At 44.9% G+C, this 280,681-nt stretch overlaps 5 protein-coding genes, 1 long non-coding RNA gene and 1 other non-coding gene across 15 annotated transcripts; 3 read left to right on the top strand and 4 right to left on the bottom strand.

Moving 5' to 3' along the window:
- Positions 1–51,560: 51,560 nt before the first annotated feature.
- Positions 51,561–132,736, bottom strand: LOC109281672 (uncharacterized). Its single transcript, XR_002088409.2, has 3 exons — positions 130,421–132,736; positions 127,874–127,954; positions 51,561–52,750 (listed from the first exon to the last, which is right to left on the bottom strand). It is a non-coding gene; the product is annotated as an uncharacterized LOC109281672 (long non-coding RNA).
- Positions 119,585–127,773, top strand: ANKRD9 (ankyrin repeat domain 9). The gene is made up of 2 exons (XM_059723247.1): positions 119,585–119,928; positions 120,403–127,773. Exon 2 carries the CDS (start codon positions 120,482–120,484, stop codon positions 121,370–121,372), a length of 891 nt encoding a protein of 296 aa, XP_059579230.1. The 5' UTR covers positions 119,585–119,928; positions 120,403–120,481; the 3' UTR covers positions 121,373–127,773.
- A 13,569-nt stretch (positions 132,737–146,305) lies between the features above and the next one.
- Positions 146,306–218,543, bottom strand: TECPR2 (tectonin beta-propeller repeat containing 2). Of its 2 annotated transcripts, XM_059723244.1 has the most exons (21): positions 218,459–218,543; positions 204,849–205,133; positions 204,575–204,703; positions 204,034–204,165; positions 202,960–203,117; positions 200,563–200,875; positions 198,840–198,972; positions 194,365–194,829; positions 192,425–193,425; positions 189,608–189,791; positions 186,929–187,102; positions 183,554–183,734; positions 182,263–182,404; positions 180,577–180,817; positions 176,949–177,038; positions 174,683–174,916; positions 167,671–167,819; positions 163,521–163,613; positions 149,985–150,126; positions 148,853–149,002; positions 146,306–148,577 (listed from the first exon to the last, which is right to left on the bottom strand). In XM_059723244.1, the coding sequence occupies exons 2-21, from the start codon at positions 205,065–205,067 to the stop codon at positions 148,420–148,422; spliced, it is 4,488 nt and encodes a 1,495-aa protein (XP_059579227.1). In that variant the 5' UTR covers positions 205,068–205,133; positions 218,459–218,543; the 3' UTR covers positions 146,306–148,419. The 2 variants fall into 2 exon arrangements, with proteins under 2 accessions (XP_059579227.1, XP_059579228.1); XM_059723245.1 differs by lacking the exon at positions 163,521–163,613.
- Positions 218,544–218,564: 21 nt separating this feature from the next.
- On the top strand, positions 218,565–228,468 carry CINP (cyclin dependent kinase 2 interacting protein). The gene is made up of 5 exons (XM_006270398.4): positions 218,565–218,633; positions 220,631–220,799; positions 221,833–221,959; positions 224,709–224,838; positions 228,143–228,468. The coding sequence occupies exons 1-5, from the start codon at positions 218,627–218,629 to the stop codon at positions 228,343–228,345; spliced, it is 636 nt and encodes a 211-aa protein (XP_006270460.1). The 5' UTR covers positions 218,565–218,626; the 3' UTR covers positions 228,346–228,468.
- A 1,875-nt stretch (positions 228,469–230,343) lies between these two features.
- On the bottom strand, positions 230,344–243,719 carry ZNF839 (zinc finger protein 839). Of its 2 annotated transcripts, none has more exons than XM_014596480.3 (8): positions 243,465–243,719; positions 240,730–241,656; positions 237,471–237,719; positions 236,575–236,667; positions 236,088–236,240; positions 234,364–234,501; positions 232,587–232,725; positions 230,344–231,760 (listed from the first exon to the last, which is right to left on the bottom strand). In XM_014596480.3, the coding sequence occupies exons 1-8, from the start codon at positions 243,702–243,704 to the stop codon at positions 230,757–230,759; spliced, it is 2,943 nt and encodes a 980-aa protein (XP_014451966.2). In that variant the 5' UTR covers positions 243,705–243,719; the 3' UTR covers positions 230,344–230,756. The 2 variants fall into 2 exon arrangements, with proteins under 2 accessions (XP_014451966.2, XP_059579229.1); XM_059723246.1 differs by having other exon boundaries at positions 240,832–241,656.
- Positions 243,720–244,895: 1,176 nt separating this feature from the next.
- On the bottom strand, positions 244,896–244,969 carry TRNAI-AAU (transfer RNA isoleucine (anticodon AAU)). Its single transcript has one exon. It is a non-coding gene; the product is annotated as a tRNA-Ile (tRNA).
- A 3,327-nt stretch (positions 244,970–248,296) lies between these two features.
- MOK (MOK protein kinase) lies at positions 248,297–276,849 on the top strand. Of its 7 annotated transcripts, XM_059723239.1 has the most exons (13): positions 248,352–248,515; positions 254,770–255,144; positions 255,587–255,701; positions 260,060–260,149; positions 262,119–262,189; positions 269,290–269,368; positions 269,509–269,557; positions 269,690–269,868; positions 272,463–272,564; positions 273,703–273,876; positions 274,085–274,196; positions 275,227–275,430; positions 275,561–276,849. In XM_059723239.1, exons 3-13 carry the CDS (start codon positions 255,682–255,684, stop codon positions 275,639–275,641), a joined length of 1,161 nt encoding a protein of 386 aa, XP_059579222.1. In that variant the 5' UTR covers positions 248,352–248,515; positions 254,770–255,144; positions 255,587–255,681; the 3' UTR covers positions 275,642–276,849. The 7 variants fall into 7 exon arrangements, with proteins under 7 accessions (XP_059579226.1, XP_059579224.1, XP_059579222.1 ...); XM_059723243.1 differs by lacking the exons at positions 248,352–248,515; positions 254,770–255,144 and adding an exon at positions 248,297–248,343; XM_006270400.4 differs by lacking the exon at positions 254,770–255,144.
- The last annotated feature ends 3,832 nt before the right edge of the window (positions 276,850–280,681 follow it).

Genomic DNA, 280,681 nt, shown 5'->3' with positions numbered 1-280,681 from the left:
AGAAGCTGCAAGGTTTTACTTGATATTTGAACAGCACAGGAGCATGAGGTAAAACAATACATGATCCTGTAAAAGTGTGCAGGGTGTGTTTTCAATTTAATTCAAGTTACCTCCTGTAGCAAGTTTTTTTTGTTTTTTGTTTTTCGTATTGGTCAGTGCAATGAAAGCTGCAGTTTCACTAGCAGCAATTATCTCATCTCAGGCAAACTGTCCCTAGCCACTCCTTACCTCCCTATGGCAATTCAAATCCAGGGTACTACAGGTAATGAGAAGAAAGAAAGTGAGTGATGAAGAGCTAGGCTTGAATGTTGGGTTTATAATTCTGCTTTATTATAACTCTCCCTTACATTAAGTGATTTTCCATGTAGATAGCAGTTTATCTCATAAAGGAGGGTTTTGTTTAATTTTCAGGGCACTACTTTCTACCTTAAAACTGGATGAAGAAAGAATATCAGCTTCCTTTTTTCAATGTTCATCACATATACTCAGTATAATATTTTATATATACAGATGGTACATATATTTATCTCAAATCTAAATATACATATATACACTTTTGTACATCACAAGCTTATACATCGTGTATGTATGCTTGTGTATATATACAAGTGATGGGGGTTTTTTGCAAATGTGTGTGGATGGATTTTTGCAAAAATCTATCCAACAGTCTATAAAAGTGTAACTTTTGGACAAATTTGCAAAACTAATTTTACAACTGCAATTTCTGGCTCCACATTTTTTGTAAAGACTGTGCTAAATCATTTGGATGATTAGTGATGCTCTGAAGTCCCAGCATTGGCAGCTGCAAATATTTTTCAGTGCAAAATGTATTAGTTCTATAGTATCATATACATTTTCATGATAGACAGAAACGCAAACATGGCAGAATGTGACTTACCCTTTTCTGTACTCCACCATTCCTAATTCAGAAATGCATAGGAGGAGGCAGGGGGATTACAGGCTCTGATTTTCCTTTGAAAAGCAGTCTCGGTTAAATTCAAAAGGAGTTTAAATTTACACTGAAATGCCAATCCTGCATAGCTGGATGCATTTGCTTACCTTTAATAAGCATCTGGGCGTTTTCATTAAACTCTCAGCAACTTATGTCCTTTGCATAAATCTTTTCAGGATCAGAGCTTAATTTTGTTTCTTTTTCCTATGTTTATAGCTGTTGTGTGTCATAATGTGTCACAGTATAATGAGGCCTCACAAATAAAATGCCATTTTTTAAATGTAAGAATAGAATAGTGCGTCTTTTTATTATAATTTGACTTTTCTAGGGCTTGTTGAAACAGCACTAAGTGCACTAAATCTGTTATTTCCAAGCTTCAGGCCCAGTTGATCCACACATTCATACCAAGTAGCAGTTAGTAGGAATTTGCCAGCGGACTTGAACTGGAGCAGGATCAAACCCCAGGTGGTTCCACCCCTCCAGATACAAGCCACAGATGCCACCTACAGAGGAGCCATCTGCTGGGGTGACGGGGAACTCACTGCCACTCCTCTTTCCTCCGGCTAGTGCCTCTCCCAAGACTTTTGCTGTTAAGAGTTTAAAAAGACAGTTCACACCTATCAGAGCTGTTGTTTCAACATCACTGCAGTGGTTACATGCAGATCATTTGTTCCTCCCACTTTTCTTTGTAAACCACAATGGTTGCAGACAAAACACCCCTAATGCAGGCAAGGCCATTAGTTTCCAACTCCTGGAAAACTTCAAATGTTTGTTCCACAACCTAGTAAAGAAAATAGAAAAAATTATTGCTTTGAATTTTGTCAGAATCTAACAATAGTTGCACAATTTGTGATTTTTTTTTCATAGGAAAAGCCTTTTACAAATCCACCCCCAGTGATAAAGAAAACTGCCCAGAGCAGACCCACGGGAATGGTATACCTTGCACAGGTTTTGATTTTTTCAGACAAGGGTCTGAAAAAGGTTTCAGACGAGGTTCAGAGGCAGTTTTTGCTGCCTCTGAATACTGCCAAGTGCCAAATATTGCTTTAAAATCTGTTTTAAAGCAACAGATTCCATTCCCCCAGCATACACCGATCACCCAAAAGATGCCTGAATCCAAAGAGAAGTTTATCATCAAGCTTTAACCGTGCAAGCTGACCTTCACGGGCAGGCACCTAAGCTTGCCAGAGCCCCCCCTGAGGCCTCATCTATACTACATAGTTTTCCTGCTGAACTCCGGTTGTGCTGGCAACATTTTGAGTGAGTTCATATTCAAAGCCCTTTTACAGCCGCAGAACCTCCCCTCCCCTGCCCCTTTCTGCAAGGGGGGGAGCTACTCCACCGCTGCTGAATGAAGAAAGGCTTCTGCCTCTGTCGCGAGCCCCCAGCCTACACATGTGTAGACACTCCTACCCCATCAACCAGCTGTGACAATCTATGCAGCAGGGCAAACTTCAGGCTCTGGCAGCACAGTGGCTGAGCGGAGCCATGTAAATAGAGAGAGCCATAGCCTGACTCAGCAAAGATTCTGCGCTGGCACCGAGTTCTCTCCACATGGATCAGGTTGTAAATCTGGCACTTTCCACCCCAATCCTGGATTGACTGCATGGTGGCACACCCCTGCTCCCATGCAGAGCCCCACTGAAGTCTACAGGGTTAGTTCACGGGTGTGTCCGTGTGCCCTTTATGGCAGATTGTAAGCCCTGTGGAGCAGAAAGGGCTTTCCCCTGGAACAAAGAGGCCCTGTTCTTGGGAGGGGCTCCCGGGCAAGACTGTAATATGTATTAAAAACATGGTTAATCTTCTGATTAGTAACAAGAACACTAAAGCAAAACTCTTCTGTTCGTGTAATGATGAGTCCGCACTAACTGGTGAGACCACCATTGAAACCATTTCTTCAAAACTTGGTTGATTACTTTTGCCAAACAGTAGAGTTAATCATCTTTCCAGTAAAGAAATGGAAATCTTTTATTGGCATTGATCATGTCAGGCCCATCAGCAAAATATATACTGCATTAATCAGCCTAGTCAGGAATGTAAACTTGGCCTTCTGCGAGTCTGACGTACTGTTGATTGGAGTTCATTCCCAGGAAAAGTGTAAGCTATGCCAAATCGACTGATCTCTGTCTTCCTCCATGGGTCAACAGTTGGAATATGCCATCAAGATGACGCATCCATGAGCTTGGAAATGGCTGTGTGAAAAGGTTTACTTAAAGAAAAGCATTCCTGTTTTCCTCATGCTTGAGAAATAGCCCTTACCACATGTGAACTGGTATGTATTGTATGTGACTATGTTCACTGAAAACAGGCAATGGCCATCCTGCTGAGAGAGACAATTTGGATTCACTTGTTACAGAAGAGACAATTAACCAGTCTTGGTACTGATTTTTTAATACTAAAAGACTAACAGAATAATGTTACTCTTCGAACAAGATGAGGTTCTTTCCTTGGTATTAAGCTACTGTTAAAGCAGACAGAAAATTGCTTTATAATCTCTCATGCTAGAACTCCATGGTGCCAGCTTTACAAAACATTTAGACTGGCATTTTCAAAGGAATTTAAAGGAATTAGGTGCATGATTTTCATTGATTTCAATGAGATTTGGGTGTCTTAAGGGTCACACCACTAAAGGTAATTAGGTACTTGAAAATGCAGAGAGGTGCCTGGTGGGATTTTCTTCCAACCATCAAGCACCTCTGCATCTTTAGCTAAGTATGTGCTCTTAAAAGTCTGTTCCTAAGTCTCCTAAATTCCTCTGAAAATCTCTCCCTGAATTTTCAAGCCAAAGAGCTGCCTTCGGCAGAAGAGACCATAATACCAATTCTATCTATCTATCTATCTATCTATCTATCTATCTATCTATCTATCTACATACCTCCCTCCCTCCCTCTAATTTTCAAAGTGAATTGATGCTCCATAGGAGAAAGTACTGTACTGTACTGACCACAAAACTGTCATGACCCAAAGGTCTGATTTTTGTGTGTGCTTCGGCACTAAGAATTATCCCCGTGGGTTTACAGCTTCGTTGCACGGAGGAGTTTTGCTGCAGAGAACCCGCGTGCAAAGGAGAGAGTTCCTGCCACTTTGCAGCTGTCTTTGCAGGGTGCATTTTCTTTGCAACACAGAAATGCACGGTGCAAAGAGTTCCCACTCTTCGTATGCAAATTCGTGCCCCGCAATTGGCTAGTGCTAAATTATTCACACATGGTGGCTAGCGATTGGCCTGCTAGCCGTATAAGACGCTTGAGCAGTTTCCGCCCAAGCCGAAGAGGACTCCACATCCATCTCGTGGGGACTCTGGGTGCGCGGCAGGGTCATCGAAGCCCTGTGTGTTATTCAGAGGAGTTTGGCGGCCTGATCCACCGCCCACCTCTTCCCGTCTTCGAGCGGAAACTTTCTACAAGACGTATTGACGAGTTTTCTATTTTGAGGCGCGCTTGTCCTGGACATCCGGAGTTCTGTCTGCGTGGAGCCTAGCAAATTCCACGTGATTGTTCATGTTCTGTCTGCGTGGAGCCTAGCAAACTCCACGTGATTGTTCGTATTTTCTGTTTGTAACCGCAACTCAAGCAAGTTTTCCAGCCTGCACCACGACCATCTCGGTGTAAGTAAACAATCTTAAAATCAACCGTTAAGTCTCTGTGCCTAATTCTAGCTCGGCGCCCGCCCTCTCCAACCCGGCCTGCCCGGGCTGCCGGCCACAGCCCGCATGCAGAGCGACGAAAAGGGCCCGGGTTCCGGCCCGGCCCGCACAAAAACTAGCAGAGGAGTGTGTGTGTGTGTGTGTGTGTGTGTGTGTGTGTGTGTGTGTGTTGGGGGGGTTGTTAGAGGAAGTCAGGGCTGCAGAGAGCAGTGGGGATTGGAGGTATGTGATTCAGTGAGATGGGAGCAGTCACTCTCAATTAAGGCAAGAGAGCAGGAATTCATAGTGAAATCAGCCTAGTGATCAGACTTCCTCCGAGATGTGGCAGCGTGAACTGAGGAACCGGGGGGAGGGTCAATGGAACAGACATTATTAAGATGACTGTGAAAGACAAAAAGGTCCAGAACAGTGGAGAGAAGGCAGCGAGCTACCAACTGGGTCCGTGGAGGAGGGAGCCCAGAGCAGCAGAGAAGTTCGTTACCAATTGATGGATTGGACGTCCGGAACGAGGAGCTGAAGGGGCTGTGTTGATGGACAGGACTCCACAACAGCAGGTTCTGCTCTTTTCTACAGCAAACTGAAACAACTCAGTGATGGATGCTATTGTCCTGTTCACCAAAACCTCATTTTTTTAAAGACAGAGCCTGGGTGTTACGATTTGGACAAATATGAACGGACTGGCACCCAGTTCTGTAACCTGGTAGAGATGTTCGGATGGGGCATGAGCTGCCCCATTTATCTCAATTTAAATACCAACACTGTTAACAATTTTCACTGCTCCTGTAGTGAAAGAGAAAGAGGCTCTCAGATCTGCCCTATTTCCTCTGGCTGACTGATGTTTGGATCTGATCCCGAAAATGCAGATCATTTGGGAGCTGGCACCTTTGTTGCTCCTTGCTAAGGAAAAGGCAAGCCCAGGGCACCCCTCAGTACCCACAGTACTCTCAAGCCCCCCAGAAGGGATTTCAAGAAGTCCCGAGGAGTCAAGGAACAACAAAATCGTTCTTCAAAACTCTACACTGTGAGATGCATCCCTTCTGCCTAAGCACATGGGCAGAGCTTATATTGTGGGTAGGGCTTATTTTGCAGGTGGAGCTTAGAAGTGAAGAAGAGGAGGTAGTGAACTAAGGGGCAGGGCTTTAGAGAATGGTCTGGAGTGGTGGTATGGAAGGAGACAGAGCAACGGCCAGAGTTAGGGGTGACACAAGTGCTGGGGATCTGATATTATTGTCACAGGTGCTGATACACTTGCTGGATAACAAAGCAGAGAAGCCAACTACGGCATGTGCATGGAAAGACGTATTTCCCCCCAGGGAACAACATTCACACCAGTGTCAGATTGAGATACATTAACAACTCAGTCTGGGGGATACTGTAATTGCCTTTTTTGTTTTATTTTGTTATGCCCCTAAATGGAGAGTTTCAGGCTCCATCTTTCACATGTCTTAAAATTAAAAACTCCCTTGTTTTCAGATACATCAGGCAGCATAAAACCAGGGTAAGAACAGATTTGCCATTACAGGCCTAAGCAAAACAGGAAGGAGTTTATAGCTTTTGCATTACAGCACCTACTATAACAGCAACAGATGGATGTTCTTCAACATCTTTTTTACAAGCTTTTTAACCCTAATTCTTATTTTCATCCTACCATCAATGGATTATGACATACTCAGATTCCAGGTGAAAACCTGGCCCATGAAGTCTATGGGAGTTTTGCCACAGACTTCAAGGAAATGATCCAATGGTTTTATTTTCCTCAAAGGGAAACTAGAGCAAGAAAGGATTGTAAAGAGACAAAACAGAGTCACATAGCAGAGGGACAATGAAGCTGGATTCGGCAACAGACTAGACAATGATATCACTTACAAGACTATCTAGAGTCACGTGAGTAAACTTTAATTTTAAACATACGAAGCAAAGCTGGGAGGGAAGGGACAGAATTCTTCCCACTTCAAGCCTGAAGCCAAGATTTCATTTCTGAGAGCTGGGAGGAAATTTTCTCCAAGAAGCAAGATTGTAGAACTGTCTGCCCCAGGGTTTCTTTCATCTCCTCCAAAGCGTTTTGTATTGACCATTGCTGGAGACAAGGACACTGAATTAAGCAAAGCACTGGGCTGATGCAGGAACAAGGCCCTTGCGTTTCATGCCTTCCATGGTTAGGCTGCCCCAGTCCTCTGAGGCACAACCATGTTGCGGAGGGGTGCAAGGTCAGTGCAGCAGGAAGTGAGTGCCATCTCTGTGATCTGTCAGCCTCCAGTCCACAGCATCCGTCTCACTTGGGAAGTTCATAGTGGAAAGAGCTCCAGATTTAAGAAACATGGTGAGGGAAGGAGCTTTGCCCTTAGATTTTCAGGAGTCTACTGCTCAGAGCGGTGCCGTACTTCTCTCTGGGCCTCCTTTGCAGCTGCTGCTGACAGCCAGTCACAGAGCAGCCCAAGCAGGAGCCTCGTTTACTAGAAAGATGTGTCCAGCAAAGCAGCAGCTTGGATGGTAGCTCCTAAATCCATAGTGAAGAGTGATTGTAGTTGGGAAGATGGTGGCCTCATATAAGAACAGGCCCCTCTGTCTCAACCAAGCCAACCTCCTCCCATGAGAAGGGATGGCTATAGTACAATTCAGCCAGGGGAACAATATGGAGTTTCTCTCTTCCCACAGGCTTTTCTGAACTACAATTAGACAAGGAGCTAGACAAGGAACTGGACAAGAAGGTTTTATAAGGCTGGATGGAGTCTATTTGAAAAATAGGCACAAACCCATTGAGTTCTGACTCGGACTGATGTGAACCAAAAGCAGATTCACTGAAGCCACTGAAGTTTCACATCACTGGAAAACCCACAGAAAAATGAATCACTCACATCCTGGCTGGTGATTCAAAAGCACGCTCTCAAGACTGGCAGACCCAAATGTTACTGTTTCCCCCTCCTTTTTGTAAATGTTTCCAAGGTCCCAATTCCAGAAGAGGAGTGGAAGGAAAGAGGATGTCCAGACAAAATGCCCTAGTGCTATTTTCTTAAGAAAACCTCTGCCACATGCAAACTTGGGGGCAGAGGATCAATAACACCTTAATTTAGTGTCAAGTATATGAGGGATTACAGCAACTAAGAGAAGAAACTATTTTAGACAATGCCATGATATAATCTTCTGAAAGCAAGGAAACACCTAGGCAGTCTCTCTTTAACCCCTTGATCCTTTTACATTTAAGATTGACATCACTAGATACAATTGCATTTCCTGTCCTCTCCTCGAGTGCAGAAATAGAAAGAAGAAAAGTTGTTTGTACCTATTAGATTCTCTTGGGGAAACATGTCATACCCCTCACCATCACCTGCCTTGGGAAAAATCTGATTTGCCTAGGCAATCTGTTCTAACAGGTGCTCAACCTATCTTGCCCTGCAGATCAGATGAGTAGCATAAAGCTGGTCTGCAGATCAGATCCCATGTGCAAAGGCTGGTTTGTTGGCTGGATCCAGTGCGAGGTTAGGCTGTGGGTGCAATCTGACACATGGGATCCAGCCACAGTGCCACCCCACATGCTGGATCTGGCCAGTGGAGCCACATTATCCAGCACAAGGGCATCCCCACAGGCCCAGAAATCTGCCAGCAGGGGAGTAGCAGCATTAATTGCTGCAGCTCTGGGATCAATGACTACTGCCACTGCTCCCCGACTGCCAAATTTCTGGACCTGCGGAGAGCCCCGTAGGCCAGATGATCCAGCTCCAGGGGCCAGATCTGGCCTGCAGTCTGTAGGTTGAGCACCACTGCTTCATAATATGCTCACTACCATCCTAGTTAGAGCAATGTACATCCACACTACCTCCTTTTAATAGCACTGAAACTAATCTAACTCCACTAAAACAACAGAATTACTCTGCATTAATACCGGTTTACCTAGGAACACACATCAACCCCTTCACCCTGCCCCAGCCTGCAGCACTTCTATGCACTGTGGTATTGATGCTGATTGTGGAAAATTACTGTTTTCCTGCTAGGCAGTCATGACTTGGAAGAAGTTGTTAGTCTGTTGTGTAAATGTAAACTGTACTTGCTTTTTAAGAAGTGGATTTTTCATATGACAGGAACTAATGGCCCTTTCAGAGCAGTTAAGGTCTATCTTGTCAATTTGGTTTCTCTTCATGCATGCTAAGTGAATGTTTATAGCCAAGCCAGAAATCCTCCGAAAATATGCTTTAAATTGGAAATGCAGATGTGACTTATTATAAATCATGATATTATATCACAGACAGGACCAGTACCTCAGAATTTACTTTTTGGTGCATGTAATATGACTGCCAGTCACTCTTTCATCTCTCCTGATTGGCAGGAAGAAGAAACAGATAGAGGGGAATTTTCCCCTCATTACAATACTGCTGCTCACACTTTTTCCAGCTACTCTCTGCATGCATTAGAATACGGGGCCAGCTGAACACCTACAATCCCGTTAACTGGAATAGGAACTGCAGGCACTCAGCACTTTTTGCCTAAACCAAAGATATTATAAAAGCTTGCAGGAAAAACAAAAAACTGTATAGCAAGATCTTTATTGTGAAAAAGGACAGCATGTACTCTGACTGATTGATTTCTTTAGGGCTTCCACATCACAAATTGCAGAGTACATATCCTAGTCTCAATGCATTTTCCCAATTCTTACAAACAAGAAAATAAAATTAAGTTGTCTTAGTCATCTTCTCATTCACCAAAAAAAAAAGAAAATTGATATTTTTGCATTGAGTACTGATTACAATCTGAAATATGAATCATTTGGTACCAGCTGTATCATCTGCATGGTGATAGTCAATACACACCAATACACATATTTCAGTGGCACTGTGAACCTTCTCTGTAAAACTAAAAGTAGCAAAGAAAATAGAAGACACAAATGTTATTACTTATTCATTCCAGTGTATTAACTGTGCCTCTATCCAGCTCCAGGCTCCTTACAAAATAATTCTATAATGAACAGTATCAGGGTACTGAGGAGGGGAAAGGTGTACATCCTTAGCTAGTGCAAGTCGGTAAAGTTCCATTTAACGTAATGGATCCCTCCTGATTTACACCTACTAAGGATCTGCTCTGACACAATCAGAAAGGTTTATCACTATGGCTCATAAAAGAAAAAGATCGAGCTCCCACGATGTCTTTGCAACATATTTCTCACTGGGGCCCACATACTATTGGAATCAGAAACATCTCTACCTACTTTCCTACACAGTCTCCATTACTGTACTATCCACATGTCTAATCATTTAGTAGCCATCACAGAATCTCTCATTTGAAAAGGCAGAGAGCCAAATCTGGCACAAATAGATCAGATCTGTACAAAGGAAAATCTTGACAGCATCTGTGAATAAAGAGTTTAAGAGAAAGGAACAAAATAATACCACATATGTTAACAGATTGAAATGGTAGCTATGGTGACCACCGATAGACAAAGAACAAACCATTTCGAAGGAATTCTGCTGATCTTCTCTACGCACAAATTGCAAATATAAAACAAAACTTTTAATATCTGTAATGAAATCATCATAATGGATACATTCTGTGCCGTTTTCTTTGTCTTAAACTTTCAGTCATGGCTGCTAACCATTCTCTGCTGAATTAAAAAGCTAGTCAGTTAACTCTTTTTCCCCCAGTAAAAATATGGATTTTTTTGTTTTATTATCTCTCTTTGTTTGCACTTTCTAAAATAGACAGGAACAATTAATTTAAAATGACAGGTATCTCAAAAATAATCTATGGTAACATCCTCAGTGTGAAACAGGGACTGCATTTTGTAGACTAAGGGCTTTTCTATACACTAAAGTCATCTCTCTTAACTACACTAATATGCAATATAGCTCTGCAAAGCCAGACCTTTTACATACTTGTATTGCACCTTTAAATAGGTAAGAATCCTGCCTGGGAGCCAATGCTTCAGCCATTTTGTTCCAAGAGTTATAAAGAGAACTCACATACTGTGCTCTCCCACAGAGATTTTACTTCAGCTCTAATATAGGGCTTTTTTAGGCTGTGGAAAAGGCTCTTTGCATGTGGAAAATATGACGTCTCTTACCATATGATGGTGAGGGTCTTTCTAGGGGCAGATACATTCCCCAGCCCCAGCCCCTATAAGCCACTCCAGCACAGTGCAGGAGCTAATTCCATTGCATAGAGTCTAGGGGGAATTACCCCACTGCAAACATGCCATAAGACTTCTACCAGCAACCCTGTGTTGCCCATTTGAAAATGCACACCACAAGAGGCATGCAGGGGGCAGATGGGAAGCCTTCATGGCGATACTGGAATGCTCGAGGGGGCACCCTGAGGCTGCTCTAATTTATGCTGATATTATTTCAGAGCAGTCTAGGCCAGAGACTGGCAATTATTTTGGGCAGAGGGCCACTTACCAAGTTTTGGCAAGCTGTCGAGGGCCACTTTTCCCTCTCCAGTGCAGGGCAGCAGAAACAGTCCCACAGTCCCAGGCCAGAGGCCTCTGCTAGGCAGGGGCTTTTGGTTGCGGGGGCAGGGCGGGGCTGGGGGGGCCTTGCTGCTGGGTCCTACTGCCCCTAGCTCCTGTCATCTTTGACAGGCAGCCAGGAGCAAATAAATATTAAATTTTCTAAATTTTTGAAGGGCTCCATGGGCTGGATAGAACAGCTTGGTGGGCTGGATCTGGCCCCCGGGCTGTATTTTGCTCACCCCTGGTCTAGGCTGTTGAGGATGCCCAGATAGCTTCCAACCATCTTTGTCTTCCCCATTTTGGGGATGGGATGTCTGAATGGGACCTCCAGGAGATACAGAGCAAAATCTTGGCCCTCGCATGCAAGGAAGCATGTTCTCATCCTCCTGACAGACTCAGTTGTTTAATATTTAACAGTATATATGCAGTAGCATTTTGCAGCAAAGTATGAACTGTTAAATTTATAACCATATAGATTTGCAACATGGCTATGTTATTGTTGCTGTGGGAGCAATAACTTAGAATTTCCTGTCTTGAGTGTATTGACATTCTCAGCTGTTATGTAGCTTGTTTGTTGTGCTTAATTTCATTGTTTTTTTAAAAAGAACACTAAATGAACAATCATGGTTTAAATGATTACATTATGCTACCAGTGTGTGTATGACAGAGAAAGGATGGCCCTAAGTGCTTATGCCTTTGGATGAGGCTTCAGGAGACTGAATTCAACTCTCAGCTACTGCCCAAGACTTCCTGGGTGACATGGAGCAAGTTACTGAATCTTGGTTACTCAGTTTCTCATCAGTAAAATGAGATATGTCCTTTCTTCCCCTTGCACTTTCAGTCTTGCCTGTTCAGACTGCATGCTAAAGCTGTCTTTCATTTCATAGTTTGTACAGCACGTAGCCCAGTGGGGGTCTCCAGGGCCTGCTGTAATAGAAATAAGAAATAACGCCTCTGTGTGTGGGTGGGGAATCAACATGATGTGTTTCAGGGGCTCCACACCTTGTTTATTAAAATTCTCTAGCAAGGAAATAAAAGGGACCGAGCCAAATTCAAGCCTGCTGTAACTCCAGAGAAGTCCATGGAATATCACCAAGTCTAGATCAGAACCAGGGGCTTTTACTGATGTCTTTTAAAAAGGGGGAAAGTTGCTGAATGAGCTCTTAAGTCCTGCCTGGTAAGGCTACTTTAACGATGATTAGGAATACAAAATATTCAATCAATCAATCAATCAAAGTTTGGCCACTTATACCCGAGATGTTATATGCAAATGCAAAGGAAAGGGTTTCTTCACTTCTGCCTTCACTAGATAGCTCCTCACAGCAAGCAGATACGCTCAGCAGAGACGGAATTGTGATATGACATATAATAGGTGAGAACAGACATGACTGGATGCTAATTGGCCTTTTATAGCTGATGGAGTGCACTGCACAGAGGAGGAGTACATAACGCATCAGCGGGTGGGTGGCTGAGCAAACAAGCACTTAGATGAGATCCGAGTGACACTATGTTATAAGTGGCGAACCATGAGTCAGGCTGGCACTGTCATCATCACTCCCTAGTAAAGAATGCCACCTGCCCTTTAATATGCATTTGAAGTTAACGTCTTTCCTAATCAATTTACTAATTCAGAAAGCAGAGCTAGGTTGGAAGCAGCCCGCAGGTGGAAATGTTGGTGGGAACAGCTGATTCTAGTCTAGACTGCAGACTATTTTCAAGTCTTAAGTCCCTAATATCACGTAATAATTTCTAGAACACCGGGGTGGCAGTCATTCCTGAGATGGCTCTTTATGGCCACTGACATGGGAACATTTTATTTATAATATGTGAATTGGCAAGATGTTCTGTGCAAAAGGAGAGAGGAACAAACTGCCATTTGCTACTAACCTGTTATTCAGACTTTTTACTGCACCCTTCCAGCTTGTGCAAGTTGCCTGTGTGCTCATTAATGAGTGATAGCAATTGCTGTCTGTCTTGGGATAAGCATGTTTAAAACATGTCTGGAAGTTGTACCAGAACAATGAAAGAGGTATAGTCCCAGAGGAAAGTCAGGAGAGAAATTTTATTATACAATTAAGGGTCTGGTTTAAAAGCACAAAAGCAAAGTTGCCTTTAATGCTCAAACTCTTTGCAAAACTCTTCATATGAAGGGGAGCTGGGTTAGGCCCACAGTTTCACTTGCATCTCCGCTAATGGCTTTATTAAGTAGCTCTCCCCTTTCTACCTACTGGTGTGCTGGGTGATGTGGTATTAAGAGCCAGCTGAGGTGTGCCAGTCTATTGGACTCCATTGAGTCTCCCCTCTTGAGCTGTCGGAAGCAAAGCATGAAATACTAGAAAACTCGCATAACTCAGGGCTGTTGATTTATTTTTAAACATGATCAGTATATATGTTGTAAATCAGCATAGATAAAATACAGCAAACTAGCTCGTAATCAACACACAACATTGATGTAAATGTGTGGATTAGAGAGTTACAGCAATTACATTAAATCACTCATTGGAACAATTTCATTACAGATGCTCAAAGAGGATAATCAAATGTACCCTAAACAAACACAAGCTTCATTGGACCAGCCCAAGAACTGGTATCCCAATATAGTAATACTTGATCATCTAATTAATGAAATTTTTATCTTCCCCTAACAACCCAGGGCTTAGAGTTTTTAGGCAGTTAAACATTTGTTTCATGTTTAAAAGAGAAAGAGAGAGACAGGCAGACAGGCTTTGCTTATTTTCCCCTCAGCATTGCCTTGAAATGCATTTGTTTACTTCAGGCCTTGCAGGGTGGATTAACAGAGGGTATTATAGTTCGTGTTCAAATTATACATTCAGATTTTGTCCTACCCTTAGTAATCTATTAATAAACTCCCTGCTGGAATACTCTTTAAATACCACTCCTTCCGCAAATAATTACAAAAGACTAGTGGAAAGCGAGAGAAGGTCAAATCAGTGAATCCAGAATTTTTTTTTCATATACCTGTAGATTACATCTCTTTCATGCAGTATAACATGCTTTTTACAAACAGCCTGGAATAATTATTAATTGCCTCCAATTTATGTGAAAACCAGAAGGATTAATTCAGGAACTGGACAACTGACGACTCATCCAGAAAGTTTCCCGAGATGTGCAACATTATACCTCTTTGTGTCTATCACATCAAGGGGAGAATTTCTATACTATTAATTTATAATTTAATGAATATAAATGATGAGTCTGCCTTGAGCAGGTGATTGGACTAGATGACCTCCAGAGGTCCCTTCCAGCCCTATGTCTCTATGCTTTGGTACAAATAATTTCCATTGTACAGATATAGGCAAAATGTCTCAGCAACTGAGCTTGAGGGGCCCTTCAATCATCATCGTGCTTCAGGTGCTCGTAGGGTCTTGGTGTTTGGATCCATCTGAAATGGATTTACAATGTTGTAAGCCAATTCTCATTTTATATCTTTGATACTATAGTCCATGCATCAAACTCCTTATAACTCAGGGATCTTAACTCTTCTGGTAATAAAACAGCAGAAGATGCAACATTGAAAATCACTTCTGGCTTCTTCTGTTTTTCTGGCATTGAGCAAAAGTGTGGCCCTTGAAGGCAATGGAGGTTATTTACACAGAGGGCTTTTTACCTTTTCAGGTAGCTGCACCAGATTAAAGGCATCAGCTGGTCCTACTAATGACTGTGTGTCAGGTTATGCCTCTGGGGATGGAGAAGCATAGCACCATAGGGAGAAGAGAAAAGAAAGACAACTCATTATTTGAACAAAAGTAACATCGTCAAAAGCATTCATATGACTCAGGAGTCTAAGTCCCACTTTCAAAAAGAGACTCTTGGCTTGTCTTCCCAGGAATGTTTTGCTGGTCATACTAGTACCAATGCACCAGGATAAATATACTAATATAATCCCTGTGTGGATACTCTTGGTCTAGTAGAGTAGTTACTTTTTCCATTTAGCTCAAACGGGTACCCAAGCCACAGTAACCATTGTATTTACTTGCATACTTTTCCCCAAAAATCAGCCCTTCAAAACTGGGATACCTGTCTTAACTGGGGGGAGGGGTGGAGCCCTTTTTTTTTTTTTTAGCCAGGGCAGAAGCATGAAGATGCTGTCTTGCAAAATGTTTGCCAGCTTGTATGTGCTTGCAGACAGAGGAGGAATGGAGCCCAGTATTAACTTGTTCACAGCGGCTCTCAGCTTCCCGGCAGAGAGAGAAGCTGGCAGCCATTTTGCAACACAGCCTCTCCATGAAAAGCCAACTCTAGGCCATGAGTCTGGAAACATCTTTTTTTCCCTCTGCATTTGGCCTTCCAAAAAAGCAAGATGAGCCTCCTACTGGGGAAAATGTGAGAAAATTAGATATTTAAAAAAAAAAACATAATCCCTCACGGAATAAGTATATTCACATAGAATCATAGAAAAATAGGACTGGAAGGTCCTCAAGGGCGCGTCCAGACGAGCGCGCATGTGCCTGTTGCCCCACCTCAAACCCCTTTGGGGCAGGGCAGCAGGCACGTGCAGGAACGAAAAAATGTTCCTCGCGCTGCAACCTTGCAGCGCGGGGAGAAAGTTAGACCCCTGGATATCCAGGGCTCTAAAAAAAACACTCCACAATAGAGCGGAGCAAGGCACAGTTCACGACCGTGCCCAGAGCCAGTCCTCCAAAAGAGATGCTCTGGTTTTGGCCAGAGCGTCTCTTTGGTGTTCCTGCTGTCCCCGGCGCTGTCCAAGGTAAGTTGGTGGGGGGTTTCATGGGTGTCGGGGGGGTGAGGGGTGGCAGGGGGATGCAGGGGGGTGAGGACCTGGCCCAAATCCCTGCGGCTTTGCACCGGAGCAGGTTGCACGGCTCCGGGAGGCGAGCACAGGAGCTGCACCTCCCGTAGCCCTGTGACCTGCTCCGGTGCAAGGCTGGACTAGCGAGCCACATGGGGCTGGGCCAGGTGCTCACCCCCCTGCAGGCAGAGAGGGCAGAGGCCGGAGCCGGCCCTGGGGCCCAGCCCATGCTGACAGGAGCCGGCGCAGCATGCAGTTTCCATGTGCCGCACTGGGTCCTGCCGCGGCCGGGCCCTTCCTATAGCTGCAGGACCTGGCATGGCGCACGGGGACTGCTGGCCCTGGGGCTGCTCGTGCTGCCCAGCTGCCCCCTGTGCCTGTGGGGGGGTGGGAGGGCGAGGACCTGGCCCAGCCCCATGAGGCTCACTAGTCTGGCCTTGCACCAGAGCCGTGCATCCCGCTCCGGTGCAAAGCCGGACTAGCGAGCTGCAGGGATTTGGGCCCAGCCTGGCTGGGCTGCAGAGGGGCCCTAGGACCCAGCTGGGCCTGGCACGTGGTCCCCGCATGCTGCACTGGGTCCTGCTGCCACAAAACTAGCCCAGCTGGGCGGCAAGAGGAGCCCCAGGACTGGCAGAACCAAGCTGGGCTCAGCGCATGGTCCCCCTGCTGCTGCTGTTAAGGTTAGTTATGGGCCCTGGGCAGGGGGGCTGGGGCCCTCCAGCATGGAGCTGGGACCCTGGGGGGTGCCCCCCAGGGCACCTGGGACCCTGGGCAGGGGGGCTGGGGCCCTTTGGGGGATAGGGGCTGTGGCTCTCGGAGGGGGGGGGGCGCTGGGACCCTGGGTTTTTAGGGTGGCATTCCATGTGCAGGGGGGCCTGCACCCTGTGGGAGCCAGGGGACCCACCCCTCCTGAGCAGCCCCCACACAAGGTCCCCCACACCCACAGTGTCCCCAGCAATTGCCCCACTCCTACCCACACACCAACCCATATTCCTCCACATCCACCCACCCGCCTTCCCCCACACCTCACCCCCTTTCTACAAACACCACATCCTCCCATCACACACCCATCATGTATGAAGAAAACCAAAAGCACACATCAATACATATAGGTATTTAGAATTTATTTTTTCATGATGGTAGAGACACTGGTCGGCTGGGGTATTTTAAAAAATGGATTTGGGATGCTGCTGCAGCAGTCCAGCTGGTACAAAGGGCAGAGTCCCCAGGTACCAATTGGCTGGGTCCCAGAAGCTCCAGAGAGTGAGTAGCCCTGAGCTGCTTGCCAGGGCAGCTTTTTGTACAGATGGGGCCAGGACAGGGCAGCTTTTTATACTGCTGGGGACAGCACAGGTGCTGGCCCTGGGCTCTAGCTCCCCCTCCCTGCAGATCTGGGAGGAGCCAGGCAGGGTTATTTTGCCCCAAGTGTCACAATTTGCACCACACCAAAGTGCATGTCTGAGCACGTGCGCCGAGGCAAAAAGCCCCGGCTCAAATTTGCACTGCTTCTATTTAAGCTGCTGCAAGTGCACATTCTTGCATGTGTGGATGCGCCCCAAGAGGTCACCTACTCCAAGCTTCTGCTCACAACAAGATTAGCGTTGTTGAAAGCACCCCAGAAAAATGTTTGTCTAATCTGTGCTTAAATTTCCAGTGATGGAGATTCCTCAACCTGTCTAGGTACTATGTCCTACTGCTTAGAAAGAAAAACTTTCTAATTGTGAGGGTGGCTATCTAACCTAGATCTTCCTTGTCACAATTTAAGTCCATTATGTCCTGCCTTCTCTCCTGTGAGCACAGAGAACAACTGATCATTGACCTGTTTATAACAATTTTTTAAATATATTTGAAGACTTGTTAAATCACCACTTAGTCCACTTTCTCTTCTCCAGACTATATAACCTCATTTTTGTCAACCCGCGTGAGATGTTTGTAAGACCTCTAGCTACATTTGTTGCTCTCCTCTGGACTCTTTCCAATCTGTCCATGCCCTTCTTGAAGTGTGGTGCCCAAAATTATGCCCAGAAACACTACCACATCCGATCCAGCAGGGCCCTAAACTCACAATCCCCAGCTGTAGAGGCGGATGCCATATCTATTAGACCACTGTTCAAATTCTATTAGAAAGCAGTTAAAATAGTCAAACTAGTAACACTTTCTGGTGGATCCAAGGTCTGTGAGTATGAACAAACTAAATACCAAGATAAAAAGAGGCAGAAATTTAATATGCATCAACTCCTTCACAGTAACTGCTCATGTACATGTTGTTCCTCCTGGCAGATGAAAGCTGAACCACAAAGTTTAGCCTTCATTTTACCTCACAGTAATTGTCTGTCTGCTCATACCCCAGATGTTTTGGGCCCAAATCCACAAAGCTATTTTGTGTTTAGGTGACCAACCTGACGGTGAGTGGTTGGACCCAGAAAAGTGCTGCATGAACAGGCCGGGGATGGAAGGGTTACAGGACCTTGTTCCTCCTCCTCCTGTCTCTCCCTCTGTCGACAGAAAACACCAAGGAGGCGGTGTAACAGATAAATGCTTTACTCACACTTTCATATAGGTGGTTTCCTTTACAGTAGTTTCACCATTAAACTCGCTGGTGACTCGAGAGCTCTAAACACATTCAAATGATATACTCGGTTGTGATGGGGGCATCCGGGCGGAAGGGATTTCGTGGACGCAGGACCTCCAGTGAGGGTGATCAGGTGTCTCCGATATGGCATGGGTCCCTGTTTTTTGGCGCACGCGCTTTTCCTTTTAAACGGGCTGCATCCGCCCGCCCCCTGCCAATCAGCGTGGGCCGGGACCGCCGATCTCACGGCTATCAGGCCGCGCCCACTACTTCCCCCATGCCATGGGCACAACTTGCTCTCATGCTTGGCGTTTGGTCACCTTTTTTTTTTTCTTTTCTTTATCACATAGGTACTAAACTTCTCATATATTATGGATGTGACTTTCATCACTTTTGAAACCCCTCCCTACCCCCTCTTCCCAATGACTGTAGCCGCTTCCCTGTTCTTGGCAGCTGTCGAATCATATAGAAATGTGGGGCTGGAAGGAACCCCAAGAGGCCATTGTCATATTGAATGAAATAGTTTGAATGTTTGTAAAGGTTGCCTATTAGCCAGTTTCAGGAAGAAGAGAAATCTTATCTCCTTATCTAGTTCTTTGTTTTGGGGACTACGTGCAAAAGGTCCTGACTTTGCTTAAAGTCTTAATTTAAATTTCATCTTTTAGAAATCTTTTACAAAGAGAGCAAATATCCTGAATTCCAAGAGATCAAACCCTAAGGCCTTTTGACCAGGTTGGTAAGAAAAGGGCATTTGCAGTGATATGGAAGTTTCCCAAAGGTAATTTAAAATGCTCAACAAAGGTAAAAGAATCTGTTGAGTAAGATCCGAGCCCAAATTTGGGAGCAATGATATATTGAGTAGGAGGAGCCCACTGACGGCAGCTCGCTCAATAAAAACAGTAACTTGCTGTCCCAATTTGGAGGTGACTATACTTGTAGAACAACGAAGGAAAAATCGCAAGTATAGCCCAGTTCAGACTGATCACCTGAAACCACCCTCTCCGTGAACACGAATCTCTTAGTTCACGCTGAAGCCGCGGAGCACCTGAAAAGGACTGAAGGAAGGGGACTTAGTCCTATCACTGCTGAGGCCAGCCTATTGAATTGTATTGCTGAGCCCATTTCATTGAACCGTACTACTGAGGCCAACCCATTGAATCGTACTACTGAGGAATGAAACCATATTTTGGTATTTGGCTTCTTGGAATTCTAGGATTGTAAGTATATTATGAAAAATAATAGTATTGATTCAAATTTAACTTTTAGTTGTAATTGTAGTTGTTTTATAACACTAATTCTTATAGTATTGTTTGGGAAGGAAGTGCATTCGGAGCATTGTTTCTGATATATGTAATTATTGTGTTTTTAATGTTTGTGGTGTTTCTTAAAGCTAAGCAGTGTTATATACATAGCAAAGAGTTTTAAAATAAAATTGTGTTGTGTAAATTAAGTGTGTAATCATTGTGAAATCGTGCAATCAGTTAACTACTCCCCCAGCCAGTGCATCAAAACGAATCAGTAAATTGTGTGGGATTTTCTCTATTCCATAACCCACTAGAGACAGCCATTTAATCCAACCCCCCTGGTCGAGGCATGAACATCTCTGTCTCAACTATCTCATACAAGTGCTTGCCTAACATATTCCTGAAAGTACACAGACAAACCTGTCACACAACTACAAGGCACATAGCTTAAAGCCACCAAGAACACCCTAACCTGCCACAGGTAGAACAGGGGTAAAGCAGGGCCCTGTCAAGGACCCATCATTGCACAGGTTGTTAAATACACTTAAGAGATCCAAGGAAGAGGACCCTGACTTCTGTTTCAAAGGCAAGTAAAAAACACACAAACAAACAAACACTCCACAGAGTCCTGTATTATTGTAACAAAAGTGGGATCCAGACATGACCCATCTGTCTGCTTTTTGTCTGACTTCCTGTATCTCAGCAAACCACATTGATATAAAGCATTCAAAATCCTGAAGCCTGGAACCACCAAAGATTCACAGCGTGTTAGAGTATGTGCAAGCAGTGGTAACTTACTGGACCCGGCACTGATTTGATTAAGGTCCAGATCAGCCCCTTTAAAGGAGACAAGCAACAGAAGAGTCTAATCCTTAGGCAGGAAAAGGGAGATGACCTGGTGTTTAGGCACTAGCAGGAGACCCTGCAGTCTATTCAGTTCTCAGGAATACCACAGGCCTCCATTGTGACCACAGGCAAGTCAATTAATCAGAGTGTTACTTAGCTCCCCATCACTGGAAGGGGGACTAAAACCTCTACACTCACCGAGGTCCTACATTCAGAGATATAAACAGCCTGTCCTGTGCCTTGGGTAGAGGTGGCACATGATGCAGAAAGCAGGGGCCAGAGATTTGCTGCTGTGGGGACGGGATGTCACTTCCTTTGTTTTGCTGCTGACATGCATCAAGCAGCCAAAACAAATACTAATTTTCCAGCAGCAAAAAATAAATAAAATAAATAAAATGGTGGTGACATATTACTGCAGCAGCCACCCATCGTTAGCAACTTTTATGAGGGGTTAGATACCGAAGGTAATAATAGCCACAGATGTACCTAAATAACAATTTACTGAAAATCTCTACTAAAAGTTGTTAATTCTGTGAGAACTACTTCAGCCTGCAAAACCCGTGTGTTCCAGGGGAGAACCTGGGGCCTTTGTACATGCCACGAAATTGGCCTTTAAAGCAGCTTAAATGCCCTTTTGCACCGCTTTAATGGCATGGCTGTTTACACTGTCGGCGGCGTATCACGTGTTAAATGACTTTGGGACGCAGCAAAATAAAACATGTTTGAGGCATTTTAGTTTGCTACTTTACAGCTGAGGAGGGAAGCACCGGGCCCTGTGCAGCTCAGGGGCTGTGCAAGCAGCCTGTGCAGACAGGCTCCACTGAAGGAAAAAATAAATAAGTAAAGCGGCAAGCCTGATTTTTTTTTCTCCCTACAGCCTCCGTGCCTGCCTGAGCTGTGCAGGGACCCGGTGCATCCCTCCACAGTTGTGGGGGAGAGGGCGGGGGGGCAGTGCTTCCCTCCGTGGCTGTGGTGCCCCCTGGACTGCCCAGGCCAGGTGCATGTGGGTGGGTGCCACGTGGGGGGTGCTGCCACAGAGGGAAGCACTGACTCTCCCCCCGCCCCCCGCTCAGGGACTGCTTGGCCTGCCACCTCCCCCTGCACCGCTGGAGAGGTAGGTAAGGATTGAGCCCGACCCTTGTGTACAAGCCATGGGGGTTTACTTGGCCCTAAACTGAAGCGGTATTTTTAAAAACCCACTGGCTTCAGTTTAGGGAGAATTAAACTGAAGTAAACCCCCATGGCGTGTATAAGCAGCCCATGAGCCCAGTGCCCCTAAAAACTCTCTGATAGCACAAGAGCCGAGCTGCCAAATCCTCCCCCTCTGCTGAACCCCCTGGTCCGGAGGGAACTCATAGGGGTCACCATCTCAGAGTGGCTCCACACAAAACACTAATGCAGGCTGTCACCATAACTTTGTAATGGCTTCTCAGCAGAGTCGGTGTTTGTCCCTTCAGCCCCCGACCAAAAGAACCGTAATCAATGTAGTGGATTTTCCCTAATCCCCACCCCCCAAAAAAAGCAACTTAAGTGCAAAAAATAGGAGAAGTTCCCTTTTTGTCCATAAAAACAAGTTCTAACTAGCAGGCTTATACTGGGACTAGGACAGTCAAAGCATGACAGTCTTGCAGGAAAGCATGCCTCCCAGCAGGACACCTGATAAAGAATAGTAGACCGAAGTAGAGTGATGGCCAGTGACCATGTATCCTCTCTGCTTAGATTAATGTTTGCAGGTACAAGAGCGAGGAAGCTATTGTGTGAATGCCACTGCAGCCATCCTGGCTGACAACCCAAGGACTGAACCAAGCATGTCCAAATAAGAGACGCTGCGCTTGAGCCAGAGAGCTACATGGCCCTAGCTGGGCTCCGAACAGGGTTGGCTGGAATGAGGCATGATGTACGGCCAAAAATTCTGAGAGGCTGAATTTGTTTTGTGCCCTCAGAATAATAAACTCCCCAAGTAGCCAGCCTAGTCATCTGCCCTCAGCCACCAGCCTTGGGCCCAACTACCAAGTAAGCTGGAAACCCTGGGAGCCGCAGATGCTGGGCAGCTCAGGGTCTCTGGCAGACTGCTTGATGACCTCCCAAAGAGCTGGGACTTGAAGCTTCAGGGCAGTTCCCCAACTGGGCTGCCTCATAACCAGGGGTCACAGGAGCCAAGGAGCCTGGACTTTGAGGCAGATGACTACTGGGCTACTCCAGGGGTGACAACCTGCCTCAAAGGTACCAGCTGTTATAGGGCTTGGATTTCTCTCAACCAACTAGCACAGGTCAAATACAGCTTGCCCTGCCCATGAGGAGTTTAAAATGCATTCAGCTGAAGAAGCTGCTTCACCTGAAGGAAGCACAGACCACTAACAAAAGCGCAGGCAAGATGGGTGTTGCATCCTGGGCCACCATGCGCTATGCAAAGGACGTGCCACCCAGCTGGGCAATGCCCGCACACTGCACAGCGTTCTATGCCTTCTGGCAGAGCAAGAGCAGCCGTGGCCCAAACCACATGCATTCTCCTTTAAGATTGACACTGTGTGCAAGCTAGTTTCCGAGCCATCCTTCATGTCCTCATTTCAGTTTTATCTCGGCATTCTCAGCCGAATCACTCTTGCATCATCAAAATCACTGTGGGCAGCCATCCACATACTAGGCCTGGCAAACGGTGAGGCCTCCAGTCAACTGGGGAGGGACAGCGGATCTTTGCCAGGGCCCAGAATCAGAGTCCTGACAGGCCTTGCACCACGATGGTTCCTGCCATAAGATTTTAGCTGCTAAAGAGCAAGATCTGGGTTCGCTTCATGCAGATACTGCATTTCACAGAATAGATCCTTTAGCTTTGGTATCCTGATGGAGAAGATGACATTTATATTCAAATCCTTATTTAGGCACTAATGTTATTTACAGGGATTTTATACTGGAAATGCCATTGTTGACTCTCCTATCACCCAAGTCACACAATCACAGCTTAAGCTGCTGTTTCTTTACCAGCCTGTTTACACTGTCCCCGATACTCTCCCAGAAACTGTTGTTATTCTGCCACATTTACTCTGCTGATAAAATCCTCTCTGCTCAATGCTTCTCTTCCACTTCCTTCTCAGGACTTTTACCTCAAAGTGAAAATGATACTTACATACATAAAACAGTTATCATCCATTCAAGTGTTACTTACAGTACATCAAAAAGACCTCAGTGCTAATAAATGCATAAAATGTATGCCACAAAATGTATATTATCACACCCTTTGCCAGCACAATGTTGTGTCAGGCATTTCCAGAGCCAGCCCATCCTTTCAGGGGTTTCATACCCTTATGGATGATGCTACTATATTGCTTTTATTACTTCACTACATTATACAATTGGATTGTGTTCAAAAAAGGGTTGTGAAGAGTAGAGTTACTGCCACTACTATGGTCAGTCAGTGCAGATAGGGCAAAGCATCGACCCTGACCAATCAGTCGAGCTCAGTATCACATCAGCTAATTCTGCTCCTTACAGTCCTGTCTGAAAGCAGTTTGTAATGTAGACAAGCCCATACAGAACAGCTTGCACTTAGAGATCTCAAAAGGTTTTACAAGTGATAATTAAAATTTGCACTATGCTATGAAGTAGGCAGGTGTTTCTGTGCCTGCTTCACTTATACAGTGGCTGTAAAAGTAAGAGAGAAGCATGTTACTTAATCTGTTACCAAGCCAAGAACAAACCTGTTTCCTAGTCCCTTCCTTATTCTAACTAGAGCAGGCTCCTTACCAGTGCCCTGAAAACAATCAGCAAACTGCTTCTGAATTTTGGGGGGAGGGAGGGGGGGGCATTTTATATTATCTTAGTCTAATATTTTATTGTTTGTATAAGTTATTTTGTAAGCTGCCCTACATTTAATGGGGGGGAGTGGCAGTAGGAGCATGGGCAGGATCCGCAGGGCAGCATATACGTATCATAAATAAATACATTTATTTAAACCCTAAAATGGTCACAAAGAAGGTTTTTGCAATCTCTTTCTATTCTCAAATGTATTCAGTCACCCTTCTGCTGACATTCTGCCTTCACCTATAGCAGCTTTCAAACATTAACCAGCAAAGAATTCCCTTCCAAACTCACCTCCTGCACAGATTTTAAATGTTCCTTTAGTGCCGGCGGTGAAATACACACCATGATTCCTCTCATATGTGAAGTATCTCACTCAAAAGGAAACACACCTGGGCTCTGCTCAGCAACTGGATTGCACACAGACAGACCAACCCTTTTGCTCACAAAAAATATGATCACAGTATTGGGACCCTAGCGAACGTAGTTTCACGGAGAGGAATCAACATATGTTTGTTTCTCCTGCAAAGCAACAGGTTACAGATGAGATGTAATTGTCTTTATAATCGATTTGTAGAAGAAAAGGACGGATTCCTTTTTTATTTTTGGTTAAATGACAACCCCAAAAAGCAGCACAAACCAGTCACATGGCCTCAAATTCTCATTTTACAAAGAAAAAGCACCCCAAAACAAACACAACACAACAAAACAAAACAAAAAAACCCACTCTTGTTAAAGGAAATACTGCAAGACACTAAAACTACTGGCTTGATTTTTAACATCTTGCTTGATTTTTAACCTGAATTCTCATGAACGGTGTCCACACCTCTTTTGTCCTGGCCTCCAAGTGTGTGCTCCAGCTAGAAAGATGACTGGGGGGGAGAAAGGAGTTTTAAAACCAAAGAATATTCCTAGAAAGAGCATTTTGAATTAGGAAACAGACAAACAAACAAAAAAAAATCACACCAGTACCTGACTTCAGCAGCTATGTTCATCCAATTAGAAGGCAGAAGCATACCATATGCCCAGTCAAGATGGCTTAGCTGTTGAACGCTCACAGCTAACTGCTTATGGCACATCATTCACAAAGTTTATTTGCTGATATTTGAAGAATAGTTATGAACAAATACATTCAAGAAGATTATGCTTTGCTTGCAGGCAATTTGTGGGAGAAAAAGAAGCTAGGTTTTTTTTCCTCCAGTAAATTATTCATTAGGAATTATTTATCCTGTTCCAGACCTTAATTGATAAATTGTCTCTTGATGTGTTTGATACACAAGAATGTTTGTACTAACTAAAGTTAATACCACACCACTGTTGGGAAGAGGATTATTTTGCCAATGATCACTTCTTTAAAATATTAAATTGCACTCAAAATGAGCCAAAATGCCAATTTTTCATCTGTTTTTAGTTCTACAACTGGCTTCTGCATTGCCAGACATTAATTTTGCTATAAGTATGCAATGGAATTACAAGAGAATGGCATCTTTAGTGCTTTGGCAAAATATTTATTTTTGCACAACTGCTTTGTTTTCTTCAGTCTACATGTTGATCTAGTATGTGAGTCATCTTTCCCAACACAAAGCTCAAATAGACAACAGCCACATATGAAGACTCTCTAAGATAGGTGGGGTATAATGAATTTGAGCTAGGGCTGCTCAAGTGTATTCCAATCAAAATGATTTTCCGACACAGAACCTGGGTTTCAACAGAATAAATTCCCTCTCTAAAGTATCTTTTTCTTCTGTGGAAAATGTAAATATTTCAACAAAAAATTAAATACCACCCCCCCCTCCTTTTTTTTGGCTGAAAAGCATGCTACTTCAGTCGCAAGCAAAATATTTTTTCTCAAAAGACACTGGCTTTTAACATATCTGAAAAGTTTAGATTTGTTCATGTAAAAAAAAAAAAAAATCTGATTTCTAACCAACTCTAATTTCAAACCTCGACTTAAGGATAGGCAGCTTTTTAGCCGCTCTGTGGACATCATTCCAGAGCAGTGGGCACTGATCTTCTTCATGTACCTGGGACATTTTGTCTAAGTGTAGAAGCAGGAATCTCAGACCCCTTTTCCAGCCAAACCACAACGTAGTGGGCTATTTGGGGCTGGCACAGAGCCCTGTTTTTTAGAGATCCCATCCCCTGGCAGGCATCCTACTGACTCCAGTCTGCACCACCACCATACGTGCATTGTACACAGCTAAGTTAGCAGACTTCAAACAAGCCCCTTACACGTGAAAGTGAATTGCACCCACGATGAATAGAAGCCATTATTTAATGTTTAACTTCATCTGAAGGAGTCCTACTTGTCCCATTACTACCAGAGATACTACAGCCAATTTAGTGTAAAATAATCACCTGCTGTATAATAAAGCAACAAACTACAGTCAAATAATCTCTTAATAAATGAAAATTTGCAATAAACTATTTCAGCACCACAGACACTTGGCAAGAATTAATACCCTAAAGGTACCAGCCCAAACGAACCACTATACAATATATCATCTGTGTCAGTTCTGGTTCTTATCAGTGATGATTCATCCGGGAATCTTTGGCAATGGTTTTCCCATCTAAGCCAGCATTATTACAATTACATCATTTATGCCACAATAATTAAGCAAGCCTGGCACTTCTATTATAAACCATTTTATAGACCTATAAATTACTTGTAAATATATGCTGTAGACTAAAATTTGGGCACGCACATTCTGCCAAGTGTAATGAAAACTCATTCAACTTCCTCTCTTTTTAAAGGGGAAGGTCAAAAAAGTTGTTAGTATTTTTTGGGCAAAAGGGAAACCAAACATTCAACTTAAGGTTATTTTTATTTCACAGTCAGGAAACAAAGCACACAGGAACAAAACAAAATCTTCATGAGGGAGAGAGCATGCAACAAGGGTGTGCTTCCTCCACCCAGACTGCAGCAGCTCTGAGAACAAAATGGCTGTTGTGTTGGCAGACAAGCTGTTTGTGTGCTAAACCATTTAAAGATGCTGTGTGCAGACAAATGGATGCACCACAGTGCAGTGAGGAACTGCTGGGACTCAAATGCCACTTTCATTTAATCTGCCTACAGCAATGGCCACCATCCCTTCTGTAACTCCAGGGTGGGGGGGTGCTCTGCACACCCCTGTATATCAGAAAGAGGGAAAAAATAGCTGAAGTTACATATTTGGTAGTCAATCAGGACTTAATCCTGAGAAGCTTTCTGAGGCTCAAGCATGCTGGAAACGATGCAGAATTCTGCTCTGCTATTTGTGCAGCAGAGACCCTATTAAGGGGCTCTCTAAGTGCCCATGAACCATTGCGGAAGGAGACAACATGGGTGTTTTGGGGGCATGGTCAGAGGAGGTCCGTGCAGCCCAGATACAAAAGGATTAAGCTCCCGGTACACTGCGTTATACAGCAATGGGCTTGTTGCATTAGGATAAATGTGATCAGAAATGCATATAAAATTCACTGCACAGAAGTGAAAGGCAGTTTCCCGTCATTCATTACTTGGCTATTCTAACCTCTTCCTTCCATGCTCCATAGGAGTAGTCAGCTGTGACCTAGCTGCACATCAGGGACTTTATGCCAGGGCTGGAGGATTTAGTCTTTCAGACTCATGATTTCTTTGTACATTTTCTACAGTGCTTAGCTTTACGCAAACCATACGGTCTTCTCCCCACGGGACTTCCTTTGGAGGCTAAACTTGCAGTCCTTGCTCTTGAAGGATCAGTGGAACTACCCAAGTGAATTAGGGCAGCAGATTTGGGTCTATTATTTCTATGTGTTATGTTTGTTTCTACTTGGCTTGCATAGTACAGCAAGATGAGAATAAATTAGGAGTAAGAGCAGCTGAAAGCCAACATGTAGAAGCAGAAAGCAGACTCCCCTCCAGCTATCAAAGACTCGGACAGGCTCCTTTGGGTGATCCTTTACAGAAGAAGCTTTAGAGCAGCCAAGTCCTGAGTGATAGGAATCAGACTCTTGTCTGTGTGCAGCGGCTCCCATGCATTTCTCATCACTTTCATCCTAATGCAGTACACTTGATGCCTACAATACAGTGTAATAATGGCTCCGTTGGAGACAATGCATTAAACAAAACTCAGTGCTGACTCGTACCTCACTCAACCCTGTTGAAATCTATGGGACTGCACACAGGGCAAGTCCATGCTGAAGTCAGATCATTGTGTCAAACATCCATTCGATAAGCCTTTTAAAATACAAGCCAATGATCTTAGCTGAAGACAAACCACCCTTGAAATGCTCGCTGGCTTTTCCAACCTCAGCTTCAGAAGAGGGACAGATCATTCCAGTGCACAGTCCCACACATGACCTCTGCCCTCTCTAAAGCCACTCAAGAATAACTGGTTAAGCCAGGCTTCTGCAAAAGCACCATTGATCCCCCTGGCTAGGGATAGAAGTTACACATAAAGTGGTTCAAGGGATCAGAAACTGGTTTAAACCTGTAACAGAACATAAGTTCACTGCACAATAACCAGTTTCAAAATGGCCAAAACTGGTTTAAGGTAAACCTGTGTAACCTGGGTATACACAAGGGTGTGCCCTACTCTCAGGTAGACAGGAGGGGGCGCTGTGAGAGGGATGCCAAAATTTCGAGCAGATCCCTCTTTCCTCTCTAGAGTTAGTCCAAGCCTAAAGTTCTCAACTATATACAATCTATTGAGTTACAATATACATAAACATAAACCTAAATATCATATACATATATTTACAGCAGCTTCAGCACAGCACATAGAGCTCCAGCTGCTTTCCACCTGCTGCACCCGCCCACAGGGGCTGCTCCTTGCATCGGGCAGGTGGAGCAGGTTGAAGGCAGCAGATAGCTGGAGCTGGAGCTCCACGCCCTGGGCAAAAGCTATCAGGCTGAAGCTCCCCCCACCCACCCAGAGCAGCGTTGCGTGGTAGGAGCAGCAGCAGCAGTGGCATCTGGAGGCGAGGGGGGCAGAGCAGCCCACCCAGCTCCAGCACAGCTTTTGATGCAGCTGGAGGGTGCTGTGCAGGGCAGGGGGCTCAGTGGCAGCTGCTTTGGTGGACAGCTGCAGGGCTTGGGGCATGCTGGCACCTCCGAGCCACCTGGGCAGCCTGCTACCCAGCCAGCCCTTGCATGTGCTGCCGGGCCGAGCTGCAGCCACTGGGCAGGGCCCTGCCCAGCTGGCTGTAGCTCCATGACAGCCCCACCCAGCCTGGGCACAGGGAGCCAGGAGCAATCTGGTCATATAGCCCGGGGGGCCCCAGCCTGAGCTGCAGCCTCCTGGGACAGCCAAGGTCCCCACGGCTCAGTCTGGGCCTGCCCCTCCATGTCCGATCTCAGCTGCACTGCCCAGCTCAGCTCAGCCCGATAGCAGGCTGCTCTGGCCAGGCCCTCTGCTGCCCGAGCAGGAGTAGGCGGGAAAGCTGGGCAGACCCTGGCTGGGGTCCCAGGCCCACCTGGAGACAGGGGAATTTAATCTCCCCTTACCCCCCTTTGCCTGAGACATCGCCCCAGTCAGTGTCTGGCCTTGGGGACAAGCCTGGCAAGGGCTGCTTCCCCCCTCCCCATCCAGACACACCCCAGATGGGGTCCCTAAAGGCCAGGATGGGGGTTTAAACCCCTCTGCAATCATGCTTAGCCCCTGCTGGGGGCCTGGCTATGCCCCTGTCAGCTTCCCTCCAGCCTTGTGCTGCTGCCGAAGGCAAGGGAGGGCTGTCTAGCACCTTCTGGCCTGAGTCACTGCAGGCATGTGCCTGCATTTGTTGAATGTCTATTCACTTGAAAATCAGTTCAATCTTCGCAGGTTAGTCTAACCTGCAAAGATTGAATCAATTCAGGCTCCAGCTTTTTGAATGTCTGCCCCTAGCCCCTGGCTCTGCTCAAGTGCACTGCTCCACAATGCCTGCTGCAGAAAGACCCACGGTGCAGCCTCTCTGCAGCTCTAAGGAGTTGACGGTTAGGAAGTTAGGACAGAGCCTCCCCCCAACTTCTCTCTAGTGGTCTAGTTTTTCTGGTGGGTGAATGTGTGCAGTGCTCAGGAGGGTTTGGCATAGTGTTCTTTTTCCCCTTTTTTGCATCTGTGTGACAAGGTCTTTAGCAGAATTCGCACATTTGTTGGTGTCGTACATTTGTTGGTGTCACAAGGAAAAACAAATTCTGTATAGACACCCAAGTTTTATCCTGGGCTTTGCCACTGCCTGGCTGAATGCCTGAGGCCCCACACCTCAACTCTCAGGGCCTGGAAATTGGATAAAACAACATGACCCACCTTTATGGATCACAATGAAATCCCTGGGGGGAAAAGTGTCACATGCTGTCAGGTGCCCCAGTGGGAAGATTCTCAACAGTAATCCATCCTGGTGCTTATCAGGAATTTCAAATCACTGACACCTCCTGAGCAGAGAAGCACAGAATGCAATATTTTATTTTTATAGCTGTAGCAGCACACAAACTGCAGCAAAGCATACATGCAGCAGACCTTGGCCCCCAAGGCCAAGACTGATCACTTAGATATATGAATTAAAAATGGCAAATACAAAGATGGCAGCAGTACCAAAGCATCTCCCTAACAAACACCCCCCTTTTTCCCTCTCACTGAACAAACAACCTCCACTGGTGGTCTTCCCACTCACTCCTCCCTTGCTACAGTACTGGGGCTGGGTGTTATCCCCTCATCCTCACACAGGCCACATGCCGTGTGAACCTCCAGTTGGATAGCCCTGCTCTAAATGCACCATTCCACCTATTCCCCATTAGCAGACAAGTGTAGGTTAAAATAGTACCCACAACAATTCCCCTCCATAGGCCAAAGCCGACACAGAACTGCTATCAGGTCAGGGAACTAGCACAGGCTTTTGAGCCTCGTTTCATGGCAAGTACAGTTTACAGTGGCAGCACTGCCAACACCCAGCATTCAAAAATCATGATGTTTGACTCCAAAGGGAAGAAGTCATCTTAGAAATAAATGTGGACATCTTTGTATTGGCTTAGAAATAAATGTAGGGGGGTCTTCATATTGGCCTTCTGATTTTAATGCCTTGGAGCCATATTTTCCACCTTTCTCCCCTAAGGGCTGGAAAGCTGCATCATTGCCTTTTTAAAATGAAAGCTGATGTCTCAGGAATTCCATGAGTCCAAGAGCTGGGCTTTAAGAAAAACACCACGTATCACAAGAGTTGGCTTGCACTCAGGCAGTCTTTTTAGGATCAGGCCCCACATATATTATTAGCACAGTTTAAAAAAGATGAATTGGGTTTGCTTTTTAAAAATTATTTTAACCCAAATGTCTGACATGGTAGTTGGTGTAGACTGGACAGAGCATGAGAGCTTCTCTACCAACTATATACCAATAGAGTCATAGAATATTACTCCCCCTTGCCTCCCTCCCTTAACAAACACAGTTATACCAGTACAAGTGTATTTTTACTGGCAGAGCTTATTCCATCACATGTTCTGCCAACATAGCCTCTGGCACCAGCAAAAGCAGCTAGATGTACCCTCAGCTGGCTGATACCACCAGGCGGGCAGCAGTATGCCACGCAGTGCTTTACCAGTAAAACTGCAAGGTGTAGACACAGCCCCTGTGAGAGAATTGGGGAGGGGGAGCTGTATGGCTATAAGGTATCTTTATGATGGCGAACATCTACTGGGGGGAGAGGGGGATCTAACTCATGGCACTTTATGAAAAGGATCACTCAGATGGAGCCAGGGGACAGGTACAGACACAGGTGAATAAACTTCAGCTCCAAGGCCTGAAGTGCTGACTTCACCTCCCCTCCAGGTTTGTCAGTACCTAAAAATAAATTTGCTCTTTTGGGGGCCTTTAAACTACCAGCATAGGGCTCGCGATAGCAAAAAAAAGCCTGTTTCTATATAACATCCTATGATCCCTCTCTGAAAAAAGAGGCCCTCATGCTGTCCCCGAAACAGAGCAAGCTGGGGGCACTCAGCACCCAGAAGAATTGAGCTCATTAAGAGCCTGTTTGTAACACACCATCTAGAAAAGTTTATCTAAGTTCTTAGTGGCAGATTAGGGAAACACTTGTCCAGAATGGTTTAAATGAGGATGATCCTGACTTGAGCAGGGGTTGGCCTAGATGGTCCCTTCCAGTCCTATTTTATTCTGATGTTATAAAAGCTAGTTAATACCAGAAGCATTCACATTCACCCCCAAGAGAGGTGCCTTGAGAAACCAGTTTGCATTTACCAATTTCCAACGAGCATCTACCATATTCTATGACCAGTGTTAGGCAGGAGATAGCACCTTCTGGCTTTAAGATCTATGTATGACTCGTACTGAAGTACCCAAGGCTTCTCTCTTACACCTAAACTTCACCCTTTGGGTGGGAAAGCATCCGTAAGTCTCACTTGTAATCACATGCACCTTACAGGGGAACCCCTCTGGTGCTTGTCTAGTTAGAAGGAGAGGAAAGATTAATACAGAATATCAAGAGAGCCACTAGAAGTGACTTGCTCAATGCATTGTACTGTTCTGCACTTGATGGATCCCCTTTCCTGCCTGCAGTACACTAGATACAATGTAAGTCAAAACACATGGCTGCAAACACATGGTACCAATACTTTTCACAACTCAGTCATTTTTTTCCAGTGCCATGGAGGCTGCTAGTTCCCTAGTTGAGAAGGGGGCTGCTCCCAGGAGGGAAGCCAGCAGGAAAAAATGACATGTTTCCTGCAAGCCAGCAGGCACCTGGGGGAGAAGACCATTTACATTCTCTCCAGGAAGGAATGCTATACTGAATACTGAAGCCATAAACAGCAGCAGCTTTAATTCATACCATTCAAGTGCAGCACAAGCATGAGTGAGAGGGTGTCAGAGGCAGTTACTTTATTATGTTAGTCATGGAAGCGTCTTTAGAAACCCTGAATCACATGATGGACAACATGCTGTTTCAAAGAGAGCAAGTAGTTTCTTAAAAGCACGCACGCACAATATCCATTTCTCTAATGGTGCTACTGTACAGGTAGGAAAAAGTTCCCTGTTACACGTCATTTTTAAGATTTTTCCCCTCTTCTGTTAAAACTATATTAGACCTAAACAAGCAAGGGGCTGCTCACTGAAGTGCAATCTACGGCCCATTGACAGGAAGATGAAGGGAAACAAAGAATCCTGCCAACTTCAACAGCTCTTCCTTGAAACCAGATCTGCTTCAGGTCAGGATTACACCATAATGCGTGTGCACACATGTACCCCGCAAGGAGAAAGAACCGACTCACCCAACATCCTACATTAACCCTTTTACTCCTGCCTTTCATCATGGGGCACCCTGCCCCCTGCTGCCCAATTTGCTAAGTGAGATTCAAAGTCCACAAGCAGAAGAACTTCAGGGCAATAGACCCCCCTGCACACTAAACTCAGATGAGTTGTAGTAAGGGATTGGCAGAGAAATCCTACACACGGAATACATATGAGATAGGTTCTCTGCAGTGGGAGCCCTAATAAATATCTTTACCTTGGATCGGTATTAAAGCCACAAGGATGGAAAAAATGGAGAAAGTAAAGTGACTAGGCAAGCGCACACCTCATCCCTCCCTATAAAATGGATAGGAAATATATTTCACAATATTACAAGATTAAAATGGGTGGAGCAGGATGTGATATTCAGACTGCATTGCTTAAGATGGAATTTTGGCCCCGATACTATGCTAAAGGGTCTAGAGATTCAGTGCTGCCAACTCCTGTGACTTTATCACTCATCTTACGAAGTTTGATCATTCATCTTACAAAGCAGTTTCCTGAAACCCCCACCTGCCCAATATCAGTGTGAAAACTCAGCCTTCAGCTTAAAAATAGCACTCTTCTAGTGTTCATTGTTGCAGGAAATAAAAAAGGCTTGAAAATGTCACCTGAGTATAATCGAAAGGTTCAGAAACCACAAGGCAAAGAAAAAGAAAGAAAATGGCAATGATAGCTTTAAAACAAATCCCATGATTTTAAAGCCAGTGTCCTGATCTGGAGGGAGGGGGGCAGGAAAGAGCAAGGATAGAGCTGACTCACGATTTCTTGATCACTTGGGTTTTGCAGTATGGGAGATTTAAACATGACATCCTATCTGAAATTGGAGATGGATCTGGGGAGGGCTATTCCTCTGGCTGCAACTGTGTACATAAACAAGAAATAGCCACAGGTCCTTCTGGTGTGCAGAGCAACAGGTTAAAACCAGTCACTTAGTGTTCAAAGTCTGTGCAAGCTGCAGCCCTACAGCTAACAGGAGGAAGCTATACAGAAACTTAAAACTACCTCACCCCAGAAACAGACAGAGCATGACTCAGTCCAACACCTCTCTATTCAATGGCAGGTGACGGGAAACCAAGATTCCTCCCTTTAGACCATGAACTAATAAAGGGCAATATACAGGGGGGTTATTGATCCAACCAGCTAATATTTTTGCAGTGATATGAGTTGCATGTCCAGTGGAAGCTGATGAGGCAGTAAAGTAATGCAACTTGCATCAGTTTGGCATTTAACCATGTCAGACTTCCACCACCATTGATTCTCTATTAAGTTCAGTTTGGAAGCAAGCTCTCACTGAAGATGCCCTTGTGTGCGGACTGAATTTTGCCCTCAAGTTCTGGGAAAGGTGTAAATATACATTGCAGAGAGGGCAGGCAGTGTACAGGAGAGAGGAGTTTTACTTTACTTTACCATGTCCAGCTCAGCACTTTTCTGGATCCTCCTCTGGCTCCCTCTTCCCATGTAAGTCAGACTGGCTGTACACACCCTCTGCATACTGCAGGCACCATTGACTTCCATGGCGTCATTCACAATTTAAACCACCACTGAATTTGGTTTAGCGATGAATATGGAACTGGCACATCTCACTCCAAATTTGGCCCCAAGGGTCTACTCAACAGGAGTCAAGGAGTAAAGATATAGACCTTCAGTGATGATTTTGGCTTAACAGACTGTCTTGTTCTGGTCTGAGGGATCCTCACATCAAATTCTACCTCTACTCATTAGTAAAGCAGAAAGAAAATATAGCAACAAAACCACTTGAAATTCATGAAAGGCACCTTCCTAGGAATATTTCTGCTAAGTTACACAAAGCACAGACTCAGTCCGGGAGAAGGAGGATCTGTTTTCAAGTGATTTTGCTTTTTGCAACAGAGATCCCCATTTTCAAATGGTCACTACCTTTGTCAAAATTTCACATGTAAAATGATGTCATAAAAGGAAAGTTTCCATGAAGCAGAGCGCTGTTTGGCCTGTCTGGTAATCACATCTTGGTGAAGACTGCCTTACACAGCCAGTACCTCATACTTTTCTTAAATCACATGTTTGCTGGCTCCATTTGCAGTTTGTCATTGCCCATACTATCACTGTACAAAGTAAGGAGCCTCTGTTACCTGGCAGATCAAGACCTTTATATACAATATATGTGCTTACCCATGATAACAGAAAACTGGTAGACTCACTTCAAGGCTTTATACTTCTCCACCCACCCTGCCAGCTAGAGGAATGTGCTAAGAGACCACAGCCCAAAACAAGAAAAAACAGGGGGCAGCTGAGAACCAAAAGAATCATATTCTAGTATTAACCAGCTTTAACCCGATGTGGAACCGGGAGCACAGCTGCTGCAAAAGGTCTGCCATTACATGGTAGAGAATCCCTCTTCTGTGAGATTTGTAAGGCATCTGTTTAATTGGCCTGCATGTCAATTTGCATAGAAGGGCTGGGCATATTGAGGACTGCCAGCTAGCACCATGCAAGTGCAAGGGCTCCAGAGGGGATGTCGCACAGTTTATTGCTCAAGTAATGTAACTCTGCAAAGCCTGCAAGTTGTGCAGTCTCCAAAAGCACTAGTGCGTATTGGCAGCCTATGCAGCCAGAGTTGTAATAGCAATAGCAACCAGGCAAAGCCAAGCTAAAAATATCAGGGCCCCTCTAAGGTATGTGGGGCCCAGCATGATGTCTGTGATGTCAAGCTGAGGGGGATTTTTTATACCCCGTAGAGCTGAGTGGTGCGAGGGAAGGGGTAAAGGCTGCCTCCGCCCTTGTAAATATAAAGGTTTGCTTTCATGGTGTGGGGCACCAGACTAAAGGTAGGATCCTTGCTATTAGTGATAGAAACCTTGCCTGCAAGGAGAACCTGTTAGTGCTCATCCTGACTGATACAAAGTGCCAGTCTGAGTCAGTGCAATAACAGAGTCCTGTGTAAACTGGGCCAAAGTACTTGTACACATGCACACGATGTATGGGTGAAACACCAGGGTTACAGCAACTGAATTACCTCAGCCTTGCTGCAGTACAACAGTAAGATTTGCTTCTTTTTCTTAACTTTAATTTGTAAGGGAAGAAAAAATGACTGCTAGTACTCTTCCATAGTTGTCAGGGACTCTGGCTCTGTCGCTGTGCTCCTCACTTCCTTCTTTGCAGGACAGCAATTCTCTCTTTCTTGACTTTCACTTACCATATTTCAGCATCAGAAGCATCTATACATTTTTTTCAAACATTGCAGCATTGGCTCTTATTTTCCATAGGAGCACAATGTCCTCTTTCAAGTCATTTGCTCTCTTCACATCCTCAACCTTCTGCCTCTCCCCTTCACTTGGTGTCACCCTCTTTTAGGCCCAAACTTTCCAAATATTTCCTCTCTCACTTGCCCCTTTTTACCCTCACTGAATGTATTCATTTAAAAAAGTTCCTCACATCAACTTGTTCTCCTTCATCCATCGTATCCTTCTCTTTCTCCCATTTAACACTTTTCGGACCTTCCATTTCCTCCCAATCCTTTCCTTACTTTCCCTCCACACAGTCTTTCCTCCTCCCAGGCTTTCAGTATAGATGCTTCTCTCCCCACCAGTTCTTTCCTATCCTAGTCGTTTTGCTCTCTCATTTATTACTTCCCAAAAGGTCTTATTTTCCATGTCTTCCTTCCCGTCTGCCCTTCTTCACATCACCCCAGAGCTAACACCCCTAGGCCAAAGGGTGGGCAGAAGCCATCACCATCACAGTTGTATACCCCTCCTTACTTAGGAAGCTAAAACTTTCTCCAGTCTCACACAGCATAGAAGTAGAGGGCAGCTGTATCAAGGGAAAATGTTAGAAAAGCAGCCAGGTGATTCACATGAGGCCACCCTCCAAACGTCCAATCTCTCCCAGGCATGACTCACCAGCTACCTTCTCCTCCCCTTTGTTCAGGGCACAGTTCTCACTTTGTCAACTTAAATGAGTTTCTTGGATGGACTCTTGGTCCCAGTTAGCACATTTTGCATAGGCCTAGGAACAGCTAGGCTGATAATCACTGTGCCAAAGGCATCCACACTAGGGAGAACCTGAAGATACCTCAACCCTGACACCCTGGCAGATACTACATTGGGGGAGGAAAGAAGAACATCCCCAGCTTCCTTGGCTCCCCCTCTTGTCCATGTTACAGCAGGTATCCAGCTTGCTATCATACATACTGCAGGCAGCAGGAGCTGTCTAGGAGCAGGGTCCTAGTTATACATCCTGGCATGAGTTTGCTAAGATTCAGTGTTCATGAGAGGCACTAGCAGCCCTAGGGTGCTTGTACCCGTGATGCCATTACTATGTACATGTGACAAAAATGTCACTTTGTGCAGCTTAATGTCATCACACTGTACATGTGCAAGAGTTTTGGGGTTTTAAATGAGTTTGCATCGTTGCAAACTAAACTACATCCTTTTTATTTTTTTTCAGTGGACATTGCCTGCCTTTCCTGCAGCCAGGGGATGAGCTGCCAGCAGGCTGAGTGGCTCCTGAGCTGTAGGAGGCCCCAGTCCTTCTGTCTGTGGTGGCAGTGCCTCCCAAGACTGACCAGGTGGGCTACTAGCAAGCTGGGTGCTGCCCCAGCTCGGGGTAAGGGTAGAGTTTGATTGGGCTAGGAGCTGCCTCCGAGGACTTCTAGGAACTGAAGTCCTTCAAGGTAAGTTATTCACTTGCGCATTCCACTACGGATCCACATATATTTCATGCACTTTGGTTCAGACCTTTTGGCTAACAGTACTGAAACTACTGCTGCTCCTCATGCTTTGCACTAATGGCATATGAAACAGTGCACACCTTGGGACATGGGCACACAAGCAAGCTACCATGAGATACTGCAAGTCCTCACCTTGCTTACTTTAGCTCCTTCATGATTCCTACCTGTGTGCATGCTTCTGCCCCTAGCTTGGGGTAAGGTAAGTCACACTACTGCAAGATAAGAACGTGCATATGAGAAGCGACAATGGAGTAGCTGGAATGTTGTAAATTCATACCCAGAGCTTTTCTTTCACTAGCTCACTCATATGCCAATGCCCTTAGTTTCCTCTCAGTCCTGGAAACCAAGAGATTCATAGATGCTAGGGTCGGAAGAGACCTCAACAGATCATCAAGTCCAACCCCCTGCCCAGGCAGGAAAGAGCGCTGGGGTCAGATGACAGGACTCTTAAGGCAGAAGGGACAGAGGGTGGGTGCATATAGACAACACATCTCAACAAATTCATATTACTGTGAGGTAAGCAAGTCCTTTTGCTCCTTCTAGGCTAAGTACAGACAGTCAAAAGCCCAAGATTGAGTTGATTCAATCTTTGCAGGTTTGTCTAAGCTGTGTAGATTGGATCAATAAGCAAGTGAACACACATCACTTTTGCATGAATGACTGGTGCCTCCCGAGACTAGTGGGGCACCATTTGTAGTCGGCGGTGAGCAGGGATGGCCCACACACGCCGGCGTCGGCAGCGAGCAGGGACTGCCCACAGATGCCGACGGGCACGTCAGCAGCAGGGGGGGGGCACACGTGGTGAGCAGTGACTGCCTGCAGGGGCTGGAGGCAGCCAATCTCAGGGGGTATGGACCATGCTTCCCCAGTACCTCCCCTACACATCACCTTTGCACTTCTGCTTCTGGAAATGCAGGCACATGCCTACAGTGGCTCAGGCCAGCAGCCAGGGGGTGCCAGAGCACACTTCCTTGCTGGGCCGGAACAGACAGCTTTGACCAAGGCTAGCCAGCCACGCTGAGAGGCGGGGGGGTGGGGGGGGTGGGGGGTTGGTGGAGGAGGTGCAAAGCACCTGGGAAACTGGGGGACTGAGAGTTAACTTGAGTCTGGAGGGGATCTGAGACAGAAGTTAAATAAACCAGCTTAACCTAAATCAGTTAGGTCTGATACTAGATCCACCCAGCTTTATCTTAAACTGGTTTCAGCTATTTTGAAAGCAGTTTATGTGCACTGAACTTCTGTTGTATCACAGATTTCAACTGGTTTACAGTCACTTATACTAGTTTGTGTATAACTTCTGTCTCTAGTCCTAGAGCAGGGGTGTCCAACCTTTTTGAATGTGGGGCCAGATCACAAACTTTTTATCACCCAGTGGGCTGGTGAGCCATATTCAAAGACCTCGCAGGAAGTGACATCACATCAGGAAGTGATGTCATGTGACCTTTGACACCAATGAAGTTGCAGGAAGTGACAATGAAATGGGTCTGGAAATGTGCACACATGTGTTGCAGCAGACAGAGCCAAAGCAGCTATTGGGATGTGCTGGGAAGCGCGCACACACAGCCCCGGCCCGGCCCCGAGGCGCTCCCAGCTCCGCACGGGAACTTATCCCGTGCCTCCGTCCACCCCAGCCCGGCCCCGAGGCACCCCCAGCTCTGCACAGGAGCTTACCCCGTGCCTCCATGCACCCCCAGCTCTGCATAAGAACTTACCCCGTGCGTCCGTCTGCCCTGGCTCAGCCCCGAGGTGCCCCCAGCTCCACATGGGAACTTACCCTGTGCCTCCATCCGCCCTGGCCTGGCCCTGAGGCATCCCCAGCTCCGCGCGGGAACTTACTTCATGCCTCCATCCACCACGCATGTGGGCAAAGCGCAGGCCATGCCGCAGCTCCCCCGGCCACGTGCTGGGGGCAAGGGATGGAGCCCGTCCCCAGCTCATCCAATCAGGCACGGCTGGGGCAGCCCCGCTCTGCACAGCCCTCGGGGCAGTTGCAGCAGGACCCAGCTCACTGATGAGCCGGGCCCCACAGGGGTAAGCAGCTCCCCTCCCCTCACTGCCAGCTGGGGCCTGCAGGCCGGCCCTGCCTGCCTCGCCACTGCCCTACCGCCACAGCTCTGCGCTCCACCGCCATGGCTCCACGCTCTACCGCCACTGCTGCGGCAGCTCCGCGCTCCACTGCTGTGGCTCCATGCTCCATGGCAGTGCTGGCACCGGTGCCACTGCGGGCCAGATAAAATGGCTTGGTGGGCTGCATGGCAGCCCGCGGGCCGTATGTTGGACAAGCGTGTCCTAGAGACTGTCCAGATGCACATTCCGTTGTGGGTGATGAAGCAGCGACCTGCCCATTCAGAGGTGGGATCTCCAGGTCTCAGGAGAATGACAATTGAGGCTCTCCTCTGCTGCATACGGCACCCGACTCAGAAGCTTCAGATACAGTGTGAATAGACACTTTACCAATGCTTGAGTAAGGGCTTGTTTTTCAGAGATGTTGTGGATGTCACTTGAACTTCAGTGGAGTGTCCTGTGATAAACATAAGAGGATCCACCATGGCTATTTCATAGACTATCTTCACACAGAAAACCATTTAAAAAGTCTTGGGTAGAGCTCACTGTGCCTTTCATCCTCTCTGCTAAGAGCTAGAAGATCACTTGAATGGTTCTGTCTTTTCTGAGTAGCTCAGGCCTGCCTCTTATGCAGAATGATAGGATTTGACACACAAAGTGCTAGGAGGTGGATTTACTAGTTTTGATGAAATTCCATATCCATTGTCAGCAGGAACGTGGGGTATCTTCTTAAGGACAGAAAGTTGTGTATGGGGGACCCTTCAGGATTTTGCATCTCTTCAGGGTTTGGTTTCCTCTGCCCTTCCCCCTGAAATGATTGTGATCAAGGCCACCTTGATCAGGTAACACTATACCATTTGCCTTGAATCTTGGGCCCCGTGAGACTATATCAGTGGTTCCTTTTTAGGCTTAAGGCACCCCACATTTGTCTCAAGGCACTCTCTGCAGCACCGCCATTTCAAGCATTACTGATTTACTTTACATTACTTATTTCCTTGCAATGGGGGCAGGGGAATGGCCAGGTAAGGATGAGCCTGTGTCTTGCTTTTCTGCTCATCTCCTCACACTTCAGGAACCCTTTAAAACATCTCACAGCAAACACTGGATTGGATTAAGATCCCAGAGTTGAATCAACATGGCACTGGTGAGGCTATCACTAGAATAGGGATAGGCAACCCTTTCTACCTGCAGGGAAAGTGACTCACCCTGGGTCAGAGGTGGCAAATACTAGGACCTCACTTCCAGTGCCACAGCAGCACAGGAGAATAGTGCTCCTAGGTCAAGGCACCTCCCAGCCAAGTACTACCAGAGCCCCACATCTGTAGGCCAGACCCAGTCTGTGGACTGTAGGTTGCTCTAGAAAAGATTTTATATTATCTAGCTGCCTACTGGTAGAAAGGAAGCTGCAATAGCTTCTAGGTGCTTTTCTAGTAAGCTTAGAGAAGACACTGCTTTAACTACAAGAAAGCATTTAGGATGACAAGACTGATGCAGGCTTATAGATCTTGTACTGCAAAAAGAAAATGAATATCACCCACTTTACCAGGTAAATCTGCTTTGTTGATGTTTCCCTGCTCCTGGCCAACATGTCAAAGGCCAGGGCCCTACACAGCAAACCACAATGAGGACAATCTGAAATGTAGGGCTAGAGAACATGCCAAAAGTCAGAACCAGAAAAGAAGACAAACCAGCTAAGCTCCAGAAGCAGGAAGAACACATGCTACAAAGCCTGAGATCAATGGTTAATAGAAGGCCTTAAATACCTGAGAACCCACCCCAGGAGCCAATCTCAAGTCTCCTGCAGGCACAGCTGCAGAGGCTAACACCAGGTTATTATATTATTAGCCCCACCTGGTATCAGAGTCTAGCTAAAATTAGTTGAGACACACTGATACTGGGCACGAAGTAGCAGCTTAGGCATGAAGGAGATAAGGGCTTCAGAGACCAGGAAATCATATCTCAGCAGCGGGGTCTGATAATTAGCAACCCTGAAAGGCAAGCTCATGAAGGAGACTGTCTTATGGTCTAGTAAATCCAGCTTCCTTATCTTGCAGACTGATTGTGTTTGGTGAATTGATGTGTTGCTTTTGAAAGGGTGGGACTGGACTGATAAAAGAAATATTTCTCTACTCCTGGGTAGGGGTTATATTTCCTGGGGGCTTTCATGCCTGGATTCAATGAGACTATCTCCATGTTTACAGGCAAAATCACTTTCTCCATTGAGGCAGAGTGGAGAATGTCCCCAGTTGTGTGTTGGCTCCTCTGCCTCTTCCTTGGGGTCTGCAACATGGAGATCACCCTCTTTAGGTCTTGGAGCTTATGAACTCGTCTGGCTGTGGGGTGCCAAACAGAACCAGAGGGGAGGAGATCAGCCTAAGAGCCATTAACCTCATAGTATCACCAGGGGTTTGTGTTTCTGTGAACACAGTGGGGGTTTTAACTCCCTCTGGATTTATCCCAGTATCCTGGGCAGTAATGTAGCTGGTGCCTAATGCCTCAGTGCCAGTGGGAATTACTGCCTAAATTGCCTCTTCACTTGTTGAGGCTATCAAAGCAGTCACTGCAGGAGCTACATCCCAGGAGGAAGCAGAGGCCTACAGTTGTGCTGTGAGCATTGGTTTCCTAACCTGATGCTTGAGTACCAGGTCACTGACACTGAATCATCTAATGTTTACCAAGAACCTCTTGTGGCTGTTGAGTCATGGTAAAAGACTGGTAAGGGGGTAGCAAGTTCCCCCCAGGGGCCTTCCTTGGGCCCCTGACCTTTACTGCATTGAACAATGTTTTCTTAACCAGTTTTGCAGCTGAAGATCTGTAAGATGAGATGCCCATTCTAGCAACATTAACCTCTCTGTCCTAGGGGGTCCCGAGCACCCAGATCTGAGCCACCCCCTTCAATTTCCCCAAGAGATACCTGTAGGTTTGCCTCCCTCTCATGAATTTGGCAGGAAGAAGACTTGCAGACAGAGCATTTGAATGCTCCTAGGCAGTCAAGACACTTAGAACATCCATTATTTACTGGCATAACCTTGCCACATGACAGGCAATACTTGAATCCAGGCAACCTCAAGGGGCGTGTGCAGACAAGCATGCATGTGCAGTTTGCGGCACCAGAAATTCATCTGCGGTGCTGGAAACTGCACACATTGCTCATGCATGCATTTGTTGCACTGCTGATCTGCAGCAAAATGGTTGGGGGGTTTTGTTTTGTTTTGTTTTTTACATCAGGATCTCCTGGTGTAAAAGAAACAAAACCAAAAAACCTGTGCCAGAAAAGAGGGGTGGCGCACGTGGTGTCAGCATGTGCTGCCCAAAACCAGAGCCTGGCCGGCCACGGCCATGCTCTGGCTGCCAGCCAGGCTCCGTGCGCCCAGGCTGCTGCTGCTGCAGCCCCAGGAGGCACCTAGGACTCCAGGTAGGGCTGCTGGGGCCAGCCCAGGTGCTGGCTCCAGCCTCTCCTACCCTACCCGGGGCAACTAGCCATGCACCAGAGTGCGCGTACAGGGGTGTTCCCTAGGGACAAGTAGCAGTGGCATAAATATGTGCTGCTGCTATTTGTCCCCAGGGAATTGTATGTTCCCGCTCTTTGGGACGCACCTGCACGGCCCATTCAGGATTCAAGGAATGTTTTAAGGTTGTCAGGAGGCTTCAAGGAAAACTAACTCTGGTAGAGCCACACAGGTCATTAAGTATCTAGAGCTGAAGGAGGTTAAGAGTTTGCTCCAGTCCGAAGGAAACAAGCATCTCCATCCTGAGCAGGGAGATGCTTGAGAGGAAATGAAGTTGTGTTGGCATACTCCAACTTTTCAGTGTATCACATGAGGTGGAGCAGGCACATATGTACTGCACAAGCACAGCTGGCCACAAAAGTCCCCAAGCTTGAGCTCATGAAGTGCGTGCGTACCAAAAGTGGCATGTGGCTGCGGGGAATCATGCAAAATAGAAGGTTTCAATTCAGCAGTTCAAAACTTTAAAAACAAAAACACGAAGTCTTTTTAAGTTTGATCCCAGTACTCTTTCCTGCCACGGCATGGAGTCGGACTAGATGATCTCCTCAGGTCCCTTCCGACCCTACCTACTATGAAACTATGACGCTGAAAATTTATTTGACACTGAAAATGTCGTGAGCCATTTCTCTTTCAGCATTTCCCAGGGAAAAAAATACTTTTGTCAGAGGATTCCTGACAAGAGGGATGCCTCTTATGGGAGCATCAACCAAGTGGCCATTTTGTGCTCTCAGCTGAGATACAGTATGCTACAGCGGGGGTGCTGTAGACAAGTTGCATTGTGTCCACTTCCCCCCCCATCCCTTTTGGGCATGCACAGGCTTTCTTTGATCTAGTTCTGTTGTTTTCCATAACCTACAGCAAAAGTCCTTTCGAGTGAAAGAAGACTGGTAGGTGGATAGCAAAAGATATATTGCAACCTGTGTATGGAGGAAGGGAAACCAGAATTCCAACTTCCAATAGTTTGAAAAAGTCAGAAGGAAATTATGGGAAACAAAGCCAACAGGGTGCTACTGACATTAAACTAAGTACTCATGGAAACCACGAATAAAAACTGCACCTAAAATTCCCCCAACAAAGACACAGGCTTCTATTTCATTCTGAATGATGGTCCAAAAAAACAAAAAACAAAAAAACCCTACAGAAAAGTTATTTTCTATTAAATTCTACAAACTGTTTTCATAAGGAAAAGACCATCTCCCAACAGGATGTGCATAGATGGGCATTAATGTGCATTTCACCCCTATAAAGAACAGCTTTGTATTTACAGTTTAAAATTACTTCTTAGCATGAGCAACACACTAGGACAAAGAAAGGTAAGGTCTCTTCATGAGAGTACACTTCCTTGTTCCTCTGTTACGAGCAGCAGCAGTTCTAATTATAAAATGGTTGCCTTATCATATACTGACAGAGCTCTTAGAAATTTCAGGTGCAGAACAGAAAAAGGAAGCATTGAAGCTACATATGCCACAGAAATCTCTGGTCCCTAAAGGAAGAATAACCACTTGGCTTGTGCCCCCAGAAGTGGATTATTGCAGCAGCTGCTAAGCTAGGAGGTCCTGGGTGGTGAACACTGTGAAGAGGCCAAAGCACATCCCCCTCTTCCTTGGTAATGTTCACTTTCCTTTTCTTTAATGTTCAGGAGCCCATGATCTAAGGACTGGACCGTCTTCACATGGGGAAAAGCAAATACAGATGTGTGTATGATATGAAGGATTAGGCCAACTTCTAGTCTGATGTAGGGCTGTAGTTAGGCACTATATACCTGGCCAAACTTTTGGTCCTGTCCTCCAGATCTATAGGTGTAAATGTTTTCACTTCCCAAATTAGGTGCCCACAGCAAGTATGTGCACAGTCACTTATGACCATGACTCATGTGCTTTGTCCCCACCCTTCCTGCCCTAACCTTGCAGCTTTTGCCTCTACAGCAGCTGTGTGTCTTTCTCAGCCAGAACCAGCTATGCATGCAAGATGAGAACCCTGCACTCCCACACAGTCCGTGGACTGCCTTCCCGACCCCATCGTTTTCAGATCCTGAGGGGAAAGGGCCCCAGGACAGTCAACATGGTGGGACCTAGTGCTCACCAGAAGGTACTTTATATCTAATGACTAAAGTGTGTCACATACCAGGCTGGGGCAGAGCTATCCTAGTGGTCTGACCCATCCCTTCACTCCCAAGCCCTGACACAGGGGAAGAGAGGCATAGATTTAGATTTCATAGACATTCAGGCTGGAAGGGATCCCGGAAGATCATCGAGTCCAGCCCCCTGCCCCAGGGGCAGGAAGTCAGCAGGGATCATAGGATCCCAGCAAGATAAGCATCCAAATGTTTCTTGAAGGCGTTCAAAGTGGGTGCTCGAACCGCCTCCGGCGGCAGTCTATTCCAAACCTTGGGGGCTCGGACAGTAAAGAAGTTCTTTCTTATGTCCAGCCTGAATTGGTCATGGCAGAGTTTGTGACCGTTCGATCTTGTCATCCCTTGGGGTGCTCTGGTGAACAGGTGTTCCCCCAGATCCTGATGAGCACCCCGATAAACTTATAGGTGGCCACCAGATCACCCCTGAGCCTGCACTTTTCCAGGCTGAAGAGTCCCATGGCTCTCAGCCTCTCTTCATAAGGTCTGTTTTCCTGACCTAGGTGAGGTGTCTGTGTCCCAGCTACTCGTAACTGGAAGAAAAGCAACTTGGGTGTATGCAAGGAAATTCTTTGTTGAACCCAAAATGGAATCTTTGGATTGGATTTCAAGATTTTTTTTTAATTGAAGGACAAAATACAAAGAATTTCAATTAGAAAACTTGAAACATTTCCCCTGAGAATATTGAAATGGAATGTTTTGAATTTTGGAGGGGAAAAGCCAACACATGCAAAACTGAGGCAAAATTTCCAAGATGTCTTGATATTGCCAAATCTGTGAGTTTGTTCCTTTAAAAGTTTCAGGTGAAAAATCTTGCTCAGCTTCATTTCCAAGCTTCTCCTTTCTCTCTCTTTCATGGATTAAAAAAGTTACATCAAGTAAGTGCCACGATGCACCAACGTTGCTGCAAGTTTCCTAGCAGAAGACTCAGCCATTAATCAAATGGCACGTGCAGGTGAATGAGTGCCATAAAGCTCCTTTAAATTGCTCTCTGCATTTTCCTCAGCTCTCCCAAAGAGGCAATTTCTCCTGGGTGCAGTGATGAAATATGGAGAATCTGTTCTTCAGTAAATAAATACTGTGCCTCTGTTTGCAGTAGACATAAAAGGCGCAGTCTCACTCAGAGTACCCTCAGCTCTCACTGATTTCACTGGGAGTCAAAGCAGTATTTCAGCTTCTTGCAAGGTCAGGCCCAGAGTTCAAGTGACCCCAAAAAAACAAGAAAATAAAAAAGCAGTATGGTTTCATGGGGCCTGGCTTATCAGGGGCCAGGCTTATTTCAGATAATTATTCCCCTGCACACTTCAAAGTTAGTAAGATCTAAGGAGCTCTGAGGAGCTGAGAGTTTAATGTCACCAAGTCCAAGGTCAGGAAGGGATCCAAACTGAGCTGGTGGATAAACAGCAGCAAGGAAAAAAATGCCCCCAAATTTTCAGCTCTAGGTGGAAAAAACAAAAACTTTACAACCTACTGAAAAAGTATTTGTGACCAAAAATAAATAAATAAAGCCGCACAGCTTTTTTTTTTGTTTTGGTTTGGTTTTGGTTGTTTGGTGCTTCTTTCCTTCTCAGATGAAATAACCTCAGCAACCTCTTCCAATGAAGCAGACACATCCACAGAAAGTTTTATCGAAGACATTGCCTTCACATAACGTGTCCTGCCCCACTGTGCCCTATAAGCCTAGAACCTCTGCCTGGCATTGAAAACACTTTTGGGGGCACAGGACTGAGTGAGCTTCACCTTTCCTGCCAACTGTAATTAATATCTACAGTGAAGGCCGGTAGTAGAAATAAAATGCCATGGGCAGTAGCTAAGTGGTGCTGCTGTTGGATGTCACCAGGAGACAAAATTTACTCTTGGGATCTCTCTTCTGAGCCTGGTAGGTGCTGAAAATGCTGAAGAGGCATTGCTATGGGGAAAGGTAACCTCTTGATTCCCAACTGCAGCCTTACCTCTATGGCAAAAAAAGGATCACTTTTACCTGTTTAAGAAAGCCTCTCACCCTCTTGGCTGCTACAGGCCATGGTTCCAATCAGGCCTGGAGTATGGGAGGATAAATTAACAAAAGACAATGGAATGGAGGGCACCGACAGACGTGCAGCTCCCTGGTCTAACTCATGGCGCTTCACAGAAAGCACCAGGAATTAGACCAACCCTCCCAAACCAACAGACATTCACTGTTGGGTCGCAAGGGTGGGGGATCAAGCTCCAATTTGGAGCTGATCCAGCTGCATGTCTGCAGCTTCTCCTCCCTAGCCCTGCCCCCTCCCTCACAGCTCCATGCTGTTTACACAATAGGAGGGGGGAGAAGGGAGGGGAGGGAGCTCAGGCTGAGCTTTGCCCAGCCTGTGCGGGAGAGGGGTGCAGTAGATTGGAGCCCTCTACCAAGTGTGGGGCTGGCTGCATCAGACCTGCCACCTAATCAGACACAAGTTAATGAAGGTGTTCTACTTTGGAGCACCTTGATTTAAAGCTTTATATAATGAGGGTTAATTTGCTATGTGATTGGGGATTTTAAAGTGCTCTGTAGCTGTGCACTTCTGTTAAGGCATGGCTATCAAGTGTTTTCAAGGGACCAATCGCACAACAAATTTAACTTCTGTCTTTGACAGAATGTAACTTCTGTCAAATCTAACTTCTGTCTGGAGGGGCAAGAAATCTTCAGTTCTGTCACCATGCAGCACCCCCATGTAGCTTCCTCTCTTGGTTGCCACAGCAACAAGGGCAGATGAGAATCCGCATAGCTGGGACCAACTCCAACTGCTCAGAGATGAGGACAAAGAAAAAGTGCAAATGCACAGCTCGGCCTCCAGATCCTGCCCAAACTGCATCATATTCTTCATTTTAAGCAATCGGCCCCACCAAGGCATTACAAGCATCAGTATGTGCTCCCAGCTCTTGGCTGTCATGGCACAGGGCAGGCAGGAAAGGAAAGGAAGTGACTAGAGTAGAACAATTCATACATTAGTGGAACAAATATAGAATGTCTTAACTCACCTTGTGAACTGGACCACAAAAGACAGCACATGCATCAATGTTCTCGTAGTTATCTATAATGTGCAGTTTTATGATACATAATAGGTGGTTTATGTATCATGCACATATCACTGAGAAAAGAGCTCTTTTTGGTGTCAGAAATCTAACTCTGAAAATAAGACACTGGCATTTTTCCTGTCTTTTTGGATTTGCTTTACAAGACCCTTGTCTTTTAAATAAGGTGAGGCAGAAGAGCATCCAGACATCCTAATTACCAAAGAAAGGGCAAGAGGCAAGTTCCTGTGGAAATAGCAGGTAGCACTGAAAGCGATAATATACAATTTTTAATCAACAAATTGCTCTGTATTAAAAGGGACGCTGAGAGGAAGTGGGCTCCTGAGCTAGTGGTAGTGTAAATATAACATGCTAGCTTAGATGACGCCAGCAGTATGTGGGGTGGTTTTCATGCCTGTTCTGTACTGTATGATTCTTTGTGAATGAGTTAGTTATATATAACCCCTCACAGTCCTTGCAGTGGCTGGCTCTTTTGAGGCTAATCAAAGTTGTACTGTGTTGATGAGCATGAACTGCTGCCCTCTGCTGGATGGATTGAGGCCTGCTCATGTCTTGTATTACTCAGGAAAAGCTGCGGCCCAAGCCAAGCCCTATATACTAAAGTTGTTGCTGGAGAGAGGACAGCAATCTCTGGGCATTTCTTGGAGGTCTAGAGGAGACTACTTGACCCTAAAACTGCAGGAGAGTGAACCACACCAAGTGAGAAATGCTAGGAGCATCAAAACCTGGAGTGAAAACACAGCCAGGAAGGGCAGGGGGCTGGGAATTGCTTGAAAGATCTAGGTTAACCAAAAAGTTGATCGGTCTGAATCACTACCAGTCCTGGAGGCATGAGTTTACATGACCCTACAACCTGAACCCAAAAGCTTAGACAGGACTGCATGGGCACACGTAACAGAGGGTGTGTCTACACGTGTATGTTTACTGTGCAGTTATTTAGGTTAACTACAGTGACTTATGCCAACTTGGGCATAAATTTGCTAGCTGCATGATGCAGGTAGCAAATTTATGCCTGATTAGTAACTGTGCAGTGAGACATGTATAGATGCTGTACTGCGCAGTAACACTGTGTGTGTGAAATGACTTGGGACTAACTTTAGTCCAAAGTCAGTCCACACACAGCAAAACTGCGCTGTAATGTCTGTGCATGTAGACACCAGTCTAAAAACCACTTTTAGGCTGGTATCTAGTAACTTACTGCACAGTAAATGTACATGTAGACATGCCCAGAATGGTTTAATTGTGGCTTAAACCTGAAGCAGATAGACACAAAGCCTGTTAAACTGGTTCAAATCCTCCTGGCATGGTTCAAAAGCGTACCTGAAAATTCAAGTACTATATTGAACCGGTTCACTGTCAAATGCAGACACTAAGTGTTTCATGACATGGGTCCATTCAGTCCTCCAAGCATCTGACACTGAATTATGACCCTCTCCCCCCGCCCCCTTACAACTGGCCACTCTGGTATACAGTCAAAACTCTGCTGCCCCTCTTTTTCCTCGTTTGCAGACACTTTTTATCTTCATTCTCTACTTGACCACAGCTTCTCATCATGCTTCCTTCTCTAGTGCCTGGGAACTAAAAACCATGGGTCCAGGCTCTCCTCCTTCCTGCACCCCCATTCAGGCAAGCACATTGCAGACTTCGATCAGTTGCAAGCTATTGACACTTCATGAGCTCATATTTAGGAGAGAAGGGAAAGCAGTAAAGTGAAAATACCCCTAGCAACAGGTCACCCACCCCTGGCACCATCCCTAATACTACCAGATTCTACTTGACCTCTATGGCAGAGGTGTCTGCCTTCCCAGATCCCAAGTTCTGGTCCTCCTACCTATAGTTCGCTGGCTCTGACTGTGATCTGTGCTGTACATAACTAGCCATGGACTCATTCCCTCACAACAAGATCACACGAGCAAAAAGCAAGAGCTTATACCAGTGTTGCCAACTGGGCCAAAACGCCCCCTAGCTAATATTCTACACCTGCTGTGTGACCTCAGTCCAGTCACCTCCTCACTTTGGGCCTGTCAGCATTGCATCCATGCCATACCTCGAAAGGTCCCCATGGAGAATGTCCTCCCCACTCACCCCCACTTTGAACACATCAAATCTCAGGCGCATGGCAGTGTGGCTGCCTGAGAGGAGCCCTGAGCAGATGCCAGTGAGCACATACCAAGAGAGTGCCTACAAGCAGTGCTGGCTATGCTCTCAGGACTGCTCTGAAGCAGCTGCAATGCCTTATTTTCAGGAGCTGGTGCACACAGAGTGAAAGCAGAAGGGCTGGGCATGCTTCATGGTGGCACTGAGGTAATACAGACATGCCCTCTGTTCTTGGCTTCCCCTCATCCCCTTTGGCTACTCAGGTTTATAAGTTCTTCAGAGCAAAGATTGTCTCTCAAACTGTGTTTATACAGCACCCAATAGCAGTGATCTCAATCAGGACATCACAGTGCTACTGTAATACAGATAGTATTAAGACCTTAGGTGTCAAAGAAGAGCTATTGTGAGCATTCGTTTGTGAAGAGGCATTCATTTGTGAAGAGGCAGACACAGGGCTTTTTTCTTTGTAATTGTCCTGTTCACATACTAAAGTCAGTGAGATGAGAAATAATTCTTCAGATACTTTATTTCAAACATCAGCAACACAATCATACCCACTAAGCCAAACTGGGGATATGAATATTGGATAGGGATGAAATTTGACAACTTTACTTTTGAATAAAGGCTTGTGGATTCAGAAAAAGAACATATTTCTAGGCGTTTAACATGTACCAGGGTGTTGATTAAAAGACACATGGATTGGTTGCAGCAGGAATTTCTTTTTTGTTCCCATATCTGGGCAGGTGAAATTTGTGTATGAGAAGGCATGGGAGGGGTAAAATATATTATAGAATATTTATCTGCAATGAAATTTTGCCCCCTTGCAGCAACACACCAGAGGAGAGAGTTGAGGTCAGGGCTGCCTGCAGTAGCAAGTGACTGGACTCAGAGGCCCAGGGACTCCAACCTATCCTGTGCCCCTAGTTAACTGCATCTTCTGCACTTATTGTCAGGTATGAGGACAGGAGAGAAGCAGCACAGACACACTCTGCTTATAAACTGATGATCATCAACCAAAAAGTTAAGAAAAAAAATTAGACCAAGTCAAGCCACACTCCATCGGAGAACTACTCAGTACAGTTTCTTTTCATCATCTCCCAAAATCAGCTTTATAGCCAGAGAGAACATCAAAGTCAGCAATTCACATCTTCTACTACGTGGCATTTAACCAAAGGTTCCACATTAAATTGAACTGGTGTGATTTTCAGACAGAACAGGCATCCTGTATGGCACCTCATCGCCCCCGTTATGGGGGACAATGAGGTATGGCTACAATTACTGCCAGAGTCATATCTTGGTCCCAGGCCTTGTCATGGACTTTAGGGGTCCAGTCATCATCCCACTGAAGTCAACAGGCGTTTTGTCACTGACTCCAGTGGAGCCAGATTGCACCTTCATTCCTCTTATGTAAATCTTTCCACTAACAGAGCCTCATGGTGAGTGTTGTAAGGGAGAGTAGCAGCAGGGCACTGGAATGAGACTCAGTATCAGAGTGAGATGCCCACAAACAAGGGAGTCAAATACTGCAGGAAATTCTTTCGTGATGTTGGCCTTGGACTTTGGGACCATTTCTAATGCTTACTGCCATCCACATTTGAAATGGTACCCAAGAAACAGATGAAAATTCACCCTCTATAAGGCATTCCTTCAACAGTCTTCTGAGGAAGAAGCCACAGGATCCATGAAGAAAGACTCAGCCTGTGGAGAAAAATAGGAAGTAATGAACTTAGTCGGTTCCCCTCAGTGACACAACAGGAATGCAAACCTCCCACAAATGGGCCAGCAGGCCCTGACCACCAAGTTGGAGCACTTGCGCTGGTCTGTGGTGCCAGGATCTGGGAAAGGGTGTGATGGCGTGGGAAAGCATGTGGAAGGCTGGGCAGAAAGGAAATGCAAGGCACTTTCTCCCCTTTGTTCCTCTCATAATCCCAACCCTTGAGCACTGCTGCACCACGTAGCTGCATCCAACATGATTATGAGGCAATACTTACACAGCAGCAATACTATGAGGCTAGTCACCTGGAGCACAGACACTGTCCCCACAGATTCAATGATAGCCCCGTCCTACCAGGCTGACAGGCTAAAGAACAACATGCAACAAATGAAGGAGATGGGCAAGTAGTGGGGAATGGGCAGAGAGTAACAAAAACAATGAGGGGCAAAGTTTCTTAACAGGAGGCTCCCCTCTGGCCAGAGGACGTGGTGAAGGGGATGGACATGTTGGAGCCAAAGCTCTGCTGCCCTGTCAGTGGGGGAGCGGGTGTGAAGGGAGCCCCTGCCGCACAGTCTGGAAGGCTGGCAGCCTGCTCACTTTCAGTGGTGAGCACGTGGTCGAACCCCAGCAGCTGCTTCTCCTGCTGCCACACAGCAGGGGCAAGGCCAGGAGTCTGCACCACCTGCACAGCCCACATGGCAGGAAGAAATTTCATTGTGTTGCCTATTGCCCAGTTCTCCAATTTATCCAGATACCTATGAATTTTAATCCCATCCTCCGAAGTACTTGCAACCCCACCACAGGGTGTGGATCATCTGTAAATACAAATTGTCATATCCTCCATCCTTGCATCTAAATTATCGATATAAGTGTCCAACAGCACTGAGTCTGGAGCAGATGCCTGCAGAGCTCCACTTGAGACCTATTGCCAGTCTCACATTTATTCTTTCATAGTCACTCTTCACTTGTGGTTTATTAAAATATGTTGTATCCACCTAAGGGTATTTTTATGCAGCCCACATTTCTCCAGCTCACACATGCGACTGGTACATGGGTCCATGTCACACCTTTAAAGGCCAGATATATCACACCCACTGCATTCCCCTTGTCCACTAAACTCATTACCCTATTGAAGAAGTAAATCAAGTTGGTTCAGCATGTTTTGTTGTTATAAATTCCTGCTGGATCACACCTTCCTCTGCCAGATAATCCCACTCCCTGTCACTTTATTCCATGATGTGCAGATACAAAAAACAAACAGAAACCAAAACCACAACAAAAGCACACTACCAAAACAGTGCACTCCACCAGACATGTTTCTGTCCCTGGGGAGAGGGGGAGAGAACAAACACAAGTGATGTGACTAATCTCTGTTGCATTACACTGATGGAAGATGCTTGGGCCTGACAACAAGGAGCGTGGTAGAAGAATCCATCTCTTTTACTGAGAGCAAGGAGTCATGATTGTTTCCCTGGCACTTCCCAGCCATTTTGATATGCTTATTGAGCAAATCTGGGGTGTCATTTTCCTGACTGTCAGACACTAGCTCATAGTCTACCAGGAGATCTCACTAGGCAAGTTACTTGATAGAGCAGTGGTTTTCAACTTGTGGTCTGCAGACCCCTGAGGGTCCGCAGACTATGTCTAAGGGGTCTGCGAAAGATGACTACGATCAATTAAAAGTATGTGAATATACACACTTACAATTAAAAGGGGTCCACGCCTCCAGCTGAAATTTCCAAAAGGGTCTGCACCTCCATTCAAAATTTTTTAGGCATCCACAAATGAAAAAAGGTTGAAAATCACTGCCTTAGAGCAACCTTTTTGGGTTGATCATGCTTAAACATCCCAATTCACCCTCCCTCCTCCCCCTCCCCATCCAGCCAAATACACCCCATACTTTAGGCAAAGCTATAGCTTTATTCCTGCAAATGCAGTAGTGCAGCTTTGCTGCAGGAAAAAGGAAGGCCGCTGCATATACTTAACTATGTCTCTAGTCTTAACCATTTACACACACTCACTCGCTCACTCTTCACTCTCCAGAATCAGCAGTCTGCTCTCACTCCCAGGGCAGACCATATGCCCTCTAGTGGATCTGAAGTTGAAAGAAATCCAGGAATGCCATTGCACTGTGTAACAATGGGAAAGCTGACCGCTGGAACATAGACAACGCGCAGTCTCTCAGAAGAAGTGCCTGGGAGATGGTTAGAGCACATGCAGTGAGTAAATGCAAGTAATACCGCTGCCATTCTGAAAAATCAAATCCTTGCACGCGTGAGGAGCGAAGACAATAAATTCTGACAGGAAGCAACTCCCATCACACAGGCCCTGACAGCACTAAACCAAGTGAGCTGAAGCAAATCATGGCAGAGCTATGCAATGCCTCCAAAGAAGAATCCTTACATCAGCTCACTGACACCTTCGATCTGGCAAGTCAAGAGCCAGTCACAAAAGGTTATCACCCCCAAGAGATGCCACAGAGGCCAACGGGGAGTCAGCTAGGCTGTAACTAGATTTTATTTACTAACACTATTCTTGGGAGGGAGAAGATCACAGCTTCCTTCATCCCTTCACCTGCCAAGGACCTAGCATGACACACACATACTGCACAAGTGACACAGAGCATCAAAGCCCATGTAGTGAGGCGGGCTGACTTTTATAATAAGAAACCAGAGAAGCATTTATCCCACAGTGCTGCCTAGTCCATAATAATCCAGAGATACAATGAGCACAATTTACAGCAGTCGCATAACACAAGAGTGAGGCTTTTAGGAAAACACCATCTGGTTTCCCTTTGCATTTAGGACTGAAATCTGCATTGTCCACAGGCTGCTACACTTTGAATAAACAGCAACAAAAAAAAAGCCTTCAAAGGATCACTCTTCTCTAGGGTGGAAATTAGATTTCATGTGCATAAATCGATCATTTACCTCTGAAATGCAGCTGCTTCTTGGGTGAAACACAGCAGCTGTTCACCACACACACAAACAGGACAGGACAAGAAGCAACTTCTAGCTAACTGAAACTGCCACAGGATTGTAAATAGAATATACACATTGCACTTATGCTAGAACTGGATCATGACAGCAGAATTAATATCCCGACTTATGAAAAAGAGCCAAAGACTCTTATGACAAAAATGTCAGCATGCCTTTTCTGAAGAAAGGCAAAGCATGCTTGGAAGCTACTTGCTAGGCCAGTGGGTATAACGGGAATACCGTGTACAGCAGGAGCCAAACTTTTTGGCAGGCCCGCCACAAGGTAAGTCTTCCACCTTCCCTGAATGCCACTCCAGTCCCCTTCCCCTGCCTGATCTGCTGCTCTGCTTTCTGCTCCCTGCCCTATCTGACACAGTGTGTGCCACCCCTGCACTAGTACAAGATGAGTGAGGCTCACCTCTGCATCCCAGAGTAGCAAGATGCACTTTGTGTTCCTTTTCAAAGGCAGGATCTTGTGACATGAGCCTCTGGAGAGCAGTGGCTTCAGCAAAAATATATTTTTTTCCCTTGTGCTTTATTCCTCCCCTTCCTGGCCAAAATGTCATGAGACAAACCCTATTTGTATGCAGTGTAAGCAGTTACGCAGCACAGCTTGAAGAGAGGACATGACAACAGGAGCCTGCAGAAGCACTCCCAAACTGCTGGTTAGATAGGGGACACTGGGTTAAAGCCCCCTTAGAGTAAATATGAACTGGTCCCTTGAGATGTGGTGCCTTGCAACAAAGGTGAAACACCATGCGGTTTCTTACCCCTAAGCCAGGCTAGTCACATGAACAGAGCACTGACAAGCCAGAAATCTCCTCTCATTTACACTGGCATGACTTGGAGCTCTTTCCACTGGATTCACACTCCTCAGAGAACTGGCAGAAGAGAAGGGTCAGGCCCTAAAACAGCTGATTGCTACTCACGCCTGAAGAGATAGCTCACTGTAGTCTGACACCTCCCAACTGCGTGGTCATACACACGACTGTGCCCAGAAGACCAGAGGCTTCGAGTAATATGGAAGTCACAGTACCCACCTGACAAGGCATAGCACCAGCCTTGTCACAGTGAAGGAAGTGGAGGACACTGCTGCTCCCAGGAAGCAGGGGAGGACAAGGTGTTTTTCCACCTCGCTGGCCTCTATTACACTAGTCTACCCTGGACACTTCCACCCTCGTGCTACTATGGGCTCAGGGGGCATGCGTCAGCACATCTTACACTGGCAGAAGATAGAGTTATACTGGCATGAGAGAGCTTTTGCTAGCATAGCTCATGTCGCTTGGGGAACTAATACAACTTCTACCCAGCACGCCTGCCAGCAAGCACGCCATGGCAACGCAGATTTGCCGACAAACTCCTACCATTCAGGGAAGCTGGGGTAGCTCTGGCAGCAGAAAGGCTCCTTCTGCCAGCAGGGCTGGGTCCACGCCCAGGGGCCCGGTCTGCCCTATCACTGCCACCTTAGCCAAAGCACCTGCTGCCCATCTTTGCAGACTTAGCCTATGAGGTTTTGCACCTCCACAAACCTCTTCTAGTGTGGATTAGGCCTTGGCTCCCGCCCTGCACCAGCTATGGCAACAGCTGTAGTCAAATGCTGCTTTCCCAGGCACTAGATGCAAGTCAGGCCTTTTAGAGGCAAAAATCACATAACTGGGGCATGGAGGGCTTGCTTCCTAGAGGTTAAAGAGAGCTGCCCTTGGAAGTCCACTGCTGACTGACTGTTATCTTAGAAAGCAACCAGAGGCAAGTGTTTGAATCCCACTGAAATTCAATGGGAGACTGGCACCCCAGAATTGAGTCAGACACTGAAGAAAATCTAGCTTGAAACACAGCCTGAGAAACATGAGTTTGCAGAAAATGCAGAGCTGGTTCTAGGTGCCAGCCCCAAAGCTGCTGGTTGTTGAGGTGTGGGAAGTGACAGAGCAGGGCTGTTACCACCGTCTCTCTCTAAGGCATTGGGCCTGGCCCAACAGAGAAAAGCCTCCCTCCTGCCCCCCACAACCCCTCTCCACTGAAGCAAGAGTTGCGTGGAGGAGCCTCTCCCCCAAGCAAACCGACCGGTCCACGGCTGTATTTTGTTCTTCTATCCTCATCCTTTGTCTCGCCCCTGTGGAAGGTAAGCAAAACCCCTACAGCTTTCTGCAAGAAGAGAGCTAGTGTGAGCATCTGCCTGGACTTGTGAGGTTTGCTCAACTAACACTTAACTGCAGGAGTGTATTATACATAAGCTATTAGCAATACATCTTGTCCAGCTGAGCTATCCATTCTGGAATATTTTTATTCCAACAAGGAACATGTGTTGTATGGGCCATTACAGATTGCAGTTTATACTTCATCGTAAGGCCTTTGTGGTGCCCTGTTATGCAGCAGAATTGCTGCCTCGTAGCCATGAAAGGTGATCTATCTGTGTCAACACGGTGCTTTAAAATACTTCAAAAACCACCATTCATAACCACCTCTGGCATGGGCCTCTCAGGCAGACTCCAGTCCTTTCCACTCCCTCGCAGACATCTCCTCCCACACCTCCCGCCCACATCCCCCAAAACCAGACCCTGCTTTGAAGGAGGTTTTGCTCGGAGACCCTCCCTGACTGACAGCACCTCACTGCAGCAATGGAAATAGCTCTGTGCCTGTGCCAGAGGGACAAGACCACTCTCTTAGCAAGAGGGTGGAGGGTCGGCCTTTCTAGCAAGTGAATTATTTTCTATTCTCTCCAGCAAAAGCCCTCCCAGTTTGACGGGAGGTGGCATAAAGGAATAACAACTCCAATCTCCTCCTGCTACCCCCAGCCCCAGCTCCAGAGATGAACTGCAGCCCCTCTGATGTTACAAGTGGAGACAAGGGATTCTGTGCCACAAACCCCTAATTGGACTTTCCCCAAAACCTTTTCAGGTGAACTTTCCTCCTGACCTCTTGCCCAAATAAGAGCTGCATGACGCACCCCCCAGTCCCCTCGGTGCTGCCTTCATTCCATGCACGCACCCCTGGTTGCTTTCTCTTCCTCCCCTAAGTCTTGCTATTGGATTTTCAGCCAGCCCAGGGAAGTTTCACACAGACAACAGGATGGCTGAGGGTCTTGCCTCTCCCATGAGACAGACATGCCTAGAAGTCCAGTCACCCATTCCCATGGCCCACCGGGATTCACACACACCCAGCAAGACTGAAGAAAAGCTGAAGGCCCTGCCTGTAGTTCTGTCTCAGCAGGTTGTCTGTCCTGGCTGCTCCCCCTGCTGACCCAAGGGCAGGACCAAGCAGCCCGGAGGTGGTGAAGACTGGTAGAGAAGACAGCTGGAGTACAGCAAAAGGAAAGTGGCCCCAAGACCAGCCCCATGCAACCCTCCAGTTCAGCTCTGAACCCCAACTGTCTAGGTATCCCCTACTTCTACACAGCACCCACCAGCAGCAGCCACAGCACTTCCTACCCCCACCCCCAGGAAACCCTGCCCTGAAGCAGCCCCTTTACTCCCTTCTCTCTCCCGGATATCACAAGCCCCAGTTGTTATGCACCCTATGATCCCCTCAGGCACCTTTCAAGCACTCACCCTCCTACCACTCCCCAATCAGTGCACCTCCCTTCCTCCCTACCAGTGTTCAGGGCAGGCTGTGTGGACCATCAGCCCAAATGTGACTATATACAAATGATCCACTGGTTATGCAAATTAGCACCTTGTATCATTTTCATAAGGTGTCACAGACCAAAAGCTCAGCAGCCAGGATATTGCGCCGGCCACTCAGTCTCCGCACCCCACTACGGTTGTCTGCTAGTGTGAGCCCTGTCCTGCTGCACAGATGTGAAATCTGCAGCAAGAAAAAAAAAAGTGGGGGGCAGTTGCTCATGGAAAGCAGCCCTCCTTCCCAAAACCTAGGTATGGGGGCAAAAGTGGGGGTATGACGTTGTAACTGGGGACTGCTTGTTTGTCACAGAAATACCTACATGTGCTACGTCCTCTCCCCAACACCCAGCTGTGGCTCAAGGGAAGTAACCCTGAACACCCTGTACAGGGCGCCCAGTCTGCCTCAATTAATTAGCCTACCCAGAGGAAAAAAGCATTCAGACTGAGCCTAAGATGTCTTCACAGCACTGCCTTGTGCTATACAGATGACTCCCTTTTCCTTATATGCTCCTCAGTAATGGTGCAAGGCAGCACTGTGCTGAGGGATGAATGGGAAGCAACACAGCCGCATCAGTGCAGGGCCATGGGCAAGCTAATAAGCTCTGCCCATGCCCAGCACCTTGCTAATACAGTTACGCTGCTTCTAGCTCAGGAGTGAGTGAGTTTGCCTCGGCATGGCACAGCTTTACACTGCAGCCCCTTGGGAAGGGAAAGTCAGCTGTGCCCAGCACATTCAGAGTGCCCTTCGACCTGGGACAAGGACTCTGGGAAATACTAGCCCATTCGACTCCGCTGGACTGCGGCAGTGCCACTCTGGGCTTTCCACAGCTTCACGTGGTCTCTGCGAGGTGCAGTGCAGACACACAACACATTCACTACAGAGGAAAATGACTTTGCTTTATAGCGTACGTGGAGCACGAACATGACAAAGCCTTACATGACCGTGAGGTGAAGTTGCCTCTCAAAGTGAGGAGCAACAACACACTTGTGCACCAGTCTGTGCCCCCTCCATGCCAACTAGCCACCTATTGCCCAGGTGCTGTAATGGCACCTAACACAACCAGCTCATTTGGGAATGCTGGTTGCGTGGGTCCACTCCTTACTACAAAATAAGTTTAGTACATGGTAAAATCTGGGGCAAATTTTTCCATAGCAACTATGCCACCTGTGCCACCCTTCTGTGAAGCACTAGGCACAGACAGAGATGTATCTGGATATCATAAGCTCCAATGCAGGTTCCCCTTGCTTTATGTTGTACCTGCATTCCTGGAAAACAGCATATAACTCGAATCCGCATAAAGGGAACCCACTTTACAATGTAACAAATAGGGATACGTTCCAAGATCTCAACTGTACTGACCCCAGACCCGTTTTCACCACTTTTACAAGACAATTTTGGTACTCTCCAACAGCAGACAGTACACACAAGCACAGGCACTATCATAATGGGGATGGCAACTACAGAAACACGTGTCACAGACAACGAGCGAGGAGCACAGATCCACACAGGAGACTACATTTTGGCACTTGTCACTCCCACAATGCACCGCACAAAGCAGTTGACTGCGGGCTTCCACCACACCGATCACGTAAGAGTGAATTTACCTCGCATATAATGAATTTTTGGTATAAAAAGGGTCATCGCATAAAAGCGAATTCGCACATACAGAACCTGGATAAAGCAAGGGAAACCTGTATTGTGAGCCCATTGTCTCCCCACACAGGAGGAGCGTGCAGCATACGAAGGCAGAACACAATGGCCTCAGAAAGGGCGTCCAAACGAGCCCGCACGTGCCCCTTGTGGAGTCTCAAAGCAATTTGAGACATGGCAAGAGGCATGCTGGGAACAAAAAAATGTTCCCTGCGCTGCATTGCAGTGCAGGCTCAAAATTGGACACCTGGATTTCCAGGTATCAGCCCCCCACAAAAAAAAAAAAAAAGCAGGGCAAGGCACGGTCCAGCACCATGCCCTGAGGGAACTGGAGGCTGGGGTCCTCCAAAGAGATGTTCTGCTAGCTGGCTGCCTCTTGCCCCCGATTCAAGATCATTTCCATGATAAATTTAACCAGACTTCTGTCTGGTAGTGTGGTAAGTAGCTTATACTGAAGGCCTGGCTGCCAGACTGTGTTGCAGACTACTGTTAGGCCAACTTGAACAACTCCAACCTTTTCTTGACTCTCAAAGGCTGTCTTAATATCCGTTGTAAGAGCTGCCACATGGTCAAGGGTTGACTGAAGTGTTCAAAAATAAGAGGACAGAATGAAATAGATATTCCCCTCCCCAAACAGTTTATGTAGGGGATGGAAAGAACAATTTCCACCTCCCTCCACCCTAAGATTTGGGAAATGAGCCAGAGAGAGGAGACAGTGAGGGTAACTAAAACTCTAGGGGATGGATAGCTTCCACCCAGTGCATGAACAACAACACTGATCAATGCCACATGGCACTATATGGCAACGCTTACAAGGATTTTTAATTTCCATATCCCAAGCCAAATTAGCCAAAACAAATTCCAAATCCAAAAGTCAGTCTAGAACTGTAAGTGGCCCTACTACCAGCAAACATCCTCCCTACCCTGTCTGGGGCTTCAGATGTTTCCAAAACCTTTGATGAGCATCCTACTGACAGGCCCAAGCCCAGAGGCTTGGGGTTTGGGTGCCCCTGAGTTTGCCTTGCCCTTAGCCATAAGGCCCCAGGGGCAAGCTGCTTGCAAAGATTTTTAGGCACTGACAAACCCTTCAAAAACTAACACAGCTTTAGTGCAGCTGCTCCTTTCCTCTATTTCTCAGCTTCCCCCTTGCCATGCACCTCCAAGCTCCTCCCCTCAGTCCACTTCCCATCACGGTAACCCTGGCACCTCTGCTTGTGCTGCCTAGTAGAGGGACACTACGGTAGAGAGCCTGCAACAAGATCCTACATCACTAGGTCTATTCCATTTTTATAAAAGTGTCTAGATACAAAATACCAGGGCCAAAACTCTGTGACCTTTGGAATTTGAGCTTCATCTCTGCTTCTGTCCAGCTTTTCCTCTGATGCAGATACCCTTGTTATTAGCCTCTCCCACTTCTTCACAGGGAAAGGCAGAGGTGTAGCCCGGTCAGACGGGAACTACAATGAAGCAGCTCCCCCAGAAGGTCAAACTCGGTGCTTCATTTTGGGATTTACCAGACATTCTTCAGAAATGCAACCAGAACGCTCCGAGAACTAGTCCTGGAACAGGGACCCCAGCCTGCCAGGGAGCTAGGGTTAGCCATGGATCTGTCTGTCAAGAGAAACTTGCCTGTGGTTCTAGACAAAAGTCACAATGTCAGCGAAGAATGACAGCATGCCCTTAAGAGTGTTGTCGAACGCTAGTGTTAAGAAAAACAAATCACAAGCTGCGGTCCCCCAGAATCATGGGGCTGACTGAAAAAAAAAAGAAACTTTTAACATGTGGTTTTTTTTTTACGTCCATTTTTATTTCATTCAGATTTGATCCAATCGGCTCAAATTTTCAAGTTTTTCTCTGTAAACAAGACTAGGAACCACTTGTTTTAAAAATGAAAGCTGACATTCTCACACTTATCACAGGAGAGGAGGGGCTGGAGCTTTAAAGGAAGTATCTAATAGCCCATGGAAAAAACATCGTGATCCAAACAAATAGCAAGAGGTAGCAATCTGGTGATATCACGTGGCAAATTCTTTGTGACAGGGACTGAATCGTCCTGTATTTGAACCACAACAGGCATGTAGGTGCTAACTCAGTAATAACCAATAATGTCACCTCACTGCTCTGTGCTTCAGTTTTACCTACTATAAAGGGGGTAATGCCTGTCATACATGCTTTGAGATGAAAAGCCACATTTGCTGTCAGGAAGGAATTTTACCTGAGGGTCAGATCTGTACTTGGGGGTGGGAGGTTGTTTTCATCTGCAGTGGGGGCATGGTCCTCTTCCTTGCATCTCTCATGTGTATTTTAACCAACAGCAGCAGCAGCAGGACATGGATAGTGCTCTTGTCCAGGAATGGATACAGGGGGCACCCCATCTTGGGCTGTGTGGTGATGCACAGTGGGCTCTGAGATCACTGCCTCATCTGCACGGCTCTTGCGGGAACTGTCAGCCAGCAGCGGGCAAAAGCATGGGAGGGGGTGAGCAGAAGCAGTGCTCACCCCCTGGAGCCAAGCTGACAAGCTGATGAGCTCAGTGTGCATGGGCTGTACAGCCAAAGGGAGTGTGACCACATCCCCCCACACCTCACCTCCTGGATCCCTCCATGCCCTCATCCCCCTCCTTTACCTGAGGCAAGTAAGGGAGCTTGGGGGCATTGCACCTGTGCCACCCAGTCATGCAAGAGGGCTGTTCATGCAGCTTTAAGAACAGGTTAGAGTAGACACACACTTTTACAGGACAGTTTGGATAGGGATGATCCTGCCGTGTGTAGCAAGCTGGACAAGGTGAGCTCTTGAGATCCCCTCCAGCCCGTCTTTTCTCTGATTCTGTGAAATGCTTTGTTAAGCTAAATCTGTATGGGCGGACCAGGAACCTAGCAATGGTACATGTGTTGCCACTTGCAGGATCTAATTCTGGAACAAAGCAATAGCATTCCCATTAGTCATTTGCCATTCTGCACCACGGAGGTAGCAGCCTGGCCTTCTGAAATGAATGGAAAGTTTCCTATATCTCCCTAACCTCCCTTGAAGGACAGATTTGACAGCTTTTATTCATGTGTGTGAAAGACCCAAATGAGAGGTGCTATAGAATTGTAGGGTATTCCCATCCAAAAACTTAATAATAATCATAATTATAATCAGCACATTTTCCAGGCTCACAAACAGAAGAGACTATTTTAGAAGCCATTTTTGTTTTTAAATGGCTTTTATTCTGTGAAAATCTCTCAAAAATGGTTTTCATTAGTACTAATTTTATATGTGTTCTATTGGTGCCAAGTTAGAACTCCCAAAATACTGATAGAGCCTTATTCTATTTGATCATTAGCCATAAGATTAGTTCTTGGGGAAATACTGCCTCCTCAGAGATCCAGATGAGCTGAAAAACGTTTCCCCCCGCAAGGGGTTCACTGGTTTATTATTCAAATTCAATTCTCTTCTAAATGAGTTTCCTGTTGTAACTTTCTGGTACAAAGTTTGAATACATTATTGAAATAGTTTACCAGAATATACTTAATTGCCAAGGTGAAATTTATATTTAGACAGGAAGCTCCATAATCTTAACTATATTTTATTACATTGGAAATGAAGGCATTTATTTCCTTCTCTATAAGAGAAAAGATTGTTCTTCCCCCTATCAAGGACATTTAATATGCTTTAACATCATGTTTAAGAATAATGATTCATTGCATGCATGGTTTAGAGTATCATTACATATTTTAGCGTAACTTGTAGTGCGCCAAGGTCAGCGGTCCCAAAGTCCCCCATTTCACACCTTTTTTCCCTTAGCACCCATTTTGCTAGGCTGTGTGTGTGGGAGAGAAAGCAAAGTGATTGGGTGATGTCAGCCCAGTTCACAGGGGATAGACAGCCACATCCTAAAAGTTACCAGCAGAGTCATAACAACTTAACATTAAACAGGTTCTGTGCCCTGAGTAGCAGTGGCAGGACTCAGCTAACAGTGGTGACAGCTACCATTCTTGCATACCCTCTAACTCAGCACCCAGAGCTGGTGTCCCAGTTGCCCACACCTAGTTATGTGACTGGTTACCAGTGTAATTTATTATAGCTTCAGCAAAGAAAGGAAATACAGGTCTGGGCATACTGTAGGAGGAAGTTGCATCTAATTCAATATTGTGGCTAGATAAAAGGTTACAATCTCCAGAACTCTTAAAATATTTTCTTATATTAAACATCTTACTGCTAAGCCTTCAGCTGTTAAACCTTCAGCCACTGTTGGAAGAAGGAGAGCCAGCCACACATTATCCTAAAAACAGTACATCTGATGTGGCAAGCTCAGACATTAGAGAAATACAATTCTCCTGGCTCAGAGCAACTAAAAATCTGCATGGTCATCAATGTTCCTTAGAGCATTTCGCATGCATCACCTGCTCTTTAGTTGATTTTTTTTTTGACACAGCAGAAACGCTGACTAATTAATACAACCAGAGGCCCCTTTTGCTGAAGCCTCTTGTGGTCAGCTGCAGGCAAACGTGCTGATCTCAGTCCTCATACTGCAAGATGTCGTTCCAAGAGACTCCTGAGCACTGCAGCTTCCTTCAGTGAATAATTTACACAGACACCTCTCTGTGCTGGAGGAAAGCCTTTTGCCTGGCGTAGTATAAGCAGCAGCACTCGCTGCATGATGATAATGCGTTTCAAGGAGGATGTATCAGAACAAAAAGGAAGTTTGGATGGGCTAATATTTTCAGTCCCTGGGCAAAGAAACTTCCACATCAAAAACCCAAACCTCCAGGAAGGAACAGCTGCACAAGCACATCAGGAAGGATAGTGCAGTAGCTGGGATGCTAACCTAGGACTAAATTCAAGTTCTTGTTCTACCACTAATATCCAGGATTCGAATTGCAAAGGAGCTTGGGAGGGGGGAGCCGCCCCCCCCCCAAGAGAAAAGAGCCCCCCTGTAAAATTTGAAAATCATAACCAGAGGGTCTCCAATTCTATCAGGGCACCATGATGAGCAGCCCAATTTTTTTTTCAGACTCCCTCAAGACTCAAAGTGTAATCTGAACCCTGCCAATATCCTGTACAACACTGGGCAAGTCACTTACTCTTTCTGTGCTTCTGCACCCCATCTGCTTCCCAGAGGGGTGCTGTGAGGAGACCTGCATTAAACACTGCAAAATGATCCAATACTGCAGTGACAAAGACAGTGTAAGTACCATAGGTAAACAGACCACAACTGCTATCTTCCCACGTGCATGCACAGTGCCTATGTCTCCATTCCCACCAGCCACAAGTGATGCCTTCTGCGCATGCAAAGGTATTTAGCCTCTCATTGTCAGTGTAAAAAGATTTCCTTGTGGCACAGTTCAGTCATGAACAAGAGGCGTATGTCAGCCAGCTCAGAGTGGGTGAGCTTCCTATAGCCCAGACTCTCTAGAGCTCAGAGCCAGTTGTGGGCCTGGTATAAAAAATAAACACCCCCGACTCCCTTTACAAAGGTTCCCTGGTGGGTTTTTATATCTAGGCTCTAGGTCTTGCTGGTTCTCTGCTAATTAGCTTTGTTAGCAGCAATTTCCTCAAGGGAAGACTGACAAACCAATCAAAGCTTTATCTCCTATCTCTGAACTCTCGTTGCAATAACAACATTAAACCATCCAGGAGAAGCTATTGGGTACTCTTCTGCCTTGGAGCAAATTTTAGCACTCAGTTTTCCAAGGGCACAGCTTGGAATTTGCCATCCTCATGGGCACATGCTCATTATCTGCACTGTGCCACCAGACCAGGGAGCACAGGGTCTGGGTGCATGTGAATGCAATGGTAGTAGTGGTGGAACAATGCGTTCCATAATTTTTAAAAAAACATTGCATTGTTGTCTATTCTCTGAACCTTTACAGTGTGCATGGGCCAATTGTCAAGCTTGTCTCCAAATCACAAGAGCCAGAAACTCAGCTTTCAGTTTTCAAGTATAATTCTTCATTAATGGCAAGAATCTAGGAGTTGGGGCTTTAAGAAAACTCTCAACTATTAGGAGGCTCATGATGAAAAGCTCAACAATCTGCAACACAAACCATTCACCTGTCCAAGACTCAAGGATCTTGAACACTGAAACTATTCACCTGTCTGAGTTTTTGGGGATCTGCTATTCCTAAATTTTGAAAACCCTGTGCCTGATTTCAGCCATAGGGGCCCCCCAAACAGCCATCGGAGCCATGCAGGTAAATCCCAGCTCAGGCAACTCAGCTGGCAGCATTTTGCTGGGAGTGCAAGTGCCTGAAACCACTTGGTGTTTGCCAATTCATCCATTCCAGGGAGGACTCTGTCATTCTTAGTGTGTTTGATTTGTGACTCCATTCATACAGCTGAGCTCCGGACCAGTGCAGAGAGCTCTCTCCAGACTGACTGAAGAGATGAAATGCCTTTCTCACAGCAATCAGTGAGGCAAGGAGTCATTCTTGCTGAATTAAAAAATATCTATCTATCTATCTATCTATCTATCTATCTATCTATCTATCTATCTATCTATCTATCTATCTATCTATCTATCTATCTATCTTCAAGCCTTTTTCTTTGTTTCCCCATGAGAGAGAGGGAAGAAGATACGCCTAAACAGAAGGATGGGAGGGGGAGACTCCCAAAGCAGCATGGAAGGTTTCAACCCTCAGCTTGCTATGATTGATAGCCAAACATTTGGGAAACACTGGTAACTCCATGAATACAATAGTCAGAGCTCTAGTCATTTTCCACCATTGGCAGTGGATATAAACAGTGAGAAAAACCAGTTTGGGGCTATGTTCTAGAAAATGAATGATCCAGTTTCACAATTCAGTTATACACACACATACATACATACACCAGGTACACTCAGCAGTCCTGTGACTCTCTCCCCCTTTATTCATTCCAATTAATGGAGGTTGAAGGCAGTGTTTATTATTTGCTGCTGTGGTTATTAATGATAACTTATCATCTGTGCCAATGGTTCCCAAACAAGAGGTCACAACCCCAAATGAGGTCCTGGCAGGCTACAGAGAAAGGGGTGAAATTCAGTTAGAGACCTGGAACTCGCACAGGAAGAGGTTTGTTTGCAGGAAATGACTGAGAACCGCTGATCTGTTCTAGAGAAACAGATGTACTTTCAAAAAGAAATTACAAATGGAATATATGTCTCATACTTTTCACCCTAACAGCAGGGACTGCTGGGTTTCTAAAACAATGGGAATGAGTAGGTTAGGAATACAGACACCCTCACCCCCAGCTCCTACAGCCCTTCTATGCAGGCTGTCTTCAGCTATATAGGGTGCAAATCCAGCTGATCTCCCCAGCAGATGTCACTGGAATTTCCCTGAGGCATAGAGACAGCAAAACAGCCCTCCCTTGCCTTCCCTCAGTTCCTTTTGGGTTAAGGGAGAAAAGAGAGGTCCTGTAGTATGCTAACTACAAGGCAGTACTGTCCGAGCGCACGGCTCTTGGCTATTCTGAAATGCTGCCGATGAATGTAAGATAGAGCAGCCTCGCAGACGGCTCTAGTTTATATCAGAACCTAGTCAGGCCCCTAGGAAATACTGAAATGATGTAAATATGCTTCTTCCTTTCTCCATCCTAAACCGCTTTTTGTGTGCTCAGATACTATGGGACTCGGGGGCCCTGAACCTAATTGTCTCCCTGCTAGATTTCATAGATTTCATAGACATTAGGGCTGGAAGGGACCTCGGAAGATCATCGAGTCCAGCCCCTCGCCCAAAGGGCAGGACGTCAGCTGGGGTCATAGGATCCCAGCAAGATAAGCATCCAGTTTCATCTTGAAGGTGTTCAATGAAGGCGCTTGAACAACCTCTGGTGGCAGGCTGTTCCAGACCTTGGGGGCTCGGACAGTAAAGAAATTCTTCCTTATGTCCAGCCTGAAACGATCTTGTAGTAGTTTGTGACCATTCGTCCTCGTCATCCCTTGGGGCGCTCTGGTGAACAAACGTTCCCCCAGATACTGGTGGTCACCCCGATAAACTTGTAGGTGGCCATCAGATCACCCCTGAGCCTGCGCTTTTCCAGGCTAAAGAGCCCCAGGGCTCTCAGCCTGTCATCGTAGGGTCTGCTTCCCTGACCTCTGATCATGCGCGTGGCTCTTCTCTGGACTCTCTCAAGCTTCTCCACATCCTTTTTGAATTGTGGAGCCCAAAACTGGACGCAGTACTCCAGCTGCGGCCTCATTAAGGCCGAGTACAGGGGGAGAATGACGTCCCGGGATTTGCTTGAGAAGCATCTATGGATGCAAGCCAGCGTTTTGGTCGCTTTACTAGCCGCAGCATCGCATTGCAGGCTCATGTTCATCTTGTGGTCAATGATGACCCCCAAGCCTCTTTCTTCCATAGTGCTAACCAACATAGCACTGCCGAGCCTATAAGGATGCTGCAGGTTTTTCTTCCCAAGGTGGAGAACCTTGCATTTATCGGCGTTGAACACCATCAGATTCTCGTCCGCCCACTTGCTGAGCCTGTCCAGGTCAGCCTGGATCACCCACCTGTCTTCTGGTGTGTATGCTTTGCCCCAAAGTTTGGTGTCATCGGCGAACTTGGCCAGTCCGCTTCTGACTCCAGTGTCCACATCATTAATGAAGATGTTGAACAGTATGGGTCCAAGGACAGAGCCTTGGGGGACCCCACTGGTCACAGGACACCACAATGAGTGACTTCCATCAATTACTACCCTCTGGGTCCGACCCCGGAGCCAATTTTCCAGCCAGTGGATCGTGGGGGACCCAAGGCGACAACTGGCCAGTTTCTCCAAGAGACGATCATGGGACACCAGATCGAAGGCTTTTTTGAAGTCAAGATATATGACATCAATCTCATCTCCCTTGTCCAGGTGATAGGTCACCTGGTCGTAGAAGGAAGTGAGATTGGTCAAGCAAGACCTACCCGCAACAAACCCGTGCTGGCTATCCCTTAAGATGTTGGCGTCGGCCAGTCCATTAAGGATGGCCTCCTTAATAAACTTTTCTAAGATCTTCCCCGGGATAGAAGTCAGGCTGATGGGCCTATAGTTAGCCAGATCCACTTTCCTCCCTTTCTTGAAGATAGGCACCACGTTGGCCTTCTTCCAGTCTTCGGGCACTACACCAGAGCGCCAAGAGTTTTCAAAGATCCGCGCTAGAGGCTGGGCTATGATGCTTGCCAGCTCCTTGAGTACCCTGGGGTGAAGATTGTCAGGGCCGGCTGACTTGAAGGTATCCAGCTTCTCAAGATGTTCCTTCACAAAGTCAGCATTAATGGAGGGCAGGGGATCACCCTCACCCGGACTTCCTGGCCCTGTAGCAGGCACGGGCGTCCCATGGGGCTGATGAAAGACCGACGCAAAGTACCTATTTAATAGGTTGGCTTTTTCCTGGGCGTCAGTTGTCAGTTGCCCCATCTGGTTCAGCAGGGGTCCAACGTTGCCCCTGCTTTTCCTCCGGCTCCCCACATATCTGAAAAAGGACTTTTTATTGTCCTTGATGCTCAAAGCTAGCTGGAGTTCAGTTGCAGCCTTGGCTTTCCTGGTCTGCTCCCTACAAGACCGGACCAGTGCAGAATAATCCTCCTTGGAGGTGACTCCCATCCTCCATCCTTTGTAGGCCTTTCTTTTTAGCCTCAGGAGGTCTGCTAGGTCCCTGGAGAGCCAGGGGGGCTGCTGTGCCCTCTTGCTGCCTTTCCTCCGAGATGGAATAGGCAGGCAAATGTAAATGTAGCTTCCACTGCAGTCAGTAGGGGTTAGTAGTATCCTGAGGAGAGAAGGGAAATCACGCTGCCATCCCCCCAAGTGACCTGGCCCTTCAGGTCAGCAATATAAAGCCCTTGCAGCTTTGTCTCCCTTTCACCAGGGCCCGCTTTCCTCATGGAGTGCCAGGTTCTCCCAAGGGATGTCTCACACCAAAGAGAAGGAGTGTGGCTTCCTATTTTCACCCTGGAAAGGAGACATGGCTAAACATGATGCTTCCTCTCCAGTGTCCAAAAGCCAACTGCAGTGCACACAGCATCCACTCTGTGGCATCACGGGGTCATGCTTTAACCTTTACAACCCTTGTACAGCAGTTTCTAAAAACCACTATCAACAATGCTCTCCAAATCAGCCTTTCAGCATTGCTGGACTCCCCAGTGCTGCCATCTTTCTCCCTGCTCTGGGCTTCTCTGGCAGGGCTGTTCTGCTATCCATCTCTCAAGGACTGGGGCACTTCAACTTCAAGCCAAGCACTTAACTGTGCCATTTGCTCATGAACAGTCAGTATCTTCGTGAGCAGTACTTCCCCACACACAGAGAAACCTGATCAATGCACATCTCTCCCCCAGAGGGATCCAGAAACAGTGCACCGGCTCCTGTATATCCAACGCACAGATACTGAATGGCCACACCAGGTTACAGAACGTGTGATGGATACAGTGTGATGCATGCAGCTAGCAGTGGGTCACCTTTTGGGTCCATTGCAATCTGCTAGCTGATCTGCCTGTCCCCGCCAGAAGATAAACCATGAAGCAGGGGCCACACTCTCCTGCAGCTGCAAGCAAATGCCACAGAAGACGGCTGATGTTTCCTGCTGCACCCACTACTCTGTTATTCTGAAGTCAGGAGGAGTCTTTAGAGATGCAAATTAGCACCTTTGGCACTATGGTCCTCTCTCATGTCCATAGGGGCCATCCAAGCCAACTGGCCATGCATGAGACAGCGTGGCTCTGCTCCAACAGGGTGGAGTGAAGGGAACACTCCCTTCTGTGCACAGGGGGCTCCAGGATGCACTTGGGTTGGACCATGGCTCTACATCCCACCCTCCCCCTCCCCTTCCCAATGCAACTAGGACCTTTAGCATTTCAATCCAGCCCTTTGGGTTTATTCTACACTTTTCTTACCGTTTAAGTGCAATTTCCTAGCTACAACTCTCTTTAATGCATTCTACCCTCCAGTATTACCATGTGCATTAGCAGCTGTTAGAGAAGTGCTGGGCATGCACAAAACCTCATCAGTATTCTGTCAGGGCTTTTGTCCCTGGTGATTACACTATAAAGCACAGGGCAGCACTCAAGAGGACAACTGCAAAATGATAAAATTAACCAAAGCAGCAACACATGCAGCTTTTTTCAGTGCCAGGCTGGGACTGCATTGGTTCTGTGCAGGACAGGTTACGCAGTTCAAGGCAACATGCTGTATTTGAGAGAAGAAACATACACTGGATTCCCCACCCCATTCTCTCTCCTGAGGAGAGCAAGGGAGTTTTCTGACTCTGAAACGCTGACTGTACAGACAGGCAAGGACACAGTACTTGAGGCTATACTTATGCTGTGGACTAGAAGGTGCCCTTGAGGCCACACAGCAGATGGGAAGAGGACCTGAATACGCTGCACCAGAACTGGAGTCCCCAGGAGTTCCAGTGTGCGAGGGGCTGGTAGGGGTTGCTTCAGCCCCTAACCCTAAACTCCCGCCGTTCCCCACACACACACTGGGGGGCTGGGGTTTGGGGCAGGGAGCTGGGAGTGAGGGGTTCTGGGTTGGGACTGGCCATTTACAAATGGGTCCTGGTACAAAAAAGGTTGAGAACCACTCATCTAAATAACCTCAGGGAAGTACTATTTAACCCAGGCCTGTGCAGAAGTAACCATTTCCAACTCAGTGTTTACTGGGATTTAATGCAAAAGATCACCCTTAATTTACAGATTCACAAGTGGAACTTTTGGATCTCAAAGAGGACACCCTGATCACACAATAAGACTTAAATTTCACTGGGCGTCTCCACAAGATGCTAACTGCCCACTAGCTTAGTAACACTGTGCAGTAGTGTGCCAGGTAAAATCCATGCTAATATGCTACTGCACAGTAGTATTAGGCTACTGTGCACTTAGCGTCTGTAAAAACCCTTGTGCCAGTGTGATGACGCATTAGGACCAGTTACTGTGCTTTGATTTAGGACTTGGTTATCCAAGTACTAAACTTAATGCACAGTAACTACGGCACATTAACAAACATGTAGATGCACCCACTGAGAATATTTTCCATAGAACAACAGGCTTAAGGAAGGAAACCTTTACAGGAGTAAGAGGCTGCTTACTAAATTGTAACTCCAGAACCTGTTTTTTAGTCCAACCCCAGGTCCTTTTCTGCAGAGCTGCTGCCCAGCCAGCCAACCCCCAGCCTGTACTGGTGCATGGGATTTTTTCATCCTAAATGCAGAACCTTGGCACTTGTCCTTGTTGAACCTCATGAGATTTCCTAACCTGTTCTTTCATCACTGTTGGCTGCTCACCTCCTCCTCAAACTGTGCTGTCTAGTGCAGTAGTCTGGGAGCTGAACCTGCCTGGGAAGACTGAGGCAAAGAAGGCATTGAGTATTTCAGCCTGTTCTGTATCCTCTGTCATAAGGTTGCTTCCCCCATTCAGTAAGGGACCCCCACTTTCCCTGATCCTCCTCTTGCTACCAACTTCCTGACTTCATCCCTGCATGCCTGAGCAATGTTTGTATATTCTTCCCTAGTTATTTGTCCAAGTTTCCACTTCTTATAAGCTTCCTTTTTGTGATTTAGTTTACTGAAGAGTTCCCTGCTAAGCCAAGCTGGTCTTTTGCCATACTTGCTAGTTTTCCGGTGCATCAGGATGGTTTGTTCCTGCACTCTCAGTAGGGCTTTTCTGAAGTACTACCAGCTCTCCTGGACTCCTCTCCCTGTCAGACTGGCTTCCCAGGGGATCCTGCCCATGACTTCCCTAAGCAAGTTGATGTCTGCTTTTCTGAAGTCCAGGGTCCTTACTCTGCTGCTCTCCATCCTTCCTTTCCTCAGGATCCTAAACTCAATCATCTCATGGCTCGCTGCTGTCCAAGTTGCCATCCATTACTATGTTCCCCACCAGATCTTCCCTGTTTGTGAGCAGCAGGTCAAGAAAAGCACAGCCCCTAGTTGGCCGCTCCAGCACTTGCATCAGGAACTTGTCCCCAACACTCTCCAAAAACTTCCTGGATTGCCTGCACACTGCTGTATGGCTCTCCCAGCACATGTTGGGGTGACTGAAGTCCCCCCATGAGAACCAGGGCTTGTGATCAGGAAACTTCCACTAGCTTTTTGAAGAAAGCTTCACCCACAAACTTCCTCCTGGTCTGGTAGTCTATAGCAGACACCCAGTACAACATCACCCTTGTTGCTCTCCTCCCTAACCTTAATCCAGAGATTTTCAACAGGCCTATCTCCAGTTTCATACTGGAGCTCTGAGCAATCATATGGTTCTTTTACATAAAGTGCAACTCTTCCTCCTCCTCTTCTTCCCTGCCTGTCCTTCCTGAACAGTTCGTACCCATCCATGGGAGTGCTCCAGTCATACAACCTCCCACCAAGTCTCTTATTCCAATCACGTCTTAGCTCCATGACTGTGCAAGGATTTCCAATTCTTCCTGCTTGTTTCCCGGGCTCTGTACATTCATGTACAGGCACCTGAGGTAACTAGTCGATTGCTCTGATTTCTCAGGAAGTATGAGAACACCTCCCCTGTTGCCCCCTCCTGCTTGCTCTTCCTCCAGGTCACCCACTTCCCCACTTACCTCAGGGCTTTGGTCTCCATCCCCCAGCGATGGAGTTCTTCAAATACTCAAGTGATCAGCTTGGCATGTAAACTTCTGTGGAATGGCACAGCAGTAGGCAGCCTGTTGCTACGTTCAGAATTCACTCTACATTCACTTGCTAAGTCAAGTTAGATCTAAAGAGTGAAATAGTACCATGTGATTTAATTGTTGATTTGGCACATGAAAGACTTAGACTGGATCACAGTGCACGCACCCCACCCCACCCCTGCAAAACACACATTCTCATGACCTTCAGAGAAACTAATTTCTTAATGCTTGCATCATTGGGCTGCATCTTGCTTGTGCACATTTTTGGTAGCTCTGAACTGATGTCCTGTTTTACATCACTGGCAATGAGACCTGAATCTAATCCTACCAGCTTTGAATGTTTGAGGGCAGCATCTTCCTAGGTGCATCCCTACTGGCTTCAGGAGACTTGCACGCAGATGAAAACTAGCCCATTGTAAACCACTGATCACAATGCTAAGTTTCCTCCTCTGGCACTCCACTGCAAGGGAGCCCAGGTTAGCCCTTGGTGTTGGTGCGATCCTGCTGTCTTGGCCATCACAGTGCTACGTCAGACTAAAAACAATTCAAACAAGTCTGCAGCAGGCAAAACATTTGCTTTGGCCAGTTTTGGGGGAAGGGTTTGTCTCCTGCAATTGCTGTCTCAACTGACCCTTCCAAAATGTTCTCTCCCTGGAAACAGCAACAAGACAAGACTTTTGCAAGGATCCTTACACTAGATTGTGAAAGATGCTGGTCATTATTCTAGCAGTTCATGCAAGTGCCTGGACACCGGGGGCTTCTAAATTGCTGTCTGGTTTTGCTTAGCCCCAGGAGGTGTTAAAGTTATGGAAGCTCATTATTTTGATACAAAAGGGGAAAAATGGCATTTCACTGTAGTGTCTATTATTTTTAATCCTTTAGGATTTTTAAAAGTGGAGGAAGAGCAATTAGAAATGAAAAATACTGTGAAAGTCAAGTGTACTGCCAGCTTTTTGTTGGATATATTCTGTCACCTACTGGGGGATATACCCAGCCTTTGCAGGAGAGATAGATCCATGCAACCTAATAGGTCTTTTTCAATTCTAATTGCTATCACACTCCTAGGAAAAGTCGGATCTGTAGCAGCTCATTTCTGAATGTGATGCCGAAAACTGGTAGAACCCCATTGATCAGGCAGCAAGGCAACTGCTTACACTGAGTTATCACACAGATTTCACAAAAGAGAGAAACCCAGCACTAGGCTAATACCAGATATCTCTGACATGGATACTACACTCACTGCAGGGCTAGAGCAGCACTGGCTTTGGCCACAGGGGGCACATCCATATATGCAAGCACATGCGCTTGCAGCAGCTTAAAAACAAGCAGTGCAAATTTGAGCCAGGGCTTTTTGCTTCAGTGCACGTGCTCGGACATGCACTTTGTTGTGGAGCAAATTGTGCCACTTGGGGCAAAATAACCCCGCCTGGCTCCTCCTGGATCTTCAGCTGGGGGAGCTAGAGCCCAGGACCAGCACCTGTGCTGTCCCCAGCAGTATAAAAAGCTGCCATGTCCTGGCCCCAGCAGTATAAAAAGCTGCCCTGGCAAGTAGCTCAGGGCTTCTAGCTCTCGGGAGCTTCTGGGGCCCAGTCAATTGGTACCTGGGGACACTACCCCTTGTGCCAGCTGGACTGCTGAAGCAGCCCTGACAGTTCCCTGCACCCTCTACCAATGCAGCAGTCTGGCAGTGGGGGCTGCTGCCTGGCTGTGACCTGCTGTGCACCTGCCACACTTGGATGGGTTCTGCACAGCCAGTAGAGGCATCTGCTCCTCTGGGCCAGCTGCCAGTGGACTGCGGTTACAGGGTTGGCCTTTGTGCGGCACTACTGCCATTTGTGTCCCCTGCCCGGCCATCTGGGCAGCTATCACCCAGAAGATGTTCCGGGTGTGGTGGCCTGCTTTGAACTGTCAAAGCATGTCCTCCCATTTGGCCAGGAGGTCAGTCACAACCAGCCGGGTCCAAGGTGCCAGCTCTGAGCAGGCACGGTCCTGCTACTGGCCTCCCTAGCAGGAATCCTATTGGAAAACTGAAAAATCCCTGATAAAAAAAATTCCAAAGTCACTCTGTAAAATACCCCCAAATCCATGTTGCTCCACAAGTAAAATAAAAGACCACTATAAAGAGAGAGAGAAAGTGAGGCAGAGACAGCGAACAGTTGGATAATGTTTTATTGATATATCTACAGTGTTAAAGCAAGTCTCTTATGATAATAATAAAGTGAACTCTAAATACAGGATTCATGAATTCATGAATACATATTTTGCAGCCCTCCCACAGGTTATGGCCCCCACACAAGGGGTTCATCCCCCACACAAGGGCTATGACCCCCCAACAGGGGTTCAGCCCCCACACAAAGGGTTCGGCCCCCCCAAAAGGGAGTTTGTCCCCCACACAAGGGGCTTGGCCCCCCCAACAGAGGGTTCAGCTTCCACACAAGGGCTACAGCCCCCCAACAGGGGGTTCATCCCCCCACACAAGGGGTTTGGCCCCCCCAACAAGGCTACCACCCCCCCTGCTACCACCCCCCCTGCAAGGCCCACATGCCCCACCCCAGTCTAATTTTCTCCCTGCGCTGCAAGTTTGCAGCGTGGGGAACATTTTTTTGTTCCTGCACCTGCTCGTTGCCCCACCACAAAGGGGTTTAAGGTGGGGCAAGAGGCACGTGCGTGCTCAGGTGGACGCACTCAAGAAGAGCAGCCTCTTCACACCCGAAACTAATTTGTTGCCAGAAGCTACCTTATAGATGAGGGCTATGATGAGCCTGGACAAGTGCACAGACCCCAGTGTGCAAGGATGGGAAGAACCTTTCACTCTTCACAAACAGGGGCCAGAGACAAGCCTGTTGACAAGCACAGACATTGATCCAGACTGATGCCACATCTGGCTTTCCCACAGGGAGTAAGGAAGTTGCATCCCCTGGGGATGCACCAAGGACATAATTCCATTTCCCAAGTTCGGTTCTGATTTTCCTGGAGCCAAGGTACCCAAGGATTTCAAGGGACTTGTTTCTGGTCTGCAATAGTGTGAGAAAAGAACATGGCTGAGGCAGCAGACTCAGTCCTAAAGGTTTCTGGCTGTAAATGCTATGTTCAGCTTCCAAATACATCAGATCCCAGCCTCTCCCTGGAATTCAGCTGTAGCGCATTCCTCACCCAAACTCCATGGACCTTGATGCATGGAGTGAATCATTCCTATTCAGTTTGTTCTGTCCCATTGCTAAGTAAGTCTATTTCCCCCTTCCCAGATGCCACTTGCTTTACTCACTTGAAAGAGTTTGCAAAAATACAAAGCATTCTTTAGGATAAGGCTGAGAAAGTGATCAATCTGTGTGTTGATAAAGTGTGTTCACCTGTGTGCTCTCAGTGAAATGTCTCACAATCCCATCCAGTCAAAATCATGGATAGGTGCCCTTATTCAAAAGAGGAACACCAGATCTAAACTCCCCAAGGCTTTGGCAGAAGCCAAATCATTTTCTAGTTTTGATCTGACTTTCATGACTGATATGGAGGAAGCAAATTAAATGCTACTGAACTTTGGGGAAGTTTAGACCCAGAAACAAGAGCCAAACTGCAGAGCTTCGGCTTGTCTGTCTATAATATTGAGCCAATAAAGAGTGTAATGTGTTTTAGGGCTGTGTGAAACAGCACCATTCCATTTCCCCTTCAGTTTTGAAGGTTTGACGGAACAGCGTTCCGTTTCAAATTTCATTTCGAGTCAAAACAGCTGGTCCGTTCCGTTCCATGGAAACAGAAAGGATGTTTTGATGCTGTTTCAACATTTCACGGGGTATGGAACAGCACCCAGCTGGGCTGCCTCGCCGCCCCCACGTGATCTAGCACCAGGGATGGGAAAGCAGCCCAGCTGGGCTACCTCCTGGCTGGGGATGGGGATCTAGCATGGGGGTGGGAAGTCAACCCAGCTGGGCTGACTCTTTGTCCCCTGCCCGATCTTGCGCTGGGAATGGGAAGTCAGCCCAGCTGGACTGACTTCCCATCCTCAGCCTACAGTCAAAACATTTTGACTTTCCAAACATTTCAACTAGCCTCATTTTGTTTCAAGGCTATTTGGATGGCCTTTGTTTCATTCCGATGTTGCTGTTTCAACCTTGAAATTGGTCGAAACAATGTCAAAACAAAGCAGCCGGCGAAATTTCACACAGCCCTAGTATTTGTACACATGCACATACTACTATGTACAAGAGGACAACCTCTACTTTTGCCTTTGGTTAAAAATCTGATTTTAGGTCACAAGTAAAAAGAGTTAGTGCGACTCTAACCCCTAGTAGGTATCAGACATGAAATCATCATGTAAAGTTACAAAGCAATCTGCTTACATTCAGTTGCTGGACTAGACTGATAGTGTTTGGAGGCATGAATGGCCTTCTTCATTAAGGCTAGACCAAATTTACCCACAGCTTGAGCAAAATATAGCCCTGGACTAAGTGGGTGTAATTCAGATCCAAATTCATTGGAGCATTGCCATCTTATTCAAGGACTCAATCTGGTCCAGCAGATCTAGTTCTAAGCTGTGTGTTCAGTCTGGCATTTTCACAAGCAAATTCACTTGGCATTTATAAAACAGGAAAGACGAATGACCTGAGTATGTCTCTAAATCATAAAACTGGAAGTAGAATTGGTTCAAAATCAGATGTCACTTCACTAAATCCTGGCCTGATAAGCCCCATGACAAACAGGCATATTTTGGGATACATATTTACATTACTGGAAATGCAAATGTAACACAAATTATGGCTAGATGAATATAACAGCATCCCTGGGACTGCATAAGGTCTCATTTCTATAACAACATTTTACTGTGCCTATTGCTGGCAGCTTAATCATGTATATCACTGTTATCAGAGTTTTACAGAAAAGCAGGAAGTAACACTTCTTTGCTTGTGTATCACCTTTCACCTAAGCATCAGAAGGTGCTTAAGTAAACACCAGAACTCTGATAATAGAATAGATAAAGTATCATCAAACACATCTTTTCAGCTGGGAAATCCGAGGTGCCGAGCAGTTGTCTTCAATACACAGTTTAACTCAGGCTTTCACTCTGATATTACCCCTGATCCAGCTCCCAGGCACACACAAAAGTATCTTACCTACATTTGGTTGTGCTTGTCACTCAGGTCACATAGAACCCAAATGTGGCACAAGCTCAGGCTGGTAACCTGTTCGTTTGGCAGCTCAGATTCAGACCGTGCGTCACAAGGAGCCCTCAAAGCCTGCTACTCAGCTGAAGCTTGTTATTTAAAGGTTACCCTGTTATTAAGAACAAGGTGCTGCCCAATCACAGGTAGGGCTTTCTGGGGGAAGTAGGCTAATAGCATTTCAAGAATTCCTGCTTCCCACATTGACAGACTTTCTGTCACAAAGTGTTCCCTTTCTGACAAAGAGCAGCAGTGTTCATCATTGAGTTTGAGGGTAAAAAGCCTTCTCAATGTCCCTTAGATGCCGGATATCAATAAAGGCCCAAACTTCTAGGTGCAGAGCAAACTGGGAGTTGAACTGAGAGTTAAAGACACTTAACAACTTTGAGCAGGTGCTTAGAGCCAGGACTTAAACTGGGCACAACAGCATCCTTGTTCTGTCATTTGCCACCACTGAGAACAGCCCAGCTCCATCCACTTTTAAACCCTGCTTCAGATAGTTGAAAGCTGCTATTAAGTCCCCTCTGAGTCTCCTCTTCTCTAGATTAAATCAGCCCAGTTCCCTCAGCCTCTCCTCATAAGTCATGACCCCCAGCCCCTGAACAGTTTTTGAAGCCCTCTGCTGGACCCTTTCCAATTTGTCCACATCCTTTCCAAAATGGGAGACCCAAAACTGAACACAGTACTCCACGTGTGGTCTCACCAGTGCTGAATAGAGGGGAAGAATCACTTCCCTTGACCTACGGGTAACACACCTACCAATGCAGTCCACAGTACGTCATTAGCCTTCTGTGGGGGGTCAGCGCTCCTGCACTGAGCCACCCGTCTCATTGCACCTAACCCAAAAACCAAGCTTCAAGTGCCTCCCCTGGAGTGCCTCACATCTGGCTGACCCCCTTCCTAGAGCACACCCGCAAACCTGGGGTACCGTGGCCACCACCCGGACTCAGGTCTTTGTCTGAGCCCTGTGCCACCTGGGATATATAGGCCCTGTAGACCTTGGGATTTGGGGGTGATTCTATTAGCCTGAAGCATTCACCAGCAGCCTCCCATGCAGAAGGAAAGTAAAATAACCAAGCCCATCTTAGCGGGTCCCTTCCTTCTTAAGCACACACAGCGAGGTGTGCTAAAACAGATAGATTTATTGATCAAAGAGGAATAGGGTGGAGAAGGAATACCCTTAGCAAAATATAGAAAGAACTAACCTTGAGCAAATCTGAGTAGCTTGTCAGCCTTTTGATGTGCGACTAGAGTACATTAAACTAGGTTCCTAGTTAAGTTTCTGGTAAGCTTCTCACTTCCGCATCCAGAGAATGAGAGTGAGCTGCAGAGGTCCAAGCTTACGTGTGTGTGTTTTTTTCAAGTGTCTGCCCTTCTTCTTCTTCCTGGAGGGACCCTCTTAAATAGCCCTCCTGACCTCACCACCTGGCTAATCAATTTGAAAAATATCAGTTACCTAATGGAGTGACATGGGCTTAAGCCCCTGCCCCTATGCTGTGAGGTCAGAGCTCAAGACAATAGAGAGACTAGATCCACTCCCTCTTACCTGAGCCAGGTCACGTGTATGCAGTAATCCGGGGCAGCCAGGTTGACAGACATGTGAGAGGACAAGGAAAATGGAAGGAAAAAAAAACCTACGTGAGGAGGCTGGGAGGGAGTTCTTTCACACCTTCTTTGCAACAAGGACGCACTGCTGGCTAATATTCAACTTATTGTCCACTGTAACCCCCAGGTCCTTTTCTGCAGAGCTGTTGCCCAGCCAGTCAGCCCCCAGCCTGTACTGGTGCATGGGATTGTTCTGTCCTAAGTGCAGGACTTGGCACTTGTCCTTATTGAACCTCATGAGATTTCTTTTGGCCCAATCCTCCAATTTGTCCAGGTCACTCTGAATCCTAGCCCTACCCTCAACACATCTACTACTCCCCCCAGCTTGGTGTCATCTGCAAACTTGCTGAGGACACACTCTATGCCATCTTCCAGGTCACTGATGAAGAGACTGAACAAAACCAGCCCCAGGACAGACCCCTGGGGCACTCCACTTGATACTGGCTGCAAACTACATATCAAGCCATTGATTACTACTCTCTGAGCCCAGTGCTCCAGCCAGTTTTCTATCCACCTTACAGTCCATTCATCCAGCCCGTACTTTCATAGCTTGCCTGCAAGAATGCTATGGGAGACTGCATGGGCGACTGGCACCTCCTGAGCCGGGGGGGGGTACTCCCCCCCCCCCCCCCCAGCAGCCACTCAGTGACCTGGGGAGGTCCGTCCACAGCTGATCGCTCTGACCCAGAAGTGCCAGGAGCGTGCCTGGAAGTGCCAGTGGCGCTACTCCTGGTGACCCCATTTCCCAGCCAGTGCTCTCATGGGGGGCACCAGCACTCCCGCCAGCCACCCACTGCCTAAGTGGGAAACCCTGGCTGTCAGGGGGTGCACCAGCGCTCTCAAGGGGTGCACCCCCTATGCGTCACTACTGAGAAACCGTATCAAAAGCCTTGCTAAAATCAAGATACACCACATCCACTGGTTTCCCCGCATCCACAGAGCCAGTCACGTTGTCATAGAAGGGAATCAGGTTGGTCAGGCATGACTTGTCCCCAGTGAATCCATGCTGACTGTTCCTAACCACTTTTTTCTCCTCCAAGTAGAAATGGATTCCTTAAGGATCTGATCCATGATGTTTCCAGGGACCGAGGTGAGGATGACTGGTCTATAGTTCCCTGGATCCTCTTTTTCCCCTTTCTTAAATATGGGCACTATGTTTGCTCTTTTTCACAATCATCTGGGACCTCTCCTGTTTGCCATGAGTTTTCAAAGGTGATGGCCATTGGCTCTGCAATCACATCAGCCAACTCCCCCAGCACCCTCGGGTGCATCCCATCTGGTCCCATGGACTTGTACATGTCCAGATTTTTGTAATAGTCCCTCATCTGTTCTTTCACCACTGAGGACTGTTCACCTCCTCCCCAAACTGTGCTGCCCAGTGCAGTAGTCTGGAAGCTGACCTTGCCTGTGAAGACTGAGGCCAAAAAGGCATTGAGCACTCGAGCCCTCTCTGCATCCTATCACAAGGTTGTCTCCCCCATTCAGTAAGGGACCCCCACTTTCCCTGATCCTCCTCTTGTTACAGACATGCTTGCAGAAACCCTTCTTGTTACCCTTCACATCCCTTCTTAGCTGCAACTCCAATTGCGCTTTGGCCTCCCTGACTTCATCCCTGCATGCCTGAGCAATGGTCTTATATTCTTCCCTAGTTATTTGTCTAGACTGGGATATAATTCCTCTAAAACTGACAGGAGGTCCATAATGCTGACTTGTGCCAAAGACCTTTCCTCAGTGTTGCTTTCTAAAGACAATTCTTGGAAGGGTCTTTTGAAGAAAGCAGAGGACAAGCTCTGCACACAACAGAGGGGCAAGAAAGCAGCTCTTTGTAGGTGGCTGGCTGAGTTCCTGCATGATGAAGATTTTGCTAGTCACATCAGGGCACTGCAGGCCTATCATAGACATCTCTATTCCTTAAGTTAAACTCAATAAAATGAAATAAACAAGCAATAATTTTATCTAGAATTTGCAGAGAAACTTTCCTAGGCTGAATTTTGTAGAACTAGATTCAAATGCCACAAAGAAACCTCATATCTACATGAGCAGTTCCCTACCCTTTCCTGTTTGTGACCCCACTTCCAGTCAGATACTTGTGGGGGCCCTATGCACAGTTGCCACCATGTGTGCACCTTCAGGGCTTTGCCACACCTCTGCTGTTCTGCAGTAACTGGCCCTGAGCCTGCTAAGAGCACTAAACTGTGATACCCCTGTGGGCACAGGGCAGACACAGGGGTATTTACCATAGGGTAGGTGAGACAGTAAAGCCCTGACCTATTCTAACTAAGGGCACACAGGTTAATTATAGACTCGGAGGAATTAGATGCTCTGTGTAGCTCTTCCTGGGGTTGGACTGGGAGGCTGCAGCGATAGCACTGCCTGTTAAGATTGCCTGATATCTCCAATGTTTTCAGTGAGTCAATTAGTTACTGTTTCATTCACGTCCTCATGCTGATGGGAGGTATTGCATCTGCTGACTGCAGTTTAGGATTGTATTCTTTCAGTTCATGGTTATGATGTTTCTACCCATTTATTTTACATTGCTCTGGGGGGAGCAGGCTGAAATCAAGAGCTTTTAAGAAGTTATAAAAATAATGGACCGATCACATATTTTTGGCTGCAGCCTGAAAAAAACCCAATCAGATCCCCCTCTCTAAACCACCCACACCTTATGTATGTGTTTGCTGTGTATCTTAAGGTTGCAAAGTCAAACAGGCTTCAGTTCCATGACCATATCCTAATACTGCCACAGGGCCCCCTGCCTTGTTCAGAGCAGAGGATGGATTGTGCTTTTGACTGAGCAGCTATTCAATATTTTATTTTCCCTTCACTGTTCAGCATGTGGCCCCATTTACTACCCACTATTCAAACTCTGCTCTGAAGACAGATTTATTTTATTTTCTCCTGGGCTTTTCCAGGCTAGGCATTGCTAGTTCATAGACATTAATTCATTCATTCTCACAGTACCCCTGTTAGGTAAGGATGTGGTTCTATCCCAGGGGCAGGCAATTATTCTGGGTGGTGGGCTGCTTAACGAGTTTTGGTGAGCTGTCACATGGGTAGCTCTGCCCCTTGACAGTTGCCCCCCCCCTTGTCACCATCTTGGGACCAGGTGTCCCACCCCCTAACCCCTGACCTTTCCCACCAGAAGTCCTTCCCCTTTTCCTCCCCCCCCACCAGAAATACTCGGGGGAGGGGGGTTTACCATCTTGGAACCAGAAAAAACCCAAATCATATGCCAAAAGTCAAACACCTACTATAACATATTTTAATTTTATTACAAAAAGTATTTTTGTCATGATTTGTGTTTGCATAGGGTATATAGAGGTGATTGCATAATAACTCAAAAATAAATTCTTAATTTTGTATATTGTAGGGGGAGGGTGTGTGCATGTGGTGTGTGCATGTGATGTGTGGTATGTGTAGCATGTGGTATATGTTTATGTGTGGGTGTGTGTATGGTGGGGTGTGGGAGGATGTGGGTATGTGGTAAAATGTGGGAGGTGTGGGCAGGGGTGGGGGTGGGGGTGTGTGTGGGGGGACATAGGGTATGTTGGAGGTTGTGTATATGTGGGGGGTTGTGGGGGCAGGGTACGGGTGTGACCGAGGTTGGGGGTGTAGAGACCCCTGCACTCCCGCTTTGGAGCAGCAGCAGGCGGCAGTGTTCCCTCTAAGCTGTGCGGCATATGCGACCACACAGGTGTGCCTGGCAGCGTGGCATGAGTGCACCTGCACGGCCACACATGCCACACAGCTTAGAGGGAACACTGGCAGGCAGGCCATCAAGGCACAGGTGTCCAGCGGAGAGCAGCTCTGGCAGTACTGCACATTTCAGTGAGGGGTGGCTGCCTATATCACCAGTTGCCTTCCCTGCTGGGGCTGCGCTGCAGGGGAGAAGTCCCAGGCAGGAAAGACAGCCAGCTGCAGAGATTGAAGCTTCTCTCTGGTGCTGCACAGCCCTGGCAGGAAAGGCACCTGGCTCCAGTACATGGCTTCCCTCCCTGCTGTGCGAATGCAGGGGCTGTGCATGAGTGGTGTAGCGCACCAGTGATACAGGCAGCTGCACAGAGGCTGCACCCATCACTGTGATGTGCAGTGCCGGCCAGAGCTACACCCCGCCAGATGCCTGTGCCCTAAGTGCCCCACCTGCTGCTGCTGTCACTGCATGCTGGGGCTGTGTGCCATGAGGGGCATGTGGGGGCCCCCACACCCCCCATAGCCACATGCTGCTCGCCCCAGCTCCAAGCTGCTGCTGCCCCCTGCCCCCCTAGGTGCAGGGTCTGTGCTGCCACCAGCCCCAGCCCCATGCTGTGGGCTCCCTCCCAGCTGCAGCCTCGCCCCCATTGTTTCCCTATGTGCTGTCCAGAACCAGTAGGAGACCAGGGAAGCGGAGCAGGTCCTGGGAGATACAGCAGCAGCAGCCCTACACAGAAGCTGCATGCTGGCCAACCCCAGCCATGAGGCAATAGGGTACGTTTTTGGGGCTGTGTGTACACATGCCATTCCACCCTCCTGGGCAGAAGGGCTGGGTGAGGCACAATTGGTTGGGGGGCCCCATGGGCCGGATGAAAGTGCTTGGTGGGCCACATCTGACCCATGGGCCGTATTTTGCCCACCCCTGCTCTAAAGCCATATTTCATAGGCTTGTGCTATAATATGAGCTTTGCCAGGCTGAGTGCTGCACCAGCTGTCCGGCAAGTCCAAGGTGACGCAGAACTTTGCTACCACACTCCCAACCTCCCAGAGCCAGGACTGCCCAAGCATCCAAGAGCCAAATGCTGTCTGATGATTTCCATGTGATTGGTCACCTGTGCCACATGATCATGCTTCTGCTCCCTTATTTTATACAAACTTGCAAAACAGGAGAACACCACCAAGACAACAGGATGTTGTGATTTCCCCCTGCCCATGCTCAAGCACACTTGCTCCCCTGCCAAGAGAGTTTTCTCTACCAAGAGAAGCCATTCCAGATTTCAGAGGCTTGGATGTATGTTTAAATGTTACATGTAACATTTGTTATTTGATAAGTTGCATTCATTAATAAATAAAATTTTTAAGAAGCCATTCCATCAACAGGCTTCAAACAAAGAGTCATTTGTGTGCACGTTTTCCCTGAATGAAAAGACAGGAGCCCTGTGAGCAGATGGTGGCCCTCAGCCCACTCCAAACACTGCAGCAGATTCAGAGATCCAAATCAAAGATATGCTTCCTCGGCTCCAAGTAATGCATTAAAAGTTGCTGCTAAAACCCAAGACCCATCCATAGCCTCCACTCAGTTGCCCCATCAGTTACTTCATCCAGCCTAAGGTTCCTCCCATAATTGATTAAATACATAAAGTTTCTTCCTACAGGCATTCCCAATGCTGCTTTGCTACGCTTCACTTTGAACCTGGAGCTAGCTGTACCAATAACTCAGCAAGACCTGGAGTACTCAGCATTTGTTTGCAAGGTGCAATTTTCAGGCAAGTGCTGCTGTAGTTGAAGTGAATAGCTGCTACTAAGCTGAGTACCTCTATCTACAACTACTGCTTTGCAGTGGCTACCTCCCTCTCAGGGAAGGGCTTATCATGCCCACTCAGATCTGTGACACACAGACACACACCCACCTTGCCTGAACTTGCTCTTCTACAAATGCACTTGATAGGCAAAAGAGGCTCTTTCCTCCCACACCACCTTTGTTTCCCTGCAAGAGAAGCCAGGATTGTGCAATAAATATTTCCTCTTAACAATTGGGCACACAAAAATTTGTGTTTCTTCCTTTGCCATTTCAAGGGCAAGGCAGAACTTGTAAACAAGCAGCCAAGAAAGACCTGAAATCCTGTCCTAGCTGTGGTTCAATAGACGAGGCCACTGATTTCTCCCTGACAGCTAGTGACTTTCAGTGAATGAGCCAATGTACATCATAGAGAAAAATAGGATCGTTGTGATCATAGGCACTGCAGCAACCATTGTATTACTCTGAAACCCAACTCTCTTAATAAATCACAGTGCCTCCCATCCAAGCTCACCATGATTCACAGCATTAACAAAGTAAGCCTCACAACATTACTGCGAGGCAGCTTGAGTTTGATGCTATTCAGGCATAGCTGTTGAATCTTAAATTCACACCCTCCCTCAACCTGAATTCTCTTTCAAGTGTAGACATGTCTTATGTTTATAATATTCTGTGTGCAAGTGAACAAGCTAAGCAATAGAGCAGGGAATGCAACCCAGGAGTCCTGATGCAAAGTCCTTCTTTGTATCATTCTATTACACAAAGAAACCAATGGCCATCTAAGAAATCACTGAAATCCATTGGTTAGAACAGGCTTTAGGAATATTTAGGAATCAAGCCAGTGACTTCGGCTGTAAGGCCATTTCCAGTTACATCAATGATCACAAGAGGATTTCTGGGATTCCTCCAGCCCTGACAACACCTTTCTGTTTTGTACAGGTTCCAAAACCCTGCATATCCCTGTAGTAGCCTAGCAACTTCCATTAATGAGTTAAGCAACACAGTTATTATCTGTCACGTAGGCTCCTAGCCAAGATACAGGACCTCCACCTAACCCAGGAGGTGCACAGTCCCACCAGGAGAAATGCCTTGCTGGACCTGGTCCTGGCCACAGGCAATGACCTAGTGAGGTGACTGCGGGTTCTCGACCACCTGGGCAATAGCAATCATCACCTGCTGGAATTCACTATCCAGCACAGGGTATCAAAGGTCTGCAGCAAGGCAGCAGCCCTTGACTTCAGGAGGGCCGATTTCAATGAGTTAAGGAGATTAGTCGGGGAGGCACTGAGGTCCCGGAGGGTAGGGGTTCCTTAAGGAGACAATCCTCTAAGCCCAAAGGGTGACAGCCCCAACACGAATCAAAGGGGGCAAGAGTGCTCAAAAGCCCCCATGGCTCACCAAAGGCATTCAGGAATGTCTGAAAGCTAAAACGGAGGCGTACACCCAATGGAAGGGAGGGGCCAGCACCAAGGAGGATTATACTTCCATTGCTCGAGACTGTAGGGGGGCTGTTAGGAAGGCTAAGATGGAGACGGAACTAGGACTAGCCACCAGGATCAAAGATAACAAGAAGTCCTTTTTTAAATACATAGGGAGTAAAAAGAAGACACCAAGTAACGTGGGGCCCCTGCAGGACACACTTGGCAATCTGGTGGTTGCACCAGATGATAAAGCTGACCTCTTTAACAAATTCTTTGGCTCCATTTTTCTGAGCACGAACTGGGACATCCCCCCCACCAGGATACTGGACAGACTCAGAAGAGATTCTGCCAGGCCTAGGGTCAGGGAGGACCTAGTTAGGGAACTTCTGGTGTGGCTGGACATGTTCAAATCAGCAGGTCCAGATGATCTCCACCCCAGGGTGCTGAGGGAATTAGCGGAGGTCATTGTGGGACCCCTGGCACAGCTTTATGAGCACTTATGGTGCTCTGGCCAGGTGCCAGAGGACTGGAAAAGGGCCAATGTGGCCCTCATTTTCAAAAAAGGGAGGAAGGAGGACCCAGGAAACTATAGGCCCATTAGTCTTACCTTGGTCCTGGGGAAGCTCTTTGAGAAAATTATCCAGGAGCACATCCGCGAGGGACCAGCAGGGGAGATTATGCTTAGGGGCAACCAACATGGGTTCATTAGAGGCAGGTCCTGTCAGATCAACCCGGTTGCCTTCTATGACCAAGTCACAAAATCTTTAGATGCAGGTGTCCCAGTGAACATAGTCTTTCTGGACTTTAGGAAGGCCTTCGACATTGTCTCTCACCCCATTCTCATTAAAAAATTAGGCAACTGTGGCGTCAATGCCTACACAGTCAGATAGGTCACAAATTGGCTGGAGGGCCGCACCCAGAGAGTGGTGGTGGATGGGTCATTTTCGACCTGGAGGGATGTGGGCTGTGGGGTCCCCCAGGGCTCGGTCCTCGGGCCCGCACTGTTCAACATCTTTATCAGCGACTTGGACGAGGGGGTGAAAAGCACCTTGTTCAAATTTGCGGACAACACTAAGATGTGGGGAGAAGTTGGCACACTGGAGGGGAGGGACAGGCTACAACTAGATCTGGACAGGTTACAGGGGTGGGCAGATGAGAACAGGATGGGTTTCAACACTGACAAGTGCAAGGTACTGCACCTAGGGAGAAAGAACCAGCAGCATACCTACAGGCCGGGGAACTCCCTTCTCATCAGCACAGAGGCAGAAAAGGATCTTGGAGTCATTATTGATTCTGAGATAAACATGGGCTGACAGTGTGGGGACGTGGCCAGGAAGGCCAACCGCACCTTGTCATGCATCCACAGATGCATCTGAAGCAGATCCAAGGAGGTGATCCTCCCCCTCTATGTGACACTGGTCAGGCCACAGCTGGAGTACTGCATCCAGTTCTGGGCACCACATTTCAGGAGGGATGTGGACAACATGGAGAGGGTCCAGAGGAGGGCCACTCACATGGTCAGGGGGCAGCAGGGCAGGCCCTACGAGCGGAGGCTACGGGACCTAAATCTGTTCAGCTTCCACAAGAGAAGGCTGAGAGGGGATCTGGTGGCCATCTATAAACTTACCAGGGGAGACCAGTGGGGTATGGGAGAGTCCCTGTTTCCCCGAGCACTACCAGGAATAACTAGGAATAACGGCCACAAGTTGACTGAGAGTAGGTTCAGGCTAGACATCAGGAGGCACTACTCCAGTCAGGGCGGCTAGGATCTGGAACCAACTTCCAAGGGAAGTGGTGCTCACTCCTACCCTGGGGGTCTTCAAAAGGAGGCTAGATAATCACCTAGCCGGGGTCGTTTGACCCCAGCATCCTTTGCTGCCCATGGCAGGGGTTCAGACTTGATGATCTGCTCAGGCCCATTCCAACCCTACCAACTATGAAACTATGAAACTTATCTGTTCTGTCATCCTTTGCCCAAGGAGAGAACCACATGCAACAGAGTGCCTGCCTTTAGTAGGGTGTGCAGGTTTTGGGTTTTTGGGGGTTTTTTTTAAGAAATAAAGTCTACACATTCTTATGAAATTAAGTTAGAAAAGGCAAGGTCGCAGAAATGTGCCTTGTACTTTGAGTGCAAGGCAGTGAAGCACATGATGGTCCACAGGCTACACATCATACTTTATAACCTCCGATCAACTCCCCAAAAGTCCTGCCTTCCTCACAGGTCATGTTTACCCTAAGAGTTATATTGTACTAGAGAAGCAAAGCTCTCAGCTATGGTCTTCATCCTGTAGCCTGAAGCAGTGTTAAGACATGTTAGGCCCAGAGCACCATGAAGATAAGGAGCAAGACCTTGAACACAATTCAAAATTCTACAGGAAAGCGGCACAAAGAGCCAAGGGCAAAGCTGATGTGCTTCTGGTAGCCTGTGCTGTGGAAGAGATGCACTACAGCTTTCTGCCCTAGATGGAGCTTCCTACATGCTGAAAATATTGTGCCCACATATAGCACAGAGCTCCGGTCCAACAGAGAGGACAATCCGTCTACCCTGCTCTTCTGGCTCCATTCCCTTCCCCACTAGCTCTGCTGCCATTGTGCTATTTATGGCAAACATTTCTTCTTTTATTTAAGAAAAATGGGTCTTGCTTTCTCCTTCAATCATATAAATCATAAAGTCATTAATAAAATAGCAGAACAGAGCACTGCAGCACAATAGAGCTCTGCTGCAGAGAACATCCTGTGAGGGCTTCACTCTCAAAACTCTCCTTCCAGCCAGGAATTTAGCAAGAATGTGTCAGAGCTTTTGACTGGCAATCATACTAATAAGCCAACAGATACAAATGTTAAGGAGCTGGAGCAAGTGTCATTTCTTTTGGACTTGCTTTACTGTAGCACACACGAAGCACGTTGTGCATTCTTTTTCCTTGTGCTCATTAACTTTCTCCTCTGGTAACAGATCTTGAGATTGTACAATGAGAGGCAACATTCCTGATATGACCGAGCCCCTTGGCTTTGCTGGAGAAGTGATGCTCAAATCCAAATTCAAATCCAGATCTGAGTCACACACTGACCTCTGCTTTTATAATAGATTGGATCAAAGTCACTGAGGAAAAGTAACCCAGTATTTTGGAGTGCTTGAAAACCAGATTTAGTTCAGAACTTTGCGATTTACTTACTTGCAATATATTTTCAGATCACAGGAGCGGAGAATAGGATTCAGACACATTTGTAAATGTAAGAACTGGGGTTAGGGAACTGCTTTCCAGTGGAATATTCTGAATGAGGACAAGATGTTCTCTGGGAAATGACTGATAAGTGTTGTGGTTGTTTTGTATCATGGACTGCAGCCCATTTGGCAACAGGCCACAATGACAAGTTAAATTATTTCACTTGAGGCTCATTTTGAATTGGTGGGAGGTGATTTTACTTACTGTGCCTCCTGTCCAGTAACTCAAACATCTATTAGCTAGTGACATCCTGCCACATTTCTTCCTAATAGCTTCCAGCTCTTTAGTGTTTGCCATAGAAATACTGCCTGGTAAATGTTTCTTTCAGTATCTTAATATATATATGAAAGAGGGGCTGTTGGACCAGTTAGAAGTTCTAATCACTCTAAAGCGCAGTCAAAGAAAGAGAAACTGTTCTGTGGATTTTCTTAATAGAATTGTAGAAAAAGCTATTTCCTCTGATGTTCATTTCCACCTCTATTTTGTGCACGACAGACTTTGGGAGTGACTGATCTTAAGGATCATTTTATTAGCTATAGGACCACCTGAGTAAGATAATTTTACACGAGCAGCAGTGAGGATAGAAATCTTAACCCTTCTCTTGAACATTTAAGTCAATTAAAAAAAAAACCTACAAAAAACAAAAACAAAAAAGATAATATTTAGAATAGAGACACATAAATGAATGAAAAAGCCAGCAGTGAAATAGCAATTATGGGAAAACAACAGAGCTTTTTACCTCTCATTTTGTAACACCCCCAAAACAGAGTTAATCCCCATCTAATACCTCCTTAATCAATAGTGCTCTCATGAAAGCCGTGATAAATCAGGGAGCCAGAACATTTTCAGTTCACCAGCTCTCAAGCAAGTAAACCCAGGCTTTGTCCTGCTGAGGGCTGCACTGGCAGCTTTGCAGGAGCTCAGGGGCTACATCTAGAGGGGAAAATTACAACCATCCTTATCTTTAAGGTGGAGGGGGATCCAGGAAGGATACAAATCCCACACACTATATTTGATCATCCACATCAGGAGGGAATATAAGAGCATTCCCACAGTGCAGTGCACATCTCACTGGAGACAAAAGAGCTGTCTCAGGACAGACAGGACTCAATTGTTCTCCAGAGTCTCTCCTGGCATTAGGAAAGAAGTAAATAAATAAAAGCAAATCTCCGGTTGTTACAGCTGCAAAGAGAACCTTGAAAATGTGACCAAAGTGCAGCTGATGCAATAATATCTGCCTAAAGTGACAGAGAACCTGAAACAGGCTTTCTGGGGTGTGATCTGCCCTGGTCATTGCCACAGGTTCATAGATTCATAGATGTTAGGGTCGGAAGGGACCTCAATAGATCATCAAGTCCGACCCCCTGCATAAGCAGGAAAGAGTGCTGGGTCTAAATGACCCCAGCTAGATACTCGTCTAACCTCCTCTTGAAGACCCCCAGGGTAGGGGAGAGCACCACCTCCCTTGGGAGCCCGTTCCAGACCTTGGCCACTCGAACTGTGAAGAAGTTCTTCCTAATGTCCAATCTAAATCTGCTCTCTGCTAGCTTGTGGCCATTGTTTCTTGTAACCCCCGGGGGCGCCTTGGTGAATAAATACTCACCAATTCCCTTCTGTGCCCCCGTGATGAACTTATAGGCAGCCACAAGGTCGCCTCTCAACCTTCTCTTGCGGAGGCTGAAAAGGTCCAGTTTCTCTAGTCTCTCCTCGTAGGGCTTGGTCTGCAGGCCCTTGACCATACGAGTTGCCCTTCGCTGTACCCTCTCCAGGTTATCCGCATCCTTCTTGAAGTGCGGCGCCCAGAATTGCACGCAGTACTCCAACTGCGGTCTGACCAACGCCCTATAGAGGGGAAGTATCACCTCCCTGGACCTATTTGTCATGCATCTGCTGATGCACGATAAAGTGCCATTGGCTTTTCTGATGGCTTCGTCACACTGCCGGCTCATGTTCATCTTGGAGTCCACTAGGACTCCAAGATCCCTTTCCACCTCCGTGCCACCCAGCAGGTCATTCCCTAGGCTGTAGGTGTGCTGGACATTTTTCCTCCCTAGGTGCAGCACTTTGCATTTCTCCTTGTTGAACTGCATCCTGTTGTTTTCTGCCCACTTGTCCAGCCTATCCAGGTCTGCCTGCAGCTGTTCCCTGCCCTCCGGCGTGTCCACTTCTCCCCATAGCTTTGTGTCATCTGCAAAAGGTGTTTTACTCAGTGATGACTGAAAGTGCAATTAGCCATTTCACCAAATGAACACCACACACAACAAAGGGAGGGAGCGTCATCAGCTCTGCAGGCATGTACATGCTGGCTCCAAGCCTGTTTCAGTGAAACATGGTGTTGCCTGCATGTTACTGCCCCAGAAACCCAACACAGGTGCTGTTTGGTGCATGCCCAGTGCCACTATCAGCCTCAAGTGTGTTCACTGGGGCACCGAGCTAATGGCAGCTACGTAGCATTTTCTCAGTGCTTGTTGCGTGCAGGTAGGCAGGGCTCGCTTTTCAGTAGCACTGTAGCAAGCAGCATGGATGTGACTTAAACACACTCTGAGTGAGCCTGCTTTGGGAGTCATGGATGGCAGGGTTACAAAAGTGTGTACAAGCTGTAAGGTTCTCCTGGAGGGGGAAGAGGCTAAATTTTTAACTGGTTAGAGATGCTGGTGCACAGCACAGCTCGCTGAAAGCTACAGCTCTAGAGGCTGCCCCACATATCAAAGAGGTGGGAAGCAAGGAGTCAGAAAGTAAGTACAGACATTCAAAAAGCTCAAGCCTAAATTGATTCAATCTTTGCAGGTTAGTGTAATCTGCATAGTTTGAACCCATTTGCAAGTGAACAGACATTCACTTTTGATTCCAGAAATGCATCCACATGCCTGCAGTGGCTCAGGCTAGAAGCTGGGGGGTGCTCAAGGGAGCCCTCCACTGCATGGGAAGCTGTGCTGGGGGCCGACGTGACCAGGTCCCACCTGGCTAAGTATGATTGGGGAGGGGTTTAAACCCCACTCTGGCCTTCAGGGACCCCAGCCAGGGTCTGCTTGGAGGGGGAAGGGCAAAGCAGCCCCTGTCAGGCATTTCTCACCCCCGCCCTCACCACTTGAGTGGAGGGGCAGCGGGGGGGGCATGGCCAGCCCTAGCAGTAGCTTGAAGTGACTGGAGATGGAGCGGGGGTTAATTCCCCACTCTGTCCCCTGTCCCAGCAGCACAGACCTGAGCTGGGGTCTGACTGAATGGGATGGAGCAACTTGTGTCAGGGTCCCCCCTCCCACCTCACTGCTGCGCCAGCAGGAGCAGAGGCATGGCCTCCTGAGATGAAGGGATCAGGGAGAGGGGTTATTCCCCCTTCCGTCCCCTCTCCCCCTGGGGTACTGCAGCTGGGGTCAGCCAGCCCCAGCTGCCGCCTCCACTGCTCTCCCCTAGCCAGAAAGACCCCAACTAGGGTTCCCTGGGTGGGTAGGGGGGATGGAAGGGGGAATAAACCCCTTCCTTGCTCCCTTCACCTCAGGGGGCCATGCCGAGCTGGCGTCTGGCCATGCTCCTGCTGGACTGGCAAGGAAGGAGTAACCCTGATGGGGCAGGAGCCCCTGTGATGGTGTCCCAAGGAGCACAAGCCTCTTCCCAGTGTGGGGGACTGCACTGCTGCAGACTGCGTGGGGCAAGCAGCGGTGGCACTATAGGGGGCTTGGGAGGCTATGGCCACCCCAAAATTTGGCTTAGCCCCCATAGCCACCCTCTGAGCCCTGCCACTGCTGGCGCTCACCACGCACAGGCTGTGGCAGCTCTGTCTGCCCTGTTCCTGCCCACAGCACAGCCACCCTCCCCCACTCCCCGGAAGAAGCTTGCACTCCCCAGGACACTATGACAGCAGCTGCTGTCCCTTCAGGATCGCTCCCCCCTTGCCAGGTCCAGTTTTTGGCAGTGGTAGGGGTGTGGCCAGATGCCAGCCATCATGGCCCCCTGAAGTGAAGGGGCAGGGAGGGGATTTATTCCCTTCCCATCCCCTCTCCCCCCAGGGAACCCCAGCTGGGGTCTGCCTGGCCAGGGGCAAGCAGTGGAGGCGGTGGCCAGGGCTGGCGGACTCCAGCTGCAGTCCAACAGGGGGAGAGGGGACAGAAGGAGGAATAAACCCCCTCCCTGCCCCCTTTGCCTCAGGGGGCCATGCTGGCCAGCACCTGGCCATGCCCCCACACCTGCTGCTGCAGCAGTAAGGGGTGGGGAGGACCCTGGCCAGGCAGACCAGCTCAGGTCCATGCTGGGACAGAGGACGGAGTGGGGAATTAAACCCGCCTCTGTCTCCATTCGCTTCACACTGCCAGGGCTGGCCCCACCCTCTGCTGCTGGAGCAGCGAGTGGGGTGAAATGCCTGACATGGGCTGCTGAGCCCCTGCCTGGCAGACCTCGGTTGGAGTCTGTGCTGGTGGGACAGGGGAGGGAGGAGGGAATAAACCTCTTCCCTGCCCCTTCATCTTAGGGGAGCTGGCATTTGGCCATGCCCCCACCCCTGCTCCAGCTAGAGAGCAGAAGGGCAGGGCCAGCCCTGCTCTCTGAAGCAGACAGCACAGCCCAGCCCAGGGCTGCAGAGCCTGCTGGGATGCTAGGGGACTCTGATTTAACTTGAACCGGGAAGAGGTCTGGGACAGAAGTTCCATAAACTGGTTTGACTTCAATCAGTTAAGTCTGATACTACATTCAACCACATGTATCTCAAACCAGTTTGGGCCATTTTGAAACTGGTTTATGTACCCTGAACTTCTGTTATTACAGGTTTAAACCATCAGTTTCTGATCACTTAAACCAGTTTATGTGTAACTTCTGTCCCTAGCCAGAGTGACAGACACACCATGCAGTGGCCAGCTCTGGTTTCAGGCCCAAACTTCCAGCCTGGGACTCCCCTGGTGAAGGGTGACAGGAGTGGAGTATCTGCACGTTCAGGTTAACACCTGCTGGAAGGAGGGACAGCAAGAGCAAACTGGGAGGCCCTTTTGGCTCTTAAAGCCCAAAGTTGGATGGTCACCTGCTGTTTGGCTGGAGCTGTATCACTACCACAAAGAATCTTGCAGTCTGGAGGGCCTGGCTTCATGGTTGTATATGCCTAACATGGTGTAAAGCAGGAAGGTGATCTGTACAGGGTAATAGGCAAAAAGCAATCCTGGGGTTGGTTCGGGCTCCTGTTCATACCTTTGTTTAGGCATTATAACATGATCTGCAGCCTGGCAGCTCTCTCCAGTCAATTCTTCAGTCTGGTCCAAGGAAGGAATAAACGTGGTGATAAGTGGAAGCCTTTTCTAACTGGAGGGCCCAGCCTTCCAAAGGGCTTGCTACTGACTTCAGTGGAGGACTTCAGCTTGGCAAGTTTTAACACACAAAGACAAGAAAGCCTACTCAAACAAATGAAACTGCATTCACTCCATACCTACAGTACCTTTACATTTCCTGCAGGGGGTGACCTTTTGCTGCTGATGTGTCTGCTGTAAATGTTCATACAGCAAGACCTAAACTTTAATTAAACCAGTTACACAGCAAAATCTGCTTCTAAAAAATATTTTGTTTAAAACTAAAAAAGAAACAGAGGAAATCAGAGGAAATAGACACCACTGGAGTCTGTTTTGTGCCTCGGGTTCTTTATGTACCTTAAACATTCCCTTCTTTGCTACAGCCCTTGTTTTTCAAGGGCAGAAACACACAGCTGCTGCAACGTGTTGCTTAATCTTGGCTTGGACAAAGGTTTACAACTCTGCTGCAAGCAAGCAGTAAAATCATGCAAGAACTAATTCATATGTGTGCGTTCCCTATCAAATAAGTACAGCCAGGCCAAGCCACTGCTTTTCATGTCATAGATCATATGCACAGGAACTCTGGGGGGAAATAGAGATTTGTGTGCAAACTTCTGTTCTCTGAACTTTCACCTATTCTTAAATTTATGCTTTGGAAATAGATTTACATTAGCACCAGAGGAACTATATAGTTTGGTGGCCCACAAACAACTGGGGGAATAATATCACCAGCTCCTTTGTAAAATGGATGGAGAAAACCTCCATACACCTGACATTTTAACTAGAAACAAAATAATTCTTATGATGAGACAAACAGACAGTGTTTCATTCACCCCCTGGTACAAAGGAATCTCTAGTGCAGGGAAGCATTCACTGTTTGTGTTTTAATTTTAAAATCACAAGAGCAAATGTGTTGATCATACCACAGAACTACCACACTTGCCAAGGAAAATTGACTATTTGTTTGATGTGCTAAAAGCCGTTAGTAACAGGCCGTTGTTCTGTTACCAACAGAAACTTCTTATATTGTTATGAATTGAGAAAAAACAGGTTAAATTGTAAAACATGTTCACTACTGTTAAACCCTCATGGTTTTTGTCTACCCTTGTCTTTTTCAAATATCCATTGCATCATTCAGTGGTGGCAACACCTGTGATTTCATAGTCATGTCACACTAGTTTGTGTTCCCCTTCTAGCTAAGTTACTTGCATAGCTCCCATAGCCCTGAGCACTGCACAGTCTTCAATGCAGCAATCCCCACAGCACTGCTGGGGGCGGGGGTGGGGGGGGAGGAGGAAGAGCGGCACAGGCAATCTAAAGCCTAGATTCACAAAAGGACTTGGACAGGATTTAGTCACCCAAGCCCAAGCTTCAGTCCTCAAATCCCTGCCCACAGTGGACCCTGGAAGTCTGTAGGATTCAGCCTTGGTTTCTGACACTGCAGTTCCCCAAGTTCTGCTTCTGCTCATGCTCAGAAGTGACTCAGAGTGACAGGGCTGAGCAGCGCCATGCCTCTCCCACACCCCATCCTGTCAGGATTCACAGCCTAGGTGTGCTTCTGCCCTTCTTGCTATAGGAACTCAACTGCCTACTGGATCAGGTGATGCACAAAATGCATCTGGGGAGGAGGCAGGGTGCTGCAGCCTCCTCCCGTCTCCACTCAGCAGTTAGAGCATGCACTCAGGGTCTGGAAACCTGGTTCAGTTCCTAACTCTGCTTAAGGCGATTCCTCTCACATTCCCGGAGACTGCCCAAACTACCAGGCTATATAGTTTCATAGCTGTTAGAGGCTGGAAAGAACCTTACAAATCATTGGGTCCAGCCCCCATGCACTTGGGCAGGAAAGACTGCTGGGGTCAGATGACCCTAGCAAGATGGGTGTTAAGATGCTTTTTGAAAACCACCAGGATGGGTGACTGTACCACCTCTGGAGGGAGTCTGTTCCAAACCCTCGGTACTTGACTTGTAAAGAAGTTCTTCCTTATGTCTAGCCTGAAGTGATCCTCAATCAGCTTGTGCCCATTATTTCTTGTCCTTCCCTGGGGGGCCTTGGTGAACAGACGCTCCCCCAGGCCCTGATGTACTGTACTCCCTGATATACTTATAGGCTGCAACCAAGTCCCCTCCGAGTCTTCTCTTCTCCAGGCCGAATAATCCCAAGTCTTTCAGCCTCTCCTTGTATGACTTGGTCTCTAATCATGCACATGGCCTTCTGTTGGACTCTCTCGAGTTTCTCTACATATAAACCATACTGTGTGGGTGTGCCCTCACTTCTCCCCTGCTACAGCTGATCTGCTGTGCAGCAAGATTAACTGGGCCAGAGAAAGCAATGAGAATGACTGTCCAGACAAATGGCTGGGGCACAGTCTGCTCATTGGGTAAAATGTGCATGCTCCTCAGAGCCGGGCTGGAACCCAGGCAGGCAGAGGCAGGGACCTGCCTACACCCTCTGCCCACAGTACTATCCCTGAGCTCTTGGAAAAAGGAGGAGGGTGTGGGCAGCCCCTCACTTGTGTTTTAAAAGATAGGCCTGGATCTCAGCTCAGTCCTTAAGGAAGGGATACTGGCACCTACCTTCAGGAGATGGCTCCGGGTGGTGGACTTTGAGCAGGTGAAGGCAGCCTCCTCTTAAGCAGCTTGCTTTCCATTAAGCCCCAGAGACTTGTGTCCTCAGTGTTTCCCAATAAGTGACTTTGCCATCTCCCCACAGTGTGCTGGGTTTTTCATAGATCCCATTTTGAGGCCTCTCCCTCTTCCCATGCATTGAATAGAGAAGGCTCAGCTCCATGCTCAGGGCTGCCCATTTCACTCTAGGGAGGTGATGACTAACAGCTCATCATTGCAGCACTCACCATGGCAGGGGCCAAGTGCCTTTGTGGATCTGGGCCCAAGTGACTTGCCCAAGATCATACAGGCAGCCTGTGGCAGAGGAGGAGACTGAAGCTAGGTCTCCCATGTCACCAGCCCTTGGACTATCCTCACTCTCAAGCCTCAGCACAAAAAAATCATGTGACTATGTGAGAATCTCAGCCTCAATTCAGCAAAACAAAATCATTTTCTAGCCCTCCCTGCTACAGGGAAGAAAAACTTGAAAATACAAACCTGTATAGCTTCAAAAAAATTAGAAGGCAAATTAAAAAGGCTCAAAATGTAGTACTTCCTAACAATGGTGCTGTTAAGCCAAGCCCGTTCTTCTTGGTGTCCTGGGGTTAGCAATCCTGAACTTTTATTTTAAAAGCACTCCAGTTGCTTAAGAAATGCACCTGCCTGTTCCCAGAGCCAGGATGGCGTCATTGGTGACACTCCAAGTAAACCAAGCAGGAAACAACATGAGCTACATCCACTTCATCTTCCCCCCAAACATACTAAGAAAATGAAGGCTTACCAGACAGGCCAGGGAAGGGTCAGCAGGGGGAGAGAACATTACTGCCAACCCCCAGGAAATTTGGGAGAGTTGATATCAACAGAGGAGCGGAGTAGACAGAACCCTTTTCAAATGCTGTTTCAAGAGAGCTTCCCTGTTCAGAACAGCACAAAAGTAAGTGTTTAACTCCCATTGAAGTCAACAGGAATCAAGCATGTGCTGAAGAGCATTCCTGAATCGGGATCTAACAAATGAGATGATCAATCTCTGCTCTGCATCACCCTCATGACTAGGACATCACTCTAACACTGCCATAACCATGAGGGGTCACACATTACCTTCAAATTCTAAGGCAGTCATGCTCCAGTCATGTAAATGCATACAAGTGAGGCAGCTCTGGGGCGGAGGGACAGCAGTAGTCAGGAAACAAAAGGTTTATCTATTGAAGTAAGTTCTGAACACAGAAAGGACATGGTGGAAGCCTCTTTCCGCTTATTGCTCATCATGTTCACATGGGGCTCCATTCTGTTCCTGAATACTCTGGCTCTGACCACAAGAACCATGTGCTTAACTTGAAGTATGCACGGGGTGCCCTAAAGTTAAGTATGTGTTGAGTGAGGACCAGAGTGCTCAGAGCGAGGCAAAGTTGACACAAGATCTAATGAGGATTCAAAACAGTTAAGGCTGTGAGGACCAGACTGCTGCTGCTTTGTTCGGACAGGACCCACCACCATGGAAGTGCTGGCCGTGAAACCTCCACAAGCCTCCCACAATTTACAGTGCAAATGCCACAGCTCTGGTCATGGGGGCCTGAGTGCACTGCAGCCCATGGGGTCAGTCTGTAGGGAAAAAAATCCAACTCGGTTACAAACAGAGCTCTCCACTGGCACGGATTTCACTGTCTTATCTGCACACAGTTATTGCCCATTGTTGCAATCCTTCCCAGCTATTACTCATTGCTTTACTCAGTGCAAGTGATTGTTCTGCCTTTGCTCTTGGCAGATGTGTTTTAATGGGAACAGAATTCTTGACATTAGGGATTTGTTTACTTGGGGAAAGTACTACACCATGAGTTAGGGTCTGAACTGATAGTGCATTAGAAACTTCACACTACCTGTGTGTGTGGACATGGGCACATTCTCAAATACAAGAATGAAAGGGTACTGGATATTTACAGGGCACTTAGTTTACTCAACCTATGTCCCATGAGAAGTTAGAATGCAAGACAAGGGAGATTTATATAGAACATACAGGCGGTCCTCACACTTACAGTGGGTTATGTTCCTGGAAAGGCGCTGAAAGTCGAAATTATGTAAGGCAAATCTGATTTCTCATAGAAACAATGTTATAATAGGGGGTTACGTTCCTGATCAAGGGCCTGATACCCAACTTCTTATAGCAATGACCATAAACACCATATTTAAATCAGCTATTTAATTTGATTTAATCAGAAGGTGAAGGAGACTTAGAGCCACTTGATGGTTTTTTGAAAAACTGATCCAGGGATGTTTGTTTTGCTGCCCTCTTTTTCTCATTGTACATTTCCCTGTAGCACGCATCGGCATTAGAGATCAAGTTGTTGGTCTTTGAGCTGCGTTGGAGGTTGGGATCCATTTTTTCAAAAATTGCCATTGCAGCTTCCAAATGTTTGAAGGCCTCACTCATCTGCTTTGTTGTCATGGTACCTTGAGCGGGACTCTCTTGAATCTGATTTTTTGCCTTCCTTTGCTCCTCAAGATGGACAGCTCTTCATTAGTCAGTTCCTGGGAATGAGAGGCCAGCAGCTCCTCAACATCTTCTGTTTCAACTTCTAGCTGTAGCTGGCCAGCCATCTTCACAACATCAGCAGTGACTTCATCCACTTGGTCTTCAAATCCTTGGAAATCAGAAAGGAATTCTGGACAGTTTTTTCCAGACACCATTGAGGCTGGATTTCTTAACCTCCTTCCAAGATTCTCCAGTGTTCTTCACTGCATCCAGGATGTTGAAGCCCTTCCAGAATTCCTTGAGGGTTGGTCCACCTTCCTGGTCTGCAATACTGATGGCCAATTATTTAGGAAAATCTTGAGCTGCAGTCTCATCAGCACTAGCAGCCTCACCTTGCACCCTGACGTTATGCAAGGCATACCTGCCTTTAAAACACACGAACCAACCCTTACTTGCACTGAATTTTTCATCCTTGGATCCCTCGCCATGTTGTTGCTTCACAGTGTCAAAAAGACTCAAAGCCTTGGCTTGCATGGTGGCTAAACTCAAAGGCACACAGCACTGAGTTTGATCCTGAATCCACAAAATCAAGTCTTTCCATCTCAGCCACAAGTCCTGCATGTTGCCTTATAATAGTGGATTGCAATGAGGCCACACTTTAAATTTCATCACGTATTTTTTCCTTTTCTCTAATAATAGTTTGCACAGTAGTGCAAGCTAGGTCCAATCGTCTACCGATTTGTTTGTGACAAACCACTCTCACTAAGCTTGATAACGTTGGCTTTCACCTCTAATGTGATGGCTTTTCTCCATTTCATATCAGAACCCTCACCATCACTAGAGCACTGCCTTTTCCTTTTATCAGCCATTTTTAATGGCTGAATATAAGAAACATCAGGAAGTCACTAAGCAGGAACCCCTGCACTAAGAAACAGCAGGCTGAATACAGTACTGAATATACAAAAGCTTAACACTAAGCACTAAGGACTTGCACTAAGAAACTTACACATCAGGACTTGCACTGTATTGCCAAGTACAAGCTGCAAGGTTCCTGAATGGATATGGCTTGAATTTCACTTTCGGTTACTTAGGCTTGCTAAAAGACAGGACTCCCCTTAACACTGCAAAGGCATTACAGCCATAGAGTACAATGGGCAGAAGAAGTAGAAGAAACTTACACATCAGGACTCTGGAGCACACCGGAGCACTGACTGAATGACGTAAGGCGCTGGATCCTCGCGCTTACAGCATGCCGTAAGCGCAAGAATCAGCGTGGTAAGTAATAAGGTAGGTGTAAAATGAGGAGTACCGCAAGCGCAGATTGCCGCAAGTCGAGTCGCTGCAAGTCGAGGATTGCCTGTATATGGAAATTAGGAATCTGTTGAGTGAGCCTGACAATCAAAATAATACCACATTTTTTGTTGGGAGGAATCTAAGGTATTTGGATGTGTCAGATTTGCAAGTTGATGTGTTAAGGAATTAGTTAAGCTGGTTTCTAAACATATTTATGAGGCGACAGTGATACTTAAAAGTAAAGATAATGGAAGATGTTTACACCAAAAATGTGTAGAGGTAATTTTTAGTCTAAATGCTACAAAATCTCCAGTGTTATTCGGTTACCCACCTATATATATAAAACTCCTTTGAATAATTTTCATTTAACTGTATGCTTTATGAGGCTTAACATTATCCATCCACCTGATGGTGCATCGAAAAGGCATGAAGGGGAAAAAACCAAAAAACCAACAATTGACCTAAATTTCTCTTGGCTTCTTTGTCCCCAAGGATTGTTACTTATGGAGTTGTGCTTCCTCCCTAGGGAAGGAAATGGTTTTCCTTTAGTCATCTGCAAAGCACCAGCCCAGTGGGACCCTGCTGCATGGCTGGAGCTCCAGGCACTAGCACAGAGAGAATAACAAGAATTAATTTGTTACCTGGGAAGTAAATGCCCATATCCGAGTTTCAAGAAAAGTATCACACACACAATAGGCAGGCAAGGTTCTCTGAGTAGATATAATATTTTTTATTAGACCAACTGAGTAGTTGGAAAAAATTTTCTTGGCAAGGTTTTGGGCGCAGGCATCCTTCTTCAGGCATGGGGAGCCTGAAGAAGGGCGACTACGCCTGAAAGCTTGCCAAGAAATTGTTTTCCAACTACGCAGTTGGTCTAATAAAAGATATCACATCTACTCAAAGAACCTTGCCTGCCTATATCCTTAGACCAACACGGCTACAACCAAAAACCCTTCAAGCATACAATAGAGCTCATGCATAATCAGACCCTGAGAAGTGCATAGGTTATTAACTGCCCCAGCTGATCATGAGCCTGCAAGTCAACTGGGCTGAATCACCTGGACGTGGGGGAAGTGATCCGCACCAAGGTCATAAATAGGTCATACAAAACTCTGCACCAAGGTTGTATAAAACTCAGCCATCAAATGCACCCCATGGGTCAGATTTATCCCTCTCCTTGGTTCCCGGCCTCCATACATACCGCCTGCCTCCATCCCCCACAGCCTCCTGAAGTAAGCTCTATCCTTACAGACAAGTGATGGTGGAGCGATACCAAAAAAAACACAAAACACAGGCTTTGCCTGTGCTGAGTTGATACTTTTCTTCTTAGCCGTTTGTTGTTCTTGGTTTGGAGAAAGGTAGAAAGTGTTGGGTTTCAATGTAGCTACATCAACACAAATTCCCAGGGGAGACATCCCATTGCCCCGTACCATTTGGAGGGGAGGCATGCATCAGCATTATGTATGTAGTGACGATACAAGGCTTGATTGCTACTCATGGAGTGAGCTGCTTAGCCTGAAGCCATCCCAGCAGAGAAAACTGGGAAGGGCGGTTCTCTGGACAGCAGAGAAAGGAGCAGAGACAACAAGCAGGCTGGCAGAAAAGCAACAGCAAATACCCAAGCCCAGTGACTCACTGGCCCTCCTCATTACAAAACAATTCAAAAGAATGAATAGTTGAGGAACAATATGCTGGGGAAAAAACACCCTCAGTGAAAACCCACCCAGCCAAACGTGTAACCAGTTTGCTCGTCATCAGTGTCAGAGCCTGACAATAAGGAGGATTTAAAAACACAATTGTTACCATAAGGAGATTTGCTTCTCTTTTTGCCTTCACACTGAATAGGAGCAAGGCAAATTATCTGAAGCATCAGCCAGCAAAAAAACAAACTAGCCACAAATGGCTTTGAGTTGCTGACCCCTGTGTTATGCTGCCAGCACACTTCCGCTGCCATGCTGTGCTGAGGAGCTGACTTATTATCAGTGCACCCGGACTGATTTCTTTAAAACAAATAGAGCTTTCACTCGCGATCATGGCTCAGCTTTTCTGAGATCTATCAAATGAGCCTTACAAAGAGTGACTAACAGACTTCTGCAGAACAGAGGAAAATTTAGAACTCGGCGGTGGAAGCCCCTTGCAACGTCAGGCAGCAAGAAACCATAAACTCCATGAGACTGCAGAGACTATCGACTGGTGACAAATGCAGCCTCATTATAATCATCGAGATCCCAGGAGTGCCCTCCACTGAAGAGTTCAGCCTTTGGGATTTAATTTACATCCATAACATTCAGGAAGCGAAGGCTGGGACTGCAGCTACAAGACTTGCCCCTACTCATGCATCATCCCACTAAAGTATCAATGTTTCCACATTAAAAAAAATATTCCAGGCTTCAACAGTTCCTTGAAAACACGAACCCACTACTGGCCCTATTTTTGTTTTCTGGAGTTTGTAGGTAGCCCACAGCAGCAGCTCTGAGAGCTACGAACTTCCCAGCCATCTCCTTGGCTCTGCCCATTAGAAAATGCAGCTTATGCTGCCTGTGGTGCTGTCCATGCAGAAATGTGTAGCATGATCACAGCTGAAAATATGGGAACCCATGACTACGCCAGCCCTGGGCTCACAACAGACCAATACAAAGCCCCTCGTTAGGTAGCAAACCAAAACAATGCCCTGACATCATCCCTCAGGGTGGCTCTGGCCTGCAGCAGCTTCTAGCCAGTTCTAGGTCAAAGCCAGACTGCTCCTAGAGTGAGAAGCAGAAAGCTCGTGCCTCGCTCCCTACAGCCCCTTCCTAATACCTATGGCAGATATAGCAAGGCAGGACTGATTGAGCCCACAACTCACCAACTCTTTCTTGGATGGTGAGGGACTGTATATGGGAATTGCCAAACAGGAGCAGACACAAGGCCTCGATTGTCCAGCAGCCTGTCTTCAATAGCAGCCAGCAGGTGCTTCAGAGAAAAGTGAAAGTCCCCCCCCATAATCAGGTATGGGATAACCATCCCCACATTTTTCCTCTAAAGCTACTTAAAATTGGCTTAGCTCCTTAGCTGATTTGTCTTCCAAAAGGTTTGTCAGCACCGGCTACGCACTGATCTCTTTCATGTAAAGCTCCAGTCTCTGACTCTCACTAGGAGACAAGATAAAGTAAACAGAATCATGGACTTTGGCACAGAGTGCATTTTTCACCTTCATATTGAATTTAGGAAAATCCCCCTGCTTTGTTATTGTAAGGGAGGTTGCCACAGAATTTCCTGTGGCCACTAAGTGCCACAGCATCCATGGACCTTGCCAGCATTTGGGTGCAGCTGAGTGAGTACTGGGAGGGCTTACTTATTAGTCCACAATGTATAACCCCTATATGTCATCTACAGGTGCCACCCCTAACCACCTGAAGAACACAGTTACTATTGCTTTGGGAGAGGCATTCAATATTCAGTTGCCTCTCTGCTCACTCAAAAGCTTGCACTAACATCCAACCAGGAAACTCTCTGGTAACCAGAAAGATGCTAAGGCTAAGGGAACAAAACAAGTGTTCTGAAGCCCAACCCAGGTCTTTATTCCATTTATTCTAATTGGTTTAACCTTTCTAACTAAAGCCCCTGCACTCTGAATGTATAGGGATTTTTGCTGTTGTTTTGTATGCTTTGCAGAGCTCTTACAGTTTTTCTTGCATGAAGACTTAAATAGAGGGTGTGACAGATTGATAAAAATGCATATGTCAACTGGTGAGTCCCTTCTGGTTGTATAAATAGCATGTCGGAGGGTAAACACCCATGTGGATTAGATCCTCCATTGTGTAGCAGAAACCAGAACAGCAGTGAGTAGTGCACACCTGAGAGGCAAACCTAGGGCCATCCACAATGAGCAGTTCCACCTGGCAGAACAATTCAAAATCCCTACCAGCAGTACTGCTGACTTTTCATGACCTAAGGAGCATGGAAAAACCCCAGGAGAACATCAGAAACAGGGAAGGTCCCAACACAGCCAGCTTCAAGAGACCAACAAACATGAGTTAGACCCTAAAATAATAATACTAATCAGGAAATTGAGTTTAAAAAATAATTTGGGGGTTGTTTTTTGTCCCCTGGGTTTCTTTCAAAGACTGTGTGGTGCTTTTAGGGCAATCTTCTGAGATTTGAAATCCCTGCCCATCCCTCATGGGTGTATGCAGCAAATAGTGTTACCCCTATTCTTACAGATTCATTGAGAATTATATCCCAACCCCAGTCTCCTACTTCACTCTGTGCCCAGTCCCCACCTGTGCTCAGCACCCAGCAGAGCTAACATCTAGCCCATAAGTCCCTCTATCAAATCTACCCATCCCAGCATCACCTATAAATTTATTAGGGGAGGTCAACGGGGAATAGGGGAAGCGCTGTTTACTAAGGCACCCCAGGGAGTGACTTGGAATAACGGGTGTAAACTAGTTTGAGAGTGGATTTAGGTTAGATATTAGGAAGAAATTTTTCACAATAAGGGTGGCCAGAGTCTGGAAAGGGCTTCCAAGAGAGATGGTGCTATCACCTAGCTTGGAGGTCTTTAAGAGGAGGCTAGATAAGTCACCTGGTGACTCCTCTAGATAGTCACCTGGCTGGGGTCATCTGACCTCGGTCCTCTTTCCTGCCAGGGGCAGGGGATCGGACACGATGATCCATTGTGGTCCCTTCCGACTCTACAGTCTATGAATATATGAACCTTTGCTCCTCCAAGGGATCTTCTCTGCTCAATCCCAGGCCAGATGCACCTGTAGTCATGCGTCCTTCTCCCTTCCACACTGGGCAGGGGCAGTTCCAAGGGTCTTTCCCCCTACCCAGCCGGTGTTGCAGAGGGGGTAGGGCAGAGATTCAATCCCTTTGCTCACAGGAGGGTACCCAGAGTTGCTGGACTCTTTCTGCTCCGTACTCTTTACTGTGGAGCAGGCAACCAATGAGAAGGGGTTTCCTTCAGGCAGAGCTGAAATCCCCGAGGGTCCTGGGGCTCCTGCTGCGATGAGCACAGCTCCAGGTACTCCCATCCTCCTCACATGCTGTCACTTCTAGGGAAGACATGAGAGCTGGCACCCCTAACCCTTACTACAAGGGATACACAGAAGGCCCAGCTGGAGGAAAATGGAGAGGAGAGGCTTTGCCTGCTCCCAAAAGCACCAACCAAAGCAGAGGACCTGCAGGAACAGTGAAGATGCTGAGATGTGATTGTGTTCAGGTACTTGCTGTTTTTGCTGGCATCTGTACTTCTCCTGTGCTCTTTGCTTTAACAGCCACATGGGTTGCAATTATAGTTTAACCTTGGCCCAGAGGGGTTAAATTGTAAACCACAGAGACCACAGCTAAGTGGACTCCACATGACCCACTTCAGCAATTCTCTTTGTGTTCAGGGCCTGGGGCAGGTGCACAGCAGAGTTCCTCATCCCCAACAAGAGATCTGGCCCCAGAAGATCCCATTAGGGGCTCTTCAGCTTGAAGCAGTGATGGACTCTGTCCAAACCCAGCTGGGCTGGATTCATGGGGGATCCAAAGATTCAGTTAGTTAGAGAGACATAGCAAGGACTGTGAAAAAGAGGTTTGGTCCGCCAGTCCATGATTAAAAAGCTGTTGCACATGTCATGCAACGTGTACATGTCTCTTGGGGAAATGTGCACACCTAACCTCATCTTTCAGTGAGCACAGGTACAACAGGAACGTTCTGGATGCCTGTTGTTTTTTAGACCATCCTCCAGTCTATTCTACACAGACACAACTGCTCAGAGCCCTGGGGAACATAGCAGCACTCCCCATGAGCACAGAGGTCCATCCACACAGACCAGCTTGCAAGAGGGAAGTCTTGGGCATGATCCAAAGCCAGCTGATGTGAACAAGAGACTTTCCACTGACAGGCTTCAGATCAGGCCCTGCTTTGGTAGACCAGGAGGCTGCTGGTTTTGCAGGCACATTTAAATATCCATGCTTAGCACATTTGCGTTGTTGCTCAGTTTTCTTGTTCAATCTGGCAGACAGCTAGTCTCTGCCTTTTGAAAGCTGTGGAGTTTGTGATCTTCTGTTTATTTATGCAGTATTTCTAATTCAGTTTCTTGCCATTTCTATCTCTTTTTCTTTCCATTCCTGTAGCTGTTTTTCGGGCTGGCCGTACAAGTGGTAAACAAACAGACAATGCCCCCTAGACATTTAAAACACATGAAAACATAAAATAGAACAGCTGCGGCATTTGCTGCGTTCTACCAAACTTACATGCAGCCGTGTAGGAAGACTCAGTAATCACATTTCATTTCACAAGGTCTCAAAAATTTCAGAAGCAATTCGAAGTTAATGATGCACAACTAGAAAAGCTTAAACCTACTCCAGAAGTGACTTGAATCTCAAGGCAGTAGTTTATAATTGTGGATTCCATAACATGATTTTAATGCAGAGTTCTCAAAAGTAAAGTTAAAAAATGTATCCACCTTGATTTCAGAAGCAATTACCTCTGCTATTATTGTGATGTCTACCTTTTCAACTATTTCTAGAGAGGGTGAAACCAAAAGGAAAAGGGGTTCTGCAATCTAATCTCATGATTACAACTGGATTTGAAAACATAATTACCCAGACTGGAAATGTCAGTGAAGAGTTAAACAAATTGAGGCCTGGCAGATGTGTAGCTTTAGTTTTTCTATCTATATAATATGGATTCAGACAGTTTCAGAAGCCTTCTGAATATTAATGACAAAAAAGAGAGGAAAGAAAGAATAAAATAGTTAACTTTTAATTTTGCTAATAAGATGGCTTCTTGCTAGGAAAATTGATCCTTTTTTATCTGCAGTTTTAGGAACAATGAGTTCTTGAAAGAATATACAGAATAAATTAAAAACCTTCTATAACTGACGTGAAAGTCAAGTTAGGGTCAATGACTATAATGCAAACCCTTTATAATAAAACGAAACTCAGGCTAGTACTGCCCTCTTTCCTCATTCCTGTTTGTTATTTCAACAGAACCACTGGCAGCCAATCTCCAAGAAAATGAAAAACTGAGAATAAAAATAGGGAGCCTCTTCAAAAGTATGCAGAGCACTTAGCTGTTTTTTAACCTTTCTGTTTATTGATATATCTATTTTAAAATTCAAACAGAAAGAGAGATTATGCAGCAAAAGAGATCAAATCACATTCAAATTAAATTCTCTGGAAAGCAATGTAATATGCATACCCATTAAAAGTGAAAGTTACTTGGTCATGTTGCTTGTCTTTCCATAAAGTTGTGAGTGATTAGTCCCTAGTGTAAATCTAAATTGTCTGAACAATCTCATTTTGACCAACGATGTTTTTTTGCAGCCTACAAACAACCCCTCATCTACCAAAAAAGAATCATTAACTACAAGAAAACTTCCATGAACTGCCCTAAATCAGTCATATCAAAGTACCATGAGCCTATTTACATCCAGGTAATAAATGACTTTGGAAAGAGGAGATTATAATGGAAAGACTCATCGATCCTACCCGACAGCAAACTAAGGAGCAATATTTCCTTGTAATTGCAGGAAGATTTCCTCCTGCTTTATCCTAAAGTCACCATTTCCTTATTCAGGCTCTTGATGATCAAGCATATAACCTGTCCTGACAACTGTTTCCTTCTCTTCCTGTCATATGTTTGTGTTATACACCCATGTCTGTTTTATATGGAACTATAAACACACTCACTCTTGTCTCTTTGTGTATGAGTGCAGCTGTGTGAGCAGTTCTGACTGGGACTAATATGACTGTCTAGCCCTTGCTGATAACCACAGCTTTCATTCAAACCAGTTATAGCACATTATAAATAGAGAAGTTGAGATCCTGCTTGTTTTGGAACTGGTGGATACCAAGTACTAGTTGCCATTTCCCTGAATAGGGCATGGATGAGGCCTAATGGCAGCAGGTTCTTGTTCCAGCAATTAATGGGGACAAGAGGATGAGAGACAATTCAGTTACGCTGAATTGTCGGAGTGATGTCAGCAGGTCAAGGGAAGTGATTCTTCCCCTCTATTCAGCAGTGGTGAGGCCACACCTGGAGTACTGTGTTCAGTGTTGGGTCCCCCATTACAGAAAGGACGTGGACAAATTGGAGAGGGTCCATCAGAGGGCTTCAAAAACGATTCTGGAGGACATGACTTATGAGGAGCGGCTGAGGGAACTGGGTTTATTTAGTCTAGAGAAGACTGAGAGGGGATTTAATAGCAGCCTTCAACTATCTGAAGGGTGGTTCAAAAGAGGATGGAGCTGGACTATTCTCAGTGGTGGCAGATCACAGAACAAGGAGCAATGGTCCAATTTGCAGCAAGGGAAGTTTAGGTTAGATATTAGGAACAATTTTCTCACTAGGAGGGTAGTAAAACATTGGAACAGGCTACCCAGAGAGGTGGTGGACTTCATCCTTGGAGGTTTTTAAGACCCAGCTTGACAAAGCTTTGGCTGGGATGATCTAGTTGGGGCTGGTCCTGCTTTGAGCAGGGGGTTGGACTAGATGTGACCTCCTGAGGTCCCTTCCAACCCTAATTTTCTGATTCAATGATTGATTGCTCCACAACAATGACAGGCCTGCAGAATTTCCTTCTGAAATTGCTGCTACTCAACTGATACCCATTGTGTGGCCCTCTCCCACAGTGTCCACTTGAAGACTGTGGCTGTCTTCCCATTGTCAGGTTGGACTGCTTTTGCAGTGGCAGTTTGGGAGTGGACATTCTCTATATATGCAACAGTAATTTAATAAAATCTGTCTATTTGTTGTCAACACATGTATTCTTGGGAACCAAAGAGTGACAGACAAACACAGAACTGAAACTCCTGTTCAAATCAATTCCCAACTAGTAAATGATCATTATAGAGCACTGCATCACTTTTAACTTTTTCACGTTATTGCTAGTTTTAAATGCTTTGGAGCAAAAATCCCAACAGACATCCCATATCAACATGGGATAATTCCTCTTTTCCAAAGAGAAGTGCTGAACATCAGCCAATCAAAGTGCCTGAACCCGAAAGCTTGCTTAAATTTTTTCCCCCAACTATTTAAGTTGGTCTAATAAAAGATATCAGATTCACCCAAAGAACCTCATGTGCCTATGTTCTTAAACCAACACGGCTACAACCTACACCTCTGTAACATGGAAAATACCAAATGCAGCCATTTGAAATGGAAACTGTACAACATGAAAAAGAAAAAAGCCAAACTCAACAGCAGCATACCAGCCCAGCCCCTGGCTTCTTTACTTTTCATTCCATTCAGGAAGAGCACACACCAACCGCTGAAACTTCCTCAGCCTAACGAAGGGTTTTTGAACCCGTAAGCTTGCTTAAAAATTTTTTTCCAACTATTTAAGTTGGTCTAATAAAAGATATCAGATTCACCCAAAGAACCTTGCCTGCCTATGTCCTTAGGCCAACACAGCTACAACATACACCCCTGAAGGCTCCTTAGGCTTTTATCGTGCTAACAGAAATTAGGTTAAAAATGTGATGAGTAGGGTAGAATTTGACCCCTGGGTCCTGAAGTTTTACGTCCACCAAGGCCAGATTGCTATATCATTGTGATAAACTTTAACACTTGCTTAATCCTGCTAAGCAAATAGATAAAACAGATAATTATCCATGATTGCAAACCAGGTCTGGGCAAATCCAGTCACAACTTGCTGAATGTGCAGTTGTTGCAGTGGGGAGGGCTTTGCTGGGGTCTTCTGCACATTGGGATGAAGCATGTTTTTTCCAGCTTAAGGCTAGTTTATAGCCTTGTGTGACAAACTGTGATGAAGTAAGCTTGCTCTTTCCCCTTTACTTCTTGGGTTAGAGAGGACAGATGACTCGTATGTCAGACTGTTTTGCTTCTATATTTATGTCATGCCTTGGGCTTAGAGTGTTCAGACCAAATGGATTACATCTTGTCTCATGAACAACATCTAGTATGATATTCATAACAAGCTATATTAAGCTGAGAGCTATCTTTGCCCATAGGATCCAGGAGTCCTCTGTTTCCTCTCCACCCCCCCATTCCTGCCCACTTGCCTACAATGAAAACACAATTCAAAGAAACCAGTAGCTACTCTCTGGGAGATGCATACATTTTTAACCCCTTCCCCATTCTGGGCTAAATTAATCCCTGGTATAACTCTGGGGATTTCTGTGGTGTCCCATAAGGGAGGAGCATGGCTCGTTCATCTGAGTGTCAGAAATCAAGGCTTTCCATAGACTGGCCTGCAACCTCAGTCAAAATAAACTGGATGCTGTGATGTGAGCCCAGGACCACCCTTGGGGGGCAGTGGCATGGCCAAGTCTGAAGAATTGCTCCCTGCCATTGGCTGGCAGAGTGGGATCATTGTATCATTACCCACTGTGGTATTTTTTCTTGTGTATTCCAGATTCCAGGGTAGACAGGCAGACAGGCACCAGGATTCAGGGGGCAGCTGTGGCCCGTGGGTTTACTGAGGTTTCTTTCAGGCCTTCAGGTTCAGCTACCCTGCATGTGGCTACCTGGGGCTCAGCTCCCGCATTGCTCTAGGCTGCAGTTCACGTGGTTGGTGGTGCCTTGCCCTAGTGTCAGTGAGTGAGTCCTGCACAAGCCAAATTGCCAACACTGAGGTTCTGCCATCTACCATTAGCATTACTATCCCGCACTCCCTATGGAAGCAAGATCTGACATAAGCTGACGGAGACCTAATATTTTGTTACTCCACCACTGGGTATTGAATAGCACACTTGGGAGAGGGGAGAAGAGGGGGACCTGTTTAGGGTGCCAAGTTAGGAGCACCAGAATCATCCCCCATGCCTATGGAGTCCACACACCAGCAGCATCCTCATGCCAGGAACTCCAAAATAGTCCCCCCAGCTCCTGCTGCTTTCAGACCAACATCTGGGGTGGGCAGAGTATTAGGCAGTGGCAGCAGCAGCTCAGTTGAGGACTGTTTGTGAGTTCTTGGCTTGGACAAGACTGATGCCCACTGCCCCACCCCTGCTCTTGAAACCGTCACTCCCCCGCCCCGGCTCTCCTGCAGGGTTTGCCCCAGGTGCCAACTCTGCTTGTTGTGCCACTGACAGACTGAGCATTTGTGTGACATCATTTCAGCCATTCATTTGACCTTGGGGCTAACCAGGAGGGTTGGGTGTGCTTGGCTTTGTATGTTGTACCTTCCCTGAAAGTGCCTGGCAAGACAGAACAGATAAAGGCTCCTCCCCTCGCAGTTTCATTAGTGCTGGTAAGGAACTCGGAATTTAAAACAGCTCATTTTTAGTTCCAAAAAATAATATTCCCTCCTGGTCAGGTCACAGAGCCTGCAGGGAAGTTCCCTCTCCAAAGTCCAAATATTTTATAACTTTCTTTTGGTTCCCTCACTGTCCTCTGTGATGAAGAATTTTTGACCCGAGCCCTGAAGTCTCTGGGCAAAGTAGGCATCAGCCTCCAGGAAGCAGATGAAACAAGAGGTGGCTGCTTCTTTAGCTCATTGTTTCCAAGTCAGGTCTTCCCTGATGGTGTGAGTCACTGAGTTTTTCCAGTAGACAACAGAACAAGCAGGGAAATTAAAGCAGCTGTTGCTACTACAAACTGTTTGATTTGGGTGCAGTGCAAAATAATGGCTAAGCCACCATCACAAAAATAAAACCACAGAGCATATCAAGGTTTTTAAAAATTAATCTTTGACTTTTTCTAAAGAATTCTTCCAGACAATTTCAGTGAGTAGATCAAGACAGAATGAGTACACTAGGAAAGAAACGCAAGAGGGAAGAAGAGCTGGATAGGAGAAGAGGTGTGCTGGAGGAGTACCAAAAAAAGAACAAGCTCTAAAAACATAAGGGTTTGGTTTAAAGGAGCAGTTCCTAGATCTGCCATTGCAGGGAAAGACTGCAGCAAGACCTGGATAGGTTGCAGGGGTGGGCTAACAAAAACAGGATGCGTTTCAATACTGACAAGTGCAGGGTGCTGCACTTGGGCAGTAGTAACCAGCAGTACACTTATAAGATGGGAAACTCCCTTCTTGTGAGCACGGAGGCAGAAAGGGATCTTGGAGTCAGTAATGACTCCAAGATGAACATGGGCCGACAACGTGAGGTCACGGTCGGCAGGGCTAGCCGGACCTTATCGTGCATCCACAGGTGCATCTCAAGTAGGGCCAAGGAGGTGATCCTTCCCTCCTACACGACACTGGTCAGGCCACAGTTGGAGCACTGTGTCCAGTTCTGGGCACCCCACTTCAAGAGGGATGTGGACAACATTGAGAGGGTCCAGAGGAGGGCCACCCACAGGATCCGGAGACTGCAGGGCAGACCCTACAATGAGAGGCTGCGGGACCTGAACCTGTTCAGCCTTCACAAGAGAAGGCTGAGGGGGGACCTTGTGGCTGTCTATAAACTCACTAGGGGGGACCAGAAGGGTTGGGGGAGACCTTGTTTCCCCTAGCGCCCCCCGGGATAACAAGGAATAACAGCCACAAGTTGTTGGAGAGTAGGTTTAGATTAGACATCCGTAGGAACTACTTCACAGTTAGGGCGGCTAGGATCTGGAACCAACTTCCAAGGGAAGTGGTGCTGGCTCCTACCCTGGGGGTCTTTAAGAAGCGGCTCGATGCCTACCTGGCTGGGGTCATTTGAGCCCAGTTTTCCTCCTGCCCAGGCAGAAGGTCGGGCCTGAAGATCTACAAGATAGGGAAGGGCTAGGTAGAGATGAGCATCTGCATGTGGAGTTATTGCTTGTGGGTGGACTTTGTCCCTTGGCTGTATGGAAGGGGACTGCTCGCTCCTCCCTGTCCTCCTGGAACAAGTGCAAAAGGAAACAAAACTTGTGGAAGAGGTGATATCTTCTATTAGACCAACTAGATCATATATCTAGATAGCTAGTTGGTCTATCAAAAGATATAACCTCTTCCATGAGTTTTGATTCAAATTACAATAGCTTTTAGGGGTCTTAACCAAGACAGCAACCCCCCAACACTGTGCCAGGTGCTGTACATACCTATAGCAAAAAAGTTATTCCTGCCCTGAAGCACTTGCAGCCTAAATTGGCAAGTTTGACAAAGAAGGTGGTATTATTACTATTGTTATTATTATTCACATTTTACAGATGGGACATTGAAGGCCCAGAGAAACTTGCTCAAGAAAATGTAGTAGAATAAGGATGAGTGCTTAAAACTCCAACTTCCCTATCCTGTGCTTTAACCATAAAACCACCTTTCTCTCACTGCTGTATCTCTCTCAGTATGTTTGAATTTGGTTAAACTGGAGGTTTGTACAGTAATTCCAGCAGATGTAGGTTTAAATCACAATCCTACCTCCAAATGCTGCGAGCTTTCAGGATTATTGTAGTGAGGTCCAAGCTTTGAGATTTCTTGAGTCCATATCTCATCTCCATTGTGCAGTTTGGTAAATGACTAGCAGTCAGAACTTTATCACTTGTCAATGCAAGGACTAGTTTAAAGCAAATATTGTTAGGCAGTTTCAGAACAGACATATATATTCACGTCTTTCCCCTTTTCCCTCCTCACCCCCACAAAAAAACCCTGATATCAAACTTTGTGTTCAAAGTGCTCATTAATAGTGATCAATTTCTTGATTATACTTTGATCAATTAAATACACAATAACATCCACTTAGTTAGTGGTTAATCAAAGCAAAACTTTAGGACTAGAATTATTTATATTAAAAGAAGTAGCACAACTCCCCACTCTTTATTTGGATCAGTTTCAGTCACTTTAAGCAGGTATTATTAGATCATCAGCTAGAGAATATTGCCATTTAACACCGAAAGGGCCAGAAATGTGAATGGAATCAACAAAGAAAAAAAATGCCCAAAGAAAATGGTATCACGTTAATAAAAGATGACCATAACTACGAGTTATGTTATTCATATTTGGTTACTCTTTTGTTATAACCACTGTCATGTGGTATGGAACCTGTGATACCACTCTGATGATTACATACATAACAGGATCAGCTACTGAATTCAAATTATAAAAACAAAGGTAAAGGGTGGGGGGTGGAAGAGGAGAGAAAGAGTATATATACCGTGTGCATATGTGTGTGTAAAATAGGTATTGTATCACATCAAAGGCCACTGTAGGTGCCTTTGTTTGTCACTAAAGCCAAGCTTGCTATTTGCAGTAAATAAATTAATTTGGTGAATCACCTATTTTTTCCCAATTAACATTGTCAACAAACAATCCGGAAGTCTTACAAATATGTTCACTGACAAATACACTCTACAAACACATGTTGGCCTATGGATTACTTGAGTAATTACTTTGAGTAATCAGAGTTCTCAGTTCAGCTTTTATGTAATGTGATCAGCCTCCAGAATTACAAAGAAATACTTTTGTTCCCCACCTGATGGGCTGGTTTGACCTCAGAAACTACCCCTGCTTCTGCTCAGAACACATTTTGTGTTTCCCACATGGCGAGTTTTGGTTTTGTTTAAACTAGTCTCTTGTCTACAGGTCCAAAAGTACTTTCCATAAGAAAAACTTGGTTCACATGGATGTTCGTGAAAAATGAGCAGAGGTAGGAACATGTCACTGGGATGTTCTTTTTTGAGTCACTCAGCATCACGGCAACTGCTGAAAATTCAAATCCTTCTGCTTCTCACGTACAGGTTCAGATGCTACTAAATCTAACAAAGTTTTCTTCATCTGTTTGCAATATAGGACTTAAGATAAACTGTCACACAGATTAGTAGTTCTGATTTCATCCAAGAGATGGCAATAGTACACATTTCACTAATCTATTTGTTACAATATACATTATAAAATAAAGGGTACAGGTTCAGCTATATTCAGTACTTATTCTGCTCCTGAGCTATTGCTCCAAAATTCAGTTGCTGGTTAATTAGGGCAATAACTCAGGATCAGAATAAGTACTGAAAATAGCTGAAGATATATATATATATATATATATATATATACACACACATATATGTATGTGTGTACTCACACACATATACATATATATAGAGAGATATATATCATTTGGGTTTTTATGTGTGTGTGTGTGTGTATAGCCCAAATAATTAAAAAGGATTATCCACAGCTGAAACAATGCCCAGATCTGCAATGGATCTACTATGATCTCCACATTATGAACCCTATATTGCTAAAGGCTGGGCATACGCTTCCAAAAACTGCACTGCAGTTTCACATATCTGCTTCCTCCCAGCTACCTGCACTTCGGCCCACGTCCTCTCAGATATATGAACCTGAATTTTTGTAGTGAGAAGCTCAGTTTGATATCATCTGCTCGGTGTTTCTAAACTCTCTGCACCCTATTTTATTATGTATCTATCCATTCAATAGTGCTAGTATTTTACATACTTGACATACTGTCTGTTACAGAATGTGTGGCAGAAAGGCCCCTTAGAAATCAAATGCATTGGGATTTAATTGCTTTCCCTGGAAGAACCGGAGCTCAGAATTGCACACAACACCTAGGGCAGCTGTTTCTTTCAAGCTGATATTTATGTGCAGGGCACTAGAACATAATGATCTGCTCCTGCCTGCCTTTCAAGCAGCTCCATGACCCAAACACCACGGGGAAATGTGCTGTTACATCACCAACTTGGCTACGCTGTCAAGCGTCCGACACATGACTTTTTACTGGGGGAAGAGCTAGAAATGTCACATTTAAAAAAGTAGGCAATTGAAACCGTACTCCCATGGCCAGCCATGACGGGGCAGCCTCTGAAGCCTGGTGGGCAGAGAAACCCGAGCAGTCAGCACTGCACCCTCCAGCCCAATAAGGAATGGCATTAGCAGGCTCCAAAGAGTCTTCTCAAGTTCTCCAGGGGTGAAAGGGCCGTGACTGCAACAGCAGCGTGCTGGGGGGGGGGACGCAGAGCAAAACGGGAACAAGTCAGAAGTCTCCTTGAGGGCTAAGGCAGGAACTGAACCCCCAGCACAAGGGCAAGGCCTGGAACTGCCTTGTACAGGAGAGTTGGGCTCGGGATGATCCTGCCTCAGCAGTAAGCGCAGCCCCGAGCCCTGCAGCCCGGCGAAGCGGGGCTGGAAGGCACCGGCACCGGCACCAGCAGCTCGGCCCAGCCCGGACTGAAGCAGAACCATCCCCCAGGGCTTTGCCAAGCCCTTATCTGCGGCGCACAGCGCCGGATACCGCGGGGTGAAGCCAGCAGCCAAGGTTCTCGCTGCCGCCCTGGACCGGCCCCGTCCCCCCGGGCCTTGGCGCTGCTGCCACAGGCCCGCGGCTGCGGGAGGACCCGGATGAAGAAGCGCAGCTGCGAGCACGTGCGTGGGCAAAGTTAGCTCAAGGGCAGCCGCGGGACGACCCGTTCCCCCCTCCCCCGCCACCCGCCGGGTGCCGCTCAGCTCCGCCAGGCACGAGGCCCCTTTGAAGGGGGGGCCGGGGCAGAGCTCCCCGGGGCCCGTCCAGGGAGGATTTGGGCCGAGCCCAAGCAGCCTCCCACCCGCGGAGCGGCACCGCCCGAGCGCCCACCCCGCCCCGCCCGACGCCGCCAGACAAGTTCCTTGGAACTTTGCCTCAGTGACGCTACAATGGAGCAGGGCCCCGGCCCCCCCCAGCGGCCAATGGGAGCGGGGGGAGCCCCGGCCGCCGCCAATCGCCGCCCGCTGGACAGTTCCCCGGTCCTGACCGACCTTCGCTGCGGCGCGGGGAATAAAAGGGCCCGGCCGCGGCCGCCGGGGTTTGGCTGCCGCCGCGGCGCCGGCTCTGCCCCTCCCCGCCCCCTCGCGCACCGCCGGCTCCGGCCGGGACCAGGCGAGATCGCTGCTGCTGCTGCTGCCGCCGCCGCCGCTGGGACCGGGGCTGAGGCTGGGGAGAGGCGGGGGCGCCGCCGCGGAGCGGAGTGGAGCAGCCGAGCGCCGCCCGGGGACAGCGCGAGGTGAGCACCCAGCCCCGGCTGCCGCCCGGGGGACCCTGCGGGGCGGCAGCGAGGCGCGACCCCAGCCGGCGGCACCAGGCTCCCCGCCGCCGCCCCTCGCACGCAGCCCGGGGCTGCCCGCCGGCCGCCCGCGTTACCCCCCAGGAAGCAGGAGCCGCCCCTGCCAGGGGGTCCCGGGTGCCCCAGCTGAGGGGTCCAGGGGCGCGGGGCCGAGGCAGGGAGCGCAGGGGCTACTTCCCACTCCCAGCCCGCGGCCTGGCCTCGTGGCAGCCCTTCCCCCCAGGGTTAATGTCCAACGCTGACAGCAGGAGCAGCCTGCCTGGGACAGGGAGCAGGGGGGAGAGGCCACCCACCCGGCTCCGGCTTTCACTGAGGAGAGGAGGGAGAGCAATGGCCGGGCCCCGGGCTGGCTGGGCAGGCGGTGGGGGGTGACGGTCTGGACCCCTCCTTCAATCGCTTTTGTGTTTCTGGCAGAAAGCGTTTCCGCAGGTCGGGGCGAATGCGGGCTCCTGCCAAGGTGGCGAGACCACCCCGCTGAGGCGCTGGCTCCGCCATGCCCTGGAATGTCAAATGGCTGAATGGCTACAGCAGCCGCCAGGCCCAGTCCCAGTCCCAGAAGCAATGCAAGAAATCTTCCTTTGCCTTCTACCAGGCAGTGAGGGACCTGCTGCCAGTGTGGCTCCTGGAGGACATGAGGACAATGGAGGCCTTCCATTGGGAAGGTGGCAAGGTGAGCACCTACTCTCCCTCCGAGGCCCTCCTCTATGCACTGGTACATAACCACCAGCCCTATGCCCAGTACCTGCTGAACAAGTTTCCCCAGAGCGCTCTGGCCATCCCCAGCCCCAGCTTCAGCTGCTGTCAGTCACTGGCTCCTCACCTGGCCATGGCAGTTCGTTATAACCGCATCCACATCCTGCTCAGGATCCTCAAAGCCATCAGAGACTTCCCAGAAAGCGACCGAATTAGCTACCTGGACTGCAGTGGATGCAGCCGTGTGGAGGGTGGTAAAACTGCCTTGCATGTGGCCTGTGAACTGGTGAGACCTGAGTGTTTAATCCTGTTGCTGGGACACGGTGCTTCGCCTTGCTTACATGACAGCTCTGGGAACACCCCTTTGGACATCTTGCTCCAGCAGATTTCCCAGACCCCAGCAGTAAACCTGCGCACCAAGCTGCTCTCACTGGACTCCCTTTTCCTCTTCATGCCTCAGGAGCTCCAGTTTCCAATGAAACAACAATTGCTGGACAATCAGCAGCCTTGGCAAGAACTCTTGGGAGAGAACAGATATCAGTGGCTGGCAGGCTTATCCCCCCCCTCTCTGTTCATTAGTGCTATGCGCATCTTAATCGGGACCATATCACCCGAACAATTCCCAGAGGCACTGGAGGATCTGCCCTTGCCAAACTTCCTGAAGCCACTGGACTTGAAGCTGAAGAGTTAGGGGGTTGTCCAAGCAATTCCTGCTTGTGTAATGCAAACAGGCCATCATATACTGAACGTGTATCAGTATAAAGAGCTGTTAACGCAGCACAGGAGGGAGTTGGGCAAAACACTGGTTTTAATTAGAACATATTTTTAAAAGGATTATATCTGGCACTTTACATATATTTTATTTATAGTTCATTGTGGTGAGGTGTTTCCACACCATATTTTATAAGAAGTATTATACAGCATGCATATCCTAGGATTTATGGGTGAATATATTTGTAAATACACCTAAATAAACAAGTAGCAGATATGATCAAAATGGAAATACAAACATCTGAAATTTCTAAATGATCTATTTATTTGAGAGCTATAGACCGCAAGAGAACTACCCTTTCCTTGTGCCTTGCTTTTCATTTAAATGGGGTGCAGGTTGAACAAGACACTTTATTTTTGCAGCTGTCCTCTTAGGCAGTGGCAGGGATGTGATGCATATTTTCAAAGGTACAAGTGAGAACTTCTCAATCCTGTACAAAACTCAAATGGAATCATGCTGTTATTAAAATAATCCTCCTAAAAAAGGCTGACAGGGAGATGCAGGTGAGCAAAAGCAGCAATAGATTTGGAAATCTATCCGTTTCCTTCGTCTGCTGCTTTTGCTCTTCAGTGAGATCTGAGGAGGGTGGCCTAGGTGTTTTATCCTCCTTTTCAAAGTGGAGGGAATAGAAGTAGAAGAAAAGATGTTCCCTTTAGCCAAGATTCAGGGAGAGGGAGGAAGGAGCTGACCTAACAGCTTCATCCTTCCAAACCTTGTAGAAGCTCCTTTAAATAATTGCCAAGCACTTGAAGTGCTGTCATTTTAGGAGTGGCTAGGCAAAAATGGAGCAGAGCCCAGGGAAAGATAATTCTCCTTGCTCTCAACCTCCTGATAAACTAACAGGGATTTTCTTAGGTAAGCCAATGTCGGCTTTCTGACAGAACTGGAACCCACCTACCCACATGAGAGTCTCAGGCCCAAGAACATGTCTTAGAAGCTCTGGGCCTCCACCTGTGGATTCCCCAAGATCCATGGAATATCCCCATGGATTCTACACACATCTTGGCTCATTCTTTGTAGTGATCCTGTCTACTCTGCAAGGCATAGACCTTACCCTGTTTTGCCAGTGATGCAAATCATTGCCATCTAGGCCCTGGTTTTCCACCTGGCTTTGTCTTCACAGTCAGAGGACAGCAGATGAGCTGTCGATTCTTGCTCTGACACCTAAGGGTGCCTATACACGTGCTCAGATGCATTCTAATTAGAACTCTCTAGAATCACTGCAGCATCACGTGTATAAGACCCCACAGGTTTAAAAATAGCCACTGGGGTACTTTAACCAAAGCTCATTGAATGAGCTTCAGTTGAAGCATCCTGCAGCCCTTTTTAATTGTGTGGGGGCTTAATACACATGATGTTGTGGCATTTTAATTAGAGTGACTCTCTGAGAATCGCTCTAATTAAAATGCGCCCCTGCCCCATCTCCAAGCATGTGTATAGGCAGCCTATAATTCTTGCCATGGAGTTGATTTCAGCTTCCTTGCACCCTCCCAGGTCAGTGAGTGCAAGGAAAAATCCATGCTTAACACACATCTCTTTATCATTAACAAACTTTGGTAGAGAAACGGAAAAGCACAGAGCAAGGGGATGTAATTTTTTCATGCTTCAGCTGAATAGATTCTGTGGAGTTCCCACAGTGCAGAATTCCATTTAAAAAACAATACAACTCCACTGCATACATGATAAATATAGGATATTATAAAAGGCTGTTACATTTCAGAAGTCTTAGATGCAACAGAGAGAAAAATATCTATTCTTAGACTGAGGTCACCGAAAATGCCTTCCAGAAAACAAAACAAAAGGGTAATTGCTCAAGCTAATTAACATTTGCTTTTTCCTTAGTTCCCTCATTAATAACAGCATGTAGTCCCTGTAATAAAATCCAGTGAACTACCCAAAATCAATGCTATTGCCCCTACCAGCAGCATAAAAATCTACACTACTGGACTCCTCCCCTAAATATTCATCTTTCCTACTATTTTGGGAACAATGACATGCAAAGGTAATTAGACTAGAAGGTAAAGCATTTAGTTTTAACCAACATAGATCCTTTCTTCTTCTTTAATACACTGAAGAGTACCCACCTACATAACTCTGGGCCAAAGGGCAAGACCACATGGGTGGGGACAACGCCTAGTGCTTTGAAAAGTTGTTCAGAAATAAAAAAAATAAGGGAAAAAATAGCAATGTTTTTGGTGATGAGCTATAAGAAGAATGTGAGTAGTTTATGATATCAACATATTTATGACACCCTCATCTTGGAGGTTTATTGAACATTCATGTTTTAAATAACCAGGCTGTCACTTTCCAAAGCCATTACATACTGAGGTATTTTCATGAAACTTTTACTTGTTTCCCTCAGTTCACAGAGATCCATCAAAACCAGCCCTTTCCTCTGTGATTATTTTTAAAAATGTAACCTGTTGGGGGAAAAAAAAAATTATACCATCTTTCATGAAAAATACTAGCAGTGAAGGGTAAAGCATGGGACACATTAGAAGAAGACAGAAAACAGGGGAAATAAGAAACCACTCTCTCAGTAAAACACAGATTCAGTAATTCATCAACATGAACAAGGACATGCTGTCCCAGGGGATAAGCACTCACTGTCAGGAGGAGAGAACAGTGATTTAGACCATCCGCAGCTTCCATAATGATTTCAAATGAGTCAAAAGACCAAAAGATTTACCTGACCAGTTCTACATGGCTCTGTGCTGTATGAACAGGGAAAGAGGACATGGCCTAGTTTCACTGATATTAATGGGGTTTTCTCTGATGGCCTGCCCAGGAGCTGTCTGGCTCCTGACCATAAATGGAAAAGGCATTCCTCTTGAAGCTGATCAGTATCACAAAATTCCCCCAAATCCTAGCAGAACAGTTATTCAAGGGTGCCCTTTCCAGGCTGCTTGAGAAATGTGGATAGCTAGAATCCGTATAAAATTTCCATTAGCATCCATGCAAAGGCTACCATTGGATCTTTCTGTGAGAGTTGGACCTGAGCCTAAGCTGAAGCAAATGCAAATGCGTAAGATATCCTTAGATGTAGGCCAGCAGAAGGAAATTATTCAAGATTCATTAGACTGTAGGCTGAGAGAGGCAGTTCTTGTATCTGTTCCCATAATCAGGCTGGAATCAAGTAGAGAAGCAGGAAAGCACGGATAAACTTAAGAAGCCTCTGTCTTCCTTGGTAGAACTGCTACAGAAACAGCATCTAGTATGTGTGTCTGCACTTCAGGAGAGATGTAGAAATACTACAGAGTTTAATCATTGAGAAGGGATTTGATAGCTACAAGTAAGTACTTGTGCATGGAAAAGATACCTGAGAGTAGAGGGGCTTTTTCAAGTCTGACATGGCAAGATGCAGTGATTGGAGGCTGAAGTTAGACAAATTCAGCCTTGAAATAAGACGATTTCCTAGCTGTGAGTGTAACAAAACATTAGAGCAACTTACAGGGGAGAAGGTGAACTAACTATCACTTTTGTTATAAAACTCTCATCGTGCAGGTGTGTACAGACGTTAAAATGAGGGCAGTGCTGCCTCATTCTCCATGGATGACCCTCTTGCTGGCTCTTGGATAATTAATTTTGGTATAAATAAAGACTCCCATCAATACATTGTTATTGGCATGAACTCAGGTTCATTGCTGCGCCATTTCTGTTTTCATAGGAACAAAGTCAGGCCTAGTCTGCCTCTTTGGCTCAATCTGCTTGAGGTCACTGACAGCTCACAGAACATGCAGGCAGTTAACAAGACTCCAGTGCCAAATGCAGAGAGGAAAACTGTACCCTGACTACACAGACCACACACTGATTAGCTCCCATTTTGTTCTTTAAACTGAGTTTAGTACTTGTAAAAATGCTGACTCTCAGCTCTGGAAACAGAAGTCCTTCATTTATTCACAGAATAGATACAGCCTAGGCAATGGCACCACGGGTTTTCCTTGCACTGACTTGCACTCAACCTCAGCCGCATACTGGAGGGGGCCCTTTCTAGGGAGCTGAATGAATGGGAGTTTTATTTCCATGGATCCTCCACTCTCATACCTTTCTGTTGAGGCTGCTGTCAAAAATGCCAATTAGGGCCAGTTGCAGCTGCACTGTTAGGCTTAATAAAGCAAAAAGGGCAGTTGTGTCAAGTCTCTGTAGGACAAAGCTAGCGATGCTAAATTCTGAAAGGCTGTTCTCTTGCAAAGGCAGGGGAAGGCAACTGCAGAACCAAGGCCTTTAGCATCAAGGGTTTAGGTAGGTATAGTCTGGATCTAATGTACCATCTCTATAAGTTGATTTCAAAAGCATGAAGAGTATCACACCAGAGGAATCAAGCTGTAGCCCAGCAGTTTCTAGACTGTGGTACGCAGACAACCTGTCAGTGATATGCATTAACAAGTTTATTATAATTACTTTATATGACAAAAATTTGCTGGAGGTACTTAAGGCTGAACTGAAAAATTTGCTGGTGGTACTTAAGGTTGTATCATTTTAAATTGGTGGTGCTCGATCTGTCAGAGTTTGGAAACCACTGCTGTAGCCAAGGCTGCTCAAAGGTGATCTGTTGTCAGGAAAAGCTGGGGGTATGTAACACATTCTAACCAGGGCTCTCCAAGCAGCTGATGTTAAACTTGGATTAGCAAATCCAAAGTGAGCTACAAAAGTTTGTTTATGGCCTTTAGATTTTGTTTCTTTGCAACTGGGTAGCACTGTGGCGGGGTGAGGGGCGGGGGTCTGGAATTATTTTTGTGGGTTTTATTTCAACTTTTCCCCATGCCTTAAAAATGTCACTGTCAACTCCGATTTTCCCTGGTGTTGCCAGAGGAGCTTTGGAGCATGTGATCTCTTGCATTATGATTGCAGATGGGGCATTCCATTTTTTAGCAGAGGGGGTTTTATCCAAAATGTTAATTACTTGCTCAAGTGAAATATATATTAGCATAAAGTCAAGTGTTTTAAATGGTTTGCCTAAAAAGTCCTTTCCCCTCTCATCTATCTCAGATTTCCTTACTCTCTAGACTCACTGTACTATCAAAATTTGGATTCTATTCTGAACTTGTCCATAAACATCCTGTGTAGTTCTGGGCACAATGCTTAGCCAAATATTTACAAATTTGGGTACCTTGAATTTAGTGGAAGTTGTAGGTGTTCAGCACATTTGAAAATCGGTTAATTGACAAAGACATGGATTAGAAAGTCTAATATGAGTTACCAAGGCTTGAACATGTAGTTCTATAGGGGATTTGTTGCAGGCAGATAAGGGGGTCACAAATTTTTTGCAGGAAGAGAGGAGGGGCATTTGCTAAACATGCTCTTCATTATGTGAAATGAGGTAGGCAGATGGGAGTTTGGTAAGGAAGGCAAAGGGATTGGACAGGTGGGAATCTTGGCCTATGGGCGTGGGATATAGGAAGAGATGAGGTCTTTGATATAAGCATAGGCAGAAGACAGGTTGTTTTGAAGTGAAGCTTGAACTTAATTAAATTAGCAATGAAAATGAAGAAAATGCAGTGCAGAAACTCAGGGAACGGTATGACTAGAAATGGGTCTGAGCTACAATTGCAGATCCAGATTTGCTCCACATTACAGTCTGAGGTTTCTATTTGTAACAGACACGGCTATTGACACTAGCAGATTATTGTGTTGCATCACCTTTTCCTCAAATCAACATGCCAGACCTAGATAAACAAGGCTCCCAATCCATGTGCTTAGCATTTTAACAGCATTTAGACTTCTGAAATGGCATGCAAGCTACTGTTCATGGCACTCCTGGAAATACTTTGTCCCCTCTGAAGAAAGGAAACTGACACAAAGCATCATCTTAAATCTGTTTTGCACAAGCTAGATACTGATTGCTTTCTAACAGCCTGTAGCCAAGAAAGACAACTCAGCCCTCCAGGCCTAAAGCAGGACCCCAGTTCAGTTCCCCCTCAAGTCAATGCCACCATGAAATGGAAGTGATAGACAAATGTCAGGAACTGAGAGGACTCTCCACTATAACCAGAGACTGACCTGTGCTGAAAAATCACATCAGAACATCCTATGGATTTTGAGAAAGTTCAAATCTCAATCAGACCTTCATGTAATAGGCCCTTCCTCCTCGATCCAGCCTCTGCTGCATGGAAATACAGCCTATGTCAACCCCTTCCCTTCATTAAAAGCTTGGCTTGTCTCACTAACATATACAAGTTTCAGAAACCAAATGTGCACACTGTGTACTGCTTGCTGTCATGCCAAAAGGGGTTAATTTGTTTCCTGTTCTTACTTTTGGGGGTTTTTAAATTATGTCTTTTCTGATGTAAGAAGGCTACAGTAAACCATGTTAATTACAATATGCTACATTTATCTTTAAAATCTAGCATCATTTCCATGAAATAAAGTCCAAGGTAACATTTTAGAAGAAAGCCTAAAAGTAAGTATTTTAAAACTCACAGTTACAAAAAGAATGATGTCTGCTGAGGATTAGTGTCTTTGGTGCCTTTTCTTCAAGAACCATCTGTTATCAGTCTCCAGCTGTGAGAAAAAAAGGCTACAGTTGTAGGCTTAAAGATAAACCCCAGATTGGCAAGACAGGGATATAGAATCCAAGCCCGCTTATTTCAGCTCTCTGTTAATAATGAACACAGAAACTGTCAGAGCCAAATGATCTGACCAAAAGTCACACTCCTGAGTTGTTGAACCTGAACACATGTGAAAGTCAGCCCCAGGATTTTATTCTCTCAGATAGAAGCTTTGCTTCCGGAGAAGCTGTGTACCATCATCTGGGAAGAAGTTGTTTCTCTGGGTCTTGCAGAGAGAAGGGCAGACCAGTTGCTGTAGTTATACCCTGTGCCCTGGAGCACACCTGGGTTGTGTTTTCCTTAGTCTGTTTTCCTCCTCTACCAGTCAGACCTGTGAAAGCTACAGAAGCAGCTTTCTCCATACACGATGGAGCCCACTGCTGCATTTAAACAACAGTCCACAAGGTCAGAGAGCAGCACTTTCAGGCTGTAAAGAAAGTCTCACCAACAGCTTCTGGCTCACATAGCAGGAGAGAGGCTGGGGCCTGAGACCTTGTGAGAAGGTAGTTAAAGGAAAATGAATTGGGAGCATCTAAGTGCTCTACTAGCAAGTGTAAATTCCAATAAATATAACAAAATAAATGTGGTATTGAAAGTCTCAGGAAGAAAGAATAAGATCCCATTCACACAGTTTTTCCACTGGCACTGAACTATCAATGTCACAGGGGGAAGGAGGCTGCTGTATGACCTTACCTGGTACATAGTCAAAAGAACTAGCATATCAGGAAGAGCTTATGGCAAGGCAAAAATGAATACTTCTTCCCTTAGGTGAACTGCTATTGAAACCAATGGGAATTTGTTTCTTTATTTAGAACCATACAACTTGACCCAGGATGCTTAAGAAACTTCCCCCTCCAGAAACCCGTTATTGCACACGTTAAGCATTACCATTTAGCCACAGAGGGAAGGACTGAGGCCAAATGGTCTGCTCAGAACCCACCATCTTTCACACCCAAACAAGCTTTGCTCACATTCTGGCTACTCCCCAAAAGGAAATGTCATAAGCTAAAACCTGGATCCCATATCAGCCCCAAGCTCCCACTGCTTTCAGTGAGACAAGGATGCGATCCATTATGGAGGCAAGACTGGAATAGATGCTAAACACTGCCCATTACAGAAGCATGAACCGGTGCAGACCAACAATGCAGGCAGCAAAGATGGGGGTTATGTAAAGTCACTTTCCCTTTACAGTGCCAGAACGTATTCATTGCGTTTTCCATTTAAAACTTAGAATGGGGCCTCCTGCTTGTTAAGCAGGGCATCATCCCAAAGTAGGTAAAGGAGCAGGGGATCCCTGATCTCCCTGGCCTGACTGGTAGTTTTGGGGTGGTGTTTCAGGAACTGGCTGTAAAACATTTACTTCTCCCTCTATATAATGTCCATTAGAGTTGCAATCACTGGGCATGCTTGAGCTAAAGCTCCACTCCCCAAGTTAAATTAGCAACAGGGAGCAAAAGAACATTTTATCCTCTGTGAACCATATGTCTTCACCATGCTCTGCCAGAACCTGGAGCCATTAGGCCTTCACCTGGGATGGTTGAGCTGGGCAGAGACAGAGATAGGGTTGTATAATGCTTACTTTCTCAGTGATATTTCATGTAGCAATATGGACAACAGTGATATAGTAGTTTAGGTCGGATGGCTTGTGCTGTTTTGGGGTAAAAGCAACCAGAGAAGTGGATGGATGTTTTATTGTCAAAGCCCTTAATGAAATCCATTCACATACTTGAAATAATAGTTCTAACTAGTTCTTTGTTGCAGCACGCTGGCCAGCCTTCAGATAATCCAGACAATTTGGAAAATCAGGTGAGAACCACTGAAAATGCTATACTGGGTAAAAGTAGTAGAGTCAATAATAACTAAGCTATTAAGAGACCATTTGTGCATGCGGGAAGCAGAGGGATCAGAGTAGGTTCAGCAGTTCTGGCTCCATGTTTATCTACCATCGTATGTTAAAATCCTGATTTAGCTTTGATACCCCCTCATCCTTCCCTTTTACTAGTGTTGGCAGGCAGACAGCAGTGTCCTGACTCTGTAGCAGAAAATCCAAGTCCAAGACATAACCTGAGGTTACAAGCCTTGTTCAAGGTGGGGGAATGGGGAGAAATTCATTTGCTGACTCACTCATGGGTTCAATAACTTTTAAATGTAAAGCAGATTTTTTTAAAGGTAGTCAAATCACATAACATTTCTAATGAGTTAAATATTCCCAGTGAAAAGCTTCCTTACTGTGGGAACAGTAAGGCAGTGGAACGGACTGTCCAGAGAAGCTGGAGAATCATTTGTTGGAGCTTTTCAAGAGGGGGTTGAATAAGCACTGGACAGAGATGGTTTAGAGGGCTGCAGCCGATGCTCTGAGGTCCTTTCTAATGCAATGATTCTGTAATTCTGTATCATTGTTAAAAACTCTTTTGAATACCTTGGCTGTATGGCTACAGCTCCATAGACTGGGTGGGCCATGTGACCTGCAGACCTTGTTGAATCCACATCTCTGTATTTGTAAGTGCAAAACTGGTAATTGTGCAGGGCTCTGCTGAACATGTGACATCCCTCTGTGCCCCATCTGCAAAGGATATGAATTGTTAGAGTCATCAGCTTCAAAGCCTCCACCCTTTGACTTACGTTATTCAGTATCTGGTTGTTCTTAGCTCTGGAAGTCTCTATCTTGGCCAACACACCTGGGATATTGAGGCAATCATCATGGCACAGGCTAGTACCCAATTCATCCAGGTTCTTGCTCCGTACCAGCCAGACTATGAAGTAGCTGCTCTGACTCACTATGTGTGTGCAAATAATGCATCTCATCATACCTGTCTGGGATCAGCAGGAACTTTGTGCACAGCTCATCCATTGTATGGACCTTTAATAATTGGGCCTTGCAACCAGACTGCACAGTAACAAAGTCAGAGTTGTGCTTCCCAACTGAAAAGGTCTTAGCTCTTACTACGCTCAGCCATCATGACTTTGCATAGCTCTTGTTATCTTTTCACTTTCAATGCATTACTACAGGAAATGGTGTCCCTGGTCCCATTAATTTTTTCCCTTCTTGAAATGCAACTGTGAACTGAGAGTTCTCAGAACCAAGGGGGGAAATGCAGCTAGCTGGATCCAGCAGACGGGAAGATGTACCAGCTCTCCACAAACCTCTGCCCATTATTCAGCCCCAAATGGCAATGCTCTGCTTACTCCTCTACTGTGCCTTTCTAAAGAGGAAGCTCCGGGGTTGCATTGTTTTTGGATGAGTCCCCGCTGTTACTTTGGATGCTGCCTTCGCTTATCTTTTCACAGTGTTTGCAGAGTGCACGACGGACAGAAGCAGCACAGCACAGCAGCTGTAAGAAATCTTGAATTCTGAGCTGTAAGTATACTTGGAAGCCCTTTGTTCTGGAGTCAAAAGAACCCTTTCCTGCCTCCCACTTGGGATTTGATGCTTTAGAAACAGTTGCCCAGATACCAACAAAATCCTGTATAGCTTCCATGCTAACAAAAATAGCGTATTCAAATTTATGCAGCCCTACTCCTCTGGGCTGTGACCTCTCAGGACCCCATTAGCTAAGCAGGGGTGAGCCGAATCTGTGCTGAGATGCGAGACTTCTAGGGATACTGATGTTGATGATTCAAACGGCAACCTTCTTGATGCGACACCATGCTACTGAAGCTATGAACTCCATAATCAGATGGGGACTCTGAGAGACCCTGGCCATTTCTGGTCGTTAAAGATAGCACATCACTTTTCACAAGAAGAGACCTGTTGTCTAACTTAGAACATGTATGCAACACTCCTTGCTACTGACTGCTCGGTTTAATAGGAAAAGCCAACTTTTGCTACTAAGTTAATGGGCTTTGGCTCAGCTGGGAGGAGTCCATTCCTCAGCTGAGTCCTGAATGCAAGTTCTACTGATAACCCACATTACAATATCAGTGGGTTAGCTCCCATGTGCTGGCCAAGTTCCAGTCTGTGGAATGGTATTGTAGTTACTTACCTGCCTATGGCTGCAACTGGATAACACAGCTCTTCAGTGGTTTCTTGTGTTGTGAGGCCCTTGTAATGACTCCAATATCCCTTGGCAGAGCCAGGTTATATTGTAGGGGAAGCACACTCTGGGCAAGTACTTAGAGACTGATGAAAACAGATGCAATCTATGAATCGTATCATTTTCTGATTATGGCTCTGCCTCCCACCCTACCATCATAGCCATACTAGAGATCAAAACTAATTAACCTCATCTTAGGCTCTTTAAATTTACTAACACATGGAATAAAACTTGTGTTGAACATGTTAATGTACAGCTTTCTTCTTGGTTTCATGCTTCCTTTGCTATAGCAGTCAAATGGCAGAACTATACTTTTGCAGCTGACAAACCACAGATTAACTAATACTGCTCTTACAAGTGCACTTTATCTACTGGGAAGGTTAGTGGGGCCTGATTCTCTGAGAATCCTAGGTTCCACAACTCCAGGTAACATTAGTGCATATCCCCAGATTTTCCACAATCCAGGTCTTTAACTATTACCATTCAGAGCTTATAGGAAAAAGATCCAAAAGATCCATAATCAGATGTGAAAGGCAACAAGAAAAGAATATTTGGTGCATAGGAAGCAATCAACATGATATAAAGGGGCAAATCAGAGAAACAGGAGATTGTAGGGCCCTATTAAGTTCATCTCATCCCTTTGTGTCAGTACACAAATTATTTCCCTACTCCTAATTTTCCATTGCTTTGTTCATTTCAAGCAATGGGACTTCCACCACTTCCTGTGAAAGACAACTGCAGAGTCTAATAAACCTTATTGTCTGGAAATGTTTCCTGCTATTGAGCCTAACTTCTCCTTTCCTCAGGTTCACCCCACTGCTCCTTTGTATGCCCCTAAGTATCCTGCCCTACATTCACCCAATATTACATCATTTAATCCGGCTATTCATATTAGTTTCTTTGAATGTTTGTCCACAAGACCTTCTTTCTAGCCCTTTCATGTATGTGAATTCCTTCTGGAACTCAGGTATTCTAAGCTACGTGGAGTGCTATAGCTGCAACCCTACCAATGCCATAGAGTAGCAGTCAGCTACATTTTTTAGTGGCAGGCTGGAATGACCCAGCTTGGTTTGAGGCAGGCTGGTACCAGGATCTAGCCCCTGCCACTGCTGCTTCTCCCAGCTGTGGCATAGGCAAGCTCCCACCACCACCACTTCTCCTGTCTGTAGCATGGGCAAAGCTCATGGCCTCCAGAACACCACCAAAGCCCCTCAGCTTTGCAGACCAGACCTAATGACTCTGTGGGCTGGATCCAGCTTGCAGGCTAAAGGCTGATGACTGCTAAGAGCAAGGGCCATCCCTGGGGTGGGGTGGGGTGAATTGGCGCAACTGCCCCGGACCCCGCGCTTTGGGGGGGCCCCGTGGAGCTGGGTGGAGCAGCGGCAATGTTGAACAAGGGGAAAAACCTAATCTTGGATTCAGGTAAATACAGTATGACACTAAAGGGTTAAGAATGGAGATTACTTTGCTCCCCACGAAGTTTTAATACTTCCCATGGTGCTTTGGTAGGCTGGTTCTAGACACTGGGTAACAATACCTACTCTTAGTTCTTAATCTGTCTAGAAGACTACCTTCAAGGCCATCTGCTGACTTGTATATTTTCTCACTGCTAAGAGTCCTCTCCCACCTGCACAGGTCCATTCTAACACCACACACACCAACATCATCTGTCTCACTTAAAACTGGAGTTAAAAGAGCTTTGCTGATGCTGTGCATAGGACAAGACAGATATCCTCAGACTTGTGGGAGCGTGGGAGAGCGCTGTGTCGGCCTGGTCTCAGTTCTGTTCTGTTCGATTCCTTGCTAGGGAATCGACCCAGGTCCCTGAACATTCCCCCAGTTCCTGGTTCAATTCCCCAGCTCCCCACTCTTTCCCCCAACTCTTCGATTGCTGCCCCGGGATGACAGCAGGCCGCTGCTGCCAGCTGGAGATGGCGGCAGCTCTGAGCTATTTCCCTAGCCGGCAGCAGCAGCCTGCTGAAACCCTGTACGCAGATCCAGGGGCTGCACCCTCCAGGAAGAGCTGGGAGAATGATCAGAGCTGGAGAATCAAACGGGGAGCTCTGGCTGACACGTGGAGCCGCCCCAGCTCCCAGACAAGTGCGGCACCCTGCTGAGCCACGCTTCACCTGTGCCATGGGGCAGCTGCTGCACGGGTGCCAGGCAGGAGGGTGGGGGTGATCCCCATTGCCCCCCACTGCTGCTGCACGGAAGGGGGGGTGCTCTGCCACAAGTGCCCAAAGGCCCCAATCAGTGCTCCTGCAGTCAGTGAGCACGGGGCATTTTTTTTTTAAAGTGCCAGGAGGCTGGGGCCACGTGGGGGATGGGGCTAGGCAGGGCAGCCATGGGGGCTTCTCCCGTGACTTCCCTGGCTGTGTCTGCCTCTGCCCTGGCAGGGGGAGCCACAGGGGCTATGCCCTGCTGCTGCTTGCCCAGCCGGCGTGGGGGTGGTGCAATGCAAGTGCGGTTCACTGTGAGCGGCAGCAGGGCATAGCCCCCACTCCCAGCTCTGCCACACCCGCATCAGCGCTGGGAGCGGGGGCTCAGTCCTGTTGCTGCTTGCCAGCCGGCTCAGAAAATGTAGGATGTAGGCGCGGCTCCGCTGGGAGCAGGGGGGGCTCTGCCCTGCTACCACTTGCCCCCTTCTGCTTGGAGCGAGCCACGCCTGCATCCCCCCCTTCTCCCCCCTGCCCCAGCTGGGCAGGTGGCAGCAGCACTGCCACACCCTCATCTCCCCCTCCGATCCGGCTGGGCAGCTTGACCCAGTCCCAGCTCCAGCCCCAATCCCTCCCTCCCCCAACCCCAACAGACTTTCCAGATGGAGGCAACTGTCAGCTCCCTGTTTAGTCTATGGCCAAATCCCCAAATTGGCTGAATCTTTTTCCGAAGCTTTTCCAAATCAATTCGTTTGCTTTGAATCGATTTGGAGCTTTTACTTGGTCTCCCGATTTCATCTGGATTTGGAGCTTTGGCCTCCGAATCAGGCCGAACTCCTCCAAATCAAATCAGCTACTGAAGCCTTGCACAGCCCTTGTAGCTAGTAAGAATCCTATTAAAATAATAGTGTGTTCTTGTTAACTGAAAATGGTAAAGCAGAAGTGTATAATTTCTTGTTGCCAGCACTGGCCAGTTTTAAAGGGGCCTGTGCCAAGCTGCAGAAGTGTGGCTGAAGCAGGAGACCCCAAAAGCCTCTTTCTGAGTGGCCGCAGAATGAACCTTCGCAGAAGACATGATAACTAGCTTGGTTAGCAAAGGGAAGAAACCAGTTAAAAAGCCCAGCTAAACTGGATCAAACTAAATGGAGCAAAAGACCTGTAAGAACATATTACAAAAGAAGGCCTTAAAACAGATCTCATAAGTTTAAAAAAGTTAGTAGCAGTGGCTGATGTAACCATACACCTTAGATGTAGTTTTGCTATGACAGATACTGTATTTTCTCACATACAACACACACCTTTTTTCCACAAAAGTCAGCTGCTGGAAACTGTGGTGTGCATTTTAAGCAGGGATATGTGGTAATAGCAGCTTCTGCACCTCAAACCTGTACCAGGGAAAAGAGAAAGTAATACTGCACATGCTGCACCCCGGGGGGGGGGGGGGGGGGGGTTCGGCAGCTCCCAAGCAGGCAGCTGGAGACACAGCTTTTCCTCCAGCAGAGGTTTATGCTGCAGAAGCCAGCTGCCCACCCAGCCCAGCTAGGGAAGAGAAGAGGGGCCAAGCAGCTTTGCTCAGGCAACAGTGCCTATGGCATCCTGCAGCTAGAGGGTTAACAAAGCAGTTGCAATATTTTGCTCTCCCTTCCCTCAAGCGCGTGCGTGCACACCCACGTGTGCGCACACCCGTGTTCTCCCTGGGCAAATACCCTACTTACTAGTATTTTCAAGGAAAAATCTTTTTTCTTTAGTCTGCCTTTCAAAAAAAAAAAATAAAAATGTGCATCTTCGGGGGCCTGCAAGAAAATACGATATATTTCTGTTAAGTTTCTTAGATAAGTTGTTGAAACAAAGCAGCAGTGAAGATCATAAACCACTGTGAAATAAAAACAGGATGGTGGCAAGCAGCCCTCTATGGAGATAAGGAAATAAGACGGAAGGAGATAAGAAATCCTCCCTTCCAGAAGCATATCTTTTGTAAGGACTTAAATCCTAGCTAATTGACACCTTTCCAGTTCATAAGAGACGTGGTTCAGTTCAGTTTCAAATGTTTCAGTGAAGCAAACTGGAATAAAATCAAATCAGAGAATGTTTATTATATAAAAATAAGTCACCTATAATTATAAGATATAGACTAGAGGGGATATTAAGGAAGTACACACTTAAAGATCTGATGGCAGTCTGCATGCTACCTCCCCCTCCTAAGTCTCTCAGCTGATATAGGTGAGAATCTATATTGTCCGGTTGTGGGTATTTAGATAGGCATTGCGGCAAGTGTATATTCTTGTGCTTCTGAGGTGTGAACAACAAAAAGTCAGGATGTAGACTAGTCTCTTCCTGCTTTGCTAGCCTGGTGGTGATAATTAAGGGAACTGTAACTATACCTTGATTCTGTGACTTTTAAAACTGGATGAGAGATCCCAATCTTAGATGGGCTATAGTCTTGTCACTCTAAAGGCCCCCCCAACACCTCAGAGGCCTCCACCCAGACCGAGCCCATGGTTCTGGGCTCCATGTAGATGGAGCCTCTGGCTCTCAGCTGCGGGGGCTGCCTGTCACTTTTTCAGGCTCTGGGGCCCGGGAGCATGGCCACCTCCCCTTGTGGGGTCTCTGGCACATCAGCTGGAGCTCCAGGCCACAGTCCAGAGACTGCGTGCCATCAGAGACTGCGAGCAGGAGATAGACTCCTACTGCCAGACCCTTCCCACCCGGGCAGGCAACACAGGCTCAACTGTAGCTATCACCCCCGCTCTCCCTAAGACAAAATGCAAAGTGTTTGTCGTGGGAGATTCTGTCCTGAGGGGGATGGAGGGGGCAATCTGCCGCCCTGACCCCTTGGCCCAGGAAGTTTGTTGCTTCCCAGGAGCCCATATCCAAGACATTGCAGAGAAGATCCCTAATCTCCTCCAGCCCACTGACCACTACCCTATGCTCCTCATCCATGTGGGCACCAATGACACAGCTCGGAGCCCTCCCAGCCAGGTCATGAGGCGCTGCAGGGATCTGGTAGCAGGGCTTAAGGGGATGGGGGCACAGGTGGTGTTTTCCTTGATCCTTCTGGTTTTGGGCTACAGTCTGTGAGGGAGAGGAGGATACAGGTAGTGAACCAAAGGCTGCAGCACTGGTGTCATGGGGAAGACTTCGGCTTCCATGACCACAGTCCGCTCTTTGGTGAGAGAGGCAGTGAGCTGCTGGAAACGGACGGCCTCCACCTCTCTCTGCTGGGGAGGAGGCTCTTCTCAGCCACACTGGCTGACCTGCTCCACCGGGCTTTAAACCAAGCCCGCCAGGGGACTACCGCCATTGCTGGACCGCTGAGCAACCCTAGCAAAGCCAGCAAGCCAAGGCACTTAAGGGAGCCTACCCCTGCCCCAGCCCTAGAGCAAGCTGCAGGCAAGGCAAGGGCCTTCAAGGGGACACTTGCATGCCTGTACACCAATGCCAGGAACTTGGGGAATAAACAGGAGGAACTCGTCCTCCGGCTCCACACAAATAATTACAATGTCATAGGGATAACGGAGACCTGGTGGGACTCCACCCATGACTGGACCATGGGTATAGACGGCTATACCCTGTATAGGAGGGATCGAGTGGACAAAAGGGGTGGAGGTGTAGCTTTCTATGTCAAGGAGAACTATGTGTCCCTACAAGCTGGCATCGGCACCTGGGGTGGACGACTAGAGACACTCTGGGTTAAAATCCGTGTGGAACACGGCACAGGAGATACAATGGTGGGAGTCTACTACAGACCTCTCACCCAAAGTCAAGAGATTGACCAGGAGTTTGCCAGGGAATTGGCTGAGGCTGCACGCTCCCGGTTCATGATTGTCACGGGGGACTTCAACTACCCGGACATCTCGGGGGAAGAGCGCTTGGCCAAATCTGAACAGTTGCAAAGCTTCCTCACATGTGTGGATGAGCTATATCTGACTCAAGAAGTCTATGGGCCAACAAGAGGCAAAGCGCTGCTTGACTTGGTGCTGGCAACCGGGGACGACCTAATTAGTGACCTAATGATCGAAGGGAAGCTGGGTCAGAGTGACCATGAGCTGATCACCTTCACCATCCGCTGAAAAGCTATCAAGTCAGTCAGCAGTACAGAGGTCCTCAACTTCAGGAGAGCTGACTTTGACAAGCTCAGGAGACTTGTCAGTGAGGCCCTGAGGGACCATGACCTCAAAGGGAGGGGAGTCCAGGAAGAGTGATCGCTCCTCAAGGGAATGATCCTAGATGCACATGCTAAGGCTATTCCGTTTCGAAGGAAAGGCAGCAAGAGGGCCCAGCAGCCCCCTTGGCTCTCCAGGGAACTGGCGGTCGTCCTGCATCTAAAAAGACAGACGTACAAAGGATGAAGGACGGGATCCACCTCCAAGGAGGAATACTCTGCACTGGTCCAGACCTGAAGGGAGCAAACCAGGAAAGCCAAGGCTACTGTGGAGCTCCAACTGGCCACAAGTATCAAGGACAATAAAAAGTCCTTTTTTAGATATGTGGGGAGCCAGAGGAAAAGCAAGGGCAACACTGGACTGCTGCTAAACCAAAAGGGAGAACTGACGACTGACGCCCAGGAAAAAGTCAACTTGCTAGATGGGTACTTTGCGTCAGTTTTTCACAGGTCCCATGGGACACCCCTACCCATTACGGGACAGGGACACCTAAGCGAGGGTGGTTCCTTGCCCTCCATCAATGCTGACCTTGTGAAGGAACAGCTTGAGAGGCTGGACACCTTAAGTCAGCCGACCCTGACAATTTACACCCCAGAGTACTCAAGGAGCTGGCTAGCATCATAGCTCAGCCCCTGGCGCTCTGGTGAAGTGCCCAATGATTGAAAGAAGGCCAACGTGGTGCCTATCTTCAAGAAAGGGAGGAAAGTGGATCTGGCAAACTACAGGCCCATCAGCCTGACCTCTATCCTGGGGAAGGTCTTAGAAAAAATCATCAAGGAGGCCATCCTCAACGGACTGGCCGATGGCAACACCCTGAGGGACAGCTAGCATGGGTTTGTTGTAAGTAGGTCGTGCTTGACCAATCTCATTTCCTTTTACAACCAGGTGACCTATCACCTGGACAAGGGGGAAGAGATTGATGTCATATATCTCAACTTTAAAAAAGCCTTCGATCTGGTATCCCACGATCACCTCTTGGTGAAACTGGCCAACAGTGGCCTCAGGTCCACCACGATCTGCTGGCTGGGGAATTGGCTCTGGAGTCAGACCCAGAGGGTGGTGGTTGACAGAAGTCAATCGTCATGGTGCCCTGTGACCAGTGGGGTCCCTCAAGGCTCTGTCCTTGGACCTATTTTGTTCAACCTCTTCATTAATGATGTGGACATTGGAGTCAGAAGTGGACTGGCCAAGTTCACCGATGATACCAAACTTTGGGGTAAAGCATCCACACCTGAGCACAGGGGGGTAATCCAGGCTGACCTTGACAGGCTCAGTAAACGGGCGGATGAGAACCTGATGGTGTTTAACACCACAAAATGCAAGGTTCTCCACCTTGGGAGGAAAAACCTGCAGCATGTCTATAGGCTCAGCAGTGCTATGCTGACTAGCACTATGGATGAGAGAGGCTCGGGGATCAGGATTGACCACAAGATGAACATGAACCTTCAATGTGATGCTGCAGCCAATAAAGCGAGCAAAATGCTGGCTTGCATCCATAGATGCTTCTCAATCAAATCCCAAGACATCATTCTCCCGCTGGACTCGGCCTTGGTGAGGCCACAGCTGGAGTACTGTGTCCAGTTTTGGGCTCCACAGTTCAAAAAGGATGTGGAGAAGCTTGAGAGAGTGCAGAGGAGAGCCACGTGCGTGATCAGAGGTCAGGAAAACAGACTGTACGATTACAGGCTGAGCTATGGGACTTTTCAGCCTAGAAAAGCGCAGGCTCAGCGGTGACCTGATGGCCACCTATAAGTTTATCAGGGGTGTTCACCAGAATCCGGGGGAACACTTGTTCACCAGAGTGCCCCAAGGGATGACAAGGTCGAACGGTTATAAACTCCTGCAAGACCTTTTTAGGCTGGACATAAGGAATAATTTTTTTTTACTGTCTGAGCACCCAAGGTCTGGAACGGCCTGCCGCCAGAGGTGGTTCAAGCACCTACTTCAAACGCCTTCAAGAGAAACCTGGATGTTTTTCTTGCTGGGAGCCTATGACCCCAGCTGACTTCCTGCCCCTGGGGCAGGGGCCTGGACTCGATTATCTTCTGAGGTCCCTTCCAGCCCTAATGTCTATAAAAAAAAAATGGTTCTGTACTTTTTGGCAACAACATCTGAGTGGTTAGTTATAACAATGCTAACAAACAGAAATGGATTCAATTTGCATGGAAGGTGTGGAGTGGTTCTCCCCTGTACAACCAGAAACACACATACGTGTAGCATTGTTTTCTATAGTTATTTGGTCCTTATGAGTCAGTGCTTGTAAAACGGAAATCCAATAAGAAAGAAGAGGACCCTCTAAAAATCAGTAAGAGGAAAGATTACTGATGGTCTGTAGACCTGGGTCCATGCTCAGCTACTATGGCGATAAGCACACTATGAGGATATCTACATGGCACCAAGCAGTGCCATGCAGACACCCCATGATTGCTCTGGAGCTAGAAGCAGGGCCTGCTTCTAGGCCAATATGCCTAGCTTCTCAGGCAAGCAAATAAGCCTGTGCATAGTGCTATGCTAATGTGTTTATACTTTATCTGGTGCAGGGCTATTGTGGGTAATGCCATCTGCCTGACACTATGCAGACATACCCTATAAGGCTTACATAAAGGTTTTCAAAGGAACCTATGGGAACTAAAGGTGCCTAGGCATGTGCTCCAACACGTTCTAATTAGAATGCATCATAGCAGACTCAATCAAGTCTGCTCTGTGTTCTAATTAGAGCACTCTAGCATTGCCACAGTGTCATGTGTATATGCCCTGAGGGTTAAAAAATGGCTGCAGGGGCACTTTAACGTTCGTCAAAGAAGCTTTAGTTAAAGCGTCCCATGGCCATTTTTAAATGTGGTGAGGGGACGCTTAATATGTATGACACTCTTGTATTTTAATTAAAGCAGCTCTCCAGGAACTGCTCTAATTAAAACTCCCCTCCCCCCATCCCCTGAACATATGTATATAAGCACCTGAGGTGCTCAACTCCTACTGAAAGCAATCAGATCTGGGTGTTTATCTCCCTACTGAAGGCAGGGATTTTCCAACAGAATAATACCCCAGCTACTTACTCCCCATCATGTTAGCATTTTGCACCTTATGGGTGAAGCTCACTATATGCAGAGGGCTACCACAAGGCATATGCACACAGCAGCTTTAGTTTGAGGGACTGAGTACGAGTTAACTTCTATGTAAGTAATAGCTACCATTTGGGACTGATCCAGGGACCCTTGAGCTAAATACATCCATCTCCTCTGGTCAAGCTAAGCAGCCAGGCTCTCCAGTTGAGAACTCTTAACAGGCTCATATCTGGGGTTTGGACAGGGCTAATGACATACCATACTGATCAAAGAAGTTACACACAGGCTTCACGCTGGCCTTTCAAACAGCAGTGACCTTAGCAAAACAACCGTGCTTGTGGGAGATGCCGAAACACAACTGGGCTGAAGTGCCTCTAGTTTTCTAAGCCAAAGCCCTGTTTGGTTCTAGAACTAGTTCTGAAAATTCAACAAATTGTCTGACTGTGAAAGCCAGGGATCAAAATAAGTCTTTAAAGTGAAAACTGAGTCCCAGCTTGCCCTGGGCAGCACCCTGGAAGTTCACTGGGTGGGAAGTACCTCCTGCCCATGCCAAAACCTGCCACGTTTCACTCTGAAGGGCTTCAATTAAAAATCAGCCTGGGTGCAGAGAAGTGCCACAAAGTAAGAATATAAGCAGCTTCAGATATGGCACACCAGCCTCATCCTGGCATTAATATGGTGCTACTGATCAGGCAGAACTGGAGTAGAAGGAATTCTAATCGTCCCTTTACAGGCTCCTCTGTGGAGTAGCTAAAACTGGTGAGGTGGGCAGGAGAGAAGCATGCAGTGAGCAAAAGGGAGGGACCTATTGTGTAACATGCTTCAAGAAGATATGGCAAGATCTGTCCCCTCCCTCCAAAGAGCACTCAGTACTGGAGCCCTAACACTCAAGCCATTATGCAGGTAGGGAGAATTAAAAAAAATTCAACTGCCTAAAGAACAGCATGAAAAGAAAGCAAGCTCTCTGAGAGCAGAGAGATTTGGCTCCCTGACATATCTGGCCAATATCTAGGTCTGCCAAACACAAACCTTTGCAATAATTTTTTTTAAAACACATGCTGCTGCCATTCTAAGCAATCATCCAGCTAATTAGTGCAGAAGCACAATAGAGCTACCCAAGTACTTATGGTGTTATTATTACTATCTAATGAGGTCGCCAGTGTTAGCACTATAATTATAAAATTAATTAACAATGCTAAATTGTTAAAGTGCTACCCTCCCAATCCATCATGCTCTCCACAACTCCAAAGAACCGACTTTTACCATAGGCAGACAACAGTCAGTGCTGTACTGATAGCTGGTTTATTTCTATGTATATTTCACCCAGCCACCTTGCACAAAGTTGAAGCTATTATTAAATGTGTAAGAAATTGACACAAAGCTAATGTATGTCCTTTGGGGTTTCCAGAGATGAGATTTAGGAACACAGGCTACAAATTGCAATCTCTGTGCTTCATGCAAGAATAGACCATAGGAAATGAGAAAGCCTTTTGTAGAGTATAAAGGGTTATCAGATGCACCTTGCTACAGAACAGCCCTCTCTCTATCTGCAACAGGGAAGCCAGTATAATGTTACTTAAATATAATTCTCTGTGTCCACTGAAGAAACTACACTACAAAAATCACCAGCTTCTGGTAGGGGTACAGACTAGAACAGAGAAGGGCATCTGAAGAGGTCTCATAATTATCAGCATAATTTGTGCCATTTGGCAGTGCATACAATAACTCAACTAGTCATCATCTGTGAAGTTACAACTTTGAGCAGCTTTTGATGGCATAAAGGATGGTTCTTTGACTGAGGAATGGATTTTAAGTTTTTTGGATGCTTTGTCTATCTTTGCTTTTACAGTGCACAAAAATCAAATGCTGATCTCCATAACTAAGCAAAAAGTCCTCACAGCACAGAAATGTGAAGTTTAGACAATTTCTCCAAAACAGCATATGATCTTTATTGCCCTTGCAGCCAGCATCAAATAAGATATAGTTTTATGGTTGATATAAGGATTGTGACAGTGCTATTCACATTTTTTTTAAAAGGCCAGAAGAAACTGTAATGATCATTTTAGTCTGGCTTCCTGCATGACACAGACCATAGAGTTTCCAACAATAATTCCTGCACTGGGTCCAACAGCTTGCAGCTGAACTGGATCATAAATATTTTTTTAAAGAGAGCCTGGGCGTATCTATATGTTCATTAATGTGCCATAATTACAGTTCAGTACCGGTAATAACAGGTACTAAATGTGCCGTAACCCCTTGGGGCGCTCTGGTGATGTACTGTAATGCTACTGAGCATTAGCACAGATGAATGCTTTTTATATGACTTTAATGTGCATTAGATTAAGTCTATTGTGCATTACTGCATTAGCATTGTTTTTGCCAGCTGTGCTAATACGCAGTAAAATTAGTCTAATGTACATTAAGCGTCTCATGTAGACGTGCCTACTCAGTGGGAAACCCACTTTCACTTAACAGTGGAGCCACTTACTGCTCGGTATGAGAACATCCCCACTCTAGGTGACTGCAAAGTGCAGGAGGAAAGTCATTTGGGTTTCTTAGATATTCATCATTTTCAGGGGAACTCTGGTCACATCAGTAAAAGACTAGCACTTGCAACTCACCTTTGACCTTCTGTGAATTAAAACCTGACCCTGCAAGTTCTCTCAAGTTCTACTGAAAAGAAAATGGGCAGTGCTCAGCACTTCTCAGCATCAGGCCCATTTGATTATTTTGAAGCTTCTTGGCTACCTTTAAAAAATTGCCATAGCTATGATATGCAACTGTAATATAACCACAGCTCACTGAAGGATCTCTTATGTAAAATAGCACTAAGGAACTTACTATGGTCATCTAACAGATCTTAGGTATAGTAACTTTTGGTTACTACAAGCTTGGGTGGGATCTAGACAAATGATTTAGAGATGAAAGGCTGTGTCTCATGACAGAAGTAGAAACCGAAAGCTACTCTAGGCCTACCATGTGCCGTTCCTCTCACCATAGTGCTGCTTTCCTATAGTGAATAACATGTTACTGTCCTATGAACAAGAACCCACTAGAGAGTAAAACCTGTGCCCCAAACTAGAAACCCATTTCTATGAAAAATGGAAGCCAGGACTTCTGTTCCAGGATACCGTCAGATTACACTTTAAATCAGTCTGGAAATTCAACTGGGTACAACTGACACTGGCGTATTTATTAAGCAATGCCTCCTACTAGAAAGCAAATGGCTCCCAAATTTCAAGATCTGCATTGGTAGTTCAAGGGCAAAGCTCTGACCTATGAAGCCTGGGACCTTCCTATTTGGTCACATCTATGCTGGGAAAATGCATTTGTTAAAGAACATGCTAAATGTGACTGCATTTAGAGTAGAAAGGGATTGCATCTAGAGTAGAAAGTTGTATTTAAACATGTTAGTGATAACACCTGTTATCAGCAGAGGCACTTATGCTGGATACCTCTTGATTGCAGATACTTTTGGTGGGAAAAAGTTCTCCTTGAGGGAGCTGCACCTTTGAAATCACCCTCCAATACCTTAACTTTGGTGGCATTCTGCAGATCCCATCGATTTGCAGAAGGGACGGGGAGCTGCTTTTAACACCTGTATAAACTAGTGTTCTCCAACTGACTGGCAAAGGGCCAGCATGAGGCATGCTGGCCCCTGCAGCCACCTCATTCATTGTCACATGCAGTGACCAGGGAGAATCCCAGCACCCATCTCCACAGCATATGGCCAACGTGGCATGCAGCCCCCAGGTGTTACACAGTTCTGGTCTAAAACAAAATATGGCTTCTTTTAAAACTTGAAAAGGAAGTGTAATTCTAAAGGTTTAATCCATTCTTTCTGTACCTGAACTTTTATTAGGAAGTGCTAACATACAAAAGGCAATTCTTAATATCTGACAGTCAAAAAAGAGCCTTCAACCCCTTTTTTTCCTAGTCAGTTCAGTAATAAAATCAATATGAAAACCAACCTGGTCATCTGTCTAGACAGCTATTTTCTACTGCACTCAACACCATGTCATCAGAACACCTCTAAACTGTGACATGACAATTATTTTTGTACCATGGCAACAGAACAGACTGAGATTACAAATGAGAGATTACAATTTTTCTGCAGAATCCAGAAGAAAGCTGAGCTGGGTTGTCAAGGGAAAAGCAATGCTGATGATTACTGAAGATACCAGCATCCAAATAAAGGAAGAAAGCCAGGAAGGTCTTGTACTTATAAAATGTTATTTGGGAGTCAGAGGCCTTAACTCTCACACCAGTTTATTAAGCCTGGCCATGCCTGTCTGTGTAAACTTCAGTGGGTCATAACTTCTATGGCAGCTTCTCCATCTGAAAAAAATGGAAACTAACCCTCATTACCCAGAGGAGATAGTTACAGAGGCACTACTTGGGAAATACTGACTCTAAGATGCTGCAGATTTGCTAAATTTATAACTGAGGACACAAAGATTTCATTTGCTCTGTTGGATTTCTCTGTATGTGGAAGTTCTTCATTAAGGTCCACATTCAATGTATAAGTGCAACTTGTGTACATTCAACACAGAAAGAAATATTACCAAGATATCTAGCAGCAAGTGATCACTTTAATATGGATGTGTTTAGACTGCATTTAGTATTAACACATGCAACATCTCATGAGGCAGTGCAACAGCCACATCATTTTCACAAACACACATGGTACTTGTAAAACAGTGTCCCTTCAATCCAGGTCTATACATTCACTGTCACGATCACAGTTTCTTGCCCCTTCTGTCTGATGTAACATGGGGTTTTGTACATACCTCTGTCTCTCTTCAGCCTCAAGAAGAGTTCCCTGCACAAAACTGATGCTTAATTTTTCATCGGACATAGAACAGATGAGTCTCTGGATGCAGTAATTTGAAAAAAAACCAACCTAGTTTATTGCACTTGTCTCAAAACACAACAGAGAAAACAAAAACAAAGTACAGAAATAAAAGGGAGCTAAAAAAATGAAAAAGTTACCATCTGAGTTTAGGCTTAATGAAATTACACTAAGAAATCCCATCACTTCAGAAGGGCTTTCAACACCAATTTAATATTAATGACTAAAGCAAGGTACAGTATAATACAATATACAAACAGCTAGCAGGCTCCAGCCATTACTAAGACAACTCAGAAAAGTGTAATACAAAAGTGTCAGTATTAAATAACGCCCATGTATCCAAGCATCTGGTCCTTGGCAGGAAGCAGAGAAGTGCTGTCCCTCCTCCAAAGCAGGTGACCCAGGAATTGCTGTGGGATACTTTCAAACTGGATATCCACTTGGTGAGGGGTTCTCAAAACACCCAGCTATGCTTGTACAAAACAGGCTGGGTTACTTCAGAAGCTGAATCCATTACAATCCAGTGCCAGGCAGACTAAAAAAAGCTCTGTGGCTGTCTCCATATATGGATGAGGAAGAGATGAGGCAAAACAGATCAAGTATAAAAGAGAAACAAATCTGACCTCCCCCTCACTACCAGACTTAAAGATCACACTGAGAACTGGCAGCCCATACTAGAAGTGCTGCTAAAAAGAACTTCCCCCAACCCCCTCTCTCAAGTTAGTCCTTTCTACCAACAGATTTACACTTTGCACCATGTTTATCTCAAACCCATGCAGTGAAGGAAAACACACCCTCTTTCTTCTATCCACCAACGCAGATGTTTTCAAAACTGATATGCTCACTTTTCCTTACACCCTCTCCTGAAGCTGGCTCATTTACAGCACTGGTTAGCAGCTGTTTAAACATTCATATGATGTACACATTTATGATGAACATAAAAGTAATTCCACCTACATCACTGAATTTAAGTCCTTTTCACCTATAATTCTAAATATTAAAAAAGATGAGGTATCCTTTAAAGAAGATTTAGAGTATAAAGAAAAATAAACTGCAATGATTAAATTTACTCAGTGTGTTGCTCAGCTCATTAAACACCTCCGCTGCAACATCTGTTAAGTATAAGACACTTCAAAATTTAGCTAACATAGCTAAAAATCTCAATCTTGTTAGGCATCTGTCAATAATATCACAGATTTACTTAGGGGATATATAGATAATTCTATCAATTACCATTTTCTTTATAAATGTCTGAATTTGGTACTCAAAAAAATGAGTCCACAAGATAAAGCACTGAACTGATTCGAGGCACAAATACAGTGCAGCGGGTACCGTGAGAGCTGTCTCACACTTCCCTGCTGCTGTCTCACAAACCCAATCTCCAACTTCCCTGCTACTCCAAGTCCTGGGCCTCTACAGAGCAGAAAACACTATGTGAAGTGGAAAAACATCCACCTGAAACTAGGATGAGTCTAAATTTGTCATTTGTTAATGAAGCCAGATTATGAACCCAAGTTTCCAGAGATGGAAAATTAGTGCAGCCTTGGGGATATTAAGATGAAAATGGTTCAAATCATGTTAATTTTGACACCAGTGCAGTATTATCCTGATGTTATTAGATGTTACAGGGAAACATATTACCATATTTGGTTCCATGCTGTACAGAGCAATCTTCTTAAATGCGTACAATAGACAGACAGCATTTCCCTCTATCTGGAGTATCAAGTACAAGAAATTGAGAAATGTTTAATGTTTCTGCTGTTGAGAAATATTTAATGTAACAGAAGCCCTTCTCAAAAGAAGTACATAATATATATATATATATAGATATATATTAGTGTGCATGCGGTTGTAAAATATCCACTTTCATTGCTAATAAGGTTAGAGTTATATTACCAAATGAGCTGCTACATTAACACACTTAAACAACTGCAGTATGCCACACTTATAGTCTCCCAAGAGAGACTGGAACAAACACCTGAATGCACAATGGTGGGACTATCTGACAGTTCAAGTTTTCAATAAAAAAAGTGCTAATATTGCATGTCCAATATATAAGTGGCTTTAAAACCCAACATTCTGGATGTACGTTACAAGAATTCCAAGTGTTCTTCTTGCTATTCCACTATTTCATGTGCTCAAGCACTTTTATATCACCTCCCATTCATCTTCAAAATCATCAGGGTGAAGCAAAACAGAAGGGTCGCTACCTTTCTGCAAGCCGTAAGAGTGACTGAAGGTCTTAGTGAGGCGCTGAAGAAGGTATCCTGAAGAACTAACTGCCCACAGTTCATCTAGAGGTGTCACTGCAAAACAACAGTAACCTAGTGTTTAGTTCAAGCAATATGCTCCAGTTACAAATACTCAACAAGCTATTTCTGTTCAACTATATTTTCCTTGGTTTTGGTGTCACTATAAAAGCCTAGGTTGCCTAAAGTTTCATGGTCAAACAAGCATAACCCTTCATTTAAAAACATGACATTCCTCCCCACTCACAATTTGAAAGCCACCTGGCAGAGCATATAATAGGTATCACAAGGCTGGGCAGCGAGGGTTTCAGATGATCATGCAACTGACTTGCCTGTTAAACAAGACACATTGCCTGGAATCTTCTTCCAGTAGTCTCCTGCTGGGTTCTTGTCAGTAACGCCATATCGACGTGCTACATCTCCATTTGGACAGCGCGCCCAAACTGTTCGAGTGCTGATAGCCAACTGACATGCCTGCAATCCTGAAGGGAAATGCATAATGAAAGCGATTCAAGCAATGTCCTATATGTTTACAAAATAGCTCCGTGCAGTTTAGGAAGAGAAGCAGGTGAGACTGCAGTATTATATATCATTCTTGGTAAGGGGAGAGCTGTCCAATATAGTCAGATATGGAGAGCTGTAAAGCTTTCCAGTCTGCTTCCCTGCTTTATTAGCAGTCCATTTGGGGCTGAATTCTGTCCTTCACCAATGTACAATCACAATGAATTTAAGAGTTGCTCAAGTGTGATGGCATATGATGGTCTTAGGAGTTAAAAGGTGAATCTGACACTGTGAAGCTATATACTGTGAGAGTGGGAGCAATCTGACATTTATTTAGCCCCCTTTAGTCAGATTGAGCTCACTGCATTATACAAACTATTAGGCTGTATACAATTCCCAATTCCTTTCCTGACATTTAAAAACACACAGCAGTGCATACAACTATTTAGGACAGATTAGGAACTCTATAGACAACCAAAGGGCAGGTTTTAGCCAGGCATGATATAATTACCCAATCTGGAGTTTGTCCAAAACAAGTGGATTATCGTAATGCAGCCTTGCACAATGAAGCTAGGTGTTGAATAACCACATGAGGATGGGATCCTGACTTTGGCACATTCAGAGACAGAATCACCAAGAGCAGAGCAATTGTGAACTCCTTGTGAGCACTGCTAAAGTCCTGATTCAGAGGGAAAACCACCACCTTTTCCTGCAGCAACTTGAAACAGTGTGCTGCAGCCTACTCTACAGAGAAAACACATCCAGAATCAGAGTGTTCTTAAATGGAAGATTATCTTTAAGAGACACGCACTCAAGTCATGACAAAAGACTGACCCAGTAACAAAACCAGCATTAATCATAGCAATCTGTCACACTGTGACAGTCACTACCCACCAGAAACAGGATTCAAGCATTTCAAGGATTGCATTGATGGGCAGAAGCACACATGAATGCTATTTTTACCTGGTATGTGTTCCCAGTCTGTGCCTACTGGCATCTCCTCCGTAATTCCAATTCGCACGTGAACGTTACATTTGTTGTCAATTGCCCACAGCATCTGATCGTTCGGACTTGAATGAACACTGACCAAGTTGATTCCCACTGGCTAGAAAAATTAAAATGGCATTTAAGATTTTCAGCAGGATGATTTTTAATACTGGACACTTCATTCTTGCAGATATCTACAGTGGAAGCATATGGAAGTAATGAAAAGAAAGAAACCCTACTATTTTCCATGTAGAGATGAAACCACTTAGCTACTACGCAAAATGTAGTGTTTCCTGTGTTGACTTCATAAGGTGAGGGGATCAGAGCCTATGAAGTACATGCAACTTTGTTTTTAAAAAGCAGTATTAATAAAGCCACAAGCACTTTAATTTTCGACATCCAAGACTATGTAACTCTGAACCTGAACTATATTGTTCCAATATTCATGTGAGTCAATCAGTTTGTGTTACAATTGGCATACAAGAAAGAGAAAAATGGTTTGTGGGGAAAAAAAGTAAGATTAAAGAAGCTGCTGTGCAGTGCACTTCTGCTGTGATGCTGGTATGTCCCTATTTATTAAACAGCATTAAAGAATCTTAAGCAACTCTTTTGCACAGATGAATACATGCACACACACATCACAGATCATCCCCCCTCCTCTACGGACTGTCTTCATAGTTCTTGAACTCAGCTACACCACTTTTTCTTCTTTTACCGCAGTATTTGCACATGTCCCGTCTTCTGCAGGTGAGCATACTGCAAACAACAGGGACTTGCCTTTCCCTATCCCTCCCCCAAGTTCCCTGAGTACCACTCTTCCATCCCACTCCTGCAACTGCCACTGATCTTCCTCCCTGCCAGGGGCCATGCACACCACATGTTTCCTTCTCTCCCCACACCAGGGTTCTCTTGGATTTACAGGTTACTTTTTCAGAACACTGAATAAACAGGAGTCACTTAAAACTTATTCTGTAATTTCTGTAGTCTGTATGACAACAAGAAATGTAACTAGGTAGCTACTCCAAAAAGTAAGATAGCATTCTTTTACACTACTACTAAGGCAAGCACCTGGGCAGGTACATAAATCAGCTTACCACATTTCAAGGACTGAGAACCTTGCAACTTTATACAAAAGCTATTTTGAAGAATTCCCTTTGCTTGACTACATAAAAGCACTAAAGGGTTTACGCATGCTCACAAATTGCAAATAAAATGGATTTTATCAAGGCAGAAGAGTTTGGTACTTTTAAAGAGTAGCAGACATTTTTAGCAATCTTCCTGATCAAGGGCTGACATGCAGAAAAAACTTTATTGGTTATAGGCTTTGCTATGGCATATTCTGAAGTGGAGTAACTATGTTTCAGAAGTACTCATTAATTTAGTCTTATTCACTCTAGAAATACGGACAAAAGGGTATGTGATTTGCCCAATACTGCAGAGAAAGGTGAACTGAATCTTGTGCCTTAATCATATGGCCATCTCTCTTTCACTCCTAACTCATTTAGCTAGAGCCTCTTACTTTGATCAGACACTGCACCAAATTCAATTGTGTACCATTTGGCATTTAAATGAATTATATATGGCATTCTGCTTCTGTCCCTGAAAATATTTTTTAATCAGTTTTTTCCATTAGCATCCAAATGTCTGAGAAGAGAGGAGGAAATCAAATCCTGATAAATCCAGATAAATGAAGAGGCAATGTCTCAGCTTCCAAACACGAATTGTGAAATGACATCAAGGAGTGGCAACATGAAAAAAACTTCTAACATGAGCTAATTTCACTAGCTCAGTGCTTCAGTTACTCATGTTTCACTAAAGCACAGTGTAGGATCAGTAGGAAAATTTAGGTTAAATCTTTTCTGACTCATTGCCGTCATCAAGGGAGGGGAAAACAACGTTCTTCAAATGCCTACAAAACACTTGGAAAACTCTATCCATGACCAGGCCCTCTGCCTTGCCTGCTATTTTTGAGGTTCTACATTTACAGTTTTGTCAAAAGCCAGTCCTCTCAGGATGGATGAGTAGCTATTGAGCAGCAGAAGCCTTTCCCAAGATCAATGAAGGATAAAGAGATTAAACATTTACAGCCCAAGCAAACACAGGTGTCTCACACTGTAGAGCACTGCCAACAGAAATGGCCAAAAAAAGACATTATTCTAATGAATAATGTCTATAAGTGACTGAAATAAGGAGTGCAGTCCTTTTAAGGAGAGCTCCCTGCGAAGTGCATCTCTCTCTGTGTATAAAACCTCCAGAATTTCATAAGAAGATACATCTCAACACTTTAATATGAAAAAAGAGAGCGAGAAACAAGAAATACACAACACAGGAACAGGTTCCTGTGGAATGATCTATCTTCAGCTTTTTAACAGCAGAATGGATCAAAAGCTTGTTCAATTTAATGCTTATTCTTTGTGGGCAGAAGTGGATCAAGCCAAATACACAACAGGAGGAATGAATATGAAGTTATGTTTATATTCTTGGAACCCATGGGTTTTTTCCCTTTGGAAACAGATACACTTATCAGCAGGGAACCTGATTTTCTCTGATTAAAAATTGCAAATTGTCTGATTAAAAACCCCAAATCCGTGATTAAAATTTAAGGCCCCCCACAGCTCCCCCTGGCACTACTGGTGCCCCTCACTCCCCCCCCACAGCCTCCTTAGCCCTCCTCATGCCCCTCATTCCCCCCCACAACAGCCTCCCAGCCCCACACACACAGGCACAGACATGCAGACACACGCACAGACACTGACATCCACCCCAACAGGTAAGTGTGTGTGGGGGGCAAGGGGCAGGGTAGGGCAGGGGAAAGGGAAGGTGCTGGGGGGGCAGATCAAGAAGGTGGGAAGCATGCCCGTGCCCCCTCAGGAGCAGGGCCGGGGGTTGAGGGCAGGGGTGCCCATCTGCAGGGCTCACACATGCTGACTGGCCTGATGGGGGTGGGGGTTCACGCACAGCGGCTGCCACCACAACTCTGCCGCTGCACCCCATGCAGCCTTTCCACAGCCGGCCGCGCTACCGTTTTACAGGAAGAGCCAGCCAAATTATTTGAGCATTTTAAAAATATTTTGTGGATCTTATATTTCAGCTGCTCCTCCTTCAGATCAGCCTAAGGGTCTCAAACAGGGGTGGTGAAACTGCAGCATGTATGCCATAAATGCCATGGAAGGCCTTTGTACCTGGCAAGTCAGGGAGGGGGTAAGGCAGCATGACAGTAGATTGGGCAGGGAGCAGAAAGCAGAGCAGCAGAAGAACGGGATGAGTAGCACTCTGGAGGGCATGGGCTTAATTTGTGGTTGGTGCTAAAAAGGTTGGCCCCACTGATCTAGGGAAATGACACTGTTAAAGGTAGGTAGGCAGGTACAATATAGCAATTATTTAGCTGAAAATTGTTCAATTTTAGCATTTGACTGTTATGTAGCAGTTTCCCAAAGGGCAGAGTCCCCAGGCCTCCATGGAAAAATGCAAGCATATTTACATTCTTACAATGACACCTGCTACTGCATGCATCATTTGGACACTGTGTGCATGAGAGCATATTAACATCTAAAAATCTATCTGTATATACAAATGCTTTGTTAGCACTTACAATAATTGTACATGAAAAAAATCTGGGATTACACATGTAGACTTGTTTAACTGTGGACCTCAACCATCAGTTTTTAAGCACCTGACCTCAAAAAATGCATCCTTAGTTTTGAAAAGTCAGGAATTTCTCACTGAAGAGAAGATCTGTCTATGAGAAGCATGATTTTTGTTTCAGCTCTCCTCTGTGCTGCCTGTGCTAATTACACTATTTTTAAAAAGTCTGGAGTCCTCTTAGTTGAAGACAAGCATTGCAAATGGCACAATTAGCTGAAGACACCAGTCAACAGAAATCCCTGGTTTCACTATTATGGCCACTCATTCCTTGCTCAAACTCAAGTGTTAATACAAATGGCAGGTGTAATGTCCACCTGCACATTAGGGTACAGTCAGTATTTTTTTAAGAACTCATTAAAGTACAATTATTCTATTTAAAAACATTTTTTTTCTGAATACTCTTAACAACTTGCTGGACCGAGAACAAATATTATCTTCCACAGATATGCTTGGAATCCCACCCCAGATACAATTTCTATTTCTAATCTTGACTACTTATGAGATTCTGGACCACAAATGAACAGTGTCAAGAAAATTTGACCCAAAAATTGAGGTTCTGCAGGAGAAGGGGGGTGAAAATGGACATTTAAAAAAAAGTTAAATTAAGCATCATGGGGAAGTCTCCATTACAAATTAAACAAACATGGAAACCAATTTCCATATTTTCTTGAATTGCTTGCAGTAGTTGTTTACAAACACTGATTTTTCAAAACATGAAAACAACTATCAGTAGCTTGAGGGAAAAAGAATTAATATTTCTTTCTTTTTCACTGTCATGTAAGGAGAAATGCAGAATATAAATACCGTAGCATGAAGATTTAATATTCTTGGTTTTAATTTTTCTGAGTTCTCTGCAACAGAAGAATCACTCTATTACTTTTCTGTAATCAAAAAATGAGTGAAAACTAAAGGCTGACATTCCCCCAAGGGTGCCTTGATTCTAACAGGGTTGAGAACCACTGATCTAACCAGAAAACTAACTGCAAGGCAGCCAAGGTTGCTAAGCAAATCATAACCGAGTTTCCAGAGTTCAGTATAAAGGACAAGGTTACTGGAACTCAGAGAGAGATTTTAGATTAAAATTGAAAAAGAAAGTTTCTGTCAAGTGTCTAGCAGATGTTTACTTAAAGGTCAATTCCTCAAATACAGCTAAAGAAGTTTTCAAGTGTTCAGAAAAAAATGCTTCCTAAAGGTGAGAGCAAAAAGTAACAGTTTAGTTCAAAGTATAAATTTTAAAAGTTATAAGCCATTGAAAACAGGAGCTTGTAAGGAAACTGTTAATCGTCTCAACCACAGTTACATGCATAAAGGCAACTAAAAAAGTATAATGGCAATTAAATGCCTTCTGCAAAAAATGGTCACAAGCCTTAGGCAGTGGTGAAAAACAACTGATGTTCTTGTTCTACAGATTTGTCCCTTTAATTACTGACCAAGTCCAATTCTTGTAAAAACAGGAGAGAGCAACTCCGCTCCATCACCACCTCAGCATCTAGAAACTAGGGTTTTTCCAAGTAAAATTGCCATTCAATTCACCATTGTATGGGAGGATGTATAATTTTCATCCTTCCCTCTCTAAAACTCTTAGATTGTTCATTTCAGTGTAAGCACCATTATTTTTTCTCAATGGCTTTGAGAGAAGGAATAAAATGACCAGTTTAAGATTCATGTTTTTAAAAGCAACACACAAGGTTAAGAATATAACTGCAGTAATTTACTCTGAGCTTTCTGGTGGTGACAAAACTTGCAGTACCCAATAATAGTAGTATCACATATATGATAGGCTGCATGTTATTGCTACTATTGTATTCTGGGAAGTGTACAAATGCTGTACAGTAAGAATGCCTAGCAAAAAGAAAGTAAAGTATATCAATATTGGTTTTCCTAACCTAGAACAAAAAGCAAGCCTTTAAGCCTTGCACTGGACAAAAGAACTGGAAGGAAAAAGGATATTAACAGCAAAGGGACAGGAATAGAAGTGCTGAAGTTGTATCCGATTTCCTGATAATTAACGTATTTTAACCACAACAGCAATTTCTAACAAAGCGCACCTTGCTATTATGAAAAAGCAAATACTTTGAACTAGACATGATGGAATTCTGAAAGGGCTGGTTAGGATACTTCAGCGAGTATGCCTTGATCTGCTAGGTTTATCTAGTTTCAGTTTTGTAAAATGCCCTGCCATGCTGGAGCATTGCCAACTCTCCATGTGTTTTCCCCTGCTCCTGATTATTAAAACAAACAAACAAAAACATTTTCCAAAGGAAAATCCTTCCCATCGCTGCTACCTTCAAGAAAGCCCCGCATAATATAACAAGCACAAGCTCCTCCAGAGGGTCTTTGGACTGGTCTTTTTAGGCAGAAAAGGATTCCTAGGTCATGTCACCTCCTTTGCAGTGTTCCAGATCTAAAGCATCTTTAGGGCTGTCAGGCAGAACAAGCTATTCAGATTACGAATAAAACACATTTTAGACTTAGAATGCAAAATCTGCAGAGTTCACCATTACAAATACTTTCAAGACTACTTCAGAATCTAGACAAAAAGTTACTCAAAGTTCAAAGTTGCCCCTAAAAGAGAAATTGCAAAAGGGGACAAAAAACCAAAAGGTTAATTTCAAAACAGCTCTTCCTCACTTCCAGTGAAAGTTCATGGTGCACATGAAGACACAATGCAGGCTTAAAATCTGATCTTGGGGAAATGCTCAGTGCCTCAGCTGAGATGGGATGTTATCAAAAACACTGAAGCTAACTGTACTCAGCATTTCAGAGAAGTTGCTCACTTTCTCATGGTCCTGGGTCCTTAAGCAATGGCAGGATATAAGATACAAACTCAGATTTGTACAAAACATTTATAAACTTTTGTCTTACCGTGTTTCTTTTTGTCCTCTTACCCTTTTAGATAAAGACTGATGTACTAGAGCGGGGTGGGCAAAATACAGCCCATGTGCTGGATCTGGCCCACAAAGCGATTTTGCCCAGCCTGCAGCAGGTTCCTTGGCCCTGCTAGGTGCGCTGCAACACCCCCATCCTGTGCCAGCCTGCAGCTTGCCCCAGGATACTGGCACAGCGGTGGCAGCCCCCAGCCCTGCCAGCGAGGTGTGGGTGGAGGGGTGGAAAGCAGAGTGGTGTGGGGGCTGTGGCAGCAGCAGTGGAAGTCCTGGTGAGGGTACTGCATCGGGGTCAGGACTGGGGACCGGTCTCCACGGAGACTGGCCCTTGGCCCTAGCCCCCAGTACAGTGCCCTCACTAGGGCTCCCACCACTGCTGCTGCCCCCACACAGCTCTGCCCCATGCCAAGCCAGCAGGGCTGGTGGCTACCACCACCACACAGGCATCCTGAGGCAAGCAGTGGGCTGGCACCGCATGGAGATGCCCCCATACTGCCCACCTACCTCAGCCCCAGCCTGGTCCTGGCCACTGCAAGTGGCAGGTCATGGAGTTGCCACTGGGTCCACCCCTTTCCCTCCCGCACCTGCGGTCTGTTCACCTAATGCTGCTGGAGAGGATGGGCAAGGAGAGGGAGAGGGAAGGGAGGCAAAGCTCCTCCCAAGCCTCCTCAGTAGGGATTACAGCCCTCCTCTCCCCCTCATGGGTGCTGTAGCCCACCAGCAAGGCCTGGTGATTGCTTCCAGCTCTACCCTGGTCCTATGCTGTCACTGCCCCAAGATCCTGACCCCAGACCTGGATGCAGTCTCATGGGCAGGGGGCACAGGTGGGTGGGGAGCTGCATCCAGAGCCAGGGCCAGGATCTCAGGGTAGTGAAAGCACAGAGTCAGGGCAGGGCAGGGTTGTGCTCCACGCCCTGCACACCCTTGCCTGTGGAACCTGTGTGGATCGTGGCTCTGACCCATACCTACGCTGTCACCGCCTCACGCCCCTGCTTTGTGATCCCAGACTCACCTGCACATCCTGTTCCTGTCTTGAACACTGCTGCCCACTTGCCCAGGGCCCCATCCCAAATAGGGCGTTTTGGTGAGTTGTTGTGGAGTGGAGGGGTGTTAACCCAGCCCGCAACAGCTCACAAAAACAGTCTATGTGGCCCTCAGGCCCAAATAATTGCCCACCCCTGTACTAGAGGGATAGTTCTAGTGCAGGGACGAGCAATTATATTGGGCAGAGGGTCGCTTACTGAGTTTTGGCAAGCCATAGAGGGCCACATAACAGGCAGCCCAGGGCAGATAAATATTAATTTTCTAAATTTTTTAGGGGCCCCACAGGCCAGATAGAATGGCCTGGCAGGCTGCATTTAGCCTATGCCTGTTGTAGTGAGTTATCAATCACCTGCTTTTATTTCCATTTCATACGTAAAGAGACTGCACGAACCAATACTCAAACAAAGGCAGGTACTACGCTGAAAGGAGAGCAAGAAACAGGAAGGTTCTAAAAAACTAGAACATTCACTTTACTAAACACTAGGTTGATTTTTTAAGGTAGTTTTAGGGGTTGATTTTTGTTTTATGCATAGAACTCTCTGCAATAAGAGAGATTCCATTTGGACTGTATCGACTGAATCTTTATCAAGTGCACTGCTTGCATCCATGTGATGCACTGTGCTTCAAGCATGCTAGTCAAGCTAAATCCAAGTTATTCAAGCATTCAAGCTGTCAAACCAGTCTATGGTAAAGATGTGAACTGGTCAAAGACTATGCTTTGCATAAAAAGACTACACGTCTTAGCACTGCTAAAGATCTAACAGTTGTCTAAAAGACCGGAGACAACGACATGGAGGCTGTAAGCAGTAGACTGCTTATAGGAAAGGGTTATAGTCTTTAGAATTCACTAACATGAAATGCTTGGACTACAAGAGAATATTTAACACCAAACCAGCTTAATATTTGTCTGCTGATCAGTTACACAAAACAAACAGTAGTTACACAATGGTCATCCAGAGAACATTTAATTAAACCGGACCTCTCTTCCTATCATAAAGACAAATGACTTTCATAAACTGAGTCCTTGATTTAACAAGATAAACTCACCTTACTCTCTCTACAAGGTCTAGGATGTAAAGGAGCATAAGGATGTACGTGTTACTACACCTAAAGAAGTATGTACTGCACTTGAAAGCTTGTTTAAGTCTACCATAAACCGTGCAATTGGTCCAATAAAAAGATAATCACCCACAAAAATACTTTGCCATATTAGCATTTCTTTTTGTAATACTTTGAAAGCTTTAATATTGCTTTACGGCAGAAATCTTGGAAACAATAAGCTTGTTTTTATATTTCATAAGCATTTGTAGAACCATATATCTGGACACCTGATATATAGTGTAGAGTATCTCTGTACTGCACAAAAGCAATAGAAACTCAACTTGCTCTCTGCACTTGCTAGCCAAATCATACCACCAAGAATTTTTTATCAGCCTACTCAGTGCCTTACAGCTGCTCCCTTAAAGCAAAGGGATCACTGACCGCTTTAAACATGTTTTGTAATTTTTAATGTGCAGAGCCTGCAAAACACAGCAGCCAAACATGCACTAAACAACTGGTCAAGATTTTAAAGTACTTAATCTAGACATCACACGTGACTTATGCTGCAAATTAATAATACAGAAGGTGCACAGTACTGAGTTAACAGCAAGTGTGCAGTTTACATTAGCTGATTATTTCCTGGTTAAAATGTAAGTAAGACTATTTTCTCCGAGTCCAGATTGTGAAACTGCATAAATACCGACAGAAGCTATGTTATCATGGCATTCTTTATACAACCAGTGACATTGTTAAAGCAGAGTCTGTAGCTGCTCATGGGCACCTCGAGACTCATGGACTGGGATATATAAATCTCATAAGATTTTTGATATTCATGAAGGACTGATGTTTAAAAACTATGCATGATCTATAATGTAAATTTACTGCGCCACAAGTAACTCAATGGCAGCTTTCCTCTTTGACTTTCTTTAAAACAGAAAATCTGATTGACCTGTTTATAAATATTTCTGACAATGCTTATGCTGCCATGAAGCTATAGTGATAAAAGTCTCTGTCAAAGTCAATTAAGGGACAGATATCAGCTAAAGAGCTGCTAAAAGAAGGCTAGTATTGTTCAATGAATGGCTCACTAATTGGTCATTGATCTGTTACATCTGCCAGCCCAATGCTAGGTTTGCATTTGGAAATCATTTCAAAGTTCATGTATTTTCTTATTTTGCATGCAGCTTTCACAAACCCATGAATAGCTGGCCTTTCAGTAATCCTGTAATAACGTGATTTAATGTAGCACTATGGTTTTTATGCAACCAATAGGTTTTCATTTTCTTTGCCCTTTGATACTGATTTATTATATTTGCAATGCTGGAATTTGGCAAAAGACAATGAAAGAGAGAATTACTCTGATCTGGGCATAAGCAAGCCAGCACTTAAAGAGGTAATGCTGACCCACTGCTTTAGGAGCAAACGACTCTATTTTCAGCCTCACCCAGTTAGGGCCTGCCTACTCTAGGAAAGCTAAAGCAAAATAAGCTAACTCCTCACCTGAACACTCTCATTCCATTTTGCAGTGGAGCTTGTCCCATGTCTAGCATGGAATAAAGACAGCACATGGTGCATGGAGTAAGAGCGCTCATATGGGGAAACAACTTTTCTTGTACGAATTCTTAGTAACAAACTGTCAGACTTCACTAAGCTGGAATTTCTCTGGAGGAAAGCTCCAGGAAGAGCTCAGAATAACTGCAAACACTTCATCAGCCTGGATACAAAGGGGTGTTTGTACTCAAAAGCTTGCTAAGAAGAATTTTTCCAACTATTTTAGTTCATCTAATAAAAGATATTGGACTTACCCGGAGAACTGTCTGCAGGGAATAGTTCTCCATCAGCAGGACAGGAAGACAAGGGCCTCGGTAGAAGGACTCAGGTGCCTATATACTAATGCCAGGAGCATGGGAAAGAAGCAGGAGGAGCTAGCCCTCCTACTCTCCAGTGGCATTATGATCTAGTAGGGATTATGGAGACCTGGTGGGACTCCTCACATGACTGGAGTGTAGCTATAGAAAGCTACACCCTGCATAGAAGGGACCAGGTGGGGAAGAAAGGTGGAGGTGTTGCTCTCAATGTAAAAGAGCAGTACACCTCCTTGGAGGCCAACATCAGCTCCAAAAATGGACAGCTTGAAATGCTCTGGGTCAAGTTGCAGGGAGGTAGGAGGGTGGAGCACGGCAAGAGAGACTTAACTGTAGGTGTATACTACAGACCACCAAATCAGGGGGAGGAGCTCAATCTGGAGCTCACCCAAGAATTGGCTGAGGCCGCATGTGCATGCGACATGGTCATCATGGGCATGAATGCCTCGTGCATCCTGAAGCTGGCGGGGCATGGCAACTGCCCACAGGCAGTTGTGGCAAGCGGGGACTACTTGCAGGTGGCTGTGGTGACATCAGCAGCAAGGGTGGGCCAAGCAGGGACCGCCTGCAGGCAAGCAGTAGTCTTGGTGGCATAGGGGACAGGGGCGCAAGTGCTGATCACCCGCAGACAGCATTGACAGCATCGGGGGGGGTGGCGACCAGTCACAGACATTGCTGGTACTGGTGGCAGCAGCCAATCTCAGGGGGGGCACGTGCACCCGCGTTCACCTCTTATGCTTTGCCAATGGTCATGGGTGATTTTAAGTATTCAGACATCTCCTGGGAGGAACACTCGGCCAAGTTGGATTGGTCGCAATCCTTCCTGATATGTGTCGAGGAGCTCTTTCTGACTCTGGAGGTGCATGGGCCAACCAGAGGTGACGCTCTGCTAAACTTGGTCCTGGCCAAAGGAGACAACCTGGTGACCGACTTAAATACAGAGGGAAGTCTGGGCAACAGCAACCATGAAACCATCATGATCGCTGTCTGACATAAGGCAGACAAATTACATAGCAGGTTTGAAATCTTGGACTTCAAAAAATGCAGATTTCAACAAGCTTAGGTCAGCAGTAGGGCAAGTACTGCGGGACCAGGGACCGAGGGCGAAAGGTGTGCATGAAGAGTGGTTGTTCCTTAAGGACGTGATCCTTAAAGCACAAAGAAAGTCCATTCCCATGCGGAGAAAAGGTAACAGAAGGGCTAGGAAGCCCTCTTGGCTAAACAGGGAAATCATGGTGCTCTTAAGAAAGAAGAAAGAAGCTTATAAACAATGGAAGCTCAGGGTGGGCCCCAAGGAAGACTATCCCACAGCAGGGAACAGATAAGACAGGCTAAAGCAGCAATCAAACTTAGATTAGCAATGGGAATCAAGGACAACAAGAAGTCGTTCTTTAGTTACATAGGGAACAGAAGGAAAACAAATGGGAGTGTGGGGCCAATGCTCAACAACTCAGGATTGCTGGTTACCAGTACCCAGGAGAAAGCTGAACTCCTGAATGACTACTTTGCCTCGGTCTTTCACCGGACTAAGGGGAAAACCATGCCAGATAGAGTAGAGGATAAGCACGGTAGGAACAATTGCCTTCCTACTATTGCTGTAGAATTGGTGTATATGTCTAATTTTTTTAATTGGTCATACAAGTCAGCAGGACCAAATGATCTTCATCCGAGAGTGCCAAAGGAGCTGGCCAAAGTCATTGTGGAACCCCTGGTGAAACCCTTCCACAACTTGTGGCACTCTGGAGAAATCGCTGAGGACTAGAAGAGGGCCAGTGTTGTGCCCATCCACAAGAAGGGTAGGAGGGAGAACCCAAGTAACTATAGGCCATCAGCCTAACTTCCATCTTAGGGAAAATCCTAGAAAAGTTCATCAAGGAGTCGATCTACGATAAGCCTGTGGAAGGTAAGATACTGAATGACAGCCAGCATGGCTTTGTCGTGGACAGGTCTTGCCTTACCAACCTCATTTTCTTCTATGACCAGGAAACTCGCCAGGTGGACATGAGAGAGCAGGTTGACACTGTACACCTTGACTTCCAAAAGGCCTTTGATCTAGTATCCCATAATGTCCTCATGAGAAAATTGGAGGATGTGGGCTTAACTCCAAGACAGTCAGGTGGGTGAAAAACTGGCTACAAGATAGGACCCAGAGAGTCATAGTGAACAGTTCTGTGTCATCCTGGTGAGAAGTATGCAGCGGTGTCCTGCAGGGGTTGGTGCTCAGTCCAGTACTTTTCACCATATTAACCATTTGGATGTGCGGGTGAAGACCTCACTGGCCAAGTTCGCAGACGACACTAAGTTATGGGGGAGCGTGGCCACACTAGAAGATAGGCTACAGATACAGGTGGACCTAGACAGGCTAACAAGTTGGGTGGATCAGAATCTGATGAAGTTCAAAGTAGAGAAATGTAAAGTGCTCCATCTCGGGATGGGCAACCTGCAACATACCTGCAGGCTTGGCGGCACCAAACTGACTAGCACCACGAATGAAAGGGACCTGGGGGTAATAACTAACCACAGTATGAACGTGAGCCGGCAGTGCAATGGTGTAGCCAGTAGGGCAAATAGTACTCTGGCATGCATCAATCGATGCACTTCCAGCAAAGCCAAGGAAGTGATTCTTCCCCTCTACTCAGAACTGGTAAGACTGCAGCTGGAGTACCACATCCAGTTCCGGGCACCACACTTTAACAAGCACGTGGACAAGCTTGAGAGAGTCCAAAGAAGAGCCACCCATATGATCAGAGTCTTACACGGCAAGCTATATGAGGAAAGGCTGAGGGATCTGGGACTTCAGTCTGAGGAAAAAAAAACGTTGAGGGGGGGACCTGGTAGCAGCTTAGCGCTACACTAGGGGAAGTACATCAAGGGCTTGGTGAGCAACCAGGGTACCCGAGGGGAAAACCAGAAGTAATGGCCATTCCTAGAAGATCGATTCAGGCTCCACATCAGGGTGTCCAGACTGTGGAATAAGCTCCCTCCAGAGGTCACCTACCCTGGAAATCTTCAAGAGGAGATTGGACAGTTACCTTGCTGGGGTCACCTGACCCCCAGTTATCTTTCCTGCTTGGTGCAGGAAGCTGGACCCAATGATCTTCTGAGGTCCCTTCCAGCCTTACAATCTATGAATCAGATAAAAGTAGATAAAAGTATTTAAAAAAAAAAAAAGATATTTGGCAATTCCCTCTTCCCCCTTCTGGATTATTTATTTATCCATAATGAAAACCCCTCAATGGATATTTTAAATTTTTCCCTCATGGCCAACAGGAACTTTGCTTATCACTGATTACTTCAAAGTAAGAGTTTTCAACCTTTTTGGATCAGTGTACCCCCAATGGCCAGACATGAAGTGGGGTGGGGGGTGGGGCGCAGCTGAATGCAAAGTGGCAGCAGCCACCGCATGCGAGCTTCCCTCGATACAAGTGTCTGGCCGGGAAGGTGGCGCCTGCATGGCATGGTACATGGCGGCACTCCAGTCCCGCCTACCTGCGTGTACCCCCTAGGGCCTTCTTAAGTACCCCTGGGAGTACCCATACTCCCAGGGTTGACAACCCTGCCTCAGAGGAACCATTTGTAGCAGCTACAGAACAGTGGGCAGCATAAGCTGCCTTGCACTGCTGCTGAAAGGACACTGTTAGCTATTTAATCTGTCCCTTCCAGCTGAAAAAGCCACCCCTTTCTACAAGAAGCCACCCATCAGGCTCTAATACATCACTCAGGGGATGAAGAACTGCTGTGTTACTGGTTGCAACCAACCTGTGGTTTCATTTCTTATTTCCCTTCCTTCCCCCGCTACTGTCACCATCATCAGTCCCTTGTGGGAAAAGGAGTTGGTTATGAAACACACACACACACACACACACACACACACACACCCTACTGCAACTCTCCTGCCCGGAATTTACATTTATTCTAGAATGGGAACTTATAAAATCGTCATGCATTTCAAAATAGTCAAAATTTTGTAATGCTGTTAATGTGACTGGAAGAATATGAAAGTCTGGCTGTGATCACAAACCACATTTGGCTTCCCTTAGCAAATTAAAAATAAAATAATAAAAAAGCCCACACAAATATTTCAATCATATTTTTGTCACTTTGGTCAACATCATTTGAAACTAGAATTATACAGCAGCAAATTTTTGATCTCTCTAAAAGTGACAAACACTAGATTGTGTGCAATGCAAATTGCCAATCACATATAGTAGGTTGATATTTTGGAACATATTTATAGTAATAAAAAAAACTTACTACAAGATTCAGAACAACACTCACACACAGCAAGTGTAGAGAGAGGTAGTTAGCCATGTTAGTCAATGGTCAAGCAGAAGACAGACCTAAGTAACCCCTTCTATGGAAAATGAAAAGCCCCATTTTAAGTAGCTCTGAGATGCCTGTAAGTCAAAGTTATAGACATTGCTTGCCTCTGAAAAATTAGGACTTGACTTTCAGGGAAATATATCCTCTTTCATGGTTACAAAGATAAGCTTATACTTGATTTACATTTTAAAAGGTTATCTGGCGTTGTCTTCCTGGCTCTGCAGCTAGCCAGCTCTACTAACTACAGTGTCAAAGAGCAACAAAATAAAATTAATAACTCCCTGTTTTAATGACTGTTAATGAGAACTGTGATACTGTCAGGAATAGTGCCTACTGCACAGTCCCACTAATGAAACCTGTGAGCAGCAGTAGAAACAAGCACTGGAATTAGTTATGGAAAATATGACCCAAGAAAACTAAAGACTTAAGAGTAGAGAAGAGAGACTACCTTTTCCCTGAGCCCAGAAGGACTCTAGGCAGGTGCAAACTAAAAGTGACAGCGCCCCCAACCTCACAGTCATCCAGAGAAAAGGAAGAAAGGGAGAACACTCCTCCCTTCCAGCAATGCTGCTCCAAATATATCACATGCTTACTAGCCATTTAGCAATACAAACAACGAAGTCTGCAGAAGCCAGGAACAGCCCTCTGGTAGAAACCCTAGCATATGACTAGAGCCTGGGAGGGGAGATGGACTTCTCACAGCGTTGCCTTGGCAAGCAGCAGTGGGTTTCTATGCTATCATCTTTACATCTGGCTAGCAGTTTTAGTCCTTTGTCTAGAGACATGGTAAAAATCTCAAGCCCAGATTCTATTTCATACTTATGAGCAGCTGCGTTACTAAAATAAGAATAAGATATTGTCTGAAGGATGGGAACGCACAATTTACCATATTTACTCAAATATAAGACAACCCTGATAATATGACAAACCCCCAATAATTAGACTGCATATATGGAAAATTTATACATCGGATATAATTTGCCAGGTATAGAATCTAATTATTGAAGGTTTGCCTTGAATTGACAGCCTCCCATTGCTATAGCAGGAAAAATAAATTTGGGCAGTCAAGAAGCCCCTTTGCCCTCTGCCCCCTCCCCCAACTTCTTCCTCCTGCAGCCCCTTCCCCCTTCCTTACTGTCAGACTGGCTCTCCGTGAACATATGGAAGTGAGGAATTAATTTTTAAAAAAGACCTTGAAATAAATATAGTTGTAGCAATTTGTATATAGTATCTATATACTTAGTTCATCCCTAATTGATACATTTTACCTTTTTGAAACTCCTGCAAGTTTTAGCACAGGTACTCCATAAAGACACTTTAAACAGCACATTAGCACCTAGTTAGAGAGTACAAACCTTTTTTGCAAAATATGTGTGTGTGTGTGTGTGTGTGTGTGTGTGTGTGTGTGTGTGTGTGTGTGTGTGTGAGAGAGAGAGAGAGAGAGAGAGAGAGTGTGTGTGTGTGTGTGTGTGCGAGAGTGTGTGTGTGTGTGCGTGCACACACACACACACACACACTTTGCAAAAAAGGTTTGTACTCTCTAACTAGGTGCTAATGTGCTGTTTAAAGTGTCTTTATGGACACACACACACACACACACACACACCCCCCATGCCTCTACAAACCCGTCTCATGACTGCTATGGCTCACTGCTATGGACAGTCCAAAACATACTTTTACAGTTACACCAACCTCATTCCCATTACAATGACCATATCAAGCACCCATGAACATAATAATCCAAAGCCAAAAGGCTCATGACTGGAACTGGCTGTTCTTGTCATGAGTCCTGGGATCCTCCAAACATTTATACGCACATGAGGCATAGGACAGCCTGGTCTAGCTTCACACCTCATGGAGGGCAGGGCCACACTAATCATATGCAACAGGCTATGAGACACGCTGACAGAAGGAGTCTGGGTAAGCTGTTTGAGACCCCATTTGGTGATGTTTGCTAGATATTTAAGACTGGTAAGGAAACAGGACTCACTGGAAATAAGAAAGAAAGACAAAGCTCAGCTGTGGGAGTGAAGAGGAAGTAAAAAATGTGGCTCATTAAGACTTGAAAAAGTCAGCACTGAGGGCGACTACACTCAATGGGCTCTACCGTATGTCTTCTTCAGATGGGCTGCACTAACCTATCCTTGCGGTAGCATCTCTGCCTTTTGGCCAAGATTGAATGTAGCATTTTTAGCACCAAAGGAAAGATATCAGGGCTAGCTCTTGCCCTCCTGGTGCCAGCCTGGGATTGCAGTACCTCCAGGCCTTGTGCCAGTTCACTATGGAAGGAACACCTGCCCATTTTTTTTTTTAAGGGCCAAAAAATATATATATATATATATATATATATATATATATTCCTATCAGCATGTTTGCCCCACAGGGGTCATGTACTTTACAGTCATCAGTGTTGGCTGCATTTCATCAACTTCGTAGTTGGTTTCCATTACTATGCACACGCTACTATTAGCAGCAGATAGGCAACGTATTTAATATGGTTTCCTTGTAGGCAAATGTAAAATGAGGGGCTTCCCCTCACCATGCTGATGGGGGCAGGAAGGGAGGAGGAAACCTTGTCTTATATTTGAGTAAATACAGTATGAGTTTTGTAACAATTAACTATTTTAAAAGAGTTAAAATGGGAAGGAAGCAGGGTTACTTATGGCTCCACCTGCCTAATTTAACAAACTCTAGATCTTCCTATAGAATTCTTTGACCTACAACTTAAAAAGTTTAAATCTATACATTTTTAGGTCCTCATCTGCCACCTTCTCAGAAGAAAGTGTAGAAATGCTTCCATTTCCAAGCCAAACAGACAGTTAAACACTCTGTTAAAAGAAGCAGCAGTAGATTGTTTACCTGTATAGGTGGTTCAATCATTATCCATGCAGGAAGCATCAAACTTGGGTTGAGAGGTTGAGTTCCTACACGAAAGTAAACACCACCACTGGTATCACAGGCCCAAACATGCTGATTTCCACAGGCCAAACTGGTCAATTTTACAGCACCTAATAACGAGAGATTTAATAACTTGGTATTGTCCTTGTTACCCATGTAAATAATTTTCATATTTGAATCTGAAGTTTACTTTTAAGGAAGTAGTTCTAATAAACCAACATATGAAAAGTAATCGGTAGAGTTTATAAATTCTGACATGCAAATGTTTTTCTCTTCTCTAACCATAAACCAAATTGAGGGACAAATTAAAAATCTGTTTATATCACTTGCATTATTCTATTTCTCCTCCCCATTTAAAACAGCCCATTTAACTGTAGCATCCGACAGTACTTTAATAAATCACTGATTTTTTAGCAGAAATATTAGAGAACACTACTACTAAAAATGACTGTCTTTAGTGTGGAGGAAGAAATCATATGAAATACATATCATTACTGCCTAGAGAGCCAAACTTCCACATAACCTAAAGTGAACTCTTCTCTTGTTGGTCACGCTTACAGAATTTTAATGATCTAGGTCTAAAAATACACGTCGGCAATGAACATGCCAAATGCTAACAGCAAATGTAAAGCATCTGCAAGAGCGCATATGGATTAACATTTCAAGGTTAACATGCTGTCATTATCTAGGCATGACACAAAAATGGGGGGTGTGGAGAAGCATATACATTATTGCAGACTGAAATGAGCTAACTGCTAACTTCAACTCTTGCTCCTTTGCATTCAGTTAAAAATAATATTTTGGATATTTTGTAATATTTTGATATTTTGCTATGGTTAGAAAAAACAGGCAGTATTATGTTGTGAAAGGCTTATTAGACAGAAATAGCAAACTAACAACACAATTAGGCTGCAGACTGAATGTGCTGGTCAGATGCCAAATTAAAGCATCTCATACTAAATCTTACTGGTTTACTAAATGTTCTGAGTGCTGTTTGGGATATCCTGTTAGTGGATATAGTTTTCTCTCCTGGGAACTAAAACATGGTAACCAACTCAGTAAAATATCTCTCATGATACTTTTCATTTTCATTAGAAGATGCAACTAATTTTATAGCTTATACATTTATAGGATTTATTTGAGTAAAGGCTCCATAATCTAAAACCTGTACTAAAAAAAAAATGACACAATGGATATATACAGCTCTTACTCTTAGTTTGTTAGTTGTAATAGTGACTTGATTCATTCATATAAAATCAAGATTATTTAACCATTTTTGCTTTTCATCTTGAATGAAACACTTTTTACTACAAAGTGTGTGAACAAACACACAACTTAAAATTCTGCTGCTTAGGGAGAAAGCATATGGAGTACAAACCTCAACCACTGCATCTAAAAGTCTTCTGACATTCATCTACCAACTCACTATTTAAATAAAACTTTGAAAAACAAAGTATATCAGATAGTACCAGTCTTTCCACATGTTATCTCAGCTGTTGAACTGTTTTGATCCAAATAAGCATCAGAGCACTCAGATGGAGTCACATATCACCTACTCGGCATTGCTGGCATTATTTACGTCTACAGTACAATTTGATATTCTAAAACGTAGTTCTTACGTAAACACTTTCAGCTTTTATTTCTATTGCCTTTACCTTTGGGAAAGGTCATGCTAACTATATTCACCCATAAAAAGAGGAGAGAGAAGTTTCTAAGTGTGATTGTTTATTGTTGGATTGCAAAGGTCAACCTGTGTTTAGAAACCTTGACACTGATAGTGTAACCTTAATCAAAGTAATTTACCAGATACTAACTCTCCAGCACATAGTGTGAGGGCTAGAGAACAGTTACACTGGGAAGGTATTAAATATTCCTGTTTATTCTAGAGACATACTCAAGAAGTACTAAATTCTACATTTTCTTTTTACACCAGATTTATCAAATTTGAGTTTACTATTTTCCAATCTTTCCTTGAGCAAATAAGGCCCATAGATTTGAAGAGAATGGTTTAGTTATCCCATTTCTTTGGCCACAATACAAACAAACTAATGCCCAATGCTGTAATTCCCCACGTGCAGATGCATCACTGAGCCTACACAAAGCCCCATTGACTTCAATGTTGCACTCAACCAAAGGAGCAGGGCCAAAAATGGTACCAAAATGATGCAAGATTTTTTTATTTCATTAAGCTGCTGTCTACATTTGACCACTGAACCATAACTGAATTATTTCTTAGCCTGTACATCCTTAAGCTATATTTACATGTTGTATGTAAAAATTAATGCTGTATTTTAAAAGTGATTCAGATCAGGTGTCCTAGGTATAGTGCTTTACAACTAATGTGAACTACATTACATTTGTGATTTCCTGCAAGGGTTCAGATTAACCAAGTTCTCTGTACAACTAGCTAACATGTATTAAGCTCTGAACTCAAATACTCGAGATCTATCACACGAGCTTCTCTAGTCTCATTAGGAGTTTATACTCCAGAAATGTTTACAATGCTCCCCAGTCAATGAACTTATTTAAACTGTACAGTCTATCAGGTAAACCTCTATTTCCCTGTCTGGCCCCAGAGCCAGGTTGCTCTCAGACTCCATTAAAGAGATACAGCTGTTCAACAGAGACCTGACACTTGTTACAAACCTCCCTGGTCTCTGGATCTATAAGGTTTAGCCCCAGTGAGCCACAGAAGACCTAGATACTAGGGCTGTGCAAAGCTTTGGTAGCTGATTCAGCTCAGAGGAGATTTGACCCAATTCGGAGACCAAATCTCTGAATCCAAATTGAACTGGGAGACCAATTAAAAGCTCTGAATTGATTCAAAGCATCCGAATCGAAAAGATTTGGCCGCTTTGGAGATTCGACCATAGACTAAACAGGCAGCTGACACAGGTGCCTGCAGCTGGTAAGTCTACTGGGGTTGGGAAAGTGGGCAGGGAAGTAACGTGGGAGAGGGAGGGATTGGGGCTAGGACTGGAACAAGTGGCCCAGCCAGGGCGGAAGGGTGCATTACTTGGGAAGTGGGGTGGGGAGGTGCAGGATGCAAGTGCACCTCACTCCAGGCAGAAAGCGGCAAGCGGCAGCAGGGCAGGACCCCCGCTCCCAGCACTGATGCAGGCGCAGCAGTGTGGCGAGTGGGGGCTATGCCCTGCTGCCGCCCAGAGCAAGCAGCACCTGCATCAACCCCGCCCCGCCAGCTGAGCAAGCGGCAGCAGGGCAAAGCCCCCATTCCAAGCACTACTACGCCTGAATCCCGAGCCGGCTGGCAAACAGCAGCAGTGCCCGACCCCCCCACGCCAGCTGGGCTGAATCCCCACTCCCAACACTGATGCAGGCATGGCAGTGCTAGCAGCAGAGTCTATGCCCTATTGCTGCCAGGAGCGAGCTACGCCTGCATAGCGCCTCCCCCGGCTCGGCTGGGTGGGGAATGGTACTGGGCAGGTAAGCCATGGGGGCTTCTCCTGTGGCACCTCCCACTAGGGCAAAGGCAGACACAGCCAGAGGAGCCATGGGAAAAGCCCCCATGGCTGCCCTGCCTGGCCCCAGCCTCCCAGCACTTTAAAAAATAAAAAAAAATAAAAAAGCTCCGTACAGACCGGCTCTGGCAGTGGTGATCATGGCCTCTGGGGGCTTGTGGCAGAGCCCCTTTGCACAGCCCCTGCTCCCCAATCTCTGTCTCCCCACCCCGCCACCCCACCTCACCCCTGCCTGGCCCCAGCAGTCTGGGAATCAAAAAATTTTTTAAAAAGCCCTGCACTCCCTGGCTGTAGCAGGGGCTGTGGAGCCATGAGGCAGAGTCCTCCCACACAGCTCCCGCTCCCCGATCTTCCCCCCTGCCCAGTCCCACCCCTAATGGCCCCCCCACACCTGGACCCGGCATCCCAGCACTTTAAAAAAAGCCCCGCGCTCACCAGCTGCGGTAGCAGCAATCAGGCCCTCTGCAGGCTCGTGGCACAGCCCCATTGCGCAGTGCAGGGCAGTGGGGATCGCCCCCTCCCCCTGCCTGGCACCTGAGCAGCAACTATCGCCTCGCGTAGGTGCAACACGGCTCAGCAGGGCACCCTGTACTGTCTGGGAGCTGGGGCAGCTGCAACAGTCAGCCAAAGCCCGGTAACGCTCAGCCCCAGCTGCCTGAGCTCCCAGACAGCACACGGCACCCTGCTGAACAGTGCTGCACCCGTGCCATGGGGCAGCTGCCACACGGGTGCCAGGTGGGGGGCGATCCTTGCTGCCCCCCATTGCCCTGTGCTGTATGAGGGGCTCTGCCACAAGCCCTCAGAGGCCCTGATCCCCACTGCTTCAGCTGGTGAGTGCAAGGCCTTTTGGGTTTGTTTGTTTGTTTGTTTCTTTCTTTCTTTTTAAGTGCCAGGAGGCGGGGTCTGGGCAGGGCAGCGATGGGGGCTTCTTCCGCAGTTCCTCCTACTGGGGCAAAGGCAGGTACAGCCGGAGAAGCCATGGGAGAACCTGCAGCTGCCCGACTGTGCCTGCATTTCCCCAGCCAATCTGTAACTCTGAATCAGTGCCAAATCTCTGACTCTGATTCAGCCAAACTGAATGGGGACAGTGATTCGAATCACCAAATTGAATCACTGTCCTCTGAATCAGCTGAATCTGAATCCAATACTTCCTTATCTGCACAGGCTTACTAGATACCTCAAGTGAGAAATGTATCAAAACTGCTATACAGCAGCACGGCTAGTGGAGAAAGCATTAGACAGGTGCTGAAGAACCTGAATTCTCAGCTCTGCCACTCATGTACCAGATGACAGTAGGCATGTCGCTTGAGCTCTCAGTTCCAATATTTCTCCATGTTCTAGTTTTAAAACTGGAAATCTAATGGAATGAGATTTCTTCTAACCTTAACATGCAAGCAAGTTACTTTAAGAAAATACCAACTTTGTACCATAAGACTGTAATATATAGGGGGAGTCATTGGCAACGTGTAGGGGACGCATATGAATGCACGTGCATCCCCTGAGATTGGCAGTGCACTCCCTGAGAGTGGCCACTGCCAATGCTGCCTGCAGGTGGTCACCACTCGCCATCCCCCAACTCGCTGCCGCTACTGCTGCGGTCACCTGTGGAAGCTCTCTGCTCACCGCTGCACACCCCTGCCACTGACACTGCCACCACCGCCTGCGGGCAGTTGCCGTGCCCCCCACCCTCAGGAAACACATGACTTTTACCCGGGGGGAGTCTATTACATATACTTCCCTAGTCCAAGGGTAGCTAAATGATTCTGCTCAATTTAAAAAAAAAAAAAAAAAAAACAACTCTTATCTGAGACCAAATGTAGAAAATGTCATCTTAGAAGGCAAAAGAAGAAAAATAAAGAGCTACTTGGGAAATGGTATTAAGAGTAAGCTTTAGTTAACTTTCTAATTATGTTACCCAGCTATAATCATCTGATTTGCAACAATGTGGAAACTATCTGAATAGCGTATAACATTAAAAGGAAGGACAGGTGGTGAACCAACATACCAACTGAGATGGTCAAAGAAATGCACATAGGTACAATATAACAGGTACTTATAATTGTATAGATTTGATACAATTGGATATGTCTATATTCTAATATAATAAAAGGCTTAGTCTGTCTGTCTGTCTGTAATGCTTCTGGCCAACTGTGCATGCACCACCGACAGGGCGGGTGGCGATTGGCTGGGTGGCCTGGGCTGTGAGGGCCCAAGCTTGTGCCACTGCCAGGGAAGTTTGGCAGCGGGGAACATGCCCTGGCTGTCCAAGCAGCGGGGCTTCCCCCCCACCAACCTTCTTGCCTGAGGGTGAAGTGGGGGGAATCAAGGTGGCAGCACCTCCCAGAACAGCTGGCAGGGAGGGGGAGCTGGTGGGTAGGGAGGGAGGGGAGTGGAGAGGCAGGCAGATGCAGGCCAGGCAGACCCAAAGCAGCAGGGGAGGGGGGGGAGTAGGGTCGAATCTGAAGCGGCTGGGGGAGTGGGGGGTGCAGGGTTGGACACGAAGCACGCCGGGGGGGGGGGGGGGGGGGGATATAAAATAAGCAGCAGCCAGGACACTCCCATCTCATATAAAAACAGCTAAGTATGATGAATATCTTAATGGCCATAACTGGTCAAGGAGTTTGGTTGTGGGCATCAGCCTGATAAAAACAAGTTCAGCAACTTCCTTGCCTATGCTGGGGCATTAGTTAAGTATGAACTTGACAAGACAGTGAGTATGGACAAATTATTGAACTGGAGTGAATTAATGGGGCAGGGACTTACTGAAGAGCAGCTGATGCACAGCAACTGTCCATCTGCCCTGTGATGAAAATAGGGCTAAGCAGCTGCAGCTTAGTTTTCAACTTACTACAAGATAAGGGCAAGCAGATGTGCAACTACAACATGTCAACTGTTCCATGGTAAGTCCCTGCCTGTTAGCTTGCTGCAATTTGTTGTCTATACCCAGTTCTCCTTGAAGGGCTCCCACCTAAGTAGTGACTACAGAGCATTGTATCATAGTATAGGCAGAGCAGAGACACCCAAGTTAGCTGAGCTCCCAGAAGCAGTATAGCCACAGAGCTACATCCACATTAATTTACCCTGACAATCTCATTAACTCAAGTAGAACACTGCATCACCCAACTATCCTGTTTCTGACAGCAAAGCTAACTTGTTTTGAGGTAGACACAGCACTGCATTATATAGTGCAGCCCTACTCAAAGACAATAGAGGAACTTTGAAGGCTCTCATTCACATGTAACATTGTGGGACACCACAGTTAATGCTGCCTCCTGACAAAAGGCTCTCTGCAGCATGTCTTCTATTCTAACGCCCTGGCATTTTCTGATGCATTGAAAATTTCAAAATTATAAGACAGCAATCAGTTTGAAGCTGTATCAAATCCAAGGAATCTTATACTTTTAAATCAGAACTCACAAAGTAAAAACCAAAATGAAGAACTTCTTTTTCCTGTGCCTCTGCTGAAAAATAAGTTAGATCAACAAAAGCCATACCTAGCTGAGCAAGATCCAGTTTTGTCCAATGCATCCCGGTTGGACAACTTGGTGATAGTGTTCTGATAAATACGCGTCCCAGAGTATCCAAACCCCATATGGCATCCTGGCAGGCAGAATAATACATCGTTTCAGCATCAGGTGGTAGCTGCAGTGTAGAAGGATGGAACTGAGGATTCTGATCACTGACACAAAACAGATCCTTGTTGCTCTGGCAAAGCCACAGAAAGCTTCCTATAGAAAGGATATTTATGTTATTAAAATAGCTTCTAATCCAGTCTCTGAAAGTTTACGTAGGAGTCACATTCTGTCAGTAAGGGCCTGTTGTATTTAAAAATAAACCAGGATTTTGCAACACATTCTTGGGCAAGATGTTCTAACCTAAGAGCCTGGATTTAAGGTCTTACATCCATATTTAAGCACCCCAAATAAACGGGCTGATTTTACTGAGGGGTAAAATGTTACACAACTGAGGATGAATTTGACCAGTGTGAGGTTTTTGTACTGTTCTCATCTGTTGGATGTAATCATCCCCTCAAATTCCATTCCTGCTTTGTTCAATGTACACTACATATTTTTGCCAGCATGACTATGTTTGATCAGGAACACTAGGCAGCAAGATCTCTGACCAATATTCTATGAAGGCAAATGCCTGTAGATTCACATATTCTGGCATAAAGCCATTTGCTGGTATCACTCCATTACACTAGAAATACTGTGCTGATGCAACATGCTGGCACAGCTCTCTTAGCTTAGATTTTGCCCCAGTGTGAAAATTTCCCCATTACCATTATTTAATTTTTCTAAAAACCCTGGTAACATGAACTTTGCCTTAGGCTTTGCCTATACTGGAGTTTGGCCCAGATGCAAGCCACTGGTGCAAATGCCTTCTATAGACAATGCCAGCCTTGACACTCACCATGGCACCTCACCATGATTTCAAAAAGAGGTAAAATGCAAGTCACAGTTACCTTGTGTACCCAAGGCTGGTCACTAGTGGTTAGAAATGGAGCATATCACTACTGCAGACAAAGCCTTAAGCAGTTTGAAAATATTACAGTGTTTTCTTAACAAGCATCATCCCTCTGCCTAATAGTACCTTGGGCAGGTTACCTTAAAATGGATGAAGGCAGGGGAAGTTTACATCTAGAGAAAATAAAATAACCTACCATTCCCCGCTCCCCTCCAAAAGACTTTTAATTTCCAACAAGGATGGGGGAGAAGAAGGAGGGCTTGATGAAGTAGGAGGTATGAGTTCTATTCCCAAGTCTAACATAGATGCCCTGAAATGCTGCCCCTGTCTCTATTTCCCCTTCTGCAAAACAGGGATAAAATATTCCCTTAATTTACAAAGCTTCTAGTCTTTTTCAAATGCCAGGCTTAAAAACAAACTGAATTTTTTTTTTTTAAATGTCATCCAACTTTTTTTTAAATGTCATTCTGCAATGATAAAAAATAATCTCCTTCCAGAGAGCTTTATTTACTCCAACAACTTGACAGGCCAGGCTGCCCTCTCCCTTCCCTTCCATCCTAAAAGCACTTTTTTCAATTAACGAGACACTGTAGAACCTAACTGTCCCTCACTTTCAGCAGTAAGAGGAATATATTAGAATCTTAATATTGAATTTGGCATCAGAAAACATAACTGATACAAGAACAGGTCTACTTAACTACAAAGGACTGATAAACAAATATGTAGATGACAATCCCCCTCATCTTTATCCATTCAGGCACCTCAGTCCATTTTGGAAAACCATCTGGCACTACAAAGTATTCTAGCCTACTGTGGCACCACAGGAAATAAAGAAAAAGTGATTAATACAGGATCTCTTAGACCCTCAGCTTGAGTTTTGCTAATAAAACCCCATCTTTGCAGACAGCCTCTCACTCCTTAGGCACTGAAGACTACTATGTTACTTTGCTTTTTCCCTCTCAACATGACCTGCTTGGTACCACTCCAACTGATGGACATACAGTCCCCACAAAAGGTTATTAAATGGACCAGACAGTAAGGCTGCTTAAAAAGCAATACATACATTTTTCTCTCAAGGCCATTCTATTGCAGGCCTATCATGGCTTAACTTCAGTGATTTGCAAAGGAGTTTCCAGCTGCTCCAAATATCTGGGATTCCCACATACCAAAATGGGCAGAAACAATCTGGAATAATTTATCTTCATGCAATCTGTTAGATTCATCTGAGATATTCATCCCACCGCATGAAGTCCATTTGCTTAAAATATAAACCCATACTGCAGATTGACTAACCTTCTTTAGTTGGAGCTGTGGAAGACAATACAAAAACCCACTTTGTGGCAGAAGCAGTACCACGAGGCACGATATTATTCCAATAAGTGCCTGAAAAAGAAAGCAGAGTAGCATCAGTATTGCACATGCTTGAACAACTTCAGTTTTGACCAAAATAAAAACAACGCACAAAATAAAAAACTTTCAATGAAACATACTTCCAAAAGTTTGAGGATTTGCAGTTATATGCCAGTATCAAATGTTGGCCACAGCAAGATTGGCTATTGACTAGAATAAAGTCAAATATACTAAAAACAAATGACTTATATCAGAATCCAGTAGTTTTGGTAGATCTCATTTCCTACCAGATTGCACTCATATGTTTGAGAGACCATTTCCCTTTCTAACTAATATATTTTAATAGATTTAAATGAATTTACGGTCACTATGTTTATGGTATGTAACATAAAAACAACTCACACATCAATATATGGAAGATGTCATGCTAAGTCAGGGACTTTTAGTTTTATGTTCGAATGTCTGGCAACTCTTAACATTTGTGAATTCTCATACTAAATGTACAGCCTATAAAAACTATAATTAAGGATTCAGATCATACCTGTTGCTTGTCAGTTGTTTTTCTCAGTTTCAGTTGAGGAATCTCTTTGTTACTGGCCTATTTGAAATTATTAAAAATAGGTCATCTTCTGCTCTGAGCCCTAACAACTTTGACTGAATACTAATTACTGAAGACTCATTCCTGGCATTCATGTAGCCTTTGAGAGTGAGGCTCTTTCATCAAATGGAAATTTCACACCACTTATAAAACTTTCTACCCTTCCTGGCACATTACTATCACAAAATTTATCTGATTAACCGTACTACTCACGTGTTAGTCTTCTGAAATACAAAATCCCCAAACATTTACACTTACACAGCAACTCCATCAGGTGATACTTGACTATTTATGAACAACAGCTTTTGTTGTAAAGATACTATTGGCTTTCCAGTCAGACAAAACAATGTTAGGATGTTTTTGCTTTTAGTTGCTAGTGTAAAGCACTAGTAACCCAAAGTCAGAACTAACTGCACAACCTTAAAAGACTACTCGATTAGACAATAAACTTTCCACCAGCAGCTAACACTTTATCAATATGCAAATCTCTTATTTTTTAATATATATTAAGAGTTTCTATCTAATTCAGTATTTGAATCACAGTCATCGGGTCTACTATTAAAATGTAATCTAATCACATGTTCACTGAAAAGAAACCAAAGCCTTTCTGACATATGTCTGATGTAAATACCAGATTCTATATAATCCTTTTGTGTCATCTAGTAAGAGAGATTCCTAAAGGAAAGTCCAAGCTTGCATTTTTTGGCTATTAATATGTTTTTTGCTATAGAGGACTCCAAGGTAAACTTTTTTTGAGAGTAAGATGACAGCTTCTGCAACCACATTTAAAAAATGTTTAAAAAAAAATTCCATCAAAACATAAGAAACAGTCATTCTCTCTCTCTCTCTCTCTGAGCAGCCTCTACCAAGTCTAGTGGAAATAAAGCTGTCAACCAATTAAAAAATGTAATCGTGATTAGTTGCATAATTAAAAAAATTAGTCGTAATTAATCACAATTTTAATCACACACCTAAAAACTTTAAATTATGTGCAGAAAAACTCAAAATGATACAAAATTATGTAGGTATTTTGTATGGTTGGAGACTGGGTGTGGGGGGGGTGGTGGGAGGGAATTTGGGAAGTTGTGGAGGACTGTGGGTGTGTGTGTGGGGTTTGGAACCCAGGGAGAGGGAACCCCCACGTGCCCTGGCAGGATGCCGGGTACTGTTGAGTCAAGAGTGAAGGACAGCAGCAGGGCTGGGGGGGGGCTGTGGCTTGGGAGTGAGGGGCAGGGGTAGGGCACAGGCATATCACTGCCCCCCTACAATTATATTATCCCCCCATACAGGTATCCTCTTTTTCGAAACTGGAAATATGATAACTCTGCAGGAACGCAGCCTGGCGGCATGTAGAGCAGCACCCAGCAGGTAAGTCTGTGGAAGGGAAGGGGGAGGGGAAAGGCAGGGTGGGGGGCTGAGAGGGAAGGGGGGTGCAGATCGAGACCCCATGGTGAGGGAGGGAGTGGAGCAGATGCAGGGGTAAGTGGGACCCCAGGGCTGGGGCAAGTCATGGGACAGAGCTGCAGGTGGCTCATCCAGAGGCATGGCAAGGGAAGTGGGGGGGTGCAGCTCCCAGGGCAAAGGCAGCAGGATGCAGAGCCCCAGGCAGCAGCCTACCTCTGTCCCACATATAAATCTGGGGGGCACATGTACCCCATGCCTCCCCTGGGGGTGAGTGCAGCTGTGGGGAGCCACCCTCTCTCCCCCCACACACCTGGATGAGCCACCCACAGCTCTGTCCCATGACATGCCCTGACCCTGGGGTCCCATTTACCTCAGCTTCTGCCCCTCTCCCTCCCTCACTGTGGGTGCCTCAATCTGCCCCCAACCCCTCCCACTCCTTCCCTCTCCCCCTTCCCCTCCACATACTTACCTGTTGGGTGCTGCTCTACACACCGCTGGGCTACATTCCTGGTCACATGCATACTGTGGTTGTGCACCTGCACGTGGCATCCCAATATGGCACCAATATATTGGTGCACCTCTAGAGTGTGTGTGTGCATGCGCGCGCGCGCGTCCTCCTCTCCCCAGCTTCCTGCTGCAGCCACCCGGAGCCCATGCCCAGGCTGCCTTGTGGCTCCTCTACACTACCACTGCTGCCCTGCTGGGCGGCCTGAAGACAGCAGTAGAGAGGAGCCCAGGTGTGGGTTCCAAAACCATGCGCATGATTAATGCATTAAAAAAATTGCTCATGTTAATGGCGATTAATTGACAGCCCTAAGTGGAATCATTTACAAAATTACTGTTTAGGCATTGTTCTTGTTCTGGGTCCTTCAAAAGCAGGGAAAGTCCTTAGAACAGTACATTTTACAAAACAACTCAAGTTAACACCAAGACAACTGAAAAAGCATAGGGGCCACATGAAATAAGGACTGAGTAAATTGGAAGCACAAAGGTTAAAAGTTTTTGTTGGTAGACCAATTTGGTTATGAGCTATGCTAGACAGACATATTAAAAGCCAGTAAACATTACATCTTACCATGTATACCTTATGAGATAAATGCCAAGTAGTAGACAGTCTCTTCATTTTCGTAGACCCAATTTCTAAAGTGTATACTGCCTTGATTATTTGCATTAACTGCACCACCTAGGTAATCATGGGCCAGGATCCCATTGTGTTAGGCACTGCATACCATGGTTTGAAACTCCTAGCTTAAATAAGAAAGAGGAGGCTATGTTGAATGGAGGCATTATCCCCCACATTGCTGAAACACTAACAGGATCCTACTAAAATATGCAAAATTTGTTTTTCTACAACATTACTTTTACTCAGAACTAATGCTGAGGCAGCATCTCTCAGCACTCTTTGTATCCCCATTCTCTTCTATAAAATAGAGGCACTTATACCTTGGTTCTTAAATCAGCAGCTGCCAGGCCTTACTTTGGGTATATTTTGTGGGGAAAAGAAATTGCAGTCAGATTTAAAAAAAACAACAAAAAAACCAACTCAACAAGGTGTAAAAATGCACCCACCTACGAGACTGCCCTTTGCAACGTGGAACTCATTTTTGCCTGAAGAAATCCAAACACCACTGCTGCTGACTCCAAGGAGGCTGGGCTGACATTGCAGCTGTTGTGACCAAAAAGCCATTCGAAGTTTGTCTGCCACTTTCTCTACCGGCACCTGCGCTGCTGTTGCCACTGTTTGCGTTGCCTGGATTATTGTCTGGAACAAGCTGCACTGGTCAAACACTACATAATCTGTAATGCTCACCTAGAAGAAAAATGTTACAATCACTTACAGTGGAAATGAGCTGCAATCTTCCATGAAAAGATCCCCCTCTCCCACTCTTTCTGAATAGAAGTCTCAAGAACAACAGCTGACATTTCTCCGAGCATATGAGGGAAAATGACTCCAGTTTTAGTTCTCCTGGGTTTTGATGATTTAATATTTAAAAAGCTTTGCTTATGAAACAAGAGTCAAACATGGAAAAATTAACTGCTTCCTATATAAAAGTATCTCCAGGAATTTCTTTGCATTTTTATGCTCTGAGACTGTTGCACTGGAAACTCCTCTATTCTGGGAAACAGTCAGAGAAGATTAAACTATTCTGGGAAACGGTCAGAGAAGATTTAAAAAAAAAAGCATCTCTCCTCTCCCCTGTAGCTGTCTTCGAGTCTGATGATGAGAGGGCGGACCCTAGTTAGTTCTCCCAAAACATGGAGGCCCACGTGACTCAGGTAGCAAGGTCTGTTTTGGCACTGAGCAGCTTGTGCTTGGGCAAGTACCTTTTGAATCCTCTTTTCTGGACCTTTGGCGAAGGGCTATTTGTTCAACCTTTGATGGACAGAACTAAAATGCTACTGGGGCATCTTAAAAAAAAGAGGCAGCAGTGATTCATGTTGTAATAAGAACAGCAAAAGGGAAACACTGTATTCACAAGATTAAGGCTCATCTCAGAGACATGCTAAATTACTCAGCTCTTACACAAGTTTGTATGTGCCTACAGTGTAAAGCAGGAGAAGCTGAACTTCCTGGTCTTTTAACTGCAAATCAAAATCTTGGCATGGCCAAAAGTGGCCAGACACAAAGCTTTCAAGATGCACGTGTCCAGAGTCAATAACCTGCATGCAATGCAGCAGCTCAAATAATCTGTTGCTAAATGGTTGTCTTCAGAAGCTGTTTTTAAACTGGGAGCCACATGCTTCCAAGCTGCTGTTTGACCATCTATAGTACCAGGTATCAAACCACTCAGAAAGGGTCCACCAAAGAAGATGGGGGGGAAGGAGGTACAGTGGGGAAAGAGAGATCAAAGGAAATAAGTCTGTGAACAAAACAGTCAGGGATTAGATCCTGTGCTTAGTCACTGGTGAGAGTCAGAAAAGTGCCTCCTGCGGCTGAAGGAAATAGCCCCATGCGGTTCACAGGAACTTAGATTAGGTGGAAGGAAGTGGCCCTGTTTTACAATTGTTTGTTTAAATTTACAGAAGAGAACTGCCCTGCGACCAATCCATTTCACTCTGAATAAGACTGGATTGTGTTTTAATCCTTTTGGGACCAGACTTAAATAAAAAGTGTCTTCACAGCTGGAGTCCAGATGAATTAAAACTGCATGTAAAAAGCCAAGCAATTATTTCTTGGTGTTTTCTAGTACAAACCCAATAGAAAAATATACCCCAGGAAAGATGGAATTTACTGAAAGCTGAAGTAGCGCCTACTTGCCACCAGTGATCATCATCTCCTTGTGGTTTCTTTGAAACCACACCAGTTCTGAACCACAGATTTCCATGGATGTCCAAAGCCCATAATGTCTGCTGATCTCCAAGAGTTATACACATTGGCTCCAAAGCTTGCATCTCACTGCAAATGCAAAAAGAGAAGCATATATATAAAAACACACAGAGTAAAATCTGCCTGAAAAAATAGGACTCTAGAAAGGAGTCCTACAATAACCAGAGCACTTTAGAGTATCTCCATATGACACTACCAGTTTACAAATAAAATGCAGCCCTTTGAACAAGTTTATTTATCCAGTAACCTAAAGTTTGTAAAATTAAAAATCATTCGTAATGGAAAAAACTGCAACTATTTATTGCATCAAAACACTTGTTAAAATTCAATATCATAAGTTTATTCTTTCTTGCTGTTCTAGTCAGGATGGGTAGAATACAGACACGATAATCTGGAAATGGATATGACTACAGAATTAGGACAGAAACTGACCTTGATGATAAAAGCTTCCTGTAGAAGCCAACCATTCTTCCAATGTCAAAGAAAACAAATTGCTGTAAGGATCATTTTGCAATAAAAAAGTTAAACTGGCAATTCCACCCTGAAACTTTTCATAAACCAAATACAATGGACAAGTTCCAGGCTAATGTTACAATATTTAGTGAACGGAAATGAAATAGTATTGATGTATGCAATAGCAGACATCTTCCCCTACATTTAACAAGCTAACAATCAGGATGCAACAATTTTCAAGATATTATTAAAAGCAGCAAGCAACAATCAGATAATAAAACTAAAAGCCAGAATTATGGACAGACCAGAAAACTGTAACAGGCTACTCAGACCAATGATAAATTTGTGACTGGTAGGTCAAGTACTATCTGGCTATTTCTACTCCAGTCAGCAACTGACTAAGAAAAATCAACGTGTATGAGTTTTTAGAAATTAGATTATTAAATATCTGAAGAGCAAAAAACGGAAGGAAGGGGGCCTGGGGAGTGGGGAAATAGCTATGGTAGCCTGAATGAATGGAACAAATTGTATTTAATACAAACAACACAGTACTTTTTCTACCCATTAATTGTGATAAAAGTATAATGAAATAAAATGCACTGAAGAAAAAACTGGTAACCCAAAGATTATACTTTAGATGCAAAATGCTCTAAAATAAGAGATGAAAAGTTCAATTAATATACAATGAAATATCTAGCAATTCCAACATAAAAGTTGCAATTTCTGTTATTCCGATTAAACACTGACCAACTACCATTTCATTACCTGATGATATCACATTTCCACTGTTCGCCTTCAGGACAGAAGCTACTCACTCCCTCTCTATAAAGAAGCGCCCGCTGTTCAGTTAATGCCCACACTACATTGTTTCTTGAGGTAATCTGAGATAGGGGATAGGGGCAATCCACCTTTACCGCTCTAGCACAAGGACGATCCACGCTCAGGCCTACAAATGCAACAAAAAGAAGAACGGGTGTTTGTAACTGGACTATGAGGTATAATCAGAAAAAGTTAGAGCAGAAAGAGGGAAAAAGTCTAAGAAACGTATGAGCATTTTTTTAATTCTCAATGTACTGCTTTCTCTATGAGCTATACTTTTACTTTACAGAGTTCAACTTATATTTAAACTTCTTGGAGAATCCAGAGCTTTCCTCCCTTGATTTCTGTTCCTTCCTTGCCTCTAGTGGCACCATCTGGTATCTCAGTTTAGAAAGATATATGCCACCCATACCAGATGTGACTATAAATTAAGAAGGAAGAAAAAATACTTGCAATATGTAAGACTTTAGGAAATTATGGTATGCATTTAGGCACACACCCATTTCTTCAGATTATATACTTTCTTCTACACAATTGTACCCAAAATGGGATCTGCAGGCACTCAAGTGAATTGTTCAAGAAATAAATAACTTTTTACTGCAAGTTTCTAAAATGAAAAGGAGCAGAACAGGACTAGGATGGTCTGGGGATACTGAACAGAAGCTGTAGCAGTCAACTTCTAAGTTTGGGGAACATATTGTGAGTGCAGAAGCTAGATGGGGTGCTGGAGGTACTGAAGAAATATTTCTTAACCCATGCATGGAAAACACATACACTGAAGATTTAATTTTGGTTTCTAAATTAGTATATCAATTCCAAAGATGACAGAATGTAAGATATTACAATCAAATTAACCTCTGGCAGGAGAGGAAAAGTTTGATCCAGAATCTCATACAGTTCTTAGCCTGCAGAATCAAATTCCGTTTTTATCATTGTTATCATCACTGCTGAGTAACAACTCATGACCTTGGACAAGTTACTTGATTTCTTAGCAACTAATCAACTTTATTAAAAATTGAATCTAAAAGCAGGACACCCATAAAAATATGCTATGCATCTGAGTTCAAGTTAAACCATTATAAAATAAATATATTGTAATTTAAATATATATATACACAACAATTAATACTGTTGTTATTATATCTAAATGAAGAAATAATCACACAAAGAATATGACCTATCAGAAGTGCAGAACAAGCAGATCTTTGATAGCCATTCTGAAATCTTGCCCTCCCTTGGCTACTGAAATTCCATCCTCATGCTGTTTATTTCTCCCTCTCATCATTCATTTAGCATTTCCTTAAAAGGATCCTCTTCACCCCCTGAACTTTCTGCAAGAGTTCCACAAGGTCCTTACTTGTCTTCTCTTCTATCCACACCTCATCTCTGGATAATCTCACTGGCATACACAAATGTAGTTACCATGACTAGACAGATGGCCCACAGATCTACTTCTCTACTCCAAAACGATTTCCTTGTGTCCAAACTAAAATTTTAGCCTGTCTCCAGTATCTTTTCCTGAACAGATCATCTTTATTTGTAGCCCAACTGGGCTAATAAATCCTAATCCCACCTGCTATCTCCTCTCTGTTATGTGGATGCCATCACCAGCACCTTCCTCCCAGGCACTCAGTCCCAGAACCCGAGTATCATCATAGACTCTATACTCTTTCTACTTACTCGCATACAAATTTTGTCTGAACCTGTCAGATTATTTCTGTGTCGTATCTAAGAGTCAGTATTTCCTATCCAGCCATACATGCAAAAGTGTCATCCTGCTTCATCTTCTAGCTCAGTTAATGTACCATATTTACCTGAATCCAAGATGATTTCGAATTCAAAACAACCTCCCCCCAATAATTAGATTCTATACATGGAACATTGATAAATTGGACAGGCATCTGGCTGGGATCATCTCACCCCAGCACTCTTTCCTGCCTAGGCAGGGGGTCAGACTCAATGATTTGTTGAGGTCCCTTCTGACCCTAGCATCTATGAATCTAAGAAATTTGTTAGATTCTGTATGTGGAAAATTATAATTATTAGTGGGTCATCTTAAATTCACCTCTCCCACTGCTACAACAGGGAAAACAGTGGCAGGAAGGACAGGCACCCTGACCCCTGCCATTTGCTCCACTACCATTTGTAACCCCTGCCACTTGGCCCCCTCCACAGTGCCTGTAACCCCTACCACCTCCCCACTGGGCCTGCCCCCTCCATGCCTGTGCCCCTGTTCCCACCACTTACTGTCAGTTGTGGTTCCAGCTCCATTCCAGCCTGGGGCATGAAGCACAGGGTAGCTCTGACCACAGCCCAGCCACACACCAGTGGTTGCAGCAGCAGCAGCACCCCAGTCCTGGGACATCAGGTGGTAAGCTGGCAAGGGGAGGGGAAGGAGGGAGCAGGCAGCCACTGCATCTCCAACTCCAGCCTGACCTAGGCTGAGGGCCTGAAGCAGAGTCACAGCAGCCACCTGCCACCCAACCTTGTACCTGAATTCAAGAGGAAGGCTCCCCACCACCACGTTGAATGGGGAGAAAACCCTGCTCTGGATTCAAGTAAATATGGTAAAAACCTTTCTTCTGACATTACTGAATGCAAACTAGCTCACACACTTCCATTCAGAATGCTGGTGCAAAGATTCTTCAACTGGTTTACTCTGGCCATAACACTCCTCTTCAGGGCATTTTTCCACCTTCCTTATCATAAATACAAACCTCACCTCACCCCACCCCACCTATTGTCTTGCATCCATTGCCAAAAGGTTGATTCTTACCTCAGCAGACCCACTTGTTAATTTTTCCAACAACCTTCATGCTTTCTCCCATGAGTCCCCTCACACTTGGGAAGAACTCCCTACAAACATTCATAAAGCTATCTTATTATCTTCTTTCAAACCCCTCCTTAACACTCTTTGTCCAGAGGCCTACAAAAAAAGATTTGACAATGGTCAGGCCGTTGGTGTGCTCAAACAGCGGCCTAACAGGTTACCCATCATGGCACTGTTTCCTAGTCTGTCAGTCTTGCTTTATTGTTAAGTTTCTCACAATTTGAGGCAGGGCCAATCTTTTTGGTCCCTCTGTGAAGCACAACGGAGTCCTGGTCTAGAGTTCCAGTAACATGAACAATGTTTTTGCAGCTTCTGCTGCAACATCCCACAACTGATTCCAAGTCTCAAGCTAAAGGAGCTCTCTGCCTGCACAAAAAAAAGTTTTAATCTGAATTCATATAATGGTTTAATCAACTCAGGATCACTTAATAGGACTACATTTTTCTGATTCTCACATACAAAAAGGGAAGGGCAACAGTTAATTTCAGTACCTGTTTGCAGATACAGGTCTCCATTAGTTCTGATAATCCAGGCAGTGTCATCACTTAAAGCTACAAAGACAGCCTGAGGTAAAGCTTCATACCAATGGCGCTTTCCTTTTATGGTTACTTTTCCACAAGCGAAGGCCTTATTAGTTTTCTGTTCAATCTTCCAGAGGAGAGCTCCTGTAGAAGTCATAAAACAAACACAACAGTGGGCAACAAAAGTACTAAACACTGATTGTGCAAGGAACAAAACAGGTGTCAGACATAAATAAGCCGGCAGTGTTAACAAAGGCTGCAAACAGACATTGCCTTTGTGGCATCGCAATAATTTTTTAGGGCGGCACAAAGCAAAAGCACAGCTATCCATACCTTTTATCATGTCACAAATACCTAAATTTGTAGCCGTGACAAGACGTAGTATAAATGTGTTTGTTTTAGGGTGGGAGAGTATGGGCAGCCCAAAGCTCCCAGGACTTCAACGTCTCAATTCCTCGTGCCCTGAGATTCCCCTACAGCAGAGCCCTGGGAGAACCTGCCTTGGTTTTTCTGTTTGCAGAGGTGCTCTCGACACCAGAATCAGCAGGCACACTTTTATAAGAGAGGAGCCCTGGATTTCCCTGCTTGCAAAGGCACACCTGGAGATTCCAGTGTGGGACTCACCTCTGCAAACAGGGAAAACCCCAGGTTTCCCAGCCTACAGAGGTACACCTAGGGAATCCCCAGGCATGCCTCTGCAAGCAGAGAAATTGCAGGGTTTCCCCCTTTGCAAAGGTGCACCCAGAGTGTTGTCCCACAGGATCATGCCCCTGAAACCTCAAGCATGGCAGGGACCCACCACTGCAGAACAACAGGCGATGTCAGTCTGTAATCGAAAGTGCAAGATTTTGCAAATCCTTGTTATACCTCTACATTTTTAAATGGGAGATAATTTCCAACTCTACTAAGAGTTGCTAAACCGTATATGTTAGCAGGGTAGTTCTTTCTTAAAATACTTTAATACAACTTGATCTCTGTACCTGTATTTTTTTTTAATGCCGGGGTATATTAATTCCAAATCTAACTGGTATTACAGGTCGAATTTACAGCTGGTTTCAATACTAGCTTCTGAAATGCACTTGTTAATTCTACATGCATGTACAAAGTGATATGGAAACCAACAATGTGGCTATCATGACAGCTGTCAGCTAAAAAACTCACATGGCTTGTAGCATAGAATAAGTGTGCAACACGTTTATTTGCTTTTAACATTACTACTGCAAGCAAGCAAGCGTGGTTTGGCTTGGTCTTTTTAATTAGGAATTCCTCCCTATGAATAGGTACTTTTCTGTTCTGAAGAGAGTCTGTGTTGATATCACAATTATAAAAGATGAAGTCTTCTCATACATACAAAAAAAAAAGACTTAACAGGTCAGCTTGGAGGATCTGTCTGCATGAAGCTACTCAAGCAAATCCAAATCTTGGCATTTGGGAACAGCCCTTTATACTGCAGCACCATACCTAAGTGTTCAGGCATGGAGCCACTACACCCAACATGGCATTTTCACAATTTGCAAGAGAAAGCTGTTCCAAATAAATTAAGAAACCCCTAGGCATTGTGAACATACTACTGAACTACAGGAACAGATCAATGCTCAAACACTATTACTTGAAGTGCTCAGACTACTGCCAGTCTTGGCCACTATCAAGGGGCCTAAGCCAAGCTGCAGAAGTGTGGCTAAGCAGAAGGCCCCAAAGCCTGTATCAGAGTGACTACAAAGTGAACTTTTGCAGATGTGACGCGCTTGGTCAACAAAGTAAAGGAAGCTGTCAACATGTCTAACTATACAAGTAATGAGATACAATTAAACAGAGTACAAGGCCTGGAAGAAGGCATTATAAGAGAAGACCATACATTAAGTAATCAAATATACTAAAGCATACTTATAGTAATTGATGCAACCAAATGTATTATATACTGTTTTGCTATAAAAGATATATTGTTGTTAAGTTTCTAGATAAGTTGTTATAAAAAAAAAAAAGCGTAGCCTCGTTTACCAAGACCATAAATTTTGGGGAAAGGAATAAAAGGATAAGGGCAGTATTCCATAATGATGAAGGAAAGAAATGAGAATCCTTCCCTCCAGAAGTACAATTTTCACAGAACATAAATCCAAACTATTGACACCTTTCATGCCCGAAAGAAAACTAGTTCAGAACAGTTCCAAAAGTTTAGGTGAAACAAAGAAATTTAAATAAAACCAATCAGAGGTCATTTATTAGAATATTAGAACCAGCCATCTAAAAAATATAGGGTATAGGCTGGGGGGAAATTTGGAGAACTCAATAAATTCAAGAAGACCCTGATACCAATTTATGTGCCACCCTCCTCCTACCTCTCGAGTGTCCCCAGCTGGTGTGAGATCTATGTTGTACCGTCACAGGTAGCCAGATAAGACTTTAGGATAAATATTTGTTTTTGTATTCTGAAATGCAAGTAAATAAAAGTTTGGGTTGTGAACCTGTTTCTGCCTGTTTTATCAATAGCCAACCTGGAAGGTTACCTGTAATCTGGGTAACAAAATATGACAGGGAACCCAAACTACATGCGACTACATACCAGTATGAAAAACAGCACAATAACTTACACAAATACATATATTTTGATTTTAAAAGTGGGTCAACAAAGTAAAAAACAAGCTACCAGACCTGAAGGTGAGACTGCCACCTGCTGGACAGCATCTTCAAACTTTTGCCATCGTATACCTGCACTAGGCAGAGCACTGCAGAACAGGCTACCCTTGTAGTCCAGGCACCAAACGTATTTCTCTGAGACAACGAGGCTGAGTATTCCATAACCCGGGCCAGAGTAGCCCATCCAGCTCTCTGCAAACTAAAAAATGGAGAGTTAGAGCAACATCAAGTATCTTCATCTACACAGGAAAACTCACATGGACAACTGTAATAGCAGAAATATTTTACAAAAAAAAAAAAAATCAGAATACAAATGTTAAGTTACATCAGAAGAATAGCTGCCTTGTGTAATATAGGACAGCACTTGTCAAACATCTACTACATGATGATGTGTGTTACCAACTGTGTTTAGGGAAGAAAATACATTACGTATGTGTATTTGCAAATATGCGACTGTATTCTAATTCCTACTAGCTCAGGTAGTTCTCTCTGTTTAGAAAACTGTAACATTAGATGAAAACAATGATGGACTATATGTTTGCTAGTATGGAAGAGGTTAAACACTCAGCTCTGACACTTGGGACTCTACTGTACAAAAAGAGTTGAGACTTGCTTATAGATTATGCCAAGATTTCAGTCTGTTTTAGCTGAAGTTGATTTCCCTACAACAAACAGCAATGTAGCTTATTCCAGAAGTAATTAAGATGCTAAAGATGGCTTCTAGACTTTGCAAAGTTTGAGTTATTTCTCCTTCACAATCTAAAATAAGAGACTTCTTTCACTATCACATTTATCAAATATTCCACTTATGGAAAAAAAACACTACATTTTTATCATGCAGTGATAATCACTTCTTAAAGAGATACTAGAAGGTAACTTTTGAGCTGATAATCAGGAAGATTTAACTTGCTGTTGATACAATACCAAAAGTTTACTGAAAATTCAGTTTTTCTGCTTGTTTACTGTTTGATTTACCTTATAGCATTTTATCCTGATTCTGCTCTGAATGAAATCAGTATTAAAACTCTCACTGCCTTCAGCAGTTCAGGACCAAGATCTTTATAGTAAATGCAACTAATGGATTATAATGTAGAAAACACCAATTTGCTATTCTGTATGTTCTTCCTTCAACAAGGCAACAGGCAAGGGAGAACAACAAAGACAGTGATCTCTGCCTTGACAAGTTCACAATCTAAATAGCCAAATATTAAATAGGAATTATCTGCTAGCTGAATCCTGAGAGATTCTCAGCATCTTTAATTCCCAATGAAACCAACAGCATCTTGAAAGACAGTGAACATGCTCGAAAGATTCAAATGATGGGGCTACCTTAGAACAGGCTTTTTGTATTTTACTGCTTTAGTGATAGGTTCTTGACAGTGTTTTAAACTGATAACTGAAAACATAACACAATCTGAACAGATGTTCCTTCCCAGACTAGAAGCCTGAGTCTTTAACTAGATCAGGGGCGGGCAATTATTTTGGGCAGAGGGCCGCTTACTAAGTTTTGCCAAGCCATCGAGGGCTGCATGACAGGCAGCCAGGGGCAGATAAATATTAATTTTCTAAAATGTTTAGGGGCCCTGCGGGCCTGATAGAATGACCTGGGGGGATGCATCCGGCCCCTGGATCGCATTTTGCCCACCCCTGAACTAGATTGTTCTGAAGTTTGATTCATTGAGTTAACTGCATTGTGCACTGAAAGCACTCAGATTCTCTCATTTGTACTGGCTTATCGAGGCTGCATACAGATGTTCATTTCTACCAGTTGTAAATTTCTTCTGGTAGAAAAACAGCCTTGGAGCTGGACTGTATAGATGTTCCTCTAGCCCCATGATTTTAGAGCTTCACAGGCAAGATTCATGGGCCAACCTAGAGTAGTAATGCAGGGTGAGGCAGGGGTATTTTGCTGCAGTGACAAGTCTCCTGAGTCTTGCTGCTGCAGCAAAAGGAAGCCAGAGGGCTGGGAGCTGGGCTTATGGAGACTTTCCCCAAGCCTGGCTCTCAGGCCAGGCTTGGGGAAAACCTCCATAAGTGTAGCTTCCCAGGCCAGGCTCCACAGCCTGGCTCCCACACCCTCCAGCTTTTAAATCACTGCCCCCCACCACCCAGCTGAGCAATGGGGGCAACAAGGGTAAGCCAGTGGGGCTGGAAGTTGGGCTTGGGGTAGGCCTCCACAAACCTAGTTTCCAACCCCACCAGGTTTTAAAGCATTGCCCCTGCCACTCAGCAGAGCAGCAGAGAGAGGCAAGGAAGCAGGCACAGATGAGACACGCTTGCAAGCTCAACTCCTGGCCACAGTGGCATTTCTTCAGCTGAGTGGCAGAAGAGCAAGGGGAAGCAAACTGGGGCAGTGCTCCCTGCACTTAGCTCCAATGCCTGGGATCTGAGCAAGGGGAACAGCATGGCAGAGCCTCTAGTGGGAACTCAAGTGTCAGAAGTAGGCAGGGACCATCTGGAGCTGCTCCCCCCCCCCGGGGTCTACAGGATAAGGGGAGAAGCTGCCAGGTCTCTGGAAGGGAGCTTTTCTTATGGCCCCACAACTCCTAGTCCCCAGAAGGAGTTAAGCCAGGGGGAAGCGTGCAGACTTTTGCTCCTGGGAATACTGATTTAACCCTGGTTGTTTGTGGAGCAACTATATTTTTTCCAGGAGAAAAAGCTTGAATTTCTGCACATCTTGTTTTCTATCAGGACAATGATGATTTTCCTGTGAAAAAAGTGTGTCTGTGTGTGGCCTAAATCAACAATCAAGATATCCCTTTTGTAAGTATCTGCAGTAATTGCTTTTTCTGAAATACACATCTCATATATTATCTAAATGAAAACACATACCTGATCAGATTTTAACAGTACCATTTCATCCAAGCTTGTTTGGGTCATATCCTGGGATGTAAGATTAGCACCCATTTCTGTCACACTTGTTTCTGAAGACGAATAAGGTAACCCGTGCCCATAAATATCCTCTTCATCACTTGATGCTGATTTCTCAGTCTTGCTATCATGGATGGTGGTTACCCATTCAGCAGCTTCAGTACTAGTTTTACCTTTGACCACACCTCTCAAGGAAAATCTAGAAACAGCAGTGTCTTGTGGATATAGATCATTCTTAGAGAGATCAGACCAGGGAGCCGTAAGGTTCTCTGAGGCAGTGTTCATTAGAGTAAGTTGCCGCTGCTTCTCCCTGCTGTTTTTATCACTTCCTTTTTGTGTCAGTGATTTTTCAGCATCACATGTAGTATTAAACACTAAAGACATTTGGCCTGCGAGGTTTGTTTCTGCAAAAATATTTTCAGTATCCTCCAGATTTATTTCCCCTAAAGTTTCTTCTGCTTTACACAGTACTGTAAAATCTTGCTGCTCCTCTTGGGTTAACTGTTCAGAAACGCATTCAGTTTTCACATAAAACAGACTCTGATTGCACTCTCTATCAACACTCTCTGCCAAATCTTCCGAGAGTAGTAGGGGAGAACTGGATAGCAAAGTATCTGTAACAGTCGGTGTACCCATTCCAGAGGTGTCACTCTGGGGAAGTTTGAGCAAGTCAGTTTTATCTCCATTTCCTTCGTGCATTGTGGAAGTCACAGACACAGGAGACTGAAGCACACTGAACGTTTCCGAGCCATTATCCTCCTGTAAGACACTATGCGACTCTACGCTGAATACACTTTCCTGATCTGGAGAACCTGTGCTCAAATGATCTATACTACTGCTCATTAGGCTAGAAGTCATGGAAAATGAGTCTGCATTTAAAGAATGTGGACTGTCACCAGAAAACTGACGCTCATAACTTGGCGTACCTTCAAGAGAGCTGTGATTTTTCTTGGTCCCATTTTCTGATCTCACAAAATGAAAGAAAGAAAGAAAGAAAGAAAGAAAAAGAAAGGGAATGTTTCTTTATCAAACTTATTCATTTCAGTGCGGACAAAAAAATCGGAATTATTTTTGTTAAAAAAAACAAAGAGGTGTTAATATTAATAACACAAAAGAATAATAGAAACTAGACTCACTAGGCTGTCACTTCTCTAGGGGGCAATACATTCACTGATGTAAACAAGGACAAAGGACACTGATTCTTAACCTTAGTGCCGTGATTCACAAGCTATACCTTGAGGAATCTATAGTGTCAAAAACATTCTGACCCACTGTTGTCTTCCTGAGTTCTTTGCAATAAAAAATTGCTCGTTCATTTTTCCGCAGTCAAAATACAAGTAAAAACAAAAATATGGCATTTTTCAAGGGGTCCCTCGAGTTTAATGAGGAATGCTTCAAGTCTAAAAAAGCTGGGAACCACTGACATAAGAGGCTGGTAAGTGGCCAGTTATTTACACAATATTCTCTGACTTGGGATTTTAATATCGGCCTCTTGAAGGCTCAGATCAAGTATAGTATCAGTCCCTTGAAGGCTCAGATCAAGTTTAGTATCCAAGCAGTTAAGAATCCTGATACCCTTAATACATTAAGTGAGAATTAACAATATGGATATGGATTTGTTCTTAGGTACATAAAGAAATACTTTACAATACATTACAGCAGCCAAAAAAGTGTTTTTTACAGCTGCTAATAAAATAAAACAAGTTATATATAAAATATTTAAAATTAATAAAGATATTTAAACAATCTTCAACTTGAACAGAAGTGAAGCGGACTGAGTAATTAGCATTAATCCTTTTAATGGCTAGCACTGTTTTTCCACTTCATATGTTATAAATCATATAAAAACAAAGTTAATGATTAGTAACAGCAGCATTAGAAAAAGAATGTCACAGATTTACCTTGTTTCTTCTTTTTTTTCTTTTTTACTTTGATGGGCTTTACAATCAGTTCTTGGTCAAAATCTTCAGAGCTAATTATACTGAACCGTTGTGAAGAAGGCTGGCTCTCTCTATGAGCTTCACTTGATGTGTGGTCTGCACACATCATGAGACTAGAGCCACTGTCCACAGAATTTATTGAACTGCTCCTGCTTCTTGATTCACTGGCTACTGAACAGCCTCTTTTTCTTGTTTCACTGCTGAAGTCATTCACTTTCTCAATGCTCTTCTCCATTGTGATTTCCAAATAATTTTTTGCTATAGAATCAGAGTCATTTTTATCCCCAGTAATTTGGGAAGAAGAAACCATTATGTTTTTTTCTGTCTCCACTGAAGGGTCAGATGATACAGGTGTCAGTACTGACAATGGGGTCAGCAATTTGGGACTCAAATCTGGTAATGGACTCAGCAGTTTTGAACTTGAATCTGAACCAGAAAGGGAAAAAAAGGGAATACTGAAACGTGTAAAGTTATTAATAAAGAGCTCTTGGAAAGCATTCAAAGAAAGGTGGGAATTTGTTCCTCACATTGCTGAAACCTACAACATTACAGCATAATACATCTGCAAAATGTAATGTAACTAGATTTGTATTGAAACACTGCTATTTGTACAGTAGTGCAATTCATGCTCTGATGCCTGCATGAACTCACATTAGTGCAACTCTAAGTTTGTGCCTACGTATCAAAAGTAATATAGCCCGTGAGTTGAAGGCCCAACGACATGAAATGCTCAGTGTGTTTTGAGGAATCAGGCCCCTCATTTTTAATTTATCATTTAAACCACTCTGGCAAATTCAAAGAACTGCACTGAAGACGTTAGGAGTCACAAAGCACCTGCAAGTAAAACACTGCTTATACGACAAAATTATTATTCCATGGACATCATGGATTTAAAAACAGTCTCTAGAATTCGTAGAGGTTTTGTTATAGATTTACTAAAATTGTGCTGTTGTCGGGCAGAGAAGTGTAAACATAAAGTATTGAAACAGCTTAAATAATGCTTAAATGACAGCTTAATGGATCTCTAGCACAGGCTGCCTCCCCTTCCTCCTCTCTACCCGCTCTGTAGCCAGATGCCTGTGTTTACCATGATCCCCAACCCCTCTGCAGCAAAGGTAGCTGCAGACAGGGAGGAGCAGCAGGCTTTGCAGCACAGTGCAGCTGTGTGTCAATGACCCACCCCCACATAACACAGGACATTTGTGGTCTGTGTCCTGCCCACAGGCCAAAGGTTGCCACACCCTGCCCTACAGATGACTGTTTCCTAGGCTATGCTATTCTGATAACAACATTGCATTCAAATCTCTATTTGTTATTGCTGGTTAGAACAGGTCTGAGCATCAAATGTATCAATTGTCTTTCTTCTGTTCCATTTTACTTTTATCCATGATTTTGTTCCACTTCTCTTTACTACTCATATCAGCAACCAAGGGCCATCCTATTCAAGCTCATATCAACAGAAGACATTGGGTTGAAGATTCTTTTCATCCTTTTCATCTTTTCATCTTTCTTCGTAAGCCGTCGAGTGGGTAAGGTAACTAGTAGGGTAAAAGCGCTAGACCTTAGGAAAACTGATTTCAATGAACTCAGGCGAGTTTTGAAGAGACGGAAACCCAGGAAGGGTGGCTGTGCCTTAAGGAAATGATACTTCGGGCACAGAGGGAGACGATCCCGATGCGAGGAAAAAGAGGGAAAGGGGCCAGGAGGCTTCCTTGGCTGACCAGAGAAATCCAGGGCAGCCTATGGGCCAAAAGGGGGGCACATAAAAAGTGGAAACAGGGAGAGATTACCAAAGAGGAGTATACCTCCTCTGTTCGCGCTTGTAGGGAGGCAGTTAGATGGGCCAAAGCTACCATGGAGCTGAGGATGGCATCCCAAGTAAAGGATAACAAGAAATTGTTTTTTAGATATGTAGGGAGTAAAAGGAAGGCCCAGGGAGGAATAGGACCCCTACTAAACGGGCAGAAGCAATTGGTGACAGACCGGGGGGACAAGGCTGAACTCCTCAACGAGTTCTTTGCCTCAGTGTTCCTAAGTGAGGGGCAAGACAAGTCTCCCACTGGGGTTGTAGAGAAGCAGCAGCAAGGCGCCAGACTACCATGCATAGACCCTGAGATGGTGCAGAGTCACTTGGAGGAACTGGATGCCTTTAAGTCGGCAGGCGCGGATGAGCTCCATCCGAGGGTACTGAAGGCACTGGCCGACATCATTGCACAGCCACTGGCAGGAATATTTGAACGCTCGTGGCGCACGGGCCAAGTCCCGGAGGACTGGAAAAGGGCCAATGTGGTCTCCATTTTCAAGAAGGGGAGGAAGGAGGACCCAGGCAACTATAGGCCAGTCAGTCTCACCTCCATCCTTGGCAAAGTCTTTGAAAAAATTATCAAGGCTCACATTTGTGAGAGCCCAGCAGGACAAATTATGCTGAGGGGAAACCAGCACGGGTTCGTAGCAGGCAGATCATGCCTGACTAATCTAGTCTCTTTTTATGACCAGGTTACAAAACACCTGGACGCAGGAGTAGGGGTGGATGTCGTATACTTAGACTTCAGGAAGGCCTTCGATACGGTATCCCAACCCATACTGGTGAACAAGTTAAGAGGCTGTGACTTGGATGACTACACGGTCCGGTGGGTGGTGAATTGGCTAGAGGGTCGCACCCAGAGAGTCGTGGTGGATGGGTCGGTTTCGACCTGTAAGGGTGTGGGCAGTGGGGTCCCACAGGGCTTGGTCCTTGGACCAATACTCTTCAATGTCTTCATCAGCGACTTGGACAAGGGAGTGAAGTGTACTCTGTCCAAGTTTGTGGATGACACAAAACTGTGGGGAGAAGTGGACACACCGGAGGGCAGGGAACAGCTACAAGCAGACCTGGACAGGTTGGACAAATGGGAAGAAAACAACAGAATGCAATTCAACAAGGAGAAGTGCAAAGTGCTGCACCTACGGATGAAAAATGTCCAGCAAACCTACTGCCTAGGAAATGACCTGCTTGGTGGCACAGAAGTGGAAAGGGATCTTGGAGTCCTAGTGGACTCCAAGATGAACATGAGTCGGCAGTGTGACAAAGCCAGCAGAAAAGCTAATGGCACTTTTTCGTGCATCAGCAGATGCATGATGAACAGATCCAAGGAGGTGATACTTCCCCTCTATCGGGCGCTGGTCAGACCGCAGTTGGAATACTGCATGCAATTCTGGGCACCGTACTTCAAGAGGGATGTGGATAACCTGGAGAGGGTCCAGAGAAGGGCCACTCATATGGTTAAGGGCTTGCAGACCAAGCCCTATGAGGAGAGACTAGAGAACCTGGACCTTTTTAGCCTCCGCAAGAGAAGGTTGAGAGGCGACCTTGTTTGTGGCTGCTTATAAGTTCATCACGGGGGCACAGAAGGGAATTGGTGAGGTTTTATTCACCAAGGCGCCCCCGGGGGTTACAAGAAATAATGGCCACAAGCTAGCAGAGAGCAGATTTAGACTGGACATTAGGAAGAACTTCTTCACAGTTAGAGTGGCCAAGGTCTGGAATGGGCTCCCAAGGGAGGTGGTGCTCTTCCCTACCCTGGGGGTCTAGCTGGGGTCATCTAAACCCTGCACTCTTTCCTGCCTATGCAGGGGGTCGGACTCGATGATCTATTGAGGTCCCTTCCAACCCTAACATCTATGAATCTATATGATCCCTTCCCATACTAATGCCAACTTGTGCTGGTCCAAAGCACATAAACCTCATTATCTAACACATTACAAGAAGAAATTAGCCAAGGCTGCCATTAGCAAAACAGTGCCAAACCTTTCTACTGAAGATTAGTAAAATACCAAACAGATATTGAACTCAGTTTTGAAATCAAAGCAAGTAACAACAACATAATATATGTGAATCCCCTTAGATTATTTTTAGGCCATTAAAATATCTAATGGGCATGAACCAACAATTCCACTTCTTCTGAAAACCGGATATCCACTGCACGAACTGGGCAGATTCTGTGCTCAGACCATTTTGGGCCACTGGCAACACAAGTCATAAACAGTGCTTGGAACATTTCAGAAGAGAGGTAACTAAAATGCAATGTGCTGCAGCATCCTGATATGGAATACCTGATATGGAATAGAGTTGCTTGGTGGCTAAGCTAGAACAGATCCCAGGTCTGAATCAATGCTGATCCACTCTCAGTGGAGAGCTATGGCTGAAACTTAAAATCCAGACTATTTCACCTGCAACAAGCAGAGACTTGGCTTGGTAGATCATTTAGGATTTAAACAAAAACAACTGAAAACACTCTCCTCCTTTAATAAATTCTATAGATGGCATAATTGTAAAATTACAATTGTACAATTATGTGTTTCCCCTTTTCACAGGATTATAATTAAAGAAACAGTACAAGAACATTGCTATGCATTACTTTCTGTAAGATACAATAAATTTTAATAACAGTACAAACCTATTGATGCTAGTCCTTCAGGTCTACTTGATATTCTTATTATGTCTCTATCTCCCTTAAGAAGAAAAATCTCATTGCTGGTACAGGACACGGACACAATATCACCATAGCCTTCCAAACCACCAATCAAAGCCTATAAAGGAAATATAAAGAGTGTTAATTAAAAGGTTTTAAACTATTAAGCTGTAAATATCAGATAGTCTTTAGGATGCTTACTTTTGATTAAAAAGTGTAATTCAATTTAAGTATAGCTATACAATCAGAAAAAAAATGTAAACGAACTCCGGACCAAAAGGAATGATCTGCTAGTGGATATAGAAAAGCAGAAGACAGAAGAAAAGAAGAGATGGAAGATGAACTCAGCCACGAGGTTTAATCATTGAAAGCCACGCTAAATAAACTGTTACAGGGGATTTACACTGTATAACAGATTAGAGCGTGTGTGAGAAAAATGATATTGTCATGATTTCCAGAAACAAGTGGAGAATGTACACATGTAATAGCCTAAATAAAAGACTATTTTTAGCAGCACTGAGCACCAACAAACTTAAGTTCTCAGAACTTTAATGATGATCCTAAACACAAAAGAAAAATAAGGTATTCCACCAAAAGAGATCTAATCATAACTTTGCACTATTGTGCATATTATGTGAACTCAGTCTGATGAGGCATCATTCATTTTTTCTGCTCAGAGCAGCCAGAATTGATCCCTTAAATCTAAAAAGGCAATCTAGTGAAGGAGAAGAGTTCTAACACACATTTAAAAATCTCTAACAAAACCATAAAGAATGTGACCCGACACTAATGACACTGTACTGTCCCCTTTTGGCCATCTTTTCAACTGGAGAGATTGCTGATAGACATTTTCACAGAGTAAGGAGAAACTGGGTTTTGGGTTGTTTAGTTTTTCTTTATTGTAAGATGTGATCAGAAGAATGGAAAGAGAGAAGAAATAGTTCCAGTTATATTTTATATAATGACAACTTTCTTTAGCTTTGTGTGTACAGCTATAGAGTCTGCTCAGATACAAGTATAAATTCTAAACCTGTGTATATTTGTTATGGATGTAGAATGCACTTTAGGCAGCTAGTTTCCATACAATAGTTGCTGTTAGGCAGTTAGTTTCCATATAATAGTATACTAGATGTCTAAAGTTTACAGTCTAACACAGACATTAGCAAATGTCTAAATTTGCAGGCCAGGTGCTTGTGACCTGGCCACCACTATGGGTTGTTGATCCCCTATTCTCCTGCTACTCCAATCCTTCCCCATGTCCTGCATCACCCTCCACCACTCCCCACCCTTTACCTGGCACTCCCAAAAACCAAAGAGACTGTCACTAGGGACATCAAATTCAACAGTGAGGGCATGGAGCAAGAGGCTCTAAGTCCCTTTTTTTAAATCGTACCCCATCCCTCTCCACCTCAACCAAATGAGACCTTCACAGGCAAGGTCCAAGCTCTTTGCTGGTTGGATTCAGCTTGTGGGACACAAGTTGCTGACCCCTGGCCTAATATAATTATCATCACTCATCTATCTTGTCTATGACAACCCTAATGCGACAAGAAATCTAAGGAAAAGAAAAGCAAATGCTAGGTTTTAAATTGTTTCTTAATAATCTTTTAGGTCAAGACACATTAAAAGACCTACATGCCCAAGGATTAACATTGATATGACTGAAAACTGGTAAGCAATCAAACATGTATCCATTAGTTGTACTCACCTGGTTCACGGTGTCTAGTAAATAGATACTATATTCATTCCAACTCAGCACCCAACCTTCCTGGAAAAAGCATGAAACAAGCCCAAGGTGTTTCTCCGGGAAACTGTAACTTGCTCTGTCAGGTGACTCCAGCCGAGGATACAGTTCAAAAGGTTTTATTCCTCCAGCAAATAACTCTTTTAAAATAAATGTGGCCTGCACAGTTCCATGCACATCAGACTTCCAGAGGCGGAGGCCAGGTCTAGCAGCAAACATTGTCAGGTCACTTTGCTTACACAGTCCAGGGATAAAACATGCTCCAAACTTACCAGTGCTAGAAGATAAACAAACAGCTTTTCAAAATACACACATAAGTAAAAACCTGAAAAAAGGAAAAAAAGATATTTAACTAGAGTTTAAACACACAGACCAGAACACCACTCTCCTTTGCTTTCACCAAAATTCTCCGACTTTGTTGTCTCTAACACAAGAGTTTGGTTAGACCAGGGCTGTCCAACTTGCCACCCCCAGGCCACATGAGGCCCCATGTTCTGGGTCAGGGTCTGTGTGGTGTGGAAGGAGGTAAGGGTGGGAATGGGGGTCCATGTGGCATGAGGCAGGGAGCCATGCAGAACTGCATGCAGCCTAGGAGTGCAAGGCCAGCATGGCATGTGGCTGGGGGGACCTGAGGCCTCAGCCATTCTGAAACTGGACAGCTCTTAATTCGACTAAAATAAGGCAGTGGTGGTGGGTGAGGAAGGGGGTCAAACCCATCCAGCCCCACAGGCCAGATGAGTGACACGGCTTGTTCACGGGCCAGACTGGACCTACAGATCAGCCCTGCATGCCGGATTCGGTGCATGTCCTGGAGCAGCCACAACAGGTGTCACATGCAGTGCAGTCCTGCTTCAGCCACTCCAGGGTTGTGCTGTGCACAGCTGCCACTCGCCCACTCTGCCCTTGGAGCACAGAACAGCACGTAGCTGCTCTAGGGCTACGCTACACATGGTGGCCCCTCCACTGCTCCAGGATGCATGGTGGAGAGGGTGCTATGTGCAGCACAGTCCTGGAGCAGGTGCCACTATCTGGTGCACCCCACATGCTGCCTGTGGGCCAACTCAAAGACCCATGGGCAGCACGAAATGCTGGATGATAGGGCTCTGCTGGCTGGATCTGGCCTGCGGGCTTTATCTTTGATATCCATGGACTAAATCAAGGATGAAGGCTCAGAAATACTGTACGCAATTCCTTCAACATTAGGGAAAGTGTGAAGTAGGAAGAAAAAACAAATCCTCCCATTTTCTCTCTCAGCAGCAAGGACGCCCTTCTCATCCATGCAGTAAAAGAGATTATAGTGATCTTTCCTACAGCAAAATAACCTGTACTCTGCTTCCCCTTGAGCTAGGTCACACTGACCTTTCAACTGACCTGCAAATCACTACAAGTGATGCTGGCTGACTCCTGGCATCTGCCCATTAGGAACAAGGGAGTGGCTTCAAACTCTGAACTGTACTGAAACAGTACTGCAACCACTAGGATAATCCCCCTTTACAGAACTAATATGATTATAAAAGTTGTTTTAGTGTTCCTATTTGTTTGCCTAATGCACATATACACTAAACATCCCTTCAACATTCAAGGAATGTCCTCCACACTGCATAAACATATCTAATCATTGACAGCATTAAGCAGTTCTAAGGCTGCTTACTTTTCTCCTTCCACATTCAATAAATCTTACAAAAGACATACCAGGGAACTAAAAGCATGAACCATAAACTGGAGTCTTTCCTAATTATAAAACCAAAGTTGAAAACTTAAGCAAGCTTCCACACAGAGATCAAATCATAATTTTGCTCTATTGCACATGTTAACATACCAGCATGAACAAGGCCATACAATCTCATTCATTTTTCTCTCTCAAGAAGGTACAGATCTACCTCTGTGCCCTTTTATTATTAAAAGTTGTCCCTAGAAAGTGAGTTTACCCTTTGGCTATTTTAGACAGAAATCTTAAATGTCATGCACAGAACTGAATCCTCTTTGAACATTATATATTTGTTCTGAGCCACAGCAACTTCCAAGTTGTGAAAGGAAGTAAAAACAAACGCACATTTCAGTTTAAATATCGCTATACAGTTAGGTGTCCAAAGCCTGGTAGCTCACACATTTGCAATCAATACCATCCAACACAGCAGTAATCTTATTTTATAAAGAATAATGGAATGAATAAAAATACTTAAGACTGTTCTTATGACCTTTTATGGGTAGATATTAGTGTAAGTGCCTGCAGTGACTGACTAGCGCTAAACAGAAAATTATGCTGTTAATTTTCTTGCTCAGACCATTCTGTCTCTTCAATCTATTCTGAAGAGCTACATATTAACAGATGTGCTTGCATTAAGATTTTATGAGAGTTACTTTTTTCTGGACTGTGTTCCAACTTGCTTGACAGATTTTTCTTCAGTGTAAAAAAGCAAAGTTCTCTGTAGGGTAGATACCAACAGCACTTTCTGACTGTAATCCAACTGCACAATTGAAGATAGCTCTTCCAATACCAGACTGGAGTTGCAAACACCCTTTTAAAAGAGAATAAAGACAAAAGTGAACCCCTTTCTGAATTAAAATATCTGGTAGTTACTAAGTGCACTGGTTCTTTCAAGTTTTAATATGGGGATAAAGGAAGTCTGAGCTATTTGAATAATTTTCTTCTGAAATCCACACAAGATTTCCAATTAACTGACTTATCCGTGGTCTGTGTGGATTATGCATATAGATAGCATCACAATATATATTTCATCCCATGTTGCAATTCTAGCTACCATAATTGGTTTGAGTTCTAAGGGAACTCTGAAACACAAGCTTCTGCACACATACTCCACTGGACAGGACCACAGAAGCATGAGATACTGTTTCAATTAGTGGCATTAAAATCCTCCAGAGAAGAGTCAAGGTTACATCAAGAATAACAAAAATCACAAACTTTTTTCTCCTGGATAGCTGTAAGTTAAACACCTGCTATCTCAATTTAACTGGCCAAGGCCAGCCTACTTAACCTGCATGTTCTTTACAATCCCTTAAAAAGATTAGATTTGGCAGCAGCATTCTGCAGTAAAGGATCCCAAACTAATTTTAATTCTACACCCTAAGCTACTGAGCTTTGCATAGCTGCCAGAAAAGGATGAACTTGATCACTATAGCAATAGCAGGCTTTCCAGCAAAATAAAAAGGGGCACTGGTTAGAGTCTAAAGGAAATTCTAGCAAGTCCTTTCAGACAAAGATGGTGGGCATGATTGTAGGTGCAGGGCAGGAAAAAAGTTGATGTAAAAGGAGAATAATAGAAGCAGGCGACCACTCGGTTGTAACGAAGAATCCCTATATAACACCATAGGATACAAGGAAGTAAATATTAGCAGCTCATTACACCTTCATGTGTATTGACTTTCTTTCAGAAAATCAAAAACAGAAACTATCACACCAAAATTTAGATTTACCTGATCTAGATCCAGTGAAGAATAGACAATTTTTCCTCTGTCATCTCCAGAGAATAATTTCATTCCATTAGGACTCCAAGCCAAGGCTGTGATACTACTTTTGTGGATACCAGCCACATCAAATCTCCGAAGCTATAAATTGATGCAATGGAACACAAGAAAGAATAGGGAAAGGGAAGGAGACAGATATACACAGAGACACTGGGCTTATTCAGTGATTCAGTTTAAACTTCCATCCTTATATGACAAAGCTAAGGTCACTTTTCATGCTGAATCAACAATGCTATTTGGTTTTTGTCATACACCAAAGTAATATATGAAAGCATTTTTGATCAAGCATATCCTGTTTGTTCAACTACATTCTTTAGTAAAAAGAAATTCTTTCATAAATTTAAATACATGCATATTAACATACTTGCAAGATATTTCATTACGCACACATTTCATAGCCCTCACTAAAAACTGCAAAAATCACTCTGTAACCATGTTTTAGGACCACAACATTTAACAACACAGAAATTTACCCAAATTTAACATTTACCTGTTTGTTTCTTCCAGGCAATGAAGAAACAAGCTGGAAAATGGCTACTCGGCCTGAGGCTGTACCAATAGCAACAAGATCATCAAAACAGCTCAATAACTTTACAACAGTAATAGATTCAGACTTCCCCTGTTGAGAAGGGAGGCAGAAAAGTTGGCAAATTAGTGAAAAACTTTTCCTGAGGAAAGATCTGAACATTCTATTTTCAAAGAGCAGCTGAAAAAGCTGTGATAAATCTTCTATAATAAAACAAGGCACAAAAGGTAGTATTTACCTCAAAATTATATTTTTTCATCTGGTTTAAGCGTCTGCAGTAGAGATAAAGCATCCCAATGCTACTGCCTACAGCAATGTAGTCCCCATTGGTATCAAGTGCTGTGAGGTACACCACAATGGAGCGAAATCCTTTTTGGACTTTTGTAGGAATGGCATTGAGGAGATAATACACGGGGCAAAACTCCTTAAATGTAACTGGTGAAGCCACAGAAGCCATGGCAAAAGTTGGTATCAGCAGCCTATGACCTGGAATATACACATCTGGTTCACAGTTGAAAGTAATCTGAAAAACATGAAGCAACTTATTAACATTTCCTCTTTTCAAAAGAGTTACCAAAAGTTAGTCAAAAGGTAGGTACTGTATAAGGAAAGTAACGTTTGTAGTATACGAGCAACAGCCAAGTAAAAGAGAAATTCTCACATTGGCACCAGTTGTTCAACAGACCAAAACATTTCACTTCAAACTCAGCCAGTCATATCAGTATCAAACTAGGTACCTTGAATCTATTTATTTATTCAATGTATATGCCACCCATCCCAGCAAAGGCAGCTCACAATAAGAAAACAGAATAACTTAAAAACAGGATAGTGACAGGAGGACCAAAACAACTTAAAAGGGAACTAGAACATCAAAATAAAACAACAGCTCACCCTAGTTATGTCTGGTAAATGCTAACTAAATAGAAAGTTACTACAACATTTCCAAAAGATGTCCATACTCAGGCTCTGGTGAGCTTCAAGCAAGAGGGACCTCTGGAGGCGAGGGCCAACAGCCAAGAACAATCTCCCACCAGTTTTTGCCAAGCAGACTTGGCATACTGATGGTACTTGCAGGAGGTTGCTCCTGGCTGACCTTAGGGACTGCGATGGAGCATAAGGGAGAAGGCTGTCCCTTAGGTGTGCAGGGCCCAGACTGTATCCAGGCTCAAACACAACATTTCATTCTCAACAGACAGAAAAGCATAAACTGGCTGTATAGAATACATTCCTATTTGGGAATTGGAAAAAAAAATGGATCAATTTCAACAAACATGATTCTCATTGTATGGCACAAAAAAAAAATCATAATTGGAAAACCCCCTATCTGTTAACATTGGGTTCAATAAAGACAGTGCTGAGAGCTCTGAGTTTCCAGTTACAACATAACAGGACACTCAGCAACTTGTAAAATGGACCTTTTTACTCTACCATGGTACCATTTATGCCCAAATTATTAAATCTTCCTCAAAATTGAAATAAGGTAGGAAAGATCACAGTTTAAATGTGTATCTAATAGTTTGCAATTAAAGATTAATATTTGTTTTTTACAATAATTATGTGGACAGAGTGGGGCAACACAGAAGAGAAGAAACTCAGTTTGACAGGCACATGTAGATATACCTTTGGGGAAAAATGGGAAAGTCCTAAATAAGGCATACATAAGAAGAGTGAGGCAGGTAGCTGTGGTAGTCTGACATTAGGCAGAAGGCAGGGCAGGGTGACACCAGGGTGAGACTAACTCATTCAGAGAGGTGAGCTTTTGGAGACTACAGCCTACTAGTATCTAATGATACAGTAGACTGTGGCCTACGAAAGCTTATGCCTCTGAATGAGTTAGTTTATAAAGTGTCACCCTGTCCTGTCTTCTGCTAAAAATTTCCTGTTACAGTTAACTGGTTAATGTCATACTGAGGCAAGAGGCATTCGGTGTACAAGAAGCTTATGAGAGATGGTGGTATCTTCTCAGCAATATAGTAAAGAAAAGCCAGTCTGCTTTTCTTGAGGATAAAAATGTAATAGGATCTCATTGTAATAACGGTTCCAGAACACAGAGGGAAAGGCATTCCCCCTCAACAAGGGGCATACAAATATATGAAACAATGCAATTACAGACTGAGGACTCTTTCATTATGGGATCACAACCTTGACATGACTCTGTTGAGGCAGCAGCTATTCTCCACCTACAGGATGTTAAAAGACAGGAACTGAGCAGCTTGCCGTTTTTTAACTTCATTAGATCAGGGACTAGTTTGATTAATAAAACAGACTTCATGCCATTAAAAATAACTGCAGTTTTCAGAACCAGGGACTTGAATTTCTAGAAAGTTAAAAGCAAACCCAAAATTACAACTGTAAAACTCAAAGTGCAGTAAGTAGTTCAAATTAGAGAGCTAAAAACAACAATAGAAACTGGATTTTAAAAAGTTAGGAATACTTCTAAAACAAGGGTAGGCAAAATGTCCCCCGCGGGCCAGATGCGGCCTATCTATCTGGCCCGTGGCACCACTAAAAATTTTAGAAAATTAATGTTTGTCTGCCCCAGGCTGCCTGTCACGTGGCCCTCGATGGCTTGCCAAAACTCAGTAAGCGGCTCTCCACCCAAAATAATTGCCCGCCCCGTTCTAAAACTTCAACTATTCTATGAAGCAATTTTGTTATCATGACTGTATGCTATGTACTTGATTGTTTATATATACTCTTTGAAGAAAGGAAATATTGTTTGTTTGGAAACACCATGAACAGTTTACAGTTTATGTATCCTTCCCAGTTTTAATATCTCCATTGCTGTGAATAGCTCAGGTCTCTGTTTTCAAACTGTTGCATCATTTAGCTTCCAACATTTGAGTGCATCAGCTTTTGTCCCTGCAACACTTGCTATTAACAGACAGCCCCTGGGGGATTCAAGAGAATGACTTACAAGATCCCCTTGGCAACTGAGTATGACAGTGCCCTAAATTAGATGGAACAGCATTAGCCAGAGTTGGAAGACTGGACCCAAAATTTGACCTACACACTGCCAACTGGGAGGGGTCTACCTCAGTTGTTCTGCAACTAGTTTACTGTTTAGCAGAGCTTACCTAGAAAATATGCAACACTGTACAAGAGTTTAGGCACCTGTAATAATGCATATAAAACATGTTCCAAAACTGCCCTCAGAACAGCTGTTCTTAAAGAAAACAACTTTAAAAACCAACTTGAATTTGAACCAACCTGAAATTGTGGAACAAGAAATCACCCAGACTGGATTAGTATAAATATAATCTAAATAGGGACTATGGATTCTTATCTCATTATCTGAATTAACTTTTACAATCCCCATGTCCTTCTGAGTTTATGGCTTTGTTTTTCTCTTCAGTCCCTTTTGCCTCTCTTAGCACTGTCCTCTCTCATTCCTCCACACCCTCCTCCTGTCTCGTGCATTCAAATCACTCTATTTCAGGGGTGGGCAAAATGCAGCCCGCCAAGCCATTCTATCCGGCCTGTTAGGCCCCTAAAAATATGAGAAAATTAATATACACCTGCCCCTGACTGCCTTGCCTGAGGCCCTTGAAGACTTGCCAAAACTCAGTAAGTGGCTCTCCACCAGATATAATTGCCCGCCTCTGCTCTATTTAATAGCCTGCCCTCTGCATGTCCTTTCATAGCATCTGACAAAGTAAGCTGTTGCTTGCAAAAGCTTATGCAGTTTGATTCAGTTAGTTTATAAAATATCAGCTCTATCCTGTTTACTGCCTGACTTCAGGCTAACACAGCTAACTACCCCTCTCTGCGTCAAAGTGACATCATGTAAAAACCACTATTGATTTTGAGTGAAAGGACTTTATCAGGGGTGTCAAACTCATCTGGCCCCCATGCACCAGACCATACCGCATACTGTGGTGCCTGCAGTGTGCATGTCCAGTTCGGCCCCACACGCTCCATGAAGCATGTGCCAGCCCCGCTCCAAGGCATGTTGCACACGGCATGCAGGCTGGACAAGGCACTGTGGGTACTCCACACCATACAGGGCCAGAGCACAGATCTGCGCACTGGCCAATGCAGATAAGGCCCCAAGGGCATCCATGTATGCCAGAGACGGCATCTGCCAGAGACAGCATGTCCCATGCCAGCCCCATGTTACAAGCAGAGTGATCCCTAGAGCCGGGCGGGCATGTGCTGCAAGGACAACTGGGCAGGAGAAATGCCGGGACCACTGAAGCAGTTTTCCCAGGGACAGGGGATGGCCACTTTTCTGGCATGGGGTAGTACCCAGGCAGAGGTAATGTATAATTATTTTCCCACTTTCATTTCCAGTAGGAAGATCTTGGCTTTATGCCTATGTTATGGAACTGAGAGATTCCTCCCTAGCTTGCTCCTGGAGCCACATGGCTGAGGGCAAGTGAAACCAAGGAGCCTCTAAACCCCAAGCTTCCAGGCTTGGGGTTGCACGTAGGATGACTGCTAGGCCTGTGCAAATAGGGAAGTATTCAATTTGGATTCAGATTCGGTCGATTCGGAGGACAACAATTTGATTTGGAGATTCAGATCACTATCCTGAATCAATTCAGCTGAATCAGCTTTGGAAGACTCAGCGATGATTTGGGAAGATTCAGTTATTTGGATTGGCCGTGGAGAGGCAGGCACAGCCGAGTGACTGCAGGTTCTCACACGGCTCATTGGGCTATGCATGCCTCTCCCCGGGTGGGGGGAGCCGCAGGACAAGCCCACATGGCTGCCCTGTCCAGCCCCATCCCCCGCCTGGCCCCAGCCTAGTCCCAGCACTTAAAAAAATAAAAGGAAAAAAAAGCCCCGCATTGACCAGCTGCAGGAGCAATTGGGGCCTCTGGGTGCTTGTGGCAGAGCCCCACCACGCAGTGTGGGGCAGTAGGGATCACCCCCGCCCCTTGGCACCCATGCGGCAGCTGCCCCATGGCACGGGTGCAACGCAGCTCGGCAAGGCACCCTGCGCTGTCTGGAAGCTGGCACAGCTCCACATGTCAGCTGGAGCCCGGTACTGCTCAGTCCCAGTGGCCCCAGCTCCCAGACAGAGCATGGCACCCTGCCGAGCCACACTGCACCCACGCCATGGGACAGCTGCCACACAGGTGCCAAGCAGGGGGGGAAGGGGCAATCCCCACTGCCCCATGCTGCATGGGGGGGCTCTGCCACAAGCACCCAGAGGCCCCAAATGCCACTACTGCAGCTGGTCAGTGTGGGGCTTTTCTTTTTTTTTTCTTCAAAGTGCCAGGAGGCTGGGGCCAGGCAAGACAGCCATGGGGGCTTCTCCTGCGTTTCCTCTGGCTGTGCCTGCCTCTTCCGGCAGGGGGAGCTGCGGGGACTATGCCCTGCTGCAGCTTGCACAGCTGGCGCAGGAGGGGTGCAATGCAGGTGCGGCTCACTCCGGGCGGCAGCAAGGCATAGCCCCGCCTCCCAGCACTGCCATGCCCACATCAGCGCTGGGAGCAGAGGTTCTGCCCTGCTGCTGCTTGCCAGCCGTAATGGAAGGAACAAGATGCGGGCACGGCAGTGCTGGGAGTAGGGGCTATGCCCTGCTGTCACTTGCCCCCTTCTGCCAGAAGCAAGCCGCACCCACATCCTGTGCCCCCCGCACTGGCTGGGTAAGTGGCAGCAGGGCAAAGTCCCCACTTCCAGCACTGCCATGCCTGCCTCCTGCCCCCCTCCCCAACATGCCCTCCCAGCCCCAGCCCCTCCCTCCACCCTCCCCCAACCCCAACAGATTTACCAGCTGGAGGCAACTGTCAGCTGCCTGTTTAGTTTATGGTTGAATCTCCAAAATGGCCGAATCTTTTCTGAAGCTTTTCTGAATCGATTCAGATGTTTCAAATCAATTCAGAGCTTTTACTTGGTTTCCCGATTTGATTCAGATTCAGAGATTCGGTCCCCAAATCAGGCCAAACTCCTCCGAATCAAATCAGCTACCGAAGCTTCGCACAGCCGCAACACTGCCAAATGATTTGGAAACATTTGAAGCCGCAGGGTAGAGGATGTTTGCCGGTAGTATGGCCACGTATGGTTCTTGAATGAATAATGGATTTGTAAGTGGTTTGGCTGATTTGGCTTGGAACACAAAAAAATCTCCATAAAAATAAAAAGCCCATGTGCACTGCACAGGGGGTTGGCACAAGTTGCATGCTTCATGCAGTGCCTAGTTCAACTGGCCCTGCATGCTGGCTTCGGTGCCACCTTATCCAGACCAGCTCCAGAACCAGTGCTCAGGCAAGTCTGGTGTGAGCACCACACGCAATGCATGCTCCAGACTGCCCTCCTGTGCTGCATGCAGCACCGCATCCAGGCAGTGTACCAGACTGGCTCTGCACAGTCAGTCTGAGACCCAAGGGTTGGGTCATAGGGCCCCACGGACTGTATGTTTGACACCCCTGGTCTATAAAGTATGACGGACTCAGTCAAACAATTTAAATGCATAATCCATTGCTTTAGATCTCCAAAGTCCATTCTCTCTTTTTTTACCAAGTTCTAATGCTCTGGTATTTGCCTTCAGGCCTTGTCATCTTCACTACTGGGACTGTCTGTCATCAGTTTACCCCAAATTCTGCTTTTCAAGACTCTTGTTTAAGTTCTAAGCATACAGCTCTCCAACCTGAAGGGCTCTGCTGGTTTTGTGTTTGTCCTCAACCTCAAGGCTATCTGCTTCTGCCCACATTTCAGCTCTCATCAGTTTGTAACCCTCAACTTCTGGTCTCTACTCTCCCCATGTTTTCAGCACTCTGTGTCTTCCCTGCCATTCACTATTTCAATTGTTTCTCACCCTGCACCAGCTTGAGGGCAGGAACAACTTTGTTCCTCTTGTGTGCCAAATGATTTTGCACTCCTCAAAATTCACTCTCTTGGCTTAGCTTCCATCATTAATTCTCATTTCCATCCTGACAGTTTGAGGCCAACTACTAAAATACAGTAATTCAAATATTAGTTATGAAAACCATTTATATAACATGAAGATTTATGGCTCCTCTCCCCATCCAACATCACCTGTATTTCACCCTGATATGTGTCTTTGGCTAAATTACCTGGATCAAAGGGTTCTTAGAGCAGAACTGCAGATTCAGATCTGCTGAAGTTAATGGGAATTTTACCATACATTTTAATAGGGGTCGTGATTTCACCCTGACTTTTATTAGTCCTCATAGGGCCTATATGCTATTTTCATATAGTATCACTTGTGAAATCACACGTGATACTATATGAAAATAGCATTTTGCTTTATATCATTGTCAAAAGATTTTCACATACACTCAAACATTAACATCATTTGTCACAATCTACAGGGTTGGATCCTCAATTTTGTACTTCCATAAGCACTTCCATTAACTTCACTGACTCTACCTTTGAAGTAAGGATTGGTCTATAAGTGAGTATTAGCAAATTTGGATACTGCATAAACAGAAGTAAAGTAGTCATACAGAAGCAAACAGAAGCACAGAAGTCATAATTTATATTATGCCAGAGGCAAGGATTTCTTAGGGTGATATATTTTATTGGACCAATTAAATAGCTGGTATGAAGTTGGACAAGCTTTCAAATGCAAGACTTAAGGAAAAATGTCTTGCATTCAAAAACTTGTCCAACTTTATCCCAACTACATAAGTAGTCCAATAAAAAGATCTCACCCTAAGAAATCCTTGCCTAATTTCTGAACCATTACAGCTTCATCACTCTTGCCCTACTCTAACTTATGTTATTAATTGATAACATGCACCTGCAATTCTTGGGTAAAGCAGAGATGATAATTACACTGAAATGTTTGCACTGATCGCCTTTTAACACTCTGGCAAAGTTGTTGGATATTTTTATCCCATTTCTGACACAGGCTCTCACTGCATAAACTGTTCCACCTGAAGAAACCCTGTGATGCTGGCTGCCTGTCTAGATTCAAGGGTGTACTTGCTTGGAACAACTTGCAGGATCTGGGTCATAAGTGAATTGACAGGCAAATAACAAAGCCAGAACTTAAATTAGGGGAACCTCTATTGTTTGGGAGGACATGTTGGGAGGGAAGGGGCTGTTTTCTTTTAATGTAAAAAGGATGCTGACCAGATAGGGATGTCATTCTTAATCCTTTACATGCTTTCCAACCTGCACCTAAGAGGACTAAAGCACTTTTCAAAATTGAAAACTACTCTTTGCAATAATCTATTTGTACAACAAAAAACAGTTTGATCAGTTTTGCTTTCAAGCAGATCCCAAAGTAAAAATTATTCACATTAGCTCTCAGACACAACACAGACTCTAGTACTGTTTGTGTTTCCAACAGCACCTGGGAAAACCCACAAATCAAAGCTAAAAATGCATTTATTCTAAATAAATAAAGTATTTATTTTTGTTGAGTTCTATGAAATACAATGAGCCTGAATCTTCACTTACACCTCATGTATGCAGTTATTGGCAGCTGCAAAGTGAATGCAAAGATGTATAAACAATTACAAGAAAAAATCAAAATCCACTTTGCACCATCACAAACATAACAGCTAAGGAGAATCAGACTTTGAACCTATATAGACTACTAAACTACTAAGTAGTATGTATATCAAAGTCTGTGTGCCTCTACTGAGAGGACTTTTGTATCTATTTTTCTTCTCTTCATTATTCAAAATGATTGGTTTAATCTATTTTCCTAGACTGACATTAGCATTGGACCTGCATGTTTGGTAATGTCAACAACTCATGCTCAAGAACAGCGGCTGGCAACGTTTGGGAACTGCAACCAAAACAACCCAGCTCAGACCCAAGTTGGGCCAGTGTTCCATCCTGGCCATCACCACTTCTCCTTGCTTCTTGGTTATGGCACAGGTGTAGCTTCTCGCTGCTGGCACTAGCACTGGCAAAGCCCTCCAACTCTGTGGGCCAGATCCAGTGGCTGTGGCACAGATCCAGCCCGTGGGCTGTGTTGCCAACCTCTGCTCAATAAAATTATTTTCATGTACAGCAAATCAGGTCATACTACATAGAGAACCTACAGTACAGATTAGGTAGTATGCTAGTGTTTTATAATACACCACAGCCTCCCATGAAGAAGTGAGACTCTAGCCTCTTCAATCCACAAAAACCACAATTAGCTTTTCTAGATATGACTCTGTGAAAAAGCACTGCTTTCTTTATCAAGTCTCAGGATGGAGAACATGACTCAAAACTTGTAAAAAAGAGAAAGAAAATGGTGGGGATACCAGACTTGGACTTGGGGGATAAGGGTTCAATTTCAGACTCTCCCACAAACTTTGTGTGTGATCAAATAAGTTTGCTATATCTCACTGCGTATCTGCTTCTTCTTTCTACTACAAAGAGTATTTCCTTTTTCTTATCTTTTCCTGAATTGCCTTTTAAAATAAATTTAAGGTCTTTACAGGAGGGATGAACTCATATGATTTTGCCCAGCACCTATACAATGGATTCTGATCTCAGTTGAAACCGCTAAGCAAGTGGTTCTCAACTGTTTCAGAGCAAAGGGCACCTCTCCATCAATTTTTTGAATATGTTGGCACCCCTGGTTGAGAACCACTATTGGTGCTTCCTCAACTTACCTCAGTATTTCTCAATTGGGTGATGCTGCCTCCAGTTAGAGCTGTCCCATATACATGCTGCAGAGGCAGACCAGGACTGGCTGTGACATGTGCACATGCTCCTCCTCCATTAGGATTCTCTGATATCCCTAAAGCAGACAGAGCTGGCTTAAGCTGTAGCCCTACCTGGTCCAGACCCTCATCCCTCACTTTTCTCCCAGAAAGAGGTGAGCACGTAAAACTGTCCTCTCTGCCTCTGCTTCCACAGCACCCCCAAGAAGATCTCATGGTACCTCAATCGAGAACCACTCCTCTAAGTTCTGTAACAAAAAATGCAACTTGCAAACCTTCTTCCACTGAGTTATTTTCCATTTGGGCACTTAGTTTGTTTTAATCTGCAGTTTATATTCCATTAAAATACTTCAGAATGAGACTGTAACATCAAGTGAGTTGCCTATTAACAACAACAACAACAAAAATTTCACCTTCTATTACAAACTCAAGATGATTGCATTTTCCATTATTACCCATGTTTAAATGGACTCCAAGATTGGCCAAAGTTGTTCTTGATATTTTGGATTCATGGCTAGCAAGCTTAAAGATATTGTCTCACAATACAAAATGTTTACTGTGGAGGAATTTTAAGCAGCCGCTTCTGCGTCCAGAGCCAAAGAACATTCCACACCTAAAACAATGTTCTAGAAAACCAAGGCCTAGAAATACCAGTCTGCTACAAAAATTAAACACACACATTTGCAAAACCAATGCCACACACACAAATAACAAACCACAGTGTTGTTCAACATCACAAAAATGTTACCTAGGGGTGGATCCAGGAATGCACTGGTGCACTTGCACCTCCATTTGATTCCTGCTCTATGCAAAGTTTAAAACCAACTGCCTGATAATGACAGCAGCATTACTAGTCAGGCAGCACTGAGGGAGTCGCTTGACTTCATGGCTTCTTGTCATTTACCTGCTCCCCTCTAAAATTTTCATTCCACAGGTGTTAATGACCTTCTCCTTTTTAATGGTCTTGATCAGCATTTCTCAACCGGTGGATCGCGCCCCAAAAGTGGGTTGCAAGAATATTTGAAAGGGTTGCAAGGAAGTCCCAGAAAAACCCACGAAAGTGCAGGTTTCCCCTTGCAGGCTGGCAGTGTTCCAGCCTGCTAGAGCTGCTTAGGATGTATGGAAACAGCAGGCGCACATGCACCTGCACGCACAGACGCACATGGCCAGCATGCCACAAGGCTAGGTCGTGGGAGCAGCCCCAGCAGCTGGACACAGGTAAGTGTATGAGAAGCGGGAGATGGAAGTCCAGGGGACTGTCCAGAGGGCTGGGGTGTGTGTGTGCACATGTGCATGCGTGTCACACAGGTACTGAGGACAGTGGCCAGAGGCAGGACTGTGGCAGGGCAGGGGGAGCGGCAAGGAAAGGGTGCCTGGCCCTTTAGCAGGAAAAGAAGGCAGGGGTGGTTCTTCACAGAGGGGAGCTGCATGCCTGGGTGGGCAGCACAGGGCCACTGCCTATACACATACTCACTGCTCATGCTCTGGCCCAAACAGGATGGGGGCAGCTGGGAGCCCCAGCAGCAGGGCTGGGAGGTAAAGGACTATGGATTGGGAGTGAAGGACACCAGCATGGCCCGGGGGGGAGGGCGGGGGGGGAGAAGGGTTTGTGGCTTGGGGGTGAGGGGAGCTGGCAGGGAACTTTGGGTCAGGCATCAGCAGGGCCTGGGGGTTGTGGGCGGCTTGGGATAAGACATCGATCTTGGCAAACGGGTCCCAGAACGAATAAGGTTGAGAAGGTTGGTCTTGATCTTACACCAATCAAGCTATCCTTTGTTCTGCTATATGTTCGCTGCTCCTGGTACTGAAATGCCTATTTCACAGCCCTGCAGATGCTTTCTAACTCATTCCAATTAAGTTTGATTTGTTTTTGCTTCCATTTTAAACTGAATAACACAGCCCTAGTCCCCTAGCATATTAGTAACACTTCTAGTTTATTTTTAACTGGAAAAAAACAGATGTTGTTTTATATGTGATGACGCACCTGCCCCTCTGCACCCCGCTTTTCAAAATTTTAGATCTGCCTACAACCATACCCATCTCAGCACACCTTCCCAGCATGTCTAGACCCAGCTCACAGATATAAAAGGCCAGTCTGTGTACCTGTCCTTCCGTCCAACCTTCTTTCATTTGCAGGCCCCAAAAAATGTTGAATGGAGGTAGGGAGTGGGACCCCTTTGAATTATAAGTGTGGGTATTCACACACTTTTAATTGATCACAGTCATCTTTTATGGGCCCCTTAGACATAGTCTGTGGACCCCCAGGAATCCGCAGACTACAGGCTGAAAACCACCAGTCTATAGTGTTGTCATCTACAACAATTTTACATTCATCCTTGAACCAAGAAACCAGGCACTTTAACAGTATGTGTTTCCAGGCCATTTCCTTACTAGCATGCAAGAAAATTGCTGTGCAAGACTTCAACTTAAAGGCCCCTGCTACATGTTATGCAATTAACTGGTTAATTGCACAATAAGTTTAGACCGGCCACACATGCAAAGTGAGACTGGCCACAAGTGCAAAGTAACTGTCACATGATAAAAATGACTATAAAAATGCCAACATAAAGGTAGTGCTTGAGGCCCCTGCTACAGGGTACATATTACGCAATTAACTGGCTAATCTCACAATAGATTTAGCCTGGCCACAAAAGCGAAGCAACTGTCACACGATAAAAATTACTAGCCAGCTCTAAAAAGAGCCAACCTGATATAAAATCTGTACTTGAAAATGCATGACAGCTGGGTTCTATCCAGCTTTCATATGAACATGTAGCAGGGCCTATACTAGCACACAAGGTAGCTGTCGTACAAGACTGACTTATAGGCCCCTGCTATATTACATATATTATGCAATTCATTGGTGAACTATGCAATAAATTTAGACTGGCCACACCTGCAATGTAATTATCACGTGATAAAATGACTAGCCAGCTCTAAAAATCACCAAACAGCTATAAAGTTAGTGCTTGAGGCACCTACTACATGCTGTATGTACTATGCAACTGAGTGGCAAATTGCGCAATAAATGTAGACCGGCCACATGTACAAAGTAACAATCACATGAGAAAAAGGAGGCACCAGCTCTAAAAAGAGCCAACCCCCTCCAAAGTTAGCGCTTAAAAATGTGTGATAACTCTTAGAGCATCTTTACACATGCTCTGGGGCTGGGGGCACTCTAATTAAAGCACCTGCAGCAGCTCATGTATTCAGTATCCTGCACTTCAAAACAGCAGTGGAGGCACTTTAAGTAAAGCTCGTTCAGTGAGCTTTAGTTGAAGTGCCCCCACCTCCATTTTGAAGTATGGGGATGCTGAATTCATGAGACACAAAGGCAGCTGGCGTGCGTTAATTCATACAACTTGAACCAAGTCTGCTCTGACGTGCTGTAACTACAGTGAGTCAGAGCCGTGTCCCCGCACCCCTACAGCCACCCCTGGAGCTGGCTTCTGCCCAGCCCCCATCGCAAGGTGTGGCAGGGCCGAGGACCCCGGCACACACGCAGCCACACCCCTGAGGTGGCCTGACAAAAACAGCGGTGGCCTTAGGGCTGCTGGGGCTCTGGTCAAGTGAGGCATTTGGGGCCCCTTGAAGGCTTAATTTTGTTGACCTATAAGCAAGTCAGACATTTTTTATTTCAATTTCACATAGCCCTATCCACGAAACTGCAATGCAAGTATCTTAATACCTTATTGAGGATACAAATATTCAGTATCGTTCATTTTTATTTTTATAAAGCGTGGGGGCCCTGCGCAGCTGCCCGGTTTGCCCTCCCCTCAGGCCACCACTGATGAAGACCGTCCTGCATTCGAAGGCTCATCAAACTTGATGCCAGCTCCACAGCGGGTCTGCTCAAAGCGATCGCCCTATGAAGCCCTTCCTTCCATTTCGCATCGTTTCTGGACTCTCACGGTCACTGCGCTGCCTGGACGCTGCGTGGCTCTGCACGGCTCTCGCACGACAACAGCGCCCTGGGCGTGCGCAGCCCACCCTCACCTTCCCCCCCTCAAGCGGCTCAACCCCCGCAGGGGCCGGCCCGGCCCGGCACAGCCTGGACCGCTCCTTCCCCCTGCCTCGGCCAGGCGGGTACTGAGCACCCCGGGAGCGGCCCGGGCCGGACGCTGGCAGGGCCCCGCAGCCCCGGCCCCTCGAGAATCCCCACCTCGGCTCCGCCGCGGGGCCGGGGCAACAGACGCGGAGCGACGCCCGAGGCCCTCCCGCCCCGCGAGACAGCGCCCAGCGGAGGCGCCGCCGCCGCACTCACCTCAGCGCGGGGCCCGGCGGGGCGGGGGCGGGGGCGGGGCCGGGCGGGGGCGACGGAGAACAGCAGCCGCCGCTGCGCCGCTCCGAGCCGCGGCCGCCGGGGGGCGGGGCGGGGGCGGACGTGAGCTCACTTCCGGGGCGGGACCAGGCCGGGTCATGGCGGGCGGCGATGGCAGGTGAGAGCTGAGCCGGGCCGGGCGGGGGGTTTGCGCGGGCCTGGAGGAGCCGCTGCCGGGCGGCCCGGGGCTTGTCTGGGGCGGGGGGAGGCCCCTGCTACACGTTACATGTAGTGCGCGGTACAGCCACACGCTGCGTATTGCAGGTTGCGCCATGAACCCTGCACTGCATGTGGACTGGGCACACGTTACATGTGTAGTGCAGTGGACTGGGCACACGTTACATGTTCATGGTGTAATACTGTGTGCTGCACGTAGACCGGTCACACGTTACATGTGTAGTGCAGTGGACTGGTCACACATTACACGTTCATGGTGTAATACTGTGCACTGCACGTAGACCGGTCACATGTTACATGCATCGTGCAATGAACCATGCAGCACACATGGACTGGTCACATGTTACATGTTGCACAATGGCCCATACACTAAATATAGACCGGTCACCCATTACATGTATTGCACAATGAACTGTGCATGACACGTAGACTTGTCATGCGTGATGTGTTGTGCAGTGATCCATGTGCTACATGTAGACCAGCCACACATTACATATATTGTGCAGTACACACAGACTGGCGAAACACTATGTAGTACATGTATTGCACCATGAATCATACGTTACATGAGTAGACCACCCACATTACATGTATGGCACAATGAACTGCACAGTAAATGTCGACTGGCCACATGCTACATGTACCGCAGTTTGCCGTGTGTTACATGTAGACCAGTCACACATTACATGTACCGTGCAAGTATGGGCGACAGGTGTCTCCCAAGTCTGGGGAGGCACCAGATTGCCAATGGCGGGGGAGAGGGGCATTTCTGGTTTCGCAGCTGGCACTTCCAGGGGGTGCACCCCCTACGCGTTGCCAGTGGTGTAATGAATCACGTACTGCACACAGACCAGCCACATGCTATTATTTGTATGCATTGCTCAGTGAACTGCATAATACTCATAGACCGTCTACATGTGAAGTAATTGTCACAGGAGAAAAAAGGGGACTAGCTGGCTCTAAAAAAGTACTAAGTTGCAATAGAGTTACTGCTTGAACATGTGTGTCAGCTCTACAGCTGGTTGCTGCCCAGCTTTTGTGGGAATGTGCGGCAGGACCCCATGTTGGTAGCAAGGGTATGTGCCCACAATTGTTGCTGTTCCTGTAGCAACTACCAATTCCTGCCCCTCGATTTATGGCAGATCTGTGATGGTGAAAAGGGGGGTGAAGAGGGAGAGGTGCATCATTGCATAAAAAACATCACACATTTTTCTCCAGTTAAAAATAAACCAGAAGCTTTATTCATCCACTAGGGGCCTAGGGCTGCATTATTCACTTTAAAATTGAAGCAGAAACAAGTAAACAAGTCAAACTTCATTGGAATGAGTCTACACTAGTGGACCATGAAGACTATTAAAAAGAAGAGAGGGTCATTAACACCTGTGGAATGAAGAGTTTAGAAAGGATCAGGTAGATTATAATGAGTCATGAAGTCAAGTGACTCTCTCAGCTGCCTAACTAAAAATGCTGCTGGCATGGCCAGGAAGTTGGTTTTAAATTTTTGGTAGATCAGGAATCAAAAGGGGCACAAATGCACCAGTGCACATCCCCGTGGATCCGCCCCTGCCCTCTCTGCTATGATTTTCTATATAAAAGAGGGAAACCCCCCTGGTTCTTGTGGCAGTTTCTGGGATTGTGGGGCTTATCTAAGAAATTGAGCATCAGCCCACAAAGCATGTGCTCTCTCTTTATATCTTATCTTGTTTATAGGGTGTATCTCTACCTTGCCTTCTGACTGACTTCAGACCAACACAGCTGACTACCTCTCTCTTAAGTTACTGCCATTCTGCTAAATTCTGTTTCATTTTCTCAGCTGTCACCAAGGGAGAAGCAAAGAAAACATCACATGGACACGTGCAACTATGATCACCAGGTGGAGCAGCACTTCAGTTCCTTGTCACAAGTTTTAAAGCTGCTTTTTCTGTCCTTTTTACATAGCAAAGAGCCCTGCAGTTGTGACTCCCAAAAGACCTGTTTTATCTGTTAGCGCAAGGAAAATTAAGGATAATGCAGCAGATTGGCATAATTTAATGATGAAATGGGAGAGCTTGAATGATAAGGGTTTCACGGCCGCCAACAAAATTGTGAACCTGAAAATTAGCGCACAGTGAGTATGGCACGCAGTGAGTATGGCAAAATATGACCTATGGGCCAGATCTGGCTTGCCAAGGAATTTTATCTGGCCTGCAGTAGGTCACTTGGCCCTGCCTAGCCCAGGAACGGAGGACAGCCCAGCCATGGCACACGCAGCCAGTCCCACTGCTCCCAGGCACAGGGCAGGGGCAGCATGGCAGTCAAACTCTGCTTCTCAGGAGCAGCCCCTTTTGACTGCTGCCACTAGCATCTCCACTGCTGCCAGAGCCAACCCCGCTGCCCAGGCAACTCTGGCCTACCCGCCTTGCAGCCACCACCAGGGGCACGAGGGAGCAGGAGGGCACAGCGTCCATTAAGACTGGCTGGGAGCCCTGTGGGCAAGGTATGCCCCACAAGGAGGGTAGGATGGGACTGCAGGGAGCAGATCATGGCTCTGCCCTAGACCCTGCACTGTCACTGCCTTGGGATCTTGGCCCCTCAACCTGTCCCACTCCTGGACACTGCTCCCTGCCTGTCCAAGTGTGCCCTGCCTACAGGGGTCCTGGCTGATCTTCATGGAGATCCCACCTGCCTGCTCTGTCCAGCACCCACAGTGGTAGGTGCAAGGTGGATATACCCTGGCCAGATAATATCAATTGATGCCGTGTGCCAAGCTAGGCCAGCACTTCCCACCCCCAATCTCCCTCCCCAGCCCAAAATAGTTTATCCAAGTTCCTAAAGTGACCCTCCAGCCAAAATAATTGCCCATCCCTGTTTTAGGGCATAAGGTAACCTATTACTAGTGGGGTTTAGAAAGAAACTTTCACCGTAAACAGATTATTTCATTACTGCCTAATGTAGGCTTCTCACCTCTTCCCGAGTCATCTGGTGCTAATCTGTGTTGGATGGTAGCCTGAAGAAATCACTCATTGGTTCTCTTATTGGTCACAAAAGAGGCTTGTAGGATGCAGGCCTTAGAATTGTGGAGAACAGCATGGATTTTAAATTCTTAGCATTCTGAGTAAAGGTGTACAGAGGCACTCACGCTGATATATGCTTTTGTATAGATTTAAAGATAACAGGCTGGAGATTGAATGTGAGAACCCTACTCAAGACTCTGGAAAGCTGTCTCCTCACTATAATGAAGAACTGGAGATGTATTGTACAGAATTACTTGAGATACTGGAAAACATGGTAATGTTTATTTGTTATTCTTCCATACTGTGTATTCCCCATTCTTATTTATTTATTCAATTTATATGCTGCCCTTCCCAACAACGGCTCAGGGCAGCTTAGAGCAGGAGAACAGAACAATTTATAAAACAGGCAAGTGACAAGAGAACAAAGCAATGTAAAAGGAGACCTAGAATATCAACATAAAATAGAGACCCACTAAGCCAGAGGTGGCCACCCTGTGGCATGAGTGCCATAAGTGGCATGGGCAGCCTCTGTGTAGCACACAGCAGATCAGCAAGGGGTCAGGCAGTACAGCAGCAGATAGGTCAGGAAGCAAAAAGCAGAGCAATAAATCAGGCAGGGAGCACAGAATAGGGAACAAAAAGCAGAGGAAACCAGATTGGGCAGAGGAACAATATCAGAGTGGCACTTAGGGAGGGATGCTGGACTAGTTTGTGGCACTTCTGCTGAAAGGGTTGGCCCCCACTGCACCAAACAATACCCCAGCCTGGTTTTGTTTGCTGGATGCCTGCTCAAATAGCTTTAGAAAGATATCCAGGCTTGGGCTCCAGTTGGGCCTCAAGAAGGAGGGTGTTCCAGAGCTGGGGAGCAAGAATCACCTTATAAGGCTATTGCTGACAAGCTGGTTAGTCTGAAGTACGTACTGAAGTCAGGCAAATATGCCTTACTTTCATAATACCCATAACTGATTTATCATAAGTACCATGCACTGTGTTTATCAGATTGATTTACAAGTTTTAAGACCTGATTTTACATCCATCTTCTGGCTCCTGACCTACTCTTGCTTTTTAGTGCAATCTAAATGTTATTGTGCAAAAACAATCCTGTCTCCAAATTGTATATTTCATAGATTTCATAGACATTAGGGCTGGAAGGGACCTCGGAAGATCATCGAGTCCAGCCCCCCGCCCAAAGAGCAGGACGTCAGCTGGGGTCATAGGATCCCAGCAAGATAAGCATCCAGTTTCATCTTGAAGGTGTTCAATGAAGGCGCTTGAACAACCTCCGGTGGCAGGCTGTTCCAGACCTTGGGGGCTCGGACAGTAAAGAAATTCTTCCTTATGTCCAGCCTGAAACGATCTTGTAGTAGTTTGTGACCATTCGTCCTCGTCATCCCTTGGGGCGCTCTGGTGAACAAACGTTCCCCTAGATACTGGTGGTCACCCCTGATAAACTTGTAGGTGGCCATCAGATCACCCCTGAGCCTGCGCTTTTCCAGGCTAAAGAGTCTCTTCTATCACCATAAACTTTCCAAGAACTTAAGAAAAAATAAGCATGGCATTAGAAAGAGCACAGAATGCTTTAGTAAGTTGGGTCTAGGAATCCATGTCCTCCCAAGATTTTTGGAAAGAGTAGGAACGCAATATCTGACATGCTTAGTACAAGAGAAGTTCACAGCTTCAGAGTGTTGTATGACTTTAAAATAAAGGAAACAGTAGAGGTTTTTTTTAAATTACTGAGTTGGCAAAAGGGACAGGAATAATTCCGTGAACAACAGAATTTATTCTAAGTGTTAAGTCTTAATCAAAATAACTTTCATAGCCCTTAGTCATTAGGAAGAATGTTTATTTTAAAAGATTTTAGTATTCTGATAAGATTAATTTCTGCTCAAACTGGATAGAATTCTAATGATTCCCAATTCCCCATAAGCTTGATCTTCTGGAGAAAGCCATAGTGATTCTTTTCTTTCTTAGCATGAGTTACCGTCATGATTCAGCCCATTAAGTGCACTGATGTAAGCTATTAACTCTAATGTAACCCTCTTGAGCAATGAGGGTTTAAGCTAGTGGTAAATTAGACAATGCATGTAGCTACTGACACGTTTTAATTTCCATCATTTATGATTGTATGAACTTCATTTAGGGGCTTATAGCAAGATTTTGACGCTCATGTCTTGACATAAGATGCTGCTGCCAAATTCAGTTACTTTTTAAATGAGCGTTACCACAGGTAATGCAGCTATTAATTCCCTCTTGCATTTCTAAACCATCAAGAATAAATGCCCATGTTGCATTAGAAATAATTAGCCCCCTTATTGACAGTCTTGGAAGTCAGTAGAAGATTGAAATGGCATACAGACTGGACTGTTTTCCTTACACCTAGATATGGCTCATCCAAATCAAACAAAAAGCACATTGGCAGGATAGCCTGGATAAGATCTGCACTTTTTGTGCCTTGACTGTACTCATTCTGTAAGAAAGAGCCATTTTCATGCAGAATCCAACACTTTTCACCACTGCTACATTCTTAGAAAGAAGAACAATGAAAGGAGAGAGAGAGAGATTTGTAAACTTTCCATATGGAGAACTTGGATTTAATATTCAAGAAAAGAGAACTAGAGATAAGTGAGGCATTCCTCATCCGTTCAAAGCTTTTGCCTTTGAAAGCTTGTCTAAGTATATCCTAGCCATGCAGCTGGTCCAAAAAAAACATCACTTACAAAAATCCCCGCCTCTTGCATAGTTCCTGGATCATATGGCTATGATTATAGTTCTAATACTACCAACTACAGATAAGGAAATATTCAAAGTAAGAACAAGCAGCATGTGCAGGATTGGAAATCTGTATGTAAATATTTATATGTAAATATCACTATTTCGTTGTACTTGTAGCCAGCAAAAGTGAATTAGAAATTTCAAGACTGGATGGGGTTTTCACAAGTGTTTTGGAAATTCAGTAACAGCTAATTAATTTGCTGTATCATAAAATGCCTCAGATGTTACCTAACTAAACTCTCATCTGTCAGACAAAAATACAACTGAAAATGGAAAAACTGACTTCAACTACAAAAGGAGTCTGTGACTTGGAAACATACCATTCTAGGGATGGAAGATGCAAGGCACCCCTCTTTCACACTTGGCCCACTTCATACTTCTGTAAGTAGAAAAGCCATATTTTTTTAAAACTACTTGTGTGTTTTGTCCAATGGCAAGGCAAATTGAAAAACTAAGTTGAGAATTGACAAAACCTATTAACCTTTTTCTTGATAAGATCAACTTTGCCTCATCTAAAAAGGGAAAGCCTGCCTCTTTTTCTAATTAATAGATAAACAACTGTACAAATTAACTCAGCTCAAATACATACATATATATATACACATACATACATATGTAATATATATATTCATAGATTCATAGATGTTAGGGTCGGAAGGGACCTCAATAGATCGAGTCCGACCCCCTGCATAGGCAGATATATTGCCAGATATCTGTCTGACAAAACAATTACAGATATAGACACAGGGAAAGGTCATTGCTACCAGTTACTCCCCCTTCAGAGAATTTGTCTGGCAGCTTTAAGTCCTAGTCTACAGACCCATGTGTAGAATGGCACTTAAATGATCTCTCCTTGTGGGAGAGGACAGTTGTACCTTGGTTAGGTGACAGATAGCCATTGGAAAGTTTTGAAAAGTCTTTGATCCTACAGTAAAAAATAATGTACACTTTTACCACTTCTGTAGCTGGTTTTGAGACTCTGCTGTTAAGCTCTAGAATGGAAAGAGGATTTATACGATGAAACAAGTGTGGGAGAAATGTATTAAATATTTGAACAATAAATTTGGCATTTTATACCTTATTCAGGGCTGTTCAACTAATAGTCTGCAGGCCCTGTGCAGCCCCCAAGGGGTTAAACTTCAGTGCTCAGCCTCCTGCTGCTGCAGGAATTTCTGGGCTCCCCTTCCAGCCTACCTTCACCTTCTGCTGCCTGCCTTTCTCCCTGAGGTGGAGCAGGGCAGAGTGGCACAGCTCACAGAGCCAAGGAATCCTACAGCCAGGTGGCTCAGGGGCACTGACATAATGCAGTTGTGAGGGGAAGGGCACCCACCACAAGACACAGCACAGGGAACCCACACATCTTACAGTCTAGGGCAGGGGTCGGTAACCTATGGCATGCGTACTGAATGTGGCACACAGGCTGCTTCCCACCCCAAGGGGCGGGAAGAGGCATGCCCAGATTGAGCAGCACATGGCTGCCCGAGAACACCCTTGTGCTGCTGCCGACCCCTGCATTAGACTTGCCACCGCTGGACACCAACCCCTGCCAGGTAAGAGCCCCGGGCCCCAATCCTAGCCTAGCCCCAGGCAGGGGACCATCCCCGCCCCAATGGCCCTGGCCCCAACTGTGGGCTGCTGGCCCACAGGCCCCAGACGACACCACCGTCGCCATGGGCCCTGGGCCTGGCCACATGCTTCCGGCAGGCTGGCACCATTGCTGCTACGGGCCCTGGCCCAATGCCAGCAACGGGCCAGGGCCATCAGCTGCATTGGGATGGGGTCGGGGCCGCAGACCTGCACAGGCCCTGGCCCCATCCTGGAGCTACAGATGGCCCTGGCCACATGCTGCTAGTGGGCCCCGGTGGCACCCCTGCAGCCACTGGGCCAGGGCTGTTGGCTGCACTGGGATGAGGCCAGGGCCTAGGCCCGTGCACCTGCACAGGCCCCAGCCCTGGCCAGCACTGCCGCTGCCCACCCCAGCCCAGCACTGCTGCTGGGCTGGGGCCATCTGCAGTGCCGGGATGAGGCTGGGGTCCAGCCCCATCTTGGTGCTGCCGGTGGGCTGGGCCCCAGCCGGCACCTCCACCACTGCTGCTGGGCCAGGGCCATCAGCAGCACCGAGATGAGGCCGGGGCCCCATTCCAGTGCTGCAGGCGGGCCAGGCCCTGCCCGGCACCTCCACCACCTGCCCCAGCCCAGTGCCGCTGCTGGGCCAGGGCCATCGGCAGCGCCAGGATGAGGCTGTGGCCCGGGCCTGCAGACATGCGTGGGCCCCAGCCCCATCCTGGCGCTGCAGACAGCCCCGGTCCTGGCCCCGGTTCCAGCCCCAGCCAGCACCACCGCCACCACTGGTCCCAGCTGCTGCTGGGCTGGGGCTGTGGACCTGTGTAGGCCCTGGCCCCATCCCGGCGCTGCTGACCGTCCCAGCCCCGGCCACGTGCTGCTGCTGACAGGCCCGGCCTCAGCCCTCGCTGCCGGCCTGGGCCGTCGGCAGTGTCAGGATGGGGCCGGGGCCTGCGCAGGCCCTAGCGCTGCAGGCAGCCCTGGCAGCCAGCTGGGGCTGGGCTGGGCTGGGCCCAGACCCTAGCCACAGCAGTGGTGCCAGCTGCCAGCGGGCTTGGCCCCAGCCCTCACCACCACCGCCGCAGGCCCCAGCACAGGGCCACTGCCAGGCCAGAGCCGTCAGCAGTGTCGGTATGGGACCGGGGTCAGGGCTGGGGCCATGGACCTGTGCGGGACCCAGCCCCATCCCAGCACTGCCAAAGGGCCCAGCCACATGCTGCTGGTGGGCCCCAGCCCTGCGCAGGCCCAGCACCAACTGGCACCACCACTGCCATGACCCCCAGGCCTGCACAGCCCCAGCCTCAGCCCAGTGCTGCTGCTGGCCCCATCCCGGCCTTAGCAACAGCCTAGCTGCAGCCCCAGCCCCGTGCTGCTGCAGGGCCCAGCCCAGTGCTGCCAGCAGGCCCTGGCCCCAGCTCTGCCCGCAGCCCCATGCTGCCCATGGCCAGGCTCTAGCCTCAGTCCCATGTTGCCTGTGGGCCCCAGCCCCAAGCTGCTGAGTGGCCCTGGCCCCACAGCCCCAGCCCCTCACTGCCAGTGGGCCCCAGCCCCAATGGGCGCAGTACCAGCACCTGCCGTCTTCCCAGAGCCCAGGGCCGGGAGACAGCCAGGGCCAGGGTGGGGAGGCAGCAGTTCTTTGCAGCCTCTCAGCTACAAAGGTTCATGGTAGCTGCTGATAGCCATGGAGCCTGGGCTACTCCCAGCACCTGGCTGGGAGGATGGAAGCCCTGCCACAAGCAGCCCGGGCTCCGTGGCCATCAGCAGCTACCCAGAACCTGTTTTTCTGGCATGCCGGCACCCCGGGACTTTCCGAGGTAGGCATTATAGGTTTTTCGGCACTCCAGCCAAAAAATGTCGCCTACCCCTGGTCTAGGGGCTATGCAGCCCCTGGCCACTCACAAGTTGGACAGTCCTGCCTCAATCCATAGACATTTTGTTAACTGTCATAAAGATCAGGGTATTTGACTTACACAGTAAAGAGGAGGAAGCTTGTATACTTGTAGCATCCAGCTTTTTTAAGAACAATTAGTATAGAACCAGTATTGATTTACTTACCTTTTCAGAGTTGCTGATGTGTTATATAATCAGAAGAGGCATATGTAACTTTTTCAATCCATTTCAGATGAGACTTCTTTCAAGCTCTCTGAGATGTACAAGGAGGAACTACAGCTAAAGCAGACAATTGTGCAAGAGATTGCTCATACTGCTGATGAGGATCTTATGATGGTGTATTTATCATCATGGTTGTACCAGCCCTACATTGAGAGCAGCAGCAAACTATTACTAGAAAGCATGTTGCTGGAAACAGGACACAGACCAATCTAGCATTTCAAATAAGATTTGCAAATCTTGTTTCTTGTGGAACAGCAACTGCAGCAGACCACAACATTCATTAAGTACATTATATTTTTATAGAAATTATTAAAATACTATTTTCCTCGAACTGCATTTACTTGTTTTGTTTGTTGTTTGCTTCGTTTTGCTTCCATATGAAGTGACAAACTTTCTACTTACACCCAGCACTGATGTCACAGTCCTTTTTGATGATCACAAATACATTTTCCCTCAACATTCCAGGTAGTGCAGGCAAACACCTTTATTTGCATTTTACAAGTGGGGAAAGAAAGCATAGGCTTAAGTGACCTCCCCAGAGTCATGTAAGAAGACTGCAGTGGGACTAGTGTCACGTGAGTCCTATACTGCTATCATAGTATAGCCCCCACAAATACTTTTAGATACTGTTTCTCATCCACTGTAGCCTTCCATCGACTTTACTAGCAGCAGGATCAGTCCCACAATAAAAAGGTAGCTATTGCTATAGTGAGCAAAGAAAGGAATCAAAGGAAGTCATCACTATCCAACTTATTCTAACTTCCCTCTAAACAAATACTACAATGCCTATGTATGACTTTCTACTCCGTTCTATGATAAAAACTACAAGTCATGAAACTGCTGCACAGACTGTGGAGGTATTTATAAGTTTTCTTGGATCTTCTGCTTCTCTGGCAGCTACTTTAGCCTGAATAGCAGTAAAACAGAATCTTTTTCACACTTCCATGAGAAGCTGTGTACCAATTATGACAGCCCCTGCTAGAGTAAAACTATAATATAAAGGCCATTGTGCCAACTATGGAGGCTCATCTTGATGTTCCAAGTTTAGATTAGCTGTTCCTTCAATGCAGAATTGATGGAGAATGGGGGAAAGTTTTCATAGCAGGCTGGGTTTTCATAGCAGACATTTCATAGGAGCTGGAAAAATCAGTTATGATACTTCATTCAGTTTTCTGCAATTCAGAATATCCCAGCATCCAGATCTGGATCTTCTAAACAATAAGTGAAGTGTCCGGATAGGATTCCAAAGCTACAGGCCAATTTAACAAGCTCTTCTAAACATCTGTCTTTTGCCATTTCTGTCTTACTTGGATGAATTCAACTTTAGCCCGATGTCTTTCACTCACATAACTTTGCCTTGGTATTGAGAAAGCTGGATGTTGTTTACATTCCACTTAGCCTTTTTCTTTTTTTAACTGTGTTACAGGCAATTAGCCCTCTTTGTTTTTTCAGCAGCCTCAGGCAGGTGTTGAGATACACTGGAATAAACCATGAACAGACTTTTCTTATTCATTAGATCCACTAAACACTGATTTAATTTCACTCCAGTCCCAAACCCTGAGAGGAGCAGAGAGGATACTGACAGTGATTTCTGTTAGCCTCTTAGCACACTTCAAAAATGGGATAAACACCATGTTGTAGTCAGGAGAACACACCAGTATTAAAGATGATGAATAAAAAAGTGGTCCAGGGGACCATGCTCTGCTTTGTTAGCACAAACTATTTATTTAGTAGTGACAAAAGAGGCAGGATCCTGGGTGGCATGTTACACAAGGTTCTCTCCAGGGTTCTCTTTCCTCTCTGGAAAAAAGGAGAATTTGCTATCACATTAAAATAACTCCGATAAGCAACCTCCAGCTGATCGTCCTACAGATGCAGCATAACAGTCAAAAGAAAATATGGCCTTTCTATTGTACTTTAAGAAAAAAAATATTCAATATTTTTCAAGTGGTTAGTAGAAATTAGACATAGTTTCAGGGTTCTACAGTATTAAAATGTTCCTTTGACACTTTAGAAATCAAGGGAACTGAAGATTCTTCTAGGAAATTATGCCCTGACTTTCCAGTTTTGAAAATGAACATTTCCTTGGAATGCAGAAATATTAATTCTTTATGGAAGTTACCCTTTTTCACAGTTAAATTCACATGTAAGTTACATCACCTTGAATATATTCAAGTAACAGCAATTACAAAGCTACAAAACCTCTTGTAGTTAGAAAACACAACTCTTTTTAATATAGTTTTTATTTATCCCATATACAGGCTGCCAGCATATAGCACATCACTGTGAAGAACAGTGCAATATATTATACCATGTTTCTATTTGCCAGAGAGAAGAATAAGTATGTAACAAAAGAGAAATAGTGCAACAAAATCAGGGTCAACGTATTTCCACCCTCAGACACATATTAAGAGCAAATAGAATTAAAAAAAAATATTCCTTAGAATTTTTGGTTGTAATGTGGCTAATTTTATAACTTAAGTTTATATAAAAAGTACAGGTCATAGAAACAGTTTACAAATAAGTTAAATCTCAATTCCAGTATTCACATTAGAAAAATATACATTTGATAGAGTCTTTTCCAGAAGAAAGCATGTATAAATAGGATTCTTCTTTTTTTTAATTTATGGCTCCTCTTCACTATGTGAGAGCAAAATATCTTCACTTTGGCCATCTGCTTCCATTGCAAGTAGTGCTTCCACAGTTTCGAAAGGGACCCCATCAGGTGTACGAATGTGCATTGTGGTACCATCAGCATCAGTTACAATAACTATGCCTTCTGTCTGAGACAGAACAGCGGTACCTGGATGGGACAATATAAGCCCATCTGAAGTCTGAATAAAGATCTGTTCATGTCCCCGAGACAAAAATTCATGGCTCTCATCAGTAATCTCAAAGGCTACAGTTTCGCTTACAGTAACCACATTCTCTAGCTCATGTGGTCCAGTATGCTGTTCTTCTATCTCACAAGAGAATTCATCTACATTTTTTAATGGACTTCCATGATTCACCTGGGTGGCTATGGAGGATTCCTGTACAGGACTGTCATGTGGTTCAGTCTGAGTCCTGCATGGATGGTCTATTGGCACAATACTAGTTGAAAAAACGTTTTCAAGGTGCTGCATCTGTTCAGCTACATTAGTATCATTAAGTTGTTGGGAATGTTTGTTAGTCATGCCATAATTCTGGATTTCTTCTTCTTGCTGAAGTTTTTGGAATTTTCCGTTATGATCATTTTGTTCACTCACTGACAAGTTAGAACTCTGACTGTCCATCACAATGTCTGATAACATGGAACTACAAAATTCAGAACTTGTCAGTCTGCCTCCAGCACTCTCATTTATAAACTCTGCTTCAACAAATTCCTCTGGTGAATGATCTGTCACAACAGGCAACAAGGCTTCAGTGTGTGGTGGAGATACATTACTTGTACTGTTTGGTCCCTGTGTGCTTACAGGTTGGGGGCACTCCATCCTCATTTCCATAGACTGAGGGAGGACATGTGAACTTGCAGAGACAAATCTAGTTTCTAAATCAGCAAACGATTCATGTAATGCAAGTCCAACTGTGCAATGAGTAATACCTCTGTCCTCAGAGTGTACAGTCTCTCCATTTAGCGGATTAAAACCTTAACAGTTGAAAGAAAACAGTTAGAACATATTGTGCATTGATCAGATTTTAGACTCACAAAATCCATTTTCAAAAGAATAATCTTGTAAAGATGCTAACCAATTTTCCCTTTCCTCCAGGCATGTTGATGGTTTTTCAAACATGTGGGAAATAGCATAAAACAGTGCAAAAATATATTAAAAATTACAAATGCCATTCTTTTGGGAGGTGGAGGGGACTGGTGGAGAAGGAGGGGACCTCTAGATGTAGCATCACAGTTTTATACCATATGTCCTTAGGTTACAGAGAAGATGATTTTTCCTTCCTGCCTACCCTGAAATAGTTCTAGATCAAAGTTAAACTGGTTTCTTTCTGTGACCCCTGTAATTCTCATTACCATTTGTTAGTTTGCAGCTCTGAAATGACTAGAACTTAGTAAAGAAACCGTATGTGTGTGTGTGCGTGCGCGCGCGTGTGAGCTCACCCAAATTTAACCAAATTCCCCTCTTCAGATTTAACAGGAATACACACTTGTTTTTGTGCAACAGAAAATCTAATGTAAAGAAAATAAGAACAGCAGCAAGGATTCTGTACCATCAACAAAGGAACAGCTACATAAGACCAGAGATAACACAAAAGTGTATATCCCATACAACTCTTATCTGCACTCCCACCAACCCTCCACCTTTCCAGCTGAACAGTTATTACTCAACAACCTAAAAAAAAAGCAGCATGCAAAACTAAAAGTTAAGGCAGCATATCATGGGCAAGAAGTGCAAGATAAAGGAATTAGTTCAGTTCCACAAAGAACAGACAGTGCTGGCAAGTTAGAAGGAAAACAATACCATCTTTTATAGTCAGTGTATTCAAGCTCCCACTCTTCTGCTTTACTCCATTTTGATTAGCATAAACATCATTCATATTCCCTGATGGGTCTTCTACTTTGGTCTTCTTGGCTGATGGCAACAGTTCCCCACCTGAATTCTGTCAACATACGAACTAGTTAATTTGATGTTACTTACAAATATGGACAAACTGACATTTTTTCCAGTATGAACTCTGGGACAAACATCATAATGAATTGTCACCTACAACATACTAGGATTCTGCTACAAAGGAAGTTATGAAAGAAAATTCTTAACATAAGGTGGTACATTTTCCATTTTTTTAAATTTATTTTTAATTAGTTTTGGCATCTGTTTTCATGAAGCAAAAGTAATTACTGAAGGTCTCCTCTCAGAGGAACCTTACTGGCAAGATTATGGATGGGATCATCTAGGAAGGGTACCTCCTGCTCCTCTCCAGCTTCAGGACAGGGAGTTTACAGCCCTTTACTGAGCAGTTCAGATAGGGATTGGAAAACTGACCAGTACCAAATTTAAACACAGACAGAAAAAACAGAAGGAGCTACCCTTAGTACCAAAGACAGTTCTGGACTGAGGTTTGAAGGTGAGGAGAAATAGATGCTACCATCAGAGGGAGAAAGGAAACCTCTCTACTACAGCTACAGACAACAGATCAAGTAGGATTTTGAAAAGATGAGACTAGCCAAAGGGCTGGTTACATGCACCTCTGTTAGCCACTAAGTCAGTCCCCATAACTTGAATTGGCTAACCAGTCTTCTACAACAAAGATACTAGAACCTGAAGTCCCCAAACCCCAATATCCACTTGGCGGAGCCTTTCTCCACTGCAGGAGGATACAACATGGAAACCTGCAAGATCCTGACCAGACCATACCCTTCAGTAGTGAGAGTTTCTTATCCATGTTAGTCTGAAGTCAGGCAGAAGGCAATGTAGGGTGGCACCTTAGAGACTAATTTATTCAGAGAGGCATGGGCTTTTATAGGCAACATCTTATTTAGTCAAGACTTTCAAAGAGCAGAAGCACTAAACAGAAAAGATTAAATACAAAAGGAGGAAAGAATGAATGGACACTGATCTGACCTCAATTCCAGAAAGACACCAAAAGCCCATGGCAGAACACCTGAATCTCCCTGTACTACCACCACTGACCTCAGAGTAGCTGTCTTTAAAGTTTAGTTTAAGAACAGACTTTAATGCAAAACTGCAGAACAAGAAATCATCCACTGACTGGACTGTGTTATGTATGGTCTAAACAGAGACTCTAGAGTCTTTTTCCTTACCTAGAGTAGATTTTTTAATGCTTATGTCCCTCAATAGGTTAGCTGCTGTTTATCTTCCAATCTCAATGCAACTCTCTCAGCAGTGCCCCTTTCCCCCATCCTTTGCATTTAAAATTATTTTATTCTATTTAATACCCCTGTCCTCTGGAAGTCCATTCATTGCATCTGAGAAGTAGGCTGTCCCTTATGAAAACTTATGTATTTCTGAGTAAGTTAAGTCTCTAAGATGCCACCTTGTCCTGCCTTAAACAGTGAGTGAGGGGAGACACAACAAAGCTCTGACATACTGTGATGTCTTTTAAATAGGACTAAGCTGGAGCATATTTAAGTATTTACAAACTCAAAACAGAGTTGCTTATGGGACATCCCTTTAAAGAGTCCAAAGGTTGTTACGTGGCTTTAACTATTAGTATATTTTAAATCAGTTTTAATGTGTAGGTCTTAATTTACATATTAATGTCACAAATATTCCATACCTCAATTACTCTTTTTTGTCCCACTATTTCAGCAGGCACTTGCTCAACCATTGTTTTAATAGTACATTGTTGGGAAGAATCTGCAGCTTGTGTTTGCTTTTCAAGAATTTTTTCTGTAATTCCTAGTGACTCAGCAACCTATAAAACAATTATAATTAAATGTGATTTTTCAAATTTTCAGTATTTCTATATTTAGTTATGTTCCTAAAACCAGTCTAGAAAGATGTGCATACTGGGATGCAGTCTATCAGTCAAACTGATAGGTATGGGTATAAATATATTACACCACAGCCACTCCTACAACTAGCCTCCATGTCAACAAATTATAACCTATATAACGGCTATCAGTGAATGAAAAATAGATTGTTAAGAACACTGTCAAGGCTATTTCATGATTTAATACAAGACAGGGAAAATTCTTTATCCATACATCTCTTAGTTGCTGGGGACTAAGTGTGTTCTCTTACCAAGTTTCACTCTATTTAGTGAATACATTGATTTGTCACTATAGGGTTTCCCATTATGGTTTATTTTTGTTAAAAGAGCATGACAACATGCATTTGAAAAGTAAGTTGGTGCCTACCAACTTTGAAAATATCCCCTTTAAATTGGTACAATTTAGTTTCTCCATAGAAGAAACATCCCTGTTGACCATAAGAGATGGAGTCAGATGAACACACACAATAATAACACAAGGCAAATTTCTGGTATACACTTCAAATATATCATAAGTTATTCTGAAAAACAGATAAATATTCACTTAGTGCTAAAAATTGCATAATGAATTATATTTTTCTGTAGAATTACTCTATTTGTAAAAATACGTTCCTCTTCTCTCCCTCCCCTGGGCTTTCCAGTATGTTCACTGTCATATCTACATCTCATTTCAAACCATAAGCTTCTGGGTGGAGAGTCTTGCACCTTATGGAGCACTCAGAATATCTGCACTTAAAATGTTTCGCTGGCAGTAATGTGTTACAAACTGTGCGATTCACTGCTGAAAACTGAACAGCATGCTAAACCAAGCAATATGTATTAGTCATCCAGCCATTTCATTCCAAGCTGCAGGATCAAATATTAGAGATGGCCATGTTTGAATTTCTCTAACCAAGTGTACATTATGATCTGTATAAAGATGCATTAAAATTTGTAAGAGCTGTTGAAGTGGTCTTTATTAAGTGTTTTTTATATTAAAGAGTTCACCAAATTTCATAATTTAGTGAAAACTTTCATCTAAATCTCCATGTAGCTGGTCAATTGCTGGGAGCTTGGAAACTAAGTAATGTTTACTGGAAACAAGCATTAGGGGGTCTTTCCCATCTCTGGCAGACAGAGGGGGACTTATTTTACTAATCGGGATAAACACCTCACACCATGGCCATTTCTTTTCTAAACAAACACAGAACAGGATTCTGTTAGTGCTACTATCTAAGAACCATGCTTAGCAATACAACGTTTTGAATTTAAGCTGTTTATGTTCACGTATAAGCTGAGACTGTAGTTTACTCAAATACTTCTGATTACTGAGTCAAGTGTTACTTCAGGTGTTCAGTTATTTATTTTTCAGTATGCACATATCTCCATTTTTTTATATTTAAAAAAAAAAAAAAATCAGTGTTCTGTTCAAGCATCACCATTTAGGCTATAGTGTTTTAGTGAGGAACAAGCAAGATGTAGAACACAGCTGAACAGATAAAGCAATTCCAAAATGTGTCTTTTATTACCTTGGGATTTTTTATTTCAATAGGCTGCTGGGAACTCAGAAAATCAGAACTACAGAGATGGTCCTGAGCCATTTTCTTTATCATATTATGTAACTCTTCAAATTCCTTGTACACATCTGGGAAAAATGCTCTTGCTGGGCAACCGTTTTCAACCTAAATAAAAATAAGCAAAATAAGATGAATTAAACTAATAAATAAAATACATTATTAATTCATTTTGTCCAACCAACATTTTCTTCATTCTAATTTTGCTAACTTTGGGGACCACACAAGTAGAGAAAGGACTCTGACGCCTCCAGAAATACTGCCTAAGAAACAGCTGCAACAAGTAAGATTTTTAAATTGAGAGAGCTATCAGCCTTTAGAGTTCACCCTTGGAATCCCATTAAGTACTGACTCTTCACTTGACTATGAAACTCTCAAAAAGCAGCATCCAACATGTTTAAAGAAATAAATAATTGTACATGATAAAGAAAAAAAACCTCACCTTCATCAATAAAAATTCATACACAGTCACAAATTCTGCAAGGCGTGGCAGTGCCAGCTCTATTAAGTCTTCGTTGTCACATTGTTGGATTATCTGTTAAGAACCAGAATAACTTCTTTAGGAAGAGGGTCTACAGAAGCTAAGCAGCTTGTAAATCATAACGTGATGCCTCTGTTCTCTACAGTAAGATACAGGAGGGGTAGGAAAAATAGTTGGATGATGAATGCAAGTGTTTTATTATGAGGCCATAAAGCTGAGTGTAAATCTCCAGTTCCTGTAAAGCAGTCTTTATAAGAAACGCCATTTGTCAGCAATCAATTCACTGCCCCTTACAAGATCAATAAAATTAAGTAACTTTAGGAATAAATATAAACATTAAAAATAAAAGAGTTGACTGCCAAAGTTTAGAGCAGTTGTAAAGGGTCTTGTCTACTTTGTTCAAACTTGCAGCTAATGCTCAGTGTCTGATCAAGTCTGTAATAATATCAAGTCTAAAAAGAAAAGTAAACCTTAGCAATTAAAACTATGCAACTACAAATAAAACTTCAAAACATAATGCACAAGAAATTAAAATGAATTTAAGGTTGTTCAAGTTTACTCACTTCTGGTTGGGCATATTTTTAATAATCATATACATGGTGACAGTGGCTCCAGTAGTTTTTTTCCCCTCAAGAACAAGACTACCAAGAACACTCCAATACTAAGAAGCCACTTGTGCCAAATGTCAATGCCTTTTATAAACTTGATCCATAAGTTTGGATTAAATGCCAATTAAAACATTTCCAAAAAGCCAAACACACAGCAACATCTTGAAAACTATTCTTGCCAAAAACAGTCAGCTTAGAAGCAGGTGGACAAATTGATACATATGAAGCAACTGCAAAAGAGAACCCTACCTCTTTTAACCTAGCTTTTCTTCTAAATACATGGTCTGTTGACACATTATTAAGCGACTTTGAAGGGGACCGACCAGATCTACTAAGTCTTCCTGAACACCTTGATCTTCCAGCCATCCTTGGCCGGCCACGTCTTTTAGGCCGCCTGGGTCTTCCAGGTCCTTTTGGCACTCCAGGTCCCCGGTGTACTAATCCAGACTCGGTTTGCTGTGTTGCCAACAAGTGTTTGTCTTCTGAAGATTTGCCAGTCTTAACAAAGGCAAAACAAGAGTAGTTAAACCTTTTCTCCTTTCTCCAAAGAAGTATCTAGTGAAATTATTAAGCCTCACATTAGTCTCATTTACTATACAATTTCAGTACTGTTAGATACATGCATAGGTACTGGGTAAAATCAGAGAGGCTAGAAATACAGCTGCTTCTGGAAGATCCACCCACCATAACTTTTTAAAATTATGAAACAAAATGGTTATAGATGATTTTGCTTCAAACTAACAGATACATTAGGCAAAAATCTCTGGTTGCCATCATGAATACTCTTATAAGAAGACAAGGACCACTCAGCAACATTAAGATCTGGCATAACAGACTCACTATAGATACAATACTAGATAATCAGAAATGATAACAAAGATTAGGGACAGATGTACAAGCTTGTTGTACTAGTTTAAAGCTGTCTGGAATGGTTCAAAAGTACATCTGTAAAATCTAGTACTCTTTTGAAGTGGGTCAATGTTATGTGTCCAAGCATCCTACACTGTATTGCTCTTCAGATCCTCATCCTCACTGTTGTAACTGGCCTCTGGTACACAGATAGAACGCTACTGCATGTCCCCCTCTCTCCCCTTTTTTGTTTTCACTTTCTAGTCAATGAGCTCCCTTGCACTGCCTGGTCAATAAAAGCTTGCTCTCACTCCCTATTACACCATGGCCCTTCGTCATGCCTCCTCCCTCTCTGCCCCCCAGCTGCTGGGAACCCAAAAACTTGGATCCAAGCACTCCCTTCCTCCTGGGCACCACAAGCCAGGCAAGAATAATGCAGAGTTGGTCAAGCAAAAGCTACTGACCTTATGCGTAGAAGAGAAGGGTAAGTGAAAACACCCCCTAGGATCCCTAAAGTATGGGTGCAAGAACTACCCACCCCAGCCCTTCCTCACTCACTGACTGAGACATGCTGTACTGTGTATTCACTTCTACCTGTGGTTGTTGGAGTCACAGCACTTCAACATCTAAAAGGCAACCATTCCAGTGGGAATGCTAGAACACTACTTGTACCCACACACTGCTCTATGACCACTGCGAACCAGTATTACCCAATAAGTGACATTTTGGAACAGTTCAAGTGTTACGTGTCTCCACACCCAAACTAACTTAGACAGTAAATCAAAGAAACAGAAACACTCATTCACTGGTCCAGATGCCTATCAGCAGCCTTCCCCAAAAATGCTTCAGTGAGTGGACAGTCCACATGGTCTTCAAGTTTACAATACCCTGAATCTTACATTTCTCAATTTTTAAATGTTACTGAGGTCACAATGCAAATGGAAAAATCAGCTGCACTAGCAGAAACAGACAACCTGAGTGCAGGAATTCAAGAAGAGCCATTACCCTAAATGAAGTTACAAGGACTCCAAAATACACAACACATTCATGGACAGCTAGCAAAACAGAGTCCAAGGATCGCTCAATGAAAGCCATTTTATTTTAGCTAGTATAAGAGAAATAATGCAAGTGAAGTGAGTGTCCCAAACATTTAGATTTTTATAAAATGATAGATCAAAGTACACTAGTTTAAACTCTCTTTTAATGCATTTCAACCTTTATTTTCAATAACTCCTGATATGCCAATGAACATGGCCTTCCCAAATTGTTGGCAGCTTTGTTCAGAGGATAGAGAAAAGGTACCAAATTAATTTTAGTTGACTGAGTTTTAGTTTGAAGCCATGGACCATTGCTTCCACCCCACTTATCTACCTGCAGTGTTAATAAAAGTACTGTTTTGTGGCCCAAAGATGTCATCAACAAGTGCAAAGTCCTGCACTTAGAACAGAACAATCCCATGCACCAGAACTGGTTGGGGCCTGACTGGCTGGGCAGCAGCTCTGCAGAAAAGGACCTGAGGGTTACAGTGGACAATAAGCTGAACATGAGACAGCCGTGTGCCCTAGTTGCCAAGGGGGCTAACAGCATACTGGACTGCATTGGTAGCTGTGTTGCCAGGAGGTCCAGGGAAGTGATTCTTCCTCTCTATTCAGCACTGGTGAGGCCACATCTGGGGTACTGTGTTCTGTCTTAGGTCCCCCACTACTGAAAGGATGTGGACAAATTGGAGAGTCCACCAGAGGGCAAAAAAATGGTGAGGGGGCTGGGGGACATGAGGAGAGGCTGAGGGAATTGGGCTTATTTAGTCTAGAGAAGAGGAGACTTAATAGCGGCCTTCAATTACCTGAAGCGGCGTTCGAAAGAGGATGGAGCTGGACTATTCTCAGTGGTGACAGATGACAGAAAAAGAAGCAACAGTCTCAAGTTGCAACAAGGGAAGTTTAGGTTAGATATCAGGAAGAATTTTCTCACTAGGAGGGGAGTAAAACACTGGAATAGGTTACCCAGAGAGGTGAGGGACTCTCCATCCTTGGAGGCTTTCAAAACCTGGCCAGAAAAAGCTTTGGCTGGGATAATCTAGTTGGGGCTGGTCCTGCTTTGAGCAGGGGGTTGGACTAGATGACCTCCTGTGGTCCCTTCCAACCCTAACTTTCTATGATTCAATGATTCATCTCAATAGCATCTCAAGTGTTCAAAAATAAGTCCATTTGTAGAATATAAATTGGGAAGTTAAGAGGGGCAAGTTTGTGTGGCTCATTGTCTACACAAATATACGGGGACAAAAAATTAGCACTATAATGGTCAAATCAAAAACTCTGCAGATTTTACAGCAAAATGTAACTCAAAAAATTATCTTCATTTATTTTGAAGTCTCCATCACCAGAGTATTTTAACTGCTGCAGATTAACTAAACTATATAACACTTCATGTAGATTTTGTTCTTTTTCTCCCCGTTCCCCAGTTCCAGAAACTGGTTTTTACCATTACCTTTGTGCATCTAAGGCTGACAGTGTTCTTAGTTTTGAAAGCAGTATCAACACACAAATAAAAATGTAACAAGTACCATATCATGGTTCTAAAACTGCAACTTATCTGGATATAAAATTGTAACTATACTGTTTATGAAATGGAGTATAACCCAGAAAAAGTACTCCTTTACCTGTTGTTCACCCTGTGAGGAAGCAGTTTCTTCAAAACCACTGGCTAGTGCATTTTCATTATTTAAAGTGACAGTAATTGGTTCTGAGAGCATCAGACTCACACTTTCATCTTCTGTTCCTCCAGCATTCTCCACAAACACAAACACACTTCCATTAGTCTTATTCACAGGTAGTTTTTGCTGTGAAGACTCCAGTTGTCCATGACCTGGATTAAGTTTATAATGTCGCGCTAATCCTCCCTTTCCTATATATGATTTCTCACAAGTCTGACATTTAAACTTTTTGGGTTTCAGATTATAATTTGAAACACTGAACAAAGCATCCATTCCTTCTGCCTTTCCCTCTTCATCTTCTTCAACACTTAGTTCAGAATAGTCATCGGAATCAGACTGATGACCATCAGCTAAATCCTCCGTTTTAATGAATTTGTAATCTTTAGCTTTATATTTTGGAGGCCGTGAAATTCTCCCAGAACGTGTTTTCACTTTCAAAGATTTTTTTAGCTTTAGTTCTTTTTTTTCCTTTTTTTCGAGGCTTGAAATTGGAGTATTTGCTGAACTGGCTGCAACCAAAGAAACATTTGGGGAGCCTGCAGTAGCACATGTAGTTTTTTGTCCATTTAGTGTCTTGCATGTAGGAATCTTATTCCCAGACTCTGATCCATGAGGGGGTAAAGGTTCCCGCACAAGTAGCTGAACTGGAGAATCAGAATTTTGCAAAAACAACTGTTGCTGTTCAGTTCCTGTACCAGGCTGTATCCTAATGATCTGGGGATTGATAATGCTGAGTCCTGATATATTAGAATCCCTACTGTCCGGCTGACTCAGTGTTACAGCATTAGACTGGATTGGTGCCAGAGATGGTGCTGGCCTTTCATTTTCCTTCATCTGCCCCGGTTGTAGTTGAACACATATGGCTTCTAATTCCTTTGGGAAGGAAAAAAGTTGTATTGTTTAGATCTTTGTTCATCTGATCTTAGAATGAAACATAAAGAAACTAGATGTCATTGTTTCTACAATCTTCAAGACACAGATTTCCTTCCGTCCAGCTACTGCATCTCCACATACAAGGAGTACTTGGGTTTTTTTGCTTAAGCAGTGAGAAGAAATAAAAATAAAGAGGTTTTCTTTTTTAACATCCAACAACCGTCAGTACAGTTAAAAAGGAAAAAACAAACAGGTGACTTTTGTAAACGGATCTGTCTGGCAAGAGCACCAATGAAGCCAACAGGGTAATCTCAGTAGATTCAACTGCATATTCTAGCTTTAGGTTGTGAAACTGGAGTTTGACAAATGCTTAGCTGGATTATATCCTTAAAAAGGATGCACACTGTTATGTGCATCTAGATAAATCAGCATTTCTTAAATAAGAGCTAGCCTTTAATTGTTATTCTTTCTCTTCCTCCCCGTGTGACAAGAACAGTTTAAAATTAAGAATGAGAAAAAAAGGAAACTTAAGGAGAGATGGAAGGAGATAAAAGGAGTTCACAAGTGGAAGACAAGAAGTTGTTTATACCTTATGGAATCTTTAAAATACAGCATTTATTAGAATATGTATTTGCCTTTGCACTTAACCTACAAAATTTAATGTACTAGAGCTGTCATGGAGGGGAGATGCACTAGGTTAGGCTAAAAACACACTTGCAAGCACAAAAATATACTTTGTTGGATCAAAACTGAAATGCACAGTTCTCTACTTGGACTGAAATGTACTCCATAGAGTGCACACATTGCAAACTTAATTGCTGCTATTTCTGTCAAAATATTTACACACACTAGTCTTCAAAGAGAAAGTTCTGTCTAGCCTCTCAAGTTGCCGACTTCAGGTGCTCTTACTAGAGCACTAGTAGAGAATGCACAAACACAAATTTCCCCTTAAAAAAACAAACAACCTCTTCAAAAATGTACACCGTGTCTTAATATAAACACAACTGATGACTCATTTTCTAGTTACTTTTGACCACAGACCAAACAAGGAAAACTTTAGCCTGAAAGCAGGTATTCAAGAAGTTTAAATGTCATTTGAAGAGCTATAATAGACGTGACTCTGAAACTTGACACAGAAATGCCATTTAAGAATTATTGCATTAGATTAATGGCCTACCGTGGACTTGAAGGCCTGACAGCACAGACGGCCATTTAACTGCCGTCAACTAGCCCAACACAGCTTGGAAGAACAGCTGTACCGATTTTACCTAGCCCTAACATCGCTTCTGCCACAGGCGGCTGTCACATCTATACCAGAGCACACTGCCTCCAGGCGGCTGCGAGGATGAGGGAGGCCTAGGAAGGAGATCAGGAGCTGGCGACCAACCAGGGAGCCACCAGCAGGAGCTGACAGGACGCCCCCAGCCCCACGCTTCACCGCCAGGGCAGAGCCTCGTACTCGCTTTAGTGCCACTGAGCTGTGGCGATGGCTCTCGACCTTGTTGGCTCTGCTCCCCCTTGGGAAATGTCAGCTCTTCGCTTTCAGGTTTTCCTTGAGCGCAAAAGAAATAAAAGAACCACTTTGCTAGGGCAGCTGACCCCAACCCTTTTGCTCCAGGGACCAGACGGGTGGTGCCAGGTCCGTCCACAGGCCTGGCAGGCACAACCTGAGCCCGTCCCACTGCCCCGGGGGAGCCACCTGGCTCGGATCCGGACAGCCTGTGCTGGGGCCGAACCCGATGCAGGGGGAGGAGAGCTCCCAGGACGGGGCTGGGGGTCCCCCCACTGCAGGGCGCCGGGGGCTGTACCTGGCGCGGGAGGAGCCGGGGGGCGGCGGCGCGGCCCCGCTGCAGCGCGACCTGCCGGGCCGCGCTCTGCAGCTGCCGCGCCGCGCCGTGCAGGAGGCCGCCGAGCGGGGCGGGGGGGCCTGGGGCGGCGGGCGCCTGCGGGGACGGAGCCTCGGGCCGGGCGGCGGCCGGGCCGGGGGGGGCCGGGTCGGCCCGAGGCAGCGCCCCGCTGCCCGCGCCCCGCTGCTCGGGAGCCGCCATCTTGGCAGGCGCCGCCCCCGCACAGGGCGCGGGGCCCTGCGGCGGGACCCGGCCGGGGGGCGGGGTCATGCGGGGGCGACGGGGGCCCCTGAGGGACAAGCTGCAGCCGAGCGCGTTCTCCTGCCGAGCAGAACGTGGGGAGGTGCCTGAGTGCGGCGACGGGCGTCACGTGCGTGGGCACAGCATGGGCAGCGCGTCACGCGTGGTAACGTGGGTGGCGACCTGCGCTGCATCGCGATAGAGCCCCTCCAGCAACGTGTAACCCGTGATGTAGCAGGTACAGCGTGCAGCGCGCACACGACAGACCATGTGCGACGTGCGCGCACACGCCGGGACATGCACAGCAACATGCATCACACAGCACGTGCCGTGTACGTGAGAGTCCGAAAAACGTGTCGCATCATAGCATGGCCTGTATAGCAACAGGTCACATGCATGATATACCATGTACATGTGTCAATATATGTACAGCAACAGGCATCATGTACGTGATAGATGTACGGCAACATGCACACATGTGTGATATATGTATAGCAACAGGCATCACGTGTGTGATATATGTACAACATGCACACGTGTGTGATACATGTACAGCAACAGGCATCACACAGCACGTATTGCAGCATGTGCCATATACATGAGATCACGTACAAATGTCACATCATGACAACATGTATAGCAACAGGTCACGTGCACGATATACCATGTACATGTGTCAATATATGCACAGCAATATGTCTCACGTGCATGTTATACACCATGTGCAGCAACATGCATCACACACATCTCGTATAGCAGCATGTGACACATACATGCACTTACATACAACCGCATCACATCATGGCAACATGTTCAGCAACAGGCCGCAGGCATGCTTATCATGTACGTGTCATATAGCAGATGCATGTCACATACAAGATACAGCAACATGCATCACACACCTGATCACACACGTGACAACACGCGCATCACGGAGGCCGCGCACACCTCCGGGCGGGCGGGCAGTGACTCTCCCCGCAGGAGCCCTGGTCCCTGAAGACCGCGGCCCCGCACGGGCTCCCCGGCCGGTCTTGAACGTCAGGACGCCCGGTAAACGACCCCGCCACCGCCTCCAAGTCTCTTGTCCCCGACAAAACGTTCATTTCAGCAGCGCGGCAAGGTTTCACCCCGGCGCTTTAAAAAGATTTCCTATGGCCCGTACGGGGATCGAACCCGCGACCTTGGCGTTATTAGCACCACGCTCTAACCAACTGAGCTAACCGGCCATTTGATATGTGGCTCTATTTTCTACGTCACATAAGGAATAGAAAACTGCAATGTTTATAATAGATATTAGCATAAGATTACGATCACGCTAAATGTTATTTCTAAAGATCATAGCTTCCTTATATCTATTTAACTCAGGACTTGAAACAGGCCTCCCAGAGAATACTGTGACTGGGATGCCAGATGTATTCCAACACAGAAGGGTTCAGGCAGAAGACACCAGGACACCTGCACTTTTGCACCGGTTCCATCACCACCTATCTACTTCCCTAGGAAGATGTACAGTTATAGAGAGAATTTTAGTTCATCAAATTCAAATATTTCCGTTTGTCATTTATTTTAAAGTATAAAGCCCACCTCTTTTACACACTTTTTTTTAAAGTAAAATATATCACCTTATTTTCTTTTTATAATCTCACTTTTGTAAGTTATTGGACGCATCTACACAAGATGCTGACTGTGCAGTAGCTGAATAACACTGCGCAGTAGTGCATCACACCACCAACAGTGCTAATAATACAGCACAGTATTACTATACTACTGCACAGTAGCTTCACTAAAGAGGTGGTGCTAGCGCTATTGCACAGTAACTCTGGTTACTGCACATTTATTTATTACTTGATTATGCAAATACTAAATCAATGCACAGTAACAGTGCAGTAGCATCTCGTCTAGATGCTCCCATTGTCATACAGGACCCATTGTCATACAGGACCAAAAGCACCTTTTGAAGGGAAGGGGCAAGCTCTCCCTTGGGACTCCTCAAGAAGCTGCGAGAGAGGACACCTGGCAGCCAGCCCTAGCATTGTTTCACAGCCAGCAAGCCTCTGTTTTTCAGACCTTGGCTCTTCTCAGTCTCTGGCTTTCTCAGGAACCCATAGTGCCCTCACCTCTGAGAGCTCCCTTTTTTGGTCATCTCATGAAGGGGGTGCGTTTCCTCTTTTCCAGAGAAGGAGTATTGGAGTGCCAACATCCAAACCAGCACTGCCGACTCTGCTTCAAAAATTCCAGTTCCCTCTGTCCTCACTCACACTTTACTCTGTTCTCCCTGAAACTATCCCTTTCTCTCTATTCCCTCTTCCCTGGGACTTTCCCATCCTCCCTGGGACTACCTTCCACACACCTGCTCTCTCAGAGACTCACTCATTCTCCCTAGGCCTACTCAGGTTCACTTGCAACAAAATAGTTACAAAATAATAGTATTCATCTTGGGGACAACACTCACCGGATATAATTAAACATTATGTCAAGGGGAACTAATCAGGGAGCAGTCTCTGGGGCCTGCTGCCAGGCCCAAACTGCCATCTCCCTCTGAGATGAAAATGGCATCATACTACTTGGGGAACTATTTACAAGAATTCTTTACTGTAAAGCCTGTCCACACTGAGGACCCCCAAATGCTCCCCACCACAGAGAACTGCAGACTAGAATCTAGCTCACCTAGCCCCCTTCATCCCACTTATCTTTTATTCTACTTGAATATAAAGTCTGTCTCCAGCTGCTTGGGCTTATGAGGAACAAAGCAATTTTCAGCTGAAGACTGCAGATCAAATATGGATCAACAACCAGGAGTGCAAATTAGCAAGTCAGTACTTTCATTTTAATCCAAAGGCATCAAATCTTTCCTACGTAATGTTAAAGGGTCTCGTCAAAGCTCAGATTCAAATTAGATTGTAGACATACAAGATTCACTGTTTTTTTCCACAGTAGATGAAGGGTGATCAACCATAGCTCAGCATAGCTAAAGAAAGTAATTTCATAGATTTCATAGACAGTAGAGCCAGAAGTGACCTTGTAAGATCATCGGGTCCAGCCCACTGCCCAAGGGGCAGGAAGTCAGCTAGGGCCAAAGAATCAGCTAGGGTCAAATAATCCAGTATTTGTCTTTGTTGGAAATGCTTTGTTATTTTTGGTCTAGGTGCGTATGTACACACTTAGCTGCTCAGTATTGCGTGCATCTAAAACTATTAACTGAATAGTGATATAGAAGGAATGTTAAGAAAAGATGCAGGTCTAAGTCACCACCTTCCACAGAAAAATCCAGGAAAATCCCAGAAAATTCTGAGTTCCAGGATATGTGGGTTCTGGCAGATTATCCCATTGGGGTAAGGGTGTGAATTCACAAGCTTTCTGAGGCCGCCAGGGACATCTCACTGATTTAATGAGTTTGGGGTGCTTCTGTCCCACATTTCCTTGGCCTCCAAGAAATAGCACTGGTGCTCCTTTCTGCTTTTCCAAAACCCCACCTTCCCCAAATGTTTCTAAGTACTGAGCAGAAAAGAGTGTAAGGCTGATGCTAGCAAACCCTGGCAGATCTACACCCAACCAGGGAGTACCTGGTTCATGTTTCTTTGCTAAATGACTTATAAGTGACTGTAAAAAAATTCTATGTTTTTGTAAGAATTAATAAGTGAAAGGAAACCTCTCACTCTTCCTTGTACAAGCTAAGCAAAAACAATCATTGCCAAGGAGGAATCTAGAAAAAGCTTTCCTTTCCCACTTCCCCTAGAAGCAAGCACAGAGGCACAGACACAAGAACAACCATGCTTAGATAAACCCACCCATGCCCTTTCTCCTCCAGCCTTTTCCAGCACTTTCATAGTGCAACAGTGGAGTGAGTGGCCTTTGCGCTGCAGCAAAAACTGCACTTGATCTTAGGCCGCGAGAGGCCGAGGCCCCACTTGATCTTAGCCCAAGTTGAGCTGAAGCATGTGCTGCATGGGGTGTGCATGGCCATCCACTGTGACCTACATGGGGCGCCTGTGCATCACACCAAGACCCAAAGCCAGCACAATGGGGCGGATACGGCTCTGCAGACCAGATCTGGCCCACGGGCCATGGTCTAAACCAGAGCTGCCAATTCTTACCCCCTCACCTGGATACCTTCTAGACCCCCACTGAGTTAACTGCTCTGCCTCTCAGCAGCGCCCTCCTTAACCCTCCCTCCCTGCCCTTTGCAGTCTCATCACTGCTCCCTGCTCAGCAGCTGGGGCTCCCCTCAGCACCTGCTGAAGCCCTAGGCTTTCTCCCACTAGACAGCTCTGGTCTAGCTGGTCTGCAACAGCCAGAAGTCAGGTTCAAGGCGGGACTGACGGTCCCGGGCTTTGACTTGCATCAAAACCCAGCTGCGACCCCAGCCCCAAGATACCCCCATAACACCCTCCCCCTGCCCTGAAGACAGGACAGGACACGACTGTGACTGCGCCTGCGCGCGTCTGAAACTGGGAGGCTATCCCGGAGGTCCTGCCTCCAAGAGAGCAGAGAACAGCTGCACTGCGCTTGCGCAGCTAGGTGCGCCCGGGAGGTGCTTGTTCTGCGCTTGCGCAGTTGTGTGACCGTGAGCCGGCGGGTGGAGTGTGCTGCGCGTGCGCAGGTGAGCGGCCGGGCGGGAGGTGCCGTCTGCGTCCCGTGCCTGGCTTGGCAGTGCGAGCCCGGGCGGTTGCCAGGGTGACGGCGGGACAACATGGCGCGTTGACAGCTCCGGCGCGAGGGGGGCCGGCGCTTCCGAAAAGGCCGGGACCCCGCCGCCGAGCGGAGGATGAACAGTAAGGGGAGGGGGGGGGCACAGGAGGGACCACAGCAAGGAGCGGGGGCGTGGCTGGTGACGAGTAGTACGGCCCGTGCGTGGGGGTACGGGAGAGACCACAGTGGGAAACGGGGGGCTGGTGGCCAATGGGGACGGGGGCGGGAGCGGGGTGGGATGGCCCATGGCAGGCGGGGAGATTTGCACCCCCCCCGCCCGTACCTGTATATGCAGTTGTATCTAAGTAGCTCCGTGCAGAAATTGGGAGACACCTGCCTGTGTGCCCGCCTGCTTTGGACGGCCGATAGCGGTGCGGATCTCCCTGCCTCCCGCTGACCCCCACGCCTCTCCTGCCTTGCGGACGCGCACTCGCCCTCGCTCGTTCGGAGGGCAGCTGCCAGCCTGCGGGTGCCTGTGTGATTGGGGCAGGCTACTCTGTTCCCTCTCACACAGGTCTCACCCATATTGGCATTACATCTGACCTGTTGCTCACTTCCTTTGGGGATGTGTTTAAATCTGCCTTTCCTCCTATCCTTCCTTGCTGAACTGCCTGGGACTCTTCACCCCTCCGAGTCTCTTATCCACTTTCTTCAGACATTTTAGAAAGGTCAAAAGCACCTATTTTATGATGGATGCTACTAGAAGTAATTATCAGTTGGGAGTTTTGGCCCTCTTTTTCTAGAAATTGTATACAGGTATGTGTGGCCAAAAGCTTGTCAAATTCTCCCCCACCTATACAGCTGAAATTATAAAATAAAAAAATCACACCCCCCCCAGCCTTGCCTCTTGTACTCAGCGCTCAGCGCTCCAGTCCCACATGTCTTAATGATCATCTGTCATTAACATGGCAGTTTTAGGGTCCCTAACATCCTTCCTATGATACTACCAAAACTTCAGACCCAACGTTGATAACCAAATATAAGAACATAAGAATTGCCATTGACTGAGCCAGACCATAGGTCCATCTTGCCCAGTATCCTTTGACACAGTGGCAGAGAGTGGATGCTGAAAGGGAGAGTGACCTGGGTATAACCAGGGTTTCTTCCTACACTGGTGTACTATACTGATACTACCTTCCAGCACATTGAACAGCCGTAAGTCAAGAAAGCTGAAATGGTGTGACCAGGTTATTCTCTTTCATCAGACTTTAAAGTATAAAATGAATATGAGTTTTGTTTCAGAGCCACTTGGCTTCTTTGGGAAATGCTACCCTTCAACACCTAAACACGTTTAAAGATGTGGGCAGACAAATTTGTTACCAAAAAGTGAAAGTGGGGAGGGATTTTACTACACGTTAGCAGCACTTCAGTAACTGTTCATTAGGGCTGTGCAAAATTTCACTGGCTGTTTTGTTTCCGCACTCTTTCGACTCATTTTGAGCTCAAAACAGTGAAATGAAACGAAGGTCTTCAAAACGGCCTTGAAACAAAACGAGGGTAGTCAAAATGTTTCAAAAGTTTCAAAATGTTCCGAGTTTCGAAGCAGCTTGGCTGAGTTCCCCTCCCCAGTGCTACGATCAGGCTAGGGAGGGGAACTCCCTAGCGCTGGAGAGGTGAGTTCCCTTCCCCAGCCCGATCATAGTGCTGGGGAGGGGAACTCAGCTCAGCTGGGCTCAGTTCCCTTCCCTGGCCCAATCAATTGCAGCACTAGGGAAGGAAACTGAGCCCGACTGCACAGCCCCTGCTGCCCTCCTGGGGTTGCGGCCCCCAATCTGCTTGCCGGATGAAAGAAGCTGGGTGCTGCTGCCTGGGACCGATGGTGTGCTGGCACCAGTCCCAGGTGGTAGCACCGGCTTCCCTCCCTCATCTGGCAGGCAGATTATGGGCGCTCAGCCCTCCCAGGGTTGCCCCAATCTGCCTGCCAGATGAGAGAGGCTGTTTTGAGCTTCCCCATTATAGCCTATGGGCAAAACGTCGAAACTGTCAAAACAATGCCACTGTTTCAATGAAACGGAATGAAACAGCGGTTTCGAATCGAAACGAAATGCTGTTCCATTGAAATACAAATCAAAACAGAATGGTGCCATTTCGCACAGCCCTACTGTTCATGTGGATGCACTTATGACATGGTAGATGTTAAATAAAGGCAATTTAGCCCTCTACTGTGATTTATCTTTCGTCTACTACAGCAGGGGTGTCAAACATATGGCCCATAGATCAGACCTGTGGATTGCTGACCCAACCCATGCAAGTGTTTAGGCTGGACCCAGTGCTGCAGGCAGCACAGGGAGGTGGCCTGGGGTGCCACAGAAAGCCTATGCCCCAGACCCCGGTACCACATTCAGTGCCAAGTCCATCCCATGCACTGCAAGCAGCATGCACTCTGTGCCAGCCTTAACAGCTGTGTGCACAACAGGCCCCAAGGCCAGTGTGTACTGCACATAGCTTGTGGTGCTAGACCACAGTACATGGCACAGGGGGCTTGCACAGGGTGTGTGTTCCATATAGAGCCATGTTGGACCCGGAGTTAGCATGCATAGCCAGTTGGCAGGGCACCATATGTAGTGTGTGCTCTGTGCCAGCTCCCCGTGTCCCATGCAGTATATGCAGCTGAGCCACCCCACATGCAGCATGCCCCCATCCAGGACCAGCATGGGGTGAACACTGCCTGTAGCATGCAGGCTGGACCTGGCACTGGCTTGGGCTACACATGTTGGGTCTAACCCAGGGGTGGGCAAAATGTGGCCCAGGGGCCAGATGCGGCTTGCCAGGCCATTCTATCCGGCCCGCGGGGCCCCTAAAAAATTTAGAAAATTAATATTTGACTGCCCTGGGCTGCCTGTTATGTGGCCCTCGATGCCTTGCCAAAACTCAGTAAGCGGCCTTCTGCCCAAACTAATTGTCCACCCCTGGTCTAACCCATGCACCTCAGGCAGCGGGCAGCATGGCAGGGGTTCGGACTTGATGATCTGCTCAGGTCCCTTCCAACCCTACTAACTATGAAACTATGTGCCCTGTGTTGGCCCCAGGGCAAGTATGTGCTGCATATGACCTGGGGTCAGGACCCAGCAGTGCAAACACTGCACAGAGGGTTGTCCCAGTCCAGCCCACAGACCAGCTCAGGGACAGCCTACGGGGCTAGATTAATTTGACAGCCCTGTACTACAGGGTAAGAACACTTAATATAGGACAGCTGATATGAGGTAAATCCATGTCCCTTTTAAACTGTTTACCCTAAGTTATCTAATCATATCCCTGAAGAAGTCCCATATTCTAGAAATTTTGGTCTGTCTGCATATAAATCCATAAGTTTGTAAAATGAATGGAAAATCTAAATACCTTTTCAAATGTTCTATGTAAATTATTACACTTAATTTATCATTACAGTGCCTTCTGAGTGCTTTCTGGCAGTGCATTAAGCAACATAACTAACAGGTGGTTTTTTTTTTCCATCCTTTCTCTGGAGGGAAAAGGACATACATTTACATGTACTGTTAGTGCACATGAATAAACTCTGGAGCTTATTGCACCTGGGCATCACTTCTGCATGCATGCCCAGGAGCACAGCACATGGAGCTGGGTTAGAGCAACCCTGGCTGGCAGGGAGCCAAGGCGGTCAGCCTGCCAGCCCAGGGCTGCTCTCCCTGGCTCAGTGTGTTGCAGAGGGGCTGGCTCGGGCACAAGGGTGCATCAGTATGGGGCTAGCCAGCAGGCAGCCCCTGCACTGAAGCACCCTTGTGTCTCAGCCAGCCAGGGAAGTGTGTACACATGCGCTGCAGTGTAAAAAAACTCCACAGCAGGGTAGTACTTGTATTTATAAGTAGTACCCAGCTGTGGAGTTAATTAATCTACTCTAGCCTAATAGGGGCACATGTGTAGACACACACTGTTTCCTGTGCAGCTAATTAATCAGTTGTGTAGTAAACATCTTGTGTAGATGCTCCCACTGTGGAGTATCTTGTTTGGTAAGTTTCGCGCTAGAACAATTTTTTTTCTTTTTTAAATTTTTGTTACCACAAGAAATATTGCTTTGAAGCAACAATGATTTTATGCCAGCAAGAGAAAAAGTGTGCAATAAAAATGCCGTTTTACATCCTGATTCTCCAAAAACATATGCATATGTTTAAGTTAGGCATGTGAACAGTCTCAGTGAAGTAACCCCACATCAGTCAAGTAATAGGGAATTTTTTCATTGACTTGAATAGGATCAGGATCAAACCTAGGTCAAATACAGTTAGAAATCTTATGTGTTTGCAGGATCTGAGCTTCAGTTTTCAGTATTTTGTTTTTGCTTATTAAAGTGACCTCAGTTAAACTAAGAGACCTTATCATGAGCACATTTTTAAGAGTCTTGACGATTGTTCTTTATACATTTTAATGCAAAATATCAATAGCACAAATTATCAAATCTGTTCTATAAATTCCCAGTCTGACTTAAAAATATTTAAATCACTCCATCCTAGTCCAGTAACTGATTTTTCCTCAAGGATAAAAATACCATGAAGCAATACGTTATCTACTTGTCTCCCAGAGACCTGAGGATAGGTACTATGATACCCCAAAACTTGCTTATGTCTACCCCAGTGGTCTCCAGCCTTTTTAAGTAGGAGATTACCTTTGGCATTTAAAAGCAACCCAAGATCTACTGTGTTCTGCCTCCAGCCCCCTATCTCCTGCCCAGCAGGTAAGTCGGGGGGGTGGATGGAGGCAGAGGGAGAAAAAATTATTTGGGGGCGCGCCTCCCCAGCAGGTAAATTGCACCCAGCCAGGGCTCCACTCAACTTACCCCTGCTCCTGCCTCTGTGGCACTGTGCCTCACTGCGGGGGCCTCAATCTAGCCCCTGCCCCTTCCCTCCCCCACAAACTAAACTGCTGGGCTGGACCTCATGCGTGCATGCACGCAGGCGCTCAGCCCCCCACTGCAACCTCAGATTGACTCTAAGAGGCTCCAAGATCTACCGCAAGAGTCTCCAAGATCTACCAGTGGATTGAGATCCATTGGTTGGTGACCACTGGTCTACCCCAACCGTGTAGCTGATTTAATCAAATATATCACCCACAAGAATTTTTTGCCTTTTGCACATTTCCTGGATCATTATGGTAACAGCATCACCTCAATATTGCCTCAACTATACTAACATTTGGATAAAATGTTGCTGGAGATTCTTTTTTTTTTTTTTATAATTCTATAATACTGAAGTTTAAACAAGCTTATATCATTCTTGTTTTGGAGTCTGTGATAGGGTTTGGTACCTTCCTGTATTGATTCTGCTTCTACTTGTATAGCAGTTCATGAACAGATAAACATATAGCATCAAGAAGTCCAAATGGCATTTTATGAACTGGCATGTTCCTTGTAAGATGTTTCCATCTAAACTGGACAAAAATTATGAAAGAGAGAAATAAAGTTCAGAAAGGGAGAGGGAGGATGTATCAGTGAAGAGAAAGGGAGATGGAGTTCTAAAGGAACTGACTTTTAAAGAGAGTCTGATAGACTTTAGTGTTTCAAACATAGCAGAAGCATGGGGGAATATTCAAAGTCTAAGAGCCTAAAGTAGTGATTTTCAACCAGGGTGCTGTGGTACCTTGGGGTGCCTTGAGATGCTTTCAATGGGGTACCACACAGTGTTAGCATTGTTAGGTTTGCAAACATGATTCATGTGTTAAACCTAAAGATTTCATATAAGAATCTATATATTAAGGACATCCTGCCCTGCTGTGGTCTTCTGAATTCTTTACAACAGAAGAATGTATTATTTTTCTGTAGTCAAAAAACGAGGTGAAAACTAAGAGCATTTTCCGAGGGGTGTCTCAAGTCTAAAAAGGTTGAGAACCACTTGCCTAAAGAGAGAGGCTTAGAAGGAGCATAAGGAGCAAATGCAAAGGTGATCAGTGAGGAATATGGTATTGGAGATTATGATAATAGCCAAAATACTGCTATTAAGTTGGAGGAAAAAGTTTATAAAGGCAATTTTTACAGTAAGCAAGAAAAAAAATACATGAGAACTTGGGTAATGAGGTATGGAAATATTTTAAATTATGTTAATATGAGACACAGCATCCACTGAGACAAAATGTGAGGCTTTGAGAGAAGAAAAGAAATGAAGTTGTAGCACTTTGATTGCTAAGAGGCATCTGAAATGTAAAGTTGATGCTCAAGGGTAGAAAGAGCTTTAAGTAGTTTATTTCCCTGCAGAACTTCCTGGCTACATCTAGGAGAAGTAGTAGGTCTCCACTGGTGTAAGGTTCCTGTAATGAGAGAGGTGTGAGAGGAGGAGGAAAACCTTTGCTACTCTGCTGCCTCCTTGTTCCTTATTTGTGAATCCTCCTTGTATAGGTGGTTGCTGAACCTAAATGAGATGATGAGATTGTAGAGACTATCAAAGACAGAACCAGGATGAACTTTGAACCTTCAGGAGAGACGGGAGGATGCAAATGGATTGAAAAACCATCAGTATAATGGGAGTAGGACCAACTGATCACAGTGTTGAGACAGCTAAGAAGAAAGAAAAGAATTATGTTTAAGACAAGGAAAAGCTCAAGAATAAATAAAACTAAAGAAAACTTTATAATTTTATGCTATTTAAAGTCCTGTGGGACCAGGCTGTCCCTTCCTCGGCTGCTTTATTTCTGTCATAAAGTGCAATTCAGTATTACACTAAAACATTATTTTTAAGACCACATTGAAAATCCTCTGCAGTTTAACATTTGGGTAATGTTTTAAATCTGATTACTGTTATGCTACAGACTGATATAGAAAAGTGCCAACATACACTTGCTTAAAAATAATCCAGAAAGTAAATATTCAGTGCAAAAGAGAAATCTGGAGGGTATGAATGGTGAAATAGACATGGCATCAAAACAAGATGTGAATTTTTGCCTGGCCTTTTGCATGGGGTATATGGGTACAGAACAGGAAAGTACCCATTTACTCTCTGAAATTGTATTTTATTTTCAATAATATAACCATGAGTAGCATGGGTCATGCTAATTTGTTCTAATTCATTTTTTTTCTCAAACGATTGATATGCAAACTAAAAGCATACCATTGAAAATGCTTCAGATTTGAACAAATCAACAAGAGATAAACTTATTTACTGTTTTCAATATAACTTTGAGTTTTAGACTTTAAACTGATCTATTTTTATTTTTAGAATATAAACTAATTGGTAAAATAGGAGAGGGAACCTTTTCCGACGTTTTGAAGACACAGAGTCTTAGGGATGGAAATTTCTATGCATGCAAACAAATGAAGCAGCATTTTGAAAGGTAGGCATAGCTGATCATACTGTTGCCCAAAATCTGCAAATCTTGTTCAAATGAAATGGGGAAATATACATTTAAAACTAAAAAAGGTTTCTGGATACCTGTTCACATGTATTGTAAGAAAGGGGAACCGGAGGCCTGATCATACAGCCACTTACTATCTGGTGTTGTGCACACTACCATGAGAAGTCCCATTCATGGTACTCCCTATAGTAAATTTGACGTCTCTTAATTGAGACAAGATTAGAGGGAGGATTGGAGGTTTTCATTACTACTTTTTTAACAGAACATTTGTTCTTATCTCCTCTCTGATGTGGATTTTGTATTGAAACCACATTCTTAACAAAAGCGAAAACTGAAGGATGTCTGAACACATTAAAGCTATTTGTCTTTCCACCATAAATACATTAGCAAAGGCAAATTGTGTAAAGGAACATCCTAGCTGACAGTCTGTCAGTTTCACTTTAAAGTTATTTTAGTATGAGTCAGATATCTGGCAGTTATCTTTACTCCTTTTATGCAGCTTGTTCCTTTTCATAATATTTGCTTGCCTTTAATTCATATGTGGTTATATCCCCTGACAGTGGACACTATTAGTCATAGAAGGAATTATTTTTTAATGAGAAAATATGTGGTATGGAATTCATAGCACACCTGTACATTCAGCGTTCTCATCAAAGCTGTTGTAGATCACCCATACCAGTTGGCAAAAGGCAAAATTCTGGTCCAAGTTAAACTTTAATTTCTTATTTACTTCAATTAGAGTTATACCTTTGAAACTGTGTGATGAAATTGGTTCTATTGCTTTGAAAAGTTTCAGATGCAACTCAGTGTTCTATTGCAGAAGCGATTATGAAGTAAATAAGCTCTGCAGTTATCAAAGAATGAATTTAAGGGGAAAAAAATCATCCTTTGCTGTAGCTAAAAACTTCCTCAGTCAGCTTAGTCCCCGAAAATAGATTCTGTATTGTACTTAAGAGAAGCTGTTGGTCCAAGGGAGCAGATAAACTCAGCAGATCTGGCTAGCAGATGATGTATATATTTATAAAGATGAACAGAGGTCCCTGCCTGAGTTATACCTAGTGCAACTTGGATACACTCAGTATTTGATGTAAAATAATATGCATTTCTCAGCTTAATCAATATTACAGATGCTAAATAAGGTTATATAGCCATAAGCTGTCTGTAGGACAGGGTTATTTGACAAAAAGGATGCTTTCTTTGAGAAGTATGCCAGGTTGGTGGCGCTATTATCTTTTTATATGTGCAAAACTGGAGCTTCCTTTTTTTAAAGTTAATGATCAGATTTTGTTTACCAGGATGTAATCTTATTAAGAAGAGGCGGCTGGCCCTGCCACATAAACTAGTTTTGAAGCTTCAGTCAGTTTTTCGGTGTACTCCCACTATAATAATGTTGATGATAATAATAATAATTATTGTACTGGGAGTACACTCTGAAAATATGTACCACATATTATTACTACTACAGCACTACTATTACTATTACTATTTATTCATAGTTGGAATTTGGCAGGGTATTTTCTGAGGCAGGATTCCAGTAATAGATTTTTTTAACAAGAATTTCATACAGAGGTCAACTTTGGAGTTACTCTTTCCACAATTTCTGCTTCTTAAAGTCTAGGACCTTTTATTTAATAACCTGGATAAAAAGGAACTGAAACAGATTTTTCAGTATGTATTTTAGTTTATGCATATTGCAGTTGATTAAAATAAAATAGATGGAAATTATACTACCTTGACTGATTCTCAAAATAGCCCTCATATAAACCAGGGGTGGCCAACCTGTGGCACAGATGCTGCAAGTAGCACAGGCAGCCTCTGTGTATGCTATGCAGATTGGGTAAGGGACAGGCAACACAGTGACAGATAGGGCAGAAACCAGAAAGCAGAGCATCACATCAGGCAGGGAGCACAGGGCAAGAAGCAGAAAGCACAGCAGCATCTTGGTCAGGGAGCAGAAAACAGAGCAGATCAGGTAAGTGAAAGGGACTGGCTTATTTGTGGCACATTGGCCAGTGAGTTTGGCCTCACTAATGTAAACCAAGTTTGTAGTCTACTTTTTAATTGAATGGAAGAACCAAAAGTACTGTCTTTCTCCAGAAGAAATATGAAGTATTTTCATCAAAACTTTGTTTCAGACTGTTCAAAAATACTAATGTGAAATATCTGTACAAAAGAAACATCTATTCAATTATGTGCAAGTTTGCAAAGGTCCATTCTAGTACAATTTTAGTTTTGAATTAGATGTATTAAAATAAGGAACTAATGGTTTAGACTGTTACCAAATTAATAAAAATAAATACCTGTTCTGAAGTAGTTTTTAACTGTAGAGAAGTAAATTACAGGCAGTCCTTGGACTTACAACACAATTGGTTCCTGAAAACTGCATCTTAAGTCGAAACGTTGTAACTTGGAACCAATTTTCTCATAACAAAGTGTTATAAATGGGGGATTGTTCCTGAACCAAGGCCCAATACCCTATTTTCACCAAAAATACCCCAGAATTTTGTACTCGATCAATTATAGATGAGTAATATAGCTACATTAATGCATTTATATTGTAAATAGCAATCGTATTGATTTGGAAGGACTTCTTTGAGGTGACTTTGCTGGACTTTTTGAAGGGTTCTTGGCTGGAGTCTTCTCAGGAGTTTTAGCTGTAGGTTTTTCTGGAGTCTTTGCTTTCTTAAAGGAAGTGTCCAAGGAAGTTTGGACAGATGCTCTCCAGGGAGATGGGTGACACAGAGAACTTGTTCTATTGCTATTCAGATCTGTGCGGGCTGTGCCCCAAGCCCGCCCTCGTCGCCATGCACGGCGGTGATTCCGATCCCATTCTGGCCGCCACGGGCAAGCCGGGGGCGAACCGGGGTTGTACCGGACCCGTCTCCAGTGCACGCAGGCTGTGGCCGTCAGCCCGGGCACGCGGGGTGGGAGAAAACCGCGAAGCAGCTTGCGCATGTGAGTTAGAATTAGTCACGGACGCGTAATGGTTGATTGAAAAGATTGTTTACTTACACCCAAAGATGGTATCAGTGTAGGCTGGATAAGTTTCCAGGCACAGCTCCCGCTTGAACCCTTGTTGGAGGACTCTGACAAATCGATTACTCCCACGGAGTTTGCTAGGCTCCGCGGGTCCAGTTAAGTTGGGTTCGAAAAGCTTCCCCGGAGTTATTCAGGCTCCGCAGGTCCGATAAGTTTTCCCCGGAGTTTGCTAGGCTCCGCGGGTCCGAAGTTACAGGAAAGGGATACATCTAGGATTGCGCTCAGCGACGGGGAGAGGCGAGAAGCGAAAGCTCTGTAGGCTCGGTTTTGTTGCCTCTCTCGCCTGCTTAGGGGAGGCGCATCGGGTCCACGAGGGTCCGCAGCGCTTGGAGATCTTCACACAGAATCTCTCTCTCTTCCTCCCTCCTCCGGCTTGGGCGGAAACTACCCAAGCCTTTTGTACAGCTAGCAAGCCAATCGCTAGCCGCCACGTGTGCCTAAATTAGGAGTCGGCCAATAACATGGCGCAGACCCTAATACAAATGGCGGGAACTTCTTTACAGCGTGCATCACTACGATGCAAAAGAAATGCACTCTGCAAAGAAGCTGCAATTTGGCGGGAAATCCCCCGTTGCACCAGAGCTCTCTCTAGCAGCAGAGAGCTCTACCGTGCAAAGAAAGCGACAAATTTGGCGGGAAATAATTTAGCGGTGCCGAAGCACGCACAAACAAAAAATCACAACTTTGGGTTGTGACAAGATCAAGCGTTGTAAAGTGGAAACTGACCTCAGAAAGTTGAAACGGTGTCAATTTAGACATGTTGTAAGTGCGAAACCTTGTAACTCGAAACATTGTAAGTCGAGGACTGCCTGTATTTCTTCAATGTGTGCTCATCTTATTGTATTTAAGACACCACCACTAATCCTGTATTTCCCAGGGATTGAGGACATGTTCTACACAATGTTAAAACAAACATCCCTTTAGTCTACAATCCTTTGATAATTAGCCAGAGGTTGCTCTTTTGCTGATGGGTTAATTTGTAGCTACAGTCCACAGGTATTACTGTAGTAATGAGTTCCGATGTTTAATTGAGTCCAGGAGTGAGTGACATAATTAGCTACTTGAAAGATGTGTTGAATCAAGTATTGTATCAGGTTTTCACACTAGTTGTTATTTAAAAAAAAAAATCAGTTTTAATAGTAGTGATCACACAGGTTTAGATAATGTTTTTAACAAGAACCTACAGCAACAGGTAGTACATGAGCTGTACAACTCTAGGAATGCCAATGGGAGATACCATAACTTAAGAGGCTGAGTCATAGTTTTCCACTCACATTATTATTATTATTATACTTCAGTATCGAACAAGTGAATAATCTGCGAGAAATACAAGCTCTGAGGCGTCTGAATCCACATCCAAATATTCTTATGTTACATGAGGTGGTTTTGTAAGTATCATATTTATTTTCCTTTCCCTAATTTCTGTACTTGAACATTTTTCAGCAGTGTTCAGAGACAACAATAGGCTTTTAAAGAAAAAATCTTCAGCAGATTACTCTGACTCCTGCTAGCACTCATGAAGTAAGAGATGATGCAATTTTCACCTAATTGCATGTTTCAATTTGTGCATAGCATACTGCACAAAATGATGGGGTTACATCTAAATTGGGATTAGAAATATAAGCCTTTGGGCTACATCTTCAAAGATACTTTGGCATTATAGGGTGTCTTTACACATGCTCCAGGATGGGGGGAGGACTTTAATTAGGCTTTAATCATTCAACAGGCTTTAGTGAAAGCACCCCCGCCACCATTTTGAAGTGCGGGGATGCTGAATGCATGAGACGCTGAGGCTGCTGGAGGGTGCTAATTAGCACGCTCCAACAGACTCGATGAATCAAGTCTGCTCTGAAGCGTGCTAACTAGCATGCATTGGAGCAGGCATCAAGCACGTGTATAAGTGTCTATAGAACCTAACTCCTAGGTATCCAGCTGCCAAATGGACTCAGCTCCCAGCCGGGCTCCCCATAAAACACATGAGAGAGTTAGCTTTTCCACTTGTTCAGTGGCAGTGTCAGAGCTGGATAGCAGGTAAACAGTGGTTGTTAAATGCTGGGTATAAGCACCTAATTATCTTTGTGTATCTGGGACTCCAGGTTGTTTTATTTCACTGACCAGACCTGTTTCCACAGGTGCCAGGGAAGAGGAAAACTTGTAGCTGTTTTCAGCATCTCAGGTGTAGCACTCTTAATGCTCAGCTGCTGTGCTGTCAGCAAACGGTACCCAATCTGGATTGGTAGCCAGCACTTAGCTCTTCCATTATCTGGCTCCCTGATTTCTTGCTGCCTGGCTCAGTGCAGCAGTGCAGGGAGCATACACTGTAATCCAATTACAGCCTTGTTATGAGGAAAGCTAGACAGCAAGAGGCAGGTCCCAGAAGGGCGAGCAACAGAAAATAGTGTCAGGTGCTCAGCTGCAGCTATGTAAATTCCATAACAGCTTAGAAAATGCCAGGTTCTTTGGCAGCAAAATCGTAGAGCAAACAGGGCCCTCTGAAATGAAGAGGGCAGGTCATGCTTAGAGATGTTCAAGCTTCTGGCAGACTCAAGCAGGCAACACTACATTGGTTTACTCTGTTCATATTTCCATGGCTCTTAGCAACCACACAGGGTACGAAATCATTTTTGAAAACTAAACTGAGATTCTGGGGCAGTAGGAAGGAATTTCATAGTCATGGGATGCATGGGTCCTGCTCTTAGCCATTGCAGTCACCGTTATGTGTTGTCATTATATACAATACCAGGCAAAAATAGAAAAGCATGGGCGCATATAATTACCATCCTGAAAACCATTCCCAGTGGGACAACGTAGAAAACTGCCACTGTTGGCAAAATGTAGATTAATTGTAGAAGCTTGGACACTTTTTAAAATAACTTAACTAATTTTGCTAGGCAGATCAACAGCTGGGTGAGCTTACTTTAAATATTTTCAGGTATGGCATGATGTTTCTCTCTAACTGTTTATTTTATACTTTATAGCTATATTATGTTTTGCTACTGGTATTTTACTGAACACTTCCAGATGTTCTGAATAGTATCTAACATTAAAACAACTTATTGTGCCCCACTTTCCATTAACTTCAGAGCGTTTGGAAAGCTGAATAAACTTCCTAGCAGAAGGTCTGGATGGTAAAAATATGGAACAATGTCATTGTAAATTAAAATTATAACAGTATGTTCAGACCTTAATTTGAGTAAACACATCTGAGTAAATATTAGGAAAAACTGAAAACATCTCAGATTTAATATCAATTAAACTGACTCCCTTCTCTGCTGACAAGTACTTTTTCTGTAGTCCATGAATAAATAAAAAATAATTGTATTTCATTCTCAAAAACTCTCTTATTTGTTTCTTCAGTGATAAAAAATCTGGCTCTCTTGCACTAATATGTGAACTTATGGACATGAATATTTATGAACTGATAAAAGGTATGTAGCATATGTTTGAGTCAGTCAACATCTTGTTAAGACCATGAAGTGCCATTAATCATACCTTTCACTTTCCTGTTCATATAATGGTTATATAATAACAAATTGAATTATATTTTGTAAACTTTGTAAGAAAATTACTGCTATACTTTTATGCTGGCTAGCCATTTTCTGTGCAATACATACATTTTTCATCTGAAATCTTATGTATGCATATGTTCTTCAATGAATCAGAATAATGACCATCTGTCTACACAAACAAACATGAAATGCAGTCACCCTAACTGCAAAATGAGGAAGTTTGCTGTTAATAGAAAAAAATAATAATTTTCACAGGTTCCTAAAGTTTAGAGAAACACAATTCAGCAATAAGAAAATTGTTCTCACTCTGTTTGACAGAATAGTAAAATATTTAATGAAAAGAGAATAGAAGTTGAAAAGCAATATGCTTCTATTCAAGAGTAGTCTACCATAGATTAATCCTAGAGTTTCAGCTAAACTTATTCCTATATAGAAACTCTGCTACTTTAGTGCTTGGAACTTCTTCCATAACCAGCTTGTGAGAGTAGGGCTGGATGGAGTGTGTTACTCAGATGGCCAGAATTCCTGTTTTCTTTGGGTTATCTAAACACAAGCTGTACTACTTTAACTATAACTTTAGCTATACTGGTACAGTCATACCTGGACAGCTTTCAGTGTTTATCCTACTATGAATTACATTTCAGTGTAGTTTATTCCAAAAGGGAGGAAATGTAAACTGTACTGCTATAAGGCACCTTTCTGTCACTGTAGCCATAAACAGATGTCGTATTTAGAGTAGCATCAGCTGTGCTGGGATGTGCCCAGCTGATCCACTTCAGTGGCATCTACAGACATTGCTGGGGTGGTTATTCTGCAGGACCAAACCCCTGTTGCTTCTGGGGCATTATCCTGCAGGACAGTGGCCCCAGGTGCCACATCCTGACTTGGGGTGTTCCTGTGCAAGCAGGGGAAGCTGCACACCTGAGAGGCATATTCTGAATTATGGCATGGCAGCATGATATGCATGCCCAGGAAATCCCTTGCTGGGGGATTCCTGGGACATGCTCCTTTGGGAGTGGTGGAACCTGGGGTTTCCGATTTGCAGAGGTGCACCCTGAGTTGGGGCATGGAGTGGGGATTCCTAAGGCATGCATCTACAAGCACAAAAACCACGCACCTGCAGACATGCACCCTGGGAATTTCCCTGCAGGCCCCTGTAGCCCTGGGAGTACCTGCCTGGGCTGGCTGGAGAGTGGAGGCAGTTCTGGGCTGTCCATAAGCAAATAGATCAGGGATGGGCAAAATGCAGCCCCCCAGGCCATTCTATCCAGTCTGCAGGACCCCTAAAAAATTTAGAAAGTTAATATTAACCTGCCCCTGGCTGCCTGTCATATGGCCCTCGATGACTTGCCAAAACTTGGTAAGTGGCCCCCCGCCTGAAATAATTGCCCACCCCTGAAATAGACGATGGCCATGACAAAAACAGCACAAGCTATTACCTAGAGTTGTTATGCTCACAAATTTGGGCACTGGTGGCATGACAAAGCACTGTGATGTTTGTTCATTCAGCTTTTGTGCCTCCATGAAAATTTTTTTATGGCAGCACAAAGGTGACATCTATTTGCAGCTTATAATTGCGTTCACAGAGCAGAGGCGGGGGAAAGAAGGCTGGAACTGATAGAACAATGTGGGAATATATTAAATTTAAAAAACCACCGACTCAGAAACACAGTGATACCAGTAGAAAAACAGTGGTAAGACCTGGCCTTGTAGGCAGAGACACCTAGATAGAAGGGATGTGCTGAGGTCATGGGCAGTTCCATGGAAGTTTTAATATTAAATGCACAGTGATTTTTTTTCTCTGAACATTTTAAATATTGTAACATGAATTGTGTATGTGATTTGGTGCCATAAAATCCAAGAAAGACTGCAGGCCTGTATGCAACACACAGCCTCCATGCAAGTCTGGGAAAAATTCCTACCCCTAAATATTGCTTCAAAAAGAGCAGGTACTCAAGCCTCTAGCAGTGATGAGTAACTCCATTTCTTACAAATAGATCAAAAGCTGAAATAAGAGTACAGAAACATGCTTTTGCCTCTGCTGGTAATTGTAAAAGTCGAGCCATATAGTAGTCATTCTCTGTAGAAGAACATCAATAAAAACAGTATTATAAATCTAGTCTTTAGATCTGTGATGTCATTAATATCAGACATTAAAGGATTATAAGGAGCTGTTGTTTTCCATAGATCAATCAGATTGATTGTAAGCAAATCTGGTTGTTCCCAGAAAACAGTCTGATAGTGTATTTCAGTTCTGAAAAATTAAAATGTTTAAAGTTGTTCTTCAGCTAGGTTAGAGCATTGCCTGTGCCGCTTACCTTTCAGCTTATATACATATGAAAATCATTTTTGGCTCAAATGTCTCTGATCTAAAATAAAACGATTATCTCAACCACAACTTGCAAATTAAATTAATAGAATTCCACTACCTTCAGCAATTCATCACATCTTTTTTATTTAATAAATGCAAACTCCCCAGACAAGGACCCAAACCTTAATCCTGCCTGATGAAGGTCTGCCCAGATAGGAAGGTCTTACAATGGTTCTGGAAAATGTCCAAGCTCAGGCTGTGACAAACCACATGTGGGAGTTCCAGAACCAGGGAGTGACTACCAAGAACAGCCTTCCATGCGTTTTCACCAAATGAACTGGGAATACAGATGGTATTCGAGGAAGGTTGCTCTCAGTTGACATTACAGGATTGCAATGAAACATAAGGAGAAGGTGGTCACTTATGTATGTAGGTCCCACATCAGTTATTTATGGCCTTAATCACTGTTCCTGGAAAGCTATTGGAAGCCAGTGCAGACTCTGGAGTACCAAAGTAATATGCACTTGGCATTCCACCCTGATTGAAAGGCAGGCTGCATAAATGAAGCATCTAAAATGAGACCTTTATCTTGGAGTCCCTAAATGTTACTGAAATAAAACCACTGTTCCCCAGCATGTCCCCAAGGCTTCCTGGCTCATGATTCCATATACAGTCTTGCTAATCACCAATGATGATATAAACATGGCTTTCTCCTTAAGCAAGGAGCAAGCGTATTAAGAGCCAGGTTTCTGAAAAGTAACATTCTACTTTAACAAAGCTACACAAAATGATGCCATGTTGAAAGATCTAAGAGTCTACAGACCAGCTCTGTGCTGTAGTTTAGGAGGAAGAACTTTTCTACATCCAGAGCATGTACATAATGATGATGAAACGTACCTATGACAGCAACATTCTGGGGTAATACAGCAGAGTAAGACCCAGTTAAACTGCTGTGAAGGGCACTGAGATCTAAAATGAAAAAGTTTATTCTGAATCTTCTCCTTTTCCTGGTGGATGAATGGGGGGCTGCCTTAATTTAATTAAGCCAGTAAAAGCTGAATGCCTCTAAGCCTGGATAAGGGAGAAGTTCTAATTATATTTGCAATTCGCCTTTTAAAAACCTGTCCTGGTTTTAATTGTTATCTGAGACAACCTTGAGGGGTAGGGGAATCTTTGTATATGCGACCAAGATTTAGACTGTGTCTGGAGCAGGTGATGAATTTCCCATTAGTGTTTTTCCAACACAATCTATAATTTCTTCATATTTAAAGTTTTCCACAACAAGATTTTGATTTCTTATTTGGAAATAAAAATGTAAAAATATTTCATTTCAGTTTTGGTCAATTTAAGACATTTTATATTGTTGAACTATATCTTAAAGGTTTGCTTAGGTCAGTCTGATACTAATCTGGTTCTGTTGAATCTGATGTTGTGCTATATGCCTCTATTTTTTTTTTATGAGCTGGACTCCCTGGTAGAGTGGCCACTGACCCATCCCCAAAATATAGGACGACCCCCTGATGGTGTTGGTCAGGTGGAAACCACTGGTCCCCTCAACCAGTCAGCAGTGAGGGGTGGGGCCATTGGTCCCCTTGGCCAGTGAGCAGCAAGGTATGGGGCTACCATGAAAAGACCACCTTCCTCTGGCTGGGAACCCTGCTCCTCCTGGCTGTTCACTGCCCTACATCTGGGCACAGCCAGTAGTCACAAGGACAAATGATTGACAAATATTTTCACCAGTGAACTGAAAAACAGGACTTTCTGCAATCCGTTCCTCATTTAGAAATGGAAAAGGGACAAAGAGCTTAAAAACAGGACGGTCTGGTATAAATAAAACAGGACCAATGGACACCGTACTCCCAGGTCAGACTACATTGCTGTAATGCAGTGATGCTCAACCTTTTCATCCAGTAGGTTGGATGGGCAGTGCCTGCTCCCTTCACAGGCCAGATCTGGCTGGTGGATCCAATCTGGCACTGGGGTGGGCACAGCAGGGACCCACCCAGCCATGCAGAGGGAAGCGGGGAGCAGCCCAGCTCCGATCCAGCTGTGAAGTGGAAGGGAGCTTTGTTTGGCTTCAACCCAGCTCTGAGGGGAGGGGGTACAACCCAGTCTTGATCCAGCTCTGTGGGTCAAGTGGGCATGGCCCAGACCTATGAGGGGAGGGGAACGTGGCCTGGCCCCAACCTGGCCAGGCAGAGGGAGGGAGGGGGGCATGGCTCAGTTCCATGGCAGGGGAGTAGCACGGCATGGCTGCAACCTGGATGTGTAGAGAAAAGGGGGCATTGGCCTGGCTCCAACCTACCGAGCAGGGCATAGGATTTTGGCAGCAGGGAGCAGTGCAATCTGTCACTGCTGCCCTGCTGCCAAATTTCCCAACACTTTGGGAGCCCCATGGGCCAGATTCGAAGGCTCCACAGGCTGCATTTGGCCTATGGGCTGGAGGTTGAGCACCCTTGCTGTAATGCTTCAGTATCTCCCTCCCTCTGATTAAACAGTTGTAGAGTATCACAGGAAGTGTAATATCCAGGGAGGACAGCCAGAGGGGAATGGCATAACTGAACTACAACTTTCCATGAGGCACAGCAGCAGGTGACAATGCATGAAGATCAGTGTCAAGCAAGCAAAGGAAACATTTAGGGTCAGAAATGTTAGTGTCAAAACTAAATGTTTTATGTTTCAGAACTCTGTTTTGGTTCAGGGGGAACACAAGTAGCAAAATACCAGAGTTCTTTGGGGCGAAGGCAGGTGGTACCGATTTGCAACCAGCTCTGTTGTGGCTGTTACCATCAAGAGAAGATGACATCTGCAAAGCTCAACACAATCACATGCTGCAGATTTTTTTGTAAACCTAAAAAAAATTTCCACACACAAAATCAACCTTGATTGTATCACCTGGACCAATATTTGCAGTGAATGCAAAAGAAAGTCCTTTCAATTTTTCATCATTATGATGCAAAAAGAACATACTGCTGGTTTTTAAAGCACATCTTTGTGCAAATTCATTTAATAGTTTTTAGGGGCTGGAAGGGACCTTACAGATCATCAGGTCCAGCCCCCCTGCACTTGGGCAGGAAAGACTGCTGGGATCAGATGACCCCAGCAAGATGGGTATCAATTTACTGATGTTGCATCAAAGCACCACTTCCTTTGTGTTGAAGCAACAAAATTAGTTTTAACATTTGTACTATTTCAGTGTGCAAAAGATACTTTCATTATAACCTCACCAATGAAGAGTCAATTAATATAAATTGTTACTTGTGCTTTAATTTTCTGAATATTATGAACCCTTAATAATTAAGTTTAAGAAAGAGAGAACTGCTGGAAAAAGGCTTTAAAAATAAAGCAAATGCAGTAAAAGTTGAGAATCAGAATGTCTAGAACTAGCTCATCTTTATAAAAATTTGTAATAAAATTTTAAGTTTGGAATTAGCTGAAAATAGATTTCTAATTGGAACAGATGTGTGATGACATGTCTATTAATAGGATGACAGGATTATAATTTTATTGGCATTGATCTGGGACATTAATCCTATTTGTTGTGTTCCTCCTCCCCCACCCCAACATGAAAAATTGTTGTTGACAGAAGTGATAACATTTCAAGATGGGCTAATTTGAAATTGTCCTTAAGATTAATATAATAGGAGAGAACTATGATTGGATACATAGCACATTTTGAATAGAACACAACCGGTGGTAGAGGTCCTTTAATTCATTACCTACAGGTAAAGGCTCCCAATGCTGCTTTAATAAATGGTAAAACTACAATGAATTTATAATAATGGATTCACAGGGGCATTGGAGGTGAAGAAAATACTAATTTACCGCAGTGACAACAGCAAGTGCTACATCTGCCTGCTGTGATTCTGTTTATAATCTTTCACTCAATGAAGCTTTTAAGTCTGAAAGCTGAGGAACATCAAGGTATAGCTCTTAAAGGTGACCTGAAAAGAGAAAACAATTGACTAATTGCCTTTTTGTGATAAAGAGACCTATTGTGTGCACCCCTGGGTTTTATTTCTCCCCATTATTTTAATATAGAGCTGTCCCCTGTAACTTTTCAATCTAGTCATACCATATCCTTTTTATTGCCACCCATTAACTTCAGTATGTAACATTTTGGAATGTGAACATGTTTGTTAAATACTAATCTACCCCAACAGGTAGGGTGCGAGTGTTCACAAAAACATACTGCCTTTATACACATGACAAAGGAGGAATGGACAAAAATCTGACGTATTCTTTTAAATGCTTTGCAGTATTTTGAAGAAAATTGTAAGTTATTCCTAAATAAAACTGTATCCCAGAAAAATGTTAAACCAACAAGGAGACGGGTGATCTTGTGGTACAAACAATAGGCAAAGAGTCCTGAAATCTTGGTTCTTTTGGCTCTACTGTAGGTTTCCTATACAACCTTGGCCCCTGGTGCACATTCATTTAAAGGCACCATGGGTTGTGAGCCCCAATCCCAACACCACCCCCTCCTGCTGTGCCACACGTGCATGGCACAAGACACAATTTTGTGATTAGATCCTAGTCATGCTCTTTCTACTTGCTAGTGCAGGGGGAGCCAGTATCATGATCCCAGGTTCCCCCTGTACCAGCAAGTTGAAAGCAGCGATTATAGTTATCATCATAAATTAGTAATTATTATAATTACTTATATATTTGCATTTGTTCAACATTTTATCTGACTTCCAAATTCTAGGGAGGAAAAAGCCATTACCTGAAAAAAGAACAATGAGCTACATGTACCAGTTATGTAAATCCCTTGATCACATGCACAGGTAAGACACTAAAATCACTAGTTTTGCAATAAATTTGCCATTTACTTTTATTTAAATATTTTCTCTGTACACTTAAAAGCTTTAAGAACATGCTGATCCTCAAACTGAATCATTCTCTTTATCTGTTTATATTGGTTCAGAAATGGAATATTTCACAGAGATGTGAAACCAGAAAACATATTAATAAAGGTAAGCAGTCTTATATGAGAGGTTAATCTTAATTGAAGGTCCACATACATTTCTCTTTATTCTGAGAAATGCTTCTTAATGTTTTCTCATTTTTCAGAATACATAACAAGTTGTTTTGTTTGTTCATTGCAGCAGGATACCCTGAAGTTAGGAGATTTTGGATCTTGTAGGAGTGTTTATTCCAAACAGCCATATACAGAATACATCTCAACACGCTGGTACCGAGCACCAGAGTGCCTGCTCACAGACGGCTACTATAGCTACAAAATGGACATGTGGAGTGCTGGCTGTGTTTTCTATGAAATTACAAGGTAAGCAAGCAGAAAGAGTATAAGGGTTTGGTTTATTCAGATGTCAAATGAACTCCAAGATAAGGACCAACCCATCAGATGATCAGCACAGTGGTTCTCAAACTTTTTTTTTTTTCAGCGGATCACTTGAAAATTGCTGAGGGTCTCGGCGGACCACTTAATTTTTTTTGTTCTACAAATCAAAGCACACAACTCAGATTTTAATACCAGTAGTCTTACCTTACAAATACAGATATTCTCAATTGTTCCACAACCTTTCTGCCAACCACCTGAACGGAGCTTGCAGACCAGTGGTGGTTTGCGGACTACAGTTTGAAAACTTCTGATACAAATGATACGACATTTGGGTTTTTGTGAAAGATTCCCATGCTACTGAAATCCTGTTTGACCTGGCATCAGCCATGCTTAACAGCTGATTAGTAACAAACCAGCTAAATGCTAAGAAAAGTAACCCTCAAGAACCTTTGTGTAGTTAATCCCTCCAAGTATGCTCTTTATTTGTACATCTTCACAACTTTTCACTGTTTTTCTCATTTTGGCCAAGTGTCCCCCCCTTATTCCCTCACTGAGTTTGTTGTGTATGGTCCTTTCCTTTTCCTGTAACAAGCACAAATGTTTGTCCTTGGCTTTAATCCCCACAGTGTTATATTTTTACCTCCCTCTGTTGATTTACACTTCTGCAACAGCAAAGGTAATTAGTGAGTCACAAGCAACTGACCTGTATAGTTTAGTTTGAAAAATCTTTTGTTCATAATTTATTTCCACAGGCTCAACTTTTTGGGGGGGAAATGAAACAAAACAAACCTGATGAGCTGATACTTCCCACTGTTGGGGTCAATCCAAAAACGCATTTTGGTAAAGCTGTTGTAAAACCCCTTCAGTGATTTGAGGTTTGTAATGGTATAAAACTGTAGAACTGGAAAGAATCACCATTTTTGTGAATCAGAATATGAAAAAAGAAACATTTCTTGAACATCCTTGTGCCCTAGCAACAGCAGTAATTCTGCTCTGTCCTCCCACACTGCCTCCTCCTTGTTTCATATACAACCAGAAGTGGCAACATTTTCATTTCAGTCTTCCAAGTGCAACTGCTACTGTCATCATTACTCCTATAAACTGGCAACATTTTTGCTTTGGCTGCTTATTAACCATTAGAAACAACCAATTTTATGTTGGGTAGATGCCAGTTAACATAAATAGTCTGTCTGTCTATCTGTCTCACAGGCATGCATATCTGCAAATTATTAATAACAATGATCTCTGATAAATTAGTTCTATAATACTGCTTTGCAAAACATCACCTTTTTCATTTCCATCAGAATTTTTTTTTAAGTTTGGAAGTTATATTCTAGGTGAATACCAAAAAGTTCAGTCTTTGTAAGTAAAGGCAAGTAAATAAAAAGAATAGAAAAAAAATATAACTTGCTACGAAGGAAGTTGTGGGCAGATTTATTTAATTTTTTTTTTATTTCCCAAGTTTCTGCTGCCAAACACGTTTGAAAGTCATGCGTAAGGATTCTTAGAGCCCATCTTGTAAATGCTTTCTGTCTTCTTTTGTTTCAGTCCTTAAAGTTTTCTTTGCACCTCAAATCTGGCTGCTCACAATCCCCCATTGAGGAACTCTCATGCATCGTTGTACTTCCACTTTCTGCAGCTCTTCACTTTCTGAGCTAACAAAGATGTAGCAGAAGCTACATCTCACTGCTTTGTTCTTGTAGCTGTACAAAATGAACTCTTTGCTTTGATTACAGGGATACTATGTTGACTAGTGCTTGTAGCTCGGGTCCTAGATGTGGTTTGGCAAACAAATGTTGGAAAATTAGTCTTTGTCCTTCCTTAACACAAGCATCACATTAATTTTAAGTACCTTTGTGTTGTGCTATTGAAAACTGTGGGTCTTATTATGTACTCTGGGAAACTTACTCATAGATTCATAAGAAGTTTGATATCTGTAGAGTCTGCTAATAGACAAAGAAGGTATAAAAACGGAAAGAAAAAAAAAAAAAAAACTTAGTAGGCCACATGCTTAGCTGGTGCAGTGGTTTCAGAGGATTTATGTCTATTTACACTAGTTTATCTGCCCCAGCAAGTGTAGAGCAGAAGCAAGATACAGTGTTGTTGCAAAGAGCCTGGACTTTTATTTAAGATACACACAGCAGCAAGGAGGCTGCTTAGTTCCATCATGCAGGTCACGCTCCCTTAGCATGCGGGAAGTGTACCATATTCCAGGACCTACTACTACAGTCAGAGAAAATGGATGAGTATGGAACAAGGCATGGTACAGGACAGTGGACAACTTCTTCACATCATTAATTTAGGGATGCGGGAAGGGGGTGGGGGGGGGTTGGTCAGTGGTTAAAAATAGCTTGCAAGAGCCAATTTAACCCATTTTACCAGAAACCTGGGCTGTTAACCAATACAAGTGCACACTGCTCTACCATTGTTCATTGGTATTAAATGGTAATTAAAGACCCACACTTATGATCCAAAATTCTTGCCTTCCTCTCATGTGTTCATTTTCAGAGTATCATAAAGTAGCAGCAGTTTCACCAGAACTAGTATTGTTAATATTGTTATTTTCTTGTCTCTTTCAGTTTACACCCTCTTTTTCCTGGATCCAATGAACTGGACCAAATATCAAAAATCCATGATATTATAGGCACCCCTGCTAAGAAAATTCTCAATAAGTTCAAACAGTAAGTGTAGTTATTGGCTCATTTATTCATATCTAAGTAAATGAAATGTGCTGTGCCAATCATCCAGCAACATTCAGCCAGTCCTTTAGTATGAACACTTGACTCTAAATGGAGGCATCATTATGTTTATTAATATTCACTGATACCTAAAGTTCAACAAACAACTATGATTAGATTAAATATACTACATTTATTTTCATGGAAGATTCCCAGTTAAGAGAAAAATTGAGCTGAGGTTTGAATGTTTTTTCCCCTCCTCTCTTACCCATCAGGAACTTATGCCCCTGGGCCTTTTGTCTTCTGGCATCGAGTGAATTATCCACGTAGTTTTTGGGGGAGCATTTGTAGATCATCCTCCTCAACATAGCAGCTGCAATATTGCTGCATAGAGTTTACAATCAGGGGGACGTGTCTTTGACATCATGAGGTCTCTTCTAGCCCTGCTGTTCTGTGATCTTTTCCACCAAATGTAACACTGCTGTTTCTGCACTGCTAACAGGGTGTTCTCTATCCCACTATCTCTGTGATACTCCCAGGCAGCTGAGAGAATTGAAGTTAAGTTGCATTTTCAGTCTCATCTGGTAGCTTACCTCTATGAAGTGTGGAACTCATTGCCAACAGATGTTGTGGAAGGTGACAGTTTAGCCAAATTCAAAAAGGGATTGGACAAATTATTGGAGGAAAAGGGCATCAGCAGCTATTGAGCCTGGGAGTTAGGGATACAGCCTCTGAATTAGAGCTTCCCAGACCTTGAATGCTGGAGGCTGCAAGTGCAAGAGGAACAGTGGAAAAAACCCTGATCGCCCCCAGCATCACCTGATCTCTCTTTCAGCATCCATATTCTGCTACCTTGCTACACAGGCCACTGGGCAAGATGGACTTGCGGTCTGACCTAGTAAATGGCAGTTCTTATGTTCATCCACTATGCCAGTGATAATTTGAAAGGGAACAAAGTTGTCATCTGAATGTTCCCCAAATATTTTCCCTTTTCATGTGACTTTCTAACAGATATATTTTCCCTTTTCATGTGACTTTCTAACAGATAAGAATAACCTTTCAAGGTGTTTTCAGTAGACTGAATATTCCGAGGCAGTTTACATGAATAATAAGTATTTTTTCTGTCACTGGGTTTACACAGGTCAAGAGCTATGAGTTTTCACTTCCCCTTTAAGAAAGGGACAGGAATACCTTCTCTTGTGCCTAATTTGTCCCCCAAAGGCCTCACTCTCATGTACGCAATGATAGAATATGATCCTGATGAGAGAATCACTGCCCGCCAGGCTTTACATCATCCTTATTTCCGAGAGCTGAGGTAAGTTTGCACTTTCCATAAAAGATTTTAAAGTGAAATCCTTAACCGTCCAATGATCTTGTGGGGAGGGAACATGACATAAAAAGCCCCTGTATTAGGCTGCAGTGTCTTGGAGGGAAGCAAACCTGATCTTTAATACAGTTAAGTAAAGTTCATGTGGCAGTTGGGTTCATCTGAAGTGGATGTTTGATTTTTCTGCTCCTTCCAGGACAGCAGATAAGAAAGCTTTGACCATACAGAGAAAAGTAAGATTAATAGAAAATACAGAGGGACAGGAGCCTATCCACCTGTGGCCTACTTCAAAGGAAAGCAAAGGACAGGTAATGTTTACAACAGGAGAACATAAAGGGTATTTAGAGAAAATAATCCGCTATGTTTGGCTTGTTCATTACATAAACAAACATGATCTCAAGACAACTGCAAGGTTTTCTTCCTAATCTGACCAGACTCCTATGTTAAAGAGTGAGAACCTGACACCCATGCAAAATCTCACCCAAACAGCATCAAGACCCAAATGACAGTTCAGCACAATCTGTTTGTTAGATGCCTCGTCACCTAATAGAGTCACAATTTCACAATTAATGGTATTGTTCCCTGTTTCTCTTGTATTCTGTGGCCTAAAGAAGTGGCAAGATAAGTTTTTATAACCATCCCAGCTGCCCTGATAAAATATAATCTAGGTGTTTTAAATCAGGTTCTATTAAGTAAAATGCAGAGGGTCAAAATAGCTTTATGCCCTTCCTTTCCACCTTTCAAAAAGGCCAAGATTATTATTTTTTCTGTGTTTATATTAGAATTTCTAGATTTTACTTTGTTTTTCTTGGAAGTATATGAATAAACTGAACTAACATTTTATATTAGATATCAAGGCAATGACATCTGATTGAGAAGAGATTTTTCTGTAGACTTCAAAACAATTGATATATATTTAAATTAATTCAAAATATTCAAGATCTTCACTGCTTTGTTAGGGTAAATTGCCAATCTGTATCTGTTGGTTCTCCAGACAAGATCTCCAGCAAAACAGGACGTAACATTCTTAATATTAAGGTAAACATTTAGAAAGACTCCGCTTTTTTTTTTTTAATGCACATAAAGCAGTGAAAAAGGACACAAGCCTATTTTTTTCCTCTGCTAGAAACCTTAAAAACACAAGATTGGGTGATATGGGATTTGCAAAAGATATGCAGGAAAGAATTGCAAAATAAAAATGCTGGGATGCGTTGTAGGTTATTTCATGCTTTTTATTGTGTAATTAGGACTTAATTGAGTTGGGCTTTTTTTTTTTAAGCTACAACCATTTAAGAAGTGACTGCAAGGAGATTAAAACTTATTTCTTCATTTTAAAAGCACTTTCTTAGGCAAGCCCAGGAAAATCCAAAACGACATCACGGACCTTCCTGTGTAATAGAATTACCAAAACTGAATGTTTGTGGAGTAACGAAGTTGACTTCTTATCCTAGTCCTACATTTCGTTCAGTTTTTACCACACCTGTAACACACTGCGAAGTACCCGTGTTGCAGCCTATTAAATATATCGGGACAAATTGCAAGGTACTAATTTTAACTTCAGTTCAATTATACACAACAAAGCATATGATGCAAGGTACTAATTTTAACTTCAGTTCAATTATACACAACAGAGGAATGACCAGATTTCAAACTTCTGTCATTTCTTTAACAGTCTGAAAAACAGAAAGAACTTAAGACTTCTTTGAAACAATGCCACTTACCTACTATAGAACGAAGAGATGGAAGATTTTGACCATCTTGTCAAAGATCTGGAGTGTAAGGAAGAGCATAATATGCAGGGACTCAGATTCAGCCGTGCTTTCAGTGTTACCAGAGGTACATCAATAAATATATTGCCTTAGCTTGTGTTTCTCTGAAATGCCGCAGGAAAACACTACAGGACTGTCTCTGAAGGGCTACTGAAATAGCACTGTGGTACTTTGTTCCTGAAAGATATCAGTATTTATACAAGCAACATTTGGGCAGCTCAGATGCACTTTATACTTGAACTCAAACAAGTTTGGGTTTTTTAAGACCTGAAAGCTTGAAGGTTTTGTTGTATTTTTAAACACACAAAAACAAAACAAAAAATTAAAAATAAGTGTTTTTGTTGGAGCTTGAGTACTAAGAATGTATTTTTGTATTTTTATACTATAAACAGAAATAGAAAGTTGCATATTGTGTTATTTAAGAATGAAGCTTGGTCTGTCATTTTTTACATTTAAACAGAAAAACTAGCTTCAAAGTCAATGTTGGAAAATAATGTTCTTCTGTATTTGATAGTTGTAAAGGCAAAAGTCCTGTTAACATCTTGTGGATTATGCCATCAGTTGGGAGGCCCTTGATTTTAGTAAAATTAAATATGGTCATTTTAATTCCTTTAAAAATTTTATATGCAAAGAATACAAATACTGCTGTGCACTTATTTGATTCAAAAGCAAAGTCTTGATCATGGTTTCTCTTCTCTTTCTTAAACTTTGCTTTGGTATTAGTAGAAAGTTTACTGAGTCCATGTTTTGCAACAAGTTGATAGGAAAATCTGTAAAACAGTAGTGTATTTCTGCCATTTTAACATTTCAGAATGAATGGAGACATTTTAGCAGATATTCATTGCATAAGGTATTAGCTTATTTGTGGTCTAAGATGCAAAGATTAAAAATGGTATTTTGGTTTTATTAAGAGAAGCTGTTTAAACTAATGGTGAAGTTCAGTGCATTTGATTTTAAAACTTTTATAATTTTCTAGTAAAACAGAAAAGCTGTTTATTGAGAGCTCTGTTACAAATTTCAGAACAAGATTCATACTTACATAATTTCAGAACCAAGAAAAGCTTAACTTTATGAAATGTATTTATATTAAAGGGTTGCAAAATTTACTCGATTTGGGAATGGTATCCGATAAACCTGGATACGATACCTTTTCTACTGAACAAGTTTTCAATTAAAAGAGATTCTTGCCTTATTAGTTTTTAAAATACTCCGTTCATTTTTGGAAAAGTTATTGGACTTACAGGATTCCCAAGCCTGCAGAGAGCAGCCCCAGTTCTTCTGCTCTCAGACCTCTCCCAAACTGCAGCAGAATGAAATCAAAGAAGATCCTAGTCAGTTTCTAGGTGTTCCTCCCAACTTTGTGGACAGCAGCAAAACTTAAATCACTTTACAACACTCATTGGGGTTAACAAGGGACTGCATCCATGGATAGCTTGGGGGCGGGGCACGTAGAGAAGTGACAGCTCTGCTTATTCAGCAAGCCCAAGGCAGATACAAATGGTGGAAACCTTGGTTAAGATCATGGAACAACAGATACTTCAGCAGCTTAGGCTGCAGTGGCAATGGCTTCTCTATCAAGAGATCACCCTTCAGCCTTTTGCAGGGACTCCTTCTGTCCCACTAACGTAGCATTTGTGTCTAGCCCTAGCTTGCAGATTTGAGATTATTAGGCCTTGTAATTTATCTGGCTCCAGTAATGTCTGGGAAATGCTATGGGCCTTTCAGACAGCTTTTTAACCTATGCATTATTTCAGGATGAACCTGACACTATTTGTCAGTGGAGACCTTTTGCTTTATTCTGAGCTTCTATAGCTTGGTAGAGTTTGGTGGGGATATATTTAAAATAAGCAAGCTTGCTCTTATCTAGTAGAATTCCATGTTTGCTCGTGGAGAGAGCACTGGATGGGATTCAGGATATCTGGGTTGTCTTCTTGTTGCCACTAGCCTGCTGGGTAATCTTAAGAACATCCCTTTACCCGTGTCTCAGTTTCTCCATCTGTCAGGTGGGAGTGGCAATATTTTTGTCTTCTGTAACATGCTTTAAGATGCACTGGTGAAAAGCACAATGGGAGAGCCTGCGGTTAGTCTGAGAAAAGTTTTCAAAAGATAAAATCACTATTGAAGGAGCTGCCTAAGTGCCTATAGGCCAGTTCTCTCAATACATTCAAGTAGCTAATGCAAATGAGGAATGTCATTATTTGGGTCCCATTCTAATTAGCTAAGCCACTGTCAAATGTTTGTTTATCTCATTCTAGTGCTTAGATGAGTGTCCCTGTTTTAAAGGTTAAAAACACAGAAATAAATACTTTCTAACCCTTTGAAGTGGTTCTTACAAACTGGGGTCTTTAGCATACTGGGGACTCTGTGGGGAAACTTGCCTTCAGTTACCAGAGCCCTGCTGCATTAATAGTGAGCATCTGTCTTTAGGAATAACATCGGTACTTCACTCAACTACATAAAACTGGAAAATTTAGTAAAGAAAGTAACTGAAATAAGTTAGGATGGCAGAAGGACAGTGTGTATAGTGAGCTTGAATAATTGACAGGGAGGTGAACTTCCACTGAAACAGAAAAAAAATAAATCCCTTGATCTCTTTAACAGCCTCCTTCCAAACCTATCCCATCACCAATTTAGTCATTTGACTAAAGCATTACACACATCCTAGAGAAATTAGAGCGATTAAAGAGGAAGACCTATTTAAATTATCTGCTCACTTGTTATCCATTTTTTTTATAATGTAAAAATACAGCTGAGGTAACTCTGTAAAGGTTTTGCAATTAAGAGCATAACTGTTCTAATTAATCTGCTCCCTCCTCCCATCCTGCAGTTAACTTAGTGGCTTGTACCGACGTTCAGGAGAGAATGTTTAAAGAGCTTAAATAGCAGTAGATCAATGCACCACTTGTCTGAGTATCTACCTTGCGTGAACATATTTAGGGTACAAAATTGGAGTGGAATTTAGGAAATGGAACTAAGGGCCACAGCTCTAGATATGCAGCTGTGATGCAACGGTAACCTGCAGTTTCACACCTTCAAACTTTGGGCTAAAAGTTCTATTAGCTCATCCTTTCTTGAACAGGGACTGTGTTGTTCATTTCTAGAGGACATGAGAAATACAAGGCCTCTAGCAAACAGGGGCACGTGAAGCTTCGGTCACCGATTCGATTCAGGGAAAATTCAGCCTGACTCAGAGGCCAAATCACCGAATCCGAATTGATTTGGGAAAACAAACAAAACCGAATCAATTCGGAAAAGATTCAGAAAAAGATTCGGAGATTCAGAAGGCAGTCTTTTCAGTGGAACAGAAACTGAGAAGAGGGAGGAGGAGCAGGGGGGAAAGACTGACATCTGTAGCTGGCCCGTGACTGTGATCTTTCCTTGAGTCCCCTTCCAATCTCAGTGCTCTGGGGAAGGGACATAGAAACAGCACATAAGCCTCTGTCTGCAGCCTTTCTGTCCCTTACGTGAGCTGTTTCTGCCTGAGCACCAGGAAGGACCCCTGTTACAGGCTACTATCCCTGCTGGTTTCATCCTGCTGTGCCTTAGCGCAACCCCCCCCCCCCCCACAAAGTCGCATGTCAGGAGTTTTGCTTGTCAGCACCTTGAGGTGCAGTTTTCAGAAACCCCTGCACCTATCTTCTTGAACCTTGGCAGGCTTCATGCCCCTGGAATGGGCTACCATCCCTGCTGTTTTCATCCAAATCTGCCAAAAAATGACAAATTTATAGATCTTTAAGCGATTCCCCCATTATAGTCTATGGTCAAATCAGCGCTGAATCTTCCAAAGCAGATTTGGGCAAATTGATTTGGGACAGTGGTCTGAATCAAATCACTGTCCTCCAAATTGGCCGAATAAGAATCCAATCCTTCCCTATTCACACAGGCCTACTACCAAGTCCTCAAGATTGTACTGCGGTATAGAGTTTTTTGAGGGAAGGGGGTTGGGGGGAGGTGGGTTATTTTTAAATTGGAAGTTATTCCATGTCAGAAACTGAGCCACCTTCCTGCCAAGCATTCAAGCAACAACAACAGAGGGTATAAGCATTCAAGGGTGAATACACACATTCAAATAATCTGGAAGAATTTTCCCAGGTTTGTTTTCCTGGTAGAAAAAAAACCCAAAAAACTTACCTACCTGAAGAGCCCTGAACAGACATTCAAATACTGAGCCCCTAAAGCACTGAGGACTTGCAGTGTTTATGCTGCACAGCCAGGGGGCCTCTATGCACACATCTCAACATGCTCTGCAGGCTCTGTGAGCCTGCCTGGAAACAGGTGGCAGCAACGCACAGGGCAGCCCTGACTGGCTCACCCATATAGTTCAAAGTCAGTCTGCATCTCCTTGCTGCACAAGGTGGGGATTATGAAGGGGCCACATTCTGCTCTCTGCTAGGCTGGAGCACTAGAGTCCAGCCTGAAGGATAAACCGTTTCCCAGGCAGGAGTGGGTGGGGAGAGGGGGAACAAAGCAATTTTGGATGCTGGAGAACTATGCTATAGTTTCTGTCATAAGGAAACATGTAGGCATTTGCTCTTCCAAGACAAACTCTCCTGGGAGCAATTTAACACTGGTTGTTCGCAGACTACTTTTCTTCTGGAGTGACCATTTTTGCTCCGCGAGAAAAATCCTGAACAAATGTACATTTGTGGTTTCTACTGCGAGAGATGCAACTCTCCCAGGAAAAACTGAATGTCTGTACATGGCCAGAGTCTTGTGCTCTCCATTAAAGCTGCAAGGCTATAGGCATGTTTTGCAGGGGAGCAAGAAAATGAAGTTTATCTGAACATTTGTATAGTATCAGATCAACCCTGCAGCAGAATAATCAGGTTTTAGGATGCCATTTTGTTGCTGAGAGTTGCTTTCCACAGTAGTGAAAACACATCTCCAGAATATTTAGTTTGGTGCAACGTTTTATTAGTGCTCGTAAGACACCAGATACTAGAAACAAAGCTGACCAGCATTTAACAGCAAAATGAGTCCATGTCCTAAAATCTTTCTACTTGCACTTTTCTTGCCTTTCAAGC

Source organism: Alligator mississippiensis, chromosome 2 (genome assembly GCF_030867095.1).
Source record: "Alligator mississippiensis isolate rAllMis1 chromosome 2, rAllMis1, whole genome shotgun sequence".
Lineage (NCBI taxonomy): Eukaryota > Metazoa > Chordata > Crocodylia > Alligatoridae > Alligator > Alligator mississippiensis.
The sequence above is the reverse complement of the archived record's forward strand: the minus strand, read 5'-3'. Positions and strand labels throughout refer to the sequence as shown.

Bases quoted from the DNA above. Each gene is read 5' to 3' on its own strand.
- ANKRD9 (XM_059723247.1), top strand. From the start codon at position 120,482: ATGCCCTGGAATGTCAAATGGCTGAATGGCTACAGCAGCCGCCAGGCC.
- TECPR2 (XM_059723244.1), bottom strand. From the start codon at position 205,067: ATGGCTTCTGTGGCTTCACCAGTTACATTTAAGGAGTTTTGCCCCGTG. The intron at 194,830-198,839 runs GTTTGTACTGTT...TTTCTGGTTCAG, and splicing joins TGAAGGACTAGCATCAATAG to ATTCAAGTTCAAAACTGCTG. The intron at 182,405-183,553 runs GTAATGAAATGG...TTGCATTTGCAG, and splicing joins TGGAAATGTGATATCATCAG to TGAGATGCAAGCTTTGGAGC.
- CINP (XM_006270398.4), top strand. The intron at 220,800-221,832 runs GTGAGTATGGCA...GCTTTTGTATAG, and splicing joins AACCTGAAAATTAGCGCACA to ATTTAAAGATAACAGGCTGG. The intron at 224,839-228,142 runs GTAAGTAGAAAA...AATCCATTTCAG, and splicing joins TTGGCCCACTTCATACTTCT to ATGAGACTTCTTTCAAGCTC.
- ZNF839 (XM_014596480.3), bottom strand. From the start codon at position 243,704: ATGGCGGCTCCCGAGCAGCGGGGCGCGGGCAGCGGGGCGCTGCCTCGG. The intron at 237,720-240,729 runs GTAAAGGAGTAC...GCCTTTGTTAAG, and splicing joins CCTCACAGGGTGAACAACAG to ACTGGCAAATCTTCAGAAGA. The intron at 231,761-232,586 runs GTATTGTTTTCC...TCAACTGTTAAG, and splicing joins TACACTGACTATAAAAGATG to GTTTTAATCCGCTAAATGGA.
- MOK (XM_006270400.4), top strand. The intron at 269,369-269,508 runs GTAAGACACTAA...ATATTGGTTCAG, and splicing joins TCCCTTGATCACATGCACAG to AAATGGAATATTTCACAGAG. The intron at 269,558-269,689 runs GTAAGCAGTCTT...TGTTCATTGCAG, and splicing joins CAGAAAACATATTAATAAAG to CAGGATACCCTGAAGTTAGG.